At 46.9% G+C, this 284095-nt stretch overlaps 5 protein-coding genes across 11 annotated transcripts; 4 read left to right on the forward strand and 1 right to left on the reverse strand.

The window, feature by feature from the left end:
• The first annotated feature begins 3795 nt into the window (after positions 1–3795).
• On the forward strand, positions 3796–113541 carry ILDR2 (immunoglobulin like domain containing receptor 2). Of its 5 annotated transcripts, XR_007509001.1 has the most exons (11): positions 3915–4056; positions 13895–14227; positions 15321–15440; positions 24924–24980; positions 29448–29594; positions 30347–30523; positions 35677–35793; positions 37557–37767; positions 38696–39386; positions 40243–42054; positions 113440–113541. XR_007509001.1 is itself a non-coding variant. In XM_049824334.1 (10 exons), exons 1-10 carry the CDS (start codon positions 4011–4013, stop codon positions 40276–40278), a joined length of 1935 nt encoding a protein of 644 aa, XP_049680291.1. In that variant the 5' UTR covers positions 3915–4010; the 3' UTR covers positions 40279–47933. The 5 variants fall into 5 exon arrangements, 4 of the variants coding, with proteins under 4 accessions (XP_049680294.1, XP_049680291.1, XP_049680292.1 ...); XM_049824334.1 differs by lacking the exon at positions 113440–113541 and having other exon boundaries at positions 40243–47933; XM_049824337.1 differs by lacking the exons at positions 40243–42054; positions 113440–113541 and having other exon boundaries at positions 3796–4056; positions 38696–39454.
• LOC126048863 (zinc finger protein 239-like) lies at positions 54188–60037 on the reverse strand. Of its 2 annotated transcripts, none has more exons than XM_049824350.1 (4): positions 59988–60037; positions 58960–59143; positions 56486–56572; positions 54188–56034 (listed from the first exon to the last, which is right to left on the reverse strand). In XM_049824350.1, exons 3-4 carry the CDS (start codon positions 56535–56537, stop codon positions 55115–55117), a joined length of 972 nt encoding a protein of 323 aa, XP_049680307.1. In that variant the 5' UTR covers positions 56538–56572; positions 58960–59143; positions 59988–60037; the 3' UTR covers positions 54188–55114. The 2 variants fall into 2 exon arrangements, with proteins under 2 accessions (XP_049680307.1, XP_049680308.1); XM_049824351.1 differs by lacking the exon at positions 59988–60037 and adding an exon at positions 59312–59935.
• A 1518-nt stretch (positions 113542–115059) lies between the features above and the next one.
• Positions 115060–124419, forward strand: LOC126049097 (uncharacterized). Its single transcript, XM_049824958.1, has 6 exons — positions 115060–115152; positions 116001–116279; positions 118281–118529; positions 121820–121957; positions 122550–122669; positions 124131–124419. The coding sequence occupies exons 1-6, from the start codon at positions 115092–115094 to the stop codon at positions 124289–124291; spliced, it is 1008 nt and encodes a 335-aa protein (XP_049680915.1). The 5' UTR covers positions 115060–115091; the 3' UTR covers positions 124292–124419.
• A 14924-nt stretch (positions 124420–139343) lies between these two features.
• On the forward strand, positions 139344–153478 carry CD2 (CD2 molecule). Its single transcript, XM_049824567.1, has 5 exons — positions 139344–139483; positions 142379–142675; positions 145708–145950; positions 149414–149533; positions 151500–153478. The coding sequence occupies exons 1-5, from the start codon at positions 139423–139425 to the stop codon at positions 151706–151708; spliced, it is 930 nt and encodes a 309-aa protein (XP_049680524.1). The 5' UTR covers positions 139344–139422; the 3' UTR covers positions 151709–153478.
• Positions 153479–202291: 48813 nt separating this feature from the next.
• On the forward strand, positions 202292–273719 carry PTGFRN (prostaglandin F2 receptor inhibitor). Of its 2 annotated transcripts, none has more exons than XM_049824529.1 (9): positions 202292–202459; positions 233370–233735; positions 234719–235138; positions 238647–239030; positions 244050–244475; positions 251491–251910; positions 261566–261673; positions 268566–268871; positions 270137–273719. In XM_049824529.1, the coding sequence occupies exons 1-9, from the start codon at positions 202405–202407 to the stop codon at positions 270301–270303; spliced, it is 2652 nt and encodes an 883-aa protein (XP_049680486.1). In that variant the 5' UTR covers positions 202292–202404; the 3' UTR covers positions 270304–273719. The 2 variants fall into 2 exon arrangements, with proteins under 2 accessions (XP_049680486.1, XP_049680487.1); XM_049824530.1 differs by lacking the exon at positions 202292–202459 and adding an exon at positions 208279–208368.
• Positions 273720–284095: the final 10376 nt, after the last annotated feature.

Genomic DNA, 284095 nt, shown 5'->3' on the forward strand with positions numbered 1-284095 from the left:
ATAATATCTTCTTAAAACATTACTGCTGATATGTACTTACTGTTCTACTTAAATGAAAATTTCAGATTCCCTCTGAAAGTGTAGCAAAGCTACGCTGTGATTTTTGGTGTCTAAAAAAGAATCAGGAGCAGCATGGGAAATTTATACAGAGGAGTGAATACTATAGAAAGATACTGTTCTCTTGCGGTTTTTTTCTGATGCTGAATTTATATTACAGAACTCAAGGTTCACTGGAATGAGAAAGTCAAATTTCCCTATTAAATATTCTAAACATTTGTTGGTACAAACATTATGGTTAAGAACAAAAGCAGTTTATATATCTATATCACTCATTCCTGACATTAATGGGAAGTAAAAGCTATCAAATGTAGCCAGGCAGCTCAGAAAAAAACAACATATAAAGAGAGTGCATATATTTCAGCAATGTCTCGCTGTGAAGTTATCAACGATTAATAAGAGATTCCAGTGTAACAAAGCAAACAAGGAAAAGTTTTAGTTAGTAGCTATTCTGAAGAGACTCAGTAAATGCTATGATTTGATGACGTGTCGCCTAATAGCTTCTGTAATGTGCTGGTCTCAGTACTAAATCAAGAGAGCAGTGTCTAATGGCTGAATCTAGTATGACATCCCAGGAAGCTGTTGAAATCACTGTTTCTATGGAAATTTCTACAAGGGAAATCCAGGGGGTTGAATGGATGTGCAAAAGTATGCATGAAGAGAAGTATTTTCCTGCAGCATAGGGAGTTTTCAGGGTTGTTGCTGAGATGGGTCATTCTGAGTGAGGTGCTGGTGTAAATCATTCCAGATGCTGGTAACTTCTGGAAGATGAAAGGAGGGAGGGAGGAGTGAAGTAGGTGGCAGGAAGAGAAAAGAGCCAGCAGCTGCTACAGGATGAGTAAACAGTGAGTTTGTTTGTTTCCCTATTGTTCAACTGAATTTGTTAATGATCGCATTGCTTAGAGGAGAACTGCTCCAGACAGAGTCACAGTTATATCAGTTATATCAAACTGTGTAGTGGTGTGGTAATCTTCCGATTCAGTCTGGGGCTAAATTATGCAGGACAGGCATGGGGAATTTGGTCATCCGGTATCAAGGTTGTCAGGTGACTGAGGGAGATGAAGGTGGAAGTCTACCAGTAAAGTTATTTCTCAGGGGACAGAGAATCCCTGCTGGGCTGTGGCTTGAAGCGATCTGGCTAACTGCATAGGAATTTACCTACCCTTTGAAGGTGAAATCGGGCTAACTGCAGTGGTGCAGCTTTCTGTCTCCTCTCCAGGAACTGACTAAAAGGAAAGACAACATCCCAACATTAACTATTAAGCCAGCTCAGATGTTGCAATACTCAGATCAAAGGTCTACAGAGATCTGGAACATCTATTCAGAGCTTGGGCATCCATCATACATGCACATATACAAATGATAGCTCACATTAAGTGAAAAAGAACCGTACAGTGACTTTCAGTATATAAAAATTTCAAAGCAGCTATAAATCCAACGTTACATGCAAAACAATGGTGCTTCCTTCTATTGAAAATCTTTCCTTCCTTTGTTTTGAGTCAAAAGTTTAGCAAAACTGATGTATGCCAAATTTATTTGCAAAAGCTGGAGGAGATGAAAAAAAAAGCTAGAAGTAGCTAACGATGGTGACGCATAAGGGATTGTACTGTTCCTGATGTTAAACATATGAGATAATATCAACATCAACATTGTCTCAGGAAATTCTGGATCAGACTCCTGGCCAATTAAGTTACAGAAAGGCAAGGCACCAGGATTTCACTTGAAATTTTGAGGGTTATCAGGAATAATGGTTAAGGAAGGGAGAGAAATAGGTGTTCACCTATTAGGAGTCTTAATTCAGCTCATACAAACCTTCATGGATTATATCCTATAGATACATAACAATGGTGAGGCAGGCCCTCAGCTGATGCAAAGTATTATAGCTCCATCTGAATTTTCTGGAACTACATGTATTTCTGGAGGCTGAAGTTGTGGCCCTAACGAGAGTTTCTACTGTGCCTTCCACCAGCAAGTATGCACAAAGGCAGTGGGGTGTCAGATCGCTGTGTACTGAAGGAGAACAGCACTATGCGCTGTTGTGTATGTACATTATTTAGCATAACAGGGTCTTGGTTCTTAATAGCGGCTTTTAGCTAGTACTGCAAAACAGTTAAATTCATCATGTATCAGGTCAGCGGAACATCAGGACACTGATTAGGGTGGGTGTGTAATTTTTTTTTTTTAAAGCAATGTTGAATAAAAATAAACTTCTGCGTGAAAAGTGTTTTTAAATAACATTGAATAGCTCCAAATAAAATACTTAAAAACAGACTGGCTGCCTAGGGATTGTCTCCTTCCTTAATTCCACTTTAACTATACTAACAGAGGGACTACAACTGTTCAAAAACAACCAAAATGTTTCAACACATCTTTTAGCATAGCAAACATGCTGTTTTGCCTTTTCACTGAGAAATTATTAATCTATTTTTATTCACACTTTTGGAAAAAAGCTTATCTTGCCTGTAGAGAAGTTCAGTCTGAAAGGCAAAATTTTGAGGAATCTACAGGCAATTGGAAAAAACCTGCTAGAATGCAAATGGCTTGTACAGTTTTACCGCAGCATCCCTGTGCACCCTGCCTTTAGCAGAGGGACACACCTAGCGCTGCTCACTTCTGAGGCCAAACTTTGCTTTAGAAAATCAGAATTGTTTATGTTCTTTGGCAGATTGCAGATGAGAAGTTGAAGCCTACTCCCATCATCTCACTGACATCTGCAGAATCGCAACTTTGGTTACAAACACCAGCCAAGCCCCTGAAAGAAAAATGCCCAAAGATGAACAACACGCAAAGGGAAGCTGTGCTGGATGCTGTGAATGGCGAGTGCCACGTTGGAAGGTGCTCCTCTTTGGTGCTGAGCCACCAAAGCAAGCATGCTGCTATTTAGCCAGCTGTAGGCCTATGAATAATTCCACTGACTAATTTTGCTTTCTCAGAAAGTCTAGAAGTTTTACGTACAGTACATCTGTATACATGTGGGTCTACTGTGGCCAGGACCATATAATTTCAGAGCAATATCCATCCTTTTAAAAGCGATCTCCTTTAGCTGTATTTCTAGTTGGCTGTCCCCTTCCTCCCCCAAAACCTCCATCCCCTTCCAGTATGAGGTTGGCATGAAAACTTAACGCCCCACAACGCAGCTGCCCATCGCTACCAGCCAGAACACCGCCTCCTCATCTAAGATTACATCCCCTCTTCATCTAAAAAATTACAGTAATTAGTTGCAGTGCCCATGCTGGAAGTGGAAGCCCCAGGGAAATTCAGAATTGGAACAGTCTACACTCGTTTCCCAAGCACACGTTTGGTTAATTTGAGGGGGGACAGACGACCGGAGTGGACTTTTTAAGTGCGCACTAGCGAAGTTGTAACCCGGGACGGGGCCGCGGCAGAGGCCGCCGCACGCCCCGCGGGGGAGCCGGGGCCCGCGCGTCGCCCAGGGCTCGGCGGCCGAAGCGGTTGCAGAGAAACGTGCCGGGGTCGCCCGCAGGCTGAGCAGAGCTCCGGCAAGCCCCCAGCGGCACCTGCCAACCGAAACGCCCCTTCGCCGGACGGAGGGAAGCAGTTTCGGGAAGCCGCGGCTCCCCCCCCCCCCCCGCCCCTCGCCGCCGTCCTCCGCTTGCCTCCCGCCGCCGCCGCGCTGTCCCCGCCTGCCGCCGCGCCCGGACAGCCGCGGGGGCGGCCTTGCGAAGCGGCCCCCCGCCGCCGCCGCGGGAGCCGGCAGCCGGCGGCGGGGGAGGAGCGGAGCCACACGGCGCGGCCGCTCGCCGCCAGCCCGGCCGGCTCTGCGGGGAGGTGGCTGCCGGAGCGGGCTGCGGGCTCGCCGGGCGGGGCCGCCCCCGGGCCTCTCCCGCCGCCCCCGGGCCTCTCCCGCCGCCCCGCGGCATGGTCGCGCCCGCCCCACGGCGCCCCCGCCCCGAGCCCGCCCGCCCGCCCGCGCCGCCTGGGCCAGCGGGAAGATGGATGGGCACGTCCTGGGCTGGATCGTCCTGCTGTGGCTCGCAGGTAGGGCCGCGGGCTGCCGGCCGCGGGCGGGGGCAACGGGCACGGACGTCCCGGCGGCCCCGACGTGCCCGTGCCGTGCCGTGCCCGTGCCCGTGCCCGTGCCGTGCCGTGCCGTGCCCGGCGGGCTCTACGTCTCTCTTTAGGGCGAAACCGGGAGGTTTGGGGAAATGCCCTGGCGGGCTGCGGGAGGGCAGCTGCGGAGGGAGCCAGCGTGGGGTGGGGGTCTTTTCGGGGGCGTCCCGCGGTGCAGTTTGCGGAGACTGCGCGGAGAGGGCTGGTCCCGCCGGGGAGGGGGGGAGGCAGCCAGCCTCTCCTGCTTGCGCGGGCCCGGCCGGCGGGCCGTGGGGGCAGGTCCGAGGGGCCCCCGGCGCTTCGGGGGGCGGGCGGCGATCGGGCCACTGTTCACCGCGGCGCGGGGCGTGGGGGGCAGAGGAGCGCGCTTGTGGCGGGGAAGGTGGGAGCCGGCCCGGGGAGGCAGCAGGAGCGCGGGGTTGGGGCCGGAGTGTCCTTGGCCGCGGTGCAGGGGGGGATGGCGACAACCCTCGTCTCCCCCCGCCTGCCCACGCCGGGCCGGGAACAATTGCAGGAACTTCTCCTTTCGCGGTGTCCTGGCCGCACACGCCGTCTAACGGAGGTGTGAGAGGAGGGGGCTGCCCTGCCTCCGCCCCGGCTTCCAGGGGGGCAGGATCCGGCCATCCGGTGCATCCATGGTGCAGCGGTACCCAGGCCTTTGTGAGCGCAGGACGGGACTGCCTACCCCAGCGCAGCTCGCCAACCACCTCCTGCCCGGCCGGCTCCCGAAGAGGTCGGACAAGCCCTAAGCAAGGGGGAGGGGAGCCGGAGAGAAGAGCAGAGAGGGCTCTGCGGTGGGGAGAGGGCAGGGGGAAGAAGCAGAAGAGAGGCTGGGTCTGAGAGCTGCACAGCGAGGAGAGGAGAGGGTAGGGATTACAGCGGAATGAGAGCGGCAGGTCAGCCGGGAATCGGAGAAAGAAGGAGCCCCCTCGGGTCAGCGGCCGGATCTGCCTTCTCTGAGCTGGTGCAGCAGCCAGGCACAGGCAGGAGCAGGAGGCTTTAGGAAAAGCTGCAGCAGGCTGACTTCGCCAGGCAGGCTGGTTACAGGCTGGAAGAAGAAACAGGCGCACTTGGATTAAGTGGCATATATTTCCCACCACCACCCATGTATCCCACAAAAAAGACCTCAGACTCTTCCCTCTTCCTATTCAGATTTAGGATTCACAAGCAGTAAATTCGGCTTTTAGTCATAACACCTCTCTCCCACCACCCACCCACCCACCCCTTTCCTTGCTTTTCACTCTGAGTCATCTTCAACACGGGTGCCTGCCTACTGCTCCCTTCCAGGGTTTCACGGCCTCATCTGGGGCTTCAGCAGCTTCCAGCTCATCCTCCCTCCTTGCCTCTCTCCCTGCCTGCCTCCCTGCCATTTGGCTGCTTCTGAACCGTATCCCACTTCAGCGAGTTGGTCTGGAGTGCCCCAGTGCACCCACAATTACCACTCCTTTCCTACTAGCCATAGTAGTATGCTGATAAATAGTATCCAGGGACTCTTAAAGGAGTACAGGTTGTAGATAAACATGACATTACATTCCTCCCTCTTTTTAAAGAGCTTCATTATCTGGACGTGTCTGGCTAGATCAGGACTTTTCCATCAAGCTAAAAGGCTGGGCTGTTGACACCTTTCTCCTTCCATTAAAGGTAGTTCATGATTACTGGCAGCAGCCGCTGTTTGGAGCGTGCAAGGTCTATGCAGAGAGAGGTACTGCTGCAGTAGGGAGACCTTCCAGTCTCCTCTAGTCCTGGGCTTTTGAGACAGGGCTGCCTGCCGCTGGTGCTGTCAACCACCAGCAGGCAAAGGCTTCCAGCAGGCAACAGGTTAGCCGTAGCCGTGTGCTGAGAGATGGAGGCAGTCAGTTGCTTCCCTCCAGCCTCCCGGCTGCTGTCGCCCAGCGATAGAGCAGGCACTGCTGTCCTTTTTCATGGCTGAGAGAAAGCAAATAAGACAAGGTGTGTGTGTGAGTGAGTGTGAGCATCTGTGTGTGTGCACAGAAAAGGGAGAGAGGCTAGCAAACATGGATTCGAGATTTTCTTCTTCCCAGTGGCTGTGCAAAGGAATGAAAGGTCTGCATCAAGGTAAAGGAGCCCTAATCCAGCCAGAGTGGTACACTCCACTCTGGGAAAGAGAAGTGGGGGTTGGGAGGTGGCGGGGCCAGGGTAAGAGACAGAGTGCAAGATGGGGAGGAAGCAGGGAGACAAAAGGGAGCAAGAAAGAGAGAGAGGCTCTCGCCCCTTTCTCTCCCCTCCTCCCTCCTCGAGGTGGGCTGAGAAATTTCTAATCAGCACTCACAGTTCCTTTCCTCCCAGCAATAATTCCTCTCTGTCCTTTGTTTGTCTTTAATTTTTGGCTCTTGCATTTATCTTTTGTTTGGTTTTGTGCATTGTGAGTTCTTAGCGCAGTTTGAAAAAATCCTGCGTGAGGTACAATGGATTTGGTTTAGCTTCTCTTCCTCCTTCCGTGCTCTCCCATGCGCCTACAGCTAGTGTTTTAATAACAACAGCAAAAGGATGAAGAGCAGGTCATCCTTTATTCCTTCCTGTGAAGTGACACGGGTTAGGATATGTGTGGGACTGTGTTCTTCTTGTTCTAGAAAAAGGAGGTGCAATTTGTCAAGTATCCTTAAGCCCCTGTGTAAAGCTGGTTCTTGTAAACTACCAAGTGCAGCTTGACTCTGGAATGAATCCTCCCCTCGTGTTTACTGTTATTCATATTAATGCTGTAATTCCCAATGCATTTAAAACTAGAGAAGTGTTGCACTGGAGACTGGACTCCAGTTTTACCCACAGAACAAGCACAGCAGATTTTTTTCTGCCTCACGACTCAGGCTAAGCTTAGAAGGGTTACAGTTAGAAAACTGTCCGTGTTAAAATGTGACCTTCTCTCCCTGTTAAGTCATTTTTCACCAGTAATTTAGCACTTGGTACCTGTTTACTCTCCCTGTGCAGAAGAGCCACTGTAATGCAATGGTATGGTACAAAGGCGGGTAGATTTACTATACTACTTCTGCTTTCCCAGCCACAGTTTAGGAGAGCAGGCAGAGGGGGCATGCTGGAGCACAGTTGTTTTTTGCTGTTTCCTGGCCAACTGAGCAGACTTCTTGGGAAGGCAGGGAGATGGATAGACTGTTTTATCTGCCTTGAGTTAAAGTATTCATCTGACTTCCCTTGACTGGCTACACACAGCATAAGCATAGTGTAACTGGGAAGAAATCACATTTTTCTTTTTATTCATGTGAGATGACCTCGAGTGGGACTGGCACCAGTGGAAATCCCAATGCCATCCTAAGAACAGGTGTTATGGCTTGGTGTTATAAGGCTTGGAGAGAGTCTTCCTGTTTCTTTTCCTTTATTCTCAGGATTCTGGTGGTGACCAATTGCTGAGTGATAGTTCTGGGAATGATTTCTGGAATGCTGAATCAAGACTGTAAACCAGGAGCTATCTGACAATTGGAACACCTTTCAGACAGTAGTAAGACAGGGTAGATTTGATCTGGTGGCCAAAGCTGAGATAATTCTCCTGAAAACATCCAGGGTGACTTTTGTGAATGTGTGAAAGGGGCAGGTCGTAACAGAGTGTAATAAGCGCAGGGAAGCTGGTGAAGAGAGGCCGATACCTACAAAAGCCCACGAAATGCCCTGGGGTCTTGTGAAAGCCCTTACTTAGTCCTTGCCATTTCAGGGCTGTGTACTTCCCTGGAGAAGTCAAGAGCAATGGCGTGCCTGGGGGACAGCATCACAGAGAATGGGGAAGAGCAAGGAATACTCCAATGTCTACTGCAGTCAGTTTGCACAGTCTGGGCTCTGTCCTACATGGAGTGTTTTTGTATTGAGGTTCTGTGCTGTGTGCAAGGCCATGCTTTTCTCCAGCTGCTTTGTTTTTGCCCCTTTCCAGGTTAAGCAGTTGGGGAGCTGAAATTCTCAGTTTTGCTATGGAGCTGTAAAAAGCAGTACCAGTCTTTCACCTCAGCTGCAGCTGACCTATTTAGGCGTTGGTTTCTTGCTAGCTAAAAAAGTTGACAATTAGTGGCCATGGAGCTAAGAACACAAGTCTGATAGGAACCAGACCAAGACATCCAATTCATTTCCCATAAGCCACTCAACATAATCTGATGGTGATGGCTTTTGCTGATAAATTGCATGGATTGGATTTAGTCCAGCATGAGCAGGCAAGAATCTGTACAACACAATCTTAGTGATTCCACTGGCTCTCCATTCACCTGTTTACACATCTGTTTATAATCTCTGACTTTCCATTCTCGAAGCCCAGATCTTGCACTTCCTGATTCAGGCTTGATCAACATTTGAAAGTGTGGATGGTGTGCCCGTATTCAGCAGTGGGGGAAGGAACACTTTTAATTGATTCACAGTAGCTAATGCACAAAAAAGAAAGATATAGCATCCTTTTGCCTAACAGTTTATTTTGTTTGGGGAAGTGATATAAACTACCTTAGGAGCGCTGTCTCTTACCAATGAACATAGGCTTTTCTGCCAAAGCCCTTAGGTATAGTCTAGGAGTAGTTTTCCTGAGGTGCCTGGTTCAGGGCCTGATGACTTCCATTCTCCTGTGTGCACAACTGCCACTCCTGTCAATAAAGGTGCACAAAATTGGGGAATGTAATTTTTGTAGTTACGTAGCATCAGCTGTACTGCCTCAGGCAAGTGGTAGTGTGAGCCAAATAATTGCAAAGAAAGAGATGTGATGCATGCACAGGTAGGGACACCCATGCTGACCTGAAGAATAACGTGTGTTGCCTTCTCTTGGACTCAAATCTTATCTTGTGTGCTAGAAGGATGCAGTCTGAGACCTGTTACACTGAACTACAGTATTTGGCTTTGCCTTTATTTACAGGCATTAGTGCTTCAGATCAACTTCATTCTAACTAGATGATCTTCAGGGTCCCTTCCAACCCAACCCATTCTATGAACCCATTCATAAAGGGTAACTTAAGGCTGTGTAGTGAAGCTAAATCTTCTTGGGATTCATCTAGCCTCAGGGAGGCAGCAGATTTTCCGGAGGGCAACTGAAAAGCAAGAGCCTAAGTTATCACCTCTCAATTGCCTTTCCTCATTTACTCATGGAAGGCATTTAAGATCAGGCTCACAAGGCTGAAATGTGCCTGTACAAATATCTCCTTTATAATCACTTCCTGGAATTTCTTTAATCACTGCTAAAACGTATTAGTGATAGCTTGTGTGTAAAGTTGATTGCATAGTTTGAATGCATAATCTGAGGATACTTTAAGAAAAGAATCAGAGAAAGGAGATGAATACACAGTGCCAATGAGAAACAGACAAAACCCATACAATTGTTTTTCTGAAGTGTGATTATTTTTAAGATCTTTCTCTGAGAGTGTATATATACACATGCACAGACACACAAAATCATGGATTGTTTTTATTTTTCTGAGAGTAAGGATATCTGTGTTTTTAAGATGCACTTGATTAATATTTGCAGACCTTTTTCTGGGGATTTAGGAGAACAAGAAAGAAGGAAAGCAAAATCGTCATGTAGTCATGAAACTCCCACGAGCTAGATTTTTCTTGTGAAAGTTCAAACATTGTGAAATTCACAATGAACAGGTTGCTTCTCTGGAGTGCCGGAATTACACTTCCATGATGATTTTGAAACTGGGCTAATCTTGCTTTGTCTGCATTAGTCAAAACATAGCAGAGCACAGTTCAGTTTCTTTTCAGTCCTACTTGTATTAAACTAGACAAAGAGCTACCACGGTGCTGTCACTGAGCATGTCATCCTTTTTCACATCTTTCACCCTTTTGCTACAGCCCAGAGTTCTGTCCTGTGATACAACGGAGGCTTTTCTTATCCTGGCTAGTCTCTTGAAGATTTTTGAGGTCAACAGTTCCTTCTTGAAGTTGAGGAAGTCCTAAGCAGACCTCTATAATTCATGTGCATGGAGATAACTGATAGCTGTAAAGCCACCATCTGTCTTCAGGCAGTCGAACATCCTGTTGGCCTTTTTGATGGACGCTGTTACAGCAGTGACGTACTACATGAATTGACTCCGATCACTTTTTTTGGCAGAGGAAATAACAGGTGTATAATTTGCCAGTTCAGCCATATATAATTGTATATAATTTGACTTAAACGGATCTAGAGTTTCCACTGCTTCAGTCTCTCAATCTGAGGCACTGTGTTGCTCTTAAATGCTATTTCTGGAAAGGATCCAAAAATAATACTTTAAAAATTAATAAAGAGCTTGGGGTAGGATATAGAAGACTCCAGATAATTTACTGCACTTCTCCCAAATGCTTTTGGATAGAAAAAGAATTCCTGTTTTCCCAAAAGCTCCTTTCCTTTCCTTTCCTTTCCTTTCCTTTCCTTTCCTTTCCTTTCCTTTCCTTTCCTTTCCTTTCCTTTCCTTTCCTTTCCTTTCCTTTCCTTTCCTTTCCTTTCCTTTCCTTTCCTTTCCTTTCCTTTCCTTTCCTTTCCTTCCCTTCCCTTCCCTTCCCTTCCCTTCCCTTCCCTTCCCTTCCCTTCCCTTCCCTTCCCTTCCCTTCCCTTCCCTTCCCTTCCCTTCCCTTCCCTTCCCTTCCCTTCCCTTCCCTTCCCTTCCCTTCCCTTCCCTTTCCTTTCCTTTCCTTCCCTTTCCTTCCCTTTCCTTCCCTTTCCTTCCCTTTCCTTCCCTTTCCTTCCCTTTCCTTCCCTTTCCCTTTCCTCTTTCCTTTCCTCTTTCCTTTCCTCTTTCCTTTCCTTTCCTTTCCTTTCCTTTCCTTTCCTTTCCTTTCCTTTCCTTTCCTTTCCTTTCCTTTCCTTTCCTTTCCTTTCCTTCTTCCCTTCCCCTTCCCCTCTCCTTCTTTTTCTTTTTCTTTCTCTTTATATAGACATTCACATGGGGGTAGGATGGGGAAAGTTAGTCAGATGAGAATTTGCTAAAGCTCAGCTAATCATTTATTAAAGCAGTCCCTGGCTTGCCAAACTCATTAATCTCATTAACAGGGAAGGAGGGCTATGGTGCATGGTTAGCTGAAAGCACTGTGTTTACTAAGCAGTGTACTTCCTTCACAAGGGAAAGATTTAAATATTCACTGTGTCACTGTTTTATCCCTGAAGCTGAAGTAACGTGATGAGTCACTTGGTCAGCTCATGTCACGTGCTGGCTTTGGCCACAGACTGCGTGGGGTCAGGCATAGAGTTGCCAGATACAGGTCTGACCTGGATCCATTTGGTTTTCAACGTGTTCGTCATGTCTCTTGCATCCAGATGCAACCCAGGAAGCACAGGGCCCTGGGGGGGAGAGAATAAGACAATGTCACCACTTGGTTCACCTTGAGAAGTAAGTGGCAGTGTTCTCTTAGTGCCATATGGCCCCCACGTTTCTGCCCCTCTAGTTCCTGGGAACAGAAGGTCTGGCAGAAATGTCCCAGCTGCCACTTCTTGAGTTATCTCTCTGCCTGCACCTTGGGAAGGTGGAGGAGCTGCCTCATGCCCCTGCCTCTCATGTGGGAACATCTTGTTGGGACCTCAGCTGTGTTTTCTGGTACTCTGGAGAACACCCATGCTTCAGTGTTTGGATTTGGGTCCAGGCACTTCTGGCAAAACTAATGACATCTCCTGTGCAATTTCCACTTGGCACAAGTACGATATGCATAATGTCATGCATTCATTGTATGCATAACAGAGCATTCCTGTTGATATGCCATAGCACCCTTGTGCACTGCAGGCCTTCACATAGTAGTCCCCAGGGTCAAATCCTGCCTAAATCAGTAAGTCTTTGTTAGTATCAGTGACTATCTTGCCTCTCTGAAATACACTTTCCCCTAGGTTCTGTCCATACTGTGGTTTTATCCTCTGACTGGTATTTATAGACTTCATTGTGATTTATAGTTTGGACATTGATAACTTGTTGAAATGAATATTCAGTGTTGGTCCAGCCTCTTCACTTTCCTTTGGTTCTGACTCCCGATCATGAGATCTCTGCTTGCTTTTGCTTTTCAGGTCTGCAGCTGTCTCTAACTTGACCTTGTCCCTTCATGCCTGCTGTTGTCATACTGTTGATGCATTTATTGCTCTCTGTCTGCTTTAAACTCCAATGCCTTAGTCTATGCCTTTTTTTTCCCCATCCTAAAGATATCTCCTGTCATTTCACTTACTTTTGCCAGCTTCCATCTCCTTTTCATCTCTAGTTTCTGGAGCAGGTGGTTTATTTTTGCTGACTCCATTTCCTCTCATCTCTACATCATTTCTTAATCTCCTGCAACCTGGCTCCAGCTCCAGCCCTTTGAAATTATTTTGACCTAAGCTGAGACGCCTTCTTCAGTTTCTTCCAGCTGAATGTAAGCTTCCTGCTTCCATGATTGTCATCCTGCTTATCCTTCTGCTTCCTAAACTTACCCTGACACTTTATCCTTACTCTCTTTTCTTCTTTCCTGGCATTTGCCTTTCTCTCCTGCTGCTTCCCGACATCAGGAAGGCATTCGTTGTCCTTAGTCTTTCATTCCTCCCTAAGCTTCCCCTAAGTCCATCAGTCCCTCCTGATGCTGTATAAACATCCTCTTCTGCTTTATTCTCTTGAATGTTTCCTTGTAACTTGTCCTCTTTTTCACTGTGCGTGCTCCAGGCCTTGGGGTGTATGATAACTGGATGTAGGGAGCTGCCATCATCAACATGTCCCGTACTGAAACTGGTTCCTTTTTCTCATACAAACCGTCGCCATCTGGGCCTGCTGTCCATCCGCTGCAGTGCCCCTGGTTACAAACTTCCTCTTAGATGCCCCCTCCTTGCTTCTGGGCTGTTTCTCTGCCTCCACAGGCCAGCACTTCCCTGCTTGGAAAGGTGTCAGCGTACGTTTCCCGCGTTGCGTCAGTGCTCTCAGTCGTTGCTGCCTGCAGCGCAAAAAGGAGGGAAGCAATGAAGGGCATGTGTGGGAGGTTTCGGCCGTTCCCCTGCGGGTAGATGGAGTACCACACTCTCCCGAGGGCTTTCTGCTGGCATTGCTCGCTGACTCTTGGCTTCTCCCTAAGCTACACAAGGATGTGGCAGCAGTCCCATGCGTCTTCTCTGAGGCCTTAATACATCAGCTCCAGGCTGCAGTTCTCCCATCAGCTGGTAGATAAACATTACGTGTTGGGATCCGTCTCCTCCCTGGGAATGTGAAAAGCTTGAGTGTTTGGGCCATTTTTCTCTGCACCTCCCACATGGAGCAATTTCTCTCAGTGCTACATGCCAGCCCTGGCAGGAGCTGTGCGATTTGGATCTGCTCCTTCATGCATCTCTGGAGTTTGGCAGAGCAAGCAGCAATAACTGGGCACCAGTGCACAGCGGGCTGGGCCAGGCACTGTGTGCTGCCTGACTTCAAAGAGGAGGTGTGATGCCACCAAAATTCGGAGGGTGGTTACTTATTCTACATTGGGATTTTTATGAACTCAGGATCTGGCCCCTTGGCTGACCTGCTGTAGAAATGGAGTATGGCCATCCCTAAAATATCTCTTCCTTATCTGTGAACCTGCCACAGAAGTGAATCATCACACCACTGTGTTAGGGTCTCTGCAGGGTGTAAGGATACTACATTTGAGCCTTCAGCCCCATCGTGCTGTATTTTTCCTTGTGGCAGTAGACTATGAAAAAAGCAAACTTCTGCTGCCAACATCCATGCTTACATACATTGAGAAGCATTGCATGCTAGTACCTGAAACAGATGGATGTTTTAATTTAATGTACGTGGCGAGAATGATGCTATGATAAAATGCAGTAGCTTCCTCTTAAAGCAATGCCAAGGCATATGACACTCATGTTTTTGTCTTTTAGCTGAGGTGGAAGGGTTGCAGGTCACCGTGCCTGAGAAGAAGAAGGTGGCCATGTTGTTTCAGCCTGCTCTGCTTCGCTGCCATTTCTCTACTTCTTCCACCCAACCGGCTGTGGTACAGTGGAGGTTTAAATCTTACTGCCAGGACCGAATGGGAGAAGCTTTGGGTATGGCGACTTCTGGTTTACAAACTATGAGCAAGAGGAACCTGGACTGGGATCCCTACCTGGACTGTGTGGACAGCAGGAGGACAGTCCGTGTCGTGGCCTCCAAACAAGGATCTGCCGTTACTATAGGGGACTTCTATAAGGAAAGAGATGTCAGCATTGTCCACGGTAACTCTCCTACCCCGGTGATGCTTGGTGGGTGTTGGAATGGACCCTTAGCGATTGGGATGCTGGAGGCTGGTGGTAATTGTTCAGTTAACTCCCTTAGAAAAGGCTGCTGGAAGGGAGCTGTTGTATGTCAGACATTTTAGGATTCAACCAACCAACCCTAGACCCAAAGGTTATTTCCTTTGGCGCTTCCCTTCATCCAATTCCATGTAGGTCTCCAACCCTCATACAGTATTCTTTTCCCTTTGATGAAGTGCAAGGTTTTTATTCCTGGCTTCTGCATATTGCTCTGTATATAGATCTTCCTTAACAAAGGGGTGCCAGCAAGAGAGATATGAATTCAGTCTCTGCAGGCTAGCTTTTTCTTCCTTGCGAACTCCAGTGATTTTTTCCCAGTTCAAAATACCAAAATTATCCTACACCTCATGTTTGCTCAACTCTGGACTTCACCAGCTTACCCCATCATGAATCTAAACCCACGCAGCTTTGGGCAGTGTGAAAGGAAGAGATTTCCATGGGGTGAAGTCAAATTGGCTGGACGTGGGGGGTGGCAGGGTGCCTAAACATTTGGTCTGGAAGGCTGTGTGAGAAACCTTGTTTCTCAAAAGCAACAAAGCTTCTGCTTGACTCGTGACACCACCTCAGTCAGAAGTGGAGGCTCCTTGCTGTGGAGAGCATGTGATCAGCCTCAGCAAGGGGGAGTGTTTTCCTTTATGTCTCCGTGGAACGTCTTCAGCAGATGACTGAAGTGCTATAGAGGAGACACTGTCTAAGCCCTTCTTGCACAAATACTGTTGGGACCCCAGGGCTTGGGTGATAAGGACAGCGAGTAACATTAGTTACCCCTTCTGCTCTTGGCGCTTGCAGAGTGAGCTGCCTCTGCGGCATTACCTGTCTTCCCACTTAACAGCCACAGAGTCCTGAGTCTCTTGTTTTTTCCTGAATAGTGATATTCTGCATAAGGTTAATCCCTCGTCTTAGTAAGGTAATGAAATGGATTTGGGACATGGAGATGGACCCAGTGCTTTCCACACTTCACTCTTCCTGTAGGTGTTGGAGGGAAAGCCTGACTTTTTTCTTCTTTGCCTTTCAGATGCAGACCTTCAGATTGGGAAGCTGATGTGGGGAGACAGTGGGCTCTATTACTGCCTTATTATCACACCGGATGATGTGGAGGGCAAGAATGAAGAATCGGTGGAGCTGCTTGTGCTTGGTAAGCCCTTTTGCCAGATTGCGTTTTCAGCAGGTAGCTGATGTATCTTTCCTTCTGCTCTCTCGCTCTCTACATATCTGTGCACCATATTACTATGGGTGTAAGGTCTATGTAAAACAGTCCCCGCAGTACCTTCACCATTGCCTTGCACCTTGTGCAGTCATTCACACCTAGGCAAAGTGGGTGGTAAACGCTACCAAACCAGAATAGTAATGTTTACACCCACACTGCTCACACCTTGTGCAGGCGTAAACGACTACAGAGAGTGCGGGGCTGTGGAAAGCCAGAACCCTTGTTTTTAAAACATAAACCAATAAACTTGCAGCAAAGTGAGCACTTGAGACAGACTCTTTTAAAAAAAAAGATACCCAGAAGACATCAAATTATATGCTTTTTGCAGTCTTTTAACATTCTCTTTGTCCCACTCTTCTGACCTGTGAGGATGTCGAGAAGCACCCTGTTTATCTGCTTATGTGTGTCAGTTTGGGAGATTTTTCTGTCTCCCTAATTGTACTTGTGCAGTTAGATGTGGAGTTTCACAGTCACCCTAAACAGGTCTAAGCTGGTGCTGCCACTAAAAGGACCTGTCCTCTCTCCAGTATGCATGCTTGGCTCTGTTTCTGTTAAGCTCCCTTGAGCAGTGTGGTTAGCAGGATCAGTTTCTTTCCTCTTTGCAGGGTTAGGTTTCAGTGATGGCTTCCACAATCCAGCTAACTGTAAAGGTCATAAAAGCACCCATCCCAGCTAGGGGAGAAAAGCAGAGTGGAATGGGCCTTTCAGGGACATTTGTTGACGCTGCCTTGAGCCAGCTGTAGTACTTCACCCCTAGACTGCCCCAGGAGAGTAAGATGAGTTTTTCCCAACTTACCTTAAGACCTGCTGATACCAGTGTTTGTCTGGTCAGCATGCTTGCACGGTTCTTGCGTGTACAGATTCTGTACATTCTGTGAAGGAAACGTTAAAAAGCTTGGGTCTATAGTGTGTAGGTGATATATAGAAGCATACAATAGAACATGTCTGTCAAGTACTCTTGCTCTCATGACTAAGATCAGAGTTTAATTGGCATTTATATTTGGAGCTGTAATTGTCCTCACAAAATAAACCAGATTGAATGCGTGAGTGACTATAACAGTGCCATCACCTCCCCTGACTTTTCCAGATGTCAGTCAAGCAATGGACAATTGGAGAATGGGTCCCTCCAGAAAACGGTGTCATACCCCTGTCTAAATCCACAGTGTGACTGTGTATTATATGCTAGTGAATTACAGGCCCAAGACTGACCTGTGTTAGTTCAGGTGAGGTTACCTCTGCCAGGTGGCAGTTGTAGCTGTTACATAGCCTCTCCAGAGGAGCTGTCTGTTGGCTGCATGGTGATGGGCTGCTGAATTATGTCCCTTCTTCACTTTCCTGTCCAGGATTTGGTGTCTTCCTCTTATGTGTGTCTACAACTGTGCTCAGACACCAGTGATGAAACAGTGCTATGGTAACAGGAAGAATCTGTTTTTCAGCGTGTACAGAAGACTATGCGGGGGGGGAACAAAGAAATCCCCTCCTCTGAACCTGGCTTGATGATGTCCCTGGCCCCAGTTCATTGTGATTATGTTGGGAGGAAACACCTAGCTTAGGCTGCGTTACCTTGACCACATCTGCTTTTCTGTTCACTACAGCCTGTGGGTCTGACCTTGCACTTTTTGCAGCACTGTGCAAAGTTTGGCAGCAGCATGAAAGCATACTTGTCGTGGGCATACTTTGTTCTGCCTCATGCTGTTTGGCGCAGCTTGTGTGTATTTCTTCTCCTGGGTAGTGTGTACGGAGGCAACATTCCAGCTTTTGGAGCGATTCCAGGTTACCCACCCATTTCCTTCCTTTTTCCCTTCCTTTTCCCCTTCCACCTTTGCTGGTATTTCTACTTTCTTTTCCTTTACCTCTTCCCCATTGATGGCTAGAGGAGGAAGCAGCCAGTGTTGAAAATACCTTTTCTTAATATTCTGGCATCTTCTGGGACATTTTTTATTCCATCCCACTGCTTCAAGGGAGACAGTGAGTACAGATGTAGATCGGAGCAATTCCACAGTCGTAGGGGACATGTGGTAAAAGGGTTTTGTTTGCTGTCTGCTGCTCTTTGAGTGGAACCCAGATTCCTTGTTAGAGTGGTTGGAGCAGTGGAGGGATAGTGTTTGTGAGAGATGCTATGATTTCCACAGCACATTGCTCGCTGTTTGCTCTCTGCTGACAGTGGTCTTTCAAATATAATTTACATTGCTTATTTGGGGGCTGCTGCATGATTTAAGCATAGATTAGAATTTTGAATAGAGCAGAGGTTCTACCCACTCACATTATCAGTGGAGAAAGACAGAAAAATCAGTAACGGAAAAGGAAATAGGAAAATATCCCTTCTTTTGGTTTCATATTAATGCCAAGATGAAAGGTGTGTTTAGGTTAGAGAAAGATACTGCTGAACAGGGAAGTTTAATATCATGTAGAAACCTTGAAAGGACTGAGCAGCAAAAATGGTAGATACCTAATAGCATCAATAAATTAATGGAAATTTGCTTAGCTAAAAGTGGAGGATCCTGCTTTTATACAGTGAATTACACCATTAACAATTGGTCAAAAGCTGCTTTATCACAACTTGGAGCAAAATCAAAAACCTGAGCAAATTACAGTATTCCTTTTTTCTTAGGGTAGCAATCACAGAGACTTCCAGTGAAGTCTAAGTTGTCAGTCAGCCCGGGTTATGATGGGATTGCATGTTGAGTTTTGTCACCTCTGTGTCATGTTGACACACAAAGCGGCTGGACAACTCTAGATAGCATCAGAGAATCCCATGTGCTGTCTTCATTTCAGGCCTATTTCAGAAAAGCAGATAAGCATTTACTTATATCCATTTGTGCTCAGCAAAGCTAATAGGATTTATAAAGCATACCTGATGTTAAGCATGTGCTTATGTGCTTTGCTGAAAAGACCATTCAGTAGGTGTAGCTTAGTCAGGGACTTTAACCCTCTCTAATGGAATCAGTGCAGACAAGGGAAGAGGGATAGTAACCTCTGAGCCTCAGAAACACAGAAGGGGATTGGCTGGTAGTGAACCTCTTATAGAGTAAGGAAAGAATTTAAATTAATAAGTACTATTATACTTTTACTAAACATTTGTATTTTGGTGGCATTTGGAATCTCCAAATGAGGTCTAGCATGCTGGAAACTGTATGAACTCTGCTTCTGCTGCAGCAGGACTAGACTAGTAACAGAGGTTAGCAGTTCCACAACAGGAGTCAAGTGATGCTCTCTGCACTCATATGTTTTACTAGAAATATAGAACCCTTTGCTGACATTACAACTGGGCTAGTGAATCCATTTGCAACTTTATACATTTGGGTTTTAGAACTAATGTGATTGAATCAAAAAGGCTGAATCCTAAGTTTAAGAAAGTCTACATTTCTGTCTTAGTAGCTAACAGCTGAATGTCCTGCTTCTTGAAACACAGACAGTGCTATTAATCAAATAGTTATTTGTAGCCCCTGTGCACTGCTTTTTATATAAGAATGTCAGTGGGCTTCAGTAAAGTCATTCATTGCGGCCTTTGCTGAAGGGAACTGCAAGTGTACCCGTGCAGTGGATGCAGGGTGCCTGGAGTAACCTTCGAATCAGAAATACAGGGCAGTGTCAGTGGATACCACATCCTAGCTTCATGTGACCCAGCTCACATCAGGAAGCAGTCTAGCTTAATTGCATGAGACTGCATATAACCCAGTAAGCCTTTCCGAGAGCCAGAATTTACTAATCGGGTGCAGGGTCCTGTGAAAGCAGCTATACTGCTCCCTTCCCAAGTTGGTACAGCTATAGAGCAATGGCTGTAGGTATAGCTAGGCACAGCTGGCTACCCTGAAATGTGTAGGTCTGTGCAAGCTTGGCAATGTTTGCATTACAAGATTTTACATAGCTTAGACGTGCATCGTGAAGTCATGGTTTCATTCCCAAGGATGTGTCAAGCTCTTGGAAGAGGCAGGAAAGTGATCCACTAATCCCAATTGTTGGTTTGATACTTTGGTTAGTGATCCACGTGCTTTGCTAGACAGCTATTGCCTGCTTTTTTTTCTATCCAGTTTGGCAGCTTATACTACATAAATTATGTAGTAGTGAAATATTATTTTATAATTAATCTTTTGTAAGCTTCAGGTTCTACTGTTGTTACGCTTTAAATAAAAACAATTGGCACTTGAGGTTTTTGTTAATTTCTGAACTCAGCTAGCATTTAACATTGGTAAACTGACAGCTTTGGTAGTTTATATTACCAGCCAATATCGATTTAGGCTAAACCCCCAAATTTATAAAGTCTAACACCCATAGGTGGGAAAGAATGTAGATACATATACAACACAGCATATTGCACAGTAATTAATATACTAATAGAGACACGCGTTGGCTTTCAGAGAGAATAAATCTCTACTGGGTCGTGTGTGTATGGCGTGCAGTGCTAGTAAGGGCAGTTCTTACTCAGCAAAATGACTCAATAGCTGGTATAAATATAGCCAGGTTTGGAGTCTCTTGTGTGCCAGGAGAGACTGTATTGTAAGAGTTGGTGTGGTTTTGGAGACAGGAAAGTTCTTGGCAAAATCTTGCCTTGCAGGACGATGGTTTTAGGATTTTGCTCTGTTTCGCTGAAAAGCTGCCAGTAGCTTCCGAGCCAGTACTTGGGTCACAGCAGTTGGCAGAGATGTCAGTGCTTCTGGCCATGTGTTGGGGATGAGAGGGCCAGATCTCAGCCGGGGAGGTGTCTATAAGCAAGTTCACGGGGAGCGCTCTCCGACCTTGAGCTGCGCCTTCGAGACGAAGGCCAGTAGTGCCAGCAGGCGAAGGATGTGATTGGCACGGGAGCCCTCCACTTAAACCGCCAGGAAAGGCGTTGATGCCAGGAAGGCCGCTGGTGTCCTGCCACCCCCAGAATACTGGTCCTGTCCTTGCTAGGCTGGGCGCTGCTGCCCTGCCCCGGACCACTGTGGTGCAGCCTTTGTAATCTGGGTCTAATCCCCCTCGCCCTAGCCCGGCCTACTCCTAGTTATTTATTTCACACCATTTAGAAGTGCTACTTGTTGCCAAGGTTTTTTACCCCTCTTTTCCTCCTTATTTGCCAGCAACAGCCACACGCTGCTCACGTGGTTAAAAGACCTCCGTTACTAAGGTAGCCATGGCAACAGCCTCCTTGGAGGTCTTTGTTGCCTGCTAAAACTTTGATCTCCAAGAAGGGCTGCTGCTATTTCTCTCTCCAATTGAAGAGAGGGATGGGAAGAAAGGATGAAGTTTACTCTGAGCAGAGGGAGCACGGAGGGACTCCTTGCAGAGCCATGCTCTCCCAATAAACCTCACAGCAGCTTCCTTGGAAAAGTATCTGTTTTACAAGGGCCACGCACGCTTCCTCTCCTGTGCTTTCCAACTTCCCCTAAGGGCAGTGTCCCATGCCAGGGGCCCCTTGCTGTGGCACGGCTTGGCAAATTTTTCCACCACTGAGGAAGAAATAGTTCCCGCTGTAGCTGCTGCCTCCCGTGGTCCCACTGCTGCAGGTAGGGCTGTGGAGGCAGCCCTCAACAGGGAAAACAATTCAACAGTTATTCCCATATTTACCCAATATTTATTGCATTTATGCAATTGCCAGTATTTACCATGTTCCTGTATTTACCCAATTGCCATGTTCCTGACTGCACCTGCGCCTACTTTATTCATGTCATCATTTCTTTTCAGCTGCACCACTTATCCTAATTATTTTTGTGTCTCTTCTCTGCAGACTCTCTGCTAATTGTCTGCTTGACTCCAGGTCCTCCCTGATCTGCTGCTATTTGCTCTCTCACTCTGTCACCTGCCTGCCTCCTGTGTATGAACTCCTGTCCTCTTCTGTATCTCTGCACCTTCTGGAGCCGCTCTGCACCCACTCAGCTTTTCCTCTCCCGTTCCTCCTCCTGCCCTCTACCACTGTGCTCTGCCGGTGCGGACTGGGGGCTCGTGGGCTCCCTCACGCTTTGAGGCTGGCCGGGGCCTGGGGCGGACAGCGTGCCCAGCGAGAGGCCGCTGCGGGCGGGTAGAGCCCCGCAGCAGCACGGTGGGAGTAGGGACGGGTGCATGTCCCAGATCCGTGCTGGAATGAGGACAGGCTCCTAGCTCCAACAGAGCCACCTGGGACAGCCCTGGTAAACGGGGCCATCATCTGTTCCCTCTTTCCCCCAGGGGTGTCTGCTGGGGCTTGGTGGTGAGAGCTTACACAGAGGACACATAGGCCTTGGGGGGGGGGGGCAGGCACAGAGCTGCCCTTCGGTGGCCATGCCCAGCCGTGTCTTGGAGCGCCTGCGGTCCTCTCTCCCAGGCAGGCAGAGCTGCTGTGCAGAGGTGGTGTGGCCAGATGGGTCTCTTGGCAGGATGTTTTACTAAATTGTTTTCTCCCCATCAATTGCTATCTAGCCTCAGCCCTCCACCTTAAAGTTTCCTTAAAAAAACAAGAGAGAAGTGAGGTGAGCTTAACACCCGTGGAAGGAGCAGCCTGGGCATAGAGAGCTGGGAGCGTGCTGGCCATGGGTGCTGTGGCTGTCTCCTGGCTGCTGTTTCAGCCGTGGGTCCAAAAGGAGGCCTTGCTCACTGCCACCCTGCCCTGTCTGCCACAGCTTTGGGCACTGCGTGACCCGCTGCGGTGCCATCCCGGCCTCCCCTCTGCCGGCTGCTGCCTGGCTTTGGGTCTTGCACAGGACAGGCCGGGAAGAGTCAGCGGTGGCCCTTGCCCCCCCCCCCCCGCCCCAAGCCACCCTGTCCCTGCACCCGCTGGCCTGGCGGGCTGGCTGGTGGGCTGGGTGCTCTTGCTCCACTTGTTGCTGGCAGCAGCGACAAGAGGAAAGTCGCCTTCAACGAGGGGCAGTGGCGGGGAGCCTCCCGTTGCCGTGGCAACTGCAGGGCAGCCATGGCTGCCGGCAGCCCCCCCCCCCCCCGCGCTGGCTTCACCCGCTAAGGGGGAAGCGCACGGTGTAGGGAACGGTTATCTGTGAATTAATTCAGCCAAGGACAGGGAGGGAGGAGAGCTGTGGTGCATTGAAAGCTGCTGGGGGCACGGCAGTCCGGAGGCAGCTTTGTGCCTGCTGGCTGTCAGCTAGGCTAGTCAAGACGGCAAGTTCAGGCTGAGCCGTGCTGGGGTTCGCTGCTGCCTCGGGCCCCCCCAGGCTTTGTGCATCCCCCGCTGGTGGCTCTGGGGCCCCCAGGGCTGTGCGCCCCACTGGCCGGGTAGGGGGAGCAAATTCCCCAGGCAGATACTCAGCAGAGCCGAGTGAGGCTGCACAAGCAGGGAAATACTCGACTGCTCGTAGGTAGCACAGAGGAATTACCTTGGTTGCCTGTGTAACAAGTTTCCAAGCTCTCAAGCACTGTTATTTTTGAGGGATGCTTCTTCCCATTTGAATGTGTGGTTCCTCCTGGGGACCAGGAGGCACTGTAAGATCCAGCACTAGCAGGGGTTGAGGCTGTTCGGGTAGGTTCAAAATAAAGCAGGCACCTTTTTGGACTCATGAGATGGAGCTTCTGCTCTTTATAGGTGTCACTCCCTTACCTCTGGTACCACAACTCCCAGCCCTAAATTAGCTGTATACCTCCAGCTCTTTGTCCATTGGCGCCTGCTCTCAGACTAGGGCTGCATGTGAACTTGTGCGGAGGTAATGCACGTGGGAGGCAAGCTGCATGCCCGTGTCTGCCCATATGTTCTGCGTGCATGTGGTTCACATGTACATTGTTCACATACAGACCCACAGAGGCCTATGCAAGAATTGCATATTTTTTGGTGTGTGCTGGGAAAATAAGGAATATATTTAATATGCACATAGAACGTAATGTAAATCTTTCATACTGTGTCACAAGGCATATATTTGTTGCGTGTGTTTCGAGCCCACTTGTGGCACCCAAGATGTAAGCCACACATATGTTGCATATATGCCTGTGTCATGTCAGCAGAAAGCATACATGAGCACTTTCCCCTAATAAGCTAGCTGTGAGCAGTTTGGACACTTGATCCTTCCAGAAAATGGACTGCAAAGCATGTCATGAAGCTCTTTGTATATGTAGTTGAAAATGTTGCAGTAGTCTGATGGCAGGAGTCCTCCTTCAAAGTAGTGAATTATCCGAAGGATCAGCATTGTATCTTTTGCCAAGGCTTCAGGAGCACCTCATCATGATGGCGTTACTGTGAGTACTGGACAGCTTTGATAAGTTGCAACTGGTTGCAAAGCACTGCCTGCATTCAGAGTATGTTTATTATGGCTCCAGCAGGCATCCTTGTGGATTTTTGATCTCTACAGAACCTCTGCTGAAGCACTCAGAAAAAACGGACAGTGGGAATTTGATTATAACATGCTTCAAGGACAGGCTAGAATCCAAGGAACTTGGGATCCAGTTCATCATTGTGTCTGAGTGTTGCTTAGTGCAGGACCTGAAGGGCATGTGGGGAGGTTAAAGGTAGCTTTCTACCACTTTTGCGCTGGCTTACCCTTAGCTGCTTCTGTTACGTTACATCTACAATGTATGTCTCTCTTCAGAGTGCAGCTCTCCTACCTTATGCATGTTTTCAAAAAACCTAGCATGATCCTGGTGCTATATAAAAGAGTACGTAGCACAGCTGCCCATAGGGCTGTTCTGCTGATGCAGAGGTGTGTGTAAATTATAGCTGAACACTGTGAAGGATGTTTGCTGTGTATTAGAAATATCCCAGACATTCAGTGCCAAAACAAATAGGCATCAGGCTGCCTTTCAGCTTGGATTTTGTTCGTATTCAGTTATAAATTAGAAGTTGACTTGCTTTTTTTTATTTTCTTTTCCTTTTGCAAAGTGATTCTACAGATTTCTACACAAATCATTCCCTGGTTGGTTTGCTTCACTTGAGAGTTAGACTTGAATCACCCAGTCTCACCAAGTTGCTTGCGCATCTTGAATTAAGTAGCACATGCTCACAGTCATGCTTCAAGACTCCTTTCCTGGGCCTGTCTCTGCAGTTGCAGAGCCCCACATGGAAGGCACTACCCAAGGGTGTTGGATGCATGTGGCTGACTTGTCAAGGGCCTGGGTTTCTTTTAAAGTAAACTAAATCCTTCTATTTGAGAGCTGTTGTGCATTTCCAGGAGCTTTTTGCATGTGTAGAGCATAATTCCAGAAAGATGTTACTGTGTAACCATGCTAGGGGGACCTCCCTCTCCTTGTCATTTTGTGCCTAGATCGGAGAAGCTCTATTTCAGATTCTTTCCCCCCAGCTCTGCTGATAAATATAAAATGCAAGGACACAGAAATGGCTAAAGTGCAGAGGTAGACACTAGGCATCAAGCAGGATGACATCTGTGGTTGATAGGAATTCCGTTAACAGAGTGCAAGTGGTCTGATGAGGAAGGGGACTGGAGGCTAAGGCAGGGGCTGGGGAGTGTGTTTTTCTTGCAGTAACCTCTCTCCTTGTTCTCCTCCTTCTGTCTTTTCTAGGCAGGACAGGGCTGCTTGCTGATCTCTTGCCCAGTTTTGCTGTGGAGATTATGCCAGGTATTCAGTCATTTCGCCCTTCAATCACCCAGTCCTCTGTCATCTTGTCTGTTTATCCTTTTGCAGCATCTTTATGTGGTGTACATTTCACTCGAATGTGTGTTTTACCTGGGGATAAAAAGAGAAAAGCCTGTCGCTTACTGGGAAAGTGTGTTGGGTTGAGATCTGAGAGAGCTGATGCTGGGAGTTGGGGGAGGAATGGCCATGCTGGGAGCCAACATACAGAGATGGTTGATGTCATGCCAGGATCAGTGTGAAGCAGAAATGCCAGCTCTGTTCAGGGGAGGTTTTATATCAAGCTCTCTGCTCTCCCCCTGCTAGCACAAAGGTCACGCCACTCCAGCCTGTGAGACCTCAGCAGCCTCGTGTGCCCATATGGCTTTGTACGTCAGCTGCTCTTGTGCAGTAGTAACTTCCGCGCCCCAGACGCTATCCTGCGGGTACCATTACAGCCATCACCACAGATGGTAGCACAGGAGGTGCTAGAAATAGAGCACTGGTTAGTAACCCATCAGTGGCACAGCCCCTCTTGTGCTGCATGGTCAGGGCATTATCTAGGTAACACCAACTGGTTGGACCAGACATGGAAGCTCTGTGCCCATGATAAATCCCTTGCTAGCCAAACTAATGAGAGCCACCAGTTCTGGCACTCCTTGCAGAGGAAACAGACTGTGCATCAGATTGTCCTTGAAAGGGAAAAGCTGTGGGAACATTTAGCCCTTGAGTCATCTGATCATCCCCTGATGGTGCCCAAGGAGTGTTTCTTTCACACGTTTGTGCAACAATGCAACTCCACATGAATGTGTGAAGCTATATTCAAGTCTGTCCCAGAGATGCAAATGGAGAGAAGGCAGACACTCCCCCACCTCCAGTGTAACCCAGAGGTCCCTGGAAGTTCAGCATGGCAGGAGAGGGCTTGGTCTTTTCAGCAGAGACAGAATTGATTCTCTGTTGCCAAATGCTTTTTTCCCCCTGCTATTTACAATTTTATTGAATGGGCATAAAATTCTTGTGTGCTGGCCAGGTAGCTTTCTGGTACCCTCACTGCATGGGTATAAACAAGGAGAAAGTGTAAAAGGCAGCATCAAACCACATTTCAGCTGTTAGCATTGCCTATTACCTGAATAAACAAAAGCAGATGCTCCTGCAAGCTGAATACAGTAGTTTCCAGGGAGTGAGGGCACACAGCATTTCACTTGGTAGTCATTTGAATCTCAGGGTTACACAGTTGTATCTGGAACTGGTTGAAACCCAGTTTTGTGCATAAAGGAGGAGCCAGCAGGCTCTTTTGCTGTTTTCTTAATCTCATCAGAGAAGCAAATGGTCTAACTTCCTGTGAAATAAAATCCTTCCTGATTCATAGGTCCCTGTCACTGGGACACTGATTTCGAACATCCACTCCTGCTGCTGAGTATCTTGCAATGTGCAATGGACGTACTAACCTGACCCCCTTTTGTACTCCTAGAACGTTTTCAGGTAGACCACAGATACACTTACAATGGGCTTGCTGTTTGGTTTTTTCCTTTACCAGGCTTTTATCCTTTATGGAGTGATGTGAACTGTTCACTAATAGCTCTGGAGATCTGACATCTGAGCTTCACTGCATAGCTGTGGCTGGCCACTTCTGTCATGCAATACTATTTCACCACCTTCTCTGTATCAGTGATGGTTGTAAAGAACAAGATGTGAACATGACAAAAGAAAAAGCCACTGAGCTGTTGGCCTGCTCAGATTGGCATCGATTAGGAAGCACAGGACTGGAAAGGATAGTCTGGCTTGCTGTCTTGCTTTCTATCGCAAGTGCCATGTAATTTCATCCTTTTCATAAGCTTAGCAAGCTTAAGAGTAGTCTGGGTTTGGCCTTTCTCTCTCCCATTGGATCGCTTTCTTTGATGTGCTGCTTCTAGCTTCCATCTGTGTTACTCATAGCCTGTTTATGCCCATTCATGTAAGACCTTTAACTATAATACCTGATTTTCCTCCTAGCATTCATCCTCCTAGCATATTTACAGGCAGCTACATCTGCTCTCAGCCTTCTTTTTAATAGACTAATGCAGCAAGCTTCAGCTCTCCTGCTGCAAGGCAGGCTATTGAGTCCCTTCATCCCCTCAAATCCCTGCTTTGCATCAGCTCCAACCTGAATTCATCTTTCCTTGTACGAAGATGACCAGAGCTGTATAACATCAGTAATGTCAGATGAAGTTACATGGAGGCGTTGTATGATGGCATTAATATTTCCTTAATGCTACTGGAAATTCCTCCTCTGTTGGGCATAGGATTACATTTGCCATTTTTGTGGCTGTATTGCATAAGTGGTTACAGTTGTCCTATGATGAAATAGTATACTGGATCATCTCTCTTGTTTTTCAGTTGTTTCCAACTAATGAAGTCCTCTTCAGAACAGAAATTGTTCTTAATCTTTGAACATGTGACCTTGAAAGTATCGCAGCATACCTTGAAATTCACTATATTGCTGCATTTCATGTTTCTTATTGCAGGCCTGAGGACAACTGGCCATTTCTATAACATATCCTAGTCTTCACCTTTAGTTACAATGCTTCCCTATCTCTTACCCTCAAGATACATTAACACACTCTTATTTTCTGAGTCAAGGTCATTCATGAAAATATTCAATAAGATAGCTTCTAGAACCAGCACTTGAGGAACTGTTATCAATCTTCCCTCAGCTCTTACTTTTCCATTCATGAATGTTTCCCTCCAGCCATTTCCTTACTCATTAGCTGAATTTTTCTCAGCATATAGTAACTTCACAAAAAAAAAAAATTATTCCACAAGGACCAAAAGTACCTGCAAATTTAAATGAAATTCATCTGTTTCAGCCAAAAAAGAAAGAAAATATTAAAAAAATATAAACCATTTCACTTGACACTTCTGAAATGAAGTGTCTTGGTTTGTAAATGCCAGACCTTTCACTGACATTTTTTAGAGGAAATTTTAAGTTCTAGATTAAAAATGGAATTTAAAAAAGGGAATTGTTTGTAAAAGAGTTAAGGAAAACTCCAACAAAGCAAAGACTTTTACTTTTGTTCAAACAGAATGCTGTGGATGAATCAAAAATGACACCTCTTATTTTTGTGTTTTATGAAGAAGTAGAAAAAACTTCTGTTTTGATTGTTCCAAGTGGAACATTTTTCCTTGACTTTTCAGCTTAGCGACGCAGGTCAGAGGTGCGCTATTTTTCCAATGTGGTTCTGTGCTCACATTGCAATCCTTGTATCACTACTTCTTCATCTTAAATAATAATGTACCAGGAGACCCTTCAGTGAACGCTGGACTTCTGTTCAGAAACAGTTGTCTGCTGCTTTTTTTTCCTCTGGGCTGGGGGTAAACCCTGCCCCACTGCAAAGCAGTCCCACCACTTCTTTCTTTGCTTTCTTACTATCTTACAAAGGTGGTTGAATAACCACCTGCGTACACCTGGAGTCTTTCCCCACCAGTGGTCTGACTTCTCGATAGGTTGGCGCATCTCTCTGATGTAAAACCAACTCCAGGCCTCCTATACATTCAGAGTCTTGAGATTTCTTGGTTCGGAGGTGTTCACTGACCATTCCCTTAATCCAGCAAATTCCCATGTGGCAGTATGTGCAGCCCTGTGCACACAACCCTCTGCAAAGTGCAGGGTGGCCCGATACAGAGCTGCCCCAGCATGGGCTGGGCACCTGCTCCCACCACGGCTGCTGTCGCTGCAGATTTCCCAGCAGCAAAGTTTGAGAAACCTTTTCTCGTTCCCCTTCCCATTCAAATCCCATCCTGGTTTTTGTGGATCAGCGATTCTGTGCTTTCACTTGTTTTTCAGCTGCTCCCTTTCGGGGCCTGGCAGACATCATCTGAGGCTTCAGTGGGGAAAAAATTAAAAAAAAAAGTGGTTGTTAGTTTTCCTGGCTGGCTGCAGCGCCTGAATAGGATGTTCATTCGGCACATTCAAGAGAATAATTGCATGCGTGGGCCTAGTTGCGAAGGGGCAGGCCTGGCTCATTTACTGGGCTATTTATAGCATGCTTTTCACCACCATTTGTCCCATTAAAACTAGAATGTGGGTAGGGAACAAACACACAAGCAGGGCATGAACATGGCCGGGAAGAATGAGTCTTTGATGAGATCCAAATGCTAATGGAGCTTGTCCTGCGGCATTCGTACAGGTCTGCTGTGGGGTGAAGGGTTTCTGTGCTGGGGAACCAGAGCTCCTGCCTCTGTGCTGCGTGCTGCTCAGCCAGCCAGAGACGTAGCAAGAAGGTAACACCTTTCTGTAGCTCCATTTCTCACTGTCATGTGCCATTTCTGCTCTGACACAGAGGGGGACATATTCCTAGACCTACAGGGAGTTCACTTCTATTATTCACCTGTCTGTTTTGCCCCTATGCTTTCCGCTGGGAGGATGTTGCTGACGTTCCCTTCCACAGTGATTGCAATCCTGTAAGTATCTCCCTTTCTACCCTTGTTTTTCAGAGTGGGTCTTTGTGGGCCTGGTGATCCTGGGGGCGTTCCTGTTCTTCCTCCTGGTGGGAATCTGCTGGTGCCAGTGTTGCCCACACAGCTGCTGCTGTTACGTCCGCTGCCCGTGCTGTCCCGAGTCCTGCTGCTGTCCCCGGGCGCGTGAGTGACCCTGTCCAAGCCTGGCACAAATCTTCTCATGCACTTCTTCCGCTCTCTGGCAGAACAGGAGGAGAATCTGCTAATATTGCTTCCTTTGCCCTGAGCACTTTCCTTGACTAAAGCACTGGTTCTTAGGGGTGAAGCATCTGACCTATTGCTCAATGGCTGAGCGCTCAAAGTGAATTACAAATGTAATTCCCCGAGCCCTCCCTGCCTCAGCAGCTGTGCCTGCTTTTCCAAAGTGTCACACTCCCCTTCCAAAGTTGTTGTCATGTCCGTGAATGTTCTGGGTCAGAGCTAAGAGCATCCTGAGAGGTTTCTTCCTGGCAATGCAAAGCAGCTGCCCTCTACAACAGTGCAAAATCCTTGCAACCTAGCAAGGTTCCTGGTTAGGCTCGGGGAGATCTGTCAAGTTTCATGAGCCTCTTCCCTGCTACTTGAGTCATCAGTTGTTTTTAAAGATGAACTGCCTCTAAATCATGGCAGTGGTAATGCCGGCTGTAACACGCTGAATGTTCTTCAGTTGCTGGGCATCTTGCAGTGCTCATCTGACCCGCTGTGTGCATTGTTTAAACTCCCCTCAGTGTCCTTTGAGGCTTAGAGAAATTCACATTGGTCCTTGTAATTTCATTTGTCCAGTTGTCTCCAGCTGGGTTGTCACCAATGTTGGTGATATGCAGGTTTCGGCCATGTGCCATGTGGGTCTGTGGGAGGCTGGCGTGATGCTGACTGCTGTTCTTTTTCTTTTTCAGTGTATGTAGCAGGCAAGGCAGCAAAAGCTGGGTACCCTCCTGCAGTCTCTTCCATGCCAGGTCCATACTACATCCCCAATGTTCCTGTAGCTGGTGTCCCGTCTCCTGCTGTGCTGGTGGATAAGTCGCACCCCCCTCCCTTAGCCCCAAGTGACTCCAGCGGAGGAAGCCAAAATGGTAATTTGCAGTGCCAGGCACAACATTCAGTCCTCTTACTGGGAGCAGGGCTGGGAAAAGGAGGAACGATTGTCACTGATAGAGTGGTATGAACAGAAGAAACACAGAGAAACTGCATTTTAATCCTGGCTCTGACAAGGACATTTGCATCCCTTAGGGCCACAGGGTCCAACTTTTCTAGTGCCATCAGCACAGTGTCAGTTTGTGGGTGCCTAATTAGGTCAGCAGGGAATGGGAGGCCAAGTTCATGCCTGGGACCCCCCTCATTACTGCTACGAATGTTTACTTGTGGAAGACAAAAGGATGAAGATGATTTCAGGGGAGCAGAGGCAGTGGCCATTTTCCCCTTGGAGCTGATGCCTTGCGAGCTGCTCTCTCTTGGTAAACTGTTCTTCCTACCCTCTGTAGGACACTGCTTGCCCTCTGGCAGCAGTTTTTGGTGCAGCATGTTTTACTGTCCCCATGGCATTTTGGGCACAGGGACATGCTGCCTTGGCTTTTCTGCCCAAGAGCATTTGGGGCTGGACCCCCTTCCCTACCCGACAGAAGTCAGTAGGTCATTTTTTTTTTGTTCAGCCTTTGCATTTGTGAAATGTGAGTGATAAAAAGCTTCTAACTAGAAAGGAGTTGTAGATCAATGTCAGATGTGGAGTATCAGTATGATGACTGTATCTTGGTGAGGGTCACTTCTGCTGCAAAGGAAGCTGCTATCAAGGACAAAGAGGGTAGCTATTTAGCCACATGATAGCATTTCAGGATCAGAGTGGCTGACTAAATTCAAACATGCTGCAGCAGAAGTGACTCACCAATGTAGAGTCACCATACTGACACAGTATGTTTGCCATTGGTCCAGCCACATGTCTGATTTCAAAGCACCACACTAATTATCAATTCTTAAATTTGATAAGACACTTCAGAAAAAACAAGATCAAGTAGCGTGATCAAATAATTAAGCTTTTTGAACAACCCTACACATCCTTCTGCTGCCCCAGTCAGTGTATTAACCTTTCTGGAATTACAAAAAGTATTTTACTTCAACAATCATACTTTTTTTTCCCCACTGAAATCAAAACAGAGCTCTGGAATGGAGCATTTTGCAATAGGAAATAAATCAGTCACTGATCCAAAGCAGAACGTATCCAATTCAAAAACTTTTGTCAGAAAGTGATGAATGACAGCCCAGTGCTTAATTTTTTTCTCCTGTGAAAAATGTCACTGCATTTAGAGCATGGTGTTGGCTGTCGGAGCTCCAGGGATTTTTTAAGAGTCAGATCACAGCCCCAGTCTCATCTCTGCTGTACGTTACTAGCAGAGCACAAATGCAGAATGAAAAACTGTGGATGCATTTGGTAACCAAATGGAATGGCTCTTAGCATCCTATGTTCATTACACAGAAAGATGCATTTATTATATAATTCAAATCAGCTGGCTGGACTTAATCCCTCGACTCGGGACTTGACAGGAAATACTATGTATTGCAAAGAAAACCATTATTACAGAGTTTTAACTGTTGTGGCAAGACAACAGAGATTCTTAAGCTTTTTTTATTTTTAATTAGTATTTTTTGCAATAATATGGACAAACCCTTAGTCTGGATCATGCACCTGTTATTCAAGGTGTTCCTTGAACTATGGAGCTAAGAAAGGGTGATACCCTGCACTCTGTTCCTTTCTCTTAAAGTCCTCTACAATGCCAGAATATCCCCTAATTACAGGCTGTAGAAGAGAAGACATTATGTGGCCATTCCAAGCTACTTATTTGCTGGTTGGCCAGATGGCAAGCTAAACAAAACAGGTAATGGTTGAGTTTATTATAAAGGCCTTTTCTCAGAAGGAGCACTAATTATGGTCTCTGTGTCCTCCACATAGCCAGTCTGATCTGAAACTTGCTATCTTTGACACTTCAACCTTTCTGTCAAGTTTATTTAAAAAAAAATGGGATCAGAAGTGCTGGGGGACAGAGATTGGAGGATTCTGTAATCCTGGCTGCCAGGCTAAAAAGGACAGCCTTTGCCCTACATAGTTTCTGTGCCTATAAGTGACCCCTGTGAGGTGACCTAGTGAGCAACCTCACGCATGAGGACGTTTAGAAAATTTGTCTAGAGTTACATAAAAGCCATGTAACAAAGCTTCAGTGAAGTCTAAGCCTAGGAACTCCATCCTAAACTTAGGGCTGAACAGGGAGAAAACCCCAAACTTTCTTATTTAGAAGAGCATTGGCAACACATAAATTAGGATGTATGTTCTCTCTATTTTAAATGCAGTGGTTACCTGGAGACTGTTGCATAGATTCCTTAAACCATGCACACAGGGAAGCTTTTGATCCAAGAGCTGGACTCCAGACCTTTAATATGGAAAGTGTGTAAGGATGAGACATCATTTACTTCCTAACCACACTTGCCTGAAAAAAATAGTAGTGCTGTCCTTTCTGAGGAGGGAAACAGCTTACAGTTTTGGCTGACTTGGTTCCACCCACAGAAGAGTAAAAAAAAGTGTCTAGTTAAACACAGATTAAACATTAGAAATATATGAACTGTTCATGAGAAGAAAATATGGTGTAACAGGGAAGACTGTTCCATTCCCTTTGACTTCACTGAATGGTTCTGGACAAGTGGTTAATGTCTCTGCATCTTTATTCCCTTATAATTAAGATGGGCTTAAAAATATTCAAACCTTATTAAAGGGTTATGGCAATTTACAGATGAAGAAGGGTGTGAGGAGGAAGCAATAATGTCTTTGGTTCTCACATGAAGGAGTAATAAAGAGATTTAATAAGTCGAACATTCAATATCATTGCAAGAAGTATTTAATAAATAAATGTAGAGACAAAATATGCTTCGTCTATAATGGAAAATACTTTTTATGAGCTGTTCACAGTCAACTTTGCAGATTTAAATCCGAAGTTAATTTCTAGATGCTTACAGAATTAACCAAGAAATTCATTTGCCTTTTGATACACAACTGCAATAGCAAGTCGAGCATGAAGCCTAGCTAATTCTCCATCAGTTCCAGGAGCTATAGATGCTGCCTAAATAGATATTAGGCACAGCCTCAGTATGAGTAGTGGTTCTGGAGAGACAGTGTGGAAGCTGCCTGTTCAAGTTCCGCAAAGGTTATTAGTAGGTCAGAGTAATTTCCAGCTGATGGTTGTTTGCTGGCGTGTGTATAATGAGGTGGCAGCTTAGCTGAGCTTCTAGTAGACATATTGGAACAAGGAATAGCAAGAGGCCTCTTTGCTGGCGAGGTACCAGACAGAGGTCAGCCACAATGGTGAGGTGGAGAACTCGCCTTGCTGTTGCTTGTGCAGTGCAGGAGGAGGAGTCATTACTTCTGAGGGCAGTCAGTCCAGCCCCTCTTTACAGCAGCAACCTTACTTCAAGAGACGTGATGGTCATCTACTTCGGAAGGCAGAGGCAAGGTTCCTTGTATTCCGTAAATCACTGTGTGCATTTGCAGTTGTGGTGCGCATATTTGTGGGGATAATAAAACACAGCTAAACTCCAGACTGCTGTCAGTTAAGCTATCTGGAGACACGTTGGAAGCAGGACCCTGATAAACCCATACTACATTTTAATATCTAATACCTTTCCAAAGTACAGATACACGAGGTAATATTTCAGGATGTAGTTACTTACCTTACATGTGCACAGTCAAAACCCACAGTAAAGCACCGTCCTCCTGAAGAAATTTGCGGGATTATTACAGGAATCATTCTATGCATTTCTATGGCACAGCCGTTTCTGAAGCAGAGCATGGTTATTTAATAGTGCACAGACACATGCACAGCAGTTTAGGACAGAAGGTGCCTAAGAATACCTCTGCCAAGTCCTTGTTCAGCCCACACAGTGCATACTATGCAATGTACTACCAAACCCATATGTTAGTAGCTTGATGTATCGGGGTGTGGGATAAAACAGAAAGAACAGGTTGGCTCAGAACCACCGTCCAAGTATTTAAATCGTGCCACAAGAGGAGCACTGGTGCAACACTGCCGTATTCACACAAAGGAACATACTAACCCCATGCAAGGCAGACAGGTTCCATTTTGTAGTGCTAAGTGAATTGTCCTCACAGATAGTTCTCTAATGAGGCTGAATTTGAGGGTTGTAGTCCTCTTTTGTGCTTAGACCTGTGTTTCTGTTAATCTTGAAATAGCCCCAGGCTGAGGCCTTTCTTAAATAATCTGCTATAAAAGCCTTATTTTCTTCAAAGTCCTGATCGGTGGAGTTCTCTGCTTGCTGACTATAGGCCTACCTTGAGGTAGTCAGGCCATTCATAGGGTTAGCAGGTAAAGTGTGCATGGAGCCAGCCTGCCAGAGTTAGAGTTGCTGTGGCTCCAGGTGTGTAGGGGCTTCTTTTCTACGTATAGGAATGTGGAAAAGTCAAAAAAGCTGTCCAGACTTCCCCTGCAAATGGAGTAATCCCAGGAATCAAGCACTTTATGTGTTAAGACATAACTTTTCTGTAAAATAAAGCATGTAAAGAATGCCAGAGCAGGCAGTTTCACAGTTACCCAGTGACCTGATTGGCCCATCACTGAATTCAGTATAAATCTTAAAGCAGTGTGATATGCTTTGTGGAACTTTCTGTGTTTCCTTCTGTATTCTCTGGAGCTTCTCCGACCACATGCTCTTCAACCTGTGTGAGCAGAATTCGTAGGGATGGAAGGGTGGAGTGGTGCTGCAAAGTGACAGCTCCCAAATGCTCAGCCACCTGCTTCCCCTGCAGACTGAGAGCTTATGCCCCTGCTGCAGAGGAAGCCTGATGTTCTGGGACTGCTTCTCCCATACCATGATGAATCCTTTCTGTAGTGCTGAGGAAGGGAAAATGAGTGCTACTTTTCTCTCTGCCATCCTCTGTGGGAGGTGGAATCACTCTGTGGCAATGACACCACTTGATGCATTTGGTTGTACAGATTGGGCATTTCCAAACCATTTTTGCTGTTACTGCAAACTTCATAAATGATGCAGCTGCTCACAACTTCACATCCCACGTTACAGACAAATTTCTTCTGAAGCAAGGACTGACTCACTCTGTTTTGGGAGACGCAGCCTACCTGCCTGCAGACGTGAGCTTAACTATGGAAGCAATATTGTCAGAAAGTCTCCTTGGACTTAAATGTGTTTTCCTCTTATGCTTTTCTTTTCTCCCTAGCAGTGCGCAAAGGGTACAGAATCCAGACTGACAAGGAGAGGGACTCCATGAAGGTGCTGTACTATGTCGAGAAAGAACTGGCTCAGTTTGACCCAGCTAGGAGGATGCGAGAACGATGTGAGGAGCAAGCATGGTTTGATTTTTTTTTTCACTGACCTGAAAAAGACTGCAAATTCATAGTTAAAAGTTCACTGGCTTTGCCTCGGAGCTGGCCTCTAGGATATGATGTCCAGGATATGGAACTTGGGGCAGATAAAGTCTAGCTTTTAGGCATCTACAGGTACATTCTGATTTTAAATATCTGCTGCTTACCTAATCATCCTTAATTAGAGCAAACAAGGTGAGGGATGCTCAAATGCTCATGAAAATTGTCCACTCGGATAATTAAACTTTTGGATCATCAACATCTGAAAAGCCAAGTCCATACTCACGCCTTCTGCAGCCTGGTGTGATAATAGTCTGGATATTGTCTTCCCAATTTCTTTATGTCTTGTAGTGTGGTGCCTGTAAATTCCCAGCATGGTGAAATAGGAGAGGCATGATTTTATTGAAAGCATATTTTGTGGGCTGCAATGACCACAATGTGGTTTGAAGGGTGCAGAAAGGTAGTTTGGAGTGGCTGTTGCCCTGCAGAAGGAGCAGGATTCAAGAAATCGGGCTATCGTCAGATTTTGTGGCACTGGTCAACATAAGATCAGAGGTGGCACATGCATCAGTACTAACAGCTTGGCAGTCAGAAACTGCAGGTGAAGTGGAGGAGGGTGGCGAATAGGAACATGATGCAAACTCAGAACTGAGCTTCTGTGTGGAACTCCTCATTGTCTTCTGATAGCCTCTTGCAAGCTTTATTTCCCTAAGCAAAGGCTGAGGCTGCACTTAATGGATGTCAGAATACAAACTCAAATGAGGATCTTTCCACATTAGGAGGCAGAGGTGCAGTGGTGGGACAAGGTGGGCTTGCAGTGCTGCTCTTTGTCCTCCAGCTGTTCTGTGCAGAGGACAGCAGCAGGCTGGGGGCTCAGTTCCTCTGGGCAGCATCCGACTCACACAGAGCTAACCCATATTAGGCACTGGCAGAGGCTCATTTAAAATAGATGAGTGAGATCCTGCAAATCAGTGAAGGTAAGGGCTTTAGGGAATGACACTACATCAAAGCTCTGTACAGACTAGGCATAACTAACAAATTATATATACTTCTAAAACAGTCATTGCTGAGCACACTGTCTTCTCCACCCACAAGATTTACTATAAAAAGACCTCTCCAGATTGGTATGTCAGGCCTCCAGATGTCAATGTGCTTGACAGGGTAGAGACTGACAGTGATTCAGATAGTCTCTTACTTTTTTCTTAATCTTTTTTTTGAGGGGGTTGTTTTTGTTTTAGCTGGGCAAGTCAGGCCAAAATCTAGAGCCAGCCTGTCTCACACCAGGAAAGGGGGAGGTGGCGCAACTGCTTTGATGATGTTCCACCAAGCTCGGTGCCCACCTCACGAGGGCGGAGAGCTCTCGTGTTACTGAAGCAGGGCTGAGGCGGGGATTTCTGCATGAAGGCTGAACTCCGTTATCTGGAACACAGGCATCTGATGCCATTTCTGATACCCTTAGAATATTCCACCTGGCTGCCAGCTACCAGTTCAGAGGACCTATATGTAGGTCTAACAGCAGCTCTATGTCCAAACTGAGCTCCAGGAGTCTTGGGCAGGATCATTCAAGGGTTTGGAGAAGGGCCTTGGATTCCATTTTGATTTTTTTCTAATGGAGGGCAGCTCAGCTTCTTTCTGAAAAAGCTGCAGCTGGGCTTGCCACTCTCTGTCCTCTTCTTTCTCACACATGCTATCAGGCGATGCCTATCTCATTTCTTTTCTGCAACCTTCCCTGCAGATAACAACACTATCTCTGAACTCAGCTCTTTGCATGAAGAGGACTTGAACTTCCGACAGCCCTACCGCCAGGTGCGAAGGAAACCTCTGCCTCCTGCGGGGGACCTGGATAGTGATGCTGAATACTGGGCAGGAGTGATCGGTGGGGGAAGCACATCAAGATCACAGGCTGTCTCCGATTACAGAGATGAGCGGGACAGTTTCCGGCACAGGTGAGGAGTGATGTGTTGGGAGGCAGCTGCATCTGGCAAAGCGGTGAAGAAAGGAGAAAGGACAGATGGACTGGTAGCTCTTCTCCATTGCCTGCTGCTGTGGTTCTGCTTAGCAGGACAGAGGGGTTAGAGAGAAACATGAAATCTGGAGATGTCATTAGATGAGGTTGGAATGAATCTGATTACCACAAGCCTGCTGAAGCCTACCCAGCTGGGCAAAGCTAGGTACCAGCCCCATTCCAGGTGGGATGTAAAAGCGAGATCAATAGGAAACCAAGCCACCCTTCCTGAAGTGTTATCTTGAGATTTGTAACTGATCCTTCCAGTACTTCCCAGTGCTGGTGTGCTTTCTTAGGAGTCACACCCTGGTGGTTTGGTGCAGCAAGACCTGTACTCCAGGCCTAAAGGACTGGCATTCTGGTGCCTAGAAGAGAGGTACCACATCCTTCTGTAACATACCAGCAGCCCAGTCTCCCAAAAGCAATGGCAGGGATTTCCTTCCCTCAGTAGTGGGCTGTAGTGCCAGTTCACTCTCTTTAAACCTGCTTCAAAATTGCCTTGCTGTGAGCTTCTGTAGCCAGGTTCTTGGGTTTTCCCAGCAGGACATACACCTACAAGCTTTGGGGCCAAGGAGAAGCAAGTCCAGCCCTGCATACTGGAGGACAAAGGGAGGTGCACTCTGGGGTTAATCTTGGGTAACATTAGACATGTAGAGTCTGAGCTATCCACATTAAGCTGCCTTTACAGTCAGCAGAAGGAAGCAGGGATTTTGAGGATGTGATACATCTCTTCCTACAGAAGATGGTGAAAACAAGTCAGATGATTCATGCCCCAGGAGTACCTGTTTCCCTCCATTATCTGTGAAGGCCGTTGAGGGGATGAGCACAGCTGAATCCTGCCCTCTAACACTACCTCTTCCCTCCTCCAGCCAGCAGAGATCCAAGTCCGAGATGTTGTCTCGTAAGAGTTTCTCTGTGGGAGTGCCGGCCGTCTCTATGGACGAGCTGGCAGCCTTTGCAGAGTCCTACAGCCAGCGGACCCGCCGGGCAGACAGCCAGGAAACTCGGCGTTTTGAGCGGTCAGAGTCGCACGGTGGCCGCAGTGGAGGGCTGCTCCACCAGGATAGCTCCATGGAGGAATACTACACCAAGCGTAGCAGAGGGAACCGAGAGCCGCTGACGGACTCGGATCGGGGCTGGTCATACAGCCCACCCCGGAGACGGGCCCATGAGGAGAAGCACCTGCCCAGGCTGGTGAGCCGGACGCCTGGAGGGAGCCAGAAATACGATCACTCCTACCTCAGCAGTGTTTTGGAGAGGAAATCCCGGAGCTACGACGAGAGCGGTGACCGTAGTGAAACCCCCTCAAAGCTGAGCTCGCAGCCCAGCCAGAGAGGAGGGGGAACATACTATGCCTGGTCACCACCCTCTACCTACAAAGCTGAGAAGTCGCAGCAGCAGCCACAGCAGCCGCCACCACCGCCTCAGCAGGAGGAAGGGGAGGACACCCTGCCGCCGTACAGCGAGAGGGAGCTGAGCCGAGGTCCTTCGTACAGGGCCAGGGAGCAGGCCTACCTCAACGCCTCTGACAAGAAGAGGAAGAAGGACCCCAAGAAAACAGTGAGGCCATGTCTGGTGCTCCTGATACAAATAGGCTGAGCGGGGAGCCACCAGGCAGGGGTTACTAACCAGAGTTTACGGGCAAGGGGGATATCTGGGAGGGTAGAGCCTGGAGTCCGAGTGTGGGGAACCCCAGAAAAGGGGAGTTGCTGTGGGAAGAGGGCAGTCACTGTGGGTGTAGGAGGCCAGAAAGGGGAATAGCTCCTCCACAGCTCCTTCATGGTGGAGGGGAGAGCCAGATGTGTCTGGGACTGGGGAGGTAAGGGATGTGTTTGGCATCTGTTGCCTGGTGATCCAAGGAAGTGGGAGTTTATCTAGGGTTTAGGAGAATCATGGTAGGGAAGGGAACTTACCCAGGGCTTACAGAAATTACAGGGCATTGCTTTGGCCTTGACCCTTGTTAAGGAAGGGTTGAGAGGCTCTGTTCTTCCGAACTGGGACAGAGCTAGTAGCAAGGTATGGTGTAAGAGACCTTGTCTTTCTGAAAGGGATGAGATGAGACTCCTGTGGGTGCATGCCCGTGGGCATGTGTAGGGGCCATGCATGCCAAAGGCATTCCTCAAACAGGATATCAGCAAGTGCAAAACATCCTGCCACAGTCCAGGCTAGTGAGGAACTGATAAGTTTATGGTTGCTGGGGAAGGAGACTGGCTGAAGTCTGCTCCATGAGGGAGACCCTGTTGCTAGAGCAGCTTGGCTGTTAGGCCTGAGCTTAAGTGGCATGTGTAAGAGAGGAAAGGAGTGTGAGTGGACAAAGCTGTTGCTGTTTGGTCATGTCTCTGTCAAAGCTATGTCTGTCTGTGTCCATTCCATGGGTGCTTTCCTGTTGATACTAATCTTCTCTCTTTCCTCTCAGAACGATTTCCCAACGAGGATGTCCCTTGTGGTTTGAAGTTGTTGTGGACATGTCATGTTGAGGGGCTGGACACCATGAGGTGACTGCAGTGGAAAAGATCTAGAGCAACAAGCAAGACAAGCCTCTGTGAACCTTTGCAGCCATCAGCCATGGACTCTCTTTCAATTGTTTGTTTCATCGGGGGAGCAGACACTTTTGTAAGAGACAGACTCTCATGAACAGCACTCGATATCAGAGGATCTGGGAGTCTGCCAGGAAAATGAGGCCAGGGCTCTCTTTGGAACCCTGTTTTCCAGTGCCCTCCATTTTGTGCTGGAAGGCAGCCACATCCTTACTGTCCCTGCAGCCCTGAACTACAAGCGAGGCTGCCTTTGTGCCTCTTGCCCTGTCTCGTGCAGAGAGAGGCCTGTGTGCATACCTCTTGCTCTCTCTGCCTCCTCAGTTCGCTGTTTGGATCAAAATTGTCTTCATACTTATGCTTAGAGCCTTTTCTGTATCATCCCCATGCTGGGAGGAGGCCTTGTTCTTACAGATGCAGACTGCCTCCAGCTGATGGGGCCCTAAATCGTGAAAGAAAATCTACATCCTTTCAGACACTATAGAAAAGGACTGATGAGGTGTTGCTTTGCCAAGGGCTGAACAGAGAGAGAGAGAGAATTATGAGCTGGTTTGGTCAATATATTTAGTTCTGTTCATTGTGTGATGAGAGTTGCAGGTGAGATTGATGTATTGTTTTGAAAGTGGATCAAAATAGCTTTTATTGTGATGAGAGCATGATGTGTTTTTTCCCCCATCCCCAACTGTGATTTGTTTTCATACAGTTGCATTTCCTTGCAGCTGAGCTATGACCCCGTAGAGCTTCAAGCTAGAATATCTACTCCACTGTATCATAAAGCAGTGCTCTAGCCTTGCTGGCACTCTGCTTCCAGCACCACCAGACATCTCTGCATAGTGAGTGGCCTTTTTGTTTTAAAAAAGCAAAAAGGGGAAAGTCTCAGTGAGAGGGCAGCTGTGGATCTTTATTCTGTGCTACTGGTATTACTCCTTTCTGGTCATTGTTCCCAGACACTGAAGAGAGCAGTAACAGCAATGGAAGAAGAATTAACACTGTGGATGAACACAAGCTTTGAAAATCACCTTTTTCACTTACAAGCCTTTCATTCACTTCATTTGTGACATGGTTTTAGTGGCTGTTGTCTCAGAAACAGCTGAATTTGGAAGTGAGTGCTTCACACCATTTGGAAGCCTGACATTCTGGTTTTCATAGGGTATAATGCAGTCATTTCTTTAATTTTTAGCTACTAAAATCATGATGTAAAGGAAGATGATGGGAATATTTTAAGGTCCAGTATCTTGATCCTTATTATGCCTAGAAACAACTTAGTGCCCTACTGTGTTATGGACATTGTCAGCCTCTGAAATGCCATCTTTGTTGTTACTCTGGAAATTTGGAGAGCTGTTTGGCCTCAGGTGCTCGTTCTGGCAATACTGTTTTGAATACAAGATTTATTAACATCACTGCAGTTCTCCATAAAAATAATAGATTAATTTCTGTGTTACTCCTTTGCCAGATCAGTTCACCAGGAATGCTCAGGGGAGAGGAAGAACAATCTCCGTAGACTTGATGACAGTGCAGTTTTCATGCTAGGTGAATTGATGAAGGAGTGGCTTGCTTTCCCCACGCTCCTCTAGCGATGACTGTAGTTTTGGAAATCTCAGTCCTGGGTCTTCCTGGCCAGAGAAGGATTAGCCTGTAGGGGCATACAATCATGGAATCAGAATGTGCAGGAAGGGACCTTTAAAGATCATCTAGTTCCAACCCCCTGCCGTGGCCAGGGATACCTTCCACTAGATGAGGTTGCTCAAAGCTCCAGCTAACCTGACCTTGAACACTTCAAATGATGACACATCCACGATGTCTCTGGGCAACCTGTTCCAGAGTTGCAGCACCCTTATACTAAAGAATTTCTTCCTTGTATCTAATCTAAATCTACCCTCTTTTAGTTTAAAACCATTGCCCCTGGTAAAAAGTCTCCCTCCCTTATAAGCCCCCTCTAAGTATTGGGAAGGCCACAGTAAGATCTCCTTGAAGTCTTCTCTTCTCCAGGCTGGACAACCCCAACTCTCAGCCTTTCCTCACAGGAGAGGTGTTCCAGCCCTGTTATTGTTTTCATGGCCCTTCTCTGGACCTACTCATGCAGGTCCATGTCTTTCTTGTGCTGGTGGCCCCAGAGCTGAATGCAGTACTCCGGGTGGGGTCTCACGAGAACAGAAGGAAAGAATCGCCTCCCTCGACCTGCCGGCCAGGCTGTTTTTCATGCAGCCCAGCACACAGTTGGCTTTCTGGGCTGCAAGCACACGTTGCCAGCTCATGTCCAATTCTTCATCCACCAGTATCCCCAGTCCTTCTCTGCAGGGCTGCTCTCAATCCATTCATCCCCCAGCCTGCACTGATATTGAGTATTGCCCCGACCCAGGTGCAGGACCTTGCACTTGGCTTTGTGGAACCTCATGAGGTTCGCATAGGCCCGCTACTCTAGCCTATCAGGGTCCCTCTGGATGGCATCCCTTCCCTCTAGTGAATCAGCTGCACCACTCATCTTGGTGTGGCCCACAAACTTGCTGAGGGTGCACTCAGTCCCGCTAGCTGTCATCAATAAAGATTGAACGGTACCAGTCTTAATACAGACCCTTGACGGACACCACTTGTTACTGATGTCCATTTGGACACTGAGCCGTTGACTGCAACTCTCTGGATGCAGCCATCCAACCAATTCCTTATCCATCAAATAGTCCATCCATCAAACCCCTGTCTAATTTAGAGACAAGGATGTTGTGTGGGACTGTGTCAAAGGCCTTACAGAAGTCAAGGTAGATGACATCAGTCATCCCCTTACCCACCAACGCAGTTGGTCAATCATAGAAGGCCTCCAGATAGTCAGACACAATTTGTCCTTTCTGAAGCCATGCTGGCTGTCTCTAATCACCTCCCTGCCATCCACACGCCTTGACATAGCTTCCAGGAGGATCTGTTCCATGATCTGACTGGGCATTGAGGTGAGGCTGACTGGTCTGTAGTTCCCAGGGTCCTCCTTTTTACCCTTTTTAAAAATGGGTGTGATGTTTCCCTTTTCCAGTCACTGGGGGCCTGACTGCCTGACCACCCTGACACTTCAGACAGGGAGAGTGGCTTAGCAACTATGTTTGCCAGCTACAAGCCGACTACATCTATTTGTATTATGGCTGGAGAGACTAAATTTTAAATGTTTTCATCTTTTCTCATCTTTAATGTACGTTCCTAGGAAAATCGCAGCACAGTTGACAAGAGATAGGCGGGTGGTTTCCATCTGAGGTCTCCATGGCCTTGAGAAGTCTACAGAGCTACTCTACATGCTATTTTAAATTAAACATTTCATCCCTGACATACGCAAGCAGCAAGAAATGCAGCAAGAAATGTTGATGTTGTGTTAGTCTGAAAACCTGTGGAACCCCTATGCCATGAATTTCAAGGGAGATTAGCCTCATATCTTTTCCATCAGACATCCAGCAGACCCAGGGAACATTTTACACAGAAATTTGAAAGTGCATCTGCAACAATAACTATGTCAGAAAGGGGCTGAAACAGTGACTTAACAGTCTCTGAATACCTGTATCTTTTAAATCATACTGAAAGCCAGAGCATCACAATCTTCTTCCCATTTCAGTTATGTCTGTCCCTTATCTCTGTCACTGTTTATTTGATCAAGCCCTCAGGAATGAGTTGTGTGTATTAAAAATACAAGCCTTCCCCTCATTTATTTGAATCAGTTTTGTTTGCTCGATGCTGGTACTTTAGGGCATTTGTACACTATGTGTAAGAAGTTGCCATTTATGTATCTAGCTTATAAATAAGTAGTTGCAAGCTAATTCTCTTAAGAAAACTATTTTAATTGTAGAAACAACTGTTCATAAGAACCGTCCAACATTTATTTTGAATCCAAGTACCTGGAAAAGTATTGAAAATTTCATAACTAGTGTTTCTACAAGTTTTATCAGATGATAAAAATTTCAGCCTCAAAAAAAAGAGCAGGTCTTAATTCCCTGAAGTCAGATCTGGGCAGCACCCATCAGTTGGCTCCACCTTGCTCTAAAACTTTAGATTTCATATCTGCTTATCCAAATGTGAAGAAATGTTCAGTTACTGGTAGTGTCTGTCCTCAGGCCATCTTTATTTTTCCCATTAGCAATGTGTCTGCAGCAGCACCAAATGGACCAAATCAAAAAGTGAGGTGTGACATAGAGCAGAGCTTCTATCTCTATAGCTACACAACCCTAATGACCCATGACTCTTGCAACAGAGGGGAGCAGTGGGCCAGAGGCTGAGAGGAGCCTCTTGTTTCAGAAAAGAAGTAATGTTTTGCTTCTGCACCATCTGTCAGAACACCTGCAGAATGCTGGCACTGGAAAATAATAAGCCTGATTATTATGGGGTCTCAAATTATAAATTTTCCAGAGATCAATTTTTATTGCTGGCATAAAATTAAAATCCTTTTCATACAGGATATGGATGTCTGGGTCATGTCAAGGGCACAGATGGTTTTGTGGCCTTAAAATGAAGCATCACAACAGTGACTTGCTAAGAAGACAACCGAGATGATGAGTGAATCCTGTTAAAAAAAAAAAAAAGAGCCCTTAGAGCAACAGCAGGATCAAGCATCAGTGGTAAATTTGGCTGTGCTGTCAAAAATGTGATCTGGGCTACTGAAAAAAGTTTTGACATAATGGAATGGAAAAATAAATAGCCGTGGTCATGACTTCTCAACAATATCATTATTCCTTTAAAGTACATTGTAAAAATTCCAGTGGGTGGTTTCAGTGTGAATATCCTCCAACCACTTCATTTCCACTGAAATGAAAAATTAACAAAACTAGCACTTTAAGTACTTAAAAATTTTGAGAAACTCCAACATACATCACCTGAGACAGCCAGCCAGAATTATTCAGGTCTTTGTGCTGGCATATAAGATAGGGGACTGGAACTGTAAGCATCCCAGCCTTTGTTACTGTTATTAGGTGAGAGGTGGCCATCAGCAGCATGCCCCAGGCCCATCTCGCATTCCCTGCAGCCAGCATTGGCAGCTGTGTGTGCTGAGTTTCCCCAAGAGGTCCCAGCTCCTGCTCTGATGTCTGGGTCCCTCCATAGCTTGCTGAATTGTGGTTTTCATTCTGGCTTGTGACTCTGGGTACTTGCTGTCCGTCGATCAGCAGTTGCACTGCTTTCCTGACCTTTTCCAACAAGCCCCCTCTAGCTGGGCAATACCCACTCACCTGTAACATAAGACAAATGGGTTTGCAATCACCAAAGAGACTTTTACATGCCAATCCTCTCCAGAGCTACCTAAAACTGGCCAGAGAAATTTGTGGGAGGGAGGAGCAAAGAAACTATTGAGCTTTGTGAGATGGAACTGGTCTTTTGCAGGGAGGAGAGAAGGGGCATCGTCAGAGCATTGTTTTCAGGGAGTTTGAGGAGAGTTAACCACACATGGATGCCACCACTGGGCTGTGACCAGCTTCCTCCCGTAACGGAGTGATCTGATGTTGCACAGAACAGCTTTGCTTGTCAAGTTGCTGGCCTGCTCCTACAGTTCCAGGTTGTCTTGACCAAAGTAACTGCTAAATCTCCATATACTCAGAGAGGACTATGCCTCTTTTGAACCAAGGTCCCTCCCAAATCTGCTTCTCTGAAGAGATGCAGGACAGCCCCTGAGCTGTACAAATACATATCCCTGAGAAAGAGCAATCAAAACATTTTAGAAGTCAGACCTTGCCACAAACTGTTACAGGTACATAAACACGACAACACAGTGTTTATCATGCATGGGCTATTCTGAAAATAATCTTAATGTGGAGATTATTTTGCTGAGGAACTGCTTGGAGCTATCTTCCTTTTTCTCCAGAGAGCTTTTACACAAAGATGTGTGTGAGGATCCATTCCATGTCACTAAGTACAGGGTTTGGGACGTGGAAAGCAAAGCTAAAGGGGCCTTAGCTCATTTCTTGACTGGGTCCAGGAGCAAAGAGACCTTTGGCGTAAGCCAGGTGCCTCAGATCTGACCCTATGATTCCGGAAATCTCTGTGGTACAGCATCTCCATCAGGCTATACTGGCCATATGTGCTTTCTACAACAGCTGTGACATTGAAACCACCCTCATTGTTGCTTGGGGCTCCTAAAGCTCCTTTCCCATTCCTGGAAGACCAGAAAAGAGATCAATTTTGTAATGTGACAGGATGGCTATAATTTTGATGTGATCTTAAAAATGCCAGCTGGATTACCAGCATTAGAAACAGAAAAATCTTAAGAATAAAGTTATATATAGGTATATATACTGAAGGAATGAATCTGCCATGATTCCTGTATGAATTCTCTTGTGACCTTTATAATTGCTTTTTGACATTCACCCCTGCCTGCACAGGGGCTTTTGCCAGGAGAGACCTTCATCTCCTCTCTCTTTCTGCCTGTCATTTTTTGTCATGCTTGTAATCCCTCTCTGACCCCTCTGCTTTCCTTGGCTATTTCCAGTTAACCTTCAGCCTTGTGCCTAGGGGTTCTGGTCAATTTAGATGTAGAGTGAGTGGCATTTTGGAAAAGGATGTTTTTACGCCCTATAAAAGCAAAAATAAGAGAACACACAAAACAAAATCCCAAGCGCTCCAGATATTCTCTCAAGCCCAAGAAGGGATGTTACTGGAAACATGTTAAAAATTAAAGCCGAACATAGTTTCAAAATGAGTAAGTATTGTTTTCAACCCCAGGGCAGCTGCAGTCAGAGCTCTGAAGCACAAACAACAGAAGCAAATGTGTTCAGTTTTCATTGTCCTTGGTGAGAGCAGTGGCAGAGGGAAGCTACATTTCATGAGTCACAGAAAGCAAATGAGATTCCAAGATGCTATTAGTTACATTTGAGTTTAAAAGTATGAACTAAGAGTTGCCAGGTTCATTTTAAAAGCAAAATTCAGTTCAAGGAAATGGCAAGGTTTTAATCTCTAATGCCTGCTGGTGGCTCTCCACCTCACCTGCTCATTTTATATAGAAAAATATATTTTTTTCTGCAAAGACTCTACTAGTGCTCCAAGAACAACATGTGCTCTGTGCCCCAAGCACCAAGGTGCTTAGAGTGAAAGGAGCCTCTGGTCCCTGCCTGAGGCAGACCGTCCACAGAGCACGAATACTGTCCCTATCATGCATCCAAACAGACTCGCCTTTAGTTCTGTTTCTACAAGCTACACAGTCGGAGACTCTGGGCTGGGAGCTAGGTTGTCCGCTGTTGCTGACTTTTCATAGACCCTGTTGAAAGCCCTGGCCCAGAGGTATAAATCAACAATCTGGGTTTTTTTTCTGCTGCTTTTTCTCGCCTACAACAGCCATTTCCCACCAATTACGCAGTGAGTGCATGGCTTGCTTTGCTGTACTCAGCTGTTGTTATTTTACTTAGATTGTCCTTCTTTCCTGTAATGAACTTATTTTCAATACGGGGGGGGGGGGGGGGAGAAGGACATAACAATACTCTGTATAATGAAAATACAACACTTTTATAGCTTTTTGGGATACATCCTTATCCCCAATTACCAAGCATTATACATTTGCCATGCTTGCAGTTTCAAAGTTGTTGCTTTTGAGTTGTCACCATGGAGAATAAAAGCAGGAAAAGCTACTGCCAATCTGCCTTTTTATTATCCTGCAGGCACACAATTTGCCCACTTTTTGCTAAGAAATGAGCTGTTTACATGAGTGGTTTTCAACCTTTTTTTAAGTAATGGATGATAAACTGAACATTTTCCAGTGGAGCAGCAGAGCCCTTCATAAATTTCATACCTAGCTCACAGGGTAACATGTATGAGCATGTTCTGCCGAGCCTCCTTTCATACAAGAAATCCCTGCAAGTAACCCATGGAGCCACAGTACTTCACAGGAAGGATAAACTCTCCCCTGGTTTTTCAGGTCTAAAAACTTTTTCCCTGTGGATTTTACTAGGAGACTTTATCTTTTTCCTACAGTCATGTTCTTCTGGCAGTTTGACCCCTTTGTCCTTACATCTGCAGTACTCTGCACTGATGTTTTCGTCTCTCATAAGCAAGCAACTTCATTCAGATCCTGTCTCCATGTTATAAATAATGGATGCGGACTCTCACACTGTTTGCAGATGTAATTTGAAGAGCATTTACACGTTTAGATCTGTATCTGCTAGGCGTTATCAGCAGCCAGGTGCAAGAGGAGAGGACCGGCTCCAGTCTGAATTTCCCTGTGCAAGGCACGTCATCCCTTGGCTCTTCAGTTTCCGCCCTGTGGAAGGGGAAGCAATCCAGGACCACCTGTTTCCTAGGGCAATGCTGGTCAAGCCCCAGTGAGCTCAGCCCTGCTCTGGATGCCTCTCTCAAAGGCCGGGCCGCATCGCAACTCCACTTGAATTTTCCGGCTGTGCGCTGAACTAACGCTGCAGCTTTATGGACCCAGACGCAAGCGTTACAATGCAGGCTCGGTCCTCGCATTCACACCCTACTAAGTCATCAGCCGTGGACCCTGGGCCAAAAATGCCACGCAAGCACAGCTCTCTCCTCAGAGACCCACCAGGCCCCGCAGCTTGGAGCGCAGCCCTGAGAAGAAGCCTGGCAAGTAACCCGAAACAGGACCCCCCCCGCCCTTCTGCGCTGGGGAGAGGAGCGGCGGGAGTCGATTCAGCTCCTGCTTCGCCCAAAGGAGCGTAGCCACTGACTCGGCCGCCCCATCCCGCTTGGTTTGCACCGTCCCCTCACAGGCTGCGGGGGGCGGGGAGGAGAGGGGCGGCCTGGGCAGCGCCTCGCCGCCGCCGGTGGAGGGGCGCCCCCTGGCGGGCTGCCCTGGGGCCGCGCGGTGAGTCGGTAAGTAACGGCCGCCGCGCGGTGAGCGAGTCGCTAAGTAACGGCCGAGCGGGAACTCCCTGGCGTTCCCGCCCGAAGCGGCAGGCTCCGTGGGGGGAAGGAGTCGGAGGTCTGGTGAAAGGCTGATCGAACGGAGTGCGTGGCGCTAATGATCTCTGAGCTTAACGCTTGCCTCTGAAAATCGTCGTTAATCCTTTTTTTTCCCGTTTCTTCGGGCCTCTTTATTCCTCCTCCTTGCCTCAACACTGCCCCCCCCCCGAAGAAATCTCCAAACCTGCAAGAAGATGGAAAGGTGTCCATAGCTTGAAGATAAACGGCGGTGAGGAAGACGTGACAACAGAAACATGGAGAGGTCACCCAGCTCCGCGGGAAGTCGCTTCCAGCTGGGGAGTGCTTATGCTAGCGCAAGGTAGGAGCCAGAGGTGCCCCTGCAGCTCCCACAGTAACTGCTGGTTACCCCTCATACAGGTAAGCCTCTTCTGTGTCCAGACCCAGTTGGCTGTAGATACAGGTTTGTGATTCAGGGCCATTTCTGAATTAGAGAAATGAACCCTCCAAAAATGGCCTAAAATGGCGCAGGACCACTTATTACAGGAGGTGTAGTGCTTTCAGTTAGTCCTCACTGTATGATACAACCAGAAAGGATTTCTGTCTCAAGTTTATTTCCATCGGCCTCTCTAGAGCAGGTGTTAGTGAGTTTCATGTCCCAGTTACCATATCTTCTCTTTGAGCACCAGATTAGTCAGCACACTTGTCTCTGAATAGGTACTCCAGGGTAGTAAGAGTTTGAGCTCCAACTGAATGTATTTTACACTCAAGAGCCTGCTAAATGTTTTATTTATTTAGTCTCTTAAAGTTCCCTGCTTCCTGGCAAAGCCAGAATGTGTGTTTCTACAGGCCTCAGTCCTGCTCACCTTGGAATTGCAAGTTTTGGCAAGGACTTTAACATCCAGTAAGGTGGAGATCAAGTAAAACGGTAGCATAAAAAGCTAAAAGCTTTACCTCTTATAGATAAGATACACAGTTGTGTCATACCTAAGGACCACTGCATCTATTTGTCATCACTAAATTTATGTACAATCACTTGTGAAGAAAAGACACTTGTGGTCCATGCAAATGGACCTCCGACTAGAGAGTGTAGGGGTAAGTATGGGTTAAAGCACGTCAGCCAAATGAGAACTGCCAGGGGGCTGCTGGCACTGTGGGATTGAGCCCTGTTGGGGTGGGCATAGCCCAGCAGGGCTTCCTGCTGCTGGCTGTACACTCCCCTTAGGGAACAACCCTGCTGCTGAGAGCAGCCCCCTGTCAGTATCCCCAACAAGGGGAATTGGAACCCCTCTCTCCTCTTCAGATCAATAAGATTCTGCAAGAAGGGTGAGGTTACTAAAATGAAGACTACCTTAGCTATGTAAGCTCTTCCTGGATTTCTCTTTCAAGTTTTTGGCAATGTTAGACTTTGAAAGGTAGGCCTGCACAGTTGAAGTTTGAGGAATACCTGCCTTAAAACATAGGTCCTACAAATCTTTATGTGTGAAATTGGCTACTATTACTAAGTGCATGGAGAAAGGATGTGTGGGCCTGGTACCTGGAATGTTTTTCTTTAGAACTGGGAGACCCAGCACCTTGAGCTGAAGCTATCAGCACAGTCAAGTGTTCAGGACTTCTGAGAAAGTAAAACTACTCAAATTAGCAAAAATACAGTCTGCACACATCCTAGTGCAGCCGATTTACAGAGACTGCACTGTGCACCCCCGACAGCCAGAACCGACTGATCCAACTTGGATCCTGCATCTTTGCTGAACTGAGCTGCCAAGACCAAGAGGAGAGCACTTGGTCCCGTGCACAAATAGGCCTTCACCTGACAACCAGAGTGACAGAACTTGTGTGGGTAGCAGCCTCGGAGCCTAAGGTATGTTTTAAGTAGTACTGGGGGAGGGAAATGGGGTTTGTCTGGTAGGTTTTTTTTTTAATAGAAATATATATTTATATATAGTAATTGTCGTCTTCACTTCTGAGAAGAGAGATCTGAGGCTGCCTTCTGTTCAGGCCAGTATGGTGCCTGAGTGGAAAATTTCACTCCTCAGTTTCAGTAAGATGCAGCTTAGGCTGGTTCCTGTGAATAGCTGTAAAATGAAAGTTACTGCAGCAGAGCTCTGTAATCAAGAGGTCTCCATGGACAGCCTGTCATCCTGATGAGACACTTCTTAATTAAGCAAAGATGCCACATTGTAGCTGAAACAATTCCTAAGTGTCCCAGTTTCCCTCATCATATCACAATGAGTCTGGAGTTACAGAGCTCCCAACAACAAAGCATTTTAGAGGATTTCAGATTAACGATAAGTCTAAAAGTTCAATACTCGAGCACGTGCAGCATTCAGAGAACACATTTTGAAATGTGTCTGAAGAGCAGTAACACAGTTTTGTACTACTGCAAAGATCTTTGAAAGGAAGAGTACAGGTAGCATCCCAAGTATTGCTGGCGAGACCCGAGATCCACATGCTTCTGTGAAAAGCTCAACTTTAGTTGCAGGCAAATCAACTAAGAAGTCACCCTTGCAGCTAAGCTTAACTGATTTCCTGTTTGAGCACCTCAGTTACAGTGATATCATGATTAAACTTGTTCCAATTAATGGGAAAACCAGAAAGAGTCTATGGACAAAATATTGGACAAACTGTTTAAGCTGTTGAGGGAGGACGCTGGTATTTGTGAAGCAGCTGGCAGTGAGAGCCTGGAAGAAAAAAGCAAAACAGCTGAGTGCAGATAAGCACTAAATTCAAGCACAGGAGCTAAGTGAAGGGTAACATGCTGCTAGTGTGCTTCAACATATCAAGTGGCAACGCTAAAATGCTGCATGAGTATCAATCATCTTACTCAGCTGGTTAGTACCCTTAGGTTATGTCTACACCAGCGTGTAATACAGGCCCACAGAGCGAACCTGCGTGCTCAGTCCCTGATCATCTGTTCTGCATACTATATTCTGGAGTAAAATTGCAATAGTCCACATTCAGTAATTCTAACTGCTCCTGAAGGATCACCAGTCAAATGAGGCTGTCTACCAGGGTACCCTGCAAGAGCTACATGTCTAGGAGACTAGGGCGCAGGCACACCAAAACCAACACGTGGTCTGGGCCATGCCTAGTTACATAGCAACCTGGCGTTTTTGGAACGTGAAAGCCAGATCATTAAGAAATAATGTAGCAGAGTTACAGGCAAGTCCTCACAGCATTTTTGGTTGCCTTTCCTGGAAAGAGGCTAGTCCCAAAATGGCCCACTGCCCATTCTTCCTGTACCTCTATGCATGACTAGGAGAGAATACAAAAGGTGTAGGACAGGAAATGTTCTTGGATGTTGTTTCTTAGCTCTCCCCCTCCCTGTTCTCCCAGGTAAGGGAACCGTATATTAAGCTGAATCGTATGTGTGGGCTTTGAACTAGGGAGTTTGTAACCACTGAGCAGAAAGAGAGCATGAAGTGCCCTGGATTGTCATGGCAAGAGTGAAGGCACAGGGGCGTGCACTGCCTAGAAGCAGTGTCTGTATGAAGACTCATTGGGTGCAGATAAAGCCCATCAGCAGGTTCTCAGTGGCCTAGTTTGAAAAACAAACAGAAGCAGCGTTAGAGCAAGAGAGTGCCAAGGACTTCACCTGGGCTAATACTACCTGGCTTCTGTGCCCCTGGCACATTTTACTGTGTAGGTGTAACAGTCCTGTTCATTGCCTTGCTTTGCTCTTTCCACAAATGTTCATGATAGGCTGATATTCCAACTCTGAGGCAAGAGACGTGTTTTCAGCTAGTTTATGGAGGAGAACTACCATTCAGAATAAATAAATATTTTGGTAACACTATGTGCAGCAAGGGGACCGCAGAAATGAATTGTAGTTTCCATCACATTGTGGCAATGGCGGTCTTCCTGGTGGGGGAAATGAAGAAACAATAAAGGCAATGTGTCAGGCTTTTCCAGGTCTCATCCTCTCTAGAAACATTTTAAAAAAAAAAAAAAAAAAAAAAAAAGGGAAGAAAACTAACAAACATCTTAAATGATGTGTTTCTTGGGAACTAAGCAATACTGGCTATGTTAGTTATTTCCTTTTTGGCATGTCTCTTCTCCTCTGACACCAAGCCTCTCAGTGGTATGTACCCTGCTGCTTGTGAGGCTGTGGTCTAGATTGGACTAATGCAGTTTAAATGACAGACTTTGGAGAGTTCATATTGAAAAACATGGATCATCTTATGGATATGATTTAGGGCACAGCCATGTGAATTACTCAGCACAGCTGCATTAATTCTGGCTCTAGGGGAGAAGGTGGGAGTAGAGTGAGACCAAATTACTTAAACCAAATTGACTGCCAATGGAGCATGAAGCCACACCCTCTGTGATAGCAATTGGTGGCTAAGGGAAGTATGGATGTTTCCTCATCACTCAGCCAGTAATTCCAATCACGTTCCTTCTGTTCATAGCTTGCTTGTTTCCTCAGGATCCTGTGCTCCTCAGGCTGGGCGTTCTCTTTGCCCTTAGTGATACCCCCCATTTGGGGGCTCACTTCTGTGTGAAATCTCATTGTTAGCGTTAGGCCTATACGTGGTGCTGAAAATAAAAATTCTACAGCACAACAGATTTGATCACTTCATTTTCTTGCCTAAAGCAGACTGTGATTTCTTCCCGTTTGGCTCCATGGGTAGAACAGGCATTTCAGTATACGCTGCCACATTTATTACAGGGAGTTCTTATACGCTAGAGATATTAACATCTTTGTTATTACTGCCAGTTCTCTCCTCCCCCGTACCAAGCAGTTGCCTGAGCTAGAATTCCTTTTAAGGACAGACTCCCAGTAGTAGTATTCTCCTCCTCAAAGTGAAAAAGATTGCTTCAGAGGTCAGTTCCTTCTGCTTTCTCAGAATCCTGCCTCCCCCATATTCCCTAGCAAGTCATCATTAAAGATGTCAAAACAGCTCACAAAAATATCACATAAATTCTAGAAATCAGTGCCATAATTACCTCTTTGTAATCATTAACAACTCAAAACCATAGTGTTTGTGTTAAGAAGTTTTATGCAAGAAAAAATGTTTAACATTTAATATAAAATCAAAGTTTGACATAGTTTATTTTTCAAACACCATCCTTTTTCTGTTCATCAACTGACAATTAGAAGATCACAATTAAAAAAGTCATCCTAAATATTTTTAAAAGCCTTATAAAAACATTCATAAAGTGCCACCCACGAAAGCACCTAAACAAGAATCTGAGAGAAATACCTATTAGGATGTTAATTTACTTAATTGCTGCTGAGGACTAAGCTGTCAGACAGCAGCGTAACTTGTAGAACTGTCAATTTAACAACCATACAACCCAGCAAAAATACTGCTCCATAGACGAGGCCCCAACAGAGCATCAGCTGGGCCCACAACATGTACGCAGATGCACCCAGCACAGTGTTGTGGGGTTTTAAAATAAATAGATGCTAACACCGCCTAAAACCAAGAATACCGGCAAGTGGGAGATGTGGATTCTAAGGGGAGTGATCATCACAGGCTGCGGCCTTACCACGAGGCAAAAGCCAGGCAGCTTGTACAGAAAACAGGTACAGATTTTTGCTGGTTTTTACTGGGATAAAAATCACTCCCCACTAGAAATAACAGAAGGCACTGATCCTTGGAACATCTCTTAAGTTCTCCTCTCTGGCCTTGAAAGTACCATACCGTATAAGCACCTTTCTTTTCCCCATCTCCAAAAGAGAGGCTCAGAACCACCACTGCACTGCAGTGAACATGCACTAGTTTGTTCAGCAGCGGCCTCCCTCTTCACTCGAGTGTCTGAGCAGTACTCCCAAACAGATTTACCCAGAAGAAAAGGGGACAGGCTCTGAGGGTTCCCTCCCCCAAAATTCATGCCCCGTACGAGGTGTCCAGGGAGCAGCTGTGTGTCTTCCCAGTACCAGGTAGCTGCCTATGGTCCACGTGGCCTTTTCCTCTCCACCAACTACTCTGTATGGTGCTTCTGGTGGCGCACCAGCTGGGGCTGGAACCGAAAGCTTTCCCCACACTGGGTGCAGCGGTATGGCTGCTCCCCAGTGTGGATGCGGGTGTGCTTGATGAGGTTGGAGTTGCCACTGAAGCCCCGGCCACACTGGCTGCATTTGTAAGGCTTCTCACCAGTGTGGGTACGAGCGTGGTTAATGAGGTCAGAGCTCTGCCCAAAACGTTTGCCACACTGCCCACAGGCATAAGGCCGGACGCCATCATGGGCTCGCTGGTGCTGAAGGAGGTGGGAGTGTTGGCTGAAGCTTTTCCCACAGGCTGGGCACTTGTAGGGCCGCTCGCCTGTGTGCATACGCTGGTGTTTGATGCAGGTGGAGCTGTCGCTGAAGATCTTCCCACACTCGCTGCATACATAGGGTTTAAGCCCAGTGTGGATGCGCTGGTGCTTGAGAAGGTTGGAGCTCTGGCTGAAGCTCTTCCCACACTCGGCACAGGTGTAGGGTTTCTGGCCCGTGTGGACCCGCCGGTGCTGGATGAGATGGGAGCTCTGGCTGAAGCCCTTGCCACACTCTGCACACAGGAACGGGCGCTCCCCAGTGTGCATTCGCTGGTGCTGGATGAGGTGGATGCTCCGACTGAAGCCCTTGCCACACTCGGAGCAGATGGTGGGCCGCTCTGCACGAGGGGCTCGCCGTGAGGTTGCTGCCACCCTTCTCTCCTGTCTTTTCACCGGGCTGATATCAGAGCAGGGCAGCTTAGCCTCCTCTTCTTCCTCACAGCCATCTTGCTGAGCCTCCAAGGAACTGTGCCGACTTCCATGGCTGTCCCCAAGCTGTTCCTCTCCTCCTCTGGACCTCACTGTCAACATGTCCTGCAGATCTGTGCTTGCAAGGTCATCTGAACGGGGACCTAGCTCACCACCTGGAAAAAAAGTATGACTCTAACAGTGATTCTTGCTGGGAAGTAGCACAGCAGAGAATGGGCAAGCTGTTATCCTAGGGAGCCTGGTCTGCACCATGTAGGAGAAGCAGTAAAGGGAAGAGTGGGAGCAAATGGAAACCTAGCTGCAGGAGAGGCTGTATGGCCTCATCATGCGACCCAGAGCAGACGTGCTATGAACGGCAGAGCCAAGGGCAATGCTACAGGTGTCTCCTTGTCCCCAAGGAATCTTCGTATTTTGTTTTCTTAATATTCTGTCGTCTTATACATACTCTCAATGGCAGGCTGACAAAGGCAGGCTGTCTGCCTGCCCTGAGGGGGAAGGAGCAGCTCTCAATATGAGCTGCACGAAATTGGCTTAAATAACGCTGAGGCAACTCAAACAGCATTTTGCTTGCTCTGTGTTTATAAACTTGTCTAACTTATTCCTCACCCATGTGTGTCTCCTCCAAGGCCTCATGATCTTGTTCTTCTCCTTGGTCCATCTGGGCAGTTACCTCAGGTTCAGCAATCAGGAATCCTTTTTACAAAAGCAAACAGAAGTAATCTTAGTTGAATATTCAGCAAGAGCTTGTCATATGTCTTAAAATCTACTGCCTCTACTGAATATGGAGAACAAGCAGAGTGGTTGCATAAAAGAATGGACTCAACCAAGCAACAAACATTTATGGACATCCTGTGCACTACTGAGGTGTCTGGTGTCAGATACTTTCCTTAAAGGAGATTCAAAGTTGCCCCTCTTCTGAGAAGTGATATACATTAGGACATACACTAGATGTGCTGGACTCAGAATTGGTTGACAGCAACCACAGATATAGGTGTAAGCAAAGAGCAAAACCCAGCCATACTTACATTTCTTTAATGATGACAGCCAAAAGACTAATTACTCTAAGATTAATTTAAATGGAGAATGACTCTTTAGTCACCAGAACCCCAGAACCTGATTTTCTTACTTGCTACCTTATCTCTTCTTTCTCCTCCAAGACTCTCAGGCCGAGGCAGCAAAAAACAACAAAACAGGCAATTTGATGTCTTGTCTACTTTAGCTGGATTATGTTAGCTCCCAGCCTGGCATCCCTGCTGAGCTCCAACAACTGCCATGAATGCAACTGTCAGGCAGGATGCTCTTACAAATGCCATCAGCACCAAAGACAAGAATTTTTCCTTCAGTATTTACTGTTCTAAGGCTAAAACCAGCCAAACAGTAAGCAATAGCAGTTAGCATCAAGAGGGCAGGCATTAGCAGTTGCTGCAGGAAAAATGCAGATGAACAGAGAAAATACAATGGTAAGAAAAATCCCATTTTATTTTAAAAAGTAAAATCGAAGATGGCAGGGAAAGGATACCAAATGGATGAGTCTAGGACCAGAGACTGATGTGCATCACAGCTAAAGTTGAGATTGCTTATGGGAATATTTTTAAAGAACTTAAGACATTACTCTTTCTCCCCCTTTTAATCTTTATAGTTACTTAATATTAGTTTGCATCACTTCAGAATTATACTCCCTGAACTCTGCTTCAAGCTACCAATCTCTCCAGACAACCAATACCTCTGGACAACTACTCAAGCTCCAGATGGAACTGACTAACTGGACAGATGGGCACTGGTGCAAACAAAGACTGATGGGTGCCTAATCCTGGACCACTTCATCCATCACCAATAGCTATATAATGGCAGGTAACGGGTAATAAGGGATTAGATAGTGTCAGAATCAAGGAGACAACTCAGATGAAGGGAACAGTTTTGGACCTCAGATGCCAGTGATTACAAAACCACCAGTCTTGAAGTCTTTTATTCTACATGGCAAAGCTGGACAGAAAGAAAGGGAGCAAGCAAAAGAGAAAGACTTCAATCTTGAACTGCAGAACCATGAAGAAAAAAATAATAAGATAAGCAAAAAAGAAGCCTTAGCAGAAAACAAACGCCTTAAATGTTAATAATCTGAGTCCCTACTTCAAATATTTGCTGAATGCTGAAGTGGACCACCCCTGCAGATGGATCATTTCCAGTAGTTCCAAGCCGATATACAAAGGGAGGTTGCTTTCTGCAGCCCTGTAGCTCTCAGGATTTTGCCACTGCTGAGAACTTCTGCTGCAACAGTTTGTCAGTACAAGCCGACCAAGCTATTTACATGCTGCAATATGTACCAGATGGCCCACCCCCACTCTAGAGCAGGAGGAGTCAAAATCCTGTCCACACATAGACCTCTCCCCCAGGCAGCTAACCACAAACAGCAGGGTTTCTCTCTGAAAGCTGTCAACAAACAGGAACTTTACAGGAGCAAATCCCTCAACATTTCAGAGGTGGTACCAGCATCTGACAAATGTCCAACAATCACCACCCAAGGAAACATCTATGCAAGCAGACAAGGTAGAAGGAAGAGTTCCTTTCTGACCCTGCAAAAATTTCGTAGCTCGGGTTGCCACGGACATACTGCTGCCATGCTCAGATTTGCTACGGCAGCTCAGCAGAAAGCAGATGACCTTTATACAATTAACAGGCTAGTCTGCAGTAAGAAAGAGTTTCTTCCTTTCCCATGATCACAGTCATGTCTCTGTGAAAGGAGGGGACAAACCTTATCAACAGAGGGATTTCATCTTCAGGGATGAAACAGATTTCAATCCTTCAGGGATTTCATCTGTTACTAGCAGAAGCATATCCCCAAGTGTATTGAGTTACTGCTTGAACATGGAAACCAAAACAGGAGGAACGTCTGTGTATGTGGGTATGTGGGGTTACTGTGGGCAACATCCACAGCTTTATTAAAACAAGATATGAGGTGTATCTAACCTGGACCTCCAGCAGGGGCTTTGAAAACACACCATACTGTTCCTGGGGCCTTGGCTTTAGTATTGTGATAGCATATATAGATTTTATAGCTGGGTCCTACAGTTTGTGTTCTTTACCTTGGCTACTTATTTTCTCTTCTGACCACTCGGGTCTGTATTCCTCCCATGGCTGTACCAAGCTGTGGAGGTTATGGGACTCATCCCAGTGCAGAGCTCCATACTTTCAGCTTCTCGTGCTCCTGAAGTGCTGTCAGCGGCGAAGCACTCTCCGCACGCTCATGCCAGGCATGACAGCACAAACCTGCAATTCAGAAGATGACATTCAAATCTTCCTTTGCCCAGCTATTATCTGGGCTAGATAATGCTTGCAGTAAAACCAAAAGGTGAAGGCGTTTTTATCACAGAAAACAGTCAATTACGCAGCTGGAAACATTTCTCTTGGGGGTGGCAAGAGCCCCCTTCCCTGTACCGTCAGATTTGTTCACAAAGGACAGCGCTTGCCAGCGACTGCCTTCCGCCCAGCTCCGCGCCCAGCTCGGGGTGCTGAGGGTAGGGGGGGTTTGCTGGCAGACAGACTCAGGATGCGGAACGGGGTGGGGGGGGACGCTGCGGAGTGCGCTGCCAGAGCACCCAAAGGCGGGGGGTGCGCAGGAGGCGGCAAGTACGGTGTAGCTTTCGGGAACACGGATCTTCCACAGAGCAGGGGCCGGGGCGCAAAGCTGCCCGTCTGCAGCAAGCGGCGATCAGAGGCACTGGGTGGGAACTGGGGGAAGAGACGCGTCTGCTCTGCGGCAGGCGAAAAGGGATGGAAGGGGGTCAGCCGCCTGGCGGGTGAAGGGCGCAAGCAGACGAGAACGGCAACGACAGCGGAGCGGGGTCCGTAGCAAGGGTGAGCCGGCCTCCCCGTCTCCGAGCTGCATCCTTTCTTCTTCTCCGCGGGGTAGCTCCGTCCTCCACAGGGCCGACGGACGAAGGCTCTGGCTCGGGTTTAAAGCCCAGCTCTCAGTGCGGCTGGCCTGCCCCGAGAGCCGGCACGGACCCGCGCGGGCACCCCCGGCTCTGCCCCTCGCTGCCGCCTGTGTTCCCCGTCCCCCGCCCCCCGCGGCTGCGGGAGGCCCGGCCCCGCCGGGCAGCGCCGCGCCTACCTGCAGGGCGCCCGCTGCGCGCCGGCGGCAGCTTCCTCCTCCGCGGGCAAAGGGCGCTTCCGGGGCGGGGCGGGGCGGGGCGGGAGGCGCCGGCGCCGGGACCGGCCCTGGCCCTGCGGGGCCCCCCCCGCGGCAGTCCCCGCTCTCTGCGCGCCCGGCGGGGGCAGCCACGCCGCCCGCGCCCTCTCGGCTTCATCCCCTGCAGCGGCTGGTCCGGGGGAGCGCGGCGGGGCCTGGCGGCGGCGGGGGTCGGTTGTTCGCCTTCGTAGCCGCCCCGGAGTCTCGGAACCCAGCGCCCCTCGGTCGGCCGGAGGCCGGGCCTCGCGCGCCCCGGCGCTTTGGAAGAGCGCTGGTGTTTTACGGCCCGCGGGCAGATCGTTGTGCTTGCCGAAGCGCTTTCCCGTGGCGCAGGCCGGTGCTTCGGCGCCAAACTGTCAAGCTTCACTTCAGGGCAGAAGGGGAGAGGGGGAAGCGGGGCGCGTAGTACTTGTCTGCGGTAGAAAACGGGACACGCTACGGCACCCGGCAGCCCCTCGTGAGGACACCATGCCGTGCAGGGTGGGAGAGGAGGTAGGAGGAGGCTTTGCTCTGGAATTACCGCCTCATTTGGAGTTTCCCCAGGGGAAGGAAATGTACGCGTGGTTTTACAACCCGGCACCTGCTCTCCTTAATTTCTCCACGTAACTCGTACCTGGAGGGAAGAAAGCAGATGACTACGCGTGTTGTCATGAAATGTGGTAGGAAACCTGAGACCTCAGGTGTGTTCTTCCCAAACTGATGTTAGAGAAGCTCTCCCTGCACAGTAGCTGACACAGGAAAGGGTTAAGTTAGGCCTCTGCAGTTCTGAACTTAAGCTGGTGCCTGGGGGTGTGCCTGGAGACCCCCTTCGGGGCCCTGGAACACAGCTGCTGGTGCAGGAGAGCTGTTGCATTGGGGTGTACCAGCCAGCCCTCTCCCTAGACAATTCCTGGCATGGCTCTGCACTTAGAGCAGTCCCCATGACATTACTGCCTACCGGTATAAACCAGGCCATTCCACTTAGATAGACCCACTGTGGCACAGGCCTCCAGCACCACCCCAGCTGGCTGCTTTCTTGTGCAGCGTGGGGGCGTTCGTTCCCTCGGCCTTGCACGGTCAGAAGTCGGATTCCAGGGGGCTAGCGCTCTTCAGGCCTGACAGGGAACAGCCATCTGTGAGACCACAGCTTTTCTAGCCGTGGTGACCTGAATGTTTGCCATTTTCTTGCCATGGTGACGTCTGGGTTTCCCTGCCACCTTACCAGGAGACCGGGAGTGGATTTGAACACAGAGGAAGCCACCCTGTGGCCACGGGCACAGGCAGGAGACAGCAGATGCGCTTCCCTCCACGAGGCCATAAAAAACGAGCAGCTTTTCACCTTGGCCCCTGTGTCCAAACTGGTAAAAGCACTGCCTTTTTGGGTGGTGTTTTTTTCAAGCCACTGCTTGCTCTGAGGTGATCATATAGAGGATTACCGAGCCTTCCTGGGAGTTAAACACCCAAATACGTAGTATGTGCTTAGCAGTGGTACAAAACAGGCTGGCCATGAGATGAGGACCCAGATGAGGGCACAGAAAGGAGTGTTTTCCCAGGAATCTGGAAATCATTCCTACTAACAAAGTAAAAAATACTCTCAAAGCCTCCTGATTCCCTTTCTACTTCAAGCTATTGTTAGCAGGGCACAAGTGATTTGAATTAGTCAGAAACCTTAGTGGCTGTGTGCCCTAAACTGTACGGGAATTGCAGTAAGAGAGAAATGAACGGCATTCAGTGTTGTCATGCTGAGGCTTTGTTTGTTAAGGTTTAAGCATCAATTTGCATTAAAGACTTTTTCTGTTGGAGAAGTGATGACTGATGCGGGCCCATTAGACTCGCAGTCTGTAATTTCACTGGCTGTGGACAGATGGAGAAATGGTCGTCAACAAAATAAGATGGGAATACTGAAATAGAATGAAAGGGAAAACATAGCCCCAGCAATTTACAAAACAGTACAACTGACAGGCACATTGCTGTATCCTTGTAGCATATAGCACATTTGCCAAGAAGTGTGTAGGGTTGAAGATCAATATGTTCACAATCAAAGTACAAATGTATGCAAAAGAATGAAAGAGGAAAGTAATCCTGGATGCTGGATCTCCATCCCTGCAGGTTTTTGAAACGTGGCTAGACAAAGCCGTGGCTGACCTGATCTGGTGCTGGTGATAGTTCTGCTTTGAGCAGGAGGTCGGACTCCAGGTGTCTTCCAATCAGCATTTCTGTGATTCTGTGACCAAGATGTGGGCAATTATGGGTTCCCATACATGTAGCATCCTGCAGACAATTCAATAATTAAAAGTTGGCAATTTGGGAGAAATCTTCGGAGAAGGGTTTGCCTGTCTTAAAAATGCATAAAGCAATAAAATGCACAAAATGGGTAATGCGACCATATTTCAAGGAAAAGGGAAAGAACCAAAGTGTCTCCAGGTTTATATAAATGGTAAGCCAGCATTTACTAGATAACTATTGAAATACAACTGCCTGAATCTAGACAGATACTATCAAAAAAGTTCTTCCATTTCAAAATAGCTGTATTATTTCAGAAACACCACCATGTCAAGCCTTGGCTCCATTTTTTACTACTTTGGAGCAATTTCAGTGTTTGATGACTTGAACTTCAGCTGGCTAGTGATTTGGAGGTTCCCTTTCCTTTTTTTGTTTTGACAAAAGCCAATGTATCAGTTTTAAAAGGTTCTATGCTTTTAGTGTTAAGAGTATTTTTTCTTTAAAAAGCCCACAATGCTTAAATCATAGAAATGACCAACCCCCCCCCCCCCCCATGTCTAATGAAGAGCTTGTTGGAGAAAAGTGAAGAAAAAGCCCTGGTGAGAATGACAGATAACAAGTACTACATGTGTGAATAACTGCTTTTCCATTTTGCAGTAAGCTTTAGCTAACCTTCAGCTTTTCCGTTCTCTTGGTATTGCAGTGCTGAAAAGAATGCCATACCTGCCCAACAGCCTTTACAGTAATTCATTTATACTCAGCAAAACTGCCTCCTGAACGGAAGGAAGGTTACTAAAGACATTTGAAAGATTGTGACCGCCTACTGAAGATTGTTTCTTAAACTTATGTATTGATCAACCATTTTCACCTGCACTGAAAGAGCTTTTGGTGCAGAGGGATACATTAATCACTCATGTAGAGCAATGACACTCTGCCCAGCTGCTAAAAGAGAGCTGTTTGCTGGCTTACTCTTCAATGCCATTTGACAGGAAACACTGTTCCAAGTGTTTCAGCTCCATCAACATGTGCAGTTTCCCATAGCCTAGAGAAGATTGCTTGTTAACACTGCAAAAAGTTAAGTGCAGTGCTTTCCAAGAAGATAGTGACATCCCTTGGTTTGGATTTGAAGTATTAAAGTTTGTTGGTTTTTTTTTTTTTCTTTTCCTACAAATAGTTTCTGATACGGTGTCGTGGGTTCAGCCCGGCCGGTAACAAAGGACCACGCAGCCGCTCGCTCACTCCTCCGCCCCCCTCCGGTGGGATGGGGAGGAGACGGAGGAGAGAAAAAAAGAAAGAAACTGGAACCTCGAGGGCTGAGATAAAGGCAGTTTACTGGGACAAACACAAAGAGATTACAACAACAACAACGGCACTAATGAAAAAGTATACAAAAAGAGTGATGCACAGTGCAACTGCTCACCACCCTGGACCCGACGCTCCGCCACTTCCCCCACCGAAAACAGAGACCACCCCCCGGCCCGCTCCCCATTTATATACTGGGCAGGATGGCACATGGTATGGAATAGCTCCTGGGCTAGTTCAGGTCAGTTGCCCCGGCTATGCCCCCACCTCCCAGGTTCCTGTAAAAATTAACTCTGTCCCAGCTGAACCCAGGACATACGGGAATCAGAATGGCTGAGGTTGGAAGGCATCCCTGGAGATCATGTAGTCCAACCCCCTGCTCAAGCAGGGTCAGCCAGAGCAGGCTGCCCAGGACCATGTCCAGTTGGGTTCTGAGTATCTCCACGTCTCCATTACATTTCAGCGAAAAAAATGACAGGAAGCAAACTAACACCAGATTGTTTGAAAAATTGGAAAACAAGCAATTGCTACATCAATGCTAAAATGCAACTGCCCTGATCTAGGCATGTGCTCGTTGACAAAAGAAGCGAACAAGCAAACTGCCAAACAGCAGCATCACGGTGTCATGTTCCATTTTTTAGTAGTTCAGGGCACCTTCATTGCGTTTCAAGGATACACATTCTTCAGACTATGTTATGTGCCAGTACTGTGGGAGGATTCCAGCTTAAGCTATTCATATTGCATTGAATCCAATCTGCTAGCAGCCTTAAAAATGGATGCAGAAAGAAGAGCTTTCTGCCAGGAGACTTAAGGACACCTATGACTGACTGGGACTATGGCCATCAAAGCTATTACATGCACATGACCAGGGCAGCCTAGGAGTAGCAACCCTTTGTTGCCACAAAATTTTTGCTAGGTTTGATTCATTCTTACCTAGGCTGGATAAATTACAGATTTTCCAAACAGAAATAATAATAAAAAATGCACACACATCCATGGATCTGCTGGTTTTAATGTGTTATTTTGTTTACAAATGATGATATGCACTCCATTTTTGAAGAAATCAACCTCAATGTGTTTGGCCAATTACATATGAGATGCAAAATCAAAGTTAATTTGTGCACCTGATTCACCCCTAACTTTGGCAAGTAACATGTAGCTGAGGAGATTTACTCTATTTGATGTTTATCTTCCCCTGTAAAACACAGTAATGATTGGGGGTTTGCCTAGGTATGCTCTTGTAGACCAGCAAGCAGTCTGTAGCTGACACGCGTGAAGGTTAATGTAAGGAACCTGTGATGGACCTTTCCCTCACCCAAAAGGGACAATAGCTGTCATTGTGTGATTTTTTAAGACTCCCTAAGTAAAAGAGAAGGAGAGAAGGAAAACCCTTGTAGAGATAAAGGAGTGTAACAGCTGGGGAGGAAAATCAACCAGTGAGTAAGCAGAGGCATTCCCAGTGTTGAGTAACTGGAAAAAAATTAAAGAGAAGACTAGAACAAAGAACAAGCGAACACACCTGCGTGAATCCATCAGAGACAACCCTCAAGCTCCTGAGGCTCCTGAGACAGCTGGCCAATGGCCTGGTGCAAGCTGGTTAACGGAGGCTATGTCTTACGTACTTACATATCCAATAAAACTTCTCACTTAAAGGAGTGACTGCCTTTATCTCAGTTGCTGATTGCTTAATTACCCGTTACCTACATTCATGACTTTGGCTACACTCTTGCAAAATCAAGTAAGGGCTAAAAACTGGAGAAACCCCAAAGACCAAAAAGCATCTGGGAAACGGCATTGAGGCGTCTTTCAACAGGCGCTGAATTTCATCATGTCTTTAGAAGACAGATACGATTTAGACAGTTTGCTAGTTAAACAGTCTAAATCTTTTTACTTCCCAATGCAGCCTGTTTCCTCGTGCTGCGGGAAAGGGAGACTGCCTTTCCTGAGACAGTGGCAGGTGGATGCCTCTCTGTGCTAGCGGAGCGGTGCCCACGGACTCGGCTCGCTCGGCCCTTTGAGTGCCCTGCCTCACGGCCGCGGCCACTTCTGCGCTCTTGTCGTCGGTCTTCCCTTAAAGCACCTGTAGTCGAAGGGTTAGGAGTAACTGATGACCACCACCCCACCACGCCCCAGCGTCTAGGAATAACCCAGACTTTTCAGGGAGCTGTTGCGAAGGACTTCTCAAAAGCGGTTCGCCACAGGAGAGAACAACGCTTCTCGCAAACGGGAGCGCTGGATGTCCATTTACCCCCAGGACGAATCGTAGCCCCCCAATAGCCCCAGTGGCACTCCCGCAGCCGTCCCCTTTCGGAAGGAAAGGCCAAGACCTCCTCGGTTTTTCATTAACACCCGAGGGCCCGGCAGCGGGGCGCGGACGCGGCAACCGCAGGCAGCCCCGCCGCCAGCCCGGAGTCCGCAACCCGCCCGCCGCCGGACTACAATACCCAGAATCCTCCAGGGCGCCAGCCAGCCCGAGGGCGCGAACGGGGGCTGGGCGGTAGGTGCGGGGGGGGGCGCGCACGCGCGGTAGGGACACGGCAGGCGGGGTCGGGACGCCGGTTGTTTAATCTCTGCCGCCGCCCGCTCTCGCTCCTGCGCGCGTCCGGTGGGTCTTCGCCCTGAGGGAGGGAGCCGGCCCCGTGGGGGGTCCCCTCGCCTCAGGGGCGGCAGGCGGTTAGGGGCGGTTGCCGGCGAGCGTCGGGGTCGTGGCCCGGCAGGCGCCGGCTTGAAGAAGAGCGGGAAGGATCTGGAAGGAAAAGGGGCGATGCAGGGGAGAAGCAGCTCAGAGAGGCGGAGAAGGAGGTGTTGTGTGGCAAGGGCCTGGGAAGGCTGCTGGCCGAGGGAGGGTGGCTCTAGGCAGCGCACGGGCTGCTGCGTCTGTGAGGCCGCAAGGAGCAGCAAGGGAGAGGGTAAAGCATCTCTTGCATCTGTGTGGCACTGATGGGAAAGGCAGAATGTAAGCCACGAACTCTAGCTTTCCTTTTGGCCTACGCCGTCTGTTTCCATTAACAAATGACGTTTGCTTCCCTGGTCGCTGAAGGATTGTCATACCGAGTCGCACTAAAGATCCACCCAAAGACCTGCCTGTAAGAAAGGCAGGTGTGGAGTGATGCTTCCTCTGCGGGAGACCCTTCCGAGCCACCTTATCTGTGGCCTGACTGTTTCACTCAAAGGTTGTGTCTGCAACTTTGCATTCAAGTGGTTGTAGCTGTGGTGCACTCCGATCCACTTATCTCAGGAGCGTAACTTGCATTTTCATTAACGTCAGTTTTACGGAATTTTTTTTTTGGTAGTGTTTTGCTTGCAAATGTCTGAACGTGATATTCTGGTAAACATCTTACTCTCCTGAGTTTTCTGTATCTACAAACAATACTACCTACTGATTTCTCAGGTTTAATTGAGCTGAAAATGTAATCGTGGTGGTCTAGAGGAAGAATCAACATATGTAAGGGAAAGAGCCTCTAAAATGTGGAAGTTTTGCAGTAAAGCACTGTAGTTTGTTCCTCATGTTTTACACTGAAGTGTTTCAGACTGCTCAAAGTATAATGCAGTCTCCCTTACTTAATTGACACTTCTGTCTGTGGGAGGGAAAAAGGCTTGCTTAAGCATTGTGGGTGAAAAACTCTCAAGAAAAAGGCAAATGTCATAGTTCCTGCCCTGCAATAGTGTTTTGAGTCTGGCATTGCTGAAGCTTGCTGTTTACTGGTGTATTTTTAATACCCAGATATATTTCAGCATTTTACTTGGTGACTTGTGAGTCAGTACTCTCATTCTTTTATGTTTATCAAACAGTGAACTAGGAGATTGTTTTTATTGGGATGTGGAGTCTGTGTCATGGCATTGATTACATATTTAGAAAATGCAAAAAGAGCATACTGAGCAGCAGAAGTTAGGCAAGAGGAAGTGACAGGTATGCATTCATTTTCCTAGCAGTTTTCTGGGAAGTAGCAAGATACTGCTGATGTAGTCCTGTATGGAGGGACATCAGGCAGTTAACAGCATTGGTAAGCCAACCAGAATGGGTGAAGTGACACGTCTTGTACAGTTGTGGGAGAACTGGAAGGAGAACCATGACTGAGGTGCCTATTTGTATTTGAAAGCTTGTTTTTCACCAGAGAGAACTTGCGACTTGTTGTTTGTACAGCTTTAACTCTGCTTTGTTAATTTTTTTCAATTAGATAAATGTCCGAGGGTGTGCTAAGAAAGCTAGATATTGCTCTCAGATACCTGAGGAATAAGATGTTTGTGTACGGAAGGGGTCAGTCTTTCCCCATTTCTTTCCTCAGGCAGTCTGGTGTTGAATTACTTTATTTTAGGTGATGGTTGATCCAGGAATTGAGCTATATTAACATGGTTATTTGTTTAAATATGTATTTTGTTAGCCTCATCAGGGTAATGGTGTTATGCGAAGTAAAAGATAGCAGCCTCAGGTTCCATTGCAGCTTCATTTCAATTGGAACTGATCGGCTGACAAGTTCCAAGTGAAACCGTGTGTCTGAAATTGCATGCATATGCCTTATCTGCCCAAAAGTAATGGTATATGCAAATTGTTTGGGCATCAGTGGTCTGTGGGTGCTGAGAAGAAGTTATTAACAAAGGAGACTTTTTAAACAGTTCAGGTAATTGAGAATACCAGAGGCTAGTACTCCTGCTGGAGGCTAGTACTCTGTAAAGGTTTTGCATGGCAAGTGTATTAAAGGGAGGCTGGAGTCACTCAGCTGGTTTTCTTGTCAGCCTTCTCTGATTACAACAACTGCCTGAGGGTCAAACAAGCAAGACAAAGCTTAAAACAAAAAGCTTAAATAGAGCTGCATGTAAATATGTGCATAGACACTTGTACACCTGCACGCACACACACGTCTTCATCATAGTGAAAGAATCATGAAGGGCACACTGATGCTAACAAGACCAGTGTGACTAATGGTGCAAGTCAACATCTTTCCACTTTGAACACAGGATAAAGCTATAGCTAAAATGCTGACTACCGCTATTCAGCAAGTCTTGCTGCTGTTTTGGGCTGTGTAAAGACTCAGCCACTTATTGACTACCTAATAAACATGCTGCCGTTTTTCCATGTAACAAGGAACGTCACCAGTTTAGCGTGGCAGGCAGGAAAGAAGAGGGCCTGTGCTGTCAGCAGTAGGTCTTCGGTAGGTTGAATGGATGCCTTTGGGGACCTGCACTGCTTGTGGAGCTCACTTAATTAGTCTAGATGTAGACTACCCTGCAAGGATTGATACTGGGGGGGGTGCATCTGAGGCAGTGTGCTGTCCATCTTTGTTGTAGCAAAAGATGTTAATTATTGGTGTAGCTGCTCTCCTTCAGAGATCTTTTGAAGCTGAATCATCATTTGCTGCTGATGGCAGTGACAGACATCTGGCTATTTATCTGGCTTCATTAAATTGCCCTATTAATTTAGATCTCTGAGCTGCTGCACGACTGCACATTGTATAGACTTCTTGTATTTGCTGGCTTTTTGTGCTTGTTTCTTGCTATTAATCTGAATGCTTTTGTGTTGAAAGAAGCTAGTTTGCAGGTTTTTTCCTCCTTTTTCTTTTGAATATGTAATTATAGGTTGGTTGTTTTCGGAGTGCTGTGGTTTTCACAGTCTCTGTATTTGCTGAAACAACAAAGCAGTAAAGATGACCCGCAAAGCTGTATTTTGTGGTCAAACACATATCTAATGAAGGTTATGGAGGCTGTCTGGTAAAGCTTGCACACAAGAAATGCTTGATTTGTTAATTGTGTGGCAGCATATATTTTTAGGAAGGCTGAGGCCTTTCAGACGGTTGCCTTTGAGATGTCTCTCGTTTCTATATGAGTACAAACCACAGCAAGCAGTTATTTTTGGATAATCAGTGTGAGTCAGCTGATACTCATTTCATTTTAAGGGTCTTCTGTGATCCTGTACTTGCTGAGTTTGGGCCCAAAGTGTTGCCTGACAAGCAGAGACAGCCTGTTCTCCTCCCCAGAAGTTCAGTCCATTTTATTGCTCATCCTGGGTGTCAGTTCTGCCCTATATGCAGTTTTCCTTGTTCCTTGCTGTGGTTTAACTCCAGCCAGGAACTAGGCACCTCACAGCTGCTCGCTCACTCCCCACCTCCTAGTGAGATGGGGAGGAGAATCAAAAAAACATGTTAAACTTGTTGGCTGAGATGAGAAAGATTTAGTTATTATTGGACTTTAGTTATTAAATCTAAAGTAAAATAAAATAAAATACTATCAATAATAGTAATAAATTCTAATAATAATTGTAATGAAAAGGAATGTAATAAAATAAATAAATAACCCCCCCAAACCTCAAGAAAAGGCAAGTGATGCACAATGCAATTACCACCTGCTGACTGATGCCTGAGTGGTGATTCCCCCCTTCCTGGCCAACTCCCCCCAGTTTATATACTGACGATGGCGTTCTATGGTATGGAATATTCCTTTGGCCAGTTCAGGTCAGCTGTCCTGACCATGCTCCCTCCCAGATTCTTGTACGCTTGCTGGCAGAGCATGGGAAACAGAAAAATCCTTTATTGCTAAGTAGTGCTTATTGTACTAAAACATCAGTGTGTTATCAACATTATTCTCACGCTAAACCCAAAACACACTGTATTAGCTACTAAGAAGAAAATTAATTCTATCGCAGCTGAAAACAGAACACTTGTTGAAGTAGAGGCAGTGATTCAGGGGAAAAACAGGAGGCAGCAAAGACAAGTTCAATCAGTAATTTGCTGCTCAAGTTGCAGCGTTGGTATGGTGCATGTATTGTGAAGGGAAACTTCACCCTAATTTATGTGCTGGCTGTCAGGCTGGGAAATCAGATTCTGTGAACTCCAGAAATAAATTTACTTTCTGAGGTGACTACTCAGCTAGCAGAGATGTGTTGGAACCATGGACTTCTCTAGGGACTTGTGGGAGTTTGGCTTCTCCACATATGCTCCTTTGGCTTATCAAGAAGTGCTTTGCGCTATCTTCTGTAGCTTCATTTGGTTCGTCCTGTACACGCTTGAGCAAAACTGGAAGCAGAGCAGGATGCATGGCACTGCTTTGGGTTGCTGTATGGTGTTGCTCTATTCTACATAAATTTTGTTTCCTTGGGAAAAGCTCTGATACTGCAGGTAACTGTAATGTAGTTCTTTGTTGTAGACATCCTCACACTTTCGATGATAAAGCCAAACACAAATAAGACCTTTTGCAGTGTTGGGAGTATTTTTGCAGAGGGTTGAAGGAGCAGTTGTACAGACATGCAAGTCCCTCTCCAGCAATAAGTCTTCCTTTGTTGACCTGCAGCTACACCTTTTCCCTGGATTTTTTTTGGCTGTGAAAAATTGTCTGATAATGCTAACCTCCACTGTTATGCTTGTGGCATGGAAAAAGGGAAACTTACCTAGAAGTTCATAGCTGATACTACTCTGACAGTGGCTGAAACCACAGGATTTTTTTAAAACAAAATAGCTATTCTATCCGAGAATTCTCTGTTCAGGTTCAGTAAGAAAATGATTAGCATGCAAGAATACTTTAAATATTTCTCCTCACCTTCTTACTTCAAACTATATCATTCACTAGGGATCTAAGCTAGCGGGTTTTAAAGGTTTCCTGGTAAACAAGACCATAAAGAAGTGTACACATAATAGCAAAGAAAAGGTCACTTCTGAAATGTTACCTGTTTTCACCTTCCAGACTGCATTGTGTGCACTTCTTATTCTTGAAGGTAAGAAAATTTATTTAATTCTTAATAATTCCCCAGTAGCAGCATGCTTTTATGCTAAACTGGGATGGAAAATCTGGTTTGGTGTGGAGGTGTTCTTAGAGGTTTATGCTGCTGGGTTTATTAGCAGCAGGACCAGGACAATATTTGAGTTGGGTTGGAACAAGATTATGTTCCCAAAGTGTTTTAGCTTGCTGTACTTGCTGTTGTAAGTAGCTTCTGATTGAAATTAATTCCACTGGGAAATAAAAGACCTCAGCTAATGGAATTATGTCAGTATATTTGGAATATGAAAAACCCAAGCAATTAAAAATAGAATATTAATTAATTAAGCTTACAGCTTCCTCTTAAAGATTTAATGTTTGAAGGAGTGCTGTAATAAATTCTAACAAGATAATACTAATAAAACAAATATAATTTGACAGAGTTGGCTTATTATTAGAGTATGAGTTGCTAGTTATGTCTTCCTATTTACAAAGAATAAAAATGGCTGATACATTAGCTGTCAGGAATACTTTTCAACATGTATCAGGTTATGACATTTGTGGTTTTATTTCATCAAAAATCTCTTACAGGAGTTTAAAGACATTTCTCACTTAAGCTTTGTGAAACTGCTAAGGAGGAAGACTAGTACAAAACCATCTGTGCGTAATCTATGGCACTGGACAAGCCAGAGCTTAGTGATTAGTTTCAGATCATACATTTTGATAGCTGGATTTGGAAGTGAATCCCAATTTTCACTCCTAAATCCCAGCTCCCAGGTGATGTTCTCAAACTTGTGTCATCGCTAGAGTTTCAGCCTGATGGCTGTAATTATGTTGAACTGTTTGGTCGTGACTTTTTTGTGTGTGTGCTGTGTTTTCAGCTCACAGTGGTGTGATGATAATAGACGGGAGAGTGTACAACTTCTTTTTGACCTTAACTATCCCCAATTGGAACAGGCTTTTGCATCAGTTGGCACAAGGGAAATACATCTTTGTAGTGCTCGATACGTGGCAACACTGGGCATGGCCAGCGCATTCGTGTCTTTCCTAATGGGACATTGGGGTTCTGTGTGGTCGGGAAAGAGGATGCAGGATGGTACATGGCCACAGTGTGCAACAGCTCTCAGCACTGTCTCTACCGAAGAAAAATTCAGCTATGTGTGCATAGTGGGTGTAAATTCTCACTTTAAAGTCCTTGTCTTTCTGTGTTGGGCTGCCTGGATCAGACACTTGTTTATGTTACGATGTATAGATTATGTACTCACGGTTGGTAGCTTCTGGCTTTGTTTTTGAGTTCATGTGATAATCTAGATGAGAACACTTGCATGTTTTATTTTTGATTAAAGGTTTGTTATACTTGCAATTAGCATCTATGCTTGTGCTATAATTCTAAAAACAAGATGTTACAGTTAGACTTTTAAACCCTACCATTTAAGCTCTTAACTGTGCTGAGCTCTTATTGAACTTCCTTGTTTAGTTATTGGGTGCTAATTTTAGACTCTGTTTCAAATCTTGATTTTTCTGTCTCTTTATCCAGTGCTTGAATTTACCAGCTAGAAAAATTAGATCTTTACTTTAAATATGTGTTGACATAGCTATTGAGGTCAACCCGGTCCAGCAAGGTTTACTGACAGCGGCCTTAGCCTTCATTAAGTCTGACCCACAGTGGAATAATGTGGAGATTTAGGGACCTACAAAGTGCTGATTAGGACTGTCCTCCCTTTTCTGAGCATCCTGGGCCTTGAGATGTTACAGTTCTTAAGGGGTGCTATGGCACAGAAGATTAGTTAGTTATGCATTGTTCTGCCTTCTTGCTTTCCTCGCTCTCAACATCACCATCTGCTTGTGGTTTCAGGGCTGCCAGAGGGCCCACAAAAATAAACACTTGCTCTCTCTTCCCAATAACCCCTTGTCTTCCCCATTGCCTTTCACTCTAGTTCCTGTATTTCGCAGCCAGGAGTAGAGGATGAGAATGAGTTTCTTCGTTATGCTACTCCATTGATATTGTCAGTACCCAGCAAAGCACTCTGGCTGCCTTGCCCTCCTGATACCCCTGGATATTGAAGGCAATTTTGTATTTTGTGCTTCAGTGACTTGAACTTGCCATCTCTGAGTTGAGCCAGAGCAATACAAGAACATGGAATAGAAAATGGGTTCTGATGACACTGCTGTTTGAGATGACTTGGGTTTTGTGCCTTTTAGTTAGCGCCCTTCCTCTGTTTCCTGGAGGTAGGAGCCAGAGAAATGTTATTCTTTCCTGTCCATTGGGTGGATAGACAGAACAGACAAACAGGAGGCATTTTAGACTCTCTGAGATGCGTCCTATCTTAATTTGAAATAACTAGGCAACTGAACTATGTTATGGCAGGTGGTTTCAATGTAGGCAGAATCTTTGCTTGTCAGGGCAAAACAATCTTTGCCCAGAAGCAGTTAGCTTTTTAGAAACAAGCAATTATCATTTGTATGGGAGTAATTTTCATTCAGACTACAGTAATTTTATAATTCAGACATGCCAAATTCAACTTATGACAAAAGGCATAGGGTTTGTTTCCATTTCTGCCATAGCAGCTGTTGCAAATCTCAGGATTCAGTTTTGTAGGGAAACTGTTAAAACTTACTATTTGGGTTTTGGACAGTGTCAAAGACAATATTCTAGATGTGTCCCTAGGCATTAATATATATGATGGATGCTGATTCATAATACACTCTTGATATGTCTTGTGACCTCCCAGTAGGATTCTCTCTTCCTAAATCAAAGCAAAGTAAAATGCTTCCTCAGCATGGCAAGGAAATGGACCTTCTCATGTTTTTCAAGGAACTGTTCAGGGACTTAATTTGTTATCTGCCGCCTTCTTAAAAGCAAGCTCTGGCTGCATGCAGGTTCAGGATAACTTGTAAGCCTCTGTGGAAATGCTTCCAAGGTAGTAAGAGATTTCAAAAAGCAAATATATATGATGTCCTGTACATCCCTTAAGTAAATATGCATATGCTCTCTTTCAACAGGGCACCTTGTCAGAGGGCTTATAGATGCCTGTGTTACTGTTGATCTGAGCTGCCTACAATCAGCCAGGTACATCTGTGTCACGTTGGAAGAAAGACAACCAGTGAGTGGCCAAGATAAGACTGGCAGCAAATGCCCCTGTGATCTGCTGGAACAGAGCCCATGTGTTCCCCAATGGCAACTCAAGCCATTGCCCCATGCAATGGGGGGATGAGGGAGAGTATGTGGCAGAAGACTTTGATTAGGACAGCACACATTTGCATCAGGAAACTTTTAACCTGGAACTGAACAGTTAAGTCTGAGCATGCAATGTATGTATGATGATGTATTTTCAGTAGGTGGCCTTGCACTCTTGGCATGCCTTGGTTTGTCTTTGGGGGTCTTTTCCCAAATGGTGTACTTTGTAGAGGAATGAAATATCCAGAGAAACATTCCCACACTTCTTCCCTTCCATTCTCTGAGTGCAGCTGTTCTGTAGGACATAAGTCTAAAAGTGTAGTTTGGCTGGGGGTGGCAGAGCAAGGAGAGGCACTCATTTGTGTGGCAAATCCTGAAAACAGGACTTAGATGGTGTATGCTACTCGGGCAGGTTTCCTTGTCCAGGGCCTGTGTTCAGAAGGTTTCTGGCTTCTGATTTCCAACAAGATGGTGAGCCAAGAGTGGTCCACTTCCCCCTGGGCCAGGCTATGCTTATGGATTACTTGCCAGGACAGAGAAAAGTAGAAGTATAGGAAAACCCAATAAAAGCCAGAATTGGGAGAGAGTCCTACCAGGATTCAGACTCCTGTGGTTTGCCTAATGCTTGAATCCAACTCAAATTGCCCTTTGTAACAAGAACCCAGGCTTCAATCCACCCTTGTCACTCCTGTGTAATGTAATAGTTTGCATAGGTGGGAGAGGGTCTCTATATGTGCAGGTTAATGTCTGGAATGACTGCTTGGGGCAATTGTGTGCCTGAGGGTGGTTCTTGCATTGCTAAAGCAGTCTTTTAGAAATTAATTTGGGGAAGTCCTGTATTTCAAGCCTTCTTCAAAGTGCAATGGTCCACAAGAAGGCCTGGCTCTTTGTCACAACCCAGACCAGACAGACCAGGCAGTTGTATTTAATTCGAAATTCCCTCGGGCTAAATTAAGGTGAAACGACACCAAATGATCAGTTAAAGATTTTATTAATGACAGAAGCAAACTGAACTGGGGAGGCGTGATAGTAGGTGGTGGGTTTCTCACAACAGGCATTGGCATAAGACTACTTCTGTAAACCATGTAACCCAGGGTAACCATATACATCAATTCAGGGAATAAGGAGATCCCTCCTGTTGAGTCAGGAGGTTCAGAGCAGACCCCCTTGCTTTCTAGACTCCTCCTCAGAGAAGGGCCCGGGGCGGCTGGATCCACTCTTAGTCCCAGACTTGGTCAATGGTTTTATGTCTTAAAGGGATGAGTTGTCGAGATTGTGGAAAAGTAAAAGGAAAGAGAGAAGAAGACAGAGAGAAAAAGGAAGAGAGAAAGATTTCACCAGTCCTGGGTCCAGCATCAGTCCAGTCAGCCAATGGGTCCTGTCCCGGTGGGCTTGTGCACCCGGGGCTTCAGTTTGTGTCCTTTTATCATTCTTGCCCTTCCTTTGGGTGGGCACCCAAACTCGCCAGGTTAATAAGCAGTTCATGAGCCTTTGGGTTTGGGGGTTGTTTGGGGGGGTAACTTGTCCTTCCCTGCAGACGTGGCCATCGTTTGATCTTTGTATCAGAACAGCTTATCAGAACAGGGAGCTGCGCACCCTCCAGCACGCCCCCCCTCCTGTTGCTGATGTCTGAGCTGATGGGCTTTTCATCTTGGCTCCTTGCTGTGCAGGGTTTGTCTTTAAGCAGAACTTGCCCCACCACAATGTTTGAGACATTAACTCTTTCAGTCTCTCGCGCTTTTTGCTGTGATGTAAAACCAAACTCTGAACAGAGAGGCACGAGCGGTTCCATGTCCAGTTTTTTGAAGGAGTGCTCTAGCTCTAAATGTGTGTGCATCCTTCCTCAAGTTCCCTTTGCTCTTTTTAGCACACATGATGCCCTCCTTCATTTTCTATCCTTATCTCTTGTTGGGAGGAAGGTGGGAGTGAGTGTGGTTTGAGGGTGCATGTGGGGTACAGTTTCAAGCTGGCATAGAGAAATTTACTCACAGGTGCAGGGTTAGCTCCTGTGGGTACCATTGACCTTTTACCCGTGCAGACCCAAAGGTCAGTGTGAGCTAAGTGGTGCCCACCTACGGTTTTGCAGCTCACCTTAAGCTCTGTGCTGCTGCAACGTTCTGGGAATGGTATTTTACCACTACCTGAGGTACGTATGTGAGCTGCAGTAAGAGCAGAGACCGTAATGGAGATAGGTGTGAAGGGGCTGCCCTCAATTTACACAAGTCTTGTGCAGACAGCACTCATGAATGTTTTAAGGCTGGGTAGAGTCCTGTTAACTTATAGCTTGCCCACCTTGTAGTAAGGAAAACCTGTGTAAGCACATGGAATGGAAGAAACATTATTAAAATGGAAAAAACTATATTATTAACAAACACATATAAATTATATATGTTTCTTTTCCAAGTTAAGTAAAGGTGGCCCATCCACCTATGTCAAATCTGGTAATGATAGTCCAAGTTGGTAAAATTTTGACATTTCCAATTAATGTTTTATCCAAATTTAGGTTAATATGATGCATCATGATCACGAGTTCCTTTTACTGTCCCAACATTTCCAGTGTCAAGGTTGATCCTTCCCAGGTTTTACCCATGGATATCCCTATCTCTAAACGTTGTGAGTCAGATTAGTGGTACCCTAGATGCTGTGGCAGCAGGGTAGAGGTAACTTTATTAAAGAAATAAGTAGTAATACAGCAAAAGCAATAAAAAGACAAAACAGCAACAGATAATTAAGTTCTTAGAATAGATCTCGAATGACTTGCAAACATATGTACAATATCAGCTGATGTAAATAAAGCTTTCTTTGAAATACATCGTGCAATTTTTTCTTGTTAGGAATTTGAGATTCCTAATGCTTTTAACACTTTGTAGTTGCCGGAATTTCCTCATGCACCCACAGGGAATCCCTTGAATTTAATATTTTTATCATTTGTTAATTCCTGAATTTGATTTTTAAGATGACAACATTTCTTTACTCTTTCTGCTGTCGCGTCCGCCAGTGATGACAATTTACTTTTGTATCGAATTGTTACATTGATAACCATTGCCTGGTCTCCTTTTACAAATACTAGATCAGGCTTGTATATTTTATTGCGTTAATCTTTTAGTATAAGCTCTTGGAATATGATCCATGCCGCGGAGGATCCACAGGGGACATCACACACAGACCAATGTGATCAAGTGAAGCCCATTTACTACAACTTTTAGCACAGTTATATACCTTACGCGCTTATGCATGCGCCTTATACAATACTCTAATTGGTACAATACCCTGTTTCACACGGCGCTATCTTATCTTCCATTGGCTGTTCAAGCTTCTTCACGAGGTGTCCAGCAGTTACTTATCTCATTCTTCGGCATCCAGGAGTTGTTTGTCAGGATCTTCTTATCTTCCTTTTCCCAGCGTACAAGGACACAGCGTCCTTTTCCGCTTCAGCACTTTGTAAACTTATGCTTCGTTCCCAGCTAAAGGCTGGATTGCTCACATGCCCTTGCCCAGCCAAGAAATCCTCAACAGATCCAATCCTTCTTTTTAACTTAAATTATTCTTAAATCACGCAATTGGTTGTGTCTCTTAATTCTGGCCTCTTGCACCATGGGGCACTACCCAATGATATGAGCATTTGTTTCATTTTCTGCTTGACAGTGTCAACAAAATTTTGTGAGTCCTGGCTCCCCCTTGCCAAGAATTCCCTAGTGGGATACATGTTAGCTCTTAATTGTAGTGCTGTGAGGAGTTTTCGGTGAGGAATGCCCCTATATTGTTCGATCCAATTATTACTGATTTTTATCCTTCTCAAAGTTGGCAATACCACAGCCCTGGGACTGTAACTTGGTACTATTTATAAATTCCTGTTTACGCCAGTCACGCGGTTTAGGAAAGATGGTTTTGGGAGCTGGTACTTCCCATTCTGAAGCAAGTTCATTATTGCCCAGTTCCTCAGATGTTACCCTAATCGTGCTTGGCTTCTAAATAGATGGTATTTTATTTTTATCACCTCCAGCTGTTAACAACACTTTTTCAAATTCTTTTTCAATCCCCTCTTGTTTCACTATTGATCTTATTACATCATCTGAAGACTGCGCAATCTTGCGTGTAGTCTTGGAGCTTGTATACTGGGGATCAAACCCGAGAGTCTCGTGATGCCTAAACCCCCATCACATGTCCTGGAATAAAGTTATGGCATCGCAGGTTCTAGGAGGTAGATGTAACCACTTCTTGACTGTAGTTCGAATTGTCAGGTCAAGTGCTTCTAGTTATGTTGCTTTTACATCAGCTTGGTCTGCTAAGTAAATCAATCGTGGGATAGTATATCCCTTCAGGATGTCTACTTTCTGAAATGGTTTCAGTGGTGCTTCATCAATCCATTGTAACCAGTCTCTTACTTTCATCAGTAGTTCAGGTTTAGATATTCCAGTCCATGGGTCTATTCTCAGTCCCAGGTATTTTTCTGAACTACCGGGTTCAATCATATTGAGTGGGGTACCATTAATTTGCCATGGAGGACAGTCATTGTTTGTATATGAGTCCTTAGTAGGTTGTATATAAAAACCATGGCATTTTTTCCCCCTGAGTCCTGAGGCCAGTTAGATCACAAAAGGCCTCTAGGACCCTGATATTACTTTGCATTCCTTCCCATGATCCACTTAATACCAGATCATCTGCAAAAGCCATAGATGTTACGCGTTTTGAACTATATTGGTATCCATTGCTCCATTCTTCTAACTTACATAACAGGGCGTCCACAGATAAGTTAAATAGTAGAGGTGACATTGGGACACCTTGTTTAACACCAATTTTAATCCCAATAGGATCTGACTGTTCATTCTTCATGGTAATGCGAGTTTTGATATTTTGATACAGGTTCGTAATCAGAGTGATAATATGATGGTCTACACCCTTTTGCTTAAGCACTGCAATAAGATCACAATGACTCACACTGTCAAAGCCTTTGGCCAGGTCAATGAAGACTACACCCAAGGGTCGATGTTCCTTTTTTCCTATTAATCCATAGTTGTAATAACTTCAAATTTTCTGCACATCCCGCTGATCTGATAAAGCCCTTTTATCATGGATTAATAGGGCATGCCTTAGCCAGTCTTGCCATCAAAATCCTTGAGAATAACCTCAATATAATCGATCTGATGGTAATTGGTCGCCAGTTATTGATGTCCATATGGCGCTCTGGCAGATGATTTCGATTTTAACACAGTCTGACATTCTTTCACCATGTCTGGTACAATGCCAGTCACCAATCATAGACTGAATATTTCCATTAACTGGACAAAATGGGGGTCTGCCTTAATGATATCCTGCAGACTTAGTCTGTCTGGTCCTGGCATGCTGTTCTTATTAATCTCTGATATTTTTAGAGATTTCTTTCACCGTAATCATGGCTTCGAATGCCAAGTTGTCCGCCTGGCCCCTGGATCTAAACACACCCAGGCCCTTGAATGTTCCTGGTGACTCCCATCTTGACTTGAACACTTCGTGTATCTTGTCTTGTGGGATACCACACTTCAGGGATTCCACATCGTCCAGGATAATACTGGCCAGTTTCCCCCTATCCAGGTAGAACAGCCACTGGAACCATAGGAACTGCCCCCGTTTCACAGCTCTCTTCTTCATCCACCCCTTTGGTGGTTCCGAAGGACGAGCAGTTTGGGCCATTTGACGCGTTCAACCCTGGCCAGCTTTCAACTTGGTGGATTTAAACGAGTGGCATGTGAAGCAGTCTTCTGTTGCCTTATCAACAACTGTTGTTAGATCTTCTTTCCCTTTGATCACCTGCTCAAACATTCCATGAATGTTTTAAGGCTGAGTAGAGTCCTGTTAACTTATAGCTTGCCCACCTTGTAGTGAGGAAAACCTGTGTAAGCACATGAAATGGAAGAAACATTATTAAAATGGAAAAAAGCTATATTACTACAAATTAAGATATTGGAGCACTCTTATAGTGAATCTCTCTGTATTGCTTTCAGCCTGATATTTCAAATAACTATAGCAAAGGAAGAACATTCCAATCAACAAGAGATACTAGGAATATTCCTGCTTGTGGCTGCTCTCCGTGGAATGTAAAATATCCCAATAATAAGCAGATATGTTTTTCTCCCCTCAGAAGCAGAAACATTTAAAGAAATCACAGAACTTATTGGTGGATCCGTGTTCTTGAATCTAACAGACAAAGGTGAAACATTTCTTCCAGGTAGTCTGGAAAAAAAGAAAACACAGAAATTGCTTGGACAAATGGTTCTTGGTTTTGGTGCTATGAGGAATATGTTAACAGGTCTGAGAATGTGTCTGATTACAGTCTTAGACTAGACGGGATTCAGGAATGTGACTGTGGCAGATATTCTACAGAAGTGAACGACAGAGATGGGAGAACTGTGTATGAAGGCATTGCTAATGTGAAAGCTGGTGAGTATCACTTAAAAATGCTGGTTCCCAGTTAAGCAAAGGTGGGGGTTTTTTGAATCCAGATGCAATACACAAACCCAGATGGATTATGTAAGAGACTGCCCCAGATGCACTAGCCATTAGCTAATTAACAGATGGATGAAACAAAGATTAGCTAGGGTAAGCCTTGTTGGGTAAAGCTGGGCATTCTTGTGCCAGTATGACTGTTCCAGCCAAAGACCTAGGCTGGCAGACAGTGTTGTTTTGTTTCTAGTTTGTTATGCCAATATATTTTGAAAATACTATGAACTGTGATTGAAAAATTACTTTTTTTGATCCAGTAAATGCAATAACCTTTGTTCAGGTGATTGCGGGTTTAGATGTTTCAGAAGAACTTTCTAGTGAATTTGAGTATTCTCCAAATTGGGAAAAGATCCACTGTCACATCTGCAAGGGTTACCATGGTGGGGAAACTCAGAAACTTTTAATTAAATGCTGCCTACAATTCTAGTTTTGTTCTAAATTTCACAGTGTAAGAGGTTTAACTAGTGTATTTACATTGACATAACTTTTTGCGTTGGCTAAAATTAGCCTTTTTACTGTCCAAGGGACACATTTAAAGGAGAAAAACTTTCTTTGTACTGTACAAAAGTATTTCACATTTCCTGCTTTCCTCTTCTTTTAATGCCAATAGACTCTTGCATTCATGGGCCAGTGCAGCTCTGGGCAGTGACATCTTAGCTTCCCAATGAAATGGCACGAGCACTGCTTCAGTGCTGCATGTACTTCCCTGGAACATAAGACCGATGTACGGTTTGGATTTATCTGTGATACAGAAACCCAACCAGAATGATATAGAGAGACTTAATAGTATACCTGAGTATCACGCAGTGATACTAAAATGCCTAGTGCGTGAATATATCTCACTAGCTATTCTTATCTCACCTTACAGGCTTCTCAGTTGGTGGTGCGAGGCAGAAAGAACAGGCAGTGAGTTGGGCCGTTGGCTGAGGTCTGTCCCAGTGTCATGGGTTAGAGGCTCCCACATATGCTTTGTGAAAAGAGGCCCTTTGGTTCTAAAATCCTTAGAAAATAAAGAAGGTAACCTTTAATTTTAGAAGTCAGCTTTCTGACAATAATGTACTTACGGGATGTTACAAAAGTAAAGATCAATAAAGCTAACAGTACAGCAGGGTGAAGGTACAGTAAGTGTTTTTTACAACTGAATTTTCCTTGTAGAGCAAAAGGAAACGTTTGGAAGAAATGCCGTTTGTGTACTGTTCTATATTCTCACAGTATCAGTAGGAGTTATAGCTATTACTGTCTTGCTTGCGCTGATATGGCATTTTCAGACACACAAAGACAGGTCAGGTAAGATATCCTATTCAACACTTTCAGAATACAGAAACCCTATTTAAATAGTCCTTCATGTGTAGATCCAGTTCTCTGCATTTCAGGGAATACCTGACAGTGTAATTTCTACTATGAGTTAGGTTAAGACTAGCAGGCTGCAGCTTTACACTGCCATCAGTGCCGGTGGTGGCACATGGCTCTGCAGGGACTGACTGCCTGAGGCTTTTCCACATTGATAGGAGGACTTTCAGCCCTGCCTGCTGCCAAGGTCCTGTGCTGGAAGTGTCCGAGCTGGTCCTGTGTCTCTGCAGGGTGAACTTGTGGCAAGGCCTTAGGAGGTCCCAGCAGCTGACAGTTTCCTGTTTGCATGGTCTGCTGGTTTTATCATTTGGAGGTGGGACATTGGCTGGTAAAACAGGGCCTCATATCTCTGCCTGGTGGGGCTCATCTGCTTTTGGTCACTTCTGGGAGTGATACTGAAAAGCCGGTCGAAGAAACTCTCTAAGACTTGTTTTGGAGTTTTAGAAAGCAGGCATTCTTTATTGCAGCGCTGGATGCACGGGGGATAATTCCACCTAGCGTGCATGCTACAGCTTCAGCACAAACAGGTTATATGGAGTAACAATTACATATTAATCAGATTGGTATACATATACATAGAAATTATTGTAACTGATTATCATAGTACTGTCTACATCCGATCATGCGCAATGATGAATTCATTTGAGTTGAAGGGCTGCTTTTATGACCACCGACGCATATGAGATTCTGTTGGCTGTCCTTGAAGTCTTTGTTCTTGTCCTTGATCTTAAAGCTTAATGCAGTTTCAATGACACGTGGTCAGTTTCAACATTGTTCTCATCTATTGTCCAGGAACATCTAGTCATAAGAGCAAAGAACTGCAAAACATATGAGTAACTACCTCTACTAGTTAATTGCTTGGCTATACTTTTGTCTTGTTCCATAGTGTTAGTATAAGGTTTCTAATAATTATTTACCAAATCTCACTTTTACAGTCATCTAGCAGCAAACCAGTTTCCATGACTGGTACAAAATATTAAAACCATCAAAATATTTAGACATATCATACAGAATGTATGGACATATGCTATCAGGAGCACAGTGTTGGTGAGTGCAAGCAGTGAGGGGGAACCCATGTTTACTCCTGAGTCAGTCACCCTAGCCTGAACATGATGTGGCATCCCCAAGCCCTGACAGAGTGTCACTGTTGGAGCTGTGTGGGTAAGCATTTAACTGGGCTCAACCATGGCAGTGTTGTGCAGTATGCATGAAGCTGTGCTGCTGCTGCTCAGGAGCTCCCTGTTAGCTCCGAGGCCTGTGTGAGATTTTAATCCACATGGAAGATCATCTGGTTTGGCAGTTTTAAGTAGCTCACACCCAAATGGGGGCAAGCTGGGAATGAGAATCATGGGTCCCTGGAGCAATGCATAAGGTGAGGAGAGAGTGGGTCTGTGTGGCCTGAAGGATGAAAGATGATGATCTTCTCTGACAAGAAGCTGTTATTGCCTGGAGGTGCTTTGCAGTTCAAATGCAAAGTTGGTCCAGCACATAGCTAATGGAGACAAAAAGTAGTTTATCCCATATGTAAGGAAGGAGTGGGTAGTGATTTGAAAGGCTTTAAGCTAAACAGAGGAGAGGAAAGGTCAGAGAGAAAAGAGAATTAGGGGGAGGGTGCATTCTTGGGGTTGGGGGGGATGTGTGCATGAAGAGACTCAAAAATACAAGAAGATCAGTGGGTAGAATATTCTCCATGGTTCAGAGCAGTGAGACACACCTCAGAGCCATTATCTTTAGTTATGTGCTCCTGAGCCTTACTTTTACTTAGTAAGGGATGAGCTATAGGGAATTGGGTGATATGCTGGGTATCAATTCTTCCACCTCTTCCTGCAAATGTTTTAAGTGTATTTGTCTGCTTTTTACTTGACTTGCCTTAAGTTGGGATCACAGTACCAAGCATTCAACCTGTAAGTTTGATCCTTACAGATGAGAGGGACAATCCTGAGGAACGTGAAGAAAGGGATGAAAACAGTCCTTGTTCGTGTGAGTATCTATCACTGTATGGCTTTCTATCGGTCACAGAGAGGGAGCCAAGAGTGTGACTTGTCTGGGTGTGGTTTAGTGAGACCTGATTGTCTTATTTAAACTGAATATTGTAATCAAGGGGATCTTTCTCTAGCACAGAAATACCTGAAATTTGAGAGATCCAAATTACTCAAAGGACTCAGAGCTGCTGACAGCTTTAATACCAGCGTAATCACATGTGCATTGGACTTGGACTATCTAGACAATGAGTTTTTTGCAGTCTCAGGCCCTTCCTACCCTAGCCTAGTGGGCTGTGTCCTCTTCAGCTGTGTGCAGAGACTTACAGTTCCTGTTAGCTACTCACAGCCTGGGGATGGCTGGTGCTTTCCCTTCTGCTTCCAATTGCCCTGCACATTTGTTAGGCATCACACTTTCTGGGTAGAGGGGGCGGTTCAGACTGTGCAGGGCAGACAGTGTCTCTCCTGTATTAACTTCAGTGATCCTTCCTTCCATCTGTCTGTCCTTCTGTCCTCCCCTATGCTCTCTTCCCTCTTCCCTTTTGCGATCCTTGCACAGTTACTCTGTTGGTGGGAGGAGTTTCCACCCTAGCTCAGAGCTGGCTGTTGCATAGTGTTTGGCACATGTAGTTCATCAGCCTGGAGACCCTGTCCTCTCAACACCAAGAAGTGATCTGCGGGGAGCAAAGGGAGCAGACCCTGCTCTCACCCCTAAGGTGAGTGTGTGAGGAGTCCAATGGCTTCTCTTGTGGACAGAAGTGATTCCTGCATTTGAGTGCTAAGTGCTGCAACACTAGAGGCATCACATGTGAACTGGGTGGTTCATGGAATAGATGTCTCTTCTTGGGCTCCCTTTCCTGCTGTGTTTTGTAGTTCTAGAAAGTGATGGAGGTAGTGGGTAATGAAGTGAAACTCAGATGTTGTACTTGAGAGGCATGGCAGAGACTTAGGTTTCGATTTACATTTTTTCTGAGTTTTCAGTAAATATACAAATCTGAGTTACAGCTGTGCCTGAGCCCTGCTGTAACCACAGGTGTCTGCTCCTACTTTGTGCAAGCGAGAGGCAGGAGGGAGTGGCTGATAGAGGAGTTGCAGTGAGTGCTCATGCCCATTGGTGCTGTTCTGCAGGCAAGCGCTCACCCAGGCGTCTCTCATCTCCCCCATTTCCATCTACCTGTTGAAGGCCTGGCCATGGCTAGGCCTGCCCTGTGTTCAAGCGATGAGGGAATGTATGCTGTGAGATATGGCTCCGGGTGCCCCAGTGTCTGTGAGCAGCTGGTCAGTGGCCTGTAGCTCACCAGCTGCTTTGGTGAGGGGCTGACCTGACCTCTCTTGCTCCATGCTTCTCTCCCTCCCAGAGGATGGGAAGTAGAGGGGGTCCTTTTGCACATATTCTTTGGCTGCTTTGCACATATTATTTGGCTAGCCTTTGCCAAGTTCTGGCTGCATGTTTTTCCTGTGTCTGTATCATAATCATGTCTAGTCTGTGGCACGTAAGAGATTTTTACTCAACTGAATCTTTTCCTTCCAGACGGAGAAAGACCCAAGCTGCCAGGGCTCAAACGTGTGAAAGCTGTAAAGCCTCATGCTGCAGTTAATGAAATGTGGCTTGCCCCAAATGTTGAGAACACCACCCATCCAGAATCTGAGCACTGCAATCCTCCAGGGTTTGAGGACTGCCTTCCACTAGGTTTCGACCACTCCATTACCCAGTGTTTGATGGCTGTGCTCCTGCAGAATTAATTACTGCAGTCCTCCAGGATTTGAGGACTTGAATCATAGAATCATTTAGGTTGGAAAAGGCCTTCAAGATCATCGAGTCCAACCATCAACCATGCCCTCTAAACCATGTCCTGAAGTGCCTTGTCTATGTGCTTTTTGAATACCTCCAGGAATGGTGACTCAACCACTTCCCTGGGCAGCCTGGTCCAATGCCTGACAACCCTTTCAGGAAAGAAATTTTTCGTAATATCCAGTCTAAACCTCCCCTGCCACAACTTGAGGCCATTTCCTCTCATCCTATCTCCAGTCACCTGACAGAAGAGACCAGCACCCACCTCACTACAACCTCCTTTCAGGTAGTTGTAGAGAGCAATAAGGTCTCCCCTCAGCCTCCTTTTCTCCAGACTAAACAGCCCCCGTTCCCTCAGCCGCTCCTCATAAGACTTGTGCTCCAGATCCCTCACCAGCTTTGTTGCCCTTCTCCGGATACGCTCCAGCACCTCAATGTCTTTCCTGTAGTGAGGGGCCCAAAACTGAACACAGGACTCATGGTGCGGCTTCACCAGTGCTGAGTACAGGGGAACAATCATTTCTCTGCTCCTGCTGGCCACACCATTTCTGATACAGGCCAGGATGCCGTTGGCCTTCTTGGCCACCTGGGCACACTGCTGGCTCATATCCAGCCGGCTGTCAACCAGCACCCCCAGGTCTTTCTCTGCTGGGCAGCTTTCCAGCCACTCTTCCCCAAGCCTGTAGTGCTGCATGGGGTCGCTGTGACCCAAGTGCAGGACCCAGCACTTGGCCTTGTGTAACTTCATACGATTGGCCTCAGCCCATCGATCCAGCCTGTCCAGATCTCTTTGTAGAGCCTCCCTACCCTCAAGCAGATCAACCCTGCCTCCTAACTTGGTGTCGTCTGCAAACCTGCTGAGGGTGCACTTGATCCCCTCATCCAGATCATTGATAAAGATATTAAACAGAACTGGCCCCAATAATGAGCCCTGGGGAACACCACTTGTGACCTGCCACCAACTGGATTTAACTCCATTCACCACAACCCTCTGGGGTCATCCAGCCAGCCAGTTTTTTACCTAGCAAAGAGTACACTTGTCTAAGCCATGACCTGCCAGCTTCTCAAGGAGTATGCCATGAGAGACAATGTCAAAGGCTTTACTGAAGTCCAGGTAGACAACATCCACAGCCTTTCCCTCATCTACTAGGTGGGTCACCTGGTCATAGAAGGAGATCAGGCTGGTCAAGCAGGACCTGCCTTTCATGAACCCATGCTGACTGGGCTTGATCCCCTGGTTGTCCTGCATATGCCATATGAGCACACTCAAAATGAACCGTTCCATAATCTTTCCCAGTACCGAGGCCAGGCTGACAGGCCTGTAGTTCCCTGGATCCTCCCTCCGACCCTTCTTGTAAATGGGTGTCACGTTGGCAAGCTTCCAATCCTCTGGGACCTCCCCCATTGACCAGGATTGCTGATAAATGATGGAGAGTGGCTTGGCGAGCACCTCCGCCAGTTCCCTCAGTACTCTTGGATGGATCCCGTCTGGTCCCATAGATTTGTGAGTGTCCAGATGGCGTAGTAGGTCACTAACTATTTCCTCCTGGATTATGGGGGGTATATTCTGCTCTTCATCCTTGCCTTCCAGCTCAGGGGGCAGAGTACCCTGAGGATAACTGGTCTCACTATTAGTGACTGAGGCAAAGAAGGCTTTAAGTACCTCAGCCTTTTCCTCATCTCTGGTGGCAACATTCCCCTCTGTATCCATGAAAGGATAGATATTCTCCTTGGCTCTCTTTTTATTAACATATTTGTAAAAACTTTTTTTGTTGTCTGTTACAATAGTGGCCAGATTGAGTTCTAACTGAGCTTTTGCCTTTCTAATTTCCTCTCTGCATGACCTAACAAGATCCTTGTACTCTTCCTGAGCTGCCTGCCCTTTTTTCCAGATATAATAAACTCTCTTTTTTTTCTTGAGTCCTAGCCAAAGATCCCTGTTAAGCCAGGCCGGTTGTCTTCCTTGGCAGTTCATCTTGCGGTGCATGGGAATAGCCTGGTCCTGAGCCATTAAGATTTCTTTCTTGAAGAATGTCCATCCTTCGTGGACCCCTTTGCCCTTCAGGACTGTCTCCCAAGGGACTCTCTCAATCAGTGTCCTGTTGAAGGATGACTATGTTGTTTTGTGTAATTCAGACTATGTGCCTTGAGGATCCATAGAGTCCTGGAAGAGCAGTGAAGGACACATGTCCTTTCAGTATGCTTTGATCAAGAAGAGCACAACGGGACTCCCAGAAGACAAGTCTGGAGATTTAGTATGCAGTTTTTCCCATTAGATTTGCCAGGAAAGATGTCCACAGTGTTGGACTTGATGTTTGGACTCTTCCCTTCTCTGTCAGCTGGCTTTGAGCTAACCTTGCAATTCTGCTGTTCCTCCTATAACTCTGATTCTTTGTTTGCTTTGAAGAATTGGCTGGAAGCCTAAAGAGAAATCTCTCTGTGGATCAGCTTGTTTTCCAGAGCTGATGCCCTTCTCTTCCCTCTGCTACAGGTCTTCCAGGAACACCCATGAGGAACCCCTTGGAAAGCAGACATGGTAATCAGCCCTGAGAAGAGTTCAACTCCTGCTTCTCTGTCTCTACTAAGAGGTGTTGCTGTGAAAAGAGGAGGACCTCAGGGATTTCTGGAGGCTAGATCAGGGCTCTGACTTCAGTTCCCATCTCCTCTTGGGTGGTCCCGGCACCTGACTGAATGGATGAGGGAACAGCTTAACAGCTCAGTAGACATGGGTGGTTTGCTTAACCCTTCATCTAACACATACAATGTTAATAAAACCACAGTTTTTAACTTGGCAGATTTAAGCATGATTATACTTCTGTTGTTTGCCTAGAGGAATGTGCTGCTTAGGTGGTAAGTCAGTTCAAACTATATTAGGAGATGGAAACTGTAGTGAAGAACACACAGCAACTTTTATTTAGGAACTGTTTTAGAAGGAAAAAAAGAAAAGGAAACAAAACAGAACATTGCTAGCAATGGGTATAGCCATATATGTAATTGCTATTAAGGAATGGCCTTGGTAATCAGATGTTGAATTTTCTGCAATGCCTGTGTTAAGTTTTATCTTAAATGGTGTGTAGTAATTTTAAGATGGCTTTATCTTAGTTACAAGTGCTGTTTGTATGTTTTCTGAAGTATCTTCTCTTACAGAATGTTGAATAAAAGGGGTTTTTTTGTTATTACTAAAATGGTGTTCCTGAATGTCATTATGAGCTGGGATTGTTTATGTAATCTGTTTTGCTGTTTAAATATATCTTAATTCATGTTCTTTCTGTAGATAAAAATCTATGGCTTTGTATTCTAACCCTGCTGGGGGCAAAGCCACATTGTTGGTGTCTCTTCAGAGCAAACATGATTGTGATTGCAATCCTACTTCCTGACTGCCCTCCTTCATGGGCAAAAACCACAAACCCAACCCCTTTCTCATCTTGTTCTCACAGGGTCATTCTTGCTTTGCTGTAGAGTGTACAATCTGTCTACATCCTTCTTGATTCTCAAAACGGACTGCAATATTCTTGTTGAATTTTAAAGTACTCAGGGTAATAACTCCCTGTCTTCATAGCTGTTGCTCCACTTACCATGTTCAGAAAGGAAATGTCATTTTTTTGAAGGGGGTCACCTGCTAGCTCACATTCAGGCTTATCACAGAAAATATTCTGTCTGAAGGCAAAATTCAGGTCTACATTCCAGTCTGTGGTGTGAGCTTATGAGTCTTCATGGTGTAAGAGCTCTTTAAGTTCCTATTGGGAAAAAAATAGGAACTTATAGGAAAAAAAATGAAAAAGCTGATTCTGCTGTTGATCTACAAGAATTCAGTGAATGTAGATTTAGACTGAGAAACATCATGATCTGACTACAATGAATGACAGTTCTGGAGATACCCAATCTTGTAGTGTGATGAAAAATTAAGAGCTGGTGAGTATGAAGTGTCTGAAAACTGAGTGAGAGAGCTTCGATGGATTTGAGAATGGCTACTAAAAGTTGCAAATTGGAGGATGTCATGGAAAAGGAGTTTCCAAAATGGGTTGTGAGCTTAGAGCATCTTCTTGCTTACAAGGAGAAAACTCAGTAAATATTGCAAATTCCTTGGCTGGTTTCAACTTGCAAATGTTTAACTGTGGGAACTTTGGATGTCTGCTGCACTAACTACATGACTTCACATTGGAAAAGAAAGCTTACAGGGGTCTATCATTCAGTTAAGAGGGTACAACAGGTGTAAGTATACCACATCTCTGAAGGAAAGAGTAAGGGACTCTAGTTTTTAATAGTCAAAATTCCTCAAGTTTCCATGTGTGTCATTACTCTTTAAAATACTAGTCTTGCATGTTTAACGGTAAGATCTTCTATGTTCTGGGTTTGCAGTAGACTTCTTGACACTATTAGGAGCAATTTGCAATTAGTTTGGCAAGAAGTGCGCGAGCTTCCTCAGGGTTTCGGGCCTGTCTTTCCTCTCACACCCAGACACCAGCCCTGCGACCGGGGCTGCACGCGAGGCTATGCAGCGAGGGACAGCAGAGCGGTGTCTGGTTCGGTAGGAGGTTACGCTTGAAGGCTGCCAGAGCTGCCTGGTAAATCCTTGTGCTGTGCCACTGGCCTGGGCAAAGGACTGCCGGGGCTCTGGGGCCCAGGGCTGGCTGCAGGGAGCCGCCATGGGCCTGGTATATGCCAGCAGCCGGCTGCTGTGGCTGTTTCCTGCCTCTGGGCAGCAGCTTCTCTGCGTGGGTTTTATTTTCACCTTATTTCACCACATGGCTTTCTCTGGCCGTTCTGGCAGCCTTTGTAGACATGTAAACCACCAGGTAATGGCTTCCCTGTGCCGTACCTTCCAGAAGCTTCTACGGCCTCTGTCAGCTGCCTCCGGATTGGCTGTTAGCTGCATTGTGATGGGTGGGTTCTGGAATGTGGGTGTGGCTCTCTGTACCTAGCTGAGGGCTTGCTGGCCAGGCTCAGTGTGGCCTGAGGAGGGGAGCTGTGGGGGTGCTGGGGGAGCAGGGGATGCGAAAGGCCCTCACAGCTCTGTCTCCCTCTGTGCAGGACTCCTGGGAAGCAGGGTGCTAGGGTGATGGGCAGCAGGGCTTGGACCTCAGGGACCTGGAAAACGTTGAGCAGGAGGAGTTAGCTGAACTGTGTACTTTGCATACGGTGTCCTTTTTGTAAGTACCTGTTTAATTTCCCTTTGGTTCATGATGCTGTGACTGCTGACTTGAGTCAGCTGGAGATCTGTGTCTCTGCCTGACCACCTCAGGAAAGTGTATTAGGGCTCTGGCTGGCCGGCTGGGGCAAACAGTGCGGGGCTCTGGCTGGCTGCTCGGTGCAAGTGGTATAGGGCTTGGGGTGGCCTGATGGGCAAGTGGACTAGGGCTCTGGCTGGCCATCTGGGGAAGTAGGGTAGTGCACCGACTGACCGGAGGGGGCAAATGGGGTAGAGATCTGGCTGGCCTGCTGGGGCAAATATTCTATGGTTCTGGCTGGCCGGCTAGGGCAAGTGGGGTGGGGCTCTGGCCGTCCAGGTGGGCTAAGAGGGATAGGGCTCTGGCTGCCTGCTAGGGCAAATGCTGTAGGGCTCTGGTGAGACAGCTCAGGCAAATGGGGTAGTGCTTTGGCTGACCATCCAAGGTAAGTGGTGTAGGACTCTTGCTGGCCACCCTGCGGAAAATGGTGTAGGGGCCCTGGCTGGTGGGCCTGGGCAAGGGGGGTGGGGGTCCTGGCTGGTGGGCCTGGGTAATGGTGTAAGGTTCTGGCTGGCTGGCCCTGAAAAATGGTGTAGGGTGTCTGGCTGGCCGGCCTGGGCAAACGGTGTAGTGGCTCTGGCTGGCCAGCCTGGGCAAATGGTGTAGCGGCACTGGCTGGCTGGTGTTGGAAATTGTGGTAGGGCTGCGGCTGGCCGTGTGGGGCAAATGCTGTAGTAGTCTGCCTGGCTGACTGGGGCAAGGTATGTAGGGTTCTGGCAGGTAGGCTGCTGCAAATGGTGTAGGATGCTGGCTGGCCAGCCTGAGCAGACGGTATAGGCCCCTGGGTGGCCGGCTGGGGCAAGTGCGGTGGGGCCATGGCCGGATGTCCAGTGCAAGGTGGGCAGGGCTCCGGAGGGCCGGGCCAGGGGCGGCAGGGCTCCGGCCGGGTCAAGTGCGGAAGGCCTCCGGCCGTCCCGCCAGCCGTCCCAGGCAAGTGCGGCGGGGCTCTGGCCAGCCAGCCTGGGCAAGTGCAGTAGTGTTCCGGCCGTCTGTCCTGGCCAAGCATGGTAGGGCTCCATCTGTCTGTCCCGGCCAAGCAAGATAGGGCTCTGAACGACCATCCCCAGCAAGTGCGGCCAGGCTCCGGCCAGCCCTGGCAAGCGCCGTAGGGCTGCGGCCGGCCGGCCCCAGCAAAGCGCGATAGGGCTCTGGCCAGCCAAGGGCAGCAGGGCTCTGGCCAGCCCAGCCAATTGCAGTGTGGCTGTGGCCAGGCAAGTGCATTAGGGTTCCAGCGGGCCCGGCCAAGGGCAGCAGGGCTCCGGCAGGCCCGGCCGTCCCAGCCAAGTGCTGTAGGGCTCCAGCCAGCCCGACCAATTGTGGTAGGGCTCCGGCCAGCCAAGGCCAGCAGGGCTCTGTCCGGCCGCCCCGGCCATGTGCGTTAGGGATTCGGCCAGCCCGGCCAATTGTGGTAGGGCTCTGGCCAGGAACATGTTATAGCACTCTGGCCGGGCAAGCGTGGTAGGGCTCCGGGTGGCCAGCTGTCCCGGGCAAGTGAGGTAGGGCTCCAGCTAGCTGGCTGGCCTTCCCAGGCAAGCGTGGTAGGTCTCCGACCGTCCTGGCCAAGCATGGTAGAGCTCCATCTGTCTGTCTCAGCCAAGCAAGATAGGGCTCTGAACGACTGTCCCCGGCAAGTGCGGCCAGGCTCCGGCCAGTCCAGGCAAGTGCGGTGGGGCTCTGGCTGTCCCGGGCAAGCGCGGTAGGTCTACGGCTAGCCAAGGGTGGCAGGGTTTTGGCCGGCCCAGCGAGTTGCTGTGTGAGTGCGGCCGGGCAAGCGCGGTAGGGCTCCATCCGTCCTGGCGAAGCACGGTAGGGCTCCATCTGTCCACCCCAGCCAAGCGTGGTAGGGCTCCATCCATCCGTCCCGGCCAAGCGAGACAGCGCTCCGAATGACCATCCCCAGCAAGTGCGGCTAGGCTCCGGCCAGCCAGCCGTCCCCGGCAAGTGTGGCTAGGCTCTGGCCTGCCGGCCGGCCGTCCCCAGCAAGTGCAGCTAGGCTCTGGCCTGCCGTCCGTCCGTCCCCGGTAAGTGCGGCTAGGCTCTGGCCTGCCAGCCAGCCGGCCCGGGCAAGTGTGGCAGGGCATTGGCCAGCTGTCTGTCCGTCCCGGGCAAGTGCGGTAGGGTGCCGGCTGGCTGGCCCCCACAGGCGTGGTAGGGCTCTGGCTGGCCCTGACAAGCGCGGTAGGGCTCTAGCCAGCCAAGGGCAGCAGAGCTCTGGCTGGCCGGCTAGCCCGGGCAGTAGGGTAGGGCTCCAGTCGGCTGTTCTGAACAAGTGCGGTAGGGTTCCAGCCAGCCCCAGCAGGTGTGGTAAAGCTCCAAATGACCATCCCTGGTAAGTGTGGCAAGGCTCTAGCTGGCTGGTCAGCCCGGCCAATTGCGGTAGGGCTCCAGCCAGCCAAGGCCGACAGGGCTCCATCCGGCCACCCCGGCCATGTGCATTAGGGCTTCGGCCAACCTGGCCAATTGCGGTATGGCTCTGGCCAGGAATGTGCGATAGGGCTCCGGCCAGGCAAGTGCGTTGGGGTTCTATCCATCCTGGCGAAGCGTGGTAGGGCTCTGTCTGTCTGTCCCGGCCAAGCGAAATAGTGCTCCGAACAGCCGTCCCCGGCAAGCATGGCAAGGCTCTGGCTGGCTGGCTGTCCCCGGAAAGTGCGGTAGGGCTGTGGCTGGCCACTAGGCCATCCTGGGCAAGTGTGGTAGGTTTCCAGCTGTCCAGGGCAAGCTCGGTGGGGTTCTGGCCAGCCGTCCCGGGCAAGGGCAGTAGGGCTCCGGCCGGCAGAAGCCCGGTAGGGCTCCGATTGGCCTGGGCACTTGAGGTAGGGCTCTGGCCGGGCCGGCCAAGTGCAGTAGGGCTCTGGCCAGCCAAGGGCAGCAAGGCTCCAGCCAGCCCAGCAAATTGTGGCAGGGCTCTGGCCAGAAATGTGCAATAGGGCTCTGGCTGTCCCGGGCAGGACAAGTGAGATAGTGCTCTGAACAACTGTAACTGGCAAGTGCGGCAAAGTGCCACCTGGCCATCCCGGGCAAGTGCGGTAGGGCTCCACGTAGGAACCTACAGTAGGGCTCCACCCATGTGAACGTAGTAGGGCTCCAGCCGGCCCTGGCAAGTGCGGTAGGGCTCCGGTTGGTCTGGGCACTTGGGGTAGAGCTCCGGCCAGGCCTGCCAAGTGCGGTAGGGCTCTGGCTAGCCAAGGGTGTCAGGGCTCTGGCTAGCCTGGACAATTATGGTAGTGTTCTGGCCAGGAACGTGTGATAGGGCTCCAGGCAGGTAAGTGCAGTAGGGCTCTGGCTGTCCGGCTGTCCCGGGCAAGTGCGGTAGGGCTCCAGCCTGTCAGCCGTCCCGGCAGAAGCGTGGTAGGGATTCCGGCCGTCCCGGCGGAAGCGCAGTAGGGCTCCAGCCATCCAAGGGCGGCAAGGATCTGGCCAGCCCAGACAATTGTGGCAGGGCTCCGGACAGGAACGTGTCATAGGGCAAGGGCAGTAGGGCTCCAGCCGGCCTGCCGTCCCGGGCAAGCGTGGTGGGGTGCCGGCCAGACGTCCGGGGCAAGGGTGGTAGGGCTCCATCCATCTGTCCTGGCCAAGCGCGGTAAGGCTCGGTATGTCCCTTCCGGCCAAGCGAGATAAGGCTGTGAACGACTGTCCCTGGCAAGTGCGGCAAGGCTCTGACTGTCCGGCTGGCCTGGGCAAGAGTGCTAGGGCTCTGGGCGGCCGGCCATCCCAGGCAAGCACGGTAGGTCTACGGCCAGAGCCGGCAAGTGCGGTAGGTCTACGGCCGTCCCCACCAAGTGTGGTAGGGCTCCAGGCAGCCATGGGTGGTAGGGCTCTGGCCGGCCCGGCCAATTGCGGTAGGGCTCTGGCCCCGCAAGTGTGTTAGGGTTCTGTCCGTCCTGGGCAAGCGCGGTAAGGCTCCGTGCGTCCGTTCCAGCCAAGCAAGATAGGGTTCCGGCCGGCCGTCCCGGGCAAGCGTGGCCGGGCTCCGGCCAGCCAAGGGTGGCAGGGTTCTGGCCGGCCCGGTCAATTGTGGTAGGGCTCTGGCCAGGTAAGTGCATTAGGGTTCCAGTCATCCCGGCCAAGCGCAGTAGGGCTTTGTCCGTCCGTCCCAGCCAAGCGAAATAGTGCTCCAAACGACTGTTCCTGGCAAGCGCGGTAGGGTTCCGGCCGGCCTGGGAAGCGCAGTAGGGTTCCGGCTGGCCCGGGCAAGCACGGTAGGGATTCTGGCCCACTGGTAGATGGGCGGTAGGGCTCCGGCCAGGCCAGCCAAGCGCCGTAGGGCTCTGGCCAGCCAAGGGCAGCAAGGCTCCGGCCATCCCAGAAAATTGTGGTAGGGCTCCGGACAGGAATGTGCGATAGGGCTCTGGGCAAGCAAGTGCGGTAGGGCTCCGGCTGGCCGTCTATCCGTCCCGGGCAAGCGCGGCGGGGCGCTGGCCGTCTGTCCTGGGAGAGCGCGGCGGGGCGCTGGCTGCCTGTCCTGGGAGAGCGTGGCGGGGTGCTGGCCGGCCGTCCTGGGTGAGCGCAGTAAGGCTCTGACTGTGCGGCTGGCCTGGGCAAGAGCTGTAGGGCTCTGGCTGGCTAGCCATCCCCGGCAAGTGCGGTAGGTCTGCGGATGGCCCCGGCAAGTGCGGTAGGTCTACGGATGGCCCCGGCAAGTGCGGTAGGGCTTCGGCTGGGCAAGCCAGGTAGGGCTCCAGGCAGGCAAGAGCGGTAGGGCTCTGGCCAGCCTGGCCAGTTGCGGTAGGGCTCCGGCCGAGCAAGTGTGTTAGGGTTCCGTTCTTCCCGGGCAAGCGCGGTAAGGCTCTGTGCGTCTGTTCTGGCCAAGCAAGATAAGGGTCTGAATGACTGTCCCCATCAAGTGCAGAAAGGCTCCGGCTGGCCGGCTCGGGCAAGTGCGTTAGGGTGCCGGCTGGCAGGCCATCCCAGACAAGTGCAGTAGGGCTCTGGCCAGCTAAGTGCAGCAGGGCTCCGGCCGGCCGGCCCGGGCAAGCGCGGTAGGGTTCAAGCCAGCCGGCCGGCCCGGGCAAGCGTGGTGGGGTGCTGGCCAGACGTCCGGGGCAAGGGTGGTAGGGCTCCGTCTGTCTGTCCTGGCCAAGCGCGGTAAGGCTCGGTATGTCCCTTCCGGCCAAGCGAGATAAGGCTGTGAACGACTGTCCCTGGCAAGTGCGGCAAGGCTCTGACTGTCCGGCTGGCCTGGGCAAGAGTGCTAGGGCTCTGGGCGGCCGGCCATCCCAGGCAAGCACGGTAGGTCTACGGCCAGAGCCGGCAAGTGCGGTAGGTCTACGGCCGTCCCCACCAAGTGTGGTAGGGCTCCAGGCAGCCATGGGTGGCCCGGCCAATTGCGGTAGGGCTCTGGCCCTGCAAGTGTGTTAGGGTTCTGTCCGTCCTGGGCAAGCGCCGTAAGGCTCCGTGCGTCCGTTCCAGCCAAGCAAGATAGGGTTCCGGCCGGCCGTCCCGGGCAAGCGTGGCCGGGCTCCGGCCAGCCAAGGGTGGCAGGGTTCTGGCCGGCCCGGTCAATTGTGGTAGGGCTCTGGCCAGGTAAGTGCATTAGGGTTCCAGTCATCCCGGCCAAGCGCAGTAGGGCTTTGTCCGTCCGTCCCAGCCAAGCGAAATAGTGCTCCAAACGACTGTTCCTGGCAAGCGCGGTAGGGTTCCGGCCGGCCCGGGCAAGCGCGGTAGGGTTCCGGCTGGCCCGGGCAAGCGCGGTAGGGATTTTGGCCCACTGGCAGATGCGCGGTAGGGCTCCGGCCAGGCCAGCCAAGCGCCGTAGGGCTCCGGCCAGCCAAGGGCGGCAAGGCTCCGGCCATCCCAGAAAATTGTGGTAGGGCTCCGGACAGGAATGTGCGATAGGGCTCTGGGCAAGCAAGTGCGGTAGGGCTCCGGCTGGCCGTCTATCCGTCCCGGGCAAGCGTGGCGGGGTGCTGGCTGTCCGTCCTGGGAGAGCGCGGCGGGGCACTGGCCTGCTGTCCTGGGCGAGCACGGTAAGGCTCCGACTGTCCGGCTGGCCCGGGCAAGAGCTGTAGGGCTCTGGCTGGCTAGCCATCCCAGGCAAGTGCGGTAGGTCTACGGATGGCCCTGGCAAGTGCGGTAGGGCTTCGGCTGGTCAAGCCTGGTAGGGCTCCAGGCAGGCAAGAGCGGTAGGGCTCTGGCCGGCCTGGCCAGTTGCGGTAGGGCTCCGGCCGAGCAAGTGTGTTAGGGTTCCGTCCATCCCGGGCAAGTGCGGTAAGGCTCCGTGCGTCTGTTCTGGCCAAGCAAGATAAGGGTCTGAATGACTGTCCCCATCAAGTGCAGAAAGGCTCCGGCTGGCTGGCCCGGGCAAGTGCGTTAGGGTGCCGGCTGGCTGGCCATCCCAGACAAGTGCAGTTGGGCTCTGGCCAGCTAAGGGCAGCAGGGTTCCGGCCAGCTGGCCCGGGCAAGCGCGGTAGGGTTCAAGCCGGCCGGCCGGCCCGGGCAAGCGCGGTAGGGTTCAAGCTGGCCGGCCGGCCCGGGCAAGCGCGGTAGGTCTACGATCGGCCCCAGCAAGTGTGGTAGAGCTCTGGCCAGCCAAGCATGGTAGGGCTCTGGCCACCCAAGGGTGGCAGGACTCTGGCTGGCCAGCCAATTGTGGTAGGGCTCCGGCCGGACAAGTGTGTTAGGGTTCTGTCCGTCCTGGGCAAGCGCCGTAAGGCTCCGTGTGTCCGTTCCGGCCAAGCTAGATAGGGCGCTGGCCGGCCAGCCACGGCAAGCGCGGTGGGGTGCCGGCCAGCCAAGGGTGGCAGCGTTCTGGCTGGCCCGGTCATTTGCTGTAGGGCTCTGGCCGGGCAAGTTTGTTAGGGTTCCAGTCATCCTGGCCAAGCGCGGTAGGGCTATGTTCGTCCATCCTGGCCAAGTGAGATAGTGCTCCAAACGACCGTCCCTGGTAAGTGCGATAGGGCTCTGGCTGTCCTGGACAAATGCGGTAGGGCTCTGGCTGTACAACTGGCCGTCCTGGGCAAGTGTGGTAGGGCTCCGGCCTGTCAGCTGTCCTGGACAAGTGTGGTAGGGCTCCGGCCTGTCAGCCGTCCTGGAAAAGCGCGGTAGGGCTCCGGCCAGCTGGCTCACCCGGGCAAGTGTGGTAGGGCTCTGGGTAGGAACCTCCAGTAGGGCTACACCCGGGTGAGCACAGTAGGGCTCCAGCCAGCCCCAGCAAGTGCAGTAGGGCTCCGGTTGGCCTGGGCACTTGAGGTAGACCTCTGGCCGGGCTGGCCAAGTGCAGTAGGGCTCCAGCCAGCCAAGGGTGTCAGGGCTCCAGCTAGCCTGGACAATTATGGTAGTGTTCTGGCCAGGAACGTGCGATAGGGCTCCAGGCAGGCAAGCGTGGCAGGGCTCCGCCATCTGTCCGTCCCAGGCAAGCGTGGCAGTTCTCCGGCCGGCTGGCCCGGCCAAGCGCAGTAGGGCTTTGTCCATCCATCCCGGCCAAGCGTGGTAGGGCTCTGTCCGTCCATCCCGGCCAAGTGAGTTAGTGCTCAGAACGACTGTTCCCGGCAAGTGCTGTATGGCTCCGGCTGGCTGGCTGGCCTGGGCAAGTGCCATACGGTTCCGGCCTGTTGGTCATCCCAGCAAGTGCGGTAGGGCTCCGGCCAGGCAAGCATGGTAGGGCTCTGGCTACCCAAGGACGGCAGGGCTCTGGCCGGCCGGCCAGTTGCGGTAGGGCTCCGGCCGGGCAAGTGTGTTAGGGTTCCGTTTGTCTGTTCCGGCCAAGCAAGATAGGGCGCCGGCTGGCCGGCCCCGGCAAGTGCAGCGGGGCTCCAGCCAGCCAAGGGTGGCAGCATTCTGGCTGGCCCGGTCATTTGCGGTAGGGCTTCGGTTGGTCAAGTGCTTTAGGGTTCCAGTCATCCCAGCCAGGCACGGTAGGGCTCTGTCCGTCCGTCCCGGCCAAGCGAGTTAGTGCTCCGAACGCTGTTCCTGGCAAGTGATGTATGGCTTGGGGGGGCAAGCGTAGTAGGGTTCCGGCCTGTTGGTCATCCTGGCCAAGCGCAGTAGGGCTATGTTCGTCCATCCTGGCCAAGCATGGTAGGTCTTTGTCTGTCCGTCCCAGCCAAGCGAGATAGCGCTTTGAACAATCGTCCCCGGCAAGTGTGCCAAGGCTCCGGCAGGCTGGCCCGGGCAAATACGATCGGTCTCTTGCTGGCCTGTTGGCCGTCCCGGGCAAGCGCGGTAGGGCCCCATCCGTCCCAGGCAAGTGTGGCAGGGCTCCGGCCAGCCGGCCCGGCCAAGCGTGGTAAGGCTCGGTACATCCCTACTGGGCAAGTGAGATAAGGCTCCGAACGACTGTCCCAGCAAGTGTGGCTAGGCTCCGGCTGTCTGGCCAGCCCGGGCAAGAGCAGTAAGGCTTGGGCCGGCTGGCCATCCTGTGCAAGAGCCGTAGGTCTATGGTTGGAGCCGGCAAGTGCGGTAGGTCTACGGCCAGCCCCGGCAAGTGCGGTAGGTCTCTGTCCAGCCAAGGGTGGCAGGGCTCTGGCCGGCCTGGCCAATTGCGGTATGGGTCCGGCCCTGCAAGTGCGTTAGGGTTCTGGCCGTCCTGGGAAAGCGGGGTAGGGCTCCGTCTGGCTGTCCAGGGCAAGCTCAGTGGGGTTCCAGCTGGCCATCCTGGGCAAGGGCAGTAGGGCTCCGTCTGTCTGTCCTGGCCAAGCACGGTAAGGCTCGGTACGTCCCTTCCGGCCAAGCGAGATAATGCTGTGAACGACTGTCCCCGACAAGTGCGGCAAGGCTCTTGGCTGTCCGGCTGGCCTGGGCAAGAGCGCTAGGGCTCCGCCTGGGCAATTGTGTTAGGGTTCTGTCCGTCCCGGGCAAGCGCCGTAAGGCTCCATGTGTCCGTTCCGGCCAAGTGAGATAAGGCTCTGAATGACCGGCCCCAGCAAGTGCGGAAAGGTGCCGGCCAGCCGGCCCTGGCAAGTGCGGTAGGGCTCAGGCTGGTTGCCCGGCCCTGGCAAGCGTGGTAGGTGTACGGCCGGCCCTGGCAAGTGCGGTAGGGCTCCGGACGGGCAAGCATGGTAGCGCTCTGGCCGGCCTGGCCAATTTCAGTGTGGTTTTGGCCAGGCAGGTGCGTTAGGGTTCCGGCCGTCCTGGGAAAGCACGGTAGGGCTCCACCGGCTGTCCAGGGCAAGCTCGTTGTGGTTCCGCCTGGCCGTCCCGGGCAAGGGTGGTAGGGCTTCAGGTGGCCATCTGGGGCAAGTGCAGTAGGGCTCTGAACGATGGTCCCGGGCAAGTGTGGTAAGGTTCCGGCTGGCAGGCCGTCCTGGCAAGTGGGGCACGGCTCTGGTCGGCTGGCCCGGGCAAGCGTGGTAGGTTTCCGGCCAGCCGTCCCGGACAAGGGGGGTAAGGCTCTGGGCAGCCATCCCAGCCAAGCGCGGTAGGTCTCTGAATGACTGTCCCTGGCAAGCGCGGCAGGGCTCCGGCCAGCCTGGACAATTGCGGCAGAGCTCTGGCCAGGAACGTGCAATAGGGCTCTGGGCAGGCAAGTGCAGTAGGTCTCCAGCCAGCTGTCCTGGGCAGGAGTGGTAGGGCTGCATCCGGCTGTCCCGGGCAGGCGCAGTAGGGCTGTGGCTGGCTGTCCAGGGCAAGCGCGGTAAGGCTGCGGCTGGCCAGCCGGCTGTCCTGGGCAAGCACGGTAGGGCTGTGGCTGGGCAAGCATGGCAGGGCTCCGGCCAGCCCGGACAATTGCGGCAGGGCTCTGGCCATGAACGTGCAATAGGGCTCTGGGCAGGCAAGTGCGGTAGATTTCCAGCCGTCCCGGCAAGGCATGGTAGGGCGCTGGCCGGCCAGCCCGGGCAGGTGCGGTAGGGCTCCAGCCAGTCCTGGCAAGTGTGGCAGGGATCTGGCCAGCCAAGGGCAGCAGGGCGCCGTCCAGCCGGCAAGTATGGTAGGGTTCCGGCCAGCCCGGGCAAGCGTGGTAGTGCTCTGTCCAGCCAGCCTGCGGAAGCGCGGTAGGGGTCCGGCCAGCTGTCCCAGGCAAGTGTGGTATGGCTCCGGACAGCTGTCCTGGGCAAGTGCAGTAGGGGTCTGGCTGGCCCCGGCAAGTGCAGTAGGTCTCCAGCTGGCCTCGGCAAGCGCGGTAGGGCTTCAGTTGGCCCGGCCACTTGCAGTAGGGCTCCGGCCAGCCAAGGACGGCAGGGCTCCATCCAGCTGCCCGGGCCAAGTGCGTTAAGGCTCCAGCCAGCCCAGCTAATTGCGGTAGGGCTCTGCCCATGAACGCGCGATAAGGCTCCGCCAGGCTAAGCACAGGAGGGTTCCGGCCAGTCCGGCCAAGTGCAGTAGTGTCCAGCCAGGAACATGTGATAGGGCTCTGGCCGGGCAAGTGTGGCAGGGCTCCAGCCAGCCAGGGCAAGTCCGGTAGGCCTCCAGCAGGCTGGCCAGCCTGGGCAAGTGTGGTGGGTCTCCGGCCAGGAACATGCAGTTGGGCTCCGGCCAACCCGGGCAAATGCGGTAGGATTCCAGCCGGCCTGGGTACCTGTGGTAGGGCTCCGTCCAGGCGGCCTGGGCACTTGCAGGTGGGTGCCGTCTAGCCAGCTCAGCTAAGGGTGGCAGGGCTCCGGCCGGCCAGGCTACGGATGGCAGGGCTCCAGCCGGCTGGCCCAGGCAAGTGTGGTAGGGGTTCTGCCAGCCAGGCCGGGCGAGCGGTGCAGGGCTCCGGGCGGCCAGCCCCGGCGAGCGGTGCAGGGCTCCGGGCGGCCGGCCCCGGCGAGTGGTGCACGTCAAATGGTGCAGGGCTCTGGGCGGCCGGCCTCGGCGAGTGGTGCACGGCAAATGGTGCAGGGCTCCAGGGAAATGGTGCAGGACTCCGGGCGGCCGGCCCGGGCGAGTGGAGCAGGGCTCCAGGTGGGCGGCCTGGGCGAGTGGTGTAGGGCAAATGGCGCAGGGCTCCGGGCAAGTGGCGCAGGGCTCCGGGCAAATGGTGCAGGGCTCCAGGTGAGGGGCGCAGGGCTCCGGGCGGCCGGCCCGGGCTCCAGGCGAGGGGCGCAGGGCTCCGGGTGGCCGGCCCAGGTTCCAGGTGAGGGGCGCAGGGCTCCGGGCGGCCGGCCCGGGCGAGGGGCGCAGGGCTCCAGGGAAATGCTGCAGGGGTCCGGGCGTCCGGCACCGGCGAGGGGTGCAGGGCTCCAGGGAAATTCTGCAGGGCTCCGGGCGGCCGGCCCGGGCGACCAGTGCAGGGCTCCAGGCAAATGGTGCAGGGCTCCAGGGAAATGGTGCAGGGCTCCGGGCGGCCGGCCCGGGTGAGTGGTGCAGGGCTCCGGGCGTCTGGCCCGGGCGAGTGGTGCAGGGCGCCAGGCAAATGGTGCAGGTCTCCGGGCGGCCGGCCCGGGCGAGTGGTGCAGGGCAAATGGTGCAGGGCTCCGGGTAAATGGTGCAGGGCTCCAGGCGAGCGGTGCAGGGCTCCGGTCAGCCGGCCCGGGCGAGCGGTGCAGGGCTCCGGTCGGCTGGCCCGGGCGAGTGTTGTAGGGCTGTGGCTGGCCGGTTGGGTCTACAGATGTTGGGCTGTGGCTGGCCAGTTGGGTCTACAGATGTTGGGCTGTGGCTGGCCAGCCGGGGCAAATAGTGTAGGGATGTGGCTGTCCAGCTGGGGCAAGTGGGCTAGCGCTCTGGCTTGTCCTTTTTTAGAAGTGTGTTATTGCTCTGGCTGACCAGCTGAGGCAAATGGTGTTGGGCTCTGGCTGTCTGGCTGGGGCAACTGCGGTAGGGCTCTGGGTGCATGGCTGGGGGAGATGGTGCAGGGCTTTTGGTGGTTGGATGGAGCATATGGTGTAGGGATCTGGCAGGCCGTCAAGGGCAAGTGGGGTAGGGTTGTGGCTGGGTGGTGGGGGCAAGTGGGGTAGGGCTCTGGATGGCTCTCTAAGGTACCTGGTGTAGGGCTCTTGCCAGCCAGCCAGAGTCCTACATCGTTTTTCCCAGCCGGTCAGCCACAGCCGTAGTCCATTTGCCCCAGCCAGCCGACCCCAGCCTTATACTGTTTGCCCTGAGCAGCTAGTCAGAGCCCTACCACACTTGTCCCAGCTCTGGCTCATTTGTATGTGGGTGATTTTGGTTCTGTCTGAACGCTTTGGGCCAAGCGAAGATACAGCTGTGAGTGACCAGTTTTAGGTATCACCTGTGGCTGCTGTTCATAACTCTGGCAGTCTTCTCTACGGGAGATGCTATTTTAGACTAGCAGATGAGGGTCTCTGGTTGGCTGGCTCTTTACTAGAGTGTAGTTTTGGCTTGTTAGCTAGACAGGGAGATACTGTCTTGTTGTGTGGTCTTGGGGAGCGTGGCTCTTGCTTGCTTTATGTCCAGTTGTAGGTGGTCTTGTTTGCTGGCCTGGGTCAGGATCCTCTGCCAGTCTTGTTGGGGGAAGATTCTTATGCTGTAGCTTCTGAGCTTAGCTTGTTAGATAACAATTTTGAGAAAAAGTGGTAGCAGGTTGTCCTAAGGAGAATAATAGTAATTACTTGTGTTTGGCAATTGAAGGGGAACATCTGGACCTCAGAAGGTTTTGTGTTAACTGCCAGGTGGCAGAGGCAACACAATACTGGATGTCTGAGAATACATCAAAGGTGCTGAACGTGACAGGACAGGGCAGAAGTGTGTCTGTGTGCTATTGCATGTTTATGCTTAGCCTTTCATTTCAAATGGTATATAAACTCCTTGAAAATCCCTTTGGATACCTTCTGTTATGGAGGAGGGTTCTCATGATCATGAAATAAACCTTTTATAGTTCTACCCTTGTGTCCCTTTCTTCCTTGGTCAACATCCATCCTAAGTCACTTCTACAACAGAATTTGTAGCCCAGATGGGACCAGTCCACTGGTCGACTCTGGCACCTCTTGGGGAGCATCTGATCTGGAGACCCGGTGAATTAATCTATTTCTGTCTGTCTCAGGGAATGGACTGGGACCAACCAGAAAGAGGTGAGATGTTGGTGAATTGAATATGTGTAATTCTACATAATTCCTTTGATTTGGAGATTTAGTCACTGCTGTTCATGCAAGCTCAGGCAGCTGCTCTAGATGTGTCTCCGTCTCCTTTGTCTTCGATCGACTCTGTTACTCCTTCTGTTCCCCCTTCTGCACCTCCTGCTTTCCCTTCAATAGCTGTGCAAGCTCTGCTGAAGGAGGTAATTATTTCTCCTCTGGCGGCAGGTGCAGCCACAACCGTAATGAGAGTATGTGTGCTGTTTGGCACGGTAGATTTGGTGGTATGGCAGCAACAAATGCCTTGACTCTAGGAAGACCTGGAAAAGCTTCAGCAAATGATTAGGGGAATTTTTAGAGCATATGACCCTGCTTGGTCTGATGGTTACTGGAAACTGTATTTACCTCTGAAGAACGAGTGTTGATTTTGCAGAAAAATAGAGAACAGGCTGCTGCTCCGGGTGGTAGGACTGTGTGGCCAGACACAGAGCCAGACAGGAATTATCAGACCAAGGCAGAATTAGATGCATTAAGATTATGTCAAAAAGGGTTAGAAGAATGGTTAATTGGACAAAGGAAAAAGAATGCCAACAAGGCATTAACTACATGGGGGAAATGATTCCAAATGTTTGGGGAAATTGACCCTGAAGCCCTGCAAAATAGGTCTTTGCTTGTCTCCTTATTTGTAGATCAAGCGGCCCCAGATATTAAGTAGTATTTTAACCAGTGTTCTCCAGGTTGGCAAGGGAAGCTGATAGGGGAGATAGTAAGTATTGCAATGTTTGTGTATAATGGAAGGGATGAGGCTAAGTCTAGGTAGAAGAGAAAACAGCAGGAAGAGGAGGCTAGGTCGTTAGCAGCTGCTTTGCAAGGTAGGAATTATAGGAGGCAAAGAGGTAATAATAATGGAAATAAGGGAAACAGAAATCTACATCAGACAAGACCAAAGGATTAGTGTAATAAAACCAAGATACTTGAAAAGAGAATGCCCTGTGATCCCGAGAAGGGGACTACGACAGCAACAAAGGGAAAATCAAATCAGTCGGGAGCTGAACAAAAGTGATGAACAATGATGGTTACCAGATCCTCAGGCCCTAGCAGTGGAAGGAGATACAAAAGTAATCCTCTCAGAGGACTCTAAGGAACCAGTTATAGATTTGAAAATTGGAGATGAAACTTGCCCATGTCTAATAGATACGGGCACAACTTATTCAATATTAACCAATCCCACAAAGGAGCAAGAATTGAGGGTAAAGTAAATGTTGTAGGAGTAGAAGATAAATCTGTATTTGTACCCAGGACAGAGAAAATGATGGTATAGATAGGTGCATGGTCTGTTAATCATTCTTTTCTGCTGTTGTGATTGGCACCAGCAAATTTGGTGGGGAGATATTTGTTAAACAAATTATGGGCAGAGTTGCTGTGTACACCACAAGGAATTACATTGTGACTCCTAATGGGTAATGTAGCAAAAAATTATGACAGCTATAGCAACTGAAGAAGGGATAGAAATACCCCAGGAACTCAAAGATGTACCCAGGATTTTATGGGCCCAAAGTTGTGCAGACATAGGGTTATTAAGGTCAGCTAATCCAGTACAGATAGAAATGAAGGGAGGCAAACCTCCTTCCTTAAAACAATACCTGTTATCTCTGGAAGCAAGGGAAGGTATAAGACCAATAATTGAAGATTTTCTGTCAAGAGGGATTTTAACTCCTTGCGAGTGTCCCTGTAATACTCATATCTTGCTGGTTAAAAAACCTAAACTAGGCTGAGATGGAAAACCAGTTTATAGAAAGGTCCAAGACTTACGAGCAATAAATAAGTGGGTAACTGTATTGCATCCATTAGTTTCTGATCCTTCAACTATTATAACCACAATACTGGGCAACACAAAATGTTTGACAGTGATTTGTGCCCAGCTTGCTTCAGTATAATGGTGCATCCAGAATCTCAGTATATTTTTGCCTTCACCTGGGAGGGGAAACTGTAAACATGGACTAGATTTCCTCAAGGGTTTGCAGGATCATCAGCTTTATTTTGGAAAATCCTAGTGACAGATTTACAGGACATAGAGTTAACCAATAACTCTGCATTAATACAGTATGTGGATGATGTGCTAATAGCAAGTACAAATAGGGAAAATCGTGTGGAAGACAAGTAACACTGGTTGCTTTGGCTGATAAAGGCCATAGAATCTCTCCAACCAAATCATAATTCTGTAAAGAAAAGGTAGGGTATTTAGGGTATTTTTTGTGAGGAGATAGCAGAAAGATACCAGATGACTGAACTATCCAAGATACGCCCAGGCCTACAACTGAGAAACAGGAATAGAGCAACAGTTGCATACTCTGTACCACCCTCAGTCATCAGGGGAAGTAGGGAGAATGAATCAAAGCATTAGATATATATCAAAGATTTGTGCAGAGACTAAAATGGCCAGATGCTATACCTGTTGCTTTAAGGCATATAAGGTGAAGGCCAAATAAATTGAGATTGACCCAGCAGAAGTGTTATTTGGCAGGAATATTCAAATTCTGAACACATATGTGGCTGCAAAAACTAGGCATTGCAGTCTCTTGCCTTTTTTTCATTACTTTTAGTCCTGGAGAGACCCCCAGCTCCAAACCTCTAGTGAATACACCCAAATTTCAGTGTCCAAAAAGATAAATGTTTATGAAGAAGAGCTCTAGAGGAAAAAACCAGGGGTGAGTATCAGCTTGATCTGTACACCTCTCAGTGTCCAGGGAGTACTTTAAGGTCACTGGCACCATTGTCAGAAATTTGCTTTATCAGGTATGTGCCTCCACTGCAATAACTTCCTATGCTTGCAAGTGATCAGAAGTGCTGCTGCACTAGAAAATGCAATGTAGAAATCCCTACGTATTTGTAAGCTTTGAGGATGTAGAAGTCAGTCTTATACTGGCCTTCCTCAGTTTCAGAAGGCTTAGGTCTGACAGTACTTTGGTTTTATTTCCATGGAGCTGAATTGCTTTGTCACAGCATGGTCTGGACCTGCGCAGGGACTGCTCTGTCAGCAGCCACCTGGGTGTTGCGCTGTTCCACTCTCCCCCACCATGCAGATCTGACCCAGTCCTTCCTGCTATGAACAGAGCCATCGATCTGGGAGGCCACATCTGCTTCCACTGAGTGTGGGAGAAACACGTATCAGCCCTCTGGCATTGCCAAATAACAGAAAAGAAATGCTTGCAGATTCTACTCACTTTGGATTTTCAGGGTATGCAGGAATTTAATCTAGTCTGAAAAGGCCTTATTTATTTGCTGCCTTGGCCTCAGCCAGGGCTACCTCGTTAAAGAGTATCATGACCAAGGACTTTCTAACCTACCTTTTAAGTTGTAGCAGGCATGCTGAAGCTGTGTTTCCAGCTTTGATCCTGAAAAGCAGCCTCTTTCAATTTGTGCATGGTTAAGGTTTTTTTTCAGTGGAGTTCTGGTCCCTGTACAATGAATTTCAGTCTGCTGACAAGACAGCTATTTTTTTAAATAAAGAAGCTTCTTCAAGCTCTTGAATGCTTTAATTTGCTGCAGGTACCAGCGGTTGCAGTTTCTTGTGTCTGGTAGCAAAGCTTCAGCAAAAGGCACAAAGTGGTTGTCGCTGCTTTTTCAAGTCTTTTGACTGTCACATTAGGTTATCCATGGTGCTAGGGTGTGAGGAGGTGAGGAATACCTGTCATGATGACCTGTGATCTTGTGGATGTAAAGCTGTTTTTGGTGGCTTTTGTCCCCATTCTGTACTATGTTGAAAAGATCTTCTTAAATGAGCCTGGCATTAACCTTCACGTAACTACAGCAGACCACAGCAGATGTAAGGCTAAGACATTAAGTAAATCCTGCAAGAAATTTCAACCAATGAAATCTCTTTGCCTTTGTAAATAATGTTTATATGATTAGTTTGAAGATGGCAACGTTAGTGAAACTTCCCAAGTTCATCTTCCAAGTTGGGATTTTGCCAAGTTGATTTCCCCTCACCAAAATGAGGCAAGGCAAAGCAAGGAGGAACTGGAAAAGATGAACAAGATGGTCTGGTACTTGAGGAGTGGGTGGGTGGCTGCAGAAAAATCCTGGTTTGGCAGGAGCTGAGAATCTCTGCCAGAGACAATTTTGTCTGTCTCAATTTTGGCAGGCTAGGCCAAGGACAGTGAGCTGGGGGCACTGGTGGCAGAGTTACATGGTAGCAGCCTCTGAGCAAGACCCAGGTGAAACTGATTGGGGGCTGAAATTCATCTGAGTCAATCATTAGAGATGAAAGCAAAAAAGCACCATTGACCACCAACCTGTGGCAGGTTGGATCCTAACTTGACTTCTCCTAATGCTGTCCACTCACAGAAACAGATTTTCCTCTGACTAGTGAAACTGGCCAAAGCCTATAGACTGTAGGCACTGTGCTTGCTGTCCTTGATGTGGTCCTTCAGTTAAGCTCTGTTCATGTAGCACCATGATTGAAGCCATAGGTCTGAATAGCTCTGTAATAAGGTGGGTTTTGTTTGGGTTTGTGGTTTTTTTCCAAAGCAAATGCAAAGCATTCCACCCCACATCCAGTGGTGCTAAATATAAATTGTGTGGTTTCTAGCAGTTATTCTATGTATGGACTTTTCTTTTTCTCTTGTCATTGTGGGCCAGATTAGAAGAGCTGTGTCAGAGAAACTGTGATTGGTATGCTTGACCTGGACAGCTGGGATCCTTATATTCTTGTTCGCCTCACCTGGTAGTGAGGTGATAGGTGAGCACCAAAATGAGATGGTGGTGTGGCACAGTACCTCCTTCACATCTCTGCTTTTTTGTGGACCTGCGTGGGCCTCTCCCCCCATAGCTGCTCAGCGGTAGTGGAGTTGGGGGTGAATTCATGACATTCACCCTGAGCTGTCTGGTGGCAGGGGTAGAGAGAGAAGCACCCATAGATACAACAAGAGGAAGACGAGAAGGCCTAAGGGTGACAGCAGCTTGTTAATGAGCAGAAGTCTGAATAAGCTTCTGTAATCCTGGTTGGTCTTGTTCAGTATCTGAGAGAAAGCTGGGGGAGGGGAGTTTGTGTATGAATCATGGGATCTGTGACAAGCACATGGATTTTAACTTTTCTGAAATGGGAGCAGAAGACGACCTCCCTCCAGCTTGTCATTTATGTATTCTGAAGGCATGGGACTGCTCCGCTGTGCTTTATGGGGCAGGAAAGAGATGGGCTTTTCCAGAGCATGAGACAGAGCATGAAATCAAGGTGCTACTGTGAGTTTTTCTACTTTGGTTACTTTGAGCAGAGGGTTTCCGCAGATTAGATTCTGTTTGCTCTGGGATACTATGCAGTCTCATCCTCCCTGCCATGCACTGCTACTTGAACTGTACATTTTAGACAGAACAGCAGTATCTGGTTTGGTAGGTCCCAGATAGCCTCAGCATCACACAGCAAAAGCAAAGGCTGTGGCAGGAAGCATGACGCAAGGACAGTGGTGTGTGTCTCACTGGAGAGGTGTCTGAGGCGGAGCAGACCTGCTGCTGGGAGGTCTCCCAGGTTCCTCTTTGTCTGTGCATCAGAGCAGGTATCCATATAGATTTTCCTTTTATCAGCCCTGTTGCTAAGCCCCCAACACACACAACAAAGTCCTCATCCGTGTTTGCAGGATCTTAGATGTTCTTTCCATCTCTTGGCAAGAGAAAGCTGAAAATATCTATGGATCTTCTGAAGAAGAGAGAGTGTTCCCGTGGGCCCCTGTCACTGGGGATCTGACAGTCCCCATGGGGGCATTCTGAGAGCTCCAGAAATCCTGGCCCTGACTCTTGCAAGTGTTGGACCATTCCTTCTCCAGAGGTACTACAGGCTGGAGAAACCACATGTACCTTGTCCATAAGTAGGCCCAGAGCCTTTCTGCAGCAGTTCCTTCCTGATCTCAGCGTGTTTCTCCAATGTGCTTTTTGTAATTTGTGGGTTACTTTAAATGGACCTGTCACAGAGAGAGCATCTCTAGTTGAGGCTCTGACATCAGCTGTGTTTGGAGACAGGCTAATGGCTGAGGTGAACTTTTAATCTGACTCAGAACAGTCTTTTTTATGGTCTCTTTGAACTGGAAGCTGGGAAAACAGTGTGGAAATGTGTCGTCTTCACTCTCTTTTGCCCTTACAGCGGCCTCTGGTAAAATCTCACGTTGTGCAGCTGGTTGGCAGCTGTGGGGTGCCACTCAGGGCTGGCTGTTGTCTCAGGGCAGAGGACCAGACCCATGGAAGTTGCATGGATTGAGCTGAAAGGGGGATCATCTGGAGGTTGTCTCTGAGGCAGAGATAGTAGGAATGAGAATGGAAGTCCAGTTTCCTTCTCTTCTCCTGATTTGCTTTATTCAGCATCCAGGCGAGAGGTGGTCAGGAGAAATTCCCCAGGTGCAACTTTCTATGGAAACTGTGGCAAATGGGCGATTTCAGGAGATGGGGAGAAATGTCAGTGACCCGTGTCTGGCCTGTTTGCTTTCCTAAGAGCTGACACGTGAGACCTCTCTGCTGTGGTCCATTTGGTGCGGAAGAGCCTCTCAGCTGTCAGACATGCTGGTAGACAGTGTCATGTGCATCCACTGAGGTGACTGGCATGTGTGCCTAGGATGCGGGTCAGCTTTGAGAACGGGCTGCAGTCAGTCAAATTATGTCTGTCCACAGCTGTAACACAGCCTCTTGGTTTTCTCTGCCCCTCCAGGATCATGTAAACCAGCTGCAGCTGGCTGGATGTCACGATCAGGCTCATGGGCTCTATCTGTTGTGTTGGGACCCAAGCAGTGGTGCTGCTGTGCTGTATCGCAAATGTGTGGAGTACGAGTGCTGCAGGACAGCGTGTGGGACAAGGGCCAGTGGAGCAGGTCTCATGCAGAGCATATGGTATTTGGCAAGCCTGTACTTTGGGGCTGCCTGGGAAATCCTATGTATGTCGATGTTACTGGGAGTCTGCAGGTTTATTTCCATTTTACAGATCTGTGTGGGGCTGTCGAGTCCCTGACGCAAGGGGGCCTTCATCTATGACCAGAGGTCCTGGTCACTCTTCTTGCTATGCCAGTACAGCCTATTTTGTCCGAAAGTCATTTGCTCTGAATGTGATCTACAGGAGTATCCTGATTATGTGTGTCCAGTTCCTAAATAAGTTGTGAAATAGCTGTGATTTCACAGCTTTGCTCTTAGAGGAACAAAGTGCATGACAGTCTCTTTATCAGCATGTAAGCATTCACCTTCCTGTGTTTATCTTTGCTATTTTTTGCTTGCTATTTCTTTGATCAAGAAAGAGTTCAGAGTTTAAGCATAGCTCTCTGGCTAGTTTCATTTAACAAAGAAAGAATTAATGTTCTTATGAATGTGAATCTTCATCAGTCTCTGCATCTTCATCAGTCTCTGGGGTCTTGCTTCCCCCACACAGAAGCATTTCTCAGGCTTGCCCCCCATTCCTGCCTTGCGGCTGCACAGTTAAACTCTCCCAAGAGCTACTCAAGTGTGGTTTAAAAAAAAAAAAAAGTCTCACGCGTGAAGAGCTGTAGGTGTGGATTGGACAGGTAAGCTAACATGGCTGCAAGCCTCTCCCGCCTGCCAGTGCTGCACGGTCCAGGTTATACCTGCCCTGGCAAGCTGTAGTGTAGCCATGGTCGTGCCGCTCCATCGCAGGGGGACAAATGGACAGAAGAGCAGACTGCCTGCAGCCAGCCGTGCTTCCTGGCCTGGGGCTGGTGCTGGGGCAGGGAGCTCTCAGTAGCCTGCAGAGCCAGCTCCATGCATGGCCAGAGCCGCGGGCTTATCTTCTGTCGCCACGCATTGAGTTCTGGCATTTGGCTCTGCCGACTCCGTCAGTGTGAGGCTAGGCCTGTGTATTTCCCCAGTTAATGCTGATATGCATTAATGACAGTAACAATAGGTGCACTGCTTATGCTTACCAGCCTATTGAAAGAAGATGTGCAGAGTTAGTATGTATAAATTTCTTCATAATACTTCACAGCTTATTTCCTGCTTTACTTGCTAGCTCAGGTTTTCCAGTCTCCCATGCTCCATGAATGCCTCATGTCATCTAAGGAATGAATCTCCATTCTCCTTTCATGATGCCATCAGTGAATGAACAGTCAAAATGGCCCTGTGAGCTTACAGCTCACCAAGTAAAAAAGACTTTAGTTCACCTTCCAACTACAAGTTCTTGTCTTTCCCCCCCCCCCCTTCTTCTACTTGTGGTTTCTGTTAAGCCTCACAAGGTGTTTTTTGTCTGCAGTAATCACACAAAACTTTATGCATCTTTATATAAAAAGGGGAAGTAAGTTTTCTGGCTAGCCAAGGGTGTTGTGAGTGTTCATTAGCCAATGTTAGAAATTATTGTCTAATCTCATCTAAAAAATTCGTTATATATGAAATTTGAGAGGGTTGCTCTTAAAAGGAGGTTGCTGATTGATGACAACACAGACAGTATGCATACTGTAATTTTTATCCTGGCTGTGATTTCTTTTTTTCTTTTTTAAAATTTTTTTTAGCTAGTGAGGGTCAGAAGGATATTTTTTTATTTTTTTTTAAAGCTAGCGAGGGACAGAAGGAGCCTAATGGGACTTCATATACTGCATGATGTATGGGGCACTTGCAGTCAGAAATATTGAACTCATAAATGTACTCGTTTGCCCTGGAGTCACTGAGAGGGAGACTAAATACAGGACACCGCAATGTCACAGTCATGCAGAGTCACTTCTGTAACAACAGAGCTACAGTAGAAAGGCCGTATTTTTCTTCGATTTTACTGCAAATCTGTAAAAGAGTTCTGTAAGGCTGCTGTCATTGGCTGGAGGAGAAGGTGAACTTTTGCTGGATTTGGCTGTATGCACACCCCTTTTGCATTTTATTGTTTTTCTGAGATTCTGAACGTTTTGGGGTGCTATTTTGAAGCGACCCTGCACATGCTGTCTGTTCTGTCTTGTGTCTCCACCAGAGCACTGCAACCCTAAGCTCCACCAGCTTGCCCTTCAAGCATGAAGGTGAAATGAAGTTGAATGTGCACATCCGAGGCAGATGGTTTGCCCTAGTCTTGCAGTGGTATTTGAGAGCAATTTTCTTCATGTCATTTCAGCAGCACAGAAGGAAATGAAAGTGTTTCTTACTGTAAATACTTTTCTCTCTCCCCCTTCCTCTGCACTGCTCTGAGCGTCTGAAGACTCACTTCACTGCTTTTCTCAGAGAAGGCTATTTCTGTCACATCTTAGATCAATTTAGGCCTGTCCTATGCACATATGATAAATCATAGAATCATAGAATGGTTTGGGTTGGAAGGGACCTTAAGGATCACGTAGTTCCAACCCCCCCTGCCATGGGCAGGGACACCTTCCACTAGACCAGGTTGCTCAAAGCCCCATCCAACCTGCCCTTGAACACTTCCAGGGATGGGGCATCCACAACTTCTCTGGGCAACCTATTCCAGTGTCTCGCCACCGTCACAGTAAAGAATTTATTTCTAATATTAATCTAAATCTACTCTTAGTTTAAAACCATTACCCCTCATCCTATCACCACACTCCCTAATAAAGAGTCCCTCCCCATCTTTCCTGTAGGCCTCCTTTAAGTACTGGAAGGCCACTATAACGTCTCCCTGAAGCCTTCTCTTTTCCAGGCTGAACAACCCAACTCTCTCAGCCCGTCTTCATATGGGAGGTGCTCCAGCCCTCTGATTGTCCTAAAGATGGTACTATGGTAGCCTTGAACAAACTTGTAAATTTTGGACACTGGGAGCAGGAGGTGAGATGTAGTTGTCATTGCTAAGAAGTCAGAAGGGCCAAACCAGTGGCCGAAATGTGGAATTATCAAGCAGAGCCAAATTGTTTGAAAAATAGTGCAGACCACAATACAAGGGGTTTAACCATTTCACAGAAATGCGTGTATATGTGTAATTCCACCGTGTGGATCTTCCTTAATGGGCTGTGTCTGGAGAAACAGCACAGAAGTGTAAGATTCCCAGCTGCATCCTCAACTGCTGTCATAGTTATTCCCCAGCACATCTGCTAAGTGCATCTAAAAAAATCCAGATGTTGGCTCTAATGCTATGGCAGTTTACTTCCTCCAGTGTGCGAGAGGGTTTCTGCTGTGTTGCTTGTGAAATCCACCTCGGCACTCTGCAAAATGCCGGAGTGCTTTAAGCCGTCTCAGCGAGTGTGAATGAAATATCTGGTCCGGTGTGGCCCTGTAGATAACTGGTTCACAGTGGTTCCTCAAGATTGGCTTTTCAGTCTCGTCTCTGGGATCCGCACTCCAAATAGAGCCAGGGTGTCTTTTGGGCTGCATTCAGTCTAGTTTTGCAATGCAACTTAACTTCCCGTAACCTTTATTCTTTGCCTGGGGTGGCTGTACGGAGCTCTTTCCTGTATGGCAGGTACCATTCAGTCACTAGAAGAGCCCAGCCAAGTTCAGGCTGGGAACGTAGCCTTTGCGTACAGAGGGAGAGCCTTCTCCCACACCTGCTGCTGCTGAGACTCTCCATGAGTGACGGTTGTTGGTGTTTCAGAAAATCAGCTAGTCTGCATGTGCGTTGCTTTACCTGACTGGACTAATTTTGCTGGATGGCAATGCTGTACTTCAACAAACTGGAAAAGGATGAAAGAAATAGGTGTTTTGCCTTTGCCTCTCAGCGTTAGCGTCTTCCTAAATGGGATGAGCTGACCAGGAGATAGTTCTGTCTCTCCTCACCTCTCAGCCCTATTCTCACACTTGCAGCTAGCTCCAAGGTGCAGGACTTTGCAGAGCACTTTGTGGCTCACATTGGTTCAGCCTGAGTTCAGTCACCCAAAACCTTGCAGGTCTATTTTGAAACATTATTCAATCTGTCCACTATGGAGTTTCTTTTCTTTTTTTTTTTTCACTCTTGCTTCTGACATCATTTCCTGAACGCTATATTCACTGAGCTCTGTAGCCAGATCGTCTTCTCAGCATACGATGCAAGGAGATCTTTAAAATGGATTTCAGCTCTTCTTTTACTCTGCAGTGCTTGCTGGTGATAATAACTGTTCCTCATGGTAAGTGGGATTTTTCTTTATGAAGTTGGCACAGATTTGCCTAGATGAACAGATTCCTTAATTTTGCTCCAGGATCTTTTAAGGACTCTACAAGGTTTGGGGAGATGTCAAATAGTTTAACTGCTAATGCATGAAAGGGGCAGTCAGACCAAAGTAAGACAGATTATTTTTTTAGTAAATGAATGATAAGTAACAATATAATACTTTCTCAGTGTACTGCATCTGTAAAAGCATTTCAGCAGAGAACGTAAGGTCCTTGTACACAGAATGCTGGCTGGAGGGGCTGGAGAGCAATGTGGTCCCACTCCTAGTGCTCAATGTGACCTTGGGTTAGTCTCCGAGCTGCTGTCACCCTGCCATTTACCCATCTCTGATTTGCGTACAGCAACTTAATAATGTGCAAGGGTACTGTGAGACTTGTTCAAGTTAAAACTGTGACCTTACTCTTTGGGTAAAAGCAGCTGTGCAGGCAGCCGTTGTTTTTGCTGCCCTCTGCATAAGATCCATGGCATTGATGCCCTGAGGATCTTTGCAGTCTCTCAGGTCTGATGGGGAGTGGTAGATGGTCACATCAAATTTGGGGAGAGAAAAGGCCAGCTGCTCAGCCCTTTGTCACCCTGTGCGCATGGTCTGCACACCACTCCCATGTTATCGGGGGGAAAGTTGGCCTTTATAGAAGGCTTCCCACTCCTCTGATTTTCAATTACTGGTGACCCCAGCCTGTCACTAGGGGTTGGTCTGTCCGTCTTGCATCTCCCCTGGATGTTTGCCTTTCTGGGATGCAGCTGAGAGGGGATGGATGGACACGGCAAGCTCGCTGCCCACACTCTCTGTGCCTCTCTTTTCAGGCTCAGTCACCTGGACCGGTGTGCTCAGCGGCGGCTCAGCAGTCTTTTCTGTGGGAATTCAAAGTCTGCAGAACCTCTCCAGAATGAGCAAGAGGGATGTGAAATGCTTGACAACTGTCTTAAATGATAGTTTGTTGGCCAAGTGCGGCAATTCTACCGGCAGATGCCTGAACTTGCAGAATGGCTCTCTAGTGCTGAGGAGTGTGGAGAAAGAGGATGAAGGAAAATATGAGTTTGTTTTTCACAACACCACCAGCACTTTTACACTGGAAGTGTTTGGTAAGCGGCCTTCTTAGCAACAAATAGCTTTTGAACTTGTGAGCCTAGCTTGGAAGCTGGTGCCTTAAAATTCTTCCTGAGAGACCGCTTGAGCTTGCAGGAGCTATAGGTGCTTCTGGAACAGCTTTGTAAGCCTCTGGCACCTCAAGGGGCAGTAATAGTGAGTGTAAACTAGGGGATGCTTTTTGCATCCGTGTTGTCAGTCTCTCCTGTCTGTTGAGCCTTCCTTGAAGTAGCCATGTGCTACTTCGTCAGTCGAGCTACGTGCTGTTTTTCCCTGATGTAAGACACAGCAGCCTGAAGTGTTTGTGAAGTTGAGCCTACAGTATGTAGACATGTAACTGGAGATTTCAGTCCATTTCCAGAGTACTCTTCCTGATGGCTCTCACAAAAGCTGTCACAGCATTTTGCTGCCTGTGGACATACTTCCTTAAGGAGTTAACCCTACCTGACTTGGCTCTGGAAACTGAACTGAGCTGCTGTGCAGGTCTGGGTTGAGGCATGCTGGGTTTTTCCCCTGCTTCATGCAGCTGAGGAAGGGTACTAAAGGAATCCGGGTGTGACTTTCTGATTCTTAGCTGCCCCTGAGCAGCTTGGAGGTCAGCATCTTCTGAGTCTGTTCAGAGGCCAATGATAGGTACCTTACCCTGCCAGTCTCCCTGCTGTCCTCCCTGTGGCCTCAGAGTTGCTGCTCCCTGTCATGTGCTTGCTCATCCATCTGTGGGGTGAGAAGATGGAAATAAAGTTGCTTTTGTACAGTATCCAGCTTGGGTTAATATGGAGAAACCTTAAATGGGTTTGCCCCCCTGCTGAATAGTGCTCCAGACAGCCAGCAACCATTGCTCTGGTCCTCATCTCCACTGTTCCTTTTGCAGGGCTTTCACTTACACAAGCTTCTGAGAGAAATTGAAGCGTATGAAATTGTAATGAAAATGTCTGAGCAAACTGGTCTTAGTGAAGACAAATGAATCCTTACACCTTTCGGGTGCAAACAGGCGGAACTGCCATGGAGAGTAGGTCAAAGATGTGACTCCTTGGCACGAAGATCAGATCAGGGGCTTAGACTAGAAGCAGGCAAAGACTGCAGAAGTGTCCTGGGTTTAACGTCCATTTCAGTGGATTTGCTTTGGGAAGTGTTGTCTACTCCTTATGTTCTGTTGCCATGCTTAAGTCAGGGGAAACAAGTTCATAGCAAAGGTATTCCTGGAGGCAGTGAATTATAGCTAAAGATGATGTCCTAGTTGAAGAAAGTGATTTCTGACCTTATTTACATGGATGTTTGCATAGATGTTCTCAATATTACTCTTACTGTCATAAAACCATACTACTTCCCTGTCTAGTCTGTATTTGCAAAGTGGCAAATGTAGGAAATAGGTTGGCTCCTTTTAGTAGACTGAAAGAGGGAAATTCAGGAAAATGTAATAAGATCAATGATTTATTACTTTGTTTTAAATTGCCCCAGTCTGGGGGGTCCTATCTAACTGCAGGAGTCTGGTGCTGGTACCTGTGTTGGGCATGATTTGTACTAGTTCCTCTCTACAATGGAAGGAAAAGCAGAGTGACAGCAAAAGTACAAACCTCTGGTGGAGGAGAGGGCTGAGTCTCCTCTGAAGCTACAGTTACCTGCTGATTACAGAGGAAGCCTCTGGCTGGCAAATGCTTTGGGTGTTTCCACTGTCCTCTCAGATCAGGGGCTTTTATTTTTCTCTTTTTCTATTTCAGTAAGGAAAATGAAGAGATGCCAGATTTTTGCGGCATCCCCAAAATAGGGACCAAGAGTCACTATCAGGGTTGGGTGGGCACTGCTAAGCATTTCAGGGCTGGGAGCAGGCACTGAAGAGTCTGGTTTCTTATTTCTGTGCTCCCTGGCTACCAGCAAATGCAGCGGTAGTAAGACTGCCAGTAAGGGAAGCTCCCATCCAGCTCATGTTCACTGCTGAGTCCGCCCCTCATGTCTCTTTTTCCTCCCTGTTCCCGTTGCCCTGTGCTGTGTGTGACCAGAGCCGGCCATTGGTATCCAGTGCTTCCCTAATGGGACTGGAGAGTTGTCCTGCGACATGACCAGCAGCAAGGGCACCACCTTTCACTGGCTGCTGAATGGCACTGTGCTGACCACCCCTGAGGCTTGCATTAAGGATGGTGGGAAGAAGGTTCGCCTGGACAAAACCGTGCCTGGGGAATTTGTATGTGAGGTTCACCATGGGAACAGTGTCACAAGGACCAGGCCTGTTGTGCTGTCTTGCAGTTATGGTGAGTAACGGTGTCTCCAGAAAATCTCCTTTTGTTGTTGCTGTCTGCATAAAACCAAACTCTTCTGTCCTCTGGCAGCTGCCTTCCAGATTTACCACATCCTCCCTTTAGAAAGTGTCCCCTTGACTTCCTTCTCCCTCCTGTGTCTCAGACTGACACGGCCTACAACCATAGAAAGGATGAAAGTTTGTTCAGGAGGTCCTTTTACCCAACTCTGCAGCAATGATGGATATCCATCTGTCTGTTTTCCTACTTCCCAGTGATGAAGACCTTGCACCCTCCTGTGCACCAAACCTTTACGCCGATTTAGAAACACGAGCTATTTCCTACTCTGATGGTCATCCATTACCCAGATGGCCTTCCAGTTTCTGTAACATCCCTGTAAAAACACCTCTGCTAGTTCAGCCCTGTTGCTGCTGGACTCAGCTCCATATCTAGGCCAGCTGCACAGATTTACCAGTCTATACAAATGTCTCTCAACCAGGCCCACACCATCAGTGGTGGGGTAAAAGACACAGAATGTAGGTTTTTTTCCCTCCATGTCCCTGCTTGGATATGTAGTTCTGTGAGAAGGGTGTGACTTTACCCATTTGCAAGTTATCCATAAATGCCGAGTACTCTGCTTCAATGAGGCCATAGTTTAATGAGACAGAAAATCCAGATCCTAGGACTGATCAAAACCGCCAGAACCTCATGATGCAAAGCAGTGGTCTGTGTTTGCTGTAAGCTCACATTTATTAGAAAATAATAATAATAATTTGATTAGATAACCTTGAGTGAGATTTCACTTGCATCTCCAGTAGTGAAGGCATTTCTCCTCTCCAGCAGCGAAGATGGTCATCAAAACTACGTCAGGGTGGCATAATTTAACCATAAGGGTTTTGACTAATTTAGCTGTAATTGATTTAATTTTAATTTGCTACTAGAGAAATTGTACTGTGCAATAACACCTAGCATTTTAGAAATTAGGTCTGAGACACTCCAACTCTACAGCAGATATTGTCTTTTCTTCTATGGTTGGCATACAGTTGATGTGAAAGCAAAATTACTGATATAAACCCTGTATCATGTTGTCGTGTGTGCTGGCATTCAACAGAAATGCCGTGGGCTGTTCATGCCTGATCGTGTTGGTGCCGCTGGCCAATCTGTACAAGTTTGGCATTTGTAATTGTGGAGCAGTGATTTTAATTTTATCCAGTTAAATTGATCAGAGGTTGTTCAGTGTAGTCAGACCCAAGCTGGCTGAGGCACTGGGGAGTGAGGATGCAAACATCCATGAGCTGTTCAATCAAGCTCTGTGATAAATCATGCAAGTGCTGACAGTTACCATTTTTTATTCTGGGTGACTGCCCAGTCCCCTGTGTGTGATATCAGTTCCTCATTTCCTCTTGAAAAGCCCACATTAGTGATAGCTCTGTTGGGATGGACATGCACAATAACACCTATTTGGAAGGGTCTGAGAGCAAGAAAGTAGCAGTGATTCTACTTTTTAGTCACCAAATGCAACCACATTTGTAAAAAGTGAACTAAAGCAGTTCTGGATACTAATAAAATGAAGAGAGAAATGAGTTAATTTTAAATTAATTAAAGACTAATTCATTATTTTTGTGGATTATTATTTGCTCCAGGCAAAGGGCTGAATACATTTTTTTCCACTGTAGGTATAAGATCTATGTAAAAGCACCTATCTGGGCAACCTATAGGCTAATTAAATTAATTTTGAATAATTCCTAGCGTAAAACAATTTGGCAGAAATATTGTAAACTTCCCAGGCACTGAAGGCCACTGATCATGCAGTATCTAAAGCAGAGGATTCAGAAATTAACAAGTCATCATCTATAAAAGGCTTATATTTATTCATTACTTTTTTTGTTACTTGTTCATTACCAATTTTTAACACAATATTGTATCAAAAAGACCTTTTTAACAGATGGCAAATTTTTAGGAAAAGTATTTCCAACGTATGTTTATGCTTTCGACAATACTCTCTGAGCTTTCATCAAAAAGGAAATAAAATTATTAGGCAAATTGTTTCTCATGTGCTGAAAGTTTAATTTTGAGTATAGATTTTTTGAACTTGGTAACTGTTCCTAAACAGACTGGAACGAGCACTCTGAAAATGCTTTTGAGACAGGAGCAGCTGTCCAGAGTTGTTTTTACTGTTCTGGTGAGTATGTGGACTATGACAGCATGTAGTATGTCCTGGAACGTTTGAAACACTTCCTAGCCTCCGGGGATATGCAGTGTTGTGCATTTGGGATCTCGAAAACAAGCTCTAAATGAGCCTGTTGGTTTCCCCAGTGTGGTGCTGTGCAGGCATGCGCACAGACAAAAAGAAGTCAAATGATTTAAAAAGGGATGGCTTGGGATTACCTAAGGAGTTTCAAGGAAATTGTAGTATAGTGATAGTTGAGTTGTATGTTTTCTTCATAGTGGGAAGAAGAGTTTTCCTACTGGCTACTGCAGGTTGCAGCAAATAGTCTTAGTGAAGGCGCCAGTCTGGACGGGTGTCTCTTTTCTGCAAGTCTGTGATGCCCTCTACCAGCTTTCTTGCTCAGCAACAAGTCTGACTGTCAAAGCAACCCTGAACAAAGGACTCTGAGCTGGGTAATAATTACCACCGACTTGTGCATGGCCTTCTGCTCAGCCATCTGTAGCCATAGCCTCCTGCTAGGCGTTTCACATGATCTCAGTTGGGAAGGGGAATAAAGAGAAATCTTTCCCTGAGCAGCAGTGAAGCCAGGTTCCTACAGCTCTGACCCCAGTGGCTGGAGTCTCTGGTGCCTGAGGAAGTGCAGGCTCTGATCAGACTTGCTTTGAGGTTGGTGTAGTCGTTACATGGCTGTCCTAAGTGGATTCTCTGGGGCCTAATATGAGCTCTGAGGGTAGACTCTGCAGCTTGTCTTTCAGCAGGAGATGCTAGCTTAGGTCTCTTCCTCAGCTGCCTGTTTTCATAAAACTTGTTGAAATGTAGTATCTTTCAAACCACCACCTTCCCTATTAAATTTGATTAAAACTTACAAATTATCTTATACATTACTGGTCAGAGTATGCAGAAACAAATGCACACAGCATAGCCACACAAGCCTCTCTTCTTAATGAAAAATTCCATACCATAATTAAATGATGTGACACAAATTACGACGTGCCACAGTTCTTAATATCAGCTCCCCTGATCCAAACCAAAGTAATGCAATAATAATGCCCACATGCTCTAATCTGTCTGTGGGGTTTGGAGGAAGAAGCTTTTCCACCCTGGTAAAACTAACAGCACCCTGTACTTCTTGCAGGAGACCTGCTGCAGTACCCATGGTTCATTTACATCCTGGCAGGATGCGCAGGGGGTGCGGTTATCCTGGTGGTGGTTGTGTCCTCAGTCATATGTTGCTGCATGAAGAGGAAACACAAGTTCATCCCAGTGCCTTCAGGTGAGTGGAGAATGCTGTTGCTGCCTGGGATGAGCCTCACAGAGGACTGTGTGTGTGTGCAGGATGGGATTGAAATGGCCTCAGGTTGGTGGCTGCTTGTTTTCTAGCCAAACCTCCCTTGACCCAGTGGAGCAGAAGGCTGCTTGCTGACAGGCAACTGTTACAACCAGCGGGGTCTTGAATTAAACCTTGCTTTTCCTTTTTTCACCTCATGCTTGCCACCATGTGCTCCTGGCCAGAAAGACACACAGCAAAACCTTTTCTATGGGCAAGAAAATTGAGCCTCATTCAGGTCTGACCCTGAAAGGACCTGAAGGCTTCTGGTGGCAGTCCTTTGTCGGCACCAGTCCCCGAGTGCAGTCTGCCCATGCTCAGTGAGGCCACCTCAAGCTGTGGTCCTGCCAGCATGGTCAAGCTGGTCTCTGACAGGTTGGCAGCGGCTGTCCGTACTTGGCATCTCTCTGCTCCAGGAATGGAGCCAGTGCCACATGAGGAGGAGACGCACGCATGTGTTGGCGGTCCGGCCTTGCAGTCAGTGTGCCAAGGCTGCAGGGGACCTCTTTCCTTCAAGTCTCTGATTTTGGTTTTACAGAGGAGGAGAAGGATGACGGACTAACAATGTCTGTGGTCTCCAGTGAAGGTGTGAAGAGCCCCCCCGATGGAGACCATGTTGAGGCTCAAGCTGCCCAAATCGACTGTCCTTCAAAGCCTGGTGGGTCCAGTGACTTGTTTTAAGTTGGACAGATAGCCTGTTCAGGAGGGTGAAGGACAAAATGGATGTGTGTGACTGATGGGGAAGGAGCTCACTGGAGAGAGGGGCCTGGGACTCGCTAGTGCAGGGAACATGCTTCATCTTGTCCAGACGACAGAAGTTGCAGCAGGCCATTTATCAGTACCTTACTTGTGCTCAGCTTCTGCACAGGAGTAGCTCTTGCCTTCATCTAGCTGTAGCAGCAGCCGTCTCATGAGTATCCCGCAGAGAGTACTGCCAGCAGACTGCAGACTGTTCCAGTGTTTCCTGTGCTAAAACACACATCTCAAAACCAGCAACCCCTCCAAACTTAGTAGTTTTCCTGCAATTTTATCACTACCACCCCCCCCCCCCCCCCCCACCTTTCTCATCAGTAACATTTTATAAGAATCGGCATTGTTTTTGTAAGCAGTCATCTTCAGGACAGCATCCACTAATATGCTGAACTGGAAACACAGCTAAATCCCATCAAAGTCAGAGGCTTGTGTGTTTCCTTAAATTGGTGCTAAAGTGGGAATACAGTCACATTTTAAATCCTTCAGGAAATCAAGAATACAACCCCACAGCTTTAGCACAGCATGGTCAAGAGAGTGCAGCGATAAAATCCTTTCAGAATCCTGTTTTGTGAGTGCTTGGATATTAGCACTCTACTTTTTGCATTATGTTTCCCTTAATTTTGTTCCACAAACATGAGTGGTGGCAACACCTTCCCTGGGAATGCACCATCATCAGCTGAAGTAGGTCTAGCAGCGACATCACATAGGTTGTAGCCTGGTCTCAGCACTGCTGTCTCCACTTCTGGTATCCTTCACTGTACCATGCACAGCCTCTCAGCAGCTCAGCTATGCTTTATGTCTAACCTTGGATGTTGCTTTGCCCTGCTTTCAAAATACTAAATGCTACTCATGAACATAGTGCGAGAAAGAAAAAAAAAATTAAGTAATTCAGATCATGCTTAATATTAATATCCTTAAAATGTAGAACTTTTTTTTCCCCCCAAAAAAAATCTCCACATTGTCAGTTTGATTGAGAAAGTATCCCATGTTTATATTTTCTTCAAATAAGTAAAAAGCAGAGATGCGTGTGGAAAGTGTTTAGGTGAGAACATATTACGTGTGTGCTGTTAGCCAGCTTTAATTACTCAGATGTGACTGAATAGATTTTGCTTTGGTATTTTGGTACATTTTGGCCAGTTGAGCCCAGAGAGCTTCAGCACCAAAGTGTCTTACAAAACAAAGCTATGATGAACAGCTCAATAAATGAGCAGTTACAAAGAAAACTGAAATTGGGCTTGCAGATGCCTGGGGAGAGGGGACTGTGCAGGTTAGGCAGCCTGTGGCATCAGGGACTGGGGGGGAGGATTTCTCTGGGGGTGTGAGCATAGTGCAGGCGCTTATAAACCATTTCTCCCTTCTTTTCCAGATGCTGCCCAGACTGGTCAAGGCATTGAGCCTGAGCCCTCTGTGGAAGAAAATTTGCCGGTGGAGATAGAACCTGAGGAAATGCCAGACCCAGCAGTCATAATTGATGTGGAAAGCCAGGAAAACGCCTCGGACTGTCTCCCGGATCCAACTGATGACTGATCTGGTGTGCTTGCCATTCTGCCCTGTCTTGAAGCCTATGACACTCGTCCTTTGCATCCCATAGTTTCATTGTGTGTAAGAATTGTTCTGGAAAATTTTAGCAGGGAAAGATGTGAGGTGTCAGGCCTACTAACCTCATTTAAAAAAAAAAAAAAAAGTAAGAAAAAGCACATGCGTGGCTTCAAGGCCATGCTGCTGTGGGCTGACATGTTCACTAACAAACTAAACTGGGCAGCTCTTTGATGCTTTGCCTGTTAATAGACTGGCAGTTAACCTGTGGAGCCCTAGAGGACAGCCTGAAATGAGAAGGGCGGTTCCTCCTGCTCCTTGCCCACCACACGCCTTGCCATGTCTTCACCAGCCGGCAGTTCCTGCAAGGGGCAGGCATGACAGCTGGATTGAAGTGGCCTGCCAGTCCCAGCCAGAAACAAGGACCTGCCAGAAATTTCCTGAGAAAGCCTGTTCTCAGGAGATTTCAAGGCGTTTTTCACAGGCCCTGCCAAAAAATCTCAATGGAGGTTTCAGCTAGGTATCTGCTGTGCCAGGTGTTTATCTGAATCACTCCTCTGAGCTCAGACCCTTACCCCTCATGCGTGGGGCCAGGAGTGGTGGTAGGAGCTGCTGTGTGCAGACCCCGGGAAGTGACACTGGCTTGCTCGCCTTTCAATAGCCTGTAATGGCAGGGGGCTACTGGTTACCTTTCGCCAGAACCTAACTGCTTGGGTTGCCAGTGTGTTAAAACAGCTCTGTCAACTAGCTTGCTTGCTTGCAGCAGAAGGGTGCCTGGGGCTTGGGTGTGTAATTTTGACAGGAACGTTGATTACAACGCTGAGAATGTTCATCAGTGCAAGTATTAGTGCCTTTGGTGTAATGGTTTAGCTACAAGCTGATTAAGCTGGCCATCTGCCTGTGCTTGTAGGCTTTTTCAGTGCTGTATTATTTGCACAGACAGCAGCAATTTATAGAATGTCTTAGGCAAGTCTTGTTTCTACACATGTCCTGTTCTGCTCAGGGGAGGTTTGAAAGCAGCACAGCTGGGGTAGACCTGCAGGGAAGAAGGATGAGGTGAGAAGAGGGCAAGGACTCAGTCCCAGGCAGCAGGTAGCTGAGTCCCTGGCAAAGCTGCCAGTGGCTGCAGGGCTGTCAGGCCACAGGGAGTGCTGCAGGATACACTGCCAGAGCAAGGTATTGTGAGGCATGTTGGTGTTAAAGTAGCCCAATGCACTAGAAAGGGATGGTAGAGTAAAAGCAGAGATGGTACAGATCGGGGGAGAAAAGGATGGGGAGGCATGAATTGCATTCCTCTCTTCCCTTGTCATTTTGTCCCTGTTATATATCGTGCTGATATTGTGCCATGAATCCCTTGGAAATGCATTTAAGGTATGCCCTGTAAATGCCACCCAACGAGGTCTGCAAGTACCCCAGCAAAATCAAAACCAAGCTGAATGCATCTCTCCCAGGCGGGGGAGCTGGCGGGACGGCTGCATGCTTACCTGGAAGTCCTTCATGTCTGTGTACATGGCAAAGCTCTGCATTGGTGACGCCCAGCCGTAGGTGGTTGTTCTTGTCGTTTCCTTGTCCTGTGACTCTGTTTAGAAGACTTTTGGATCTTGTGTGCTGTGTTGGTGGTGATTCAGCCTGTCTCTGCTTTTTAAGGCTGCCGTAGAAATCAGATTTTCCACGGTAAGAGGGAGATAATAAGTCTTTTCCTCATGGTGCTGCACTATCTCCTGTCAGTACAAACATTCCTCAAAGGCTGTGAGTTGAATGACAGAAATGTGACGCCGAGCGCTTGGGATAGCAGCTGCCTATAGGCAGGACAGTGGCAGTGATACTGGGTGAACAGGGGCCACCGTCACTGAAATGGGGGGACATAGTCAGCTTTGTTTCTCTTCTGCACTTTCTGGCAGGGACAGGCAGGGGACAGTCGACTCCAGTACATGCTTCAAAGGCTGAACTGTGCTCTGAGGTGCACTGGAGAAAAAGCCAGCATTTCGGGTGCTAAGGGTGGCAGAGCTGGGCCAGCCTTGTCCTGCTGGGCTGGTGCATCCCGGCTCCAGCTTGCCCTAGTGCTGCCATGCTGCTCTCAGCCCCGGGAGGGCAGCTGTTAGCACCACCACGGGGGTAACCCCAGTCTGGGAAGGATTTTTCCTGTTCAGATGGAAATCTGAGACTCTTTATGAGGCAGATAGGACACGGCTGGTTTTCTGTCCTTCCCTGCTGAAGATGCCAGTTCAGCAATGGGGGCAAAGGTTTTTGTTACTGTTAAGTCAGGAGAGAAGTCGTGCAGCCTGTGCTCTTCCTTTAACTGTATGTGTTCATGCCCAGCTATTGTTCTTTTTTGGTGTTTTTTTTTTCTTTTCCCCGTGATGATTTTGTTCCTAATAAAAAGATCTGTTTTCTAACTTGTTTTGGAAATGTTTAAGGTCTGTTATTTAATAATTGTTTCTTTATGGTTTTCACTGAAAGTACAGGCTGGTTTCCAAATTTTCACCTGGCCAAATAAAGGAAAGGTGATAACAAGTTACTGCTGACTACAGCTGAGCTGGGTAGTCTAGGGAACAGAGATCACAAGGACATTTCCAACCTAAATGATTCTATGATTCTATGACATTCATTTGTAAGTCAGTCCAGGAGAGGCTGTAGGACAGTGGCAGATAACTAGTCCCCATTGGAGCGTGTGTGCCAACGTGCCTGCATGTCCGTGTGCACTCACAGCTTGCCAAACCCTGCTCTGGTGCCTTGCCTGAACTGTGAGGTGCAGGGAAGGGATGCAGGGAGATGGGTTTGTTTTACCCATCTTTACGCATCTGTATTTTTTTATGACACCTAAGCCACCTCAGCTGTGAGAGAGGATGCTTGACTGCATAGCTCCTTTTGCAAGGAGGAGGTGACTCTCTCATGCTCACCCTTAGACAAGTGGGCCCAAATGGTGGGTAAAACCAATGTCCTGATGGTTTGTGATCACATAAAATCCCTTGACTTTACCATTGCAGTGTTATCCCTCGAACAGTGGTGTGACTGGACATGGGTGATCCTGTCCTGCAGCCTGTGAACCCAGCACCCCAAGGAGCCACCTGCCTGAATTTGCACTTGTTTTCCAGCCCAGCTATGGCGCTGCATCACCCAGGCGATAGTGAAGATACTTTTAGGCCTGGGGCTATCTGGCAGAGGAATGGGTATGGGTGTACATGGTGCTATCAGGAATTTGACCAGAAACAGAGATGCCTGTGCTGCCTCTTCAGGGCTTGTGGTGGCCTTGGTGAGGCTGTGCCATGCCAGCCCTACTCTCTCCAGGTTGCTGAGGGAGCCCTTGGTGCTGGGGTGCCTCCGGGTGCCTCTGGCCTCCTGTGGGGAGCTGGTGCTTTGCGGGGGAGGGGAGCTGCACAGAGAGCTGACAGTCACGCCATCGTCTTCAGCCACTGGTCCTGGCTAGGGAAGGCTGGGAGTAGGGCAGGATCCCTCCTTCTGCTCATCGGGTGCTGGTGGGACAAGGGGAGCTCTGCTCTGTGGGAAGTGCAAATGTTTTTGGATGTGGTTTCTTCTCAGCTGAGACAAACTACCAGTGGTTTATAGTACTGTACAGAATGGTTGTTTAGATTTGTATCCATGTCAATGTTTTGTGGTGGGAAGAGAAAAATTTCCCTCTGCTTGTGGCATATGCTAAGCAACAAATGACATGAAATGCAATATGTAGTCTTTTCATTATGTAATTCATGCAGTTTATGAATATAAAAGGAGAACAGAGAATGATCGTACTTGACTTAAGGTGAAAGCAAAAGCGGAAAAGAAACATGTATAACAGCAAGCAGAGACAGGGGAATGATTTTTTTTTTTTTTTTAGCATTCATGATGAACTCATCCCCACAAAATTCTCATGTCAGTAAAGCTCCCCATCCCTTCGTGCTGTGCTTTCCAACCTCTACCCCAGGCTGCTGTGGCTGATGTCCCGGTGGCTGTGCGCATAGCCCTTGCACAGAGCTCTCCCTCAGAGCCCAGCATGGGGACAGAGTCACCAGGGCAAGAGCCAGCAGTTTGTGGGGAGCTGGAGGACCAGCCGTCCTCACTACCATCAGCTCTACAGAAACACCAGAGTAGAAATTAGTGAGTCTGAGAGCAGACAGACAAAACTGATAATGTGCCAGTTTACAATAGCAAATGAAATGCTTGTTGTGAATACTGAAGAGGCATGCGAACAGTGGTTGTGCTAACTTCTGATGAAAATCATGGTGTAGTTGAAAAAAAGTCTAGATTTTAGGCATGTGCATAGTAAGTTTGTGTCACTTTTCATGAATTACTGCAATTCATTTCAAAATAAGCAAACAAGAAGAGTTCACCAGTAACTCAGCTGTAGGATACAATGTCACAGATAGGTATCTTCAAACGATTTCCTTAATATTAGCCAACAAATTCTGGTGGTGCTATAAGATCTAGAAGTATTACTATCACCAGATGGGGAGGAGTGAGCTACCCTGTGGACTTCCATAGATAAACACACAGAACCAGTAAAAAGTAGAGCAGCATCACCTGTTTCTGTCTGAGATGGAAGGAGGATTTGGTGATGTGTCATCACAGTGGCTTGGATTAGCATTTGGGTATTGCTTATGCCTTTAGCCAGGCTTCTCAGTGCCTGGATGCAATCAAACCCTGCTTGTATGAGGCTAGTGGTGGTGAAGTCCCTCCTGAGCATATGCAATACCCCCCTCTTGTCCTCTGGTGTAAAACAGGCTGGGAAACAACATCATCACCCAGTGGGGACCCTGTGACCTTTGACAACCAGTGACTGACTGCATCCTGCATTGGTTTTGTTCACAATGAGTACTGTGTTTCCTTTCTGCGAGATTACGTGACTCATCTCTTAGGCAGGGGATGTGGCTGGAGACAGCCAGGGAGTCTTTACTGGGAATCTAGAAGACCCTCAGATGAAGCCCTTCTAAATATTTGTAATTTTCCAGCAAGCAAATGGTGGCAGGTGGTGTGTTAATTATATCAAGATTAATTTAACTTGGATATAATCAGTTAAGAGACATCTCTGGGCTGTGCAGGACCACTGGGAAGTGCAGCAGCTTTCTGGCTGGCCTTCCTCGAATGCCACTTGTGTGGCTCCAGGCTGGCTGACAGGCTGAAGTGGAGCTCTTGGCCAGCTCTGGGACTGATAGACTCTTACCTCCAGCCCTCTTGATCACCAACAAGCAATGTGGCTGAATCACACAGCCATCCACTATTGATAGGGACTAAAGAAACTGTTCCCTGCCTGTACCAAAGCAGACTGCCTGGAGGGCAAAGGATGTTTAATGATAAGGAAGATAAGAGTGGAGTGGGGGGCACAGGCACCCCCCTAATGCGTTCAAATATGGCTAAACTCCTCAGGAGCTGGATAGCAATTGCATTCAAGTAGCATGTGAAGAGCCCAGAGCAGTTCTGCTTATGCGTGCTGATGGCATCTTTGGCATCTTCACGGGGGTATTTCCCAGCTCAGCCACGAGGTGGGATTTCAGCCCCAAAAAGGTCCTCGTCCCTGGGGCTCCCCTGCCCTTCCATCAACCATGAGGGGCCTGACTTCATCACGTTGTTCATTATGCTTGCAAGTTTAGGGACCTGACTATATCCCTCACCTCTCAAAGCACCTACAGATGCGTGCTTTGCAGCTTGGTTCCTTCCCCAGGAGCTAACGTTGCCATCTTCTTTGGTCTGCACCTCCTGTTGCCTTCAAGCTTTGCTCAGAGAAGGGCCGTCGGCCAGCACTGTGCCTCCCCTTCTCTCAAGGAGCTGGGTTGGGACCTCCTGGGCTGTGACCAGGGTTGCCTGATATCCCAGCCAGAGTTGGCTGCGGGTCTGCAGGCAGAGAGTAGAGTGATTTTGTGGGCTTTCCCTTCACTTTTTGTGTGGTCCCTGGGTACTGGAGGGGTGAGTGTTGTGAGAATGGGGTGAGTCTCTGCCTCCTGGGAGATGGGAATACTCGCCCTATGTCCACCCACTTGGTTTATGGGCATTTTGGGGCAGGGGCTGGTCCTGGCGCACGGAGAGACATCTGTAGTCTGCTTATCATTTGGCCATTGTGCCAAATGCTAATTGTAAGGAAAGGTTCCCATCTGTAGAGGTAGCAAATACAGGTGGCTAATGTCAGCTTACTTTTAATTGATCTATTTTTCTGGTTAGTATATTTCATGTCACACTTAGCCAACATCCATGATAAAGTATTGGATGGGACTATAGTATAAAGCGTGTATTTTATAGTTAATACTGGAAATGAGGGAAAAAGCAGAACTTGGGACCTGAAGTTGATGCAGAATTTTTAGAACTTGCCTAAACTGATGACAACTACTGATAGTTTTAGTATTGTCTCACACTATAGAAACTAGACGTATTACAGACCAAGAATTACTTCGAGGCAATTTTCAGTGAATCTTTTGGAATTGCAAATACAGCACATTAAAGAGAATTATTATCTGCTCTCGTATCATATGCAAATGGAATAAAGAAATACAGTTTAGTGGCTATCCTGTTGCCAGCATTGCTGTCTTAGCTTTGGTTTATACAAGTTCCTCTTCAAGGGCAAAACATATTTTCCCAAAACTAAGGAGTGAAGCAGTTTTAACAGTTTTTTTTGATACTAAATGTCATGTAATGAGATATCTTCAAACAAACAAAAAACGAAAGAAAAAGATGATGTGATGGTGTTTTTGTCTATATGAAAAGAATTGCAATAGTGACTTTGAATGCATGACTTGAAGCAAAGAGCATTAAGAGTTTATGTTGCACTCCTGTGAAAGCTTTCCATCACAGAGCAATAGGCCTTCCTTGGAGATTTCTCCTCTGAAACAATGGGAAAACCTACAGTTACGGGATTTGGGACAGCAGGGGTGGAATTCAGTGATGTGTATGAATGGGTAGTCAACTGCCTGGCAGTCAGTCTCAATTCACCTCGACCTGGGGTGGGTGGAGGCTTTTCCGAGGTGGCACATGGAGCCTGAAGCAGGAGCTACCTGCTGCGTGGGACAGCCTCTGCTGCTGGTGTCTCTGTCGTCACAGGGTGAACTGTGGCAGGACCGAGAAAGGAGGAGAAGGATGCAGAGAGCAGGGTGACCGCTGCAGAGGATCCAAGAGGAAGAAAGGGCATGGGCCTAATGACTGAGGGTGAGTAACGGCAGTCATAGATGTTGTTTCTTCCCTCAAATGGGTGGGGAGGCTGCAGGGGGTCTCAAGCAAGGTCTGTCCTGCATCATCCTGCAAACTCTTTAGGCAATACAAAATGTTGTTCTCCAGAAAGCAGTAGTTGTTGCTGCTTCCTCACACCTACTCTCCTTGCCATTTGGCATGAATTGTGTTCCCCAGTTCTCCCAGTGGACTGTTCTCCCAGTTATAAATCACAGCTCCCCTAAGCCCCTCAGGCAATGTTTAGCCAGGGGTACTGGGGACTCCTTACTCTTCTCTGCCTTTCTCAGGAGCCATTTGCAGGGAAAGTGCTGCACTAGTTTTGATAAAGGGGAGTAAATACAAATCTTCCTATAGCGGCAAATAGGAAATACCATTTCTTTTTTTCCTCTGCCTGCCCGTCCCCTTGTCTAGTCCTAGCCAGCCCTTTCAGGATTTTTCTCCTGACCTCACTTTCTGGTATCGGTTTTGCTAAATGAGATGGGAGAAGGGTGGTGGGAAGGGAGGACCCTGGCCAGCTTTTTAGGTACCCTGAATACAGGTAAGAACATGGCTGTTCCCTTCCCTTCCTGTGCACAACCTGGGTCAGGATTTCTCTTGCTGCCATGGGAGGCCACAGTGAAAGCTGTGCAACTTAAGCTTCTGTTTGTACATATTCCTGCCCAGCTGTTGAGGGCTTGGGGTTCTTCAGGTGATTTAGTTTCTGATAAGGAGTTTTGTTTCCTTACCTTTTGTTGAGAGTTTAAAGCTTTATTATTTGGCAAATACAAAGGCCTGTTTATAGCTTTTTCTGGAGAACCAGCTGTAGATGGAGAGGCCCTTCTTTGCTGGAGAGAACATCAGTAGGAGTCAACACTGCCATGAATTTGATATCATCTGTCTTAAAAAACCCCAACGGTTAAACAGCCTCAGTGAGAGAGGAAAGTAGGTGCCTGTGTTTATACCAAATTACTGATGCTGCAGAGCTTAAAGGAACTTTCAAGATAACGCAAGTAACTACTGCAGCTGTAGTTCCAACTCAGTGCTTACCTGTGTGGGCACAAGGCACGCACAGTGACTTTCCATTGAGGCCGCACCGTAAACTTGCAGCTCTGCAAAGTGGTCACTAAGGCTCAGCAAATTTTTGTGGAGTTGCTGAAAGCGGTGTATGTAGGGGACATGACAGAAACAATCAACAAAAACCCTGCTGTTCCATGATGGAAACAAAAAGGGGTGGTTGAAAAGAATGGTGATGCAATCCTGAACCTGACCACTGAGGCTGCTTACAGCAATAGGTGCTCTGAATGGGAGGTGCTTTTAAGTGGTGCTTTGTTAGACAGGTAGTTGGGAGCCAGGGGTTTGGGTCACAGGAGCATCTGGTTCCATTTGTTGTCCTTCTTTGGACTGCCTGGGTGACCTTAGCAAGTCATTTCATCCTCCTCTGCCTCATTTCCCCATCTGTAATACTGGGCTGATCATGTAGGCCTCTTCTGTCAAATGGGTTTAAGCCTTGCAGATACACAGCAGCACCTCACTCACACCCGTGTGTTGGAGTGGCCAAGAGCTGGGAGACCCTGTGGGGTGCTGCGGAGATCTGTCCGGGCTGCAGCGAGTGCTGTGGTCTGGCTGCCACAGGATGTCTGACTGCCCAGATGTGAGGAAGGAGGTTTACCAAAACTGTCAATGCTGGACGGTACCTCTCTCATTAACCTTGTTAACTTGCGAGATGCTGGTTTCCTTCTGACTCTCGGGAGTGTGACAGAGGGGCTTGGGCCTCATGTATTGCCTTGGTAGAAATACTACGAAAAGCCACAGCTTGCCTCCAATTCCCCAGTGCTCGGATGCATTACGCAGAACATCCCCCACCTCCCTTATTGAGATCTTAAAACCCAGAAATTCTCAGAAATGCAATGGCACAGCACCTTAGCCATTACCCTTCCTGGCTGACAAGAGGAGCCGTGGGCTGTGAACATTCAGAAACATGGGCAGCTTTGTGGCTGTACTTTCCCCTGCTGTGGAAAAGGCCCACTCTTTGCTAACGCTCACGTAGCTCCCTGCTGCAGCTGCCTGGTGTTTCCTGTGCAAGCATGGCTGAGAGCGTGGTTGGGATGGGGGTGAGCCCGTCCTGCTGCCCTGTGGCCCCTGCACCCTGAGGAGCTGCCCACGTGGGTCTGCTGTTGCTTCTCAGCCCCGATGTGGGGCTGGGTCACCCAGGCAAGAGGGAGGGTGCTGCCTAGTCTGGCCAGACTGGGGTCTGGTCCTGGTGTTCCACCTGTGCTTGCTCGGGGCTACCAGGGAGAGCAGGATGCCCTGCCGCACTGACTAGCCAAAACCTGCCACAGCAAGGGTCTCAGCTCCTTTTTCTGCCCCGCTTGCTGTCCTAACAGCTTGTCTGCTGAAAGGGCTGGATGGGTTGATGAGCTGAAATGGCTGTATGTAGGAACAGACAGACATCAGAGAGGCCAAAACCAGGTTCACAGGGCACAGGAACCTTGTGGGACCGGAGAAGAAGCAGGGGAAACTGGGCTGCAAAGTTGGGATCCACACTGGGCAGCAAAAGGGCTTGTATGCCTTTGTGTGGGGGACTTGTATGAAGGCCGTTCAGGGCCCCTCTTAGGAATAAATGCCTTGAGTACTGAAATGTATTATGCAGTTGTTTGTGCTTCGTCTCCTGGATCACTTCCCATCCTCCCACCTACCTGTTTTGGACTGTCCCTCACTCCTCTCTAGAGTTCTAGTAGTATAATAGAATAAAACATTGTACAAGACATGAGTTATTTATGCATTTGTTAGGCTGGTGGTTCCTGGAGAGTGTCAGATCTTGACTGAGAAATTACTTAAACGGTAATAACAAGTTGACTTTCCTGGATATCTTTCTAAGAGCAGCTGTTCTTCTAATACCTTCTTCGGGTAGCTAGTTCATCCCCCCTCTGGTGGTGAAGGGGCATATTGTAGTTAATACAGGTCTTCATGTATTTATCACTGCTAAGACTGGAAGAGGTTGTTCTGTTCCCTCTGTCTGGCTTCTTGTGTAAGGCAGATTGACTTGCATCATGCCAACAAAGTTTTGCTTCGACTGCAACATGTTTTGCAGCAGTAGTGATGTCACTGAAATTACTAGAATAAGATACTGGAAGTTAGATCCTAAATCTAGGGTCGTTATAGATGATGGAAATCGGTGTCAGACTGAAACACACTGCCTGCAAGAATAACTGTCTGATGGGATGCTGACATCTGCTCTAGCCTCAGTCATTGTTTGTCAATTGATTTGCCACAGATTGTCAAACTGCTCTATTTAAGGTTGTTACATTCCTTCAGACCCAACTTAAATGAAGCATCTTTTGTGAGGTTTGGCTGTTGACACATGCTTACAGGCAGAAAAGAAGAAAATGTGTCAGAGAGAGAGAACACCTGGGGCTGATGATGTGGTATTACGCCCATCACAAGGGAATCATTTCTTTTCAAATAATTAGCTGAGGACTACATGCATGAGTCACAGTTTGAAAACTTCCATTTACCTTTTTTTAAAGAAGGATAAAAAAGTTTCTGCAGACAGCTGTTTTAATGCTGACAGGGTGTGTCACTATTTTTGGAATATTTCCACCATGTACAGGCAAAGCAGTGCTCTCAGTTTGCATGTAACAGGCTCCAAACCACTGAGTCAGCATCCTCACCAAACCCTTGGTCAAAGCTTTATTTTGAGTTCATGATTTTCATATTTACGCTGCTTCATTCAAGCTGGATTCCTTCCCTTCACTCTGTGTAAGGCAGAAGTGAAGCGGATGTGGTATGTGGCCTTCATCAACCAAGTGGCTGAAACCGTATGTGGAAGCCGGCAGTTCTTTGGCATTCACAGTGTAGAGGCAACTCCCCCTGCCAGGGCTGACTTTGCTTCTTCCCCACTCCAGCCACTGGCCACAATTCCCCCTGTCCTGCAAAAAAGCTGTAGTAAAGGGGAAGGGAACGTGCCATCGTGGAACCCTCACCTACCATTGAGGGCAACCCAGATGGAGCCCAGCTGCTCGTCTTGCAGGCTGGGGTGCAAACCCAGGAGACCTCCCAAGAATAAGGTTAGCCTTATTCAAAACTTCCCCTCCACATGATATTGCCCATCTGGTGTTCCAAGCAAGATCACATTTGTTCTTCTCCTCACAAACTCTGCCTCACCAAAGGCCTATCTTTCTGAGAAATTTAGAGGTATGAATTTGCAATACTCTTGTCATCTTTCATGGTGAAAGGGTCTTGGGTTGTGGTGAGTGCAGGGTGTCTGACTCTTCTTTCAGGGAGAAGTACCCCCTGCAAATGCTATTTAATACAACCTAAGCTTCATACCAAAGGAGATGGTGCAAATTAGCGGATGGGCTACAAATCCACACTGGCTTATTGCACACTGACTTTCCTGAGATCAACATGCTAAGTGTATTTGTACTCTTCCTTTTCTAGTAGTTCTAATAACGTTCTCTCTCTCTCTCTTTTTTTTTTTTTTTTTTTTTTTAATAAGCCTCAGGCATGAATGTTTATTGGCTCATCACTAAGTTGAAGACTTAGAGCTGGGAACAGCTACATATTGTCTCTTGAGATGTTGCCTTCAGATGTGTGGGAGTCTGTCACCTTTACATGGAAATGTAAGCATGACACTTACATTCCCTGTGAGGAAACTGCTTAGTGTATTACAAAGAGCAGAAGACTAAAAGAGAGAACAAGCAACAAAAGCAAACGTATATGACTACAGCGCTTTGCGGCTTTTGCAGTGGAAACAATACCACAGAGATAGCAGTGGCTGCAAAGAAACATTCCATTGTCATGGCTGCGCTCTGTCCTCTGCTCTACTCTGTGTCAGAAGATGGAGATGTCTAGCAATGCAGTGGGCTAAACGGAGGCCAAGCATCCTTAGCTATGGGCTGACAAGACAGGTCCAGCATCACCGTACTGGGAGACATCTCTTTTTCTGTCTGTCCGCTGGTTTTCTAGCTGGCTTGTGTTTAGCCCAGCAGTGTTACTTCCTGTGTGATGGGTGGGAGAGAGGGTGTCTGCAGCAACCAGAAGAGCGTGAGGGCATGGTTATCTGCAGGCCTGGCAGTCCTCGCCTCGTCCTAGGCACCACAGCTGGGGTCGGCGTTTGGGCTGTGGCGGCACACAGCTGAGAGCAATAGCTCTTGCTGTGGCTGTCCTGCTCCTTGGGGGGCACCGCCGGTTGGTGCGGGGGGCTGCTCTGCCAGCGCTCCCTGCTGCAGCTGTTTTCAGGACATGCATCCCACACCACATTGCCGAAGGTACATGCTGGCCTCCGGAGCTCCTTTGTGACAGTAGCCCAAAGCTGCTGTGCTTTCCAGAGATACCCATTTGCCTTCAGACACCCTCTCCTTAATGCCTTCCCTTGGGGGGAAACAGAGACATCAGTGCAGGGACTTCCATTGCTTCCCTCCCAGTTACATCCAGAAAATTCCTTCCTTCTAAAATGGGGGTTAAAGCCCAGTCATGACTGCAGCACAACATTGCCTTGCTCCTCAAGAGAGGGAGGGTAAAGCCGCAAGGATATTGCCGTTTCCCCACTTCTTATATGGCAGGAAGGCTGAGGTTAGAGACACGGGCTGCCTTCTCTTTGTCCAGCTGGGTCCGATGCTGCAGGAGGTTTCTGACACTGGTCGGAAAAGGGGCCACTTGGTGGGATGGGCCATGCACATGCCAGGATCTCATGGGCATTCCTTGCTGCAGGTGAGTGGTGTGCCCCTTTGCTGGCTCAGCTGTGCTTTTGTTATACAAAATCTCTAAGCAATTTGATTTTGTGCACGTGACCCAAGTACTCAGAAATAGCAAGGCCTGGTGTCACTTCTGTGATGCACAGTGGACAGGGGACATCAGCTATTGAGCCCTCACCACCTCTCTTGAGTGCCTCTTCACTGCTCACAGCAAACTCCTTTTTGAACAGACCTGTTATATCCTTTAGGAGTGGTTTCTTGCTCCTGTCTACCTGTTGCTCTAACAGGAAAAAGGATGCCACATTTGATGTGCTAGAACTGGTCTGCTGCAGCATAAGGGCTTCCAGTCTGAGTCATTTCAGCTGTGATTTTACAAAAGCGTGGGCATCTGGGCATGACAAACTTGATTAACTGGAAGTAGTGGCCTTCATTATGAATACAGGGCATCCTTTTAAGCCTTGTTCTGCTGCTGTGGAGCTTTACCTCTCTTCTCTCTCTCACCTTCACACACAGAGGCATCTTTTCATTTGTATTTAATTTGCACCAATCCCAGTTTCTGCCTGCAGCTCCGCAGCAGGCAGTGTCCAGCTAGCAGGACGGCACCGAGCAGGCTCTGTATGTGCCCAGAGCGGAATGACGGTCCCTGCCCCAGTGCATTTGCAGTCTGAGTGTGCCAACAAAGTGCAGAGGTATGCTGGAAGCAGGTGGTGGCTTTGAGGGGTGTTGCCTTGAGGAAGAAGTGAGACAAGGTTGAGCAGCGGTTTCAGCATGCCTGGGGCCTCTCTCTGCTCTGCTTTAAGGACAGAGAGAGAAAAAAAAAAAAAAAAAAGGGCGGGAGAGATTGGGGTTGCTGCGTTTGCCCAAAGCCCTCTAGGCACTCAGGCTGGAAACAGATGTGTCCAAGCATGCAGACCTTGCGTGCCCCTGCCAGTGTGACTGGGGAGAGAGGTCCCCACAGCACCCCAGGTCTGGCGCTGCTGGCACAGTCTGCTTAGCTGGGGAGATGCCTGGGCATGGCAGCCCCTGCCCTTGGCTTGTTTTTCTCCACAGAAGGTAGAGGTCAGGCACAGAAACATCATCTTGCTGCTGTTGCTTCCTCTCTCCTTCTGCATGTGCCTCCCTTGTGTGTTCTTTGTAAGGAAACAGTAACAAAAAGAAGGAAGAAAAGCTAGGTTTTCCCATGATGTGCAGAGGCAGCAATACTGTGACCTTAGTGTATTTTACCTCAGGTAACTTTTTCTCTTTTTGTGCAGAAAGGGGTAGTTTTTACCAGCTTTAGTACCAGCTAACAGATGATGAGGCCGGAGAAGGGGTGGTGTCTTACAAGATCTTTCTATAACTTCAAGGAAGGAGAATCACATAAATGAATGAGAAAGATTTATCTGATATTGTACATCTCCTGTGCCATAACTTTTCTTCTGTCTTCTTTTTGGGTCTACATCTGTGATAAAAAGCTGGAAGATTTCAGTGGCTGCTGTAGCAGAGGGATTGTGTTGGGGATGGTACAATTCAAAATCCTCACCACCCCATCTGTTTCATACTGGAAACAGGAATAAAGATTTTATTAGCTTCTCATGTGGTTTTGGACCCAACTCCCAAGCCTCCTCCCAGCTTCTTTCCTCACCATCTTCCTCATGCCAACCAGCTTCAGGGCTGGTTTCTGGCTAGACCCAAGGCAGTGTTTTCATCCCCTTCCACGCTCATCCCTCTTTCACGGCTTGCTCAAATGGCAGCCCCTCATAGATCAGACATTGATGTGAAGCTGATCGTGACAGTTTCCAAGGGAAGTGTGTCTCCTTTCTACACGTTGCCCAACAAGCCATCGGCTACCTGCTCCTCACTGCGGGTCCCAGGCTTGCTGTCCCCTCGCTGCTGCCTAGGCTATGGGGGAGAAGAAGGATTCTCATCAGCCCCCCACCTCAAAAACTGCATCCATCCCACTAGGATGGTGGCGTGTGGATGCTGGAGTTGAACTCTTCAGGTGAACATTGAAGAGGACGAGAGCTCCAGCTGTGTAGACAGACCTCAGGGGCATTCCTGCATTTTAGTGTGCATTTTCCTTATCACTGCACATTGTCCCTATCCTGATGAAACATCCCATCGAGAGATATTTCTGCCCATGGTTTTTGTGCTTATGCTAGAAATGAGAAGTGGTAGGGTGAGAGCTGGAGGAGGGGAGAAGGGCATGAGGGCTGTACCGACACGTCCCACAACTGCTTGCTCACAGCTGAAAATCCTTTTACCTGCCAGGAGCTATCATTAGACAAGGCAACACTGGATTTTTTTTTGACCCTGAAAATGAACTTTAGGAGGATTTTCCTAGTCAAGTGCTTGCTGCTTTTATTTCCCAGTGTAAAATGTGAGTTTTTCTTACCCTTTTTTGCTTTTTCGGGCTAGCATTGTTAAAATTGCATTTTAAACCATTTACAACTTGGTGGGATGGTATTGATAAGAAAGTAGTTCTCTTTTCTCAATGAGGGAAGACCTTTAGGTTATTGCTGTTATTATTTGATTTAATTTTCCGCTGGGGAGAGGGCAGGACCTATAGAATAGTTTCCTATTCTAGTTACAATAATAAACTGTAAACAGATTTGGTTTTAAGTTAATGAGCCTTAATCTGACACATGTATAATGAGAAATGTCAGCATGCAGTTTTCTCTCTGCCCTCAAGGTAGCTTGTACTACATTAGAGATCCAGTTCACAGTGCATTACTGCATGTAATTTCCTTTTCTTATCAAAGATGAGGAAACCTTTTGAAAGTGCAAATTATATTCTTCCATAAATATTAACAGAAAGAGTGATGTATTTCAGTGTCTTCAGTGGAGTTGAAGAAGTCTAAGATGTGAAAACAGCAAGCAAATACATACATCTTTTATATTTTGCATATTATTGCTCTCATTATTTTTAAAAATATTAATCTAAAATCTTAATTAAGGTGTTAACTCATAGATTAGAGACGGTTATAAGAGATGGAGACAATACAATCATGCATACATTTTTTTTCTCTCTGTTCATCCCACTACAGATTGTATGTATGGCTGTTTAATGATTTTCTTTTCCTAAAAAAAAAATAAAATAGATAGATAAGGAATTATTTTTTTTTGTATGTGATCTATAAAATGTTTTCCCTAGCAGAAATGAAGATTATTCCCTTGAATGGAAAACTTGTTTCAAAGACTTCCTTACTTCTCTAAAGTTACTATGGGAGTTTTTCCATGTAACTCTTTCTTGTGACTGCAAGTGAGCTCTATGCTGCCAGTTCAGATCTTTCTGTCCCTTGGAGCATCTATCAGTTGGCATTAGGAGAAATGCTGTTTCATTAGCTGAGCAATTTTTACTATCATATGTATGGGATACTCGGCTTTTGATTAGCAATACTATAGAGATCAGATAAACATCCAGGGATGTGTCTAGGTGGTCTGTTCATAGAGATGGCATTGGATTATCCTTGAAAACTTTAGGTTGTTTTTTTTTATTTCCTTACTTCCAGAGAGAAAAAAATAAATGATGGTATCTGTTATGCAAAGAAATCTTATTAGTAGCTCTAAATACCTGTGCACGACTGAGCAGAAACAAGTATCGGAATTTAAATATTTGGGTATAATCTGTAGTGTCACCTGTGTGGAGGCTAGCTGCTTCCAAGACTGTTTGATTGATAGCTCGATTTCAGAATATTTCATTAGATACATCAAATACCTTGTAAGAAATGCAATAGTGAAATAACAGTCTCTCCTTAGACTGGGGGTGAATTGCCGGAAGCACTTCTGTATTAATTTTCTTGTTGCAGAGGCACACAATTTTAGTTATTTGATTATCTCTAATATTGTTTCATGAAATAGCAACTAGATTTCAGTTTCCCCTCTGTGATATAGTTTATCATTGCCCTAGACACCAGGAACGAAGGACTGTAATAAAAATATGCATAAACATAGTTTTTTCTCTCTGTGGGGAAAAAGTGCTTAAAATGTATAAAATTAGAGCAGAATCAGCTCTATCTGGTGATGTGAAGAGAAATCCCCTCCTGCTGATTGGCTTTATCCTGTAAATTGAAGAGGAGTGAACGTAAGAAAATGGCAAATGAAATAAGCTGTGGCTCTGAGTGCACATTTGGTTATCAGTGAGCTCATCCCACCTGACACTTGTGAGCACTTTTCTATCTCCTCCTGCAAATTTTCCACCCACTACAGGGGTGGAGATAGTACCTTACTTGAAGTGACCTCCTGACAAACTTTGCACTCTGAAGTCCTGGTTCGCTGGAGATGGGCCCCGCAAAGGCTCTGAAGCAGCCTGGAGGGGAGAGGGCAGGCCACCCAGGCACAGCCCAAGGAGGACATCATCGCCACTGGTAGTAACGTGATTGATGTTTAGCAGCCTTGGCTTTCCTGAATATCCCCTTCAGCAGCCACATGCTAAGTACTGCCCAGTCCTTTGGGAAGCACCTACTCTTACCTGTTCTGGAGAGGGGACCTGTCATCAAATGAGACCTACAAAGAGAAAAGATTTTTTTGGCCTTTGCTTATCTCCTAATGTCTCCAGTGCCCGATCGGTTCACAGGATGTGGTTAGCTCTTTGTTTCTCCCTGCCTTACTTGCCCCACCATGATCTTGTGCTAGGAAAAATCAAGTGGATATATTCCAAGGGGGCAGGGTGCCCGGGATGGGCAAGGAGGGGCCAATGCAAGGTGCCAGCACTGGGTCTGCCTCCAGTTCAGTGGCTTACACTCACTCACTGCTTAGCATGGGCCGCTATTATTATTATCGTTATTATTATTGCCATCACTATTATTGCTGAACTGATTGTACTGTCCAGGGCCACCGGTAGTAGCGTTCTTGCTGTCTGTAGTTATGTTGGCAATGATGGGTGCTCTAAGTACCAGCCTGTGCTGTGTGCAAAACATACTGAAGGGACCTTATTTTCAGGAAAGGTTAAATTCATGGGCAGCCATGAACCTCGGCATCCAAAATCACTCCAAACAAGTCAGCCAGAGTATGAAGCCAGCTTTTGAAAGCTGGACTCTTAGCTTCCTTACCTCTCAGAATTAAATTGGGTGTTGATACTTATTTAATGAATGATCAAGAGACACTTTGGAGCAGGGGAAGAAGACAGCATCAGTAATGCAGAGAGATTTAGGCAACTCGGCGGGGGTGGGGGGGTAGCAAGTGACAACCTTTTGGGTCACCACTGTGGCTGCCAAGTGTGGCAGCAGGGGATGCTGGACACACACTGATGGGCTGGTTGTGCTTCCCTTTACAGGGTCCAACGCCAACGGGATTTACAGGGCCGTGAATGAGTCAGCTTTTCTCAACATCACTGCTGCTGGGAGCCTATACGAAGTAAGATGGATGAAAGACAGCAAAAAGTTGCTTCAGATAAAAGATAAGAAAGTGAGGTACTATGTGAACAAGTACCAGTGCAGATGTAAGATATTCCTAAATGGGACTCTGCAAATAGAGCAGGTGATGAAAGAGGACAGTGGAAATTACACGGTGACTGTTTATCAGCAGGATGGAAAATTGAAGGCAGAAGAAGTAATGAATTTGGTCGTTCAGGGTGAGTTTTTGCTCTTCCCATACCATTCCCAGCATAGCTGGGAATACCTCCTGCTCTCTCCTACAACCTTTTCTACTCATTGCCCCCCTTTCTGTTTTGGGGGGACTTCTGTGAGATGAATGTCTTTCCTCTCGCCGCTGACAGCCGTCTGCCGCTCTCCTCCCTTCTCTTGCTCCTATTAATGCCCTCTGGTCCCCTGCTTCTTTCTGGCTCCCCTGTCTTGTCAGCCACCAGGTTTCTACACGTGCCCAGGCAAGCAGCTGTGGGCACGTCCATGTTGGCGGCAGGGTGAGCGCGGATGGCTGTACTGCAGCACCGCACGTGGTGCCGGGACCCCTCGGGCCCTGAGCCGGGACAGCACCGGGCGAGCAGGGCTGTGCTCCCAGCGGAACCCTGCTTCCAGAAACCTCTCGTGGGAGCGCAGCAACCCACGTGAGGTGCACCTGTGGCTGATCCACTGTGCACTTCTGCACTTCTGGTGCTATTTTATGGACACTGAGTTATGACTTTTGGTCTCTAGTTACTGCTCCAGCAAAGTGAGCACCTTGTGTTGCATCTGCCAACCTCCTGAGGAGAGCCCAGGTGGCACTAAATGCCTGTATTTAGGCAACGCGGTCCCACTCCATTTTTGCTCTAACATGAAAAATAGCCAGCAGTCATCTCCCCTGAGATACACCGCAGTAGGAGTTGAATTTGCAGGGGAAGAAGACTCCTGCATAGCGTAACACAACAAATATGAAGATTGTGCTGCTCAAAGCACACTTAAGCACACGCCTAGGGATTTCAGCTGCATGAATTCAAAGCATGAAGACGGCCTCCATTCCTGTGCTGTATCTTGTCCTGAGAGATCAGAATGGTAGCAGCCCAAAGTTTTGGGATGAATAGGGAAGATGGGGATGGCTATTCTGCTCTTTTACGGCTGCTGCCACAACCCCTAAGCTGCAGGGCAGCATGGTGGGTTTTTTTCCCAGCAAGGGTTTTTCCCCTGTACTCAGCACTGGTGAGGCCGCACCTCGAGTCCTGTGTTCAGTTTTGGGCCCCTCACTACAGGAAAGACATGGAGGTGCTGGAGCGTGTCTGGAGGAGGGCAACCAAGTTGGTGAGGGGCCTGGAGCACAAGTCTTATGAGGAGCAGCTGAGGGAACTGGGGCTGTTTAGTCTGGAGGAAAGGAGGCTGAGGGGAGACCTTATCGCTCTCTACAACTACCTGAAGGGGGTGGTAGTGAGGAGGGTGCTGGTCTCTTCTGTCAGGTGGCTGGAGATAGGATGAGGGAAAATGGCCTCAAGTTGCGGCAGGGGAGGTTTAGACTGGGTATTACGAAAAATTTCTTTCCTGAAAGGGTTGTCAGGCATTGGAACAGGCTGCCCGGGGAAGTGGTGTTGTCACTATCCTGGAGGTGGTCAAAAAACATGTAGACGAGGCGCTTCAGTAAATGGTTTAGTGGGCATGGTGTTGGGTTGACGGTTGGACTTGATGATCTTAAAGGTCTTTTCCAACCTAAACGATTCTACGATTCAGTGACGATTTTGCTCTGTCCTTCTTCAGCCAGCCTGCACCCCTCTGCCAACCTTTTGAGTCTGTGGGCACCACCTGGCACTACAGAAACAAAGCCTTGATAAAGCAGCAATTACAGCTGGAATAGTTTTAGCAGGGTTTCTGTGCAGTGGGAGACCCTGTGACTAACGGGCTGCTGAGCAGTGAGGGTGTCTCACTACTTCGGGAATTATTACTGCAAACTGTCTACAGATTCAGGAAGTCATGAGGGCCTGATGCTATTTACTCATGCTTTAAGCCACTGAGCTGTCATTGGGGCGTCCTGGGTTCAGTTTCAGGTTAAGGCTCCAGCCTAGCTATGTGTTGCATCATTTCATCTACTGTGCAGCAGAGAGGTTGCCTTACCTCTGATATGTGGTTTTGGAAGTAAAGTCCTTTAGTAACTGTCAGGTACTAGAGTCATTTGTCAGCCAGATTATACTTTGTTACTAGGGCTAGACAAACAGTTGTTCCAAAAAAATAATAGTTTAGATGATATCATCACACAACTCCATCACCGAAACCTGGACTCTAGTGTTTCATGCTGGGATGTTCCCCTGAATGATAGGTTACAGCTTGCAGAAGAGGAGTGGGCTTAATGAGGAAAGGGTGGTTGCAGATGTTACAGTGGGGACCTAGACTGCATTTGCTATGAGCAGCCCTTATTGGCTTTAAAATTTATGATCTTTATAACTTACACTGCCTATAATTAGAGGTGGCCCTGGCATGTTTTTGTTTACCTGGTCTAAAAGGTAGAAATTAAATTTTTTCCATTTGATGTCCCTGCCAGTTGCCCCTAGTTGAGCAAAGCCTAGCAGGCTTTTCTGGCTCTTTCAGTGCCACCAGTGATAGGGAATCTGGAACCGAAAGGTAGCTAGCTGTGTGCAGAACATAAAAAGAGGCAAATCAGTTCTCTCTGTCATAACCTCATTGAGAGCTAAGAGGTGTCTGGTTTGTGTTTTCTATTCTGTTTTGATGGGTTTTCATGCTGTGGCTGTCATGCTAGCTGAGTGCTGTTGGTAGTACATAAAGCATCGTAAGTACCTGTTTGCCCTGTCTTAGAGGAAATCTCTCCTGACGGCCACATGCAGAGCAGAGCCGACTTCATTTGCACTAGAACTTTGGGGCCAGAGTTGGAGGGGGCTGTGGCTCCGAGTCCCTCCCATCCGCTGCCTCCCCCTGAAAACACAACTTCCTCCCTTTGCCTGGCTGGCTGGCTGGCTGTAAGCCAGGCTGAGCCTGAAAGTAGTCCAGCCATGGTGATGCAGCTCTGCTTTGCTAGGCCAAATACGTAGGCTAATATACTGCGTTTTCTTTATTATTACCATGTTACTTCTGCAGTAGAGGTCTAATTTACTCTTTGTTCTTCTCTGGTCTCATTAGCTGGTGTTACTCCCTTACTGCTTATTGGGGGCTAATTCTTTGTTCTGCTTAATCATGGAGTTTTTAAAAAAGAGAAACCATCTCAGATGTGCCTGTCCCTTCTCGTCTTTTTCAGAGCCTGTCCCTCAGCCAATCCTCAGTGCTGAATGCATGAACAAAACCATATCTGTCAAGTGTGAAGTGAAGCAGAAGACTAAAGATGAAACATTTATACTAGAACTGACTCAAGATAAAAGCAAAAAAATCCAAAAGAATGCAACAAAGTTGGAACTGCACACACGCTATTCTGGGACGTTCAGATGTGTTGTTCAGAATCAAGTCAGCAAAAAAATGGCTGAAAAAGTAATTACGTGCTCAGGTAAAAAAATCCATTTTTTCCAGAATCTGCTAGGGCGGACCCACAAAGCCTGACACAGTTGCACATATCTGCAGGACTGGTCCAGGTACCAGGAGCATCATTGGTTCCTGGTACCCAGTATTGCAAGTCTACAACTGCCGCAGTTATTGGGAGCCAATGCTGCTGTGGCACCTGGGACGCAAGTCACGCTTTCTGCTTGGCATTCCCCAGTCTTGTCGCATCTCCACCCTCTGCACCCTGCTGCTGCCTGCCCCACTGCTACCCTTATAGCATTCCTGCTCTAACAGTAGGGAGGCCAAGCTGAGGGGAGTGGGATGTGAGATGGGCCATGTTCTTCCTCTTCTCCTGTGGCCAGCAGTGTTTTCCCCCATGCTCAGTGAGGCCTGGGGGTCTCTGGAAGAGGGGGAGAAGTTTTTCTGGAGTCAAGAGCCTTGTGGGTGGCAGGGCACACTGCAATGCTGCTTCCACTGGGGGTTTGGTCTCCTGGGGGATGCTGCATGCTGCCAGCGAGATTAGGTTGGCTGAAAGGTGAATGAACGAGAGAGATATTTTTGCTCATCCTGTCATTTTCTCCCTCCCCTCCATCACTGCTGACTCTTCTTCCAAAAGTTGTCAAGATATCCTGATAGACACAAGTGGTGTCAACTGTCGCTGTGGTAGACCAATGAAGTAAAGGAGAAAGTGGGGGGCTGGGCCTGAAAGTGCTTTAATTGCACACAGCAGTCTGCAAAAGGCAGAAAGCACTTTCCCCCTCATTTTTATCCTCCTTTATTCCTTTAAAACTAATTGTACTTCCCCAAAGTTGACTTCAGTCAATCAGTCACGCAGTCCAAAGCCAAAGAGTTGACTTCAGTAAGACAGTCAAAAACTACCCAAGCTACCAAGACGTAAATTAACAGCCACTATTTGGAAAATAGCGGCATGGGATCTTTCCTATGTATATGAAGCCATCGCATTGATTTCAAGGGATTTGCTCTTGATTTACATCCTTGTGGTGGGGAAATCAGTTGCACATTATTTTTCTCCTCTCCATGATCATACCTGTGAAGGTAGTGGTAGCCTGCTACCTGTGGATGTGGATGAGTGCTCTCACAAGGGGAAAAATAAGCTGCTTGGACTCTCCAGCTTGGCCTAGAAATCAGGAGGGAGGATATGGAGAATTTCGCTGAGCTTTGGGTCTGTGTGGCTCAGATGAGCATGGCTCAAAAGTACCATGGATTTTCTTGCTCACCTGAAGCATCTTCTTTCTAAACCACAAGCACAGCAAAAGAACTGAAGGAATTGCATTTTAAATGGGCAGAGTCATGCTGAAAATGATTAGATGGGCAAAAGAAGTCATTGCTCTCCCTGTAAAAGTTTTGAAATTTAAGGCAGAACCAAGGGACAGTTCATACTGGTGTGACACTAGATGTGGTGTTAAGTTCAAAGTTCAGATTTCCAGTGCAGTACTGGGGAAAAGTCCTTGAAGTTGCTGGGCTTGGGTTCATCCCACCTAACTGCCAGCACTTCACTTAAAGCACGTGCTTGCTCTGGATTCCTGCTAGAGCTAGTGGAGAGTGGGGAGCTCATGAGAGCTGGCTCAGTATTTCCAATTTCCAGCTCTTTATGCCATAGTGAATTTAAGGAAAAGTCCAAGGCTAGCCCACAGTGTTAGAAGGGAGGGAACAAGCCTTAAGGTACAGAGGCGTTACTGAAGCGATCCAAGGTCTGCTGTGGCTGGCTGAAGGGCAATGAGCCAAGGAGTGGGGTGGGCCCTGCTCTCCCACACGTCCCATGCCTCCTGAAGGATCCCCCTGATGCCTAAAATAGCTGAAAAAGGGTGGTTTTCTGCTGCATGAGTGCCTGACCTGATGGGCTGCACAGCCCCATTGGTGCTAGCATTGGGAAGGGGCTGGGGCATGGGATGGGGCATGGACTTTAGAGCCAGGTGTAAAAACATGCTGCTGGATTAAGTCCATTTAAGGCCAGGCAAACTAGCTCAAACACTTTGTCTTAATGAGGAAATGCTGGCTGAAGATAGCCATCCTGGGAAATGACCCGGGCAAGCATGGGCCTGCCTGCATTGCTGGTATAGGCAGGCATTGCCCATCAGCTCGATACTTTGATTTTCCTTCTTCTCACCCTTGAGAAGTGCTCTTCTTTCACAGGCTGAACTGGGTGGGAGAGTTTGTTTTTTCTCAGATCATTAAGTGAGAAGTGAAATGTTTGCCACACTGGTCTTTAAGCTACAAATCTAGCATTTCTCAGACACCAAAAACCCACTAAAACCATGCAGCACTGCCCTTCCTGCTCAAAACCGAAAAATGCCTCAGAACTTTTTGTGTGGTGGCAAGACTCTACCAGCTCCATAGTAGATAAAAAAAATCCCTCAGCTTGCAGTCAAACCTCCTTCCAACCTGCTGCCCTCCATGAGCATCTGGTCCTGCATTCCAGGCCTAGCAGCCTGAATTTTGAACGTTAGCAGGCAAGGCATGCTTCAGACGGGCTTCAGCTCAGCTAACTTTTTATATAAACGTAACTGTGTGTGAATCTGCCTGGGCTCACCTTATAGTTAGCTGGGAGAAACAGATACAGAAAGGGCAAAATGTGCCTTGGTGTAACACTGGCAGCTAAAATGGGTGAGAAGAACCACAACACTGAAGGTACTCACCTTTTTTTTTTTTCCACTGGGGTAGCCCAGGCTGATGGTGGCCTTTATACTGTAGACATCTTGGCTTTGGTGTCATCACTCTTTGCCCTCCATAGGCATGGCCAGTGAATGTTAATGGTGGCACCACCAGTGTCATCTCCTTTGGAGCTTTGTCCCCAAGGAGCCAAGGAACGTGCACTTCTGCTGGGTTCAGCTCCATGGCACCTGTGCTCGAGCATGAACACCGAATGCCAGGAGGACAGCCCAAGCAGGAAGTGACGAAGGAAAGCTAGTGTCCAGCAAAGCTTATCTGGCCAAAATAAGGAATGCTCATATAAAGTTTTGCTCACTGGACAAACTGAACTCTCATTCTGAGGCTCTGGGATGTTTGGTTATGTTCTTTTCCTTTTCACTATTTTTTTTCTTTAATTGGCGTACAGCCAAAAATTGAACAGGAAGTACCAAAATTGTATGAAGCAAGCTAATTTCAGTGTTTTCAGCTCGGTAGGAAGTACCTAAAAAAGTTTATTTTTGTTCAATGCTGGGCACTGCCTGGATGCTCGTCCTTAAAAGGGTCTATTGCTAGCAGGAACAGGGCATTTGTGGTAATTTAAATAAGGTGAGCTGGCACACATGAGTGCTCTGGTTTCAATTTTCTGCAGAACTTGAATCCATCAGGGATCAATCAAAATTCTCCACAATGAGGACCAGCAACTTTCTGGGCTCTCTCACTGGGGCTGTGTTTACAGTCAATGGAATAAAATATGGAATTCTAGGTAGGCGAGTGGGAGTTATTTCTTTTCCTCTAACATCCTCTTTCATTCCCTTAACTAGGTCATCTGGATGTTTATCTCATCTTAAGCATAGCAGGAGGTGCAATCTTCTTTGTCATCTTCATGATTTTGCTTATTTATTGTATCAGGAAAAAGAAAGCAGAAAGGCTTGAAGATGATGGTAAGTGTTTAAGGAGCTTTATGTTGCTATTGATTACATCAGCCCTGTGGGCAGGAGCATGCTCTCTGCCTTGGCATGTGTAATAACCTGTTTTTTGAATATGGTGAATCCCGGCACGTCAGCTGGCATTGCCAGCCTAAGCTTCTGATATATGCTTTGAACAAAAGACTTCTTGTTCTTGAGCCCATTTGTTTATTCACGGGGAAAGAATTGCTCCTCTAAAGTTCTGCCAAGGCCACCAGTCATGAGCATCTGTGGGGCTAAAGTACACAATTAGATATCACATCAGCAGATTTTTTTTCATTAAATTTATATGCTGTAAGATTAGGATCCTTGAAATCATTAGTCACATTTGGAAATGTAGGTAGCAAGAAAGGGCAAGAAGGGCTCAGCTTTCCTGTGAGTTTCCTCAGACACCTCACCACAGAACTTGTCCTCTCTACAAAACAATGTCCTTGGAGGCCTATCAACACCAGCGGTCCAACTTGAGGCACTTTAAAGAGTGGAGGTTTTCAGAGTGGGAAGAGATTTAATCTGTTGTCCAAAATTCATGCCTCTTTAAGACCATAGGAAATACTCTGCCAGTTTTCTCTGAGAGTGGGCTCTCAGTCTTGACAGAGAGGTTGCCTTGAATTACAACCTGGACATTGCTGCTATTTTGCGTGGACGGAGTATACCGAACTGCCACTCAGGAAGAGTTATCTGGCCCATATGGAAGGAGAGGCTAAAGCAGGAGGGAGGTCGCCCTGGCAGGGCTTGTTTAAAGGCTTGTTTCTGAGTCTTGCCCCCACACACTGCATCAGGCTTCCTGTGTTGTCTCAATTAACAGCTAGTCTCTGTCTGAGTCAGTTCTCGAGTTACAATACTGGAGTAAAAGCTCCTTTGTACACCACAACGATCTTTGTTAAGATAAAGAGGGCAATGCCTGAAAGAAACCTCAGCTGATACCTCAAAGGTGCTAGTGGTCAGGCTAACAACAAGGGTGAGCATAACCAGCCCCATGGCTGAGGGGAGTGCAGCCTCACCGCACCTGAGCGTGGGTAACTCACCATGGCCCTCCTGCTTCCCCTCAAGTTATGACCATGAAGAATAGGCAAGTGCTTTCCCCGTTTGCTGGGAGAGCTCACCACGGTGCAACCACGGGATGTCATCTCAGAAGGCCTGCCATATCTTGTGACGATATCCAGCCATCTCAGTGTCACTTTATATTATGGCTGTTCTTGTTACATTATCCCCTCAACTGTGCAGTGAGAGCATATTGTCAATTCTTGGTTCTGGATTCAGCAAGAATTAAGAAAAAGAGAAGTCTGGGAAAATAAGAACTAATATAAGAGGGTGACTTGCCTCTTTGAAATAGTTTGGTGTGTGCTTAAGGCCATTTCAGTGTCCCAAGAGGCAAATCCCTCAATCCCTAAACTAAGCTGACTGACATTTCAGAATGACAAGTCAGTGATCAAGTCAGCTGTTATGAATTTACTTCTTTTACATGTGGAGAAATTAATACTGGCAAAATGGACCTCAGGCTTCCAGGCGCCTGGAAATCCCAGCACGGATAGTGGCAAGGCAGAATGCTTTGATATTGCTTCCTGGGGTTACATCTCACTTTCCCTTCAGTGGCCCATTTCCAAAAGAGGACAGAGCAGCCTAGGGTGGGGGTGTCCATCGGTGACCTCTGGGGCCTCCCCGGAAAAGTCGGTTCCTCCAACCCAGAGAGGACAGAGCTGCCCCAAACACCCCCAGGTACTTTGACCTCGGGCAGGCAGCCAAAACTTTTGGGTTTGTCTGGGATGCACAGGTGGTGGTGATTTTTGTTGTTCACTGGAGTAGCGGGAACACCTGAGAGTGACAGTGATCTTCAAGGTAAGACCAATATTTGGCTTTTTCTTGCTTGGGCCAAGCACTTTTCCCTGGCTGTTTGAATTCTGCTTACTACGTGCCTGATTGTGGGATCCTTCTGTCGTTGCAGACGAGGAGCGAATGATGCAGGCTCGCCAGGTGGACAGTGAAATGGTGGTGCGGGAGCTCCCTCAGCCGCCGTGCAATCCCACCCCAAGGCAGCTGCGCGTGCAGCAGCGGCCACTGCCACAGCCCCAGGTGCAGCAGCAAGCGCTGCCCCCGCGGCCCAGGCCCCGCACTCAGCAGCGGACTCCAAACCACCCGAGAGAAAGACCTTGAACGTCTGCCCTGGGAGGGACGGTGGTCCCTCTGCTCCACAATTCACTGGAAAGAGAAACTTTCCGATAGTCAGGAACCCCTCCCGCCCAGCCTTGCGTAATGCTCAGCTATGAAATGGCAGCTTTCGTTGCAGAAAATTAGAGAGAGCATCAAATGGAGATGAAGAGACCCAGTGGAGGAGACTCAAGGTGATGGGCATTCATTCCTGTGGCCATTTTTCTTCAAGTGCCTCCATGCCAGGGTATGGAGCGTTGAGCCTTGAAAGTTGTGTCTTTCTGTGGTTCACTTGTTTTTACCACACCTTGTTGTCTTCATGGTTTTTGCATGGATTATATCAAGAAGAAGCTAAAGCTCTAGTGAGACAATATGGGCCTAAGGATCTTACAGGGTTTTGTCACGTATCTTTCCTTTCTCCTGCCACACATTAGAACAGCCGTCTGGCTTCAGCATCAAATGCATGACCTCCTGGATCAAAAAATAGTTGTATGTAATTAAATGCTTGTCTGAAGTTGAAAGAATTGGTGTCATCTAATGCAGAGAAGAAAATACTGAAAGGAGATGCGAGAGCCTTGAAGCATTTGTGTGGAAAAAACACAAGTGGGAAAGGAGTAAACTTTTCACTTTCTCTACTGTGTTTAGAACAAAATCCCACAGGTTTAAATTGCAGCAAGGGAGATTTAGGTCAGGATTTTATTTTATTTTATTTTATTTTATTTTTTTCAAACGAAGCACTGACACAGATTTCTGGGAGAAGATGGCCAGCATTGGGGGTTTCAAAGGGCAGATAAGGCAACTATCTCTGAGGCATCCTCATTCTGCTGAGGGCCAGGGGAACGTGCTACATGGCCTTTCTGAGGACTGTTTCAGCTCAGTTTTCTGTGACTCCTTGCTGACAAATAAAATGAAACTTTATTCTCAGCATAGGTCTGTTTGGCTATCCAGACGATATTTTGTCGTAGAAGAGGTCTGGTATCCATTGGCTCATGAAACAGGTGTTGCAAACTGCCAAGCAGGCTGATTACTAGTGGCATTGTCTGAATTGTCATGGCTTTCCATCGTAGGGCCTCCCGCTGATGGCGAAGGACTGTGTCCCTTGGTTTGCTGGTAAGCACCTCATGTATAACCAGGTGATGATAGAGAACTGCTGAGAGATCTTCCTCCCAAAGGGAGAGGTTGGACTGCAATAACTGCGCCTGCATCACCCTCCATGTGCTGGACAAACACTGCTGGCTCCTCTGGTCCTTGGAAATGTTCATAACTGCCTCTATGGGACAGCTGAGGAGCTGAAAGAGGACAGGCCTTTTTAGAGCAATGTCTGAATGGGTACGCTGGCCCATCTGGTGTAAGAGGCAATGCAGGTGGAGGAGGAGAGAGCTGTGAGAGCCACAGAGCACGAGATGTCCAGCTAGCATGTTGTTGCATTAGGCAGAAGAATGTGTAGTACCCCTTTCAGGCTTGACTATCCTATACGTGCCAGGGGAGATAAGCCAGCCATCCTTTGTTTCTCCTCAGAAATGTGACTATTTTTATCTTGTGGTACAGGGGCAGGGAAGTAACTTGCCAGGGAGAAGGAGGTCTCTGCCTCCTCCAAAGCTCAGTCACTGCTTGAACTCTGACAGCAGACACAGCCCTGGGAGTGTCACTTGCTCTCACCTTACCTTTCTGCAGCTTGTTTTAGGGCTTTCGCTATTTAAACTTGCATTTGGTAAATATTTCATGGTTTATTTTGTAACATATGCTATATCGCTATATAGTGAATGAATAAAGATAGAGTGGGTGGAGAGGACCTTAGTTCACACCTGTGCTGGTACTTCAGTATCTGGATCTCACTTCGGTACAAAGGAGGCAAGAAAAACATCTTGGTCCCTCAGCCATGGAAACATGGATGCAGAAGGTTTCACACTGATCCCTGGGAGGTACCGGCCGCCACCTGAGCTGGTGGGCTCAGGTCGGCGTGGGTGAGCACGGCCGTTGTGCCTGCCTGCCTGCTGTGGCAGCGTGCCCTGCCGGTCCTGCATGGCCGGAGCTTTATCGGTGCCCTCTCCAGAGCAAGCAGCCGAGCTGGGACTCCTCTGTGGTTATGGGAGCACTGGTCCTTCCTGGGAGAGAGGGAGGATTACTGGGACCTGAGGAGGAGGGCGGGCTCCTCCTGGGACCCCCTTGCCACTGATTAGCGCTCTCTGTGCCTCAGGCTTAACAGAGCTTCAGGAATGCTTTGGAGATGCTCCTTCCCCATGGCTGGGGCTTGGTAAGCTTCTGTCATGCCTCTGAGACACCCTCCTGGGCTTCCCACCAGCTGCTGCCCTGGGCCCTCCTCTGCCTGGGGCTGGTGCTGGTGGGGTGACACTTGCCACTGCTCCTTGCAGGGGAGCAGCAGTGCACGCGTGAGGTGGTGCCAGGGTGACTCTGGCCCAGCACAGAGGTGTGCTTGCTCTTCTGGCAAGAAACTGCAGCATGAAGCTAAGTCATGCCCAGGATAGGAACAGGAGGCAAGAAGCTTTTCTACTGTTGGTTACAAGCTGGGTCCAAACCTGCCCTCAAGACTGGGCTCGAGACCACCCTGTGAACCATGGAAACCTTTGTTGCCTCAGCTTAGGGCATGTGAGGGCTGAGCACACCCAAAAGCTGCCCTTGGATCCCCTTCCTGGGGAGCGAGCTGTCAGCGGGCACCCTGAGTACAGGGCAGGCCAGAAGCCACAATAGTGGGCATAAGTGAAGCATGGAGGTGTGTGTTTTAATACTGCCTTCCACCTGGCTGCTGTGACCATGGGCTGAGAGTAGCACTCTCAGCCTCAGCCAAATCACCGAGGTCTCCTCTGGGTTACCAGACTCTTTTCAGCTAGATGTTTCTCTTTACACGCGAAGAGGCTCAAAGCTAAGTAAAAAGAGCGGAATTCAGCCCTCTTGGGTGGGTTTGCACCAAAACACAGTCCTCTGTCAGGCATACAAGAAAATACTACAAGCGCGGAGTACCCCCGCAACAATGGGAGTCTCGCAATACTTATTTTTGATTGATGCCTTTTTTTGATAGTCACCATTGTTTTTATGATGTCTCTTGTTTATTCCTGATGCACTGGAATGGACCATACTTGTACAGTCCTGTGTTCCACTTGGTGCCTACTTGAAAAGTCAGCAATTTTTCTAAATATGTGTCATGGAGCATTCAAATCTTGGGGTTTTATGCTGTAGAGGATGTTTCAGTTCTGGAAAATGAGCTGACAGCAAGACCTAAGAAATAACAGGAAGTGCTCGGCTCTGGTGATACTTGCTGCAACCGTTCTTGGTTCTTCTTTTGTAGACACATCTACCAGTGAGTCACACAAGATGAAGTGGTTTTCCCCATTCTTCTTATGGGGGATGAGACGAAAGGGCTGACAAGCTGAGCTGTGCTCTGTAAGAATGCTGCCTTGTCCTCCCCGATTGGAAAGATGCGGTTTCTGCTGCCTGGGTCTTCGCAGGGTTTGGTTTTGCTTGGTAATGTGCTGCAGAGCCAGCACTGAAGCAATGGGAGGAAAGTGCAGCCCCGTGATCAAAGCAGGTCTGTAGTCATGCCGTGGTCTTGCAGCGCTCGCCAGTTGTGCAGTCTGACTAAGCATGCAAAAGAGCAACGGTTGGTTGTATAGAAGATACAAATCTTCTATCCCAGTCTTAATCTGTGTGACATCAGCAGCACTTGCTGCCCAAACTTGGCCTTTCTAGTAAAGTAGACAAGATCTGCTTGTACCTCAGCTGGGTGTTAGCCAGTCCAGAGGGAGGCTCTCTTGCTTCTGGCAAGGCAGTGCTGGAGCCAGCTAGATAATTTCATTTCTAAAATAAAACTCTGAGCTTCTAAAAGGTCAAGTAGGAAACCACGGCTAGTTCAAATGTCTGTCTTGGGATGCTTGCCAAAATGATGCTATGGGGAAAAGACATTGATTTTGTCCTTATTCTGCAACAAATCTTCAGGCTCTGATGTCGAGATAAACCCCAGCTGGTTTGGTTGCCCATCAGCTCCCTTCTCCATTTTGACAGACAGGCCATCATCTCCTCAGCCATGCTGAAGTCTTGCAAAAGGCTTAAGAAATGCTGGGTTTGTCTTTCAAACTGTTGTCCTCCGCAGGGTGTGCTACAGGCAACAGCCAGGAGCAGAGCTCAGCTAGGTGGGCAAGGTGCTCCACCAATGCTCCTTGCAGGTGCCGGCCGTGCATGCAGTGAGCAGGCTGGCATGGCTGTCACCATCTGATCCCCGAACTGGCTGATTGTCACCCTTGGCCCGGAGGGACCAAGGGGCTTGTTCATATGCTGCGAGTAATAATGTAAGAGGTCTGGCTTCAGGCTTTTGGATAAGATTGGTTTCTAGTAGCTATGAAGCTTGTGAAATAACCCTGCTGGGCAATCTTATCTCATGCTGTGGGAAGAAAGATAAGAGTTAATTGAAGGAGAGCGCAATAAGAAGCCCTGTGCCAATAAAGTGGCCTCCTCTCCCACCCTCATCTCAGAGGAGGGATGCCCAATCCAGCCTTCTCCTCACCCTCTCTCCCAACAAAGTGTTCCTTCCTTCCCTGCAGGTGGAAGTTTACAAAAGAACCTTTTCCCATCCTTGTAGCCTGGCTGCTGCCTTGAGCCACGGATCAGGAGAGGGTGTGGGAGCGCTTCCCTCCCTCAGGGGTGCAACTTTAGCCTTTACCCTTGCAGAGGGTTCCCAGAGCAGCTGCTCAAGGGGCCTCTGATGCTCACCTCAAACTGAAATTCCCCTCTGCTCTGCTGCCGGAGAGGGGGAGAGCTGCAGCTCTGCAGGCAGAGGGTGAAGTTGCTATCCCGGTGCAGCTGGGGCTGATTGGCCATGGCTGGGCTCCAAGCACCTCCTGCCAAGAAGGAAGCCACCCCTGACATGTCTGTCCTGAAAGACCAGAAAGGAGTCAACACCCTGACTGCCTCCCAGCTCCCCTTTGGAGGGGAAGAAGGCAGTGAAAGTAAGAAACTGAGCAAAATTTCTCACCCTTTGTGTGTTCTCCTGGTAGGGCAAAGGCAAACAACCCCAAGCTGGTGAGGATGAAAACCTACAGCTAGCTCACTAGAATTTCTCGTCCTTGGCAAGGGGGAGCTGCTCCCTCCCCAAGAACAGCAGGGACCTGGATGAAGAAGCTTTTCCAAAGCCCATGGCAGAGCAGCATGATACGGCTGCTGCTCCCTTTGACCTCCTGCTGGAACTGGGAAGGTGCAAAGGGGAGTTGTGGGGATAGAGGAGCAGGTGCGTGAGGAGCTACCTCACATCAGGATCCGTATGGGCATCTGCTAGCTACTGCCCAGGGCTTCCCAGCTGGGATTTGGGGCAGAGGAGGAGGGCAGGAGCCAGCTGAGCTGGCCATGGGAATAAGCCAGGCTCCAGGTGTGTAGCATGCTGGACAACAGGGCAGGTGGAGGGGGGTGGGCTGGCACAGAAACGGCTGCTTGAGAAGATGAGCTGGATGACCAGGAAGCGGGATTTGAGTCACGGGACTTTCTCATGCTCGCAGTCCTGGGACGGGGCTTCTTTTTCCATGCAGAGGCCTCATCGGAACTGCGATTTACCCTTTGGGCAGGGAGCATGTGTTGCATGCCTTGCTGGGCCTCCTGCTTTCCCCTCCTTTTTTAACCCCAGGACCAGCTGCCTTGTTCTCTCCTTCTGTGACTCTCTCATAGAAAGTGTTACTTTCTATGCTAGCTTTCCTTTCCTACAAGACACCCACTCTGGGTGAGGGGTATTTTTTTCCTCTTTGAACGACACCTCAGCACTCCACCTATGCACATGTCAGCCTAAGGGCAGCATGCCCACCAAGAGGGAGGAGAGGGGACTTCCAAGGTGCCCCCGTGGCTTTGGAACACAGTTCCTCTTCGTCATGCCTGCCCTGGGAAGCCCCGCTCCAGGTTGCTTTGCTGTTGTCAGCCTTTGCTGGTGCCATCCAGAATAATCTCTGGCTCCAAAAAGATCAAAGAGGAGTACACCTCTTTGCTGTCTTCTTCCATGGGAGGTGCACAGCTGACACCAACTCCTGCTTTTCCGAGTCTGGCTGGGCTTGCGGTGAGCCCCATCCCCCAGAGCCTGTGGTGCCGGCAGGCCCTGCTCTCCCTCCCTCAGCACGTGCATCGCCGGTGTAAGTTGCTGGTTCAACTGAGGTACACGCTGTGGGAAAGAGAGGGCAAAGACTAGGGCAGACAAATGACTAAGGCGACGTTCAATTCTGCCCACCTGGCCGTCAGCACCACCGACCTCAATATGGTGCCGGTGCCTCGCGTGCCTTTGTTTTGGGTGATACTGTTAGACAGTTTCAGCCTTCAGTGCCTCCGAAATGTAGGTTTTGAGATAACAGGAAGAGATAACCCCACAACAGAGACGCTATCCGCATAGTAGTGCTCATTGGTTGCATTTCCCATGCGCTTTCTCTGCCTGTGTTAACAACAGCAGGCAAGCATTTCGGGTTGCTGCCTGGCCTCCCACACAAATACCCGCTTTCATTTCCAGCCCTTCTGGGTGGCATGGGGCAGGTGAGTGAGCATGGTGCAAAGGCAGGGGGGTGAAAGCACAGCTGTGCATGATGCAGGCACTGCTGACAACTGGAGGGGAACAGCTCTGAAACAAAAGTCTCTGCAGGCATCCCCAAACTGCATTTCTACGCTTACCACTCCCTGACTGAACACCAGTGAAATGGAGACGGGTGGTAAGGCCAGTGCATTAGGACAATTAGCCCTTGAAGAGCTTCATGCTGAAAGGTAATGCCTGCTGGGACCACTACAGTTAGCAGCCGGAGTCAGACAAACCCCTCTTCCTCTGTTAAAGGCAAGGTGAGCTTTCCCATGAAGAGCGGGTATGAAACAAAAGGGGCGCTCGATTGCCAACGAGTTCCTACGTAAGGGTGCCGTGGTCTCCAGCTTTTCTTCCAGAAAATATGTGTGCACCTCACTTGCTTCCATCATGGGCTCTTCCCAAAGCCTGCTTCAGCCCCTTCCCCATTTGGCTGGGTGCCCCAAGCCCCCTGTGTTTGCTGGCAGGTTCCATCGGAGGGTCCTGCTGGGCAGAAGCTCACCAAGCTCCCTGTTCTGGAAAGGAGCCCTGTGCCAGAGGCCCAGGGGCTGGGAGCTTGTCCTGCTCTGCTCTTACTCCTGCCCTCTCTTCTCATACTGATTGTGTGTCCTGTCCCTCAGTGGCTCTCTCTGCCCTGAGCACTAGGCAGGCGGCAAACCTGGGAGATCAAGGGCTGTCTGCAGACTTGAGATGCTACTGTGATGCTCCTCTTCATATTCCTGCTGGGGACAGGGTCCTGATTTCTGCTCTCATCTGAGAAGGGAGTACTTGTAGGTATCGGTTTACACTGGCATCACTGTTTTATTCCATTTCTATTTTCCTGGAGGTTTTACAGCTGTTAAATGCACCACCTGAGGGAGCTGTGTCTCCGAGAATGGCTGTACAACACTGGGCAGTAGGAACGGCTGTACAGCCAACAGGCTCTATAACACAAGGGCGATTGCAAGGCCCGCGTGCTGCAGGCACACCAGTCACTGTAGTAGCCAAAACTTCAATTTTAGTTGGTTTCCATGTGATTTCAGTAGCCAGGGCCAGTAGGAGTGAATGGCAGAATGAGGATGTGATTCCTACTGCAGGGAAGTGCCTGTATCTCAAACCCCAAATTTAACCAGCAAAACATCCAACACCCTTTTGCTGAGCTTACAGTTTCTATAGACTCTATTTTTCTTTTAGCCACTTGAAAAAAGACAAGCTTATCCAAAAGCTAGCCACTGTAAAAGAGGAACCGAGTAGCATGCATTTTTTAAAAAGCACTGACAGGAAGGAAACATGTCTGCACAGCAAGTGACTTGTAGGAGCCTTTTAGGCCCTGTAGTGGAAAGTAAATACTGAGTGTTGGAGGAGTTGCTGGGAATCCAAGGTCTTCCAAAGGAAGGGCTGTTTAATAAGGACAAAGGGGTGGAAATTAATGGTGCCCACCCTCTTTCTTTATCAGACATTTCACCCTGCCTAGAAATTCAGGCCACACATGAGCTGCCTAATCTCATGCTGCTGAGAACAGCAAGTATTTCCCTGGCTATTGCTGCCAAAGTACAGTCTCTTATGAGGCTTATTCTTGTCCATCCCACCTCTCTTCCTTGGCATCCCTGTACCACAGGGATGGCTTGCCTGGGGTATATTCTAGGGAAAAGAGGCTGGATATGTACATCTCTGAATATCAAATGCTACCTGCAGTAGATCTCTCTGTTGGTGTTGGGAACACAACATCAGGAAAATTGGGTCAGCTTTAGGGAAACCACCAAACTGCAGCTCTGAAGAGCCACAGATGGTGCCAGGGTTAGAGGGGATGTCGAAAAGTGAGGAGATGCATTTCAAGATGGCAACTGTAGAAGAAGTAGCTGTGAATCTCCTTTCTCTCAAAGCATCTGTGCTAGAGAAGAACATCTGTGACAGCATCTGAGGCAAATGCAGGCATGATATCTTATCTAGAGATGAAAAACTGCACCACTAATGGCGGGCACCAAAGCAGCTGTCTCAACTGACTCAACATATGTACACACATGTTAAGCAGCAAGAACTGTTGGTCCTCTCCCTCTCCTGAAGTTTTGAAGGACACGTGCTTCTGAAGCCCTAATAAGAAATAGTACAGAATAATGGTTTACAGGCCTAGATTGATCAGAAGGCAAGCAAAAGCTCTGCTTCTCCAAAGTATGAAAAGAAGATGCATCCTTTTGAAAAAACTGCTGTAGGAAGGTAGAATGAAAGAAATGATACAGACGATATTTCTCTGCGGGACGAGTGAGGCTTATCCCTGCACTGCAGGCACTGACCCTCTGCGGGCTGAGCCTGGGAACAAGCACGGCTGCCTGGGTCTGACCCGCTTGGCTCATATCTCTCACGTGGGACCTGGCCGCTCTGCACCTTCTCCCAGCTCAAAGTGTCATGCAGGTGTGTGAAGAGCAAGCGGATGGTGTCATGGGGCGGTTGCGTCTTGGAAGCAGAAACTTGTCTGCAAATGGTGCGGCTCCCAGCCAGGAAGTCAGGCCATGGATCTTGGCCATGGGTCTTGGCAGCTTTGGCGAGCTGGCTACTGCCGCTTCAGGGACAGCCTTTAGTCAGGTACAACCCAGAGCAGGCCAGGATGGATGCCCTATCTAAAACATGCCACTGAAGACATTCCCTGGGGGGACTCGTGTGCATGAAACATGGGAATTTTGTGCTCTGCCTGTTTTATACCCAGAGCTGGCCCTTTTTGGTGGTCCTGAGCTAAAGTCTCTACCTTGGGTGGTGAACAGCGTGGCTGGAGGAGGGGACACAAAACTGGACCCATGCACAAGGGGCAGCTAGCCCATTGCTGCTCAGGGAACTGATGGCTGCTTGTTCTCACTGGAGTAGAAGGGGAATTTATGGGCTGGCCACACAATGATAACAACAGTTTAGGGATGCTTTATTTAAGCACAGCAGTTGTTAGCCAGCTTCCAGCGCACACCTCTAGGCAGGGAAGGCAGTTTACAGCACAGAGCTACCTAGCAGCTCCTGTACAAAACCCTGTCCTGCAGGATTTGGCCCAAAGTGCTTTGTTCAGCTGCGCTATCAGCTGTCTCCAGGGTCAAGAAGTGGAGGCAGCAGGTGTCCTGCCTGCAGCAGCTTGCTTGATGCTGGTGAGCGCGGGTGCACAAGAACATGTTGGTGCTGTCATCTAGTGGGACAACATGAGCACAGCCCGGCCATGGCTCTGTGCCCTTCCTCCCGTGCCCTTTACTCCTCCCTTGCGCTAATTTCCTTGCCCTTCCTCCCATCCCGACAAATAGGCCTGGGAGTATTTTGGGACCGTAAGGCTTTTGCCTAGAATAGACAGTGGAAAAGCTGTTACTGTTACAGGCTTCATATGCAGTTTTTATCAGGCTTGTGTATCACAGGCTAGGCTTAAAGGGAGCTCATCGAAACTTGTGAACTCAGCTGGCCCTCACGTACACACCCCCCTCCACCCCCCCCGGCCCCCTGGTAGACCTTGTTTCATGCCTGTAAAAGAGATCAGCCCAATGCACAAATGGAATAATGGTTAACTGCCTGTTTAATTTAGATCTTGTTTTGCGCCCAAGGAAATCTGTATGGTCAAGGCTAGAGACTTCTCTTAAACACTTGATTTCTGTGATTCGTATTCAAACCACAACACCAGTCACTACTTTGTTTGCAATCTCCGCTACAATCGAGTTCAAGTTTTGGTTCCTCTTGCAGCTGCTCAGACATGTTCTGCCACTTACACAACACGTGGCAAACCTCCCCGTCGGCTGCCCTGAATTTTCCCAGAGGGTACATTGAGATGACTTGTCTTCCGGAAGACAAGAACCCATGTCAGGGACTCAGCATTTGGGATGTGTTCAAGGCTGAGTGGCAACGGAAGGGCAGAGGTGGGAGTAGGGCCTTGCGGCTCATGTTATGTCTTTCCTGGCCCGTAGCTATGTCCCCTAAGTGCCTCTTCATTCCTCACACAGCAGAGGGAGTGCTGGAAAATCCAATGCTGCTAATTCTGGCGGAGGAACTGGAACCGAACTGCAGCCCGGGCAGGGGACAACAGGGAACCGAAAGCAGTCTCCCAAATGAGAAGCATTGGTGTGTTTTTGTTTCTAAAGATGCAGGGATTTCTTAACCGTATTTTAAATAGAACAGCCCAGGTCGGAAGGGACCTCAGAGGTCATCTGGTCTAACCTGTCATGGGAAAGGGAGCCTAGATGAGATTATTTGGCACCCTGTCCAGTTGCATCTTGAAAACCTCCAGTGATGGGGACTCCACCACATCCCTGGGGAGGTTGTGCCAGTGATTGATTGTTCTCACCGTAAAAAGCTGTAAAAAGTGTATTTATTAAGATGAAACCTCTCCCAGTTCAGTTCGTATCCATTGCCCCTTGTCCTCTCCATGTGGCTTCTTGTGGTTTAGGTTGAAATCCTACATCTTTCTATCTCTGAAACACTTCTGTTCATGTGTGATGGAAGGTGATCTTGGTTGGTGTCCCAAAGAAAATACAGTTATGAAGGTATGTGTTTCTGCTGGTCCCCATTCATGCCGTCCTTCTCTACCCTTCCTTCCTACCCTTCTCCTAGTCTTTTTCAGGAAGCACATTAACCTGCAGGTTAGACCTGCTTAAGTTGTAAGTATTCTGTTTCTAAAGGACTCCCAGCTTAATTTCTCTTATTCTCTTCTGCTGTATAAGGCACTCCTTGCCCCCTGGTTAACTATTCCAGCCCGTGGTGTCAACTATGGTGGCTGCAGAAGCTCAGTGTTGCAAGCTGATGGTGAGTAGAGGAAGGTCCTGGTGGAATTCTCTTTCCACGCATGGGAATGATATGGGGGTAAAAAAAAAAAAAAGCCCCAACACATTTGCTCATCGAAGACTGGTTTTGGTGAAAGCTGCCCAAACGTGACTGTGCTGTACCCAAGAGGGCAGCCGGGACCGAGCCAGAAACATCACGTCGGGGTGCTGAGGGCACCACCAGCCCTTCCTGCCCGGCCTCCCCCCACCCCCCCGCCCGGGCCCCAGGACCCCATTTCAGCCCCCCCCCCCCCCGACCCAGGGAGGTGCCCGATGCCCGGGGCTGGAGCTGCCCCCGGTGCCCCCGGCCGCGCCGCCTCCCTGCCCGGGCGCCCCGGGGAGGCCCGGCCGGCTGCCCCGGCCTGATCCGAGGAGAGACCCCAGCGAGGCCAGAAGAGGGCACCTGAAAACAACCGTTTTGTGCGCGGCTGTGTCTGCTGGTGGGCTCTTCCCTCTCCCTTCTTTTTTTTTTCCGCCTTCCCCCCCTCCTTTTCCTTTGCACAAACCCTGAGAGCCGTTTTCATCTTCTTGGGAATTTGCCGCTTTGTGGCGTGAAAAGGAGAGCAGAAAGCCCCGCTCGGTGTGCAGGCAGCAGAGGACTGCACCTCTCCCGCCTGCATCCAGCCACCACTCCCTTCCCCTGTTGCCCCAAATTCTGTCCCCAAGTCCGCACACATACCCATGCCGGCACCCAGCAATATGGTCAGCTACAAAACACACGGGCACATGCAAGTATATTGTAACCACACAGCAATTCAGGGGCCAAACCCAGATCTGCTTGTTTTGTGTTTTTTTTCTTTTTCTTTTTTTTTTTTTTTTCCTGAAAAGCTCCCAGAAACATGCAGATTTCAATAAAACAGCACCTGTGTTCAAATCACAGTGGGGCTTGGAGGAAGGAAAAAAACCACCCCACCTCAGCAAGCAAGAATGTCAAGCCAAAAGCAGTGCTGGGCTTGGCTGTCTTTTTGGGACACCACTACACGCTGGCCCTCTTTGCACTACTGCTGGTTGAATGTTGCTCCTTGAAAAGCCTGGTTTTCTGAAGGCTGAAAACATCAAGCCAGAAATCTTGCACATCAGACTTTAAATTAAAGGTATCAGGCCTGAGAAATGTACAGAGCTCAGCTGTGCTGGGGGGTAGCTGGGTGCAACACCAATATCAGCCGGATTATAAAGCTCCTGGGGTTTGTTTGGAGTGAATTTTGATGCATGCAGTCACAGTGCAGCATCCCTGCCACACTTCCCTTCTGGGAGCATGAGCATCCCACAGTCTTTCCCTCTCCCGCATGTGCAGAGATGCACTCTTTTCACCCCCAACCCCCAAACATGCACTGTTTCCTCCTCACTTCTCATGGGTGCTTGCAGATTCAAGCATGAAATCTCTACCAACAAATGCTTTTTACATGCTCTGCTGTGTGGCTTTGCTGTATACACTTATGCCCTAAGTGCATCACTTCCCTGCAACTCCCTTCCTCAGGTGAGTGCCCTGCTCTCTTAGTCAACACATGCACACAATAAGCATTTCATGGTCTACGGCTGTTCCCAGATAAGCCACATATAACTCACACTTATGTGTACATCTCCACTTTTTAAGCACAAAGACATCAACTGCTCTGTGATAAATTCATACTACCGACTGTTTATATACAGGCAGCTTTTCCACATAGTCCATAGGACTTTAAGTATAAATATACTCATTTTCTTTGCACAGACCCACATGCACACACTTACTTTCCTTTCTCTGGAACAGACAAGCCTTTGTTGTTAGGCTGTCTCTGCTCCTTTTGTCTTTCTTTCCCCCCTTGTTTCAGAGTCCGTTTTCCCTAATGCCTGTCTCTCCTGCTTGTTCAGGCTGTCAGCTAAGCTGCAAGGTGCTGCAGATGAGCTGCTTGAAATCATGTTTGTCCAAGGCCTTTTCCTGGGGTGACCTGTGGCTTGTTAAAATGGGCTCCATGTGTGGTCTCTCAGTGAAGCCTGCCCCCCTCCATTTTAAGGGTACAAAATGCAGCATTTTGATGAAACCTTTTCCCCGGTGGGACCGTCTATGCTGCAAGGGCAAGGGACTGGGCTCCGGCTCAGGGAGGTGCAGTATCTCTTCCATCGCTGTTGCAGTAACAAAAACCCTGACAACCATTCCTACAAACACCCTGCTCTTGCCAGGACAGGCCGGGCGGCAGTATCCAGCCTGCCTAGGCTCACCCGCACACCTTGGCCCTGGGCAATGCGCTGCTGCCCCATTCGTTTGACGGGTGGGTTGCTCATATGCCGGCACTGAGGGAGCAGCAGAAAGCTGGGGTGCAACAAGTGGCAGGGGTGAGTGCCATGGGCTCTTGGGCAACCAGGAGGGGTTTCCGGGTGGCTTGCTGGCATCAGCAAAGGCTTGCAGCTTTTGGGAGAGCACAACTCATGGTAGAGGGTCCCTGTTGCTGGAATAAGGGCAGGCAGCCAGGCTGTGCTGCACTGCAGCATGAGGGAAGGCAAGGGTAGTAAGGCTTCCCTCACCCCCATACTGAACACACAGTACTGCTCTCCAGCCATTTCTGGGGAGGTTTCTTGCACCTTACTACTGCCCAGTCCTCTCAAGACACAGCCTTGCTGGGGCTTTTGCTAGTGGCGGGCTGCCCCTGGGCTGGACTACCAGCCTCTGCAGTGGGGTAGGGCCTGTCATCTGGGGAAAGGGCTTTAGTCGCAGCCAGATTGCAGGTGCTCTCCCAGCTCTCCCACTGCATTTAAGTAACAACTTCCTGCTGCTCAGAGTGAGTTATCTTGGGCCGAGAGGCTGGGGCTGTAAGGAGGTGCAGAGGTGATATTGAGAGGTATGTGTTGGTTATGTGGGATTCAGCTGCTGCAAAACCAGTTTCTGGCTTTATGCACCTGAACGCTAGCAGTGTCCTGTCCTGGTGCTAAGGTGATAGCCAGCAAAAGGAGTTGTTCCAAGTGGCTCTCCCTCTTCTCTGTCTACGCTGACTCCAAATACATCCATGTGTTGTGGGAGGCTCTGCTGAAGCAGAATGAATGGATGCCAACTCAGCTGAAAGGGATGTGGTGTGGTGCAATGTGGTGTGGGAGGGAGCCCTGCTTTTGAGGATGCCTCTGACTCCACTGGGGAAGGCATGCCTGGGCATTGCGGTGCCCATGAAGGTGGTAGCAGCTTGCTATAAAAAGCCTTGAGAGCGACACTGGTGGCAGACACTCGGATGAAATACATTCAAAGACACCTCACTGAGAATCTGGCCTCCACTGGCTTGTCCTGGCAGTGCTGTGCCGGCAGCCCCTTTGATGCCGAACCCATTTTCCTCCCTTAACTGTTTTGGTCTCCTGGGTCTCTCACTGGGCTTAGAGTCCTAAACTGATGGTGTGCTCTTTGCTTTTTTTGCCCTTTCATATTTATTCTTTTCTGTTCAGAGCAGACCCAAGACAGGAAGCAATGTCCGGCAGATGTACTGCCTGTCCTACGTGGTCTTCTCCTCAGAGCAGTGACACCGGTGATACTTCCACTTGCTTCCCTCTTTTCATCCCTTCATCACAACCTTGTTGTGCGTCATGATGGTTATGTCTAACAGAGCCAGGTTTTGTGTAAGTTGTTTTATTTCTCAGTGAGCTCTCTCATCTGCTCAGTCAGGGGATGGCAGCTGCTGCTGCCATGGTGGGGAGCACCTCCAGCTTGCTTTGCTTTGCTGCTCCATTTGCCTCTTGCACAGGGTTCCCAGCCAAACCAAAGACAGGAGCCAAATGTATCTTGTGTAGAGCAATGGCTCTAGCTCCCCACCCCCAGCATCTCACTGACCTGGCGACCTCTGGGCATAAAAAACCCCCACAGTGTTAGTGGAAAATTGGTGCAGTCCCCAGAAGGTCCTTAGGAAACATGTGAGCCCAGACGGAGCCAGCTGCTCTGCGTGGGAAGGCAAGAGGTTAGCCCGGATGACGCGGAGGAGAAAGGCAAGCCAGAGCTGGAGCCCATTATTTGTCTTGTGGCTGAGAAGATGAGTGGCTTGGCCTTCATGTGGGTGAATGGCACTCAGCCACGTTTTGAGGAGTGATCTCCAAGGCAAGCTGAAAGAGCCATAGGTGTCAGCTCTTGTGAAAAGGATGTTGGAAACCCCACAGCCCCGGAAGGCTCATAGTGCAGTGTATTTCTATTTGTAACCATTAACTGGGTCTTTGCACAAGCTTACTGTTGCCTGCAGTCTTATCTTCACAGTGAAAGGCACAAGTCTAGTAAGCGGGCAGTGGCACGCACTGTCTGCTGCACAGCTCCTCCATTTGCTTCTGGACTGACTTTGTGTGATAGATAAGTGTCCAGACTACCCAAGGAGAGAAAAATCTCCCTTGAATCCCGAAGAGGATTCAGGTTGAAAACGGTATTTCAAACATGGGGTCTGGGGTCTGGGCTGGATGTGGCTACTGATACTGTGAAATGCATGTACTAAGCTGGGTGATTTCTTGGTGCTAATGGGGAGGCCACAGCTTCTTAGCCTCCTTATGAAATCCAGTTGGGCTCTCCATGTGTGTGTTGGGGGTAATATGGACTCACACACTGAAAGCCCTCCCTCATACCACTGCCATGGCTTCAAGACTCAAAGCAGAGGGCGAGGCAGCATCCTCTTTGTGAAGTAAGTTGAAATGGTCCAGTTTTCCTTCAGAAGTTTCTGGGTGACCAGCCATATTAACACAGCTGCAGCTGTGTCTCCACAGGGATGTTGTTTTTTCAGGCTGAAACCAAGAACAATTCCCACAAAGAAGCACTGAGGATAAAAGTGATTATTCTGGAAGGAGTGGTGTTGTTGCTTGAGTGGTGCTTTGGCTCAGACCTCTTCCCTCAAAATCGGAGAACTGTAGGATCAAATCTTAATTTAGGCTGGAAGGTGTGTTCCCCACCCCAGAGGTCATCTAGTTCAAGCACCAGTGGACCCCTGAATGAAGTAGGTAGATTATGAGGCATCATTGTGTTGCTGAGTAGAGAAACTGTGGAAATAAATCTTGGCTTATTGGGATTTAGTGGGACTTTTGTGGTAATGTAAGATGAGTCAGAGGTTTGGCTTGGCTGGGTTGCATCCAGCTTCTTGGAAGCCCACATCACCCTCCAGAAGGGTGGTGACGCTGGTGCAAATACGATCCCTCACTTCATCACAGGTAACGCTGCTGCCTTTGCCATTCCCTGCTGTATCTGGCTGGGACAGCGTGCTCTGTGCCCATCGTTGCGGTTGTGCTTTCCTTGCTTCGGCTGGGTAAATAATTGCCTTTTCCCCCTCTGCGGTGACTATATGTCAGTGCAATGAAGAAAGCACAAGGACTTCATTACACACTGCTTTGACCCCCCAATGGAAGGATGGTAGGAACATGGTGTGTGGGGCAGGCACGTGTGGACCAAGAAGCAGACCAGGTGGGAAGAGGCCACCTTTGATGTCCCGCAGCTTCACACAGGTGGTGGTTTTGCCTTGCTGCTGCTGCTTCCTTCTCCTGGTGGTGTCCTATGTACCTCTCCTCTCAGCCTTTTGCAGCCAGGGGAAGAAAGGAAGGTGCTTAGAAATGTGCCTCTTTAAAAAGCAGATGTTCCTGCTAGCTAGAAGCTGTCATGCCCTGTCGTACCCTTGGTAGGAGGTGTATCTTGTTGCACAGAAGGTTAACGTGTCCGGCATTTCTGCTCTCTGGGTCTCTGAGCACATGCTCTTGGGGGCCCAAACCCTTCCCCGGACCTCCCAGGTTTGCATGAGTTTGCAACTGTGCTTCCTGCTACTGGTTGGTCTGGACGTACAAAGGGAACAAATGTTGGATGTTACTTAGCACTTCAGTCAGGTCGTGCCGCAGCCAGGAAGCACAATGGTTTGTAATGGAGAACATATGGGATCTCATGCAAACACCCTCACTCCGCTCTGTCCTCATTTCCCTGCCTGTAAAATGGAAATAATAATTCAGTACCTCAGAGAAGAGTTGTGGGGCTTGCTCAACATACTAAGATTTGCAAAATGCTCACAGACCTTCATCCAGAAAGGGCGGCAGGAGGGTGTTGTGGTTTCAGTTGCAGGAGCATTGCCAGTCTGTCTCCTTCCCTCGCATCCGATAGAAAGGAGATGCTGGGTGGCCTGTTTGAATGGCAGGCCGTGGTGCATGGGGTGTTCAGTGGCCCCGACCACGTGGGGACCTCTGGGTGTCCTTCTGTACCGGATGGGGACAGAGCAGTGGAGTGGCCCACCTGCGTCCATCTGCGCGATGGCCACCCCACAGCCCCTGTGGCAACCATACCCGAGGCAAGATCAGTCTCGCTTGGGGGGGTGTTGGATGGTTTCTCTGGCCCTGTCATGCCTGTAGCCATCTGGGTCTGTTTCTCGCTGCTTGCACGGAAAACTGGTATCATCCCATGCAGCCGTCCTTGCACGTGTGTGCTCTACGTCAAATGCTGACTCCAAGAGCAGCAGCATTGAAAAAAGTCCCCACAGATTAAGAATATTTCCCCAGATAGTAACATAAGGTAAAAGTCAAGGGACTATTTATTTATTTTTTCCTCTTCTACCTCCTTCTTTTTTTTAAAGTAAGGCTTTTTATTTTGCCTTCAAGGACAGCAGTACTTATCTTTATCTTGGAGCTGTTCTTAAAAAATCATTTTCCTTTTCCATACTGACCTTTCTGAGGCAGATGAAAGGAACAGCCTTTAGAGAAGAGAGCTGGGTAAGGCAGAACCCTCTCCTCTTCCTCTTCCTCATCCAGGGCCCTCTATCCCTTGCTCCCTCCATCCCTCGCTCTTGGTGTTCGTTTCTAGGGGAGGAGGAGGTCGGCTCAGGTCTGTTTCCTGATTGACAGGCTCTGTCACACACACTCACACTCTCTCTCTCCTCCTCCTCCCCCAGCCCCCCGGGTTGGTTGATATTTTCTTGGTTGGTTTTCGCCTGCTGAGCCCAACACACTGATGTGACGATCTTGAGGCTCAAGACATTTCAAGAGCAAAAGTCTGGGCTCCCATAACGCAGGAGGTCCTTTTTGGTCTTCTCTGGCAGGGTTTGTAAGAAGTCCTTCTGGTGCCCAGAGCCACCTGAGAAGCGGGGTGGCTGAGCTGCACTGTGACCAGTGGTGTTTGTGTTTGTTCAGGGTGAGACCACGTCTGCCAGCATTTCAGTATGGGCCCGAAAACCTGGAAGTGTGAGCACACAGCACAAAAAAATTGTCCCCAAAATCCCAGCAGCCGCTACCTGGCCAGGGAAACCAAACGGCTGGGACAGCTACTGGGGCTGACAGCATGGAAGAGGATCCCTGCAGCCCCCCTGCCGAGAGGCAGGGATGGGACCGGCACTGTTGCTGGGCCAGGGACTTATCCTGGCAATCCTGTGTGGTAGCTGGTGAAAATCTGTCAAATCTGAGATGCTCTGAGCAAAACAACTTGCCGGTAAATGAAGTGGCATATTTCCAGGGAAATTTTCACTCAGCAGAAACTGTGCAGCTGCATCTGATATGGACTCTGTAAATGGCCATTAGCCTGTTGCGGATGAGAGCAATATAATTGAATTTAAGGAAAAGGTTTAAGAGGGAATAAACTTTTTCTTTTGCATAGTTTCCCAGGAACTTTTTTTTTTTTTTATTCTTCCAGTTGATAGCTGAAAATGTCAATAGGTTGCAGTTAATACATGGAGACAAAAATAAGAACCAAGGGAGGGCAAATGAGAAGGAAAACCAGGGATGTCCATCTTCACTAGAGCTGGGCGTATGTAGCAATAAACGTTCACAAAATGTGCTTGTGAATAAAACATGCAGCCTGTCTTCCTTAGCGATTCTGACCCATTTTATTCCCAAACACTCTGTTGAAAAAAAATTTTCTACCCACAAAGATGTTCACAAAAGCAAGCTATCTTTCAGAGTAATGTGAATAAATATAATTGAATGCTCAGGCTGGCATTATTCTCAAAGCTGTTTTGAAGAGCCCTATCAGTTGCATAATAGGCTCATGGAACAATTCAGCATGATTGCAAATAACTCGCGACAAGGAGAGGATGTTTCTCCCGTGTATGAAGCATGGCGCCTAGCTAGAAGCAATATAGGATGACTTACATGACCAATGGCATAATGTAAACTGTGAGTGAGGAGTAGGATATTTGCAGCAAAAGGGTCCCAACCAAGCCATATGTTAAAATGCCTTCACGCAAACTGCTTGTCGCAGCCTCCAAAAAGCAATCCCATCTGTAAGTAGACAGGCTGCTGGCTGATAATTCGGGGACAGATAACGGGGCTGCGTTTGTCGGAGGATTTATCTGTAGTGAGCAATTTGATCAGCTTTAATCATATGTGACAGCAATGTGAAGTGTAAAGTTGTGGTCAATCAGTTTGAATTAATCGCTCCGTCAGTGTCACTGAACTGAAGATCGGGGCAAGTTGGTGTTATTTTCTCGCTTAGCCCGTTGCCAAGTGGAACGGCTCTCCCTGCCCGCAGGTATCCCCACCTTTCCTGCACTGGCCTACATTCCTCTTCGTCAGCCTTCCCTGCCCACGGTATCGAAGGCGGAGATGGAAATGAGCTATCAGTTCACATAGAGTCCATTCACCTCTGGTTGTTGCAAAGTCCTCTCCAGTGGGTTTTTCATTTTTTTCCGTGTGTAGCAGCAAGTTGCATTTCACACGCCCAAAATGCCTGGGCTTTCCCTGCGTCTCCCAGATTGCTATTGCACATTGAACTATAATTGCACCGTCAGGGAGTTTTCCTTGCTGATGGTCTGCCAACATGTTCCCTTTAAAAAAATTATATCTATCGAGCTTAGCAGCTTGGGCAGGAAATAATCCAGACAAATGCAGGCTGCCCCATCTTCGGGCCAATTAATCTGAAACAGATATCCAGTGAGAGGGTGATAGCGGAAATGCTGAATGAGATCTGTGGGGAGCGGACAGCAATTTAGCCAGGCTGTAAACTTGAAATTCAGATGCTGGCAACAGCACTCAGTGATTATGGGCTACAGAGAGGGCAGAGGAGGACTCTGCTGCACTGGGCAAGGTATGATGCATCTGCGGGCAGCACCCACAACGCTGTGTGCTTCAGGCATCCCAGGGCCAGCTCTGTATTGACAAACTCCTAGTCCTTTCTAGAGGAAGAGGCCAGCAAAGCTGTTAGGTTAGATTAGCATTCTGGCGGAAATAACCTGTTGGTAAAGTGCAGGAGAGAAGCCTGCGTCGCTCGGACCCCTGCCCAGGAAACAGTTTTCCGTGCAGTGCAGCACAGGCTAAAGGGCTTCCCTGGGCAGGAGCTGGATCTTGGTAACGCAGAGGACATCTGTGGAAAATTAAGAACGGCGCTTTTTTGGGCAGAAGCACTTTTAGAATGCTGGGCAGCTGCCTGGATGGAGCAGTGTGGACTGCAGCAGAGCCCACGGGTAGGGAAGTCGTGAGCGCCTTGTTCCTCTGCTCTGGAAACTCAGCAGAGTCTGCTACAACTGGCAATTCCTGGCAACACCCTGCCGGGACAATAAATTAAGAAAACATGAACTAACTTGAAACATGGCAAAGCAAAGAGGAAAAGCCATGTATTTGCTTTTCTTTATTCCATCTATGAGGATGTGAGACTTCTTGGCTTAGAAAGGAATGAAAAATTGTTCCGAGTGTTTCATTTTGACAATACTGAAATGAAACCTTTTGGCTGCCTGAAGAGGTGGTTGGTCACTCTTTTTTTTGTTTGTTTTGTTACATGAACAGCTGTGCAGGTTGTGATGAGCCCATGAAGAGTTTGGGTGCCATCAGATCTGAATCTATGTTGGCAAAAGCATTACCAGTTGTATTCAGGTGCAGGATCAGCCTGTCACCGGTAGAAAAGAGGGGCCCATGGGGTGGGGGCATGACTTTCTCTAAAGAGTGCCATGAAGTCTGTGATAAGATTAGTAGTAATCTGATGAACCTTAACCAGTGGGGAAGGAATGTGTCTAGGAAAAGTTTGATAGTGAGGTCTAATAGTAAGAAGGAGATTACCCTGAAATAATCAATGCCTTTGCGCTACAAATTGATTTGGAAAAAAAAAAAAAAAAAGTTTTTATTCATTCTCTCTCTCTCTCCTGTGGGATTTGTAGTTATGATGCAAATAGCACAATATCTATAAGCCCTGTCTCAGAAGCTCTTCTTCCATTCCTGACCCTGCCTTAGGAAAAAAACCTCAAAGCAACAGAAAAACTTAGACAAAAAGTTCAGGAATGGGTAGCATGCAATATTTTTATATAGATTTTAGTCCTGCTAGTTGTGCTATTTGAGAATGAATTGGATGCAGCAGGGAGGTCAGCAAGAGCTGTTGTTAATAGCCACTCTCTTTCAAGATACAGATAAAAAACCCCAAACACATTCCCTTTATGAGATATATTAGCTGAAATGATAGGAGCTGCTATCCAAATTGCAAGTAGTACAAAAGGTTGGTCAGGTGTTTGAGCTATGGGAGGAGAGGTGTGACCAAAGAAGAGAGTAACTGAGTGTAAGCACAGGAGGCCAGTGCAGAGTGAGCGAGGGAAAGAGCTGTATCATTTTGTGCAGAAAAGCCACAAAAATGTCACAGAAGCAGATGAAGGAGGATGTAAGCAAACATCAAAGCAGGGCTTGTAGCACCACTTTAGAGAGTTTTAGAGGAAACAACCCTGAAATAGTGAATGGGAAATCTCTCCTTTGTTTCCCTTCTGTGTTTAGGAAACCAGGCTTTACCGTTGCTTGCATCCTCAGTTCTTCTTCCAAGGAGAGAGAGAAGTCCCCTGTAAGCGGCTCGCTGCATGCTCTGCTGCGGGAGAGGCAGGCTGTCAGGGCATGGCAGCGGCGGGTTGCTGAGGGGCAGCTGGGGCACTCGTTTTCTGTCTAACCCTCTGCTCCCCAGTTGCTCAAAATGCTCATCTTTCAAGCAACAGACGTTATTCCAGCCTGGGTCTGTGCAGAAAGGTTGCTTTCTCTGGAAAATGGGAAGAAATGCAGTTCGACCAATTATTAGGAAGAAAGTAGGGATGTGCTTAGCAGGCTTTTGGCCAAAACCAAGGAAAATGAAAGACTGAAATTAGGCAGGGAAGTAACCTCTGCCACGAAGAGCTCTCTCGGTTTATGCCTGCGAAGTTGGCTTTCTTTTTGAGCACATATTGATTGCTTTAAAGTCATGTACTATGCATGCATGGTACTTTTTTGTGTGGCTAAGCTCTCAAAGTGAGCAGCTGAACAAGGCTTTGCAGTCTGCATGAGTGGCTGATTTCCCTGCACAGTGACAAGTCTCGTTAAATGTATTGTGGGCTGTGCAAAATGCATGCGGAGCCCTGGTCTGACCCCCTGCAAACCCTGGAGGGGGGCAGAGGACCCTGTATCACAGCTCCTTGGTGCTTGTTAGAGGCAAAGGGCGTGCTGCTGAAATGGCTGGCGGGGCAGCCGGGGAAGATGCCCTTCCCTAGGGCTTTAGGAGCCCTGCAGCTGCTAGTGGTCTGGGAGGACTTCTCCTAGACCTTTCAGGGAAAATGAGGTGGACAAGGGATTTAAAAGCCAAAGCACTGGGAGATGGTAAAGGACATGGGATATTCTGCTCTTTAGGCAAACAGACATGATGTCCACAGCTACTTCTGGTAGGCAGCAGTGCTTCAGAGACCTGCAGAATGGAACACCTATTTTCCTTCTGTCTGTCTTTAAAGACAAAAATAAAACAAGCTTTCCTTTCCTCACGAACTAGGGAAAACTGTGGAATGGCTGCCTTCTCCAGGATGGGAGGCAGGATTTCTGGCCGGGAGGCAGCCATAGGGTACGAGCAACTTGCCAGAGCCATGTCGTGCTGCTGGGCTGAGGCTGCACCCAAGCATCTTGCTCTGATGCTGCCCATCTCCCCCAGGCTGCCTCCTCTCACCCCGCAGGGGCGCGGAGCCTGAGCTGGCCCCGTCTCTCTCTGTGCAAGCGCTGGTGTGTCAGCATCTGCCATAGGCATTAAATCCATTAGCCCCCAGGCTTTGGCTGCTGGCCCCCCCCAGATAGCAGCTTCGTGCACGTGGCCCTCGCCAACCCCCCCAGGCAAGGGGTGGAAGGGGCTCAAGCCCAGCACGAGGGTTTCTGGGTGCGGTAAGGGGGGACAAGCAGAAACGGGGGTGAGACCAGAGGGGAGCGGCAAAGGCAAGAAACAACCCCATCCTGCTCTTAGGCTGTACATGGAGGCGTGTGGGGAAGGAAAGCGGGTGCCCCCCCAAGAGGCAGGGTAGGCTGCTTCACATTTTTTGTGCCCAACAAGTCGGCACAGAAATCCCTACCAGAGCCGGTCCTTTTGGGCCACTTGACCACTGCTTCCCTCCATAGCCCGCTGCTTCCGCCTCCCACCGTGGGAAGGGGAGCAGCATCCTCAGGGGGCTGGGTAGCACCTCGAGACCTTCGGGAGCTCAGTCTAGGGGCCTCTGTTGCGTGCTGCAGTCCTGGTCTGGCTGGAGGACAGGATGGGTAATGGGAGCTTGCAGTGTCGTGTCTGGCATCCCGTGGGATGCGAAGCTCAGTCTGAACCAAAGGGGCCATTTAGCGTTGTGAATTATTGAGTGCTTTGCAACACGGAGGAGCCAAATGAACCAGCTGAGGTCGGGCAACCTGCGCTCTGCTTTTAGAAAGGCTGGCTGACCAGGGGCCAAAACACCCCTCCAGCCCAGCAAAGCCATGGTGTGCAGGCTAGAGGCCCCCCGCAGCAAGGTGGGGACGTGGAGGCCAACAGGAGGCAATGCCGGGGCTCTCGCTGGTGGCGGGACAGATGGTGGGAGCAAAGGAGGTGGGGATGCGGTCTCCCTCTGGGGCTGGGGAAAGCAGGCTGGGCAGTGAGCTGTGAGCCTGCTGCCAGTGCTTAATATTTATTAATGACTTGGAAAAGTGAAGGAAGCAGTGAAGCAGCAAGTTTTGCAGATGGCATGAAATTATTTTGGTTAAAGAAGACTGTGCAGGCACCCGGTGGTACTTACCCAAGGTAGGTGAAGGGGCAGGTGAACCTCGCTGTTGACAAACACGTTGGAGAAGGCTGCCTTCGTGCCACTGCCTCGCCGGGCTCTCACTCGACCGCAGCTGCCTGGGTGACAGCGGGGGAGGCTGGGTGTCACTGCACACAGTTCAGTGGGAACATCTGCTCAGTCTGCAGCAGCCGTCTCAAAAGAGATCAAAATGGCTGGCTATATAAAGAACAGGATAAAAAAACCCCATGCTGAAAATACCACCTTTCTGCTGTCTAAGCAGTGCAGGTGAATTATGGGCTGGAGTCATCCTCTTGTTGCATAAGTAACATAGATGAAGAACAGGGAGCAAAAATGGGCAAAGAAAATGATGGATGCAGAGAGACTGAAAATAGCGAATGTCTTGTTCCCACCTGTATGAGGAGGATTGTGGTGAGATGTTTGAAAAATAAAGACAAATCCATTTATCCTCCTAAATAAGCCACAATCAAAGAGACATCCATTGACACTGATGGACAAAATGGCTAGCGTGGGCAAAGGGATGGACACTTTTAAGCTGTGCATCATCAGCCGGGGGCATGAGATGGTGCAAGATGTATCGTGCACACCAAGAGCCCAGCATGATTCAGGGTAGGACGGGACGTGCAGGTGAATCACAAAGACATTCACGTTTCGTGTCAGGGTTAGGAGTTGGCATGGCGGGTACCAGGGTGCAGCTCTTAAGGGTTGCCCTCGAAACTCCCTGCAGCTTTTCCTTGAGGCATGCTAGTGGCCACAGTGCAAAAGTGATGCTGAGCTGGGAGGGCAGGTGAGTGGCCTCCCCAGCAGCATGAGGCTATCAGCCAGCATGTGGGAACCGTCACCATCTCTGACTTCTTCACAAAAGTGGACTGAGGTGGTGGGCTATGCCACCAACTTACCCGGGGGAAAGAGGCAGAGAAGCCTGGCATTTATATCAAAATGCCTGCTAATCCTTGCCTCTCCGCCTGCCGGTTGGCACCCAGGACTGAGGTTCAGCCTTCTCCCTGCACCGGGGTGGCAGCATCTCTTTGTGTGGAGCTCTTGCTGCCTGGTGCAGATGGCTGCAAGGTAAATGCTGTGTACAAAGATTGGGCCCTGGCAGCTAATGGAGAAAAAACGTGAGTTGGAAATAGCTCGTCTGAGAGATGCGTATGTTCCTAACACTGAAGAAGTGCTGCTTCTCACCTAGGAGCTTAAAGCAGTGGGGCTGTAAACAGCATTTGGTCCCTTGCGCAGGTCTTTTTCACTCCTCCAGACTAAGGCAAGGGGAGTCATTGCTCATCATGGGCGCTCGCTGCACCGCTTCATAAAATTCTTCTAGGGTGGTTAAATCACTCAAGCAAGACAAGCCTTCGCCTCTGATACAGCTAGGAAATGTGACCTAGTTAAGCCCAGCCATTTTTGAGTGCAATGAAATGGAAGTGACTTGCGCTTGCTGAAATTTGACACCAGAAATAGGGCATTTGCTGCTCTCCCTGCCAGTGGAGCCACTGAGCCTGCGGAGTGTGTGTGGGTGAGTTGGTGGGTGCACGAGGCAGCACCCTGCCACAGCAACCCCACCCCACCCCTCCTCATCCGCAGTGCCGTGGCCGCCCCAATGGGTGCAGGGACCCCTACAGCCCTGGCTGTCCCCGCTCTGAGCCTCACGCTCCTCCATGAAATCCAATTAAAGGGTGAAATGAATTTCGGAGCCACTGCTAGGGGCTGGGAAATGCCTGTGCATGGGGAAAAAAAAGGTCTGTCTGCTGGTGCTGGAGTGGCAGAGAACTGGCTCTGGTCTCATTTTAAGCCCAGCCCCACTGAAAAGCTTCTGCCATGGTTGCAAGGGAGCTATAAACGTACCATGCAATAACGTTATCGCTTTGATGGATGCTGTAAAGTCTTTGAATGCTTTTTTTTTTTTTTCTTCTTTTGCTCTGTGGCCTTGTACCTTGCAGCCTCCCTCTCTGTAATGTGCCGGTTTCTTTTGTAACTCAAATCCTGTCCCCTCCTCTCTCCCTATCTCTTTTAATGGGCAAAATATCTTCATTTGCTGCCCCTTTCCTGGAGGAAAAAAAAAGCCTTTCTCTTCTCCTCTTGCTGCTTCCAGGGCAGGTTTATGCCTGGTTAGCACAGAGGTGACCAGAAAGGAGCTCCAGTGCAGGCTGCTCAAGTGGCTGGAGCTCTTCTCTGAGAGAGGGACTGGCCTTGGGTGGACTGCAGGCTCCTCGTGCCTCTGGAGGAGAAAGAAACTTCTTGGTGCTGGAAGTCATTCGTTTGGGCATTTTCTTCCTCAGAAATAGTTTTCCTTTTGACAGTGGTAAGCTTGGGGCAGTCCATTCGAATGCACTGCTAATATCTTGGACCATCCAAAGGGCTGGCATGAGAGCTTGGGAGCGCACCATGGTGATGTGACCTCGATTTGCCATTTTCGGAGCGCTGTGTTAATGGCTGGGCTGCCTGATGCAATGGGTCCCTTCCCAGAAGGATCTCCTCCATCCTCCCTCACTTCTCAGTAGCTTTCCTCCATCCCTCTGTCCACAGTGTTTTCCCCCTGCATGCCCTCAGACTGTGGAGCTCACTGCTGCCAGGTAGGATGGAGGCCAAAAGCACAGAGAGTTTTGCGAAGGTTCAGAGGAGAAAAGGTCCCTGAAGGCTATTAAAGTTGCAGGCGCAGCCCCTGGCTCAAGGAGTTGCTACACCATGGACTGCCAGAGGCTGGGAGAGTCCTCTGGGGAAAGTCACGTTCTATGCCTGTCCTGGCTTTTCTGAGCTTTTTCCTTAAACATCTGCTCCTGGCTGCTGCTACAGACAGCATACCAGGCTGGATGCCCACCAGTCTGGTGAAGTGCGGTCATTCTTATGTCCTGCTCTCCTGCAGTTTTCTGGTCTTGTTCACCCTTCTCCTTCTGTCTCTCCAGTTGTTTCCCTGCTGGGATGACTTCTTCTCTTTCCCACTCTGCTCTGGCCCTGTTCTTGCTTTATATGATTTGTTTCAACGTTCAGTCCTTGCTTGGCTTTAGCTGTTAGTGACTCATTCTCTGCGCCTTGCCTTGGTCCCACCTCTTGGCTGTTTCTTGGACATCTGCTCTGTGCTGCATCATTCAAATGTAGCCTGCCTGAAAACAAAGCCCTGCTCTGTCCCCTGACACAGCCCCTTTACCGAAAAACCTGCCTTCCCTGGACACCTGAGGCTTCTCCGAGGGCACAGTGGGCTCCCAGGTAGACAGCATCAAGAACAAGGCATTGGTACAGTCCTCTCCTCTTATCCCCAGCCTAAAGGTAACTTCAAGTATCTCCCAATCAGCCTGGAGTCAACAAGAGCAGTAGAGGGACGGAGCAGCCCAAGCTCCCGCTGTGCTCATCAGGCTGTTCAGGGCTTGTTGTTCGAGGCTCGTTGGGTACAAGGAGCCACGCATGGCCAGCTACCTGCTTCCACTGTTGCCCCATGGCTCCCTCCCTGCTCCTGCACCCATGTCCTGAACGTGCCTCGCTCAGCACGCTCTGCCTGCCTCTCTCTTCATGCCTGCTCTGCTGCAGGGCGGCACAACTTCTCTGATGAATTCCCTTCTCATGGGAGGAGAGGGCGGGAGACAGATGCTTTGTGCTACCTGAGGCCCTGCTGAGAAGAAGGGCTGCCCCATCCCTGTTTGTTTCACGTATTGGGTGCCCCAGAAACCCCAATTCCTCAGGGGCACTAGGCACAGGGAGCTCACTGCAGGAGGATGCATTTATACCTGAAAAGATGGAGTAAGAGTATAATTTCTTCTAGTCTTCCAAGTTTGCTTCCATGTAGGGCTTTGGAGTAAGATGTAGCTGGCCAGCAAGGGTATAAAATCTGACAAAAGTAGAAGGTTGAGTTTCAGGCCACTATCATTAGACTAGACAAAACTTGATGAATGTGTTTTTTTTCTTCCCTCCTCTCCTTAAATGAATTCAGACCAGGCCAATGTTTCCTTCTTTGTGAGGGATTTCTGAGGTTCTGACTCCATGGAAAGTTTGACTGGTGTGGGTGTGTGGCCAAGTTTTGAAGACAGCATTTGTTGAGGGTTTGCTCAGTGCTTGGAACACAAAACTGAACTAAACATATACATTCAGTTGCTGTGCTAAGAGTAAGGCCTTTATGTGTGTACTGTCCAAACACACAGGAAGGACCCTGCTGCTGTGAACCCAAACCCAAACCAAAATTAAATACCAAGATACGCACTTAAACTCCCATGCAGATTTGCAGTTGAATAACATCTGTGCTGCAAAGAGACAAAACCCAGGTGCATTTCCAAGTGAAGAATTCCACAGCTTCTTAATGGCAACAATAATAAGTCCTTTTATCAGTGCCTTTCACCTTGAAGCATTTCCAAGTGCTTTGTAGATCTGGGTGCATATATGACCGTTTGACCAGCAATGAAGGGGAGGCTCTGGGGTGGGATGTAGCAGCCATTCTGTGTTATCTACAGTGCCCTTGGGCTCCTTCTCCTCCTTTCAGAGCCCTGCAGTGCATACGCAGTGTTGTTAGCTCTCTCTGATTCCCCCCTCCAACCTCCTTCCCCTGCATTTCTCTAGGCTTTCTCCATATCCCTCCTTGCATCCCTTGCTCCCACTGTGCTCGCCCTTCTGTGATGCGTTTCTTGTGCCTGGACAGCCCTCCCTGCCCGTTCCTGTGCAGGCACTATTCCTCTTCCTTGGCAGTCCTCTGCAAAACTGTCCTCCTGAAGCACTCCCCGCTTCCTTCCTCTCCTCCAGACTCCTCTGCACTTGAACTCTTAACTTTCAGTTGAATTTGCACGCCATGCCCGTTTTAGCTTGCATGCCGCCTGGGACAGCAAAGATGTTTTATCTGCAGTGACAAATTGCTGCGTAAAGTTACAGTGTTACATGAAAAGAACAACCACCCTAATGGTACTGCAACCTGATGGCCACGATATGCCAGGGAGAAGAAGGTTAAAGAAAACAAAGGTCACTGCTGATATATCAAGGTCTGAAGCGAAGAAACATACTTAAAATGTTTCCTTGTCTAATGCTTTGCATCTAGACGCTTTCTGAGATCATCTGTCAATTCCCAGAGTCTCCTGTTACAGGCAGAGCAAGGACAAACTTCCCTGCACCGCGGGGGTAGTCAGGGCATACTGATCTTAAGACCCATCTAGCAAACCTCCACCAGGTTGACGCTGAGGTTCCCAGCTTTCAGTTATACCAATGATACCATTTAAATTGTCTCAAGCGAGGACTCCAATGCCATGTGCTTAACTTCACCCAGTCCCCTACTACCTGATCCTCTGCCATACCTGTTCACCTTAATTTTTGCTGCTGGGCTGGGCTTCTTCAGGATTTCAGATGATTTTACAAGAGTGACTGCTGCATGAATTGCCAGGCAGTTGGCAAGCAAGCTGCCCTGAGCTGCTGCTCATCATATACCTGGCACTTGCAAATCATAGTTTTCCACCCTTCTTCATGCCTTTGTCCCAAGCTTCATCTCTAGCTCTTCAACACGGAGAGCCATTTATGATGTGGTCGTGCAGCGCCTCGCACTGCAGGAGTGTGGTCTCTCTGTACATTGACAGTAACAGTTGGATAGTAAGCGGTCTTCCTCCACCCTGGGCAGGAGCAGAGCTGATCTCAGTGCAACAGGCAGCTTGGAGCCTTTGGCCTATTCCCCCATAGACATGGTGGATAGCCTGACTCATGTGGCACGTGTCCATTAGAAACAGGCTTGGGATTGTCCTCACAAGTTTCCACAACAAAACGGGCCAGAAAGTAGCCAGGGGACAGCACCAGGCCTTGGCCGTGTTCTTCTTCTAGTCAGCAAAACAAGGAAACCAGATAGCTTTGACAGTTCAAAGGTGACCGAATACCATTGGTGCAAAACCTTAGGTTGTTGAATGAGAGAGGCACATGAAGATGATGGAAAATAGGACCGAGAGGGACCTTCTGTACCATATTGCCCAATCCCTGCTGTTTGGGGTAGCTATGGTATCTGTGAAGAGCTGCCTCACCTCTGCATTAAACAAGTTGGGATTTTTGTCCCGATAAAACCTCCTGGAAGTCAACCCCAGAAATGCACTTCTTGGACAGTCAGGACCTTCTAATTTCCAGCTGAAATGTATTCCTGGCAAATTTATAGGCACTTGTTCTTGTGCCAGCACTGCCCTTTCACTCAAATAGCTCTTCTCTCTTCCTGGTACTTCCCTCCAGGGTATTTGTAAGCAACAAATATATCTCTTCCCAGCCTGCATTTTGCTAGACTCAAGAAACCAATCGCATTTAGGCTCTTCTTGTCGAAGAAAGCTCTCTCCTGCCCTGGTCATCCTAAGAGAGAAAGGCACAGAAAAGACAATTTTAAATTAATTAATCTTTTATGCGGACAGCCAATATTCTGTACTTCTGCGATGGCATTACTATCTTGCTAGTTCTATTAGAAATCCCTCATCTGACATCTTAGGTTCACATTTGTCTTTCTCACATCTGCACGCTATTGCCAGCTTACAGACATTTGATCGGCTAGTACGCTCAGGTCTTTCTCCTCCTCTGTCACTTCCAACTGATGAGCTCCCAGCTGGTAGCAGAAATTCTCGTTATTACTCCCTCAGGGCACGACCTCACATTTGGTACTATTAAATTTGATTCCATCTCTACTGCTTCTGTCCCTTTTTCGTAGGAAAACTGCTCTGATTAGTCACCGTATAATGCCTTAGAGACCTAAAGACATATTCACTATATTTTTATTTTTAGAAACTGTTTGCTGTTTCAGTATTTTCATTCAGTGAATGATGCTGATGTCTCTCTGTATTACCACATCTTTCTAACAGAAACTCCAGGCTGATGTGGAGAAGGGCAGGGGAAAATTGCCTCCCAGATGAAATATATGGCAAGAACAGGTATATTTCCAAACCGTTTCAAGGAAATAATTTTTAAAGTTATTTGTCACTCTGCTGCACGAAGTGATCAGACACACTGTCCAGTCAACAGCAAAGCAGAAATGTACAGGTATGAAAATGTTCTGTTTTACCTAACTGTTTTTTCCAAAGTGATCCACCATTGCTGTGAGTGAATTTACTGCATCTTGCTGCCGGGGCGCAGCTCTCATCTACAGAGCTGTCACAGTGATGGCTCCCAGCGCTTTGGGTTTTAACCATTAAAACTATTTTTATGATGTTCAAAATACTTCAGAAACATCTGTCTTTATTGCTTAATTGTTGCGTTCAATTACTGTGGCAGTGGGCAGCTTATGAAGATCTGCGATGGTGATGAGATTTCATTTATCCTAACCTCTCTTTCTCGATTACAAATAATGCTATGTGGAGATTGTTTTACCCAGAGAAGGTCTGATGTAATTCAAAGTAACCCCCCTGTCCTTAAGATGCTGTAGTAACTCTTCAGTGTGTCTGACACTGCTGGTGCTTTGTAAGGAGACACCTTTGCGTGCTGAAGAAAATTGCCACCGCAAGAGCTATTTTATGGAAAAATGTATTTCAGAAAACAGCTGGGGAGAGGTGCACACAACAGTACTGCAGAATTTTATTTCCCATGTCTAAATTGTCTGGTATACGTTTGTGAGGCGTTTCATAGGGCTGTGAGCTCTTTACTGGCTTTGTAGGTGCTTGAGCAACACCTAAAGCAATGGGACTTCCTGCCCTGAGGGCACCTCTGCAAAGTCCATCTCTGCAAATGAGTATTGAGGTTAGTTTGGCTGCTTGTAAACCAGAAAAGGCTGATGCGTGTAGGGAGCTGTAGTACTGGCATGGTATTAAAATCAAAGGTGGTTTCAATTTGTTCTCAGTTACGCAAATAGGGCACATCCCAGAGGCACATGTCAATTTGCCACAGTGGTCTTCAGATGGACAAAATTCGGTTCTCACGAAAGAACCACATTTTCTTTCCACACTGTGTTCTGCATGTGCTCTGAGAATCCCCTCTGTGTTGGGATGTCATGGGGATGTGGTGTCTGAGGAGAGGATGCTCGCTGTGTGCCTGTGATCCCGGCTGTGGTGGCACCTTGCTGCCCTGCTCAAAGCATCAGAGGGGCAGGGTTTCTGTGCACCCTTTCAAGCTGTGCATCATGGTTTTTTGTTGGGAAAGAGTGTATTTCCTGCCTCATCCAGACATGCTAACGAGGCACCCGTGACATCTGACAGGGCCTGCCTATGGAGATGTGAAAGAAAAAAGCAGAGACAGAGGGAAGGCAAAGCATTGTTTTGGAAGCACAAGAACTTCTGAAACATTAATCTGGTGAGTAACTCCCTGCCAACAGAAATTCACTAAACCACTGATCTGAATCATGTCACAGATGGCATCATCTTCCAAAGTGTTAGCAAAACACAGGGCTCAACCTTCAGTGGCCAGGCATCGCTATTTCTGATCCAGCACAACAACACGCCTGTAAAAGACAGAGCTTGTAATAAATGCAGCTCAGGAAAAAAAGAAAAAAAAACCCAAACTGTTTGAGGTCTGAATAGTTGGTTTGCAGAAGGAGAATTGCCCATTTTGTTCAGTGTGGCAATGAAGATGGGCTCATAGGATAAAGAGCACCACATGCTTCGATAGACTGTGAGATCTGCTTTGATGCCTTTTTATAAGTGTAAAATCCCGACTGGCATTTCTGAGTGGAATGCGAAGGTGCTAGGCTTGATAAAGTAGAACCAGTCATGACAAGCGGAAGGAGGAGGAAGAGATTGCATCTCAGCCGGGAGCCTCCATTTATGTTATTTCATGGCTGCAGGAAGAATTTAGGCTTGAAACATTGTTTTAAATACTAAAACCAGTGCGACCTGATGCCAGGATGGATAAATAGTATGCTCTTGGGCATGTGATCTCTGGTACCAGAAGCTACATCTGTATTATCTCAGCCTAAGGTCTTTTTGGCACCTGAATTTAGGTGCGCATCCTGGCCATGTCTCAGCTTCTCAGTAAAAGGAGATTACTGGTCCCCACCTCCCTACAGCTGATTTCCATGCAGGAAGACACACTGGCTCCAGGTGAGAGCTGTGGTTCCTCTGAGTGGGTCATCATTGGTGTGGCCAGGACCCTGAGGAGAGCCTCGGCACACATCCCAGGAATGCTTCAGGCAGCTCTAAAATACGAGCACCTCTCCTAGGGGCCTGGGGTCTGGCAGCCTGATCTCAGCTGGAGTTTCACAGGAAGCAGAGCTGAGATTTCCACCACCCTGGTTTCCCAAGGAGAGACAGGCTTCCCAAGGATACTGGCACCTGTTTATTGGGCTTTACCCTGGCATCTGGCCCAGAGCTACCACTGAGAAGTCTTTACAAAAGATGGCCAGCTTCTGTTGGATGTCTTTTGCACCCCCCCCCCCCCCCCCCCCCCCAACACAACGATGTTAAAAGAACAATGCTAAAGATTGCGAAAGCAAGCCCTCCACAAGCAGGAAGGCAGTGGAGGAGAGCCAGAATAATGGTTGCCTTGTGCAATCTTATTTTGGGCTCCATGAGTGTCTAACAGGCCTGCTGTTTTAGCCCCTGGAGCCCTGCCTCTCTTAGTGCACAGACTGCAGCTGCGGAGGGCTGAACAGCAAAACATGAGGACAGAGGAGACTATTGGCAGTTGACCTATACTCCTTTCGTTGGAGAAGCTGGAAGGTGTGTAGTAGTTGAAGTGGAGGCTGAAGGAAGACACTATCTCACTGGGAAGACACTGGAGTGCTCTCCCAGAGTGCTGGACTTTCTCCCTGCCTGCACTGCCGTGTACCTGCGGGATATCACGGACATCACTTCAACCAGGTGTTCACAGGTATTCACTGCCTCTGTGCGCTCTCATTGCCCACTGCCCGTCTTGAAATCCTAGGGGTGCTGATCTCTGCAGTTACAGAGATCAGCGAGAGTCCTGCTCTGAACCTATGCGCACTGTGCTAATGTGCTGGTCCCCGGGTAGGCAGACCCTAGGCAGCTCAAAGAGGGTATCAGAAATGACTGCCTCTTCCCATCAGGTGGTGAGATGGTGATAATAAAAGCAGGAGTTGCTGTAAGCACTTCAGCATTATAATGGTGTTGCAGAAGAACCTAAGAGGAAATTAATAGGGCCAGAGTAACCAGATTTGAATAGCATGTAGTACAAAAGGCTGAGGAATCCATCAGCCCGAGGCAAGACCTCTCACAGAAGACGTCAGCCCAGCCAGTTAAAGTCAGGCAGCATTAGAAGAAACCGAATATAATGCCAACCTGCATAATAGACACTGCTACCACCTATGACAGTAATGAGATTTCATAAAGAAAAGCCCATCTCGATGGCTTCCAAAAGGGTTTCCTTTAGCAGAGATCTTGGCATCTGGGCTGATTAAATGCAGCTACAAGTTTGAGCAACTGGAACAGCCTATCACATTTTACTGTACCCAGGCATTTCTAGCAAAAAAAGATGCAGCAAACACATCCAGTCCATTTTTAGCTTGACTCCGAATGTGTATGCACTGTGAGATAACTAACCATTTAGTCCTTGCAATGAACATAGTGCAGCACAGGACCCATTAGCAGTCCTTCCACGGAAATGGGCACCCTTCTCAGTCCCCAGGAGTGGGAATAGCATCTTGCAGCCTCTGCCATGAGACAGCAAGAGGCAGAATGCATAGATTTGCTGTCACCCCATCCCACAGGCTGATGGAGAAAAGCAGGACAGTGACACTTCCTCGGTGACAGGAGCTGCCACAGTCCTTCCTCTGTACTGGAGGAGGACCTGAAAGCAGGACTCAGCCGTGAGTCTCTCCACACTTGGCTCTGCACACAGTACAGCTGCAACGCTCCATGGCTGGCCAGAGCCACAGGCACAGCCCCATCCCTCCCAGCAATACGTTAGTGAGGTTCTTATACCTTCTTGCTGGTTTGAGAATCAGCTGCTGCCAGTCTCAGTTAAGGCACTGTCAGCTGGAGTTGGGGCTACACTTGTGATTTTGATCTGTGATTGCCCGGTGACTTGTCGAAAGCAGTAAGGGTCATCAGGGAAAGAGCTGGAGTGAAACCCTGCAGACACTGACCTTGTAGACAGGAGCTTCTCAGACCTTGTTTCCCACCACAGAAAGATTTTGTTTGACTCTCAGAGTGAACTGGGTCCCAGTTCCCTTCCTCAGGACCCCACTGCCTTCCTGACAAATGATGTCATGTCTCAGCAAAAGTGGCTTCTAGCACCAAGCTTTTCGAAATGTTCTGCTTTACAGCTAGGGCTCAAGCGACAGTGAGACAACCTAGTGAAAAGAAGAGGTCAGTGCAATTAAGTGAAGGGATGCCAAAGGCAGGGAAGGTTTACACATCTCTCCTTGCGAATCTTTGTGAATCTGGGACTAAGGCAAGGCCATGATTCCTTAAATCACCCAACACCTGGAAGGCTCGCAGCACAGGCAAGACGGATGTTTCTGTAACTGGTATTATTACCATCATCAGTCCTGCTAACCAAGCAATGACAGAAAAATGCTTCATCCGAGGAACAGTGTCTACCCTCCATTTCTACACCATATGGCTTTAGTTACACTCAAAGGACCTTATGACAAATTAGTGTCTAGTCAGCATGCTTTGAAGGCAACAAAAAGATTCCTGTTGACTTGAGTGGGCACTGGCTGAGGAACACAAGCTGCAGGATGAAGACTGAATTACTGTGATCCCATACAGAAGTCTATTAAGGGATGGCTTTGCCTCCCTGAGAAGATCATTGGTATCAGAGCCAGCAGAACTGAAAGTCCATGGCTGCCAAAATCAGGAGCACGGATTTATCAAAACCCCTGTGCTGCAGTGTTCCCCTTCACTTCTGATCTGTACAGGAGTTGCATGCTGGTCCATAACTCTCACCACTTGCTCACCCACACAGCATCCTGTCACCTTCCTACGGAGTCACCCTTCTAGGATTACTATTTTCCTAGCTGTAAAATGGGACCAGGTCATCAACACAGGCACCAGCTCAGAATCTGGCCTATTTTCTTCCCCCCCCCCCCCCCCCTTCTTCTAGAAGAAATCACAATCCACACTAATTTTTAAAACTGCCAAAGCTATCAAATCAGATTCAATTAGGCTCTTTCCACCCCTTGCACATGCCTGAAATAAAGCTTCTGTTATTGGAGTTTAGCTGACGATGCTTTTGTGCAAGAAAGAAAAGGCTCCAGTTAGTTCTTCTGTAACTGAAGCCATATGGAATTGAAACTTGTTGAATCAATAATAAAACATGTCTGTGTCACAGAGCAGTTTCGATTCCAAGACATACAATGGACTGTTTGCAAAGTCACATTGCTGGTTAAAACTACATTTTTTTTTAGATCAACAAATAATTTAGGGACTCAGCTGCTTAGGAGGATATGGTCTAGCTGATTGCTTGAGAAAGTTTAAAAAAATCCACAAACCAGCCTGAGGTTCTCTGTTGACTTGCTTTCATAATACATTTAACTATACTATGGCAAATGCTTGCCAGCCATTTAGGCAAGTTGCTTAAGACATGTCAAGAGACATGAAGAGTAAAAATTACTTCAACCTCCCGATTTCCCATCCACCCTTCCCAACACATACACGGTAGCTGCTCCGAGAAGCAGGTGAGTTCCTAATGCAAATTAAGTTGTCCTTTGAGGAGCTACTGCAATTAATCCACCCAGTAACCCCTGAACAAAGAAATATTTCCGTGACACACCAGTGTTTCCAGATTTGGAAAGGACTTGTCAAATGCCTAACTGAACTTGCACAGCAAGTGAACTATATGTTGGAGAAAAGAGTGCAGCCTCCAGAGGAGGGCACGGACTATCTAAGGGGGTAAATAACCTACTTGCTCAATGGTAGCATTTATTTTATTTTATTTTATTTAGGTGCTTGGCAGTGAAGGGGGAGGTTGGAAGATGTCAGAGGTGCTTCAGCAAGGCTTGCTGGTGAGTAGAAGTTTCTTCACTTTCATGTAGCATGCCCGTAGCCACCTGACGTGCATCTATATTACAATATGAGGTATTCGCCCTCATTTGGGTTCTTGGCCTCAGTGTCACATGGCTTTGTATTGCAAATGTAAAGTAGCATTTTGTGGAACTCAAAAAGTTTTGGTGATTCTTTTCAAAAAGCTGAGCTTTTCTGAATTTCCTTTCTTGGTAGTGCTGGGCTAGGTCTGCCCTGAGAATATTGCATTTCATAATCTCTTGGGTTTTAATCTACTGGCCCCGGGTATAAGACAAGCCTAAGACCCCCATGTTTTCCAAGCAGGAGGAGAGCTGTGCGGTGGTGGACTCTGGGCTGGCAGCTTGGGTTTCCTCCTCAGGGACTGTGGGAGCAGATGCCTGGACCTACGTTTTTCCTGGGTTTTCTTTCTTTCCTCTCTGATTCTGTGTCGGGTAATTAAGGACTGAAAGGTTGCCTTAAGTGCAGCCTTGGGAATAGTATTTTACTGCAGACAGTGTTCCTTGTTATCAGTTATTGTATTATAACAGGACCTAAAAATCCAATGCACATATGATCCTTTCTTGGAAAGGTTTAGTGTGGCAACACATTAACCATGGAGGCAGATAAGAAGATACCTATCATTATGGTGCACTGTGGCACTGTAAATGGAGGTAACTTGAGCCAGCACATGCTGGAAAGAGGCAGGCACTGGTGGCAAATCGCTCAGGTCCCAGCTCAGTGCCTCCAGCGCAAAATTTGAGTCCTGTAGCAAGGGAATGGAAACGCCACAGGGGACAAAATCGTTACTAACCAAAATAGCTGACATCATCTGCAGTTATAGGGGAACCTGCCTGTCGGTGGGGGTATATATCAATTTCCTGGTGTGGATTTTCCATAGTAATTTATCACTCCAGCAAAAATAAAAATCCCAACAAAACCCAAACAAATGAAGTGAAAAAACAAAAGAGCGCAATGTGTCATAATAAGCTCTCTCTGTTGTGGCAGCAGCTGCAGTTTCTCCTCTCAGATTTCTTTTCTGTTATTACTCAGAAAGAATCAGCAGCTGCTTAGGAAATATTCCAGAAAGATTCATTGAGCAGTTCCTGGGTTTTTTTCACATACTAATCTGACAGAAGTAATGTCTTCAAGGAAGGGACTAGCTCTCCTGTTTTTTGTCTGCTCCTCATAAATTAGTGGCTTCTGATAACATGGTTATCTAAAAAGGAAACAACAGCAGGAAGAATCCAGAAATAACAGGTCCAGGTGATGGGAGACAAGTACGTGTTTATGTCACAGCGAGGGTGTGGGAATTGCTTAGGTTATTTTGACGGTCAGTTTTGCATCCCTTTTAAAAACTTTTGCTCAACCAAACTGCTTTCCAAGTGGGTGTATCTGGAGGCAACATCCATAAGAGGGATGATTGGGAAGAGACACAAAACAGGCTCCTCTAAAAGTAGCATACCTTCAGGACTTATTAACTCTTGAGTTATTTTGGTGCTGTCATTGTGCTCTGTGCTTTAGGGCTGGAGCGTGCTGCCATCAGAGCCCAGCCGGGGAAACTGCCAGGGTGGAGCTTAGTGGGACGGTCCAGATCAGTGCCTCTGAACAGGCACCCCTATTGCTAAACTTCGCTGCTCCTTCTTGAGCGCCTTCTTTTGACTGGGATGCCTGCTTGACAAGAGCATTTCTCCCCATAATGAGGATGCCTAATGAAAGTCAGAGCTGATGCCAGATCCAAGTCAGGAAGCTGGTAACCAGTGATTGTGAAATAGGTCAGGGGGGTAGAGGTGAGCAATTGTGTCAAGGCTCAGAGTTCTCCCAAACTGTGGCTGGAAGCTGTCACCCTGAGCCTTTCCCCTGATGTTGGCCCCTGGTTGTAAAACTAATCACATTCCCATTTCCAGGTCTCTGGTGCATGAGGGCACAATTAAAATGTCATCTTTTGAATGATGGTTGCCCATCATTCAAAATCAAAGCCTGTTTGTCCTTCCCCTGTCCTTCTGTGTCACAGGCAGCCCTGCCTCTGAGCACACTCCAGGCAAAATCCAAAGCTCCTGCTGGCATCCAGAAGTGGAGACGTGGGTCTTCACAGAGCCAATATGGAGCTGCCGAAGCTCTCAAGACCATGAATCCTGCTGCATGGAGAATTAAATGCAAAAGCTTTTTCTTCCTCTTCTGCTGTCACTAGTGAGTAAGGGGGGGGAATTAAACCTGGGTATAAGCGATTTGGATCTGTGATGTCTAGTGCTGCAAAACACTGTCCACTGAAGTATACCAGCTCTCAGGAATGTGGAAGAGATAATTGGAGGTTAATAGAGCTTGTACTGCTGGCTGCCCGGCCAATTATTTATATGGAAAAATCCTGACTCTTTTCCTTTATTGGAGTGAGTTCATGATCATCTATATAAAAGCAAGCTGTATTCTGAGAACACATACACATTTGCATACGGATGGTGTTCTCTTGCAAATTATTTGAATAAAAATAAAAGAAGAATGAAAACAGGAGTTTTCACTCAAGGGAAAAGTTAATGAACTCACTTCTCTTTCTTTCACTCCCTGATTAAATATTATGTTACCATTTTATCTTTGTGCATGAAGAGTAAAGCCCTATTCTGTATTTTGCCAGCTTCATTCATGAAGCTTTGTATTATTTTTACTGCAATAAAAAATTAAAAATTACTCTCTCCACATGAGAAGCAGAATGTAGAAGAGCAGTAATTCCCTGCAGTATGGAGGAAGGAGAAAGTGAAAGATGAGACATCTTCTTTTGTTTGTTTGAACAGGCATGAGATATGCTCCAACATGTGCTGACGGGAGCAGTCGGAGAAGACCGGCTACAGAAGCTTAACAAGAAATGCAAAAGGCATTACCTGCTATGTAAGATATCAGTGAGACCTTCCTTTCTGAAGAGTGTTTTTTTCTTTAATGCTCATAATTTCTGAGAGTCCATGGGCTCAGTAGCAGATTGTACTGGTGTTTTAAAGTTGACTGCTTGATCATTCTAATTCAGATCCTGTGGATTTTCAGTGTTGGTAGCTAAGTGAATTTCAGTGGATTTTCAGTTAGACCAGCTGAGCACCACTGGACTTCTTGTTCTGCAGTGGTCAGGTAGCTCAGCTGAGCTGGTGTTACTCACATGGGGCACCACCTTCTTTTAGGTGGCAGCAGAAGCATTGGCAACAGTCAGTTAAGTAAGTCCAGATTCATATGCCAGAAGATGACTCCAGAATTGGCTTAGCATTTTGTTAGCATATCAGAAGGCTCCTGCCATGGATTTTTCAGTCTCCGGATATATGAAATTTGCTAGGAGTCCCTGTCTGAGACAGCACCAGAAAACTAGCTCCGTATGAAAAAAACTTCATTGGGAATGCCCATCGCCTGCTATATATAGCTGGTTTTCAAATGTTCTTGAGGATGAACATTGTTGCTTTTAATCTAGAAACGGATGCAGGGTTTTATAGAGGCTTAGTGCCTGAATGGCTTGCAGTCTTGTTCCATCGGCTGTTGAGATGCAAGCAGAGGCAACATAGAATTACAGAAGAGAGATCCACATGCAAATCTTGTAAACCACAGTGTTTTCGGGGGGTGGGGGTGGGGGTGGGGGGCGGAATGTAAATTCCAAGTAAGTGAGAATGAAAAACAAACATGATAATGGAGAAAGGAGATTTAACATTTAGAAGTGGACCTCTCCACCCAGGGATTTAATCTGTGCTGCTTTTACTGGCCCATTGCTCTAGGTAGTAAGAGCAAGGCTTCTAGCTGCCAGTCAACCATTTTCTTTTTCATAATTATTCACATTGCTGTAGAAACGGAAATTATCCCTATTTTCTCACTTCCCAATTGAAAGCTGTAATTGCAGCTGCTCCCTCCTCCTTGTTTGGAAGTTTTACATGCAGAGAGTCATCAGCTAGGCTTGCCTTAAATCAAATCTTCCCATGCAGCCTGGGTTATAATCTAGCGAGCACAGCAGCTGCCTAGTCTCAGCAAAGAGAAAAGCAACATATCTCTCCAGCCACTGGTTAGGGAATTCCTGCTAAATAAAGGGGCTATGCCTTGCCTGATGCCTTAATAAAAATGTAAAGGTGCCAGTTTCCTGAGGGCTTTCACAGATATTGCTAATCATCTTAAATTGAAACAAGGCTTCCAAAACCAGTATGTAAATCCCCGTAACACACCTTCAATTTCTGTCTCCAAGGCTACCCAGCTGCCCTGATCCTCCGTGACAAGTTCTGGAAATGCCATGATCCTTTCTTTTGCATTAGTCCTTCCCCACTCTTCGCTCCCCCTCACTTTTGGGTCATCTTGCTCACACGAGACACTGCTCCACAGCATTGCTGCCATGGTGGTGGGTGAGGACCTGGTCTGAAAGCCCATGGGAAGTCTGAGTGGTGGGGAATGCACGGGCTCTCATCCCTTCCACCAACAGAGAAATGCTGATTTCCTCAGGGATACAAGAAAATAGCCAGAGTGCCCATGCAGACCTGCCCAGTTTTGCCCATTCATCTGTACAAAGGCTGGATCGGAGGTCTCTTTAAAACAATGCCAATAGTATTTATTCATGCTGTTTTTACCAAGCCTTCTTATTCTGCTATAAGACATGCAGTTCATGAATAATAGCAACTATTCCCCAGTCAAAAAGAAGTGTATTTTGAGGGATACAGTATATGTAGGCTTACTGGACATTTTCCAGTGACTTTATATGCAGAAGCCGCTTTCTCACAGCGTGCCAAAATATGCCCTCTTCTGAAGTCTCTTGGGTCTAAATTAGTGAGACTTTTACATATTGTGATTTGAATCTGAATGTGTTTCCTTGCTTGCAGTCTCTGTGGTCACAGAGTCGGCAAGGAGACTTTGTGCTGTAGTTTACCTTGTGATGTTTTTTTGGGCTGTCCTGGCGAACCACATGATCAGCGGGCCCATTCCCTGTGTTGTCAATATAGGAGCACCTTCTGAAAGTGAACATCGTCAAGGATGCAAGATTTGCAAAGGCACAGCTGTGTAAAGCAGTGTCCTAGCAGACAACAGGAGCCCCCAGCTGATAGCTCGTCTGAAGGTCTGGGGTGAGATATAGCTTCTCTGAGAAGTTAGCATCTGAGTTCCTTCCCTGACCATTATCCAAGACTCACAGAAGAAGTGCTGTATGAGCTGATGAGCCTTTTGTATTGCAGATACCCCCAAAATGCTGCAGGGTCAAGAGCAAAGTGCCAGACTAGAATCGATGAGGCCTTATGTAGCACTCAAGAATAACAAGCCAACCAGTGGATTTGCAGGCAGACTGTAACAGCTTGTTATCTGATGTCCCCTGGGCACAAACACTGAGACATCTGCAGTTTTTGACCCGTTTTTTTTTTTTTTCCCTCTGCTGGCTTAATAGCTAGTTAGCTGGTCATCCGATGTGAAAACAGAGGGAAGAAGACAGCAAATTGCAATAGGCAGGAGATGCTGGACTATTAGGATGCCAAAAAGACTGGATATAAAGTAAGTACACAAGTTGCTTTGCTCCCCTTTTTTATTTGTGCATCGAGCTCTTGGAGTTTGTTTCTGGAACTCTGTTAAAAGCAGAGGTTTTATTTTGCCAGTTGTCATTGAACTTCTATATTGGTTTTATTCTGTGTGTGGTTTGCATCCCTAATCTCTTTGCTTGGCACTGCAAGTCAGAAATGAACCTGAAAAACACACGTTGAGACTTCACTGACTTTCCCTGATTTTTGTCTGTGAACACAAAACTCTCTTCATATCATCTCCTTCAGTCCCATTAGGGGAAGACCCCCAGAAGACTGACTTCTGGATCATCCTTTGGACTGAGATCTCTGCTCCCTGGGATGCAGTGACTGCACTAACTTATATCATGACTCTTTCCTGTTTCTAGGCTCTTGTTAATAGTGTGCCCAGATTGTCAGAGGGGGTCATGATCACCAGCCCCAGCCTAATCTGTTAATTAACTCCTGTTAATGTAAATGCACTCAAAAAGATTCTTTTAGCCGGAGCGTTAAAAAAATTAGAAGTCCTCTCTTGAAGAGACAGTGTATTTCTTCTTTCATGGTTTGGTATAGTGACAACACTGTCTTGCTGTATGAGAAGGATTTGCCACATCCTATGGTGCTCACTTCTCATCCCTGGATTATAGATTATTTTAAATCAACTCAGGATAATAGGTGACGGCTCAGTGTATATTATGTGTAGCATTTCAGTCTTGCATTTGCAATTTGTAATTTCTGTGTCTCAGAATAGCCTAAAGTCAAGGTTGGGTTATGCACCTTGAGTAGTAGAAGGTAACAATATGTGAGGTTCTGGGACCTGCCAGAAAAATGCACTGTTACTGCTTCTGATTTAATCTGATTTATCCTCATCGCATAGATGTCCTACTCATTGCAATCAAGGTCAGAAAAGGATTTGAACCTGTTTCTAATGTGGGAAGACAGCAGTTCCACAAGTAAAAAACACAACAAAGAGCTAAGCTCAGATTGACCTTAGTGAAAAAAAGCAAGCTCCCAAAATGGAGTGTAACTGGACTGCATCAAGAGAGTGAATTTGGAGCAGGGCAAGAATTGTACCTGCTCATGTTATAAGCAGAGACTCTACCCTCCCTCGTGACTCCAATTTTGCCTGGGAGAATCCATAAAAAAAACAAACAAATGCCAACAGAAATGTTTCTATTGTTTTCATTCCCTGTTTCTAATGAAAACTGTTCCTTTAAAACAGAGCAATATCCTCCCCCATGATTTTTGCAGTCACAACGCAGAAAGAGAGAAAACCTGAAAGCAAAATTGACTCCTTTTGATTTTTCCTAGTTTAAGAGAGGAAACATGCCAGTGGGATAGAGAACAAAAATCATGCCGAGGAAATCTGGATTTTAAACTGCCTCTAATGATCAACAGCAATCATACAAATATTTATTTCTGTTTTTATAGTTTATTTGTGTTTAAGCTGACAGCAGATCTTTAATTTGATATTCAGTCTTCCTTACATAAAAGTATGTATCTTTTAGATGGTTCTTTAATCATGTGCTTCTATAGGAGGTCAGACAGCAAGTTGTTGGGGGATAATTTTGTCATATACTGCCTTAGCAGAACTACTTTCTGTTCACTAATTCTTTGGTTGCTGATGCTCAGTTTGGTACTAGAGATCAAATCCTGTTTCCACTGAAGTTGACAAGAAAATCTCCAACAGTTTGAACAGGGTGTTGATTTTTTCCTTACTGTTCATGCCATAGGGGAGCTGCCATAATATCTAACGCCAAATCTTTAATACCTATCTAGTGCTTTGAAGTGTAGCCTCTCATACTGGATAGCAGGCATTTACAATTTCAACCAAAAAGCAATGGAGGGACTGCAGCCCTGCTGCTGGAAGTGCAAAAGTGAGGCATGAAGTACGAGGATGTCTTATTTACTGCATAACAGGTTGAATAATTTTTTTGCGTGTTGTTTGCTCATGGGGTATCAGTGACATGGGTGTGCAACCCACAGCCATGGGCAGGTCTCTGCAACCTGCCTGTTCCCTAGTTATTATGGCTCTAGCCTCTAGACAATCATGCAGGCAAGCATCTAGAGATATGCTGCTAAATCTATACATACGCACGGAAATACTACAATACATGGGTTTTTCTCCTCCTGTGTTTAGTACTCAAAAATTCCATCGAATTCAACAAGAGCTCAGCATATAATATAGAACAGCTGTTTATGAGTGCTTAAGTAGTTAGGAACCAAACTTCAGGCAGCCAGATTTGAAAAATGTCATTAGTCTTTAAATGATGTGCTCTAGTGAAAGGAGTCTAGTCTAAAAATGCGCATGAAGTGTGAGAGTTCATGATGTAAAGAAACCTGTAGCATGCAGTGTGCTTCCTACTTTTCCTGGATTTCATTATGCCTTCCTGCCTTACAGAACAGCTGTAACATTAAACCCATTGAAACTTGTAAAGTGCTTAGAGATCCACTGAAGGGAGGCAGTAGAGGAGTAAAAGGTACTCAATTTTCATTGCTATTATATCAGGCAAGATAGTTTCCAGAGTGTCTTCATAATAAGTAAGGATAAATAACTGCAAACGTAGAATCTGTTCTATGCTCATTAATTGGTATCTGTTGGACTGTGGTTGAGGAAGAATCTCTTTTAAGGAGAAGGTGAGTGTAGATTTGAAGATCTTAATTCATATTTCAATAACTTTCTTAGGGCCATGGCTCGAAGCAACGGTGTGTGCTTTACTAGTACATGAACACTATCCAGGTCTACTGGCATTTGAATAATAGTGGCAAAGAGTTTATTTGACCATTTTCTTCTGTCAAATTTTGACTAGATTTTCAAATAAATCATTCACCAATATTTTTTCCTCATGATTTGGTTAGCTCAATAGCCAGCTGAAAAATATTCATCAAATAAATTACTCACTTTCTCCCCATCAATCTGCAAATAATTTATTCACAAATACTTTTTACATGAGGCAGCCAGCTCTAGCCAGGACAAATCAAGGTAATTTCCTACTCTTTTGATCAAATGCCAGTAGGACTTTATCTTGGACAGCTCAATAGAGACAGGTTTTAATGCATAATACATAATGGGTAAGCTGAGTTTTTCACAGTTCTTTGTGAAGTGTCTGCTATTGCCCATATTTCTGTTCAACTACTGAGAGACGAATGACAGGGGGGCATATATTTTCCATGCAGGTACGCTCAGAAGCATTTCACAAAACCTACTGTACTGCTTTGAGGGAGTAGGGCTCAAGTCAGCCACGACCGTGATGGGGCAGCCCCTTGGCTGGAACACACAAGCTGTTTAATAGAGCAAGGCAAAATTTAACAAAAGTCGGGGAGAGGAAATGAAGACGAGTATTGTGCCAGCTCAGAAACACAAAGGGAACCTAGAGGCAGAATGAAATCAAGCAACGTGGAATTTGGCCAGCATGCTGGGGATAACGGCCCTAGCTCTTGAGAAAAGAGTCTTTAATGAGTAGCCAAGACATGAGACGGCACATCCTCATGTAGATGTCTCCAGGACAACGTTCATGCTGTGGTTCCCTTTCCCCGGGATTCGCATGCACGCAGTTTGGAAGCCACTGACAGTTCCCTTCCTGCCCTTAGTGGCTGTCATATTGCTGATGGAGCAGTTGAGCATGGCCTTATCTACCTGTCTGCCTATCCCGCTCTTTTGTTGTGGAAAGCTTATGGCTGCCACACACCAGCAGCAAGGGGCTTCATGTAGCTAAGGCAATGGGACCAAAAGATTACTCTCCTGCTTAAGGTTTGCAGCCAGCAATCTGCACTGCACGTAAGCAGCACTTTTGCAGCCTCTGCCCCTAAACAGGGTGCTGGGTCTTTGTCAGGGTGGGTCCTTCTGCTGTTGGTTGGAGATGTATGGGACTTCTGAATGCTCTCTACCCTTGCACTCCACGCTGTATGTGGCCTGCTACGCAGTTGTCTCGCCTTCGTCCTCCGCTGCTCAGGCAACAGGGTCAGAAGAACAAGAGTTGTTTATCCATGTTTCTCAAGAGAGAAACTTTGCAAAAGCTAGCAGCTCTATGTTGGAAGAGTGGTGCAAGTAGGGAGTGGTTGCATGTGGGTTTCTTTAGGATCAGTGTGTGTTCATATTCATGCACATATGTGTATGCATAATGTGTTTAATATAACACTTCAATCTTGATCTTTCCCTGAGATTCTGTTGGCTAAGCTAGTTACCCCCAAATGAGAGATGCCTTCAGCCTATGTGTTATGCAGAAATCTAAGTATGAAGAAATGTAGGCAAGCATTTCTGCAGCATCATCGATAAATGAATTATATGTGGTATCTACTCAAAACAACAACATGCTAAACATTGAAAGTCAAATGGGATGCCTTCCAGAGAAACAAAAAAATGACCACATATTTACTCTGCTCTCATAAATAAACATGGAGAAAGCAAAAAAAAAAAAAATCAGTGGAAGATATTTGTCTCAACTTTATACTTGGAGAAAGCTTTTGACTCAGCCTGGCTCTCATAGCTGAACTATACAAAATGGAATTGGCAAGGGGAAAAAAAATTACAATCACATACATGTAACAATCCATTGAAAGTAGGACACACAAAAAAGGGAAGAAAACAGGCTTTGAAGGAGAAGGTAGACTAACACAGCGGTCAGCTTCAGGCCTGCTCTTTCTGTCATCTATGCTGGTGATTTATCAGCCCCAAAGAAACAGTTCTCAAATTGAATGAGGGATCTCAAACACCTGCTTAAATTGTCACAACATTACAAAATGTATTTTAACACACCCTGCTGCAAGGCCAGGTAGTGAGGCAGGAAGAACATCGGTGATGAATGGCAGGATAAAGATGCTTTCTTGGAAAACACAGATGCAGAAAGAGACTTGGGGATTCAACATGGGAAACGGACCCCACAAGCTTTTTGTGCAGTGTAGGCAGTTAATGGTCTAATTCCATTTTTAGATATGTGAGAAGGGGAAAACCAAACAACAACTGAGAAATTATTTTTACTCTGTGCACAGCATGCGTGTATAGACCACAATGACATTGTGTCACAGGGTGGGTGCCTGTGAGTCAAAAAGCACTTAGAAACATTGGAGAGTCCAAAAAATGCTGCAGTGGCTGAAACTGGATCTTACAATGTGAGGCTTCAAAGAAAACAATCTATTCAGTTTAGCAAGGAGAAGTGATTGGAGTACCATGTATAGTTACTTACCCATGAAAATGGGATGGGTGTGCAGTTCTGTAGACAAAGGCATAGCAAGTTCTGATGTCTCGAAGTTGAAGTTAGACAAATTCAACCTTGAAAGAAGCAATTTCCTAGCAGCAAGGATAATTAAACATTGGAAGAAATTTGTAGGTGGAGTAAGGCACTTGCCATTACTTGGGGTCTTTAAGACAAGATGTGTTGTCTTTCAAACTCACTTTGATCCGGCTGCTGGGAAAAACTCTATGGGTTGTATATATGAGTCAGATTAATGGGTCACAGTGGGCCCTTCTGTCTGAAGTCTGACTATGTGGGGGGGAAAGCGGTTCTCCCTAAATACAAAGTAAAAGAGTGAAGTGACACTTGTTGAGAACACCACACACCACAGCTCAGGCTAGCAGGGGTTTACCTATTCTTGTCACTAGTGTAACTAACAGTGTGTAGCAGTGGTGAAGTAGATGCTGGTATCTGGCAGTTACAGTAAGGGCAATAGGGAGTTCCAAACTGGGCAGGCATAAGGCGAATCTTTCCAAGGACACAATGAAAATCATCGAATCACTGTTGTAACTTTTAAGCACTATAGTTCAGGTCCTGGATCTGTGATCCTCAACTAGCAAGAGAGCACAGGGAATAGGAAGAACAGAGCAAGTGGGGAATGAGGCTCCTGCAAAATCAGTGGCCTCGTGCATGCAGTAAGCTTTGCATCCATGACTACATCCATGAGTACGTATCAGGATTGCTGCTGCAAGGCTTAAGAGGCACAAGGGGGTATATTTTCAGGACTGGAGTTTGATAGAGGATCAGCAGTTTAACCAGCATTACAGAAGCTGGCCAGTAAGGGTGAGAGGTCTCCTAACCCGTTTTCTGAATTTGATGTAAGGGACATGTCTTGGTTTACAGAAGCGATGTTTTCCAGTGAAGAAAAAGCATATTTGAGTGCTGGCCAAAGGAGGAGGTAGAACAGAATGATCGGAAGCAGGCAGTAAGAACAAACAGGCGTATGAAGGTATTGTAAACATAGGTGAAGACAGTCACGTTTTGTTTGGGCAGCCCTTTCTCAGTCACGCTTGTGGATTCAGCCTCATTTGTAGTTTGGGAGCTCGGAGAACTTCAGTGTGGGTAGGACTAAGTGTCCCCCAGGTGCCTCCCGGCTGCAGCTCTGCAGAGATCTGCCGTGTGCAGGAGCTCAGGTAATTGTGGTTGGAGGGTGAAGGTCCTCCTCATCAATTTTAGGAGGGTCTTGTTTCATTCCTGTCAGGCAACACCCTCTCTACTGTAAGCGTTACCGAATGAATGGCAAAGTCCAGCCTAAAATCCAGTCTGATAATCATGCTGAGTTACGAACAGAGTACGCACCTCCTGCTAGTGGGAGCGAACAACTTTGCCCAAGCCAAGGCATGCTCAAGACCAAGGTGCGCTGGAGACACTAGAATGAAGTCTAAACCTGCCATTTTGTGCAGGAGCCGCAGCCCAGAACCGTGCATAGGCTCCGGAGATTGCCCACGCAGAGAAACGCATAACACGGAGCCGGCTCCACCAAGCAACAGAAAATCAGGTAGCCTGAAGGGAGCCCGGGCAGCGAACAGCAGGACGCACACAAGGGAGAGCCCCGATTTTACAGTCAATGTGGCTAAGGGGACTGACACAGCAGATAAGTGTCCCAGCTACAAGGGAGCAGGCCAGCTCCTTAGTTCTTTGGTTTTACCAACAAACAGGAAATTAAATCCCCGAGCAAACAAAAATCTCTGTGAGCAGGCCTGGAAGAAAGGTGGCGGAGTGGTGGCACGAATGCTGTGCTGCAGCAGCCCCTCATCGAGTCAGGCGAGAAGGCAGGCAGGGGGAAAAGAAACCCCGTCCCCAAAGCGGGCAGCCCCGCTCGTCGTGGGGCGGCGGCCTGCCACCGGTGGGGAGGCGCGGCCCTGCCCACGCACCGCCCGGGGCCGAGGGTGTCCCTGCTCCCCCGGCGGGCCGGGCACTGCCCCGGCTCTCCCCGCCCCGCCCCAGGCCGTGGGGCCGGCGGGACTGGCTCCGGGGAGCGGGCAGGAGCACGGGCAGGCCCGCTGCTGCCACGCGTGCCCGTGGCAGGGCAGGGGGCACGAGCGGGCCCAGCCGGCAGCGGTTTCTGAGGCTATGCGTGCGTGGACGGGGACGGGAGCGGACCCTGCAGCTAGGGCTGTGTGTGCGCGACCGGGTGCGAGGGAGCCTCCGTGCCCGGGGGTGGTGCGCGTGGACCAGCGGGCAGCCCCCGGCTGGGGTTTGCGTGTGGGGACAGGGGTGGGAGCGACGCCCCCCACCTCCCCCAGTCTGGGCGGCGGTCGTACGTACGGCGACCCTGCGCTGGGGGCGCGTCCGTGAGGAAAGGGGGCGTCAGCCGACCCCCACGCTGGGGGTACTCACGTGCGCGAGGACAGCGGACACGAGCGGACCCCACCCCGCACTGGCGAGGCCGGGGGGTGGGGGGTGGGGGGGGCGGCCCGCGGCCGGGGCAGGAGCGGCGCCATGGCGCGCGGGGCCCAACGGCCGCTCCCGGGGCGCCGGCCGCCGCCCGCCCCGCGCCGCGCCAGTGCGGGAGAGACCCTCCCCCGCCCGGGCACCGGGGCTTTCCCGGGCCACGTGTGCGGGGCGGCCCCGGGAGGCCGGGAGCGGCGCGGGCAGCGCCGCCCTCCGCGCGGCCCCGCTCGGCGCGGAGCTCGGCTCCCCGCCCCGCGGCTGGCGGCGGACGGGCCGGCGGCGCCCGCTCTCCTCCCCTTTAAGGGGGTGGGGGCCGGGGCCGGGCCCGGCCGGACCCCCGCGCCGCCCCCGCTACCTGCGGGCGGGGGCGCGCGGGGGCGGGCGCTGGGGAAAGTTTGTCTCTGTGGTTGGCTGCGCCGCGCGGCGCGGCCGGTCGGGGCGGGCGGGCGTCTCCGTGTGCTCGCAGGGCAGCGGGAGGCGAGCGGCCGGCTGAGGAGCGCGCTGCCGCCGGTCCCCGGGCGAGGCGAGCGTGTGCGCCGGCGGTCCCCTTCGCAGAGGCAGAGGTACCCGCGCAGCCCTGCCAGCATGGGGCACCGCGGGGAGAGGGCGTCCTGCCTGCCTCTCCTCCTCCTGCTGCTCGGTGAGCCCGCGGGGTGCGCGACCGGGGGCAGCGGGGAGTGCGCCGGGGAGGCCGGGCCGGGCGGGGCGGTGCTGGGCTGGGCTGGGCCCGGCCACCTCGCCCGCAGGTAACGAGGGAGGGCCGGGCCCGTGGGCGCGGGCCCCTCGGCGGGAAGGAACCGCTCGCCGTGCCGTGCCCGCCTCGGGCGCGGCGGAGCCCGGCCGGGGCGCTGCCCTCCGAGGGGCGGCGGGGGGCCGGGCAGCGCCGCCTGCCCGCCGGGCTGTGCCGTCCCCCGGCTGGCCGGCCCGTCGCCGCCTTCGCTCTCTCCCGGCCCGCCCGGGCGCGTTAGCGGCCGGCGCAGCCCTAAGGGCTCCGCAGACCGCCCCCTCCCCCCCGGCCCCCGCTGCTCCCTCCAAGGGCCGGGACGCGGACTGCTGCCGGGCGTCTCCCCGAAACTTTAAGGGGCATCCTCAGAGTAGAGATGGGGCGTGTGTGTGTGGGGGTGCTGCTTGGCGTGGCTCCCCGGTGAGAGGGGTTTCCACAGGCGGCTGGGGTAACGCGACGGTGTAGCCGTACTTGCTGGTACACGACCTGGTGTATGGGCTGTGGCCGCCCTAAGGTAAAGGGCAGTGCCGTTTCGCCTCGCAGAGCGTGAGGTGGCTCGTTTTGGGGCCGAGGGGGTGATCCTTCTCCTGCCTGTTCCACGAGGGAGACTGCAGGAGGGGTCCCCGCGCCCTGCATGCCGGCAGCAGAAACCCGGGTTCTCCGGGCACGCCGGTGTTGTGGGGGAAGTGGTACTTCTGCGCCCTCCCCTCCTGCATCTCGGGGTTTGCCGTCTCAGTCGTGAAGTTCTTCTGCTAAGAGAGAACGAATAATTGCATTGGTGATCTTTTTTTGCCGTGTTCACGTAATTGCATAGCTGTCGTTAGCTTCACATGTGGCGTTGTTCCTTACCAGGGTCAATGCCAGGCAGGCAGCATGCAAAAATAAAGAGGGTAGCAAGAACTACGCAAAAAGGGTGGGTGGTGGGTTTTGGTTTTTTTCGCCCCCCCCCCCCCCTTTTTTTTTTCTTCAACACTGGACTTGTGGCATTGTTGCTAACAGTGTAACGGAAGTAGCAGTGAGTTTAACTAGAGAACAAGAGGATTGTTCAGGTAAGATAGTTATGCGTAGTATTAAGCAGTTCTGTGTCAGCTCTCTGCAGCCAGAAGTACTTCAGGTGCTGGTGAGCAAGCATGTCCCACAAATTACTACATGCAGTTCTTGATTCAGAATAGTTGGCTAACTGCAGGTAGTAAGTGGGAGCCTTTTCCAGGTTTGGGGTGGAAGGAGAGAGTAACTAAAATGTGCCCCAACCCCATGCTGCAAGACTTTTTTTAAACAAAACTCTATTTGCTGACTTAGTTTGTGCTTGTACTTTTGACATTGCTATGACTAATTCTTTTTTTGAAGTCTGCCAGAGCACTTTCCTCATGGTTTGGCTTTTCAGTCTTTCATAGCCAGGTCTGCGGAGCAGATAGTTACAGTTGAAAAGTCATCTTCCTAAACCCAGGCTTGTCCCAGTCTCTTTCCTGAGGCTGCTTACAGGGAGTGAGGCAATCCGGGCAGAGGGGTGTCTACAAGTCAAGATCCTACCACGCAAAAGTGTCCGCTGTGCTTTCTCTTACTTGCAGCTGAGGTTAGTCATCTCATTTATCTTTCCAATATAGGCATTCTGCCAGCTGGGGAAACAGTGAAGAATTGGAGAGAACACCTTTAGTGTTTTTGTTTAGAAACAGAAAGGGAATAAAATTTTTCAAGAGAATGGTTTAGTAGGACAAGCGGAAAATCAGGACTCTCAGATACTCAAGGTCATGTAGCAAAACATTAAAAGCTGTTAAGGATGACGTGCAACAGGAAAGTTGTTTCCTCCTTAATTCCAGATGAAATAATTAGAAGAACTAAAAATGTGCATTTACAGATATCCGGCCACTGTTTGTGATGGCGTTTGTCTGGATGTTCTGAGTTGCCTTTTGGGGATTTTTTTTTTTTATTGGAATGGTGCTGTTAAAATTGAAAGTGCTTTTGTGTGCAGGAAAAAACCCCCAACCTTTGAACTTTTCAGTCTTACTTGTGTTGTGTGTTTGTGGCTATCTTCTGATACCATTACTTGGTAGCTTCTATGAGATACTTAAAATGTTAAGAGGTTGGGAGGGTGGTGTTCCTCTAACCCTGGACGGGGAAAGTATGCTTCTGTGAATATGTGTTTTCTACCAATTCTTTAATAGAGAGACAGGTTTGGGCTTTTTGTTAACTGATGTGCTGCAAATGTTGAGTTCTTGTATGAGGGAGGTGGAGGGAAGGAGTTGAAGCATAGAAGAGTTCATCCCTTGTGTGTACTTAGACTTGTTTTGTTCAGATCTTTACAAAATAATCCAGCAAAAGGATGTAAATGGCTTAAGTATTTGGCTGTGACAAATAAGAATGTTTTCTCATCCTTTCTCCTGGATCCAGTACATTTATAATCTGTTTGGTAAGGAGATCATGGATCCTGAAATTAAGGCTTGATCTAGTCTCTCTTCTCTTCCCTCCTCTGGTGTGGTTAGATCCTGAGAAGATCCTGAGAAGGGCAGCATGAGGGCATTTTGCACTGCCATTGCCTGTTTTTTGTGCTATTTCATTCTGCAGTCAATCTGCCTAATCAACCTGTGAAATGCTCTGGAAAACACAACATCCCTCCTAGGATGAGACATCCAAAAACCAAAACAGGTATCTGGTGGTTACTAGGGTTCAGACTGTAAACAGTAAGCCTTGTAGCTCCTGGATTCCCCCCACCTCCCCTGGTTGTTGTTTGAGATTCAAAGTAAGAATTTCAGTGTATCTAAAAAAAGGTGGTTTTTGTTTAAGTGCTATGGGGCTTGAGGAGAGCAGGCACTCAGTAGATCCTAGGGGAAAACCATTGATGATGGGTTTCCCAGAGATGGTGTTTTTCTTACTACCATTTAGACCTGTGTGACATTCACTGTCTGCTATGATGAAAGTCAGTTCCAGCATGCCAGATCCCCAGGAGCCTTGTGTATACATGAATAGAGTTGTTTCCTACAACTCGTATCTGAAATTCTTTATTGTGTGGTGGTGGTTTTTTTTTCCTTTTCCTCAGAAGCTACAACAATTAGTCATTTGAATCAAGGTTCAATTCAAGCTCTGCAATAGAAAGCTTTTGGTAATTAGTTTAAGTTATTGTGATTGTGAACTTCAAGGAAAAGCGTGCTTTAATCTTTCCCTGCATTTGCAGCTAAAGTGAAGGCATTAGAAAATGGGAGAGCCTCAAGGTTTAGGACAGGGAGACTACGTAAGGATGATTGTCCATGGTGTGTTCAAGGTGTGCTAGAGAGGAGTCTGCTACCTGTTCCCCTTGGTGGTGCCTGCTCACCTGCCCGTGAGCCCAGGACCGGTGCTGGTGGCCTTTGCCTGCCTGCCTGCTGGAAGGTGGCAGGCTCAGATAGATCCTCGCGGGTACTCGGAGAAGGAGCTGACAGCTAGGCCTGCCTATCTCTGTTGTAGCTTTAGAGGTGGTTAAAAAGGCTCCCAAAGGGGAAATACTGACAAGCCTGCCCTGGTCTTAGCATCTGCAAACTGCTAAGACAGTAGAAGCACGTAGCGAGTGTTAGAACTGGGTTGGTGAGGCACTGAAGGGCAGGTGGTGTTGCTGAGGAGGAAGTGCTTTCTGTGTCGTTTTGCCATGCTGATGTATTTTCTTAGCATGTAGGCTGTGGGAAGGTGTGGGAATCAAAGGGCAAGCAGCGTAGCGAGTGTTTTTTCCTTTACATCCTGAGTTCTTTTGGGTTGGCAAATGATAGCTTAGTCACCTTTTCTGGCTGTCTTGTGTCTTTGTAGGTTCCTGTCCAGGCTCCTTTTTAGGGAGTCTGGGTGTTTTTTTCTGAAATTCTTCGACCTTGTTCCCCAGGTTTCTCGATTGCTACATTTCAACATAGCAACAGCTTGCTCTCTTTAGGTAGCCTCTGTTGTATTTGGCTCTAATCCCTGAACTGAGGTATAAACCTGCCTGAACAAGATTTGAAGTAAGCAGTAGGGGTCATTTAAAAATGCAGCCACATGCTTGATTAGAGGGGAATGTTCTTAAGCAATAACATATACCCATCCCTCTAGCTTTATAAACAAACATCAGGGACATTTGAGATTTCAGCTTTCACGTCTAATAAATTCATGGGTTGATTTGTTTTGTGTGGTTGTTTTTTGTTCTTGGGTTGATTTTTTTTTTTTCCTTCTTTTTCCCCTAGTCTCCATAGTCGTCCTCAAACACTTACCTGCAAAACAGACCTGTATATTTTTAGTAGGGAATTAGTTACATATCTCAATAAGATACTTTTAGAAAGTGAACATTTCAATTGTCTGTTTTTAGATGCCTTTCACTGATTTTTGTGTGGAGTTCTGTGTTTTAGAAGGAAGGGAAATGGACACATTATCTGAAAATATGGATTTTTTCTGATTATGTATAAAAATCAATCACTTGAAAGTTAAATTGGAAAGAGCTCAAAAACATTACTAACATGAGCTGAGTCAAAGTAGGGTTATGTCAGTGTCTATCAAGGTCTCTAGTAGTTTTGAAAGAAAGATATTAGGTGGAGTATAAACTAAGAATCTCTATCATAATGCAAACAAAAATATCTTTCCAATACTTTGCTTTTGACTTCTATTGGAGATGTTGCAGTTACTTCCCAGGCCCCTGCTAGATGTCCTGCTTAGAAGATCTGCAGTAGTAAGTGATAAAGCCTGTTCTCTAGAGACCTGTAAGGTGAAATTGTCTAGGGATGCCAGTCTTTCAATTTCTGTCCCATAATTTGAATAATAAGCAGTTTCCTGCATGACCCTACTTCCTAACCTGAACAAGGTACCCCAAAACTGGGTTGAACAAGACAGGGAGAGACTGTAATGTAAAGCAGTTTTTGTCTGGGTTATTAGTATCTCCTGCCCTAAAGAAGGAATGAGCTTCTATGAGCAGTGAGATGCTAAGTTCTCCAATTGTCCAGCTTTTTGTCAGTTGATTCTTTAGAAAACCTTAAATTGTAGTTTTCTTCCAAGGCTTGAATACTTGCTGAGAAGGGATTTAAAAATAATGAGATAAACTTTTAATACACCTTATGCATTAGCTTTTCCAAGGGGCAAAGGTATAAAATCAGTTTCAGACCAAACTGCTTTTGGGATAGGATGATCTGAAAAATAGCCGCTCAGATGCCAAAAGCCTTGAATAATGTCTTTCCAGGTCATCATCAGATCTAAAATAAGAAGCAAGACAGAAGTTATGGAGCTTAAACGAGTTTCTTTGGGTTTTGAGTTTCATATCAGAAACTGGCTTATTCATTTACATGTAAGCTTTCATAACTGTAAAGCATAACTGAATTCTTCTAACTGAAGTCTGAGACAGAAAAAAGGATGGTCTTTTTCTTCTTTTTTTTTTTCTTGTGGAGTTGGAAGAGGTTTCAAAGCTGGGTTTCTGGTGGAAACCATTATCAACTTTAACTATGGCATTCTGAATTAGTTTAAAGTGAGGTAGATAGAAGGTAGAACCAGAGTTGCTTAAATGCCTTAGAGTCTTGTAAAGTTATAAAGCAGTATGGTAATGCTGGTAGGTTTGAGTCGATGTAATTGCCATGGGGACTGCTTGAAAGTTGTGGTAAAACGTTGCAGTCGGTGCTTCTTTTTCTGGATGACGCAAGTTGCAGGGAAAGTCTTATATGACAGGGTGTGAAGACGCAGCCTGGAGACCAATACCTTTTGTATGCAGCAATGGCAAAATACTGATGCAGAAACATGAAGAATTGCTGAAGCAAGCTAAAAGTGTTTGACTTGTGATAATCTCTATGGCCAGATGGAATTTGCATGGATGCTCTAAAGGATCTGAACTGTTAGCTGAGCTATGGGAAGAACAGGTAAGCGAGTAAGACACAGGATTTCCTTTAAAAAAAGATCTGAGGATGGTTTTTGGAATTAATTGACTTGTGAACTTCAGGAATGAGAACTAATTAAAGACTGGAGCTCCCAGGCAAGCTGTCACAGCTGCTGATAGGCAGGGCTGCCAGCAATGCCTTTAGTATATCTGCCTGATACTTTTTGTTAGTAGGGCCATCTCTTAAATTGTTTATTTTTCTGCAAGACTTTAGGCATTCATGCTGAAACTTTCTGGGCTGGGTGTCTGCCACAGGTTGACCTTTTTTTTCTAGAAAATGCACCCCCACTAAAGCACCCCCCCACCCCCACCAAAACTCCAATATTTCCAACTGTTGCGCTTGGGGAGGGAGCAGGGAGAAGCAGCTTTTTTAAATTTTTAGTTCTTGTATGTTCTGGCCTATTCTCACTCCTCACTCTTGAACAAATAATAATCTCAGCTGCTAAGCTGAGAAGTTCTAGCACCTCCGTGCCTTAGAGCAAGAGCTGGAAATTTGGCTGGAGACTTAACTTTGCATCAAGAATGTGGCTTTTGCTGTTCTTATGAAAAATGTCCAAATTTGGCCACATTATAAGACTTGGAAAAGCATCTGTTTGTAAATGCTTGGTAGGGAATCATTCTCAGGTCCCTAGAGAAAGCACTCTGTCATTGCTTTTAAGGTGTTAAAGGTTTACAGCTGGAATTGGGGGTGGAGAAGTGGAAGCCTCCTTTTTATTCCAGTTTCAGACTTCTGTAAATGTATTGTGAAGTCCTTTTTTTTTTTTTTTTTTTTTCTCTCCTTTCCTTTTTGTTTTTTCTCTCTTCCCCCTTCTGCCAAACTGGCCAATGCTCCCCCTTCTGCCAAACTGGCCAATGCTGGAGCAAAGTTCTGGTATGTGTGGATCACTGATCAGATCTACTGTGAGAGTCTGCTGCTTGTAGCAAACAAAGTATATATATCATCTTTCTTATAGGTGGCTTTTAAAAAAAAAATCAATGTAAGCTTTATGTGTGGTTTTTAAATTTTATTCTCTGCCTTCAGTTCTTCTCTCAGGCTTTCTCCTAGGTGTCCCCCACTGTCCTTTACTTCATGCTGGCTGTAAAACAGCTCCTGCTGCTATAGTTGCTCTCCAAAAAAACCCAACAAACCAACCCCCCCAAAAAACCCCAACAACTTACGCCACTCTTTCTGTTTAACAGGCTTGATTAGTCTGGACTTGCCTTTCTGCTGACTTTTTTAAAGATGTGGTTTAGCTATGCTGCTTGGTGCTTTGCTTCATGACTGCAATTTGCATGCTTTCGCGCTTTTTGAGTCGCTCTTTTCTTGCCATATCGGTAGCCATTAAAAAGAGTTTGGTGGAACCATTGGTTAGCAAGAGTCCAGTTCTGACAAAAGCTAGCTCTGCTTAGGTTTGCCAGTCTTAAAAAGAATAATTGCCAGTGTACAGGACTTTGTTTCCCTGCATGTTCCACTGTTAGCTCCAACTGCAGAGATTTAGCATCGTGTTTGAGTCAGTCTTTGATGCAATGTGGCTGTGGGGAATCTTTGAGCAGGCTGTAACAGCATTGTTCTCCTACACGGATTAAAATGGTTGTTGCAAGAGAGGCATCCACAGGGACCTCTGCCAGCTTCTTATTGATGTGTTCAGTTTCATCTATTGACACACTACCCTTCATTATTACATAGTGAATCCTGTGGCAGTGGAATTTGCTATTAAATCTGCCCTGCAAAAGAGAATTGGCAGGAGCTGCTTTAAGAGCAGCGTGACCCCAGCGTTTGCAAAGAATAGCTTGTAAATACAAAACAGATGCTGAACTAATAGATGCTTCCTAAATTTTCAGAGTACCAAACATAATTTTTTTGAGAAAAATTCAGAATTCACATAATTTGTGAATAATAATTTTGAGTTTCAATACCCTTTTTTCCAGATATGTATGTCTAATCAGTACATGTATTCATTTGTGCTTGAATACAGCAAGTAATACCGAGGTGAAAATAGGCAATTATTTGTTAATGAAAACTGTTAGAGTAAGCAGCGAGGTGTTAGTCTTTTTGTCTGTGCTCTAATCCTCTTCCCAGTGTTAAAGGGTGGGAGAGGTGATGCATCTGCCTTTGCTTTTTGCCATTGCCACAAACTATTTTGTGCTTTCAGAGCACCACCCGTATTATTTACCCAGATGTTACAACGTCCACCATCTCCCAAAAGAAGCGTTATGTTCTTTAGAAGCCCAGTGACATACTGTGTATTGGGAGGTGGTGTCCGTGGGTGGAATTTATGTCTATGTAAAGAGCCTTTATGTTGTGTGTAGAGTGTGCTTGTTCATATTCAGTTCATACAGAGATTTAAATTAATGCAGAGTAATAAGTCTATTGCATCAACCTTGCTTCCCTTTGATCTCAGGGTTTGGTTCTAGACAAGGCATGCTGTACCTCTTGGCTTAGAGAGCTTAAGTGCTTGAAACAGGCTTCATCAGTGAGAAAATAAAGAGCATGACAGCTTATCGGAGACAAAATCACTCTGTGATTGTCTGGAGGTGGGAGGTAGCAAGGTAAGCCTGGATTTTTCATGTCTATCACAAAGCAGGGTTGAATGGACACTAAAGCTATTGACTAAGCCCTGGTTGCTGGCAACTGTATTGATAGGTACCTGTCAATAATTGCAAAGCTGCTGACATACCTAGGTTTGTGGGTTGGTTTGTTTATTAAAAAAAAAAAGTTGAGAAAATAGCATGTATAGCCAGGAGTCAATTGGCACAGAAGTGTGGCTGATGCTAGAAATTAGAGGTGGGGGAAGGAAGGTGAGGAGAGAGTACTGGAGCAGGACACACTTCCCAGAGAGAAAGGGAGGTAGGGGAATAGCTTGTTCAAAATGGAAGAATGAGTTAAAGGTGTGTCTGCATGAGATGGTGGTGTTGGAGCAGTTATCACCAAAAAACAGCCTTGGTAAAACCCACAAGTTTCTCAAAGCTTTGCAAGCAAGTCTTGAAATACCCCAGTTTTCTAAGCAGTTGTCTGCTCATCACTGGCAGGTAAATGGAATAGCTAATTGTAGACTCCTGCAGTTTTATACAAGGACTGAAGTGTGGTGCATGTGGCTGCAGGGTATGCTGTGGCATCTGAATTGATACTGGTGTTTGCCTTTTGAGTCTGAAAGGGAGGGATGAGGAGGAAGTTACAGTACTGTGAATAGAGTTACTGGGTGGGGATGTCCTTCCAAAATAGGTGAAGCACAAATGAGACTTCAGATGGTACCCTTGTTCCCACTCATGACCTGAGGGTACAGGGAGTGTGCCTGTTCCAGACTTTGCCTCATAAACCTATAAGGATTAATGGAGATAGGCCAAAGCTACTTAGAAAGGAGCTGTTAAAGGTGATTTTAAGTATTTCTCACTGACTCTCCTCTTGGTGTGAGTGGTCAGCTATTGGTTTGTATGGGTACAGAGAGATTTTTTTCCCCTGTCTGAAGCTGTAGAAAGACACTCTTCTTCATGCGTCTGGGCAGAGGCTGGTAACCTACAGATGGATGCAGGACAGATGCACTGGGCACTTGCGTACCCAGATTGTGAGGTGGGTCCTTTCCTTGCTTTAACAATTCCTACCCAGAATAAGAAACTAGTGTCCTTACAGTAATTTCACAGAACATGCATATGCCATCAAAATAACTTGCTGGCTTCTCTTTCTTCTCTATTTTCTTCTTTTGTTGCGCTTCTGGTATTGGTGCATTGGGATGAGAACTTGCTTTGCATATGTGGGTTTGGCCAAAGGCCAGCTTGAATACTGTTTTCACATGAGTGACAGTCTGGGGTCAGCAGCAATCCTCCAGTGTTGCCTTGTTGCTGTAGGATCTTGCCTGCAGTCCAAAGTGGGACTTTGGTCAAGTGACTGTGATAAGTACATAGACATTTCTTGGAATTAAAGTCCTGCAACTAAGGTTTCCACCTCAGAGGATGCTGCTAACATAAGACATCCTGTGCCTGCCACTAGGGTTGAAACAGTGTGTTCAGAAAAGCTGTTTGCCTGGGAGATGATCAGTCAAGGAGGTACAGGGTGAGCTTGAAGAAGTGCAGGCTGTGCATGGGAGTGGGAATATGTTTGGAGTTTTTGGCAGGGAGGAGGCAAGGGCTATGCTGCATATTCTGTGAATGGCATAGTGATGGAGAGCACTTCATGCTGATGATTTTTTTTCATCTTGGCCTGGTGGTGTAAGGTCTTTTTTTACTTTGGGTGCACAGGTGGGGGGGTAAAAGGAAAAAAATGGTGCCTGGGGTACTTGGGTGTGAGGAGAGGGGGCTGTGGGCTCACAGGCGATCTAGCAGTGACACATGCTGGACCTCCTTTGGACCCTTTCATTAGGACCTGTGTGCATTAAAAGTATTGAAGGCCTGTTGAGAAGACTGATTGTAGATTAGGTATTCTTTCATCCTACCTCCCTGCTTAGGTGTAAAACTCTCATGGTGACAGGGTTAACGTGACGGACAGCTTTGGACTTGAAGCATTGTGCTGATTGTCAGAGGACAAAGATACCTGATATAAGAGCCCATGTTGTAAATTGGTGGTGGAGGACATCTAGTCTCAGTGAGTTTGGTAACGTGAAGCTAGAGCTTTCTGCTTTTGAGTGTGTGGGTATGAATCCAGCCTTGTGTCCACCTTTTGCTGGGCCTGTGTAAAATGAATTACTGGTCTTGCTTCAATTGAGTGAATGTAACATCTGCTTGCCTGAGCGAAATAGCAGCAGGTACTGGGTGGCATTCTAGTCAACAAGGTCACTCCCTGAACAAGGCTGAGTGAGCTCGGTACCCAGTTTCTGGTACAAAACAGCCAGCTGTGTGTGGGCTGTGGGTGACAAATGCACACGGAGGCTGTTGAGGGGACAGCCTTGTTTACCCTGTTCTTGACCACTTTGTGTGGGTGAGCAAAGGACTTTGGCCTTCAAGGTTATTTGAGTGCTTCTCAGTACTATTTAACATTACCACTTCCCTCTGCACCTCCCCATCAATTGTTGTTTTTACACGCATTATAAATTTGAAAGGCTTGTGAATTGATGATAGCTTTCAATACACACAGCCAAGGAGATTTTTAACTTGTGGTAATTAAAGCCCTATCTTTAAGACCTCCGTGTAGTCCTGGACGTGTGCCACTAGATTATGACAGGAAATATCCTGATGATTGTTCCTGTCCGTGTAGCAAGACCCCTAAATTCCTCACAGGCAATTGCATGTATCCACTCTTGTAATTTGATATAAAATTTGCTCCCAAGTGTTATTTAGCCTGTTTAAAACAGATCTCTAGTATTTCCTCAGTGGCAGTAGTATGTTTGGGTAAGTCATGCTGGGTTTGGACACTTACTCGCTAAAGATGTGCAAAATGGAGCAACTATGGCTACCTGTGTTCTTGTTCTGCTGTGGCATTCTTTGGAGATGGAAGGTTCATACATTGAGTGTAGCTGGGATGGTTGGTGCGAGCTTGTGGGGATTTGTGGCTCTGCTTCAGTAGCCTCTGCCGCAGGAGCCTAGAGACTCTCCTAGCTGGCCTGCACGTACTGAGGCGTTTCTCCTTTTTCTTCAGAAAGATGGCATGCCTGCTTTGTATCGAAATAGATGAAGGGCAGTGAATATCTGCTGGGAAACTTGAATAGCACTAATTTAGACACAATTCTGCTTATCTGGTCGTCTATGTTGTTGGCATTTTTAGGAGAGAGCGGAATCTTTCTCTTGGTCTCTTTCAGAACATCTGTTTCTGTGCATGAAGTCATCTTTTGCCTGCCTTTTTTCTTCCATTTGAATCCACTTCTACCTAAACAGTCTTCTGTACAGTGTCAGAAGTACGAATGCCGGCAAGGATTTTGTCAGGTCATCTTGGGTGTTTTGTTCTGCAGGAAAGTCACTATGGGTAGAAGCACTGGAGTGCATACTCCTGATAGGGCCGAACGGTGAGAGGCCATGGGACTTGAGCTGAGCTGCGTTTGAGCTCGTTGATGCAGGATGATAGCAAAAGTATAACTGTGTGTGTGAAACTTTCCGGAGGTTCCTCACTGCATCTGTCTCAGAAGAAGGACCTGTATGCCATGTCTTCTGACTGTATCAGCTGGCCTAATGAAAGATCTTTAAAGATTATTGCCTGAGACCACTGTGGCTACATAAATGCTACTACTAATTTATACAGGTATTCTGTGACTTGAAGTTATAGTTCTGATGATGATTTCTGCCACATGCATGCTGAGTTATGCATTGCATGGAGGCTCCTGTCACAAGTCCCAAGTAATAATAAAACTGGAGTTTAAAACCAAGTAAGCTCTAAAATGAAATATTTGGCAGAACATTCTTTGAATTTATGGTAATAGTCATATAGGAATTCCACTGTCCATTTCTGGATTCCCCCCACACCCCCAGCATCATCTAACTCTCAGATTGTTGTACAAATTTTTTTTTTATATTGAGATAGAAACTAACTGGAATAAGTTAGTGTTTTCTTTCCCTGTCCTTTGACATTTCTGGCATTTAAGGGTAAATCGGGAGAAACATTTAACTGAGTGACACCCAGGCTTAGCAGGAACTTGTGAAGTTGGGCTGAGGAAGTCTGTCCTTTTTTTCTTCCCTTTTACAGGCAGAAGTTAAGGAGCCTCATTTTAAACTTTTCCTGCAGGATGTTTCTTGTAACTCTAGTACTGTCTCATGGTCTTGATTTGGCTTTGATGTCTGCAATTCAACATTCAACTGTTGCACATTTCCATAAAAATACATAAATGCTGAAACAGTCCACGATAGTAATGCCAAATTTGTTATTCGCTTCCAGTGTTGACATTCAAGGATGCAGCTTTTACCTCTGCTGTTGTTTCAGGCTCTCTGCAGATAATATACAGCCTTGGCTTACAATACATCTGTGTGGGGTTTACTCAAAGTTTGGACTAAATGGTGTATAAATATATATCCTTGCTCTAGAAAATAGGGTTCTGATTATAATGTCAGTTGAGTTCTGCTGCTTAACAGAATTGTTTCAATGATAACCAGTTGACTGACCATGCCTGTGACTCTTCCCTAGCAGTCAGCTATGTACGTACCCTTTCTTAAAGCACTTATCAGCTAGGAATAAAAAGTGTTTTTGATGATTTACAGCACCATGCCCAAGAGCTTTCTTTTTCCAGAGATTTTGTAATCTGAATAATGTGATGTGAGTACAGCTTTATTAAAATTGTAAACTCCCATAATGATTAGAAGGGAAGAATACATCCGCCAGGCAGATTAATGAAGATGGTTCTTTTCATCAGTAGAGAGGTTTTTTCAATAGGATCTCAGAGAATTCTGGGAGATCTCACTGATTTTACTGAGCAACTGTAGGTGATGGACATGTGAATTTCTTGCACTGAACTGCTAACAGATGAATGTACAAGTAGTGTGAACGGGGCAGGCAAAAATACAAATACCTTAAAACTGCCCAGGGAAGATAATTACTCTAGTGTTAAACTGATTGGTGGGTTTTTTTTGGTTTTTTTTTTTTTTTTTTTTGAAAACCAGTTCTCTTTGGCAGAGGATCTCCTTTTACCATAACGGCAAAGAGTGCTTCTTTTCAATCTAGGGGTAGACTGGACTTCTGTATTTCCTAGCAAACTTCCTAGCAATTGCTTGTCCAAGGCTTCCTTATCCCTTGTGAAAGGGACAAAGATCTTGAAATAATCTGTGTTTTGTCTGGGGAGAGGCAAAACCTGATCTAGTTGTGTGCTTTGTACCCTGGATTTTGACTTTTGGTAGGCTTAGGCTATAAAACTACAAACAGTGGAGGCATTTGTAGGCTGCTCTTACACTGTATGGTACAGCGGGTGCTCTTCTGTTTGAATTCTTTGAAATGTCTTAATTTGATGTTGTGGATTTTAACTGGTTTAAGCTCCTGGGAGATGCTCTTCAGATCATTAATCTCTAAAAAGCCATTCTTATTTCTGAAAAATTAAGTGGGGAGGCAGGGGGTGAGGTGAGAGGAAAGTTAGTTGTATAGTTAGCTAGAGCTCTGTAAATGCTGTATGTACCTTCTCCTATTTACATCTTCAGTAGCAGCAGGATTGCCTCCTAGGTACTTTGTTACTTCCGTATAACAGTAATAATACTGATTGCTCTCTACTAATAAACAAACTTTGTTATAGGATAGTGCAGTTAACGTGATTTATGACTGCCATACCAACAAGAGAGCTAAACCCAGTTGATTTTGTAATGTAGTAAAATAAAAAGTAAGCAGGGAGTGTAAATAGTTCTTTGAAGCTTTAAAGTACTAGTTTACAAATAATGAAGAAATTAAGAGAAATAAACAGAGTTGTATTTATGTATGAAGGGCTTGTCAGTTTTTTTTTTGTTATGATTCTTAAATTGTGTATTGCTGACATTGGACATGGCTGGATGCAGAGCTGGGAGGAGGTTCCTTTATTTTTAAACCATCCATTGAGAAGTCTGACTACATGTATACTGCGTCTCTTTCTGAGTGTTAATGAAGGCATAACTCCTTTTCTTTTCCCCACTGGGGCTTAGATACAACACTGACTTTTTCAAGCAATGCTATCTCTTCAGATGTTATCATGAAGCATGAGAGCAAGTGGGATTTCCTGATATTGCATAGCATCCAATGCCCTTCTTGCTTAACCTTTTTTGTTAATGTTTGTGAGATCAGGCTTTCAGTTTAGTTTTTTGAAGCCTGAGTTCAAGGCCTAAGTGCCAAGTGAGCATCTCTTGGGTATGGGTTGGTGTAGCACAAATTTATTTCACATTTCTGTTTTCTTTCTGTTTTCTTACATGTGGGGCTCTTTTGTGTTTGCATTCTGAAAGATATGTCAGTTCATATCGTCACTGGTGCTAAGGCTGGGTGAACAGGTCTCCTTAACTTGACATGGCTTCCAGGATATATTATGATAAAGGAATCAAGGCTTGCTCTGCACACCGGACAGCAGTGTTTCACGCTCTGGTTTTCTGTGCCTAATCAGAAATACCTCTGGGGAATATTAGCTCTCCCTGTGCATTGAGTACATCTCCCTTGTTACCTGAGGGCTGTTTGCCCTCGAGTGAAGGGGGCAGTTTAGGGGGACACCTGTTAGCTAGAAATCTCAAAGGTGCTTAAAGAGTAGTATTAAGAACCTTCACTCAGTTTAAAAGTGTGGACTGCTAATTCTAGCATCTGTGGCCAAGTCCATTTGCAGCTTTTCAGGTGAATTTTAACACCCTTGACTTTCTAAATTGGTGGTGTACTTTCCACTCCTGTTGTTATGCTGCTCTATATTGTATGCTGTTAGACAGTTGCTGTGTTTGCACCAGATACCATTTCTTTTCAGTTGATGTTAAAATTGTTTCTTTGCATTAATAAGGTGGCTGGTAGAGACTTCTGAGACATAGTCTGCAGTGCACTATTGTTTTTGCAATGGCTATTTGGAACTTGCAATGTTGTCTTTTGTTCTTATGCTACATACATGTACCCATTCAAGATCCGGATGATGGCTGGCATGCTCTCTGTTGGGATGAAGTCTAGCTGTAGAGTCTTTTGTTCCATTGAACAATGTACTATGGGACATAACTGTTCTTCCCAATGTAGCAAATGTGAGGATGCTTAGGGTGAATGCAATCTGCTGTCTGTTTCAATGTAAGCTGATTATAAGTGTTTGTTATTCAATAATTTCAGCATATCTAAGTTTCACCCAAGTATTAACAGCTACTTATTTTGTACATAGGTTGTCTTATTAAATAGTGTAACCTAGAACAGCTCTGCAAGGAGACTTCAGCAGAAAAGAAACAATTAAGCATTTTCCCTCTGGGCATCTTTCAAAAACTGTATTCTCCTCCTCCTGCTATTTTAACATTATGTTGGTTTTCTACCCACTTTTTTTTCTTGTTTCATGCTCAAAAGGATTCCCTCTTTTCTGATTTTTAAGAGTTACTTGAAAATTCTGTGTTCTTTCATTCTTTTTTTTGTCTCTCTTCTCACTGCTGGGCACTGCCTAGTCACCAGCCTGGGGCCACTGAGGAGCAGCAGTAGTAAAAGGGTACTTCTTCCAAGCTCCTACTTCCTAAAGCTGTAGAAAGAGAGGGAAGGCTGACACCAAAGATCCATTCATCCTTGTGTCTTGCCTCCAACAGTGGCAGAGAGCAGATGCCTAGGGAAGACTGAGCACACCCTGTTACTATCCTAGTGTATTGTCTCATGATCATCTATAGATTGGAGACTTCCTAAGTTAGAGGTGGTATCCTCATGTTTAACCTTGGATATTTCCTCCAAGAGTTTGCTGTCTCATGGCTACCTCTGAAGTTTTGTTTTCTGAAATGTTCTGTGTGATGGTGCATATTAGCTGATCTCTGACTTTGTGTTAACTTTCCTTTTCCCTTTTATCACCTGAGGTGTTGACCTTCCTATACGCAGCATGCTGATGACAGTAGCAAAGTAAATACTTCTGAGATACATTTCTTTAAAAGTGGGAATAATAGGAAACATTTTAAGATGTGTATATAGGCATGCTTATCTGAAAATTAGTAGCTAATGGCTGAATACCAAACTTTACTAAGACTCCAAGCAGTAATATGTTGTGATACAGTCTTTCACTACATAGCTGCGCCATGTGGGTTTTCTCAAATGTTCAATGGCATAAAGTTCTCCCCAAAAGCCTAAATGTGCATGACATTCTGTAGTGCCAAGTGTTACTGTGTATACCAGGGAGACTGTTCAATATTGGTTGTAGAGGTAAGAGTAGATACTACTGCAAATGTTGCGAGTTAATCATAATGGGTAACAGTGAAAACTTGCTCGCATATAATCTAAAGGGAGAAAAGACTTTCAGTTTGTAATGGGGAACATGAGAAGATTGCTGGACTTCTTCAGCCAGGTACTGAATTGATGAACCTTGCTATTCTGATACTGGAGATAACAAAATACCTGCATTGAATACAGGGCAAGGTTTTCAGAGGTGATGGAAGGCTTGAGGCTGTGAACCTGAAGCTTTACAAACACTTGATCCCCCAGAAGGTTAATACTCTGGATTTTTTTTTAAAATTGAACCTCTTCATTTCTTGAACTAGCTAACTTTGGTTACAAGAGTGGAGTGTTCCTTTTTTTTCTGTTTGCTCTAAAAGGCGCAAGTACAAAGGAGTTTGTTTCTCTCCAGGACTGGGGTAATTGGGAGTAGAGTTGTACCAGGTATGTGCTTTGCATGAGGTAGTTCAGCTCTCTGCTGGTTTCTAAATCTCTTGTGTGTTGCCCACATGCACATACCTGCCCACCCGTTCCACAAAGTCTCTTCTTTTTCTCCAGTAAGATGAATCTTCTAGTAAATTAAATAGCAGCTGCATAAGGTATCATTTCCTTTTACATGTGAGCACAACTTTCTAGAGGTAGAATTCAGGGGCATGGACAGCTAATTAATTACACAGCTAATTTGCCTTCAAGCTCTCAGAGGCAATGAATGCCAGCAAATTTTTGACTCTTGCATGTTTTTTTGAAAATTTTGGCTGTTACCTGCTCAACAAATGTATAAGCAACACTGCAGAGTGTGGGTGGATTTCATATCCTAGCCATACATTTGTTCGTGGCTTAGCTCACATTTGTGATTTAGGGAAGAGTTCCCATTTCCACACTGAAGTTCAAGTTAAATGTAAACAGCCCTTTAAGTATCCTTTAGCAGCATGCAGGCTCCATCTTCATTACCATTTTAGTTGGGGTGAGGATTGAATTTGAGGTGAATCTCCTCACTGTCCCACTTGCTGCACGTTGCTTTTTACTGAGAAACAATCTGAGTGTGCAATTAGGATTCCTTTGGATGTAACTGAATGTCATGGTTTAACCCCAGCCAGCAGCTGAGCACCACGCAGCTGCTCACTCGATTCCCCCACCTAGTGGGATGGGGGAGAGAATTGGGGGGGGGGGAGTAAAACTTGTGGGTTGAGATAAGAACAGTTAAATAGGACAGAAAGGAAGAAAATAATAACAACAACAACAATAATAAAATTAAAATAATAATAGTAGGATTGGAATATACAAAACAAGTGATGCAGAATGCATTTGCTCACCACTTGCTGACCGATGCCTGGTTAGTTCCTGAGCAGTGATCAGTCCCCCTGCCCTGCCAACTCCCCACCAGTTTATATACTGGGCGTGATGTCATGTGGTCTGGAATACTCCTTTGACCAGTTTGGGTCAGCTGTCCTGGCTGCATCCCTCCCAACTTCTTGTGCTCCTCCAACCTTCTTGCTGTCTGGGCATGAGAAGCTGAAAAATCCTTGACTTAGTATGAACACTACTGAGCAACAACTGAAAACATCAGTGTGTTATCAACATTCTTCTCATCCTAAATCCAGAACATGACACTATACCAGCTACTAGGAAGAAAATTAACTCTATCCCAGCCAAAACCAGGACACTGATGCAGAAGTGTCACTCCAGGAGTGTATCTGCTGTGCTTCAGGTGCCCTTGGGTCTTTGGACTAGGGCACCGAACCTGGGTGAATGCAAACCTTCAGACACACATAGTGTGATTCTTGGGGCCTTAGCACCAACTGCCCTCTACTGCCTTTTCTCCTTTTGGACAGTAGTGCTACTGTCTACAGTAAATTTCTATGTGATGGGGCATAAGCTTTTTTGCTTTTTAAATATTAGTAAAGTAAATAAGCAGGCTGTCTTGAGTTCCATCTACTGACCTAATACCTTATGCTCAATTTTCAGGAGTCTTAATGCAACCAACCAGATTGATTTCAATGTTGTTTGTGAAGCTTTTTCCAGTGTTTCCAGAACTGTCTGTGTTGGTATTTGTCTCTTTCAAATAATGAAGAGTGCTGTGGCATGCCTGTTTTTAAAGCCAGCTGTTTTGCAGACCCAGCTGGGGGTAATTTTATTTAACGGTCTGTGTGGGGGTTACACAGACCCTCTTAAAGACCTTGACGGGAATCCCTGTGTGCCTTCTAGATGTTGTTTTATGTCCCTGACTACTTGTCTTTTTCTTATCTGGGCCTCTTTCCTCCTCTTGCCCTCTCCAAACTGCTAACCCTCTCCTTTGCAAGAGGAAAACAATACCGTAATGAAAAATGTCACTTTCTGAAAACGGGTACTTTCATGTGTCCACTTTTTTTTGCTGGAGACTGGACTAGTTGCCTTTTCTGGGGCAAGAGTTTCTCATAATTAGTGCTATAGCAAATAATAAAAGCTCAATAGCAACAAGTACTGTAAATACCTTGCAGTCCTGTTCTCAATTAGAGAATTAGTTATGTAAATCTTGTATTAAAGGAGGAAGAGCCCTGATGTCTCTTAAATCATACTCTGTGTGCACGCATGCGTACAATTCCTTCTTGTCTAGGAGAAAAATATCTGTGCTTCTAACATGCAGGCTCCATAGAGATTAGCATACTAAACAGTATTGCTCTGCATGACCTCAAATTGGCTTTTGAGTGCTAATTGGATCTATGGGCTTTGAGAGAAGGGGTTGGAAAACATTGGTGTCTGGTTTTCCAGGTTACAGACAGCAGTATGGGTATGGTGGTGGTGGAGATGTCCAAACAAAGTCCTCAGGCGGGGGGGGGGGGGGGGTGTTCCTGAGCTATGGGGGCACCAGTTGATAGAGCACAAACTGACTGCTTTGCATTTGCTTATGTCGTCTTTGCCTAACTGTTATGTATCTTTCTGTTTTCATCTTTATGTAAAGAAACAGTGTGATGCAGTGAAATGAGCACTAAGCCTGAAACCAGGAATGCCTGTGATCTATTCCTAACTGCTGCTGTTCTACTGCATGAGTTTGGTCTAGTTGGTTAATCTGTCCAAGTACATCATCTGCAGCAAAAGAGCTGGCAATAGCTATGCTGCTGCACTTACCTGTATGTGCCGATGAGGCACAGGCAGTCATTCCCATGCTGTAACACCCATTCTGTGTGCATCTGTTGTTGGCATTTTGAATGTAGCTTGCTTGCTTGGAGATTATTTATGGTGAAGATGGGACTGTTAGATAATTAAATTACAGATGAAAAGGATTAATCTATAAACACTAAGATCTATAAACACTGCTCCTATGGCTGCAAATCAGTTGTCAAGCATGGAGCCAAGGTGGGCCAGTGCCATATGCTGCCTTGTTCAGCAGTTCCAGCAGCCTTGCTGCCCAGGCACCTTCTTCCATAATCTCTCACAACAGCAGATGCAAACAGAATGAAGCTGCCCTTCAGGATCCCAACGAGAGAGTCTGAGGGCCTAACGTGTGTATTGGTTTATTCGGTGTTGTGGCTGCTGACTTCTGTAATTGGGCTTTGCTCTGTTGCTGTTGTTGCTGAAGCCTATGTGATGCCTTCGCTCACTCAGTGGAATGCTTGCTGGAAAGCTAGTCTCTGTGTACTGAGATTTGAAATGATGCCCCAAAACAATTTTTGGGGAAGTGGAGATTAAGATTAATAATGTCTGGACTATGAAAGCTTGTGGCTTTTTTAATCTCACCTTCTGATCCCCTTTAGACTTAACTTGGTTTTAGACAGGACTTTGTCTGGTATGGGTGGGGTGTTGGGTTAAATTTTGGTGGACGAATGCCACCAAATTTAAGCAGGTAAAAAACCTGCAAAACCCACTGACAACAAACCCCCCCCCCCCCCCCAAGCCTCCCTGCAAATACACAGACATGCAGACATGTGCCCCCACCCCCACTGAAAAAAAACCACACCAAAAAACCCAACACCACACACGCATGCTCCCACCCAACTGAAAAAAACACACCAAAAAAACCAACACCACACAAAACAACCCCCAAACTCATGTTGGTGGTTTTTTTGTTTTACTTTTCATTGACAATTATATTAAAAAGACTTTATATTGGATTCAGCACTTCTTATATTTGAAAGTATTTTGAGTGGTTTTTTGATGTTACCTAACATTAAGGATAACTTGGAAAACAAATGATTACTTCACACCAATAAAGATCAATACCTTCTGCTCTGGGAGGAAAAGGGGATGATAATAATGGAAATTATTTTGGGGAGAGGGGAAGAGGGAGCATTCCAGGATTTCCTTTTTTTTAAATGTATAATTTGGGAAATTACAGATTTGTGAAACACATGGATATTGCAATATGTACATCTTTTTAAAAGTCTTTTGACAAAAATGCTTTTTTCTAGTTTTCCAGCTTCCTCACCTCTGCTAGGTGCTAAGTCCTGTTTAAAATCATGCTGGCTGAAAAATGTATTAGCTGTTACAGTTTAACATGATCTTGTCTGTGATTTGGATTTTTTTGTCTTGTCTTGGATTTTCATGCTCAGTATATGCAGATTTAGAAATGATCTATTCTAGTCTGATTGTCTTTTCCAGTTAAATCTAAAGAAAGTTCAGTTTAATCCTAGCGGTGTGCTGCATTCCACATAGAGCAAAGAAAATGGTTGGTCTCTGCCCAGAGTAAATTGTAGTATAGAGTGAATGGATCTGGACTGCTCTGCTCAGTTCCAACTGCTTTGGGAAAGATTTAAGGTAACAGATAAGTGCAAGTTAATGATGTTGCAGAACAGCACTGGTGTTACTTCTGTATATTCCAGTGTGAGGACTTTTTTTTACATATTGGTAAATGTATGCACTCCTCTTGAGATGGAATTAGTATTACAGTTTTTAACTTGTGTCCTTCCTCCCCACTAAAGAAAATGTGAAGATACTTTAGATACAACATTTCTGCAAATATTTGCAGCCCTGCTTCCAACTGTGCTAGCTCTTCAGCTTTGAGTTGTGGGCTTTACTGCTTTGTCAACTGTTTTCCTTAAAATGTAACATATTGAACCTCTTCTCTGGCAACACAAATTGCTTCTGAGGCAGAACAACAGAAAATCACCTGTCTTGGCAATCTCAATACCACTTCCAGAGTCTGTGGACTTTTTGGGTCAGATGTCACCAGGTAACCTAAATGGGCTGCTGAGGCAGAGTAGGGTGAAAATGGAGTTCTGCAAGAGTATCTGGAGGAAAGTAAATGAAGGTTGTTGGCAGGGACAGGAATTTCAGGTGAAACCCAGGAAGAAGCAGCATTTTGACTCTTACATTTTGTTGTGGTTTTTTTTTTTTTTCTCTCCTTCCCCTTTTGCTCCCAGCTGCATTTTAGAGACTTTTATCAAAAGTTGTTCTTTAGATAGAGCCTTTTATCTTCAACTGTCTGTTAGTGGTACGGAAAGGAAATAGAGATCATATGTGATGGAGGAGTTTGACATCCAGAGGAATCTAAAACACAATCTTCAGTATTATTTCTGCCTGTTAGATGTTTGTTCTGTTTGGACCAGTGGTGCCACAGTTCTCTGCCTGCCAAGGGCCACTCTTTGACAGACTAGCCTTCTGCTTTGCACAGCTGAGAAGTTTATACAGCTTCTCCTTTCCCTTCTACTTGCTCTATGGCTTGCTCTACCTTCTAGTAGCATACCTCTCCCTGTGACCGGGAAGCAGTGGTGCACAGTGGGATCTGTGTTGTCAGCAGCTGGCAATAGTGTTTTAATCTCTAATTAGTACTGCATATGCAACCTGGTTTCTGCCTTACAAGCTTCCACTGCAGTTTACTGGTATCTTCTCCTTGTATTGCACAGAATGCACAGAAGCACTTATGGCAAATTCCTGCGGCTCATTTTGGCAGAGAATTGAAATGGGTTGTGTGCTTGGGTGAAAGAGATGCCAGTCAGCTGGTCTTCAAAAGAGTGGAGCTGAACGGGGAACAGTGCTTTATTTCTGATAGCCCAAGAGATGGCAAGAGAGGCAATTCTGCCTGTTGCAGTTGCCTTAGCAGAGGGACATGGCAGAGGAAGGAGGCTTTCCTTCCTGCAAGACAGTTCAGTGAAATTTTTCCAAAATAGATCTTTTCTGGGCAGTGATCAATCTGCTGACTATCTGCAGTGATACAGTGTATTTTATATGGTGAAGTATTGTTCTCTTACTGTCCCCGTCTTTTTAGATAACAAGGCCTTCTGACTGCTATTTTCAGGTCTGAACTTGCCAGTTACTATGTATTTATCCAAAGTAACATCATCCAGAGACTTGTGTTGGGCAGAACAGATTGGGTCTGACGCGCTGGGTGTTCATTTGGCCCATTGAGCTGGTGTGTTTTATTTATTTAGACTAAGAGTGGTGGGTTGTTTTTTTTTTTGTTGGTGGGGTTTTTCGGGGGTGTGGGGGGGGTGTTGTTGGCTTCTTAAAATGTTTTTTAAAAGGGGTGGGGGAGAAGCATGGAAAGTCTATTTAGGTTTTCTGCTGAGTTCAGGTGGTCGTCTCCCTAGGCTCTAACCAGAAACGGCAGTGGGAGAGAAGTTTTTCAGAGAGCTTCTCTCCATTGTTGACAGAGAGAGCTTAGGTAACTAGGCATATAAGGCAGCAAACATCTAACAGCTATGCAGAAGGACTCCTGGAAATCGAAAGATTCACCATAGAATAATTTAACTGCTTGACTAATCAGGAGGCCTTCTGTGGTGGAGTGACTGCGTTGGTGGATAAGGAAAGAGCAACTGGTGTCATCTACCTTGACTTCTGTAAGGCCTTTGGCACAGTCCCATGCAACATCCTTGTCTCTAAATTAGACAGGGGTTTGATGGATGGACTATTTGATGGATAAGGAATTGGTTGGATGGCTGCATCCAGAGAGTTGCAGTCAACAGCTCAGTGTCCAAATGGACATCAGTAACAAGTGGTGTCCGTCAAGGGTCTGTATTAAGACTGGTACCGTTCAATCTTTATTGATGACAGCTAGTGGGACTGAGTGCACCCTCAGCAAGTTTGTGGGCAACACCAAGCTGAGTGGTGCAGCTGATTCACAAGAGGGAAGGGATGCCATCCAGAGGGACCCTGACAAGCTTGAGGAACAGGCCTATGCGAACCTCATGAGGTTCCACAAAGCCAAGTGCAAGGTCCTGCACCTGGGTTGGGGCAATCCTCAATATCAGTACAGGCTGGGGGATGAATGGATTGAGAGCAGCCCTGCAGAGAAGGACTGGGGATACTGGTGGATGCAAAATTGGACATGAGCTGGCAATGTGTGCTTGCAGCCCAGAAAGCCAACTGTGTGCTGGCTGCATGAAAAACAGCCTGGCTGCTGTTTTTCAGGTCGAGGGAGGCGATTCTTTCCTTCTGTTCTCGTGAGACCCCACTTGGAGTACTGCATTCAGCTCTTGGGCCACCAGCACGAGAAGGACATGGACCTGCTTGAGTAGGCCCAGAGAAGGGCCATGAAAACAATAACAGGGTGGGAACACCTCTCCTGTGAGGAAAGGCTGAGAGAGTTGGGGTTGTCCAGCCTGGAGAAGAGAAGACTTAAAGGAGACCTTATTGTGGCCTTTCCAATACTTAGAGTAGGCTTATAAGAAAGACAGACAGAGACTTTTTACCAGGGCCTGTAGTGACAAGGGGCAATGGTTTTAAACTGAAAGAGGGAAGGTTTAGATTGGACATAAGGAAGAAATTCTTTACTGTGAGGGTGGTGAGATGCTGGAAGAGGTTGCCCAGAGAAGTCGCGGATGCCCCCTCCCTGGAAGTGTTCAAGGTCAGGTTGGCTGGAGCTTTGAGCAACCTGATCTAGTGGAAGATGTCCCTGCCCATGGCAGGGGATTGGAACTAGATGATCTTTAAAGGTGCCTTCCAACTCAGACCATTCTGTGGTTCTATGATGACTAAGAACTGTGTCCTAATGAAAGCCTTGTGGTTTGCTTAAGTGCATTTGAAATCCCTTTTCTTGGGGGTGGTGGGTGAGGGGGTGAATGGGGAAGACAGCAGGTCATTACTGTGCTGCAATATATGTTGTTTTAATCCTTTCATGTGAATCTTAATCCACATGATATAGATGGAGTCCAACTGGGAAGGTACTTGCTTTTTCACCCAGTGCTGGGGATGTGGCTTTTCTGAGATATCTCAGATGGCATGGAGATTAGAGCAATCCAGCAGCCTTGCAGTTTGATAGCATTTCTGAGGCTTCGCTTAAGATGCAGTATGCGTTTCTTCATCCTGATAGAGATAATGGGTTTTAAGCAATTACACCCAGGCTAATTCCTTTTGATAAGAGCTCTACATTATCTAAAAAAAGAATCCTAGCCGCCTGGGAAAGAACAATGTAAATGTCTCTCTCACGGACTCTTTCATTTGCTCTTCTCTGATATCTTCAGATGATACGCTGCAGATCTTTCAAGCCATAAAAATCTCTCAGTCCTTTTTTAGGAAGGGAGTATTGCAGTCAGGGACGTGTAACAGTCCTGTTGGCTTGCAAGGTGTGGAGGGAGCTCTGCGTGCTTCATGATTCCAGGCTCTTATAGTGATTACAGCTTTGACATAAGGAATCAAATCTGGTCTCTTTTAAAGGAGCCCCTTGTTCCTTCCCTGTGCAGGCTGTCTGGTTGTAAGGTGCAGGTTGCTTCTGCTGATTAGGGTGATCTAAATTTTGTAATTTGGAAAGGGTAGCAAGAGCCTGCCACTTTATTTAGCATAGATCATAACCCCTACTGTGTGTTTGTCTGCACTGGAAAGAAGCGTATGATGTTGTTGTTAAGTAGAAATGGTAAGAGATCTCACTACTTTAGATTTTTTTATCTTTTCTTTTTGAGACCAGTAAAGAAATTTCAATAGATAGCTGCATTTCTGGTACTTAAAAGAAATTCCTTTTATTCTGCTTTATGTCTCTGACTTTTCTTCTCATGCAAATACAGTGTAGGATAGAAAATTTAATCGATTGCATTTAAAAAGGGGGGGAAATCCCAAAGCAACATGCTGTTTGTATAAATGTGCCACTTCTAGGAAAATCATGTTATATATATAAAAAAAAATTGCATTAACAATATTGAAAGGTTTTCAAACATTGTAGGCATGTTTGTTATAACTTGTTCTCTCTCTCCCAGATGACATTCTTGATGTGTAGCTGCCTGATGATAATTGGAGCTGGTAGGAGAAGCAAGGGGAAAAGGGGAAGATTGGAGATAAGGATTATATTCTCCCATGCTGATATGCTTTGTTTCTCCTTCCCCAGAGAAGAGCCTGTGAATGTGTGGCATGCTGTCTGTCCCTTTACCTGCCTGCTCACTAGGGAAAGTGGCTGAATGCCTCCCAGCGGGAGCCTGATCAGCTCTCTTTCAAAACAGAGGAGGAGGGTTTGTGTGGACTTGTCTCTCTGGTGGGACAAAAAAATTGCAAAAATAATTTTTTTCTCAATTTTTAAAAATGGCTTCATGCGTCACAAACATTAGTTAAGCAGAGCAGTACAGAAGTGGGAAACTTGGGATTTTGCTAGAAATAGGAGGCAGAATGCACAGCTTTGATGGTGGGGAAACCATTTCTTATTCTCTAGTGTGGCACAAGAAGGTTTGTCCCTGCTCAACCCCCTTATTTACACAGTGCTGCAGCAAAGTGGTGCCTAGATTGAAAATAAATGGAGGAGTTCAGGGAGAGAAAATCATTACCACCATTTGCAAAGTTGGCTGCAGTATTTTTTTCCTGTCATAAACTGTTGTGAATTTGAGAGGGCTGCTGTATTTCCTTCCCAGACGTGGTAATGTTTAGTTGGCAAATGAAACAACCTTTTGTTTGGAAAGCTCTTTTGAGATGAAAGGCATCAGCAAAGTTGTAGCTGTGTCTCCTGTGACTGCCTTGGTGGAAGAGCTGGACTGTGTGTTTTAAGTCTTTCTGATGCAGATGCTCAAGTGCTTAGTCTGAGCCAATTTACTCATTTTTCAGCTCTTACTTTTTTGGCTTTAATTGGCTTCCTACTGCATGTCACATTGCATTTTCCTTTGGCTGGCGGACATAGAGAGTAGACCTCCTCTGGGCTGCTAAGAGAACATGTTTTCTTATTAGATAGAGCTGTCTAGTGCAGGCTGGAGGAAGCACCTTGTGTAAGCTGAAGCAGAAGTGTGTTCTTTGCAATGATAATACCTTCTCAGCCTTGTGGGTGACTCCACAGATTACTTCTCATCTTGTTCTTTAATAAATGATACATAGATGCAAAACCTGTGTGAAAATGAAGCTCCTAGAAGACTTACCTCATATGCTTTCCTTGTTCTCCTCTTCAGAAGGATTTCCTTTAATGACAGCAATGAGATGGTGCATCTAGGTGGTGGGACAAATTAATTAAAGTACTTCATGGACCATTGCTAGGGAACAAACACTAGCTCCAAACTGCCTAGGCTATGTCTGGGCTATCTTGCCTGTGTATTATTAATATGGCAGGCCCCACTTTATTATTCTACCTTGAGCCACACTTTGCTTATGTCCCTTGGGAGAATCCTCTAATCAAGTGCTTGACAAGTAGCCATATGAAGGCTCTGTGGTTGCCCTACTTTTTGGGTGTTTCTGGCCCAGCCATGCAAAAGCACCAGTAGTCCTGTCACCTGTTTAATGAACCCAAGGAACAAGTCCTATTCCTTGTGTTTGTGTGCTGGCCTCCTTACAGGGGCTCCATTACCTTTTGTTTTGGAAAATAGTTCCTTGCAGTTTCATTTGGCGGTCTGGTAACTCTGTAAAAATAAAGTTTTGTATTTAGGCAATTAATCTTGTACTCAGGCAGACTTGATGTCCAGCATTGCAGTTTATGATACAGAGCCAGTTATTGAGTTCCTACTAAATATACATCTTTGGTGGTCTTGGTGATACTGAAAAATACTGAATTGTCAAAGTTCTGTTGTTTTCTGTCACTGGTGTATACACTGTTCTGTCCTGATCCATTTGTTGCTACAGTTAAATGGGATTCAAGTGAATTCATTAAGAACATGTCACCTTATATTAACAGTGAAAAATATCAGGTGTCACGAAAAATAAATGTTTCCAAAAAATTTACAGAGTATGAAGCTCTTGTGTCATGAAAACTGAACTTTGATTGCTCTGGGAATGGAGGGGGTGTATGTGAGCAACACAGGGCACTGCAAGAATAAAATATTTGTAAAAGCTCCTCCTTTATCTGCCAGAGTAAAACAGTTTACTTCTTGCCAAGATCAATGTCTGTAGCTCTGTGCCTTCTGCTACAACTACATGAAATGTTAATCCCTGATGCACAGCAAAGAACATAACACCTTGTTTAGTAGCTTAGGGATACTGTTGTTGACTGCTGCAGGACAAAAGGCAGAGTCCTGAATTCACAGCTTGCTAGATACTGAGCCTCCTGGGTCACCTAGAAATGCAGTTCACTGTTGGAGTGTCTGCCCTGTGCATGCTCCTCCTTACCTGTGGGCAGGGCACAGCAGATACACTGCAGTAAATTCTCATTCTCTTATCTTGTGATGCTGTCTCTGTGTGCTCCTGCCTTATGAGAATCCTAACTTATCTTAGCAGTAACAAATGTTGTTGTTTGTAAATTATAAAATTATAACTGTTACAGGCTGTCCCTATTCTCTCCTGCAGCCTGTTCCACTGCCCTCCTTCCAAGTTTGTGTTTAACTGGAATTGCTTGTCGGACTGTGCTGTGAGGAGGGGGATAGTCATTGCTTTACAGCAACAAGGTAGGGACTCCAAAGAGATCTGTTGAGGAGTCACTGTGCCCCTATCTTTCCCTTTGGCCTGCCTTCTCTTACAAAGGTGCTAATCACCCCCTACCTTCATTTAGTGTCAGAGGGTCTTTAGTGACCTTGGAAGAAGAGAAACTGAGCTGTCAGTGCTAATCTCAAACACAACTGTGCAGCCTTTGCCATATTAGTCATGCCTTTGTCACCTCTAGATTGGATTAGTACAGTGCACAGTATGTGGGTCCACAGCTGAAGACACATGCAGAACAGTGTTGTCTGCTTGTTTTAGTGTCACAGGAGAGTATTTTCTAGAGAAATGTCAGCTTTTGAGGAGTGCCCTCAGTCAGGATCCTGAGCTGACTTCTCAGAGTGGTCTGCTGGAAGCTGGTTTGGCTGTCAGGCAGTGCTTTAAAGCTTACCTGCTGCTGTTATCACTTTCTGTAAGAGGATAAGTTGAAGGATTGAATGGGGCTGCAACTTAAGACCTAGTGAGGAAATATATCGAGCCCTGTAGCCTTCTTTATTTCTTCTTGGTTATTTTTCTGTATCAGTGATATTACTATATGGTGCTTGTGTTTAGAGAGGTGCCCTTAAAGACGTCTGGTTGTGGAACAATACATTGGCAGTGGAGGTTTTTCTCTCTGATTCACATGTGAGTGGTGCACAGAAGTCCAGCTTCCTTATTAGGACTAGTCAATCACTTGATCAGGTACATAATAACCATCTTCTGGGAAGGATATAAGGGGTAAGAGATTAACCCCAGTCTGCATTACAAATAAGTTTAATGAAGGGCTAATGTTGCATACAGAATGTCATGGCAATGAGGAAACTGGACTATTATGACTGAGGCTGTACACATGAACAGCCTGCAAAGCGAAGAGCATGCTAGGAGTGATGAACTGGGGAGGTAAAGATAGTGTCAGTCCTTGGTTCAGCTGTTTGCTGAACTGTAACTGGGGATAAAAATGTGCTTTTTCTCTTGTAGTTATGCTTAGTGTGTACAGCTGCTTGGGTAGTTTTTAAATGCCCACAGAAATCTTGATTCTTTAACACATCCCTCTCCACATTGCTCTGGAGGGGACAAGCTGCACTTTATAAAAGGTTCTCCAGTGAGTGATTTCTCTCCATGAGACTTAATTGCTTTCCCCACACCTGGAGACCTATTGGCATGATGGTTCTGAGCCAGTGAGTGGGATCAATCTACAGCAAGAAGACATGCAGAGTGATAGGAGTGGAAGGCTCAGCAAGTATATGGGTGTTCATGTCATTAGCTGGTGGCTTTCCCAATGTAGCTGGTGAATTAGAGCAGTTGTGGGTTACTGGACTTTGTGTGTTGGTGGGTTGTTTGTTTAAATTTGGTTTTGTCTCTGGTATCTCAGATCAACCTTTTGGTTCAGCTGCTTTTGATGTTGTTATGGCTATCTACTTCATTTTAGCAAGATCTGTCATTAAGTGTTCTGGCTTCTCCTGTTCTACCTGGTTGCTAAAATATTTTGATATGGATATGGAGCTGGTGGGATGCAGTAGGCAGTTCGTGTTTGGAGACGGAGTTTAGGTAGTACCCCTCTCTTTCTGAAAAGATTTCTCTGGTTGGAACTGTGAATCAAAGCAGTTTGCTCTTCTGGGAAGTAAGAACCTGCCAAAATCCACGTGCAGCTGCTGGGGTTATTCTTTTGGCTACAGAGTCAAATCAACCAGAAAAGTCTTCTACTGCATCTTTGCCAGGTCCTCTGGCTGGTTTAAGTGGTTCATACTTTCGCCTGGAGCATAACATACTGCTTTGCCAGCCTTCTGCAGAGAACTGCTGTTGTTGTTCTATCCTTCTAGTGAGACAGTCCTAGAAAACATGGTCTGAACACTGTGTGTTCCTCTGCTGTGGAGGGAGCCTTCTCTGCTCATGCTCCCGTGTTCTGGGACTTCCACCAAAGAGGATATGTGTGCTAGAAACAGGTATCGTTGCAGAATCTGTTCAAGCAAGCTGTGTCTGTTGAAATCAGTTCTTCCTTTTAAATCAATTAGGAAGGCAAGGAAGCTTACCTGTGTTAGAGAAGCCATGACACTTTAGGGCAGAAGTGACTATGCTCATTTTTCGAGAATGTCAACTTACCATTCTTATGGCCCTCAAAGCTAGGGGAGAGTTAGTTTCCTACTTAGAACCCTCTACTGATATCAGCAGCAGACTTATAACAATGCCTGGTTAGATTATGCCCTCACTGTAGTAATAAAAAACACTTATTAATGTTGTTTAAGTGTCCTACATAGTACTTGGCTTGTAGCAGAGAAACTGCTACCCATTGGATCTATGGCTAGTTCTGTCCCTTTTTTTTTTTTCTTCTTACAGTTCTCTCTCCCTCAGTGTTTTGCTACCTAATGTGTTACTAAATAAGCAATGAAACAAAGATTGCCCACACTAAAAATGGTGTGTTTAGGGGCTCCTGCTCCAGTGCGATTAAATGTTAATGGGAAATATTGCTCTTACTAGTTCTAGCTTTCTGCAGAGTAGGGTGCCCAACCTTACTCTCTTTCTTTTTGTTGTTGTTGAAGTCTATCCTGGTAATTCCTTTAACTGTGTGTTCTCTCTGTCTTTATTCTCCTGTCTAGCTTTCTGCAGAGGACGTGTGGTGAGGGTGCCCAAAGGTCCTCTTATTAGAGTCATGGGCACGGAGGTGGTGATTCCTTGCAACGTTAGTGACTACGATGGACCCAGCGAACAGAACTTTGACTGGGAGTTCTCCCGGGAGACTGACTTCGTGCGGATAGTGAGTACCTGGGATTCTACATTCACCTCTGAGGAGTACCAAAAACGTGTGGGCCACGGGGATATCAAACTGAGACGGAGTAGCAACGATGCTGTGGAACTTGTGATTAGAAACATCCAGCCAACTGACCAAGGGAGGTACAAATGCTCCACGCCCAGCACTGATGCCACCGTTCAGGGAAATTATGATGCAGAGGTCCAAGTGAAAGGTATTTCTGAAGAGTGAGGTGTGCTCTAAATTTGTTCTTGGTATTGATTATAGATGTACGCTTAAGAATGCTGAATTTCTGTTGCTTATAAGCATTGTGATTTTTTTCTTTTTTCTCCCTGTTCCTGTTTAATTCTCCTAAAGCAAAACTGAAAATTGGGAAGTATGATAGCAAAGACAAGTGAGGTGAAGAAGCGAATTTCTGTTGCTTATAAGCATTGTGATTTTTTTTCTTTTTTTTTTTCTCCCTGTTCCTGTTTAATTCTCCTAAAGCAAAACTGAAAATTGGGAAGTATGATAGCAAAGACAAGTGAGGTGAAGAAGCGAAGAGAAGCAGTTTACTATAAACACCACTTTCCTTTTTTCTGTGTAGTAAATATGTAGCTAAAAATGGGAAAAATAAGCAGTGGGTTTTCTGAAGATGTCTGCACATATTTAATGTCCCTAAGACTCTGGGTAGAGAGACTAACTTCAGGTAAAAAACACAGCCTGTCTTCTCTCTCTTATTTATAGTGTCATTTAGGGTCCTTTCTATATGAAGGAGGTAATCTTCCCTTTCCCCTTTAGCATGTTGATACTGCAGTCGTGCTCTAGCTTTGCTCTCTCATTTAGGGTTCTTCAGTAATAACTTGGGAGACTATTTTTTTCAAGTGTCTTACATTTTAATCCCATGAAAATCAAGATGATTCTGGATGTGAATAGTCAGAATGATGATGTTTGGATGAGAAACTGAAGCGAGGGGAAGGATAAATGAATTTGAATGCTTGTCTTGGCTTGTTTGAAGTGGAGCACTTCCTTTAATGGATTTTCAGCTGAATTTTCTTGTTCCTGGGATATATTCATGTGTGGAAGAAGGCATGATTGGCCATGTGTTGCTCTGTGGTAGTTACAGTGCCTCATATCTGAACAGATCAGTGTGGGTGTTCTCTTCTTGTTTCTGTTTTATGATGCTTGTGTCTTTTGGTCTTTTTTTTTTTTAAATAGTGATTTCTGATGGTTTATCAGTGAGTGGTTCAAAAGCACGTTCCTCAGTGTCTCTCAGGCTGTCTGAGGGTGATTCCTTCAAGTTGCGCTGCTCAGCAATTACCACCTCACCAGAGCACACTCACCTGCATGTGACTTGGCAGATCAAAGGTGGATCGACGTGGCGGGACGTCCTATCTTTGACTCATGAAGGCAAATTCCATCCGGGTCCCGGCTATGAAGAGCGCTATCGTAATGGAGATATCCGCTTGGACACAGGAGCGAATGACACGTATCGGTTATCTGTATCCCAGGCCTCGTCGGTGGATGGGGGTGCCTACAGGTGTCTTGTGAGCGAGTGGGTGAGAGGGGCAGATAGTTCATGGCAGAAGATTCAGGAGAAGAGCGTGGAGATAGCAAGTGTGGCAATCCAGCGGACTGGTGAGTGTAACTGATGGGCTGGGGTCACAACTCGTAGCTACAGCAGTGCTGTGTGCAGTCTGTGATACTTTGACAGCAGAAACTGGGTAAGGTGAACTAAATGAGGATACGTTCTAGGAGAACCTAGACTGCTGTTTGGATAGCTGGCCTGTTTACATCCGAGTTGATAGAAAATGCTTGGTGTAATTTTTCTAACTTTTATTTTGGGGAGAAGGGGGATGGATAATGGCGTGGAAAGATCGACTGGAACCTCTTAGATGCCTAGACCTAGATTTTTATCCCATTCTTAGTTCACTTCAGATTGTTTCTGTTTTTTATATTTCTTAAATAAACACTGTATTTAACCCCTGAGCACCCCAAACCTTTCCTCTGCTCTCTCATTAACATAGGGTTGTTCCATAGCACTAAACAGCCGCACTTCCCCTGTAAAAGTGGCTTGTGATTCAGTGACAGATGTAAAGCTTTTTCTGTATTTGGTTTATTAAAATAGCATAGAAAGATCAAGAGAAAGGAAGAAGGCAGTGATAATTTAACAGGACAAATTATCCAGTGATTTTTATCACTGACACTGGATCACTGGTCTGATTGCTCCACTGTGTTGGCAGCGGTCTAGGACAGTAATGGTTCTGTTAAACACATTATTGCATGCTTGACTAAGGAGACAAAAATACATATAGTGCTGTGCTGAGGATATCCAGATGTCCCTGTCCATATAGATTTCAGGAGTAAATGCACTGAACACTTAATTGCATTAGCATTACCACTGCTAGTTGGAGGAGGGAACGCAGGGGGTGATGCATCCTGTCACTCAATAGGTGGAAAAACAGGCAATGATGGTCCCTTGGAAATGTGAGATTATGACAATATTTTAGAAGTGTTCAGACAGTGAGAGTATCTTTTCATTTTTTTAATCCTTTAATCACTATAGGGAGAAACCAGAACTGCTAGGTTTTTTGGCTAGCTCATTTGGATGTAGTTTTAGTATCCTGGTGGTACTTAGCATGTGAAATTTGACAGGATCAATCTGCCCCCTCTTTTTCAAGGTGTCTGTTACACAACAAAGCTTGCCGGTGCTCTCTGCTGAGGCAGGACTTGCTTAATAGCTGTAACTTTCTATTTTGTTGCACTTTCAGAGAGTTTGGTTTAAGTAGGTGGGGTTTAATCAGTGGCTTAAAACAGGGTGAAGATGGCCAGGACTAGTAGTAGTGCAGTTTTTTAACGTGGTTTGGGTGTGTGGTTTTGTTTGTGGGTTTTTTGTTTGTTTTTTTTTTTTTTTTTTGTTGTTTAGGGTTTTTTTGCCTTCATTTTTAGCTCAGTCATTGGCAGCACTGGCACTTTGTCAGGGGCAGGAAGGCTTTTTTTAAAAGTTATGCTAAATGGGATAGGTTATTCTCCAACAAAATGTTGTGGAAATTTTTACCCACACATTCTGTAGTAGGACTTTGAAGAGCACCTTGTGCTGACATTTGAAACCTCTGCACTTGCATGCTAAAGTGAACTTGAGTTGTAAATGGTATGCCTGGTTGCTGCACTTCCCTCATTTCTCACCTGCTGTGAACTGTAGGGTTGAATCTGTAGAAACAAAATTAAAAAAAAAAAAAAAAAAAAACCAAAAAAAACCACCAACCCAACCAAAAAAACCACAAGAAAAGATGAATTAACATATCTAATGCAAAAAGTCATGCACAGGTTGCGTAACTGTGTGGGTTTTTTTTCCTGTTGTTGCTCTTCTAGCTACTTGCCCATCACTTTCATCTCCTAACATCATGACATCTTTGGGCCCAACTTTGTTCTTCTATGTCTTTTTTTAACCGTGCCTTGCACAACAGGGATGTAACCCTAAGTGAGGCCTTCAGACATGTCTGTAACCAAAAAAGAGCATTGAGGCTATACATATGGGTAAACTCTCTTATGAGTCCCTCTGTATGCATGTACTGCCAGATTCTGAATGCCTGTCACTATTTCATGAAGACAGAAGTGTTCCTTGGAGAAATGCTGCTCTTAACCTTGCAGATGAGTCTTATTTTGTATTCTGCTATTAGTCTGTGAAATTAACTAGCCTTTCATACTGATTCCAATCTCCTAATAAGACAGTGAGGGAAGTCCCAATGAGATACTCATCAGACAGTGGACTTTGCTTTACCACTTGGCTGGGGCTTGCTACCCTCTGTTCAGTTTGACTGCTCTGTGCTATGAGGTGGTGAGTGGTGAGATGAATATTGCTTGGTTTTATTGGCAATAGTTGTGGCTGCTCAGTTTGGCTCTGGCCCTTACATGTTGTCTCTCATTCCTGATGGTAATCCTACAAAGCTTTTACACATGGGTACCTATTATATAGTAGAACATGGTTTTACATAGAAATCACTGATCTGCACCAGAGACATAGCTGCCTGTTTAAGGCAGGAATATGTATTCTTGCTCATGGTCTTGGTTGTAGATCTGCCGAGAAGAGCCACTGTTGTAGCAGCCCTGTCTACTGGCCTCAGTTGAGGCTTCAAGAGCAGCTGCAACACCCACTGTGGGAACAGTGCTGCACTGAGATACAAACCTAATCCTTAGGCAATGTAGAATGAGGGAGCGAGCAAGTGAAGACATGTGGTGGCCAGGTAACTTGGTGAATGACTTGCACTGAGGTTTACAAACAACACGCAGAGCACCCCTGGTTCACGTCTCACCAGTAACTAAGGCAAGCTTTTCTACTCCTGGTCTTGACACTTTCAGCCCATGGCTTTCTTTTAACAAAGCTGTGGCCAGGCTGGTAACCTACAGAATGCAGAAGGTCCTGTTTGAATGCTGGCTATGACCATATGTGCTATGGATCTTAAAAATACTCACTGGTCAGTGGAAGAGTTTGTTAAATGTGTTTTAAGTGGCTATGGCATTGCTTTAAAGTCCCCAGTGTGTGTTAGTCAGAACAGTAAGTGGAGGACTCAGCAATATAAGGAGTTATTGCTGCCTTCTTTTTGCTTCTGTTTCATGTTTCTTCAACACACCTGAGGTCAGTCAGGTGTCTAGCACGTGGCCGTAGCTGCTTCTCATCTAAATCTGCTCTGTTAGAGGAGTTCAAAACCATTTCAGCAGAAACCAAGTTGAGTTCTTATGTAGTTCTCCCTGATTTCAGTGGACACTTTCTCTTCTGAGAGGTAGTCCCAAAACAGTGACCTTCCTGTGAGGATGGAAAATCCTGTACACATTTTCCTGCTGTGTGACGGTGACATGTGGTCTGTGATTGGGACAAAGGCCTTATGGACCAGTTGCTGTTGAGTTATAAAACCCCTGTTGTCCCTCCCTTCCTCCCCCCTCTCTCGTCATGCATCCCTTGCTTGACTGATAATGTGAACTACCCTTGTAATAGATCATACAGTTCAATATCATTTGAAGGTAGGGCTCCTGAGCTACTTAAGAAGTTTCTGCAATAGAATGTGAAGTCCTGGATAACTTACAGTGGAGTCTTTAAAAAAAAAAATATATTTTTTTTTGTTTGAATTTTTGTCTCTTCATTTCTAAGCTCTAGGTGTGGTCATCTCAACAAGCAATGTGTCTGTGACCGAAAGAGACTCCCTGGATCTTACATGCAACATCACAACAGACAGGAGTGGTATTTTCCAAGCTGAGGTGCTGTGGTATTTTTCTGCGTCACCTGATGATACTTTGTCAGATGCTCAGGTTTTGCTGAGCGTGGACCGTGATTCTGTTGTCAGTGATTCAACTCTCATCAGCCTGAGCCATGTAGACAGGAACTCGTATCGCCTGTTGGTGCGTGAGGTGGATGTGGAAGACTCTGGCTACTACTTCTGCCAAGCAGCTGTCTGGGTACCACTGCACAACGGGAGCTGGCATAAGGTGGTGGAGAGGACATCTGCACCAGTCAGTGTGGTGGTGACAGCGTTAGGTGAGTGATTCTGCTTTCAGACTTCATGGATAATGTACCACTCATTCCTTGGTCCCATCAGAAAAGGGAGAGGACCTTGCAGAATCTCCTCTGTGCAAGTTTCTCTCTCATTTGCATCCATCATCTGTATGTAGGGTATCTCTCTCGCATATAAAAATACTGATCTATGCTATAGAGTTTTGGGTTTGTATATTAGAGGGTCCCACACATACACTCCACTCTCTGATGTCATTGAACCGTCTGTAACTGGGAAACAGAACTTAAAAGCCTGCCTTTTTTTCTAGATGCTGAAGCTGCCTCTGTTGTCATGTTGTCCCCTTTCGCCTCCCTTGTACCATTAGCAGGGCTCTGATCCAGCAACAGGCATTCTTTCTGAGCTCTGAACACAGTGATATCAGATGCTTCCCCTGATTTTTGAATCATATACCATAAAAATTATTTATAATGGAAACTTCATAATGAACTTTCATAGCTTTCAAAGTTGTTGGGTTTTTGTTTTGTTGTTTTAATCACTAGAGAGAGACCACATCCTACTAATGGATTTAGAATGGAAGATTACTTTATACTGCTTTATTCTGCTCCTTCAACACACAAGTCCATTTTATGAGACCATGTCACATAGCTGTTGAGTAGTGTGACTGAGAGACACTTGGCTTGTGGCTAACTTAATGCTAGCAGTGTTGATTAGCATAGTGGTCACTAAAAGATTTTCCTGCAGTATTTAACATCCTACTCAATGTGGTGCATTTTTCATCATTCAGTCCTAGATATGAGTGGATTTTTAGCCTTTTGGACAAGCAAAGGATTATTTGTGCACTTGAAGTTATGGCTTCCATATGTTACTTCAGCATTTCTGCAGCAAGTTCTTTTAATTCACCAGTGGGACCAGTGGGGGATGGAGGGGGGGCAATCTACTTAAACAGAAAATTGATGATCTCTTTATTCTCTCTCCTTCCTTTATCCCCCAGTTGTTCTTGGTAGTTCTCCCTTCTTACAGCTCTAATACTGTCAATGTCCACATTTTTTTGCAAGGGGCTAGTTAGAAGCAGCTGTGTTTAACAGTTCATTTAAGACTTGTTGACTGAATGAGGAGCAGAAGCCATAGGTAAGAGATTCAACAGGCTTATCTGATCTACCTGGCCTACAAGAGCAGGCTGACAGTATCTTTCCCTACACCCCTTTCATAAGACAAATCTGTTTTGGAGATCCACTGTCTCATATGCATGCTGCAGATTGTAAAGCTTTTGCTTTGCATTATCCCAGCTGAAGTCTTAAGCTTTGGAGATCTCTCGTTATGCAAATATCCTTAGAAGTGAAGTTAACTGGGAAAAATACTAAAAACGAAACTCCAGCAGAACTTCTAAAAAGTCTCTCATTTTAGGTATAGGTCTAGATATGTCAGCCTACCCATCCTGTCTCCTAGTTTAATCTTGGGGAGTGAATAGCTTCAATTTAGAAGCAATGAAACTTGGGGTTGTGTTGCAGGATGCTGTAGGTAAGGTATCTGCACCTGCTAAAACTCACAAAGTAGTAATGTTGGAAGCATGAATGAACCTAGATGTGAGCTGGGGGAGAACTGGCAGAGCTGTAGTACTTGGTGTTTGTTAGCAGCTGTTGTGGTTTAACCCAGCTAGTGACTAAGCACCACGCAGCTGCTCACTCACTTCCCCCCACCTAGTGGGATGGGGGAGAGAATTGGGGGGGAAAAAAAGTAAAACTTGTGGGTTGAGATAAGAACAGTTAAATAGGACAGAAAGGAAGAAAATAATAACAACAACAATAATAATAAAATTAATAATAATAATAATACTAGGATTGGAATATTCAAAACAAGTGATGCAGAATTCATTTGCTCACCACTTGCTGACTGATGCCCAGTTACTTCCCAGGCTGCGATCCTCCCCCCTGCCCTGCCAACTCCCCCCAGTTTATATACTGGGCATGATGTCACATGGTCTGGAATACTCCTTTGGCCAGTTTGGGTCAGCTGTCCTGGCTGCGTCCCTCCCAATTTCTTGTGCCCCTCCAGCTTTCTCGCTGTCTGGGCATGAGAAGCTGAAAAATCCTTGACTTTAGTCTAAACACTACTTAGCAACAACTGAAAACATCAGTGTGTTATCAACATTCTTCTCATCCTAAATCCAGAACATGACACTATACCAGCTACTAGGAAGAAAATTAACTCTATCCCAGCTGAAACTGGGATACCAGCTTTGGCTGTATGCAAGTATCCAGGCCTAAAACCTCTCAATGTACCTATTCAGAGCCTCTTGTTATCAGAAACTGGTGGTACTGTGCAGTTACAAAGGCAGAGCTCCTCCAACATAAAAGTACTGAATGAGGGCAAGCATATAGAGAGCCTACTCTGAAGCCTGGTTTTCAGAAATAAATAGCTGTGTCACAAGGTTGAATCCCAGCAACAATGACTTTAAATTTTGCATTTTAGCATTGTACAGAGCAATTGAGCCATGGCCGTTTCCACGTATACTTGTAATGTTTGCTAGAAGTGTGCAAGTGATGAATGTCTTAATTTCCTGTCCTCATTCAGCCATTCAAATTGCACATTCAACTTGTGAGTATTCCCTCCTTCCTCCACTTGTGTGCATGTGCATGCACGCACACATATTCATGTGTGTACAGGAGCACTGCATGCTCATGTACTCTCTTGTACTGCTCATACCTGTAGGACTATTTCTTACTCTTTCCATTCCAATTTGGCATTATTTGGGAACAGGAGAGAATAAAATCTGCTCTTCAGCAGATGCTTGGTTGTTAGGGCAAGGGAAAGTAGAATAAATTTTCAGCATTTGAGGTTTTCAACTGCATCCAGAATTCACCAACTCCTCCTCCTTAATGGAAGTTAAGAGCTGCTGGAGTATTAAGTCATTGAACTGTCAGTGAGGCTGTTCTTTGACAGCTGACAGAGTGGAGGAATGAGGTTTATCCAGCCAGCCTTTTATTCTTTCTAAATCCTCTGTTTGAATGTCTGTCAGGGTGAAACGCCTAGCTGGAGTGGTGCTGTCAAAGCCAAAACTCTCTTCTTAGAGGTCCTTCCCCTGCCCACAAATATATCAAACCTGAAGTGATTTTCTAAGAACTCAAATTTCTTGCAGCTTTTTACTTCTTGTGTTCCTGTCTAGAGAAGAACTTCTGCTTTCATAGTCTTTGTTGCTGTGAAAATATTACTTGGTCTTGAATGCCTTCTTTTTGGGGGGAGGGAAGGGGAGGTGAGGGGGAATGATAAGAAAATTGCAGACTGTGAGCAATATATCATGAGGCCCTGGAGAAGACTAGTCTTTTGTGAATGAGACAGGAAGAGTAGCGTAGCTGTAGGATCTATGGGGACTTATACCAAAAGTGGGTTTTGGCCACCATTAATAATGTGTGCCTCGGTTGCAGCAGAGGAATTATGTGCATTTTCTTTTCATTTTGCCTTATCCTGAAAATGCGCAGAAATCTGCACTTGTGTTTGCTGGTAGTAGGTACTATGGACTTACATAAACAGTACTTTTAGCTTGTGTGTTACCTAACACTGCAGAAACTCACCATCAGTATCACTAGATACTCGAGTGGTTAGTGTGTATTAATGCCTTTGTTCTTGCTAGATGCGAGAATGCTGCACACATAACACGTAATGGCGAGAGGTCTTTTCTGCAAGCTGACATAGCAGCAGCCAGTTTGCTTGATAACAATTGCTTTTATCCTTTGCATCTGAAATCTAAAAGTGCATGTGCACACACAGTTTGCGCAGCAGTTCTATTAACATGCTTTATTATCTTGGCTCATTGATGAGCTAAGCCTAAGTTTTAGCCTTGGATTGCCTTCTCTGTCCCAATTATAGCTTCAGTTAATTGTTTCTAGGGGGGCAAAATGCCAGATAAAACATAAAGCAAGAAATAAATATAGAGCAGTGAATACAGTTGCAGTGTGAAAGGCATGTGATGAGTATTGGCCGAACAGTTGGAAAGCTAGTCTTTTTTCTGAATTATAGTAGACAGCAAGACAGTAAAATATTCTAACACTAGTAAATAAATATGTATTTCCTTTGTGGTGTGAGGTTCTTGCTGTAATCTTTCTTTACTATCTCTGTAGTCTGAGAGAAAACAGTCATGCGGCTGCCTTATCACTGTTAGGCTTTGGACAGCCAGCTCTTTCAGATTTAAATACAACAGCCCCATTCTTAACCCATGAATTTCAGGCACTCCTTTTCAAGCTTGAGGTATTCTAGCCTCATAGCTGTACAGCACATACTTTATTCAGACTGTGAAGATCTTCTGATCTATGCATCTTTGACACTTAACCTACTTAGTATTTATTATGCTGCCCGCTAAAATTTACTGTGCACTGCTATTAGTGCTGCCTGTGGCCATTGCCAATGGTGGTACCTGTGCCCCCGGTTTTGGTGAGTGGGTGGGTGAGGTGTTTGGTTTTTGGGTTGTTTTTTAGCATTCTTAATCTGTATCGTAAAGACATGATGGGATGGTTAAGTGTGGAAAAGAAGGCGTTTCAGGGGGGGAAATGGCCTCTTAACCTGGAGAGAAATTGGGGAAATGGCATGTCTCTGGTCAGTCCAAAGCTAGAGAATAATGAGTCTCCTGTTGCTGCAGGCTGCACTGGACACTTGAACAGGTGCAAAAGGTGACTGGCTGGGCTGAAACTGAACCCACAGGGTGGGTTCTTGGGGCCAAGCCCGAAGAAGGGAATGATTTTGTTCGACAAGATCTCTTGGTGCTGAGTTTTGTGAAATGGTCTGACTAGACATACGAAACCGAAGATCTTATTTGGAAATGTAGGCTTAGGGGTACTTGTGTCAGACTGGTGCGAGTCTGAGAGCTGAAGTCCAAGTTCCCAGTCCCCAGGTCTTATAAGAAAAATGCATATTCTGGCACTTGACTTCTAGCTGAGGTGCTTTCACAGACTGGATGTTAGAAGTTAGCAGTATGTCTTGATAAGCTCTGGTACTTTCTCCCTTGTGCTTGTAGCTTCTAACCTCTTTCTTCTGGGTTTCCTCTTCTGCAGAGCCAGATTATGAGGTGTTCCTGAATGCCTCTAAAACACCTAAGTTTTCAGATGACCCCACAGAGCTCAATTGCAGGATCACAAATGCACAGGACACAGAAGCAAACATCCGCTTCACAGTTTCCTGGTACTACAGGCAGCGCCTGCGCAGCGACGATGTGGTGACGGAGGAACTCCTGGCCACGATGGATGCGGACTGGACTCTGCTGCTTGGGGACAGGAGCAGAGAGCGGACTCAGAATGGGGAAATAATCTTCTCTAAAAAGACTGCTGACATTTTCAGTTTACGAATCCAGTGGACTTCAGAAAGTGACAGAGGTGATTATTTCTGTGTCATCTCTGCGTGGAGTAGGCACCGCAACAACAGCTGGGTAAAGAGCAAAGATGTGACTTCTGCATCTGTCAACATTTTCTGGGCTACACAAGGTAGGAACCTTGCACCTGTTTGCTGAAAGACGTGGATAGCTGAGATAGTTTTCTCTTGAGTAGGCCCATCAGCCAGAAAGCCTGCTATTGGGCTTTGGAAATGGGGTTCTGTGTTATGAAAAGGAAAAAACACTACTACCTTGTGTAAAGGCCTCTTTATTTGTCGAGGGAAGTAACTACTTAACACCACTCACCATTTTATGCAACAGTTCAGAGTGAAAGTGCAAAGCAGAGATACGTCAATCAAACCGCATTGAGACTTCCAGGAGCTGGGCTGTCATTGTGGCAGGGGTGGCATCCAGCAGTGATGCTGGGGTCATTGCCCCCTTTCATGACTCCGGAGTATTTTGGTCTCTCTAGGATGCATGTTGCTGCTAGCAACAGGGTTGTCTTGAGGTGAAAAGAGGTGTCACTTACTTTAAGTCTTCTCTGTCTGCCAGTTTGAGAGGCCTTTTTTTGTTCTCCTACAAGCCCATGTTTAGAAGACACTTCTAAGGAAGTTCATGGGCATAGTAGTACCAGAGTATCCAAAAAGAAGTGGGTGGCAGAGCAAATTCATTCAGTGATTTGCTTGGGTCTGGACCTTTTTTAGGCAGAAGTGTACTAGCTCTGGTCAGTATTTAAACTGATTCTGGGAGCATTTCTTCAAAGCTCAATAGAGTTACCTGAATTGCTTAACACTGGTTTAAAATGGGTGTATGAAGCCTGGATGTCCTGTAGAGTGATACTGTTTTGGCTTAGTGTGAGGTCATGCAAGAGGGCCTGTTGGATAGGGACAGAAGGAATAGAATAACCTGGGACGTCATGTCTTTGGCAAAAGTCTGTGCTTAGCTAAGCTGCATTAACCCTGATAGATTTGTTTAACAGTCTAGCTCAGGCAGCCACAGGCAGAGAACTGTATTTCAGAGACAAGTGCTTTGAAATCAGTTTAAAGTTGTTTGGGGATAATCTCTAAACAGTGAATTGGAGAGCTTTTGCTGTGATTCTTCAGTGGAGAGAAAAACAGTGGGCTACTTGCTCAGTACTCCCTTCATCCCCGGCACAAGCGTGGTCCACGAAAAGGTCATTTTTTTTCACTGAAGCGGACTTCTCCAGCAGCAATGAGATCTCTCGTTAATGCTGAATGCTGGTAACAATTAGTTCAGTTGTTATGCCACAACACGGAGTGTGTGTGTGTATGTGCATGCATGCGTAATGGATCATTGCCTTCAGAGCAGCTAGAGAGACCAGCTGGAGTTGAAAAGTCTCAGCCTGTGTTGACATTTCTGAGGGAAAACAAACTGTGACAGGTGTGAACATTCCCTTGTTTCTGGATTTATTCCAAAAACTCTCCTAATTTTGCAATACAAATGTAAATATTATAGTCCCCATGCTGAAAAGTATATTTTGTTGGCAAAACTGGCAGTTGGGAGATTTATGATGTGAAAGTGAGCTCTCCTACAAACACCTCCTCCTCCTGAAAAAGCATGTTATATGTATATATGGCGTGCAATATATAGGTTTGATTTCCTCTTCTTCCCTTCCACCCTCATGCACCCGCCGCGTGCTCTTGCCCCAGATGCCTTTCTTTGTGTGCCCTGTCCTCTGCTATATCCTGTTCATGTGAGCCCCAGAGTCGGCTGTGAGCCCAGTGCTGTAGCCAGCAACTATGAAGGAGTTAATCTGCCGCTGCCTCTGCTCTCTGACTGTTGTTTTGACAAGTATCTCTGGTGATTTGAGTCCCTAACTGCTCCCAGCGCTTATAAAAGCGAGCAGCCAGGCTCCCACGTGTTTGCCTAAGGAGAGAACAGAAATTTGCCTCTTCCTTGGAATAGCTTGTGCCTACATGAGGCTTTTCTTCCAACTATTTCATTACTTACATCATCTGTGTTAACTTCAGAGCAGTGCTTGGGGAGGAGGACTTTGGAGAAATCCCACTTTCGAAAAGGTTGTCCTGAGTTTTTGAGAAAGGAGAAATGGCTTTTTGTTGTGTCTGGGGGTCAGTCAGCACAGAGGGGTGTTCAGGATAAGAAAGCCTTTGGTTGAAATGTAAACATCATGTGAAGATGTCAAAGTCCTTTTTGTGTGTGTGTTGTATAATAAGTTGTATGTTTGCCCATTTTAACTTGAGGTTTTTATTGTCTTTTCCTATTTTTGTTCTGTTGGGACCAATAATGCTTACGTCTTTCTGCATGCTCAGCTTTGCAAATACAGCCAATTGCTATCATAGATCACTGTTGTTTTTGACATGGTCTGTCCGATTTGTTTCTTCCCCTCTTTTTTTCTATCCTCTCTCCCGCCAAGGTGACAAAGAAAGCATCTTGTATCTCACCTCAAAAATGAAAAGCATAAATTATATTGTTATTTTTTTCTTATGTAGAGTACAAATGCCAATCAGTAAAAAGGGGTAAAGGAAGGGAGAAAACCTCTTTTGACTGGCTCTGCGGATGATTTTCAACCCAGAAAAAAGTTTGATAGTTTGAAAGATAATTTTATTTATTAATTTGAGTGTGAGTACTGCCTATATTTGGAGCACAGTTGCTGTTTGCAGTGGAATGCAGCATTGGTGTTTGTTTCTTAAACCAGTGTTGTCAACTTTGGAGCTGCATGGAAGTCATTGACAAAGAGAACATTATCTTTTAATTGAAATTCCAAATCCCAAGGGTACTAGTATTTGAGGTTCTGTTAATACTTCTGTCTTTTAATTTGCAGAATAATTGTATTTAACATAATGTTACTTGTCCTAAATGCTTGCTGAGGCCCTCCCATTACATTTAATTGGGAACAAGGGCATCTTAATCTTTCAGGAAGTCCTGTGACTAGAGAACAGGTGATATTTCTGCCACCCGCTTTTCTTTACCATTGCTGGTATATAATAGACACTGCATAGTATAGACACGCAGTTCCTCTTGAGCAAAGACATTCCCATACCCATGGCGCTGAGGTGTATGTGCCAGTTTGGGTGTAGGAATAAGGAAGTGCATTAAGCAGGTGTACAAGCCCCAGTCGGGGGTGGCTGGGCTCCTCGTGCCCGTTCTGCGTGAGGGTGAAGCGTTTATGCTGTTTGCTCGGCAGGGGAGCCGGCCGGCGAGGGCAGCCTAGTTGTGTGCGCGCAGCAGTGGGGAGAGCCCTTCCGTTGTATGGACACGTACCAGGCTGTGGTGCAGGCCTTAGTGCGCCTCCTGTATTTTCAGAGCTCTTGGTATCAGACCTGCTGGGCCTACAATTGTACCTCAGGGTGTTGTATAGCCTCCTTCTCCTATGAAGGCAAAGCTGTCATTACCTTAATGTCTGTTGCAATCCCTGTACTTGCAATCTAGCTGGCGCGCTGGGGGATGAAGGAGCCTTTATGAATATTGAGATGGCGTTACTGGAGGCTGCTGACAAGGCGTTAGGCTCTGAGGTTACTGTTAGCTGTGGCCATTGTGCTGCTTTTCCAAGCGGAGTCAGTGGAGTGCAGGGAAGGTGTTTGCTGTTTCCTGAAGTCTTCTTGCCTGTGTAGGTGTTGGGCTTCTCTAGCAATTCGACTGGCTTAGATGAGGTGAAAACACTTTTTGGTCACTACCCACGAAGTACTCTTGAAGCTGAGCACGTACTTTGTCGTAGAGAGCAACACAAGAATTATGGTGTGGCTTAACCACTTGGACTGGCCAGTGATGGAAGGCAGAAGCCTGCACTGCCAGGCTCCAAAGTACAGTTTATTACTCAAATTTTATCTGAATCATTTGGCTAGGATTTCTTTTGCTGGTAGCCCTCTGTCTTGGAGTGGTGCCCAAAATGCTTATAAGCTTTGAGTATGGTTTACTTAGGATCTCTTCCCCTACCACTTTCCAACACAAACTCTGCAAATTGCAGCCTCCTGTATATGACTGACCAGGGTGTGTTTTATCATGCTTTTCATTCATGGAGCTTTACAAGGAGAGGAGACTCTGCATGGGATTGCAGGCATGTGTGTAGAGGGGCAAGCGTATGGAGTAGCGGTCAGGACATAGACATTGCTTCCTTGGTAATTCTCAGAAGATTAGGAATGAGAACTGCTACAGAGCTGTAGCTCTTGGAAGAGAATATTCTTTGGCCGCTCAGGCCCATCTTATGCTGTAAGATCTGATGAGTAGTTTCTGTTGACATGGGAAACGTGAAGACACTTTCCTTGCAGATTATTGTTATTTCTAACCTAAGTGCCAAATCTTTGGTCTCTCCGCTTTCTCATAACGTGTGCTGTTACACACAGAGACAACTACATGCTTTTCTAGGTGGGGGTGATGGAGTGCTAATTACATGTCATCTGCTGGTACTGAAGGAGAAAAATTTTGGCACCAAACTGTACTGTTAAGAATGGTGATCCAGACTTTTCTAGTTGATAGAATATGGGGCGCTTTTTTGTTTGTTTTGCTTTACTATGTATGCCGGTCTCTAATGTTATTGCAGAATCAGAAATGTTCCTTTGATATTTTTTTACTTTCTTGCAACAAGAAACATTCAGCACCTGTATATGCTGTTTTTTGTGTCCCCTTCTCTATTCTGGTCTGCATTTCTTATGGTCTCGCATAAGAGGAGGTGCCTCTGCCTTCTGTATTCATCCAACCTAAGGAGCTTTGGGTTTTTAAAAGGTAGAAAAAGCCTTTGAAAGGACTTTCATAAGAATGTATCTCCTGTTCTCTGTTCAGCATCCTAATTTGTAACCCTTTTGAATTCTACCACTGTTCTCCAGCTGCATCTCTGAGCCTCAGATGTTCTCTTCCACAAACTCTACAGATGGCATTTCTGCTGTTGTCCCATGCTACCACCACTTCTTTGTCTTTTTTCTTTAGCAAAAATAATTGGTAAAAGCAGCATTTTCTACTGCCCTCAAATGGAAAGTCATGAAAGGATGTCTAGGAAGAGAGTTTACTCTGTCCTTGCAGAGGACAAGACATTCCCCTGTGTATGGCTGCCTGACCTGTGACTCGGGGAATAGTTGAAGTAAGGCATTTGGAGCCCAGATAGCAGGGAGAGTTGTCTATTCTCAGCTACATCTGTACTGCTCTGATCACATGAAGGTATGTGTTAAGCACATGTATGATAGACCAAATGCAAGATTTCTTTTTCGGTGGATCCAGTCCTCTGACGTGAAGATCAACAACATAAAGAACATTTGCATCAGGAGGGATTTTTGCCCAGAGCCACCTCATAAGGCCTAGAAAGCAGCAGTATGTGGCGGAAAAGTATGGCTAGCTGTTTGTGCTTCTGCTTTGGGGGCAAAATATAATTGTCTACTATATTCCTAAAATATGTGGCAAGCTCAATCTGTGCTGGGCTCCTAAATGCTGCAACCTTATGAAGAAGGTGATACCAGAATCTCATGGACACAGAATGAAGAAAAAATGGATTTGAAGTCTAGAATCAGATGAATGATGAGCGCTCTCACAAGGGAGAGGAGAATGACTCTGTGTGTGCAACTTCAATTGTGATTGTACCCTGAGTGCTTAAATGTGCAACTCTTGTATTCCCACTTGCTTAGTGGGTGGAAGCGTGAGGGGGGTTTGGTGTGGAGTATCAAGTAATTCTGTGCTCAGCTAGACCACTAGAAGCAGCTCAGCCTTTGCCACTCCTGCTGTTTCTTTATATAGCTTTGTACTGTGATCTGCTTTATACAGTACTGATTTAAAGTTGTCATACTAGGTTTCTCATCTTGTGGGCTGTGTTTACTCATTGTGAAAACTGCTGCTTGAAGGCAAAACACTGCAAAATGTAATCTTGACAAGTATCTTGTTGCTCTTGTGGAGAGGGTATAAATATTTCTGCATTTAGTTCAGTTTTGGGGAATGTGTTACAATCTCACCATTGCTTATTTCCCTTTTCCTGAGAAGTTTCACCTTGCATAAAGGTGATCTGTGTAGTTTTTTGTTTAACATGTCTACACTCGTCTTTTATAAAGGGGGTAAGGGAGACTGTGCTGTAGTGAAGTAAGTACAGAAAGTTGGACTGGCTGTAGTTTTGCAGTACTGCTACTTTGGGAAGTGGCTGCAAGCTATGTATTCTGCCCCAGCCCTCCCTTCTTAGGAAGAACCTGGGTGTGCAGGATGTCTCTTCATCACTGTGCCAAGAAACTAGCAACTCCCTTTCCTTTTATCTGATTCCGATTTCACTCACTCCTCATTTTCTCAATTGCTCACTGTGAGCTTGTATTTTTTGTGTCTTGGGGCTGTGCTCCTAGATGTATAATTTTCCCAAACCCTGTAATTAAAGGATTCTTGAGATTGAGGAGCTGGCAAACTTGGAGAATACTGAAGAAAGGGAAGGAAACTGAGCAGTAAGTGTTGCTGGCATTCTTGATACCAAATAGACTGTTGAGAAACGTCAAGGGTTCTGGTAGGCTTGTACTCAGGTAGAATGCATGAGAAGCAAGGGGAAAACACATGTGGAGGCAGAGGTATACTGAAGTCTTTCAACACAGAGGTGTGTATGTAGAGGTGTTGGGGATGGAGACTTCTCCTGTTACCACCAACTTTTTTGTCATGCAATTTCAACTGATCTTGGGAGTTCAGCTGAATGTGTCTGGATTGCTGTTAAGGTGGATTTTTCAAGGGAAATAAAAGACGCTACACTAAGTGCTGCCGATTTGGTTAGTGGCAGCTTTTGTCAGTAGTCATGAATACTTCAGTGGTGTCCTTGTACCCTGTTGCTGAGGGTGCTTTTCCAGTTTCAGTGTAAAACTGGGACTCTGAGTCTTGTCTGACTAATATTTTTACTCCTCCATAAAAAAATCCTGGTGGTCCTGTCATGCTATGACCTGTGTATTGCATTATCTGTTCAGTATTTCGTGTTCGTTTGAATTCTTGTATCTTGACCCAAACTGTTGTGTACTGGTGTGCGCGCGCTGTTGAGTAGCATTCTGGGATGTCCCCATGTGTTTAGATAAATGTGCTGGGATTTGTTTCTCAAAAAAGAGTACTTTGCTTATTTGTAATGTTCTAGATTGAAAGGTGCTGCAGAAATATCTGCACCTATTTATTTATTTATCCCTCTCTTGCTGCTTATTTCCTTCCCTCTTCAGATTACACGCTTACAGTGGAGGCCGTGAAATTGAAGCCATTCTTTGTAGCAGGTCACACCTTTGAGATGACATGCAAAGTGTCTTCGAAAAACATCAAGACGCCACGCTATTCTGTCCTCATTACAGCTGAGAAGCCACTAACGGATCAGTCGAATCCCAATGGAACCACTCGCATAATCTCCTTGAACCAGGATTCAGTAGTGCGGCTGGAAGACTGGACGGACCAGACTCGTGTAGATGGTGTGGTTCTGGAGAAGGTCCAGGAGAATGAATTCCGCTACAGGATGTATCAGACCCAGATTTCTGATGCTGGCTTGTATCGCTGTGTGGTGACTGCCTGGTCTCCAGGTGGTGGTGGCATGTGGCGTGAAGCAGTGAATGGCTTATCCAACCCTATCCAGATAGACTTCCAGACATCAGGTTGGTATAGAATCTGGCAGCTGTGTGTCTAAGCCAGAAAGGAAGAGAGTTCTGTGATGTTCTCCCAGTGGTTTCCCTGCCTCTGGGAAATGCCTACTCTTCGGAACGTGGAAGGGGTCTCCAAATGGTATGATGGCTAAACTATGCTTGTCTCCTTTGGTGGTACTTGTGTCCTTTGTGCTATTGATTGTTTACAGAAAGATGTTCAATGAATTGGCTGTAATCATAACCCCTGGGTTTTTCTTTACTAATGCAGCTTTTATGGTTCTGCAGGCTCAGAGCTGATTCTCAGTATGGAATAACTGCTGCCACATTTGCCAGTTTTATCACTAGATTGCTGTTAGGTAGTGGCTGCTCTGGAAGAACACTAATATAGACTAGATTTCTGTTCCAAACCAGACTTGATTAGCATAGCATTAAATTGCCTGAACACACCTTCCTGTTGATGTAATTGCAAAAAATGGTCAGGTCAAGGCAATGGTAATATTTCAGCCATCTCAGTAAGTGTATCCTGCCACTGGAAGACCTTAGAGGCCCCTTGTGGCTGTTCTACAAAGCTCCACAAATTGGGATGAATTTCAGTACCCAGAGGTGCATCCTGTTCCTCACATCCTTGCTGAAACCCTCACCTTCAGCTGTAGCATAGTCTGCCTGTTGAGATTTTTCTAGAGAAGCATGCCTGTCCTGCTCTGTTGTTGGGGGGAAGGAGAGAGGGACAGCATTGGTTTGGATCGTCAGAGATGCATGTTAACACTGACTTCCTATCATGCTTTGTGGGTGGGAAGTGCCACATTTTTATAATGGTGGTGCACTTAGGAGTGAAGGGCTCATCTCGTGATTTGATTAAACCAAGCTGGTGATTTCCTGAGAAGTTTTGAAGAGCTCTCAGCGTAGCCCAAAGTGCATCCTATGTTGGAGCTCTCTAGGTAGCTGCCTTATCTCAAACGTTCTGCACTCCCCCATTCCTGTTCACAAGCACAGCTTGGGAGAAGGTCTCTCCTAACATCTCTTGTTCTTCATGTGAGTTATTCTGCTTATAATAGTGGGGCTGTAGTTTTTTTTAGAAGATGTGGCTGTGACTAAGCAAGAGGAGCCTGACTTCTGGTTGCATCTGTAACTAAGGTAACTGTTCTCTATGAGGTGACTTCTAAAAACTGAATTTCCTTATACTAGGCACACTGGGAAAAGGACAAGGGCTGAGTGTAGGGGGACAGCCTTGCAATGAGGACATCACTTTGTAAGAAGCTTGGAAATGTAGCATCCTGATATAAACCCTAATGAAGATGCAGCCTGACCTAAGCTGGCCAGAGAGAGGACACTGACTCAGCTCAATGCTTCTTTAAGGTCTAGATAACTTCTGATTGACTTTTTGTTTAGTTTTATGGTTACTGTTCTGAAAATTATGTTAGTTGCTTATGTTCTAAATGTCTTGTAGAGCAGCACTGTCACAGATGAATATTGCTGTAGACTTGTTGTCTTCTCAGGATGGTTTAATGGACTATAGTTTTAGCCTTATTACTCTTGATATCTGGGTCAGACACAGCGGGAGAGCACATTTGCAAAGGGGTGATGCAAGAAACCAGCAAGGATGAGATTTATCCCAAACCCCTCCCCTCCAAGCTCTTACATGGAGGCTTTCTTGCACAGAAGTGGTGGTTGGTGACTCTCCCAACACTGCTCGTGTTATGTCACTTTGAACTCCCAGCCAAAAAGTTTGGCAGGATGCTATTAATATCTGTGGTTCAGAGGGAAACCTGTGAGCTATGCAAGGGAGGGAAGTGTGCATGTTGCAGACTTGACTTCTTTTTGCTGTCACTCTCTACTCCCAGCCTGTTCACCCAGATAGGATTTCTGGAGCATGGAGTAAAGAAGGGGAGGCAGCCTGTAGAACTGCCCTGGGAATGTGTGAATTCCAGTAGCAGGGCTGGAGCAAGGGGAGGATGATCCTGAAGCCCCGTCAGCCTTTCATTCTTTACAAAAGAACTGAGAGAGAAATGAGATCCCAGGCACAATTTACTGGAGAGCTATTTCCCAAAATAATCTTGGCATGTAGCAAAATCTGGCTTGAAATACCTTCCTTTCTTCAATTGATGGATGAACTTTGTGTCCTTTAGTTGTTATGCAGATATCCTTGCTTGACATTCATCTTGGCATGAGGAGGATGTGATAATTCCACAGTTAGTCCATTCTAACTGTGCTCATTATTTGGAAAATTATTTGGAATCAGGTATACAAAACAGAAGAGGTTTTGTGGGTGTGTTACTTTGGTTTTGTTTGCTGAGTTGTACTGTCTTTGATGCAAACTGAGTCAGGAAGCTGGAGGTGAATGGCAAAGTTATGGAGGAGCTGTAAAAACACAGCTCAGATATCACTCTCTTGTCTTGCATCCTGTGGTACAGGCAGCTGTCAAACTTGTTCCCTAATGGGAATGGTGAAAGGCAGATGTGCTGAGGTAGCTAGTGGCTTCTAGGGAGAATGACAGGCTCTCCAAAATTGGAGGGAAGATACTAACAGGAAAGGGTCAGAAAAAGCAGGGGCATACAGCTCTCCAGGCAACTGTAAAAGCTGGAGAGCACCACTTTGCTAAATCCTGAGTTAAAGGGAGGGTGGGGTGTGATCAGTAGCTTGTGGGTGTGTTTGTCCCTGGTAGGAAAACTGTTAACAAGTCAATTGCACTGAGTTCTGGGGTTCTCAAACTGTAAGAGAAAGAAATTTTAACTGAGACTGCTGGACAGGATATGATAAGGCAGTATAATTTTGAAAAATAGAGTATTCCAGTCTCCTCCCTACTTTGAAGGCTTGGACAGCATTTTCAGCTTGCACCATGGGGGATAAAGTGGGGAGGTGATCAATACAGAAGCAGCATTTTCAGCAGAAGGAAGCCCTTGAAGGGTTTTACATGAAGCTTTTAGTGGTAGAGGGAATTTCTTTCTCAGTTGTTTTTATTGATTCCCCTTTGACAGGGGATGGGGAAACTTGCTAGGATTGGAAATCCTTCCCTCCAGTTTGACTCCCTCCCAGACCTCTCCAAGTTGAGTTGTGTTTCAAGGAGGGGTTTTTAGTGTGCATATGCATTGTGCAGTGTGATCTATCTGAATGACAGGAGGCCTGTAAGTGCTTTATATATGAGCTGGGGACTGTGCACATGAAACTTCAGTGTTTCCTGCCACAATAGGCTTGAAATGTGTCAGTGCTCTGAAATGTTTTTCCATGAACATCTGTGGAAAATGTCTTGCTCAGATTCTTTCCATTCAAGGCAGAATTGCTGGCTGCCAGCAGAGACCTCCTCTCTTCTTTCTCCACTTGCTGTTGCAGAGGGATGTATTTATTCCACTTGGTTAATGATCTGAAATGTTAATGTAAAGGCATTTGTTTGAAACCTCCTGAACTAAAAAATGAAATGTGGATTTTGTCCACTGAATTATATAAACTGGAAGTTGTGGGCTGGTGGTGGTGAGGAGGAGCCTAGTAGGTCATTAGTTTTCAAATATTTAGTCAATGGCAGATTGTTCTCTGCTGGATATATTTTAAGACCAGAGAGGATCTTGTGAATCGTCTGGTCTGGCCTTATGAATAACATGGATCACTAGACTAATTTCAGAAACTGAATGCCTGCTCTATATCCAGTAGCTGTAAGCCAACTAAGCTTATTCTGGGTGGCAGGGGGAAGCTGTCCCATATGAAGACTTCAGTATTCTAAAGTGCTTTTTTTTGTTTGTTTTCCCAGTCTAGAACAGAGGTTCTGCCACTTCTTTTTCAAAGGTTGCCCAGCAATGTGAGGGACAAGAGCAGCTGTCAGTGTTTGTCTTTAAATTTTCTCTTAATTTTGTTGCGTCATTTCTGCTGAAACTCAAATGCATCCTCTCCTCTTGAGCTATTGGATGATGTATGTGTACATAGCCTTTCTTTCAGCCTGGAACACACCTGTCTTCTGTTCCTTGCCGTTCTTCTGAAACAAGTGTATGAAGACAGCTTCTTGTAGGACTTGTGATCCTACCCATCCGCACTGAAATATCTCACTTGTCTTCCGGTCACCTGGAGATGTTGCTCCAGTGGCAATGCCTTTGCACTGCAAGGTCTGAGCAGCAGATGAGAAAGGTTGTCTTTTTTTTTTTTGTGCACCCCTTTGCCCTCAGCCTTCGTGGAGCTAGCCAGCAAAGGTGGGAGTCAAATAGCTGGGAACTTCCTTGAGATCAGAGTGCTTATCTGATGCAGGTCTGTGTACAGATATCTGGTTCAAATAGCTCCAGCTAGCCTGCAGCTGTTTTTTTAATGCTGAGGCACCTGGTCTCTGTGAAATCTACCTGGTTTATCCTGGCATCATAAATTCTTTTTTGGCATTTGTCCTTTAATTTTCTATCCCTTTTACCCTGAACCTGGCAACCTATGTTAGTGTTTAGAGTCTCTTTGCTCACTATACACTTACAGGTATTTCCACAGAAGTGACTTATTTTCCTTCAGGGAAGTGGGGAGAAGGAAGCTTTTAATCTCGTATTGGGAAGTATGTTATGAGAGAATACCATTTGGATCTTGGCTGTGCTCTCAGCTGGCTTCCCCCTGTGCCATTCAGCAGAGGGCAGAAAGCTCTGGAGGGGCAAAAATAAAAGAACTTTAAGGGAAGCGTCTCAATGGAATCTTCAACTCTGGATTACATCTGCATGTGAGCTCATTGCACAGCAATGTATTATCATTCACTTTGGAAGAAGCTGAGATAAACTGAGAGCTGCTGAAATATGAGCTGAGTATTGATGTTGAACTTGCAATTAAAATGAAATGATGCCCTGCAATGACCCTGAGAGATACTTAGTTTCAAGAAAGGAGAATAGAAAGATTCTTAAAGGAAAGAAACTTTAATCATGAAAATGAATGAAGAGCGGTACAGCAGACACTTTTTGGCAAGAAAGGCTGGTATTTTCCAGCCAATGTTAATGGGCAGGAACATGCTTTGTCATTGTGTGCCTTTGTGCCTGTGTGCATTAATTTGTAGATGGAAGTAGAAATCACAGGTTAAACCACTTGGGGCTTCTTCCAGTAACAGTTATTGTGAGGTTTGGGGTAAAACTTCTTGGGGAACAGCTAACAACAGTTAGGTTGTATCTAAACTTACAGCCTTACTACAGTGAGGAACAGAGATTTTGGCTTAGTTTAAATCAAAGGTCTCAGCAGAAGATGGCAATTTAGGGGAAGGCTGATGCTTAGCTCTTAGAATTGGGAATGCTGGTTTGTTTTGTGAATCTGCGCTATTTAGTTTCTGAATTAGCTGAGGGCATGACACATCTTCAAACCTGAAGTTATTAATATCCAATTATTTCTCAGCTTTCAAACTCCTGAGCAGCTTTCCAACACTTTGCTTTGTTCTTGATGAGCTTTACAGGTCATGCTTGATCTGTCAACCCTGCAATTGAAACTAAATTCTAGTTTGTTCATTCTCCCAAGTGACCAGTAGGTGCCAATAACAGTATTTCAAACTGTTAAATTCAGGTGGCAAGGTAAGCAAAGCCACATCATCTGTTATCTGTAGAGTTTTATTTTTCTCAGTGTTAATGTAGCATGAACTCAGATCTTGTCGAAGGAGAATTCATGTCACCTCCCCAACCCTTCATGTGACACTGCAGGTGCTTGAGTGTGGCAATGCTGAGACCCTGATAGTCGGTGTCATCAGTGTCTACTGGGAGTTGCCTGTTACTGCATGCCTGCATCTGTAAGCTTGGGGTTGGGGGGATGGGTTGTGTCTTGGAGGGTAAAAACTGAAGAAAAACACTGGGGATTTTTGTGCCAAGCCCTGCTTGGTGTAGTCTAGATCCAGGGCCTCTTGAATACTGTGGTGTGATTGGTAATGGGGGGAAAAAAAACACCAACAGGATCTGCACCTTTCAGAAGATCTGTGGCACATTTTTGACCTCTTGGGAGGTCCTCAGGAGCCTTGAAAATGTGCCTGGAAGCATCCCGTGTTTGCTCTGGTGCTGTTTTTTGCCCAGGTGCTTTTCTTGAGCCTGCAGTAAAACAGATGTCCAGTTAGATAAGGTGATGGTTTTGCTTGTAAGCCGCTAACAAATACTGGTTTGCTGCTGCTGTTGTTTGAGATTGGTATGCAGCTCATTTCTGCTTCTCTCATCCTCTTGCCGGAAAGGTTCAGTTGAAGCCAGTTTAAGCTGGGGACATAAATCAGGCAAGTTATAATCAGGTTAAAAGCACTGGTCAGTTGGGGTTTCTTAGAATAAAACCAAACAAAACCAAGACCAGAACCTGTCTATAGAGAAGGGCAGCATGCAGATGACTTTTAATGAGGGATTAGAGCCATGTCATCAGCTTCTGTGAATCTTTCCCAGGCAGCATAGTGACTACAACTCTGACTCAAGTGTACCTTATGGTGCAGGGTAGGGGATTAAATGGTCTTTGTGGTCCAGCTCAGGGCTAATGGGTCTCTACTGAAACAGCCTCCTATGAGGCTATCAATATGAAGATGCTTTATTCTGTCCTTTCATGCCTGAGGGCAGCCTGAGGCTCCACGGCATGGGGTATGTCAGCAGAAGGCCTGAGATACTTCCAAAGAAGATGCTTCTCCTGGGAAGTTGCAACCACACAGTTTTCAAGACTGAACTAAGAAGCTTTCACTGTAATGAAGCTTGCTTAGGTTTTAAAAAAAAAAAAAAAAGAAAAAAGAAAAAAAAAGTAATTGTTTTGTCTCTTCAGCTGAAGAAGGAGGAGCACAACCCCTGACACATGTCTCAACTCTGTTGAAATCCAGTTCTTCTAACACAGGACAGTGATTTCTTCCTGGAGGTACAGATGGTAATTTGCAGGAGATGTATCCTAGTAGGGAAATAACTGTTTGTGGCTTACTAAGGGGAAGTATGATCATGAAATGACAGAGCAGCTGCTGCCTAGCAGCCTTCTTACTTCCCAGGAAGCTTTGACTCTTCACGTGGAAGGCAGGGTAGAGATGCACTTGGTGACCCAGAACTGAAGGGTATGTAGGGAGTGCTACATTACCATGATACATGGCCTTTCCTGGCTGAGTGACCAAACAAGCTTAGCTTTTACCCCCATGACATTCAATGGCCAGGAGTGCTCAGACTGCACTCTGCATTAGTGGTTTGTTGGCATGCCAGGGTTTGAAGCCAGTGTCTGTTGAATGCAGTAGATGGGTGACTTTCAACCTAGAAATAAGGCCTGAAAAGTCCTGTCTATGTGTACTCTCTGTCTTTCCTTGTTTACCCTCCCAGGGCAGGGGTAAGGCAGCCCATCTGCAGCCTGACAAAGTTGAGATCATGCAGTTCATCACCCTTGCTCAATCCGTGCCAGCATCTAGCCAGGATGGAGCCTGTTGGCTGGAGTAGAGCATGTCCCATATTCCTGATATGATGTCACCTCGCTGCTGGGATTTAAGATAGACCCCAAGCTATAGACAGTACCAGGATTATTATGGTGCTGTTTTGCCTTTGATCGGTGCAGCAGAAGGTTATGAGCTGGGGATGTGGGACTGTTTGTGGCAGATTTTGGCAGTCTCTTTGTTTCTGTTGCTGTGACAGTTTACACACAGCTTGAGGCTTTTCTGGTTGTAGTTGGCTGGAGTGCCCTGTCCATGCTGCCTTTAGTCCCCTAGGACATTGAGCTTCTGTCTGCATAACTCCAAAGAAAATGATGGGAAATGTCTTGTTTTATCTGAAGACTAATAATCAGATAGGCTGCAAGGGGAATATGGTTAGGAGGTGTGTGTGTGTGTGTGTGTGTGAATATCAGGAAACAAGCTGAATTCACATAGAAAGAGTTTGGATAGAGGCTGAGGAGGCAATCAGGTTAATCCCTCTCCATTTCCCCAGAAAAAGATCCCATCATGCTGAGCTTAAGTTAGGGCTGCAGCCCGCTGATGAAGTCACTACCTGAACAGCTGAACTTCAAAGCATTCTGTGTCTCTTACTTCCTTAAATATGTTCTAGCACAAGCATGTAGGAGTCTTAGCTGGTAGTCCACATGTAACCTTTATTGCATCCCTACCACCCTTTTATCCTTGCTTGTTGGGGTAACTTGCAATCTTAATTTTTAATAGAGAGGACTTCTAGTGTCAAGATGGGTATTGACCTCTGGGATTATATGTCTACATACTGTCCTTGTGCACAAAGTACAACTGCTTCTGGGGCAGAAAAGAGGGCTGTAAGAAGTCTATGGTATAACAAAGAGCAGCACATTGTGCCCAGTGGAAATTGTGGGGGGAATTTTGGAAGCCACAGAAGTAATTATTGCACTGTAATTGGAATTAATTTCTTAGTGTGCTGTGTAATCTCTGCTGACCAAAACAAGCCAGGCCCTTGTAGTCTAGAATAGTTTCACCAAAAAAGACTGCTCTAGCTTCATGACACATCCAAGTTTCTTTCCAGAACCTCAATTTGGAAGTGATGTGCTAAGTATGTGCAGTGTGGTTGTTATCAACATAGCTTTCCACAGAAACCTGTTGGGAGCTGTCTTGGATGATTTCCTTAAATGTTCTCCATCAAAAGCGTTGTTTGCCACTGATCTTCAGTGGATTTGAAATTTACAGTTCCTGTACTAAAACAGTAGCATGTAAGAGTGGAGGAAGGCAAATCTTCCAATAGTTTTGTGGGTTTTTTGTTGGGTGGTTTTTTGTTTGTTTTTTTTTTTCTTTCTCCCAAACCACCTTTCTATGCTTGTTGCTGCTGCTGTCCCAGAGGTAGCTGAGCCAGGTAATGATAGCAGCTAACAGAGTCCAGGGAGGGTAAAAAGAGTCACTACTTAATCTGAGTCCAGGTTGCTTCTTGGGTTCCCTGGCCCCTTCCCCCAAAGACATTGCAGAGGCCACTATTAGCATCAGCTTTCCTCCTACTCATCTCCTTTGCCTTGTTTAGTAGAGAAACCACTAAGGGTATTTTGATACATTCTTCAGTTTCTGCCCTGTGAAATAGAGTACTAGCAATGTTGGCATATCTGAGAAGTTGTGGTTTTGTTAATTTTGCACCAGAGGTATAGTTGTCAAAATTTGGGGAAGTTTTGTTTTTTAACTTATGTACCTCAGAAGTCAAACACCATGTGTTGTCATGGTGTCTGAGCATTCATAACAGCCTAATGGTTTTCATCAATATCATCACCACTTTGCAGCTCAAGGAGTTACTATACCCTTGGGCTTTGAGACATCTTCTACAGAAGAAGCTATCTGTGGTAGAGCCTGAAAGAAAACCCGCAGAAAAGTGTTATCGATGCACTTTTTGTACTGTCTGTGTTTCAGTTCCATAGCAGAACCATCTGTATTGTTAAAATACTGGTTTGCTCTAACTTGAATTCCTGTTGACCGCCTCAGCCAAAAAGATCCATGCTGGATTAGCCTGAAGACCTGAACTCTTGTACTCTCAGAGGAGTTACGAATGGAAGACTGCTTCCTCTTGTGCAGGACAGTAGAAGGCAGACTTGGGCAGCAGCCTCTGTGTTAGGTGACAGGTCTAGCAGTTTGAGTACTTTGTCTTAATGCAGGAATTAATGGCTAAAAATGGATAACTATTTTGTGAAAGCTTACATGATTGCTTATCCTTGCTTCAGAGCTCTGTCTCCACAAACTAGCAGAGAATGCTTCAAAAATGTGCAAGAAAGGTTTTGGATACTGAAGAAAAGCCTGTCATGAATAATTGTGGTTACTCTTTTCTAGGTCCTGCGTTTAATGTCTCGGTGCATTCTGATAACCCAACGATTTACCAGGGTGAACTGGCAGACTTGCTGTGTATCGTCACAATGGAAGGAATGGCACTTGAGCCAGGTATTTTGGTAAAATTATTTTACTTGTAACTCATTTGCCTTCACCAGGCAGAATAATACCAGCAGTTACAACCCTATGTCCTTTGAGTGAGGCTGGAGAATTGAGAATCGGCACTGAAAATCCTATAGAACTAGGTAAATACAGGAGAGCGTGTTTGCTTTACACAGCCCAATTTAAAACTCACATTCTGAGTAAAGGGGGAAAAAAGTGTTTTCACTGCTAAACACTCCTGTGCTGTCTGTACTAACTGATCCCACTATTGGGAATCTCAGCCTACAACCACTAGATGGGCCATGAAAGTATTAGTTTCCTTTAATTGGAAGGGAGGTCCATTGGCAAAACCTGTTAGGAGAAAATGGTCATCTGTAAACAAATCTTAAAGCTACCTGGCCATTCAGCTCACACTTCAGAGTGAATTTAAGGCTGAATGTAAATCTAAAAATCACAATAATTTGACTACTGCAGCCTAAATGCCAAAAATGGATGTTTATTGCTGATGCTTTCAAAGGTGAGCGTCCTTTTTTGTGTGGAAGAAGAAAGAAACACAGTATCTCGTTGCTGTTAAAAGGATAGTGGATTCTTTAAAGGCAAATTTTTATGAAGAGCTGAAAAGTTGAGAGAATTGCTCAAAACCTAGCTGCTTGCCAAGCATTGTCTGACCTGCTTTTCCTCAAAATGCTGTGAGAATAACTCTGGTTGTTATACCCAAAATTTGGGTTTGGAGTGAGTTTAGTTTTTTTTAAAGTCTTTCTCTCTCTGAATATAAAAATGTATTTTAAATAAATCTATAAATACATATGTAAATATAAATATATAAATGTATATACCTAAATATAAAGATGTCATAATTCATGTGAAACTTGGAAATCTATGCGTGAGGCACTACAAAAGAGATGCTGTGCAGAAAATACTACGTATAATGTAGTAGCTGATGAGATGAAGTACCAAGCTTAGTAAAGGCCCATCACTTTGAAATTCCAAGATGTCTGTTCTACATCAAATCTGAGTGTAGCGGGGAAGCAATTTGCAAGATTACAGTTGTGTGTTGCCTGTGAAAAAATGATAGAAGTCTGTAGATTGTATTACTGAAATGCTTGGTAGGGAGGAAAAGCTGAGTAAACTTTATTGCTGTCAAAAGATTCATAGCCTGGGATATTGGACACAGTAAGCAGCGATATATACCTGTACGTATACCTTGGTCTGTCCTGCGGTTTCTGCTCAGCAGGAAGCCTCTTCTAAGTTGAGGTGTGTCCAAGCTCTTACAGGTATTGTTGTGAGGCAGTACCCAAAGCAGCTGGCTTCCTTTGCAAAGCAGTAATTGCTGGCAGGGAGCAGCTGCTGCTTCTGCTGGTGTTTGACAGCTAAAATAAGCTTGGGGTTGCCTTGTGAAAGAGGCCTCAGCATCCTTGACTCACTTAAAACTTGAAAAGAGGCCACATAGTAACAGTGGGGCTCTTCTGTCAATGCTCTGCTGTAGTTGGGTTTGTGATTTTTTTGTTTGGTAGCTTGAGACTGAGACAAGTACTGACAAGAAAGATAAGGATAATCAAAGCGATCAAAGTAAAAAGGTATCCTCTTTGAGGAGCCACTCATCGGCACGATGAAGTTTTTAACTGGGCAACTTCATGGATGTCTGTTGATAGATGACGTCTGGAGTTGGAAATGATAGTTTCCAGCAGTCATGAGCAGCCAGTGCAGAATTTTAAATGTCAGCACTGTAATCTGTTCCATAGCTGGGTAATGTCATCTTGAACGTGGCAGATCTCTGCCTCTGGGTTTTTTGTTTGATTTTTTGTTTTGTTTTGGGTTGGGTTGGATTTTGTGGGGGTTTTTTTGAGTCTGTAATGGGGCAGATAAGGCACAGGCAACAGAGGCACCTAGAATGGAGTAAAATGTGGCGTTGTGGCAGGTTTTAGGGAACGTTTCAATCCATGCTCTGAGCCTCCAGTTGCTGAATGAGCAGGATCTGGGGCCTAACCAGCCATGCTGCATGGAGAAACCCCATATGGGCCTTTCATATGAGCCTAAGAAGCTGGCCCCTCTCCTGTCTTTGCTGGTCCTCTGGTTGAGACTGGCAGAAGAGCAGCAGGGAAAGCTGGAATCTGTGCAGCAGCTGTAGGGTGTGCAGGCTTCCTTCGTCAGTTTGCCACCTTGGCCTTGAGAGATGGAGGGAACTAGGGCAGTGGGATAGCGGAGCATGTTAGGTGAAGAAGGGCCTTAAGGGCTTATATGATAACAAACACATGTAGTTCCTCAGTAGTAACTTTACATCCCTGTATCCCATCTCTTATCTGTCTCTATGCTGAGTCAGTATCACAATTTATTTCACAACTGGAACAGAGAACTCGCTTTTTAAATGAGTGCCCAACATTAGACAGACTGTGAGAATAACAGGGTCTCATCCCAGTGGGGAAATGAGGCATGTTGTTAGGGAAAGCCTACACCAGGTAATCAGATAAACAGAGCAAGAATTGCTAGCATCTCCTAAAAGAAAACAGATGGCAGCAGTACAGACATGGTCTTTCCATTTGGGAATGTGATGAGAAAGGAGAGCAGAGCAATTATATTTGACTCTCTTCTGAGGGGCATGATGGCTTTCAAAGGCCATCTACTCTTCTGGTGTAAGACCTGCCGCAGGGCTGTGTTTTTGGCCCTCTTGTGAGTGAAGCATCAGGGAATTTCACAGGATGTCTTGTTAAATGTGCATTGAAAGCACTTTGAACACAGTTGGTATGCCTGCCAGCTCTGCTTTTGTGCACATAGGTACTCAACTTCGCAAGCATGCATGTGTATTAGTAGGTATGCTTCTTGTAATAAGTTGAGGTGTCAGGTGCCACCTCTTCTCCCTCTTTGTATGCACAATCAGAAAAATAAAGTACTTCCAAGGATCTGAGGAAAAGTTAAATGACCAATGATCTTTGTCGGTGCCCTTCTTTGTTACACTTAGATCGATCCATTTGTTTGTAGAAGTATTACTTATTGGTTGGACCCATGTCTGGTGGAGGCAATTCACAGTACTCTGTGTGTGTTTGTGTGTACACACCCTGTGGGAAGTTTTCAAAAGGGTGGAAAAGGTTTTGGCGTGACTGTTGCCTGCTTTAATTTCCTCTGCTTCTTTGAGACTCTGATGAAATGGAGTGTGTATTACTAAGCTCAGTACATAGCAGCAATTGCTCCATCTAAAGAAGTGCTCCTTTGGCTTGGCAGCTGTGGTTGGTGTTTTGAATTGATATGAGGGGAGTATATGTGTGTCAGGGGGGAATAGTAGTTCTTCTGTGCCCTGAAGATATAAAAGCTGCTTCTGATATTTCTGTTGAATACATGTTTTCACAAACGATCTCTCTAGACTTCCCAGATCACCCCTTCTTGGGCTATGTGCTTAGGGATTTAAAAGTATTACTTACTGTGCCTGAAAGGAGATGGGTTTTTTTATCTACTCCAGACAGACCCAGTGGGCACTCTGGAGAATTTAACAAAACCAGCTTGTTTACCTCTCGTATGGCTTGAAGTGGTTTGCTCAGCTCTCTAGGAAGCCCTATTCAACCTCATTTAAATGTAGTAAACAAAAAGGGTCTCAAAATTGTGATTCAACACGGTAACAAGATGCCGAGAGAGCTCCATTCTAAGCAGTGGAAGTGTATGGTTCCTAAGAGCTGGTCTAGAAATAGGATTCCCTGTTTTGAGGAGTGATTGGCCAGGGAAGCAGCTAAAACCCAGACAGCTTAGTCCTGTGTGTCAAATTGAAATGTGCATAAAGATGTGCTTTACATGTTGATGATCCTCACTAACTGAGGAGGGGAGGAAGCATAGCACCACTATTACTCTGCTCACAGAGCTCTGAAGCTTCCAGCTCCCAGTGCTTTGTGTTCCTTTATGAAAGTAGCCGAGTTGCATGACTTGGGGGCACTGAGGTCCTTGATGGCCTTCTGAGCTTAGCACTGGGTTGTTACGGTTTCCTTTAATGGGGGGCACCTTGTCAAGGTGTCCCACACTACTTACAACATTGTGGAGCAGAGAAGGAACCAGTGAAAGAAACCTTGGTAGTGTTAAGTGTGAGTGCTGTTCTTGTGGTTGGGTTTGGTTTTTGTAGATTGAGAACAAAAATTGTGAGAGTGACTTGTCAACATTGATGCAAGGTGAGTGTGGAATGGTACAAATGGTTTTGGGAAGCCTAGTGTGTGACCTCTTTTATGTCAGTAAAATTACATATTTATTAGTACTTGGGAGCTGCATGTTCATCACTGATCTTTAGAGAGCACCTGATTTATGTCCTGGTTTTGCTAAATTTTCCTGTGTTTTTACTGGATGAAAACCAGAGATATATAGAAATGAATCAGATGACTCTGCTGTGTGAAGCTATTTCAAGGAGGATAGTGACAAAGAGTACTCGGAGCCAAATCCTCCCTCTGACTGTCTGTAGTGAGTCACTAATTGCACGCTATGTATACTGACTAATAAAACATGTTGGCATAATACTGTTGTCCCATATTGTAATTACAGAAGATAGATTCAGCTATTTCAAAATGACAGCAAATGCCTGCACTCAACTTTATATGTGGAGGGAAGGGAACCTCAAATTAACTGAGGCTGAAAAGAAGGAATTCTTCAAAGGTAGCAAGTTGCCTGGGAATCTGGAGGCTAGATATTTTGTTTTATATATCTAAATTTATTGTTTAAACCTTTTTCAGCAAGTGCAATGGTGCATTCAGCATAGTTGGACTTAGCCTGGAAGGTGTTCATATGCTCCTATGGTACCTGGAAACATGAGAGCTAATGGCAGTCTTGATGATCTTCGGAAGGAATTGGTTTTTCCCAATGTGACTGCCTGTGGACCAGTGCTATTACCGTATTTGGCATAAACAGGCAGCAGAGATGAAGAGTAGTTTATAGAAACAGAGCTCTTTCCAGTAGAGGCCCTTTTTCCCACAGACAGTTGGATGAGTACACAAAGCAGAGGTCAAAGTTTGGTCCTGTTAACTGAACATCTGTTTATGCTAATTCTTATTAACTCTGCTTTCAAGGGAAGCAGTTCGAGTGCTATGCCAAGTAGCTAATAGTAGTATTTGTCGTATGATAGGCAAGAGTGATTGTTGTGAGGTCTGCTGGTCCATATGACCTGTGCTGACCCCCGTGTAGGACTGGGAGACCTACTTCTGCTGTAGGGCTGCAAAACAGGCCAGGTGCTCTCTTGAGCACTGTTCTGTGCTGTCAGCTGGAGCACCTGGCCATGGCACACAGGGCAGGAAACCAGCTGGTGTCCCAAAACAGTTGGGTCAGCCAGTGCCTCTGGTAGTAACATCTACTTTCTTATCTTTTTGTTTCATTTCTGAAAACGTTTGTAAAACCAGTGCATCTTATGAGGGACTTAAAAAAACCACCCATTGTTTGGGGTATAATTGTCTGCAGTAAGGGGGAATGTTCTACCTGGCTGATGCTGTGGATGTTCCTTTACTTCACTTTAAAATATTATTTTAAGGTTCCCTCCTTTCCCAAAGTGTTAGCTTGTCTGATAGAGGCTTAAAAATCATCTTCGCTTCTATGTGTAAAGAGTTTGAGTACAGCAGCAGGTTTAGGGCTTTAATTTTTCCATTAGCCTGGAGGTCAAATGTGAAAGTGTAGAGAAGAGCAAACTCAATTAGGTGAAAGATCAGTTTTAAATTTCAGGTTGCTAATACTGTATTTTTCAGAGATCTCAATACTAGCAAATGGAGGTTTGATACATCACCAAAATCACTGGGACTGCCTTAGGTGTGAAAAGGTTAAGCCCTGTGCACACATTTTACCAGTACCCCAAACTCAGGACAGAAATAGTAACCTCTGTTTCCACTTTGGGCCCATCAGTTTGCTAATGTGCCCGGAAGGAAGACCTGTTGATGAAACAAGTGAGCAGGCTTTCCTGTCTATGCTCTAGGTCATGGCAGGTTTCAGACTCTGACAGGTGTTGGTGGGCTCAGGTTAGCAAAGAATAGCAGTGATTTTTAAAGTAGATACTCAGCTACATCAGCCTAATAAGGTTAAGACTGAGATCAGCTAATGGGATCAATAGGATCTTGCGTGAATGTAGAAGGAGCTAGATGTGCTGATGAACTCTGACTACCTGTCAGCTGTGTTAAATGTGGAAGGCATTGTAAAAGTGTTTTATAGACTATCTCCCTGGGTGGTAAAACTTGCACAAAGCATGATGCCTGATGATGTGCGACAGTAACCCACAACTCTGGAAAAAAATGTATAAAAGCATTGTGGTCAGGCTTTGCTCCTGAACGCTTTGTACTTTTGTAGGTAATTTCTTATGCTCTGTGCAGAATCTCTGTATTCATTTAGGCAGACTAAATGCAAGGAAGGGGCCTCCAGGAAAGAACCTGCTGGCTTTGTGGCTATGTAGGCCCTGCATGAAGATAGTGATGGCAAATCACTCTCTGCTAGCAAATACCTGGCACTTCCACTCCCTGTTCACTGTAGGTTCAGCGTAATTACAGAACTTCTTATTACACTAGGCCTGCTTGGTGAAAACTTAAATTGGAGATTAAATATAAATTTTAGGATAGCAGGCAGGAAAGCAAGAAATCTCCTCTGTTGTCCCTCTAGTAAGTCACCCTTTCTATGCAGCTAGTCATCCTGCCAGTGCATTTCATTGCAGTTGACTGGTTGAATCCTCCTAGAAAGGACTTTCCCCCCCCTTTCCCCCCCCCTTTCCCCCCCCTTTCCCCCCCCTTTCCCCCCCCTTTCCCCCCCCTTTCCCCCCCCTTTCCCCCCCCTTTCCCCCCCCTTTCCCCCCCTTTCCCCCCCCTTATTGGCTATGCTGCTTGCAGATTAACCTTTCTGCTGAGAAATGGCACTGTGAATACTTTTCAGAGCTCACCAACATGTCTAAATTCTTTGTCCAAAAATGCAGATGATATGTCCTTTGATGTCTCCTGGTTTGCTGTGCGCTCCTTTGCATTGGACAGAGAGCCTGTCTTGCTGGCCTCGCTGGACCGGAGGGGGATTGTGATGCAGAGCAGGAGAAATGGGAGCAGTGATCTCAGCCTGGAGAGAATCAGCCCGCTGGAATTCAGGCTCCGTGTGCATGGCTGTGAGGACCACGACTTTGGCAACCACTACTGCGTAGTGACCCCGTGGGTGCGATCTGCCACTGGTGTATGGCAGCGGGAACCTGACATCAAAGCCAAACCCATCTTTCTGTCTGTGAAAATGGATGGTAAGAGATTGCAACATGTGTTACACAATTTTTTAATTTTTTTAACACCTTATTATGTTTTTCTGGGACAAATTTTCCCCATGACTATTTTTAAAGGTGCCTATGATAATCTCATTAGATTTTGTTATCCTTTTCTATTGTTTGCAATTTCTGAATACAGATTCTGTTGACTAGGTAGGCCTGAACAGATCATAGTTATAAGACTGGTGTATTGGCTTTCCTGATCATCTCTTGGTGATGCTGGGGCATCTTTCAATCAAGGCATAGTATTCTCTTCAAGTGTTAACCCTTCTGTTGCCTGCAGAAGGAAATTTTGATTTTCAGATGGGGTGTGCTGAAGTAGAGTTGCATTGCAATTAATATCAAAGCTGAGAACAGAAAGTCAGAGCTCTGACTCCTTCCTCCCTCTCCTAACCACAAGACATTCTGCTCCCTGCACTTAATGACTTGTCTGCTTTCCAACCTGATTTGCAAGTGTTGCTAGACTCCATGAGAAGCAAGTTGCGTGCTAGATGCTGCATTCAGCACGTAGCTAAGGAGGAAAAATTAATGGAGGAGGGGTTTTGAACTAGTTGCTTTCTTCTCAATATTTCCAGGGAAGGTCATAGCGGGAAGTTCTATGAACTTGAAAGGAATCAGAAGTTTTTGTTCTCCCTACTGTGTGGATAACTATTTTAACTGTACTTTCCAAACTCCTTACAGTTCTTGACCCTGCCTTTTAACTGAGCAGTAGATGCTTACAAATCAAATTTCTTGTTTAGATACCAGCTTTGGAGGTTGATTAGACAAGGTTTCTGAGTAGTAGTGAATATACTGTACAAGTAGTTCTAATCAAGCAAAGCATAAAGGAATCTACTCCTTGCCATTTGGAAACTTGTTACAAAGAGTGCAGCCACAGTCTGCCTCTGTTGGGGAAACTTTGCAAGGCTTTTGTTTGGGGGAGCAGGTAACAGGTTACCTCTTGGAACTACCTCTACTTTGCTATCTCTCTCCAAGACTCCTCTGGTGCTTCCAGCCTCCCTGAGGCTTTGAAATAGTAGAGGATGAGTTAGGGTGAGGACGTAAGGGAGTCCAGTAAGACACCAATTTTTTCCAAACCTCAAAAGACAGAAATGAAGAAGGAAAATAAGCGTAATTTCCTTCTGAAAAAATGATTCTGCCCATGAGCGAATAATGTGGGATTTTCTCCTTTTTTAAGCAAGAACAAATAAAGGGGATCTCTGAATCTTTCAGTGATATCTAATGACTTTGCCTTCCTTTTTCAGTTCTGAATGCTTTCAAGTATCCCCTGTTGATTGGCATCGGTCTGGCTACTGTCATAGGACTCTTATCCTGCCTCATTGGCTACTGCAGCTCCCGTTGGTGCTGCAAGAAGGAAGTGCAGGAAACAAGACGAGAGCGTCGCCGGCTAATGTCGATGGAGATGGACTGAGCGTGGGAGCCAGACACACTTGCATTTTGGGAGAGACTCACAGGGCTCTTGACTGTGCTGAGACACTCACAGGGCCAGACAAGACAGTGCGTTTCCTCTCTGATTTCAGCCTGGACCTCAAGCTTCTCCTTGTTACACGTCATGTCCTGAGAGCATTCAGGCCATATTTAGTGACTCGGAGTTCTCCTTTTCCAGCAGCACTTTCTGCATAGGGATCATTTCCTTCCAATGTGCAAACTGTTGAGCCTTCTTTCAGCAGGGCCCTGTGACAAAATTTACTAAGGTTTTTGTTTGTTTGCTTGTGTCCCCCCCCTTGATTTTGAAAATATGTCCCTGTATGAAAGCACGATGGGCAGGGTAATGGGTGGGAAAGGGGCTGGTAGAAGCGTTAGGCTTTCATTGTATTAACCAATCTACTTTCCCCCTCTACCCCCATCACATCATCCTGTTCCCTTTCTCTGTCCACCTTGGTATCTCACAGACTTCTTTGTGCTGGGTTGAAGGCTGGAGAAAGTTCTTCTGCTGGTGACTCATGAAGCTGTCCCAGCAAAGAATTGGTTTATGGTTGTCAGCATGCCTTCTCTTCCCTGGCGTTTGCAGTTATTCCCAAAACATAACTTGCCTGGAGGTCTTTGAGACACTATTTTTAAGCTTCCTTTTTATTTTATTTTCAGTGCCCAAAGTTCTTAGCTGTGGTGAATAGGGGCTAACTTGGCAACCCTGAAGAGTCAACCCTCAGACAAGCATTCGTTTGAATGTCTGCTAATGGCCACCTTCTCCCCTGCCCTTCCACTTTCTTTTCTCCTCACTACAGCTGCTCACATTGTGCCTGAGACCCTGTTCTGCTTGTGGCAGGGGGCACATGGTGTCTAGGGACAAGGCCCAGCCTTCTGCTGGCCTTGGCAGAGAGGTGGGAGACCTTGCCCCACTGGTGATGGTGTGACTTACGAAAAAAAAAAAAAAAGGATCTTTATCTGCAGTTGGCCAACTGATCATGTTTAGAGAAGGCTTGTAAACTATATATTACCAAATGCACAGACCAGACTGCAATGCTGCTTCTGCCAGTCACTCAGTGGTAACCATTGAACAGGTGTGAGCAGAGTCTGAGATCTGCAGTAGCTGAAGTGCAGCTCAGGGTAGGAATAGGAGCAAACCCAAGAGGGCAGCAAGAATCCTTCAAGTTCCAGTGGTCCTGGTCTTGTGCATGGGCCTGCAGCAGGGCTGTCCCCATGGGTTTGAGACCTATTCCTAGGTGCTATAGTACAGAAGTCCTGCTCTGGTCTTCCACATACACTGACCTGGCTCCTGAGTGGGAGCAGCTCCTTTTCCAGGCAGTTCTGTCTCCCCAGCACAGCTGGTGTGTTAAGCAATAAACGTCAGAATAAAGATACTGTGTATAAACAAACAAGGAAGTAGGACTGTACTGCAATCTGATGTCAGCCAGGGTTTGGCTCGCATCAAGAAGTGTGAGAAATGTAGAGTTGAGGCCAGGGCTCAATCCTTTCCAGATATTATTTTTTTTAAGGTAAAAGATGTTAAAGGAGAGCATCCATGGAAGGTAGTGGCTGTGGTGTGCTGTTGCCAGTCTAGACATTAGTTATTAGTGGCCATCTGCTTCACTAATGGCTCATACCACTGCACATTCCAGGGGAGCTGCAGTCTAGTATCTGTGCTATGAAGGTTTCATTTCACATTAGTGTTTACATTAGTGTTTGTGGAACCTTGCACTCAACACTGTAGCGATTCCAAAATTGAGGGGTTTTTTGTGGTAAGTTTTGTTTGTGTGGGGTTGTTTTTTCCCTGTCTTGCATTGTGACCTTTGTTCTGAGGCTGACGTGAGGGGTTTTTCTAGAAGGCTATTCTGTTTCCCGCATGTGGACACATACGCAGTCACATATGAATACATAAGTATGCATAGAGGTGTCCAATGATTTTTGGAAGCTGAATGTGAGACATCTTCAAAATGGACTTGATTTGCAGAGTTGGGGCTTGCGACTTATTTGATGTATGGGGCAAAAAACACCCAAAACCTATAAACCTCTGGAAGACTTTGGTCTGAACATTCATAGCAGCCTTTCCTTCTGGCCTGATTTACTTTCTGGAAGAGCTCAGAAAAGGCCTATGTTGCAGGCAGATGTAGCTGCCTCTGCTGAGGAACAGGGCAGAAGCAATCTCTAGCTTCTGCTGTAAAAGCCCAGAAATCTGTAATGGTGCTTTCTACAGGAAGAGAATTGAGGAAAGGATTCACTCAGATATTACTTTGACAGCAAGAATTTTTCTTCCTCTCCTGTCTGTCTGCTATAGTGAAATCCTGCTTTTTCTTTGGGTGTTATGAAACACCATTCTGATGTTTGGGATGCTGGCTGTCCTTCCCACACTGATCTAGCAGCTTCTTTCCTGCATTAACATCCGCTTTCTTCATGGAAGGCCCATGGCATTGGGGCATCTTGGGAGGGGTGGTAAGTGGTGGTGAAGTTCGAAGCACAGCATCAGTCACTTTCTGTCCTTGCAGATTGACTCCTTGTTTATGTGCTCTTGGTGAAGTTTTAGGGAGAGAGGATCATGACTGTAATGCAATAATTAGGGAATGAATGAGCAGGGATCCGCCAGCTCTTCCCAAGCACACGACATAGCACACTTTCTCCCTGCTGGAAAAAACTCAGGGTTATTTTGGTCAGGGCTCCCTGCTCCTCTAGTGAAAGGTCCCCATGTCCTTAGCTAATGCTGATCTTCCTTCGTGGCCTGTAACAAACCATCTTTGTCATTCCAAGTGAAGCAAGTTCACTGCTAGCTCGTACTGCTGCCAGCCCCTTGGAAGGCAATGCTGCATCCCCTTCCACCCTGTATTTGCTGTAGTTGGAAGGCTAGAAGTTGAGGGGCCAGACTTACCCCCCAGGTTTCCTTCTACTTGTGCCAATTTTGTATTATCCCCTTTTTTAAAATAGAGTGGGAGTCTTATCTCTAATAAAAAAAGAAAAACTAGGTCACTTTTCATGTTTTTTATTATTATTATTTCCTGTGTGACCAGGGTTTGTGTGAGTGGAGGTGTGTGTGCATCTGGTTGTGTATTAAACCTGCAGAGTATCAGAAGAGTAAGCTGCCTGAGATGCAGTGCAAGCATCCATATCCTCCCTGCTGCAACCTGTGGTATTGTCAAAGTATCCTAAGGGCTCATGTTGATCTTCCTCTGTTCTCATTGCTAAGTTTCCTGGTTAAGCTAGTAAGTTCCTCCAGGCACTTGGAATTTTGATCCAGGACAAGCTTGAACATCATATAGCAGAAGAGCAAGATACTTACTTTCTTTTGTTTTAATTTCAAAGTTATAAAATAAAGTGTTTGGCACAATTCTGGAATGCAGGTACTGAATAGTTCTAACAATGCTGTGTAAAATGTTTCTTTTTATGTTTAAAATAAAGAGCGAGCCTTTTTGATTATGTCTGTGCTGTGGGTCTGGATGTTTTAGCTATGGGCAGTTCTTTCCTTGTACCTCACATGTATGCAGACACTATTGTTGAGGCAAGGGTATCAAATGTAAACCTTACAGTCTTGTTCCCAGCACTGTTACCCTGTAAAATAAGCATGAGGTATCTTTTACAGTAAGTTTTAAATATTTGCCTATATTTGTGTGATGAATTGGGGAATGTAATTGTTTTCTGAGTCTATCCTGTTTCTACCCCACTGTAAGGTGACCTTTTTGTCGGGGCAGTTTCCTTTTGATTATCTAGGGCCAGGAGTCACAGTTAGGAGTGTGTGTTTAGTATCTGCTGTAAAACCTGGGCATTAGATGTTGAGTCATCCTTGAACCCTTCCTGAGGCTTCTCATTTCCAAGGTTTCAGGACAAGAATCAATAGTGTTGGAAGTAGACTTCCTGCTTACCTTGCTAATGGCTGAATTTAGGATTTTTTTCCCCCCAGCAACCACATAAGGACACCATGGTAGTACAGCAAGGAAGTGACTTGCTTTCTAATAAGTTGCTTGAGGCAGAAGTTGTTTTGGGAGGCCAAGACAGGCTTTGGCAAGGTGGGTTCAAACTGATGCATCCTCTGTCAGAGATGGCTGCAGTGCAGGCCAGTTGACAGCGAAGTGTATACCTTTGGCTTCTTTCCAGATGGTGGTGTCACAGCTGGCATGGAAAGATGTCCTCTGTAGTGTACGCTTACAGGTAGCTGGGAGGTGGCACCGGGCTGTAAGTTCTTAAGGGGTGGCAGGGACTATCAGCTGAGATAGGGAAATGTCATAAATGGTCTCTGATCCCTCAGCAGTGCCTTTAGCAGCTGTAGATGTTTTAACACGTACATGTCCGCAAGTAATGAGTGGCACGCTTGTGGGACAGCAGTCGTTGGCCTCTAGCTGTGCAGGTTACAGCTTACTGGTAAGTTTGGATTAGCTTTATGAAATCCTCTTGCCTCCACCATGCCCTGGGATGACCTGGATCTTAATACTCTTCTTGCAAGCATGCTAGGACTTTATCATAAAAAAGAAAGCCCAAACTTGAAGTCTGGAGATGAAGGGGGATACTTGCAAGTAACTGCCGGAGTGTTGCCATGAATGATGGAAGTCACCAAGTCTCCAACATCACTTTGTATCTGCTATGGGTTCAGCTTAATTACCTGCCTATAGAGGCATCTAGCTGCCTACTGCCATAGAGACAGTCTGAAAAGCACTTTTGTGCCAGAGCCTGAGACTTTGGTTGCTTTCATAGCACCAGGGTCAGGCAACATGCTTGGTTGTGCTTGTTCTACGACAGCCTAGTTGTGCTGTGATGGCTCTGCCTGACTGCCCTGCTCAGGTCAGGGCCAGTCCTAAAACCTCCACTGGGCTGAAGCCAACTGGTGAGTAGGATGTGTGAGAAGACCTGCCTTCCTCTTCGTCATGTGAAGGTGAAGCCTGGTCATGCAAATCTTCCAAGGAAATGTATGGCTTTTGCCTTTTCAGTGGAACTTTCTACATTTCTATGATTGCAGGTGGCTGAGGTCTGCACAGCACACATCAGGACAGATGGTGTTTCAAGAGAGAGCCTTTAGCAACTGATTGAAGCTGTGGAACATCTTGCTAACTGAAGAAAAAGCCACTGCTTGCTCTTGTGTGAGGTAAGTACACTAGATACAGCACGTAGCCTTCTATTGGACAGCCCTTCACAAGGGATCTCCTGTTATTGAGGAAAATGGCATCAGGCTGTAGCCAGCAGACAATTGATATTGAGAGCTGCAGGGGAATGCCTGCGTTATTGAGGAGGCCAGGTTCTGCGGATTTCCAGGTCCCTCAGAAGAGCTGCCACAAAGACATGCTGTTCTCTTCTCCCTGGCAGCCGAGTTGCATTCCACAAAGTGCCAGAAGTCTAAGTGCATGTCTGCTTCCACCTCTGCCAAGGGGGTAGAATGGCAGGACTTTCCAAAGCAGACTTTGTGAAAGCAAGTTAGTATTATATCATACTTTGTTCATGTGGGATTTTATAAACTCCAGCATGTACTGGACCTTAGACTAGACCACAGACTTACTCTGAGTACACCTCTGCTGGCTTCAGAAGTGAATAATGAAGCTGCAGATAGATGGACATGAAGTTCTGTTTCTTGGCAACTTAACCTGGCTCACGCCCTCTGGTTCCTTTTTGTATGATCCTGCCAATGATTTGGCATATTCAGCAGAAGGCAAGGAGTCTCAAAGACACCAAGTTCCCAAAAGTTTCTGGCTAGAGAGAAGGGAGGACGCTTCCAGAGCTCCTCCAGCAGAGCTAACATACCAGTTACTGGGCATCCAAGAACCCACAGAGATATCCAAGAGGACAGGACTGGTGTTGCCTTTTTGGCTCTTGTTGCCTCTGTGCTGACCAGCTCTGCAAAGGCCCTGGGCATGGTGTGCAGCGGCTGGGATGCTAGGGCTATAGTAAACAGGGAAGATATCCATGCTGCTTAGCATCTGCCTGGAAATATGAAAGCTGTATGTGGCTACAGCCAAATGCAGGTTCTGAATGCAAGTACAGTAGTACTAACCTCCCCTTTGGTGTTCAGGTACATGCTCGCTCTTTCTGTCCCTAACCTTGTTCGCTCATTTCCTCCATGTTTTGTTCCCTCTGCCTCCCCTCTTTTGTTTCCCATTCTTCCCTTCAGGAGTCTCTTCTTGCCTTTGTGTCTCTGCATCTCTAAAGCACCATCCTCTTTTGTGCTCATCTCTGGGGAAGAGCAGGGGTATGTTGTTGTGGTGTACCCTTGAATCATCTGCTGAGAGCTCAGGCTGCAGAACTCCAGCCCAGTGCCCACTGCAGATCATCTGCAAGGCTGGCACCCCACACATGTGCACGCAGATGTTTTCTAGTCTCTTTCCTCATGAGGACTCTGGACAATATGCAAGCATTTCTGATGGGGAAATGTCTCCAAAGAGACATTCAGATTCCCTTTGCCAAAGCAGAAGGGACAGATTTTCTTTCGAAGAAAGATGGGTTTGGTTGTCTTTCTCCCGAGCAGCTGCTTGCTATCATAACGCAAATATTGCTCAGTGTCTGTGAGTTCCAGATAAGCGACCACTACGTTGAACTTTGTATCGAGTACGAAGCGAAGTAATTTCTCAAGATGACACCCGGGCTAGCCGCCCTGGCCTTGAGAAACAGATACCTAAAGAATGTAATTTATCTGACCTACTTGAGACATGCATTTTAGAATAAGAATCTGAAGGTACCCGTTTCTCACCATTAGCTGTAAAGGGAAAGGCAGCTTGCCTAAACCATGAGAATTAGGCAAGATAAACGTATAAAAGTATTGCCCAGGCAGGTAGGCGCTGAGAGAAGTGAGGTAATGGCAGCTCCCTCTAGTGATGGGCTAGGGAAGGAGGGAGGCAGCCAGAGCAGATAGCTGCGGTCATTATTCAATCAAGAGACAGATGGTGGGTCCTCAAGATCTCTGTAACAACCATTCTCAACTTATTTTTTTGTGAAAACAGTTCCAGGATGGATTTTAATCTCGATTTTGTTACTTGTATAACATATCTGCCTTTGCATAAGAATAGTTCTTGGATGACAGTTATCAGGATGGATCCAACCTACTCTAATTGTGGCTTTTATCCTTGTGCAGGCTCCTAGTCTTCAGCCATGCGGTTTTTCTGCCATGTGACTACTGGAGTCAACCAAGTCTCATACTGAGGTCCCTGGTGTGTTATCCACAGTGTCCAGTCCCTCTGAAGGTGTATCTTCTGGTACCTGTACCAATAGTGACTGACCCAGCTTCTTGAAGTATTTAGAGCAAAATCCTTGCCATAAGGTAAGTCTTCCAACAATGAAAAGGATACTGTGTCTCTCTCTTTTATTGGGTGTTGGGCATTCTTCCACAGGGACAGACTTTACCAGCTGTTTTCTGTCACTGCCCACTCTTCCCGCCGTGCCCCACACCATGAGTGTTGGGTGACAAGCATAGCCTCTTCCTCTAGCTCAGAAATGTCCATCTCTGGTGTTTCAGGGGAGCCCCTTCAGCTCTGAGTGCCCAGTCTGGCAGAAACATACATTTTCTTTAGAAAGAAGATGTTAAGGTCTTTTTGAAGCTGATGGCTTTTCCTGTAGCCTTTCAGGTGCGTGCTGAGGTGTCCTTGCCTGGTGCCATTATCTTTTTCTTTCTTCCGTCTCCCACAGTCCCCTGCATTCATCCAGAGAGGTCTTTTGTAAGTCGCTATTCATTAAATTCCCTTTCCTTGACCTGATTTTATACAGTGTTAGCAAGATGGTTTTCAGGACCCCTGGGAATGGCATTGCTGTGTTTAAATCCTCTCTTACCTTGTGTCAGTGGTGGCAACAGCATGTCATCTCAGTGTTACCTCTTCCCAGCTTGACTGAGACCCACATTTCAGTGGTGAGAGATGTTCCCCAAGTATCTGGGAGTAGCAGGGGAGGTGCTGCAGCCTCCCTTAGGTGGAAGGTGTCAGGCAAAAGTAAGATAACTGTTGCTGTGTTGCAGTACTGGGCACATACTTCATCAAGCCCTTCAGTGGCAGCACTGAAGGAGGAGTTGCTTTCACACTGAGACTGACAATCCGAGCACAAAGAAGTGCGCTCTAGTGGGTACATTTGCAACTCTTCCTGACATCTCCATTTAATCAAAGCTGTGTACCCTGCAGGCTTTCCCTGGAGTTCATTGCAGCTCCTGCCTTCTGGTTGAAGGAAATTTGTTTGGCTTAGTGTAAATATAACTTAGCCTTTCTGTGACTATAGCCAAGGCATCCTCCTTTACTGTGAACGGGGGATACCTGAAGCAACAGCATCAGTATTGCCTACACCACGTTCTGCTGTTCTGCTCTTGGGATGCTTGTGCGACAAGGAGGGTAACATGGAGTGGTGTTGTCCAGAGTGTCCCTCCCAAACCCGAGGAGGGTGAAAAGGTGGCATACAGGAACAGAACATCTACTGCATGGCCAGGTTCAGCTGTCTGGTAGCTAAACACATCCAGACCACTAAACAGCATGTTAATACTACATTTTGAGTCAAGGTCCCCCGGGTACTCCCTCAGGCCCCAAGTGAGTTTCTTTGGACACCTGCATATGTGTACTTGGAGGGAAGCTTCCTATTCACAGATGAAGGATGTTTTAGGAGCTTCAAGAGGAACTGAAGCTGGCAGTTCTGGGATTTTAAAAAGGGCTGCTCTGGCTCTGCTATTGGACCTTGCGAAACTGCTGTTTTTCCCATGATCTCAGAGGATGGGAAAGAGGGATTTGTTTCGGGCAGATGAGTGAAGGCTTTGATGCTAGGTGAGCTGTAAGTATAGTTCTGCCATTGCCACCTTACTTTATTGCTTCAGGAGCATAGCTGTGTATCACTCCCATGTCGTTCATAGTGCTGGGCTGGCCACGCTCCTCTGGTGCAGACAGCGCTTTAATGTCCTGGCTGGTAAGGATGGGACTTTCTGTCTACCTAGGCGGCAGGATTAGCCCTTGTGCTGCTCTGTGGGACCTGCAGCCTTTTCCTCTTCAGCCCCAGCCCTGCAGTTGCCTTTCTACAGCTCCCGGATGCTCCGCTCACTGCAGCGGGTTCAGGGCAGGGAGAAATCCATGCGCTTTCAGGTTCACACACTGCCATCAGAGGGAGGCACGTGCTTCCTGAAGAGCCTTGGAGACCCTCTGCCTACCTCTAGGACTGGGAAACATACGTTTTGTGTATCTTCCACTCGGGCCTGTTAGGAGAGCACCTCCCTACTGCATCCTGCATCCACTGGTGCAGTGGGTTTTGGCAGCTGGAGTTGTCATTTTTCCCAGCTTAGATGTATTTAACAATTGGCTGCAGCAATGGCTGTTTAATTCCCTTGCTAACATTTCCAGGGCAGCTATTTAATTTTATTTTTTTTTAAACCCTCTTGCTTTTGGAAATCCTGTAATCGAATCCAAGCTCTGTCAATCTAATTAGTTTTGAAGCGCAGCATCTCCATAAGTTAGAGACCTAAATAAGCAGCTTAATATTAAAACCTAGTTTCTCTCTCAACACGTAATACTGTTCTGTATTCCCCAACTGAAGTTCCTTCTGAACAACGGCCCACTGTGATTGCTCTCCCTCTTTCCCTCTCTTAACCTCCCTCCTCTCTTCCCTGGCCTTAGCCCTTGCTGTGTCCATCGGGAGCTGAAACGACTAGGCGTAACCCTCCGCTGCTCTGCTTCAAACAGTCTTTCATGATGCCGCTTGCTTAAAAGATGCTGATGCTGCTTCAAAAGCCAGCACGGAGAGGTCCGGGGGCGGCGTGTGGCAGCTTCTGGTGCTGCGCAGGAGCTGACCTGGGCAAGGGGACTGTGCTTGCAGCCTGCACAGTGACATGATCTGACCCTGCATGTGTTGTGGTGGGGGATCGCCAGGATTTATGAAGGGCAGGCTGTGCCACCTCGGAGCCGAGCCCCGCAGCCAGAGGAGCGTGGCCTGATGTGACGCAGGAAAGGGCAGGTGCTGAGCAATGCCTATTTGCTGAGGTGCTGTACTGCTGGCTCCTTCCTGGGGTGCTGTGAGGAGCTGGCAGGAAGGAGATGAGTTAGCTCCCTTGGTGCAGCACCCCTCCTGATCCCCAGCGGCATGTTGTCCCCTGAGCTTTCTCCTGCCTGCAGCAAAGGTGAGATGTCCAGCAGATTTATGCCAGAAATGCACTGTTGGCCCAAACTACAAAGGCTGGTGGAGCTATGGCTATAGAGGAGCGAGGCTTTTCAGCCCTTTTGTGTGGGTAGATGATTTAAAAAAAAGGGGGGGGAGGGGAATGACTAAAGAGCACTTTTTATTAGGCTAAGATATGAGGCATGTGGTTCAAACTCTGCTTATATCCTGCTGGCAGAGCAGATTCAGAACAAGTGCGTTTGCCCACTGCTGAGGCAGTGAAGCAGGATTGAACCTTTCCATTTTCCTTGAAGGACTTTGGTGTCTCTGCAGTGCCCTGGCCAATTTTGTTCTTGTTTGACTTTTTGCAGTAGAAATGATGGTGCAAACACCAGTTCACCACAAAAAAGCTGTGGGTGTTCTCCTCTTAGGCCAGCCCTGGCTGTTCACTACTGAGAGCGGCCAGTCCTAGAAAGCTGCAGTTGCACAGAGCAGGTGTCTCTCTGCTTCCCTGCCTGTTCCGCTCTTAGATTTCAATTGCTTTTATTTTTTTTAATGATTTATTTCAGTTCCTGTACCAATGATATTGTGGGTTTTGGTGCAAAACAATTGCAATAGCCTTTCTGTGCTGCTGTGGGTTTTGCTTGTGAAGACCTTGTCCTTGTCATACATTGGAGGCATATCCCACGAGGGCCCAGGACACGCAGGATTTGAGTGACGGAAGCAGTCCTTCCCACCACTGTGAGAAAAGGTTGCTATTTTTTTCACCTTTGCTAGACTTCCCTCTGTGTTCGTGGCTGTCTCTTTTCTCTGAGACTGGCGGGTGGTTTGGCTCGGCAGCACGTCAGCGGGGAGATCTTTATCCACCGAGATCTCACTCGGCTTCGAAAGCCCAAGGTGAAAGCCCTCGTAGCTGCAAGGCAAGCTCCCAGCAGAGCGAGCCTGGGTCTGGCAGGAGCTGGAGGATTTGGGCATTTGTGCTCACAAGGTCTCTGCCCACGAGAGCGTGCTCGGGGGATTGCGGCTGAGCCATCCGGCCTTGGGGAAGCCAGGCAGCCGGCCGGCTCCTGCTCTGTAATTGGGGGAAGTAACCAGCTGCCTTTGATGTCTGAGCCAGGCTGAGAAAACCTGACGGCAGACTTCAAAGTCTGTTGTGCCAGCTCCCCTGATTATCTGTAGGCTTCTGGCGCATCCCCCAAGACTGCCAGATTATCCCAGCTAATGCTGTGCTCTTCCCTGCATCCCCCCCGCTCTGCCTGGTGCCAGCCCCTCGCTTTTGCGGGTGCAACCTCCAACCCTCCCTGTCCTTCTGCCCCTCCCTGGTCACTGTGGGTATGTGGCAATGGCATATCTGGTCCGTGGACCAGATGTGCCTCCTGAGATCCGTGAGGCAAAGGCAAAGGAGGCATTTTTGGAGAGCTTGCCTATAGCCTGCACCACTGGACTGTATTCCCCCTCCTCATTTGGTCACAGGAGCAGCCTGAAATGCAGGGAGCTCTCTGCAGCTGCCCTTTGCAAGACACTGATGTGTTTACAGCCAAGCAGGCACAGTGTGTCTTTCCCTTCCAAAAAGCCTTTGGGGAGCAGGGCTCCCATCCACGCTGCTCCAGGGCGGGTCGCACCACCTGAAGGGTGAGGAGGAGCTGGGAAGAGAGGGCTGTGTTGTCTTTGCCCCCTTCAGCCTCTCTGCTGGGATCTTGCTGCCTCAAATTAGTCTCTAGCTCCTTTGCCACCTGTGCTTTGGTGCTCGGGGAACCCCAGGGTGCTTGTCTGTGTGAGCAGAGATGCAGAGGGCAGGTAACTGCTGAGGGCTGACTTGGATGGGGCTGAGAAGATGGCAGAGCCACAGGGCTGAGCAGAGGCCCCAGAGCTCGTGCTCCTGCCAGAGCAGTTTGCTTTCACCTGGGATGTTGCATAGCAATGCCCAAAGCTCATGGGGGAACCCTCCCTTTCAAGGGCTGGGGTTTTTTTTTCTCCCAGAGCAAGCAACCTTGGTAGTGGCTGAAAACCATTCCTGTGCAAAGCCAGATTTGCCCAAGACGTGGTTTGAGGTCTGGTTTCCTTTGGAAGGTGGGGTTTGTTGCTACAGTTTGGAAGGTGGGGTAGGCTGTGCCTTCTGCTGCGATGGGTGGAAGCCAGCACTGAAAGTGATGGCTGCAGGCAGAGGAAACCACAGCTGCCCTAACCCCAAGCACCAAAATGGGGTGAGGGAGCTCATGGGGGCCATATGGCCAGACAGGGGATCTGGGCTGCAGCCGCTCCCCTATGCTTGCCCAATTGCTTTTGGGTCTCAGCAGTCTGTTCCCCCTAAAAACCAACACTGACCATGGGGTTGCCTCCTTCATCCTCAACAACTTCCTCTGTAGCATTTCTGCCCTGCTGTGGGAGTGATTCTGCCTTATCCCCATCTCTCCCCAGGCTTCTTGCAGTGTGCAATGGGAGTGTCTGGTCAGCACTCATCCGTCTGGGAGGTTTCCAAGTCACTGTGGGTGTTGCCAGTTGCTACTGTGCTCTTTTAGGTAGGGTCTAACTTCACTCTGGCTGCACTGGTCTTGGTAAAACTTTCCATGCTCCATTTTTGGTGGTGTTTTTCTGGAAAGCTTTGGCCCAAAGTGCCTGAGCAGCATCCAAAAAAGGTGGCTGCAAAGGGATCCAGGGAGGGAGGAGAATGGGTATGGAGGCATGCAATTAAAGATGGTCATCACCTGCGTGAAGGCCAAAGCCAGTGCTGTGGGCAACCTGACCTCCAGCCTTGTGCTGTGGAGTGGGAGATAGAGGTACCCTGCTGGGGTGTGCTGAGAGGTGGCCCTGCTGCTCAGGTGCTGGCGGTAGCCAGGCTGTGCCAAGGGCTAGAGGTCAAGAGCGTTTAATCTCCATGGCCCTGGTGCAGCACTTCAGCTCACCAAATGAGGTGCATGGGCACATGCACTGCCTGGCTCGGAGGAGGCAAGTCCTCTGCTCCTTGTAGGTATGGGCAGGGACCTTCTGTGCTATCCAAGAAGCGTATTTCCCCCTCACTTCTCATATAGTTTCATCCCCAGAAAAATAGGGTAAGGGGATCTTTTCTCCCCACGGATTTGGCTTCCCTGATGTGGTTTCTAATGGCAATACTGTCTTTGTAAATGCTTATCTGATCCTCTTCCTTTATCCTGCCTTGCGTAGTTAATAGCCCTGCCATATGTCTGGTTGCACTCATTGCCCACGGAGGAAGAGAGTAAGTTTTAGACTGCGCAGTCCCAGGAAGAGGGAGCTGCTGGTTTTGTCCACAAAGCATCATCATTGCCAGTGATAAGGCTGGGCCAGGCAATCCTATTCTCCCCCCGGTTTCTCTATTGCAAGTGTAAACAGTGACTCATGCATCATTAGACTTGCAAGCTTGGAGTTAAACTGTCCCTGTGTGTGTGTTTATCTGCACACTGACTGTTGGAAGCTCACTGAGGTTGAACTCCAAGTTTCCTTTCCATTTACTCTGTCACTGTAGCAAAGATGCTTTTGCCTCCTCCAAAGTGGTAAGCGGGTTGGTTTACTGTCAGCAGGATCATCCCCAGGGCACTGCTGGCAGCGGGTTGCTCTTGGAAAGCAAACCTTTTCATCCCTTTCCTTCTGAGACGGGAGGGTTTCATCCTGCAGCAGGGAACAGAAGCCTACCATGCAGTTATGGCTATGTCCATGGCTATGTCCTACTGCCATAGGATGTGGGCCCTCCTCATCTACAGGCATGCTGGGGCACCCCACCGCTTGCCCACTTC

Source organism: Accipiter gentilis, chromosome 21, assembly GCF_929443795.1.
Source record: "Accipiter gentilis chromosome 21, bAccGen1.1, whole genome shotgun sequence".
Taxonomy (NCBI): domain Eukaryota; kingdom Metazoa; phylum Chordata; class Aves; order Accipitriformes; family Accipitridae; genus Astur; species Astur gentilis.

Coding starts and splice junctions, on each gene's coding strand:
- ILDR2 (XM_049824337.1), top strand. CDS start 4,011: ATGGATGGGCACGTCCTGGGCTGGATCGTCCTGCTGTGGCTCGCAG. Junction 4,057..13,894: donor CGTCCTGCTGTGGCTCGCAG/GTAGGGCCGCGG, acceptor TTTGTCTTTTAG/CTGAGGTGGAAGGGTTGCAG. Junction 30,524..35,676: donor CAGCGGAGGAAGCCAAAATG/GTAATTTGCAGT, acceptor TTTTCTCCCTAG/CAGTGCGCAAAGGGTACAGA.
- LOC126048863 (XM_049824350.1), bottom strand. CDS start 56,537: ATGGACCAAGGAGAAGAACAAGATCATGAGGCCTTGGAGGAGACACAC. Junction 56,035..56,485: donor CTTGGAGGAGACACACATGG/GTGAGGAATAAG, acceptor CTTTTTTTCCAG/GTGGTGAGCTAGGTCCCCGT.
- LOC126049097 (XM_049824958.1), top strand. CDS start 115,092: ATGGATTTCAGCTCTTCTTTTACTCTGCAGTGCTTGCTGGTGATAATA. Junction 115,153..116,000: donor GATAATAACTGTTCCTCATG/GTAAGTGGGATT, acceptor CTCTCTTTTCAG/GCTCAGTCACCTGGACCGGT. Junction 122,670..124,130: donor CGACTGTCCTTCAAAGCCTG/GTGGGTCCAGTG, acceptor CTTCTTTTCCAG/ATGCTGCCCAGACTGGTCAA.
- CD2 (XM_049824567.1), top strand. CDS start 139,423: ATGAACTTTAGGAGGATTTTCCTAGTCAAGTGCTTGCTGCTTTTATTT. Junction 139,484..142,378: donor TTTATTTCCCAGTGTAAAAT/GTGAGTTTTTCT, acceptor TTCCCTTTACAG/GGTCCAACGCCAACGGGATT. Junction 149,534..151,499: donor AGAAAGGCTTGAAGATGATG/GTAAGTGTTTAA, acceptor CTGTCGTTGCAG/ACGAGGAGCGAATGATGCAG.
- PTGFRN (XM_049824529.1), top strand. CDS start 202,405: ATGGGGCACCGCGGGGAGAGGGCGTCCTGCCTGCCTCTCCTCCTCCTG. Junction 233,736..234,718: donor TGCAGAGGTCCAAGTGAAAG/GTATTTCTGAAG, acceptor TTTTTTAAATAG/TGATTTCTGATGGTTTATCA. Junction 261,674..268,565: donor AGGAATGGCACTTGAGCCAG/GTATTTTGGTAA, acceptor CCAAAAATGCAG/ATGATATGTCCTTTGATGTC.